Source organism: Anser anser (genome assembly GCF_964211835.1).
Source record: "Anser anser genome assembly, chromosome: 2".
Taxonomy (NCBI): Eukaryota; Metazoa; Chordata; class Aves; order Anseriformes; family Anatidae; genus Anser; species Anser anser.
This window is the reverse complement of record NC_139721.1, coordinates 118423816-118704387: the sequence shown is the minus strand read 5'-3', so window position 1 is coordinate 118704387 and position 280572 is coordinate 118423816. Positions and strand designations below refer to the sequence as shown.

General features: G+C 40.6%; 3 protein-coding genes and 1 long non-coding RNA gene across 8 annotated transcripts; 2 read left to right on the top strand and 2 right to left on the bottom strand.

Moving 5' to 3' along the window:
• Nucleotides 1-28277: 28277 nt before the first annotated feature.
• Nucleotides 28278-38349, top strand: LOC310893184. Its single transcript, XR_014578790.1, has 4 exons — nucleotides 28278-28451; nucleotides 32763-32925; nucleotides 36691-36892; nucleotides 36979-38349. It is a non-coding gene; the product is annotated as an uncharacterized lncRNA (long non-coding RNA).
• Nucleotides 38350-60689: 22340 nt separating this feature from the next.
• ABHD5 (abhydrolase domain containing 5, lysophosphatidic acid acyltransferase) lies at nucleotides 60690-89962 on the bottom strand. Of its 2 annotated transcripts, none has more exons than XM_083823163.1 (7): nucleotides 89801-89962; nucleotides 72588-72673; nucleotides 71944-72316; nucleotides 68755-68909; nucleotides 65700-65811; nucleotides 64953-65139; nucleotides 60690-62921 (listed from the first exon to the last, which is right to left on the bottom strand). In XM_083823163.1, exons 1-7 carry the CDS (start codon nucleotides 89929-89931, stop codon nucleotides 62832-62834), a joined length of 1134 nt encoding a protein of 377 aa, XP_083679289.1. In that variant the 5' UTR covers nucleotides 89932-89962; the 3' UTR covers nucleotides 60690-62831. The 2 variants fall into 2 exon arrangements, with proteins under 2 accessions (XP_083679289.1, XP_083679290.1); XM_083823164.1 differs by lacking the exon at nucleotides 89801-89962 and adding an exon at nucleotides 86294-86313.
• Nucleotides 89963-107899: 17937 nt separating this feature from the next.
• Nucleotides 107900-227345, top strand: ANO10 (anoctamin 10). Of its 4 annotated transcripts, XM_083825896.1 has the most exons (15): nucleotides 107980-107998; nucleotides 111489-111617; nucleotides 112060-112212; nucleotides 113228-113410; nucleotides 114547-114681; nucleotides 116073-116192; nucleotides 118667-119236; nucleotides 120941-120996; nucleotides 122241-122315; nucleotides 123587-123769; nucleotides 128726-128917; nucleotides 131315-131443; nucleotides 187725-187841; nucleotides 212361-212437; nucleotides 224758-227345. In XM_083825896.1, the coding sequence occupies exons 3-15, from the start codon at nucleotides 112074-112076 to the stop codon at nucleotides 224762-224764; spliced, it is 1983 nt and encodes a 660-aa protein (XP_083682022.1). In that variant the 5' UTR covers nucleotides 107980-107998; nucleotides 111489-111617; nucleotides 112060-112073; the 3' UTR covers nucleotides 224765-227345. The 4 variants fall into 4 exon arrangements, with proteins under 4 accessions (XP_083682021.1, XP_083682023.1, XP_083682024.1 ...); XM_083825895.1 differs by lacking the exon at nucleotides 111489-111617 and having other exon boundaries at nucleotides 107900-107998; XM_083825897.1 differs by lacking the exons at nucleotides 111489-111617; nucleotides 212361-212437 and having other exon boundaries at nucleotides 107900-107998.
• Nucleotides 227346-231662: 4317 nt separating this feature from the next.
• Nucleotides 231663-275651, bottom strand: SNRK (SNF related kinase). Its single transcript, XM_083825894.1, has 7 exons — nucleotides 275394-275651; nucleotides 262561-262661; nucleotides 260490-261183; nucleotides 243620-243761; nucleotides 241005-241217; nucleotides 239879-240013; nucleotides 231663-235567 (listed from the first exon to the last, which is right to left on the bottom strand). The coding sequence occupies exons 3-7, from the start codon at nucleotides 261076-261078 to the stop codon at nucleotides 234349-234351; spliced, it is 2298 nt and encodes a 765-aa protein (XP_083682020.1). The 5' UTR covers nucleotides 261079-261183; nucleotides 262561-262661; nucleotides 275394-275651; the 3' UTR covers nucleotides 231663-234348.
• Between the last annotated feature and the right edge of the window lie 4921 nt (nucleotides 275652-280572).

The following is a 280572-nucleotide window of genomic DNA, read 5'->3' as shown; positions in this document are numbered from 1 at the left end:
TTCGTATGCTGCTCTTCATGCTTTCTCACTTACTTCTGATGTTTACAGATTTTTTCTTCATCTGTTTGCACGGGGAATAGATGCTGACGTTGCCCTTTCCATGAATAAATCTCTTTTCAGCATGTCGGCCAGCACAATAAAAAAATTATCAAACAAATTAGAGCCTGAACCTGCAACCTTTCCTCATGAAAGCAAAACCTATTCCTGGGCCAGCTCCTGACTTGCAAGGGGCTTTCTCCGTAGCAAGAGCTGCTCACGTGGGCTGCACGTACAAGGTCTCGGGATTTTTGTGCCGCAGAACTTGACTGTCAGCCAAGGCTGGATGCGGCTCAGCAAAGGGAATAAAGGTAGATGTCAGGGACTGGTTTCAATTTCCCTTTCCCCTGCCACCTGGTGCTGGCATTTGTTGGAGGGGCCAGCGGTTGCTGTAACTTGTGCCGCAGCTCAAGGTCTTGATGGTATGTTTGGCTTCCAAAGCAAGACTTATGTTTGTGGTAGCTCTTCCAGGGGGTACTGACTGAGCCGCTGAGGAGCAGACTGAGAGCAAACAGGGAGAGATGCCTCTCACCCAGCACACAGGTGCGCCGAGGAACCCCTTTACCACAGGACATGGTGCCACCGAGATTACATGGGTTGCAAAGTAGACAAACGGGAAGAAATCCCAACAAAAGCCATTAAATATTAAGGCAGCACCTCAGCCTCAGGTCCCTTTGGAGCTGTCGGTGTCTGGAGGCAGAGAGAAGTGTTACCCTGCCGTGCTCCTCAGTTTTTCCCCTTCCTTCAGCATCCACCATCAGCAACGTGGGCCTTGCTCTGGCCTGTTGCATCTGCTCTCGCGTTCAAAGTCAATGCCACTGACTTCCAACTCTGAGTTACAGTATTTTCACTGTAGCTACATCCCGGTAAAAAATGAGGAGCAATGATCCAGATATGGCCCACAGTGCCCTGTCTACCATACGCTGAGCTTCCCTTTTCAGTGGGGAAGCAGCCGCACCCGTCCTTGCGCAGAAGTTGGGGGACTTGCACAACTCGGGTGCATCCTCACCAGCCCAGCTGGAAGTGAATGCCCTGGATCCTTCCCCACGCAGGAGAGGTGCCTTCTCCAGAGTTCTTCAGCCCAGAGAGCATCCTCTGGACATTTGCTCCTTGCTCCCCATCTCTGGTACACCTTTTGCTAGTTTCCTGCTCAGCGTGGTGAGGAAGAGCCTCAGCTTTCTCACCCTTTATGGAAGGAGAAAACTCTGTTCCCGGAGGTGGTTCCCACATCAGAGGATTGCAGGCCTCTTCAGGTATCTTTGCCCTGCTAGAGCTGAACCTGGGCTTATGGACACTAAGTGCCCAAAGTTGGAAGTAAAAGGATGGAAAATACATGTACTAAGAACTGTTTTTGTAAATGGCTGAAGTGTATTAGGTGCAATAATAAAGAATTAAAAATTAATAACACTAACCCAGGCTCTCAGCAGCCCTGGCTCCCACTGTGCTGAAAATGGTTTCAATGTAAGTCTTTCATGTGCTGGAGCCTACCAGATAAGCAAAATTCTTCTTGGTATCTTCCTTTACTCAAGCTAGAATAGTCAATAAAGCCTTTGTGTTGTGCCTGGCGAGAAAACGACAAAAACAACTGCATCCCGAGCCAAGAAAAACCTTGTAAGGGTAAAGAAGATAGGATTTCGACTAAACAGCAAAAATGCACTTGGGTATGAATAACTTCATGGGCTCGTGTGTGCAGCAGACATGGTGCTGCCAGCTAGTGTCTGCCGAGTGCATCCAGCAGCAGCGGGCAGCCTGCAGACACCCGTTTTGACATGGTTTCGTGGTTAGTAGAGTTTAAAAGGGTAACCGAGTAAAAGTCCCACAAAACAGTGCTAGTTTTACAGAGCCGGGGATACAAGGCAGAAAAATTAAAAGGAAAAAAAAAAAAAAAGGAAACAAAACCAACAAGGTAATAATTTTAGCAGTCACAGCTGATAGATGCATGTTAGGAGTAGAGGCTAATTGAAGAATCATTCGTGTAAATATCCAAAACCTAAACAAAAAGAAGTCTTCTCTGTTACAGACAAGCCAAATGCTTTTCACTGCCCTCTCTTTAAAAAGTGGTGAAAGGCTGAAATCCCATGGCTGTCTTCTGCATTGCTGTCAAAGGTCTTGAAGCAGGGAAGTCAGTCCAGGAGCAGGGTCCTCAGAGCCCCCTCTCTAGGAGAGAAACAGGCCCCCAGCTCCGGCTTGCTGTCTGGAAATATCTGCCTCCTTCCTGCGAGGGGGCAGCCAGGATGACAGCGTGAGAGGCATTTGTCTTGGTGGCTGTGTCTAAGGCCAGAAAGCTGCTCCCGTCTCCCCTTGCTTCCCCTGCCCCTCTGTGTAACACACTTATCTCGGTACGAAGCACAGGATGTTCATGTTACCCTGCAGCATATCTTTCAGAAAGACTTTAATAATTCATCGGGATAATTATGGAGGAGGAAATCCACAACTTTCTGCGGCAGTTTGCTCCCTGTGCCCGCCAAGCCCTGTGCTAAAAATGTGTGCCACGTTTCCCATTTGAACGGGTCTGAACTCACCATCCAGTCTGTGATACTTGCTGTCCCTTTCCTCCACGAGGTTAAAAGAGCTCTTTAATACCCAACATTTTTCCTCCCTTAGAGTGCTTATCTGCTGTCTATCAAATCATCCCACAGTTCTCTTTCTGATGAGCTAAACAGATTGAACTCCCAGCCTTCCATCAGAGAGCAGCTCTCTGTTTGCTGTATTGTTTTGTGGCTCCTTCCTTCATATACTTGCTGATTTTTCAAAATACTTCTGGTAACACGGATGTCAGAAAGTACTCTCTATATTCCCCATTTGGTTCCATTGGTGCTGCATACAGACGAGCTTAGTAACAGTTTTGTTTTGTTTTGTTTTGTTTTGTTTTGTTTTGTTTTGTTTTTACAGCCCTTTCTTCCTTAACCATTGGGATCTTTGGATTTCTCTGAAGGACCCTTTCCAGGCTGCAGACCTCTATTTTCTAGGTGCGACCAGTGTTTGCTGCTTCTAGCTGTGTTGCAGTTTAGCTAAAGAGACTCCAGTCCAAGCCACCTGGACTGCCCTGTGCACATCTTCTGCTCGAGTTTTGACCCCCTGAAGCCAGGATATGAAAATGCAAGCTTCAAGGGGGGGCCCTCTGCTCAGCCTCCTCACACTTACCTGGAGGATGCCTCAGCCCCATCACCCATCTGATCGCACTGGAGTTTATGTTGCTCTGCTTCTCCCCATGGTCACCACATCTTTCCTGTGGTACTGATCCCTCCTCCTCAGATCTTGGGGCTGGCACATCCAGTCTTTGATGTGAGGACAGCTCGGTGACTTCCTTAATCTTGGCCAGTTCTTTTTAGTGTCCATTATACTGTGAAAGCCAGGCTTTGCTGCGTGGGCATTGGTAAATGTAAGCTTTTTCATTATTCCCTTTTTCCTGCACATGAGAATAGCCGGTGTACAGAAAGTGCATGAATAACCAGAGCAGGGTTGGATACCGAGAACATCGCACCATGTTCGTGTCACCCAGGGAAGGCTCTCTTTAAAAAACCACGGTCTCCTGGGAGTCTAGAGGGACACTGCAAGGCTGGTGGAGTCAGAGCCAGTTTAGGTCTCTGGGTCTCAGCGAAATAACTGGAGTGTGGCTTGGGATCACAGCTGGAACAGTACTTTTCAGGAAAAGAGGAATACTTCATTTTGTGGAAAACCACTGAAGAGATAATGAGGGAATAAGTTTTTGAAAATTTCTGTACTGAAAGCTTTTCAAATTCCATTAGTTAAACCCAAGATATCTCTTCCAACATACAGGAGGTGATTTGTGTGAACGTGTTGGTGATTACACAATCAATGAAAGCCGCACTTGAAGCAAAATCTTTGCTAGTGCCATTAGGGATAATGGCATCAGGGAGAAATCCCAAGCAGGGATAATTACTCAGAGTTTAGCGGGCCTGGTTATGCAAGCTGCAGAAAAGGTAGCGAGCATGAGTACCTTGAAGGAGGGACTTTTCTTAATGATGGTTTTGCTGCTCTATCACCATCATACATTTATTGTTTGTAAAAGAGACGTGTGCTGCTTATTTCCCTGAGCTGGTATACAAACGGAATAAATAACGCTTACAGAGCTGAAGTGAGGAAAGACAGACAGGTCAATAAATCACAAAGTCATTAAGAGTGGGAAGCAGATTTTGTGCTGGACTGTGAAATGTACAGGAAGCCACTGAAGACTTCTGTGTGCAGGGATGAGTCCAGTCAAGTGCATATTAAGAAACGAGCCATCACATTTTAAAGATTAACATTTAGTGAGTGGACATCTTAAAAGAAGGATCTACAGGAGGCAAAACAAAGGCGGTGAAGAGATAATTGCTTGGCTTGACCATTTCCTTTGTAACAGAGCAGGCAGTTTTCCATAGGCAGTGCTATTTGCCAGTTCATTCGTTCGTTGGGCATGGTACTGTGGGAGTCGTGGAGAAGGGCTCAGGACAGTGCTTTAGGGCAGCCTTGGTCACTTCACTTGCTACAGCTGAGGCAATGGAGGAGAAGGGGGCAAGAAGTATCCCAGTCCCCAACTCTGGAAAAGGAGAAGGCTCCTCATGCTCCAAAGTCCCTACCAAGTGGACTAAGGTAGGGTAGGTAAAGAAGGTAGGTCGATTTTCAGCCCTGGTGGAGATGTCAACCAGGTACGAGAACAACAGAGCCCGTAAAGCATCTGGGTGCTTGAGAGAAACTGGTATTCACAGTTCACACAGTTTCTTTCCTTCTTAAAAGGAAATGAAAAGCAACAGCCAAGAGGGTAAAATGCTTGCAGGTGGCGTGGAGGTTAAGACATGCTGCTACAGGGTCACAGTAGAGGTATTAGCAGCTATCAGAAAATATTTTAGAAACAAAGTAAAACAGGCTCAGAGTAAGAAGCTGGGTGAAGAAGGCTGTCAAAAAAGTGTCCAAAGGTTGTGTTCAAGCTTGGAAAATTGGAAAGAGTATGAGCACTGCAGTCAGATGCATAGCCATAGTAAAAGAAGCCAAAACAGATTTTGAGGAATAATTTACTAAAAGGCATAAAAACCAATAATAGAGCCTTTCTCAACTACATTGGGCAGAGGCCGCTTGCCAGAGGGCACGTAGGGCCAACAGATGACCGCGGCCTAATGGAAGCACTTAGGGATGACAGGACCAGAACAGCAAAGGCAAATGAGCCCTCTGTGCTAGAGAGGAGCTTCGGGAAGCTTCCCATGCCAGAACATTTTGTTACCGGGGTCGAGCGAGAAGCTGCCTCAGAGTGAACTGTCAGTGGAGGAGGTTTTAGAGCAAGCTGATGAAATGAACTGCAGCAGAACACTGGGGCCAGCTGGGGTTCACCCCAGGCTCCTGAGGAGAGTCTGTTCCCAGACTGCTGGACAACCAAGTGCGATATGTAACCTGTGCCACCAATCAGTCATACAACAGGAAATGGAGGTGGTAAACAGCACACCAGCTCTTTAAAGGAGGGCTCTGGGAAGCCACAATCTTGTATGTCTGCTTTCCATACCAAGCAGATTGTCAGATGGTACGATGAAACAAAGTCCAGGCGTAAAGTTTGGATTGAAACAGGAGGGATGTGCTGCTTTGCAGATCTACCAGAGACCTTCAGGGGAGTGGGTAAGGCTGTAGATGGACATAACCCTCTCAACGCGGTTCATTTGGCTCTTCCAAAAGCTGATGACAGGTCTTTCACCAAATGCTCTGCACAGTGTTTAGTAAAGCACAGCACGCACTCAGTTTTGTTCTCACCCTCACGCGTCAGCTGAACCAAGTTCTGCAGGGCCTGGAGGAGAGGTGAGTCCCTGCCCTGTGGCTCCTATGTGCCCCACCCAGGGCTCCGAATTTTAGGTCAAACATCATCATCTCTTGGGTCTTCTACTGGGGCAGGTGGGGCTGCAGAATCAGAAAACTTCATCATCATCATCTCTGACAAAGTGTCTTAGCTTTAACACAGACCACACTTTCTGGTGTATTATTCCTACTGTGTTCTTGTATTTGTTGGATTGCACCTCCTGCTGGAGGAAGGATCACAGGGTTACCAAGACCATTTTGAATTCTAGTCTCATCCTATACATCCCTCTACCTTTGACAGCAACTTTAGAGATTTTGACAGCTACTATTTAAATACAACTTTCTGAACCAGCTTTATGCTCACCATGCAGAAGTCTCCTTATGTTGCTGACAGTTCCCAGCCATCTCTGACCAACCTAGCTTCTCTGGTTTGCTCATTTTTACCTGAAGCATTCCAATTTTTGAGCTGAAAGCCCGGCTGCTATGCCCTGAATGGGATATACCACCCGGGAAACTTGGAACCGTTCTTCTTTGTTGGTGTTTGCTCCTGTTTGCTAATTAGGGTAAAAGCCTGTTGTTTGAGGTAGTAGAATCAGCTGATAACTTGTTTGCAGGTTTTAAAAAGATGAAATCAAACAGGGAAGCTGGATGTGCATTTATAACTAAACTTCTGTTTTTGCATTCGAACAGTATTGATATATAATGTGATGATTAAGATGGAAGATGAGAAAATACATTGCTTTCAAAAGTTCAATCAGTTATTTCCATAGGAGCATGTCATGGAATCAAGGACACTTGATTTTCCTTCATTGTTCTGCATAACTGAATATATTTGGGTGATTATATCTGAATAATCAGAATAACAGTCTTAAAAACAAAAAAAAGGAGTAGTGATAGCAGCACATGATTAAGTATGGCTTGTTTCTAATCTTGTGGAAAATCAGATTTAACAATTTTTGGAGTCCTTTTTCCCATTGATGAACTAAATGCAGATTTACATGACTAATGTCTATTAACAAATGTAAATTCCCCTTGCCTCAATGGGAACCAACAATGGGAAAACAAATCCTGCCTGTAGCCCATTCTGTCATATGAATTGAGTCTATGAATGGTACTTTTTCCTAGTGTGGTATCGGTGTTGGTGGGACACATAGCAAACATTAATGCAATAGGTTTTCATCTCTGAAGACAAATGTCAGCATCAATTTACCGCCGGGCTAAGTGAGACCCCCTGAGGGACCTTGGCTCCATGCAGAGGGTCACAGCATGAAGCCGTTGCCCACGTTTTTTTTGTTTTAATGGAGGTGAGAGCAGGCTGGCAGACACACAGCACACGGCCAAGGAGTGCGGGAGAGGGACCTGCTCCAAAGCGGGACATTTTCTACACCTGGAAGAGAGAGGCTGAGTGATTAGAAATGAAGTTTCTGGGTACCTGGGGACACTTGTAAATAAGTTTCAGTAGCTGTTTTCTCTGTTAATAAAGCAAAACATGTAAACACACCCTAGATGGCCATCCATCAGAGAGACATTTTACATCACATACGTTTTATGAATATTAGATAATGGAAGAATGTAACAAATAGTCATTTTTATCTTTCTCTTGAATACCAAATAACGGTTATTAGTATCTGTCAAATAAATAATGTGAATAATTTAACAAGACATCAGTATTGTGGAAGAAATGATACCCCGTTCTATTAAGCCTTGGAACCAGCTATTGTGCAAAGATAATAAATACATGGAGTAGCTACAGCAATTATGTCCTAGAAATCTACTTCAAGTGTTAAGAAAAGCAAGCCATTCGGACTCTCACCGCACCACGTTGATGAAAGGCTAGAATACATAATATGGACACAATCTTCAGCTCTTGTAGCTGGCGTAAGTCCAGCTGTTTCAGCTGTGCTCTGCCCACAAGCACTTTCCGCAGACCTGCCCTGCTCTATGAAGAAGTTATGTGCACACATGCTTTCCCAGCTCCATTTCCTTAATAAAATTCTGTATGACCATATCATGTCCGTTTGCCCTCCCTGCTATATTTTAAACCTTTTTTCCAACAAAATTTGCCGAAGGACTTGTTGACAGGTTCTACAAGTTTTCGTGAAAAGGTGTGGCTAGGAAGGGAAGAGGGATCCTGCCGATGAAGCCAGCATCTGTCCACGCCTTGTTTCACATCAGCTAGACGTCTCAGCCCAGAGACACAAACCTACAGGAAATCCAACTTAACACTGTCAGTCAGAGAGCCACTTGTAAAAAGAAAAGCAAAAGCTGAAATACGAGATCAAAAGGGTGTCAATTATCACTTTCAGGCAGTGCTCCTGGAAGGTGTTGGCCTCCCGCTGCAGAGCAGGGCACACTCACCTGTTGGCAGCTCCAGGGCTGCATATCAAGTCATTAACAGCTACGTGATTGATCTTTCTAGATTCCGGCTTGTGGCTCATTATTTAATTAATTAAAATTACTTGGAAAATGTTATTATTTCAAATGACTCTTTAGAACTACAGAGTTTATTCTAATTACAGATGACTTTGGGGGGATTGCCTTTTACTAAAAAGGCTTGCTATTTTCTGTGGTAAAATGCTCCTTTCTGTTTCTAAGAACTTCGGAAAGAGTTAACTATTTGCATTCAAGTTTTCTATGCTGGACGTTTACTGCTCACTGATTTCACATGACACCTTCCTGTAATGACTGCATAAGTGGGGTAAAGAGTAAGCAGCATCTCTCTCCAGTGCTCCCAGCAGCTTTCCCCTCACTGCTGGCCTCAAGGGAGATGGGCAGGCATCCGCAGCCTGCAATGGACTCCCAAATCCGTGACTTCTTCTGTTCCCCAGCTATGTGTTGGTTATCTATGAACCTCACCTGTCTTATCCTTTTCTACTTCTGGTCCACAAAAGCTTAACACTTTTACCAGTTACTTGGTTGGCTCCAGCATCGCGGGTTTATGCTGTGAATACAGAAGTTACAGCCAACCCGAATGGACCACATGGATGCTATCTGATGCTAAATGATGAGAGTAATTTTCTATCATCTTTCTTAGAAAAAGAATGTGGAAGACTGCATTAAAAGCTACCATCCTAAGGCTGATAAAGGAAATATCCCAGACATTAAAAACTGCCGGAATTGAGGCAGTCCAGGCAGTTCTCATTTCACCCTGCTTTGCATCTACAGCTTGTTATGGCCAGACTGTATTCTCTGAAATGTTGTTAAAAGCAACGTGTTGGCATTGAGTGCACAGCCTGGGTTTGTTTCTGTGTAGCATGAGAGCTGTGTAGCATGGGACATGGTGCTATGGGCAGGGAAAACCTCTTCAATCCTCTTCAATGGTGCTATCGAATCCCCTCTGGAGATCGAACCCTAGCATTTTTTTTTGTTTTGTTCTGTTACAAAATCCCTTTGTGATGGTGGAAAGCCACAGGAACAAAGCCTTTCAGAGGTGACCATTTGCATGTTGCAGTACCCAGCTTGAAATCTTGTGATTGGGCTTGCGGGAGTATTTAGCATGCATAGTCGCATCTGAAATCAATATAAGCTATTTTCTGAGTTGAAGTGCTGTAGAAAATATGATATACTATGAAATGATAAGCCTTAGGTATTTCAAATCTTCCACCCTGAATTAGTGGGTAGTTTTGACTGTACACTGTGTGTGTGTCTCAGTTTTCTGTGCGTAACCATCTCCACTGATAATTCGTCTCACTGGCAGCACCCTGGGAGTTAGTTAAACGTTCGTGAAACACTGATACCACACGCTGCAGCAAAGCCCAGGAAGGCGTGAATAATGCTGTGTGCAGAGCAGGGTGTGAACAGAGTGCAGTAAATGAGACAGGCGTGCATTGAAGATGAGGAGGAGCAGGATCTTGAGGAGCAATTAATGAGGGATGGGTCAAGGAGAAAAAAACAATAGTATTGTAATGAGATAATTAAGGATGTTTCATAACCCACATACCCATAGGAACTGGTAACAATTGCTCAGAAGACCATTCAAAATTAGGTGCTTGTTTAGGAGATCTTACATAACACACTTAACCAGTTGTTTTGGCAACTGTAGAAATAAGGTCTGAGTGCATCCTATTTATCTAAGATGATATGATTACGTCAACATCAGTATTTTCTACCTGATGAAAATCTGGCATGTTGTTTTGACATTTGTGTTTTTGAAGAGCACCAAGACACCAACTCTGCTTCTTCTACCAGCCAGTGCCAGATGGCCTCTTGTAAGTAGTTTCATATGTAGCTCAGTGGTGTGGAAAAGGGGCAAAAACTAAAACCCACCATAAGAAAAAGGGTCAAAACTCTGTGCAAGATTATTACATGAAGATACTCTTTGCCTGTGGGCAATTTTAGTTAATTATCCAGCTCCTTTTGTTCACCTCATAGCCTGGACTTTTATACAATATAATAAAAAATAAAATAAAATAAGGGGAAAAGAATAAAAGTGAGCACCGTATGGATATTTTTACTGAGATTTGGTGGGGGTGAGCAAGGGTTTCTTTTCCTTCCCAGCAAGGGTTTGTTGTGGACTGTTCTGAGAACATGAAAAAATGAGGCAGGTGTAAAATCCCCTACCAGATTAACGCATTTTCTGCTCAGTATTCAGGGGTGTAAAATAATTGCTGACTTAACCCCATTGATGGTTTGTCTCCAGTGACATATTTATTCCATCCAGTAAAGGAGGCTAGAGACCTGGTAGGGCTGGGGAGGCTGTAGATTTCCACTCTCATATCAGCTTTCATCCGAAACGGTGGCATGTTGCAGAAACACAATCTGACAAAATAACGATATTTTTTCCAATATCTGCTCAGCATACACAAAATACAAATTATTTTGAAATAAGTGAATAGTGTGTGGAAAAGCAGCATTCGATTAAATAATTGGTTGTGAGCATCTTTTCTTATTAAAATGAAGCAATTATAAATAGTAGAATGATATTTAAATGAAATGGTACGTGAGGGGAGTAAGATTTACAAGAAACATTTGTAATTGCATTATCTCTAAGTAGAAAACGTATAAATTGTAATGAAAAAGTACAAATGTATCTTGATATAAAATGGAAGTGTTTGATCAAGAGGATGAACATGTAAAGACAGCTCTTGTTATCGAGGAAGTTTCAGCTGGCTGAACGCAATGTTCATTAAACGTATTAAAAGTTTATAAACAGAAAGATATTTTTTAAAATACAAATTTAATATAGAAGGTATATTTTAAATATTTAATGCAACAATTGCACTGTATTAACAGTATGCTCTTTATTTCTCAGATTAAAAATTCACGGGGATTTTTATGCCTCCCATCTTTATTTTACATAGCTTTATTAGAGTTATTCTCTACACGCGATCAGAAGCAGAAGAGGAATGCTAATTACTTATATATCCATAAAAGAAAGCCTGCAGTTTGTGTTTCAAATACATTATATACATCTAGAAAACACCTCAGCATGAGGCACTGGGCGAAATTAGGCAGTACTTCACCTAGGCCACAGGGCAAAGCCTCGCTCCCCTCCCACCAGGGATGTCTCCTCGTGGGCCCACCTCTGCCCACCGAGAGGCAGGCCCTGCAGCAGCAGGGTGTCCCTCCGCAGAGCAGGTTAGCTGGGGATGAAAGAGAAGCTGTTGCTGTTCTCCATACTGCTGGCATTTAAAATGCAGCTCTAACCTTTTCTGGGCTCGCATGAAACCCAGTGCTGCTTGACTCTACCCTCTGGCACGAAGCCCCACAGATTAGTTGCATGCAGTGAAGCAATCCACTGGGACTTGCTGAAAATGCTTCCCTGAAACTCTTTTTGTTTTTCTCTTCTGTTACCCTTTGGAGTAAGTTTTTGACTATTTATATTTTCACCTGCGTAAGTACTCCCTGCAGAAATCAGGGGCTCTGTGGCAAAAAGAAGCATGACCGTCTGGTGAGGAGGCCATGAGCTGGAGCCCTGCGTCGGTGTGGGAGGGCAAGCAACAAAGGGGCTATAACATGCAGCACCGTGACCACGCTACACCAAAAAGTCTAAGAAAAATCTTGGTGAGGAAGAACAGGAAGGATAAGATGGTCTGCACTGTGTCAACTCACACTGGGGGCTGTTGGCCACTTTGGGATTTGGCCATCGAAAGAAGGGCAGGTGCTAAGGGGGCCAGGCTTAAGTTGTGTTTTCCAAAGTACCATTAGAGTGTGAGAGTGGGTCAATCATAGGAAAATCCTGTAAAGTTGGGCTCAAAGCTTGTCCCACCCTGGTGTTAACCCCTTTGAATTACGACAGGCTGAGGAGAGGACCAAGTCCTAGACCTATAGAACTACCACTGGAAGTGCTCCTTTGCTTCTGTAATGGGTAGGATGAAGACTGCAGGCCAAATATCTTCCCTGGCTGAACCCTCAGATGTTCCCCAAGCTGGATCAGTGCCAAGGTGTCTCTGAAGTTAAGTTTCTTACCACAGAAGCCACCCAGAAGCCAACAGGAACCTGGTGCAGCTCTCTGTAGCATGAACATGCTTACAGCAAAGGAAATATCACCAAGTTCTGCACCAGCTTAACCATCGCCAGATTTAAGACATGTCATCACGTGAAGTATAGCAGCCCATGAAACAGCACAGAGGTACAATCATGAAAAAAAAGAAAAAAAAAAAAAAAGAATGGTCACAAGCCCCTGTCTATTTACAGGCTGGAGGACAAAAAGCTCATTCCGGCTGCTGGTCATCTCTTGAACTTGTGAAAACCACTCTGCATTGTAGGATGCAAACCCAACAAAGGGCAAGGCTCAATACCAAATGTCCAGAGTTCTCATGACTCCTCCACCAATATCTAAGTGATACCATCTGGACTGAACATCAGAGACACTAGAAACTCACAACTGCTGGGACGTGTTGCAAAGAAGCTTTAAGAGAAAGGTTTAATACAAAACCAGCGAAGACAAGCAGTATTGGAGACCTTCATGTAGCACATATCCGTCTGGCATTCAAAGGTCATCTTTGCTGATAACTTCACAAGGAAGTTTCTACATTTCTCATTGCCCAGGACACCTATGTAATACTTACGAGGAGACTGTTTCAGAAAACAGCTCTCCTGAGCACCACTACGCTGCTTTGTGCTCTGGAGTGTAACAAAGCAGAGCTCACATCTAATTTCAGGCACCGTTTTTCTCATAAGAGAACTGATCCTTGGTCACTCTGAAGACAGCAAAGTATTACCCATAGCCATTTATTATTTTTAGCCATGGAAAAATTTGATAAACTAAGTGGTTTGATTGGTGCAAGACCCATTGCTCAAGCAGCAGGCTTTATCACATGATCATTTTAAAGACAAAGAAAGAAAATCCTAGCAAAAGCAGAGTCTAACGTGGATACTGATAGAGCACTGTCAGCATCTACAGTAAATGACTCAGAGTCTGACAACCGAATTTATTAGAAAGAAAGAGCTGGGCTCCGATAGACTCAGTCTTGCTGAAAAATTAATGGATTTATATGTCTCCTCTGAGCGTTTTGAAACATTAATATCTATTTTTATTTATATTACCTTTTTAGTGATTTTAGTGATTTTACTTTTACATGTGAACTGTACATAAATATTGACCTTGTCAAATGTCCACTCTCTTCACTGGTGAAAGGACCCTGGCTCTATGTTTTCTGCTGGACATGGAGAGGGTTTCCAGCTGATGTAACTGTATTTTTGCTCGACTCATACAATTAGTTTAAGAGTATTTTTGTAGAATAATTATCTGAACGTAGCATGACTTAACAGACGAGTGCTTTCTAAAATCAGATGAGTTGAGCACAAAATGTCATTTGTACTAATCTGTCTGAAACTAGGGGAGTGTGAAATGTGCTGTAGAGAGGAATTATCACTTCTGCAATATTATATGTGTGGAAAAAAACACCTGTTTATGACACAAAATAAAATGTATTTATAACAAAACCTTGACTTATTCTCACTAGTTCCTGGCTAAGTAAATGTATTACTAATCGCGTATTTTTGATATAATTTGAAAGGGAGGGGGACAAACTATCTCTAGCACTGCAGCCACTTAACTGTAACAATCACATTTTCTTTTTAATACAGTAAGTTAATTTTTAAAGTGATCTACAGAGGAGCAGATGGGGGAACAAATTCTCTGTGGGTATCTGCTGGTCCACCAAGGCTCAGACCACACAGTGCCTGGTGCCAGGCTCGTCTACCTTGCGGTCCTTCCTCCCCATCTTCCCCTGTTATCTTACGTCTGGTGACCAGAAATGAAAAAACAGCCTCTGAAGGTGAAACCTGCCTGGTGTTTGAGGTGGTGTTGCATTGTGATCTGCTTTGTAAACAAGCTCTCGGCTGGGCTGCAGCTTCCCGCAGCGAGGCCTCATCTCATGGGTCTGTCCGTAAGTGCAGCGTGCCTCCAGCAGCAGCAGCAGGGGAAGGTGGGTGCAAAGAGAAAGCTGGGAGAGGAGTCCCTGGGCCACAAGTCACAGGGAAAAACACTAGAATAATTACCTGCTGCCTCATCTGCGTATTTTCTGCTGTTTCCCTGCTGTCAGGTGAACTCTTGCCATGCAGGACACAAAATCCCCACTGACTTCCGTGTGGATGCGATTTTGCTCCAGGTGGCATCGTCCTGGTATTTTCTCATTAATTATTGCTCCACTGCTTTATCTGTAAAAGCACCGAGCAGCAACAGATCAATCATGAAGCAAGCCTGAACTGCGGCTTTTCCACGTCCTGTGATCTCAGAAGAGGCAGACCTCGAGGCTGGACACTGCTCTCGTGGCTGGGCAGTCTGAGGCTGCTTGAGATACATGCACCTTAGTCCACAGTCTGTCATGTCGGGAAGCATTTTTAACTCTTCTTATTAAAGGAATTTACGTCATAGATAGAACTGATTTTGAGAGGTCTGGATTTAGAAGTGCAAGAGTTTGCAGGGGAAAAATAAACCCTAGTGAAAGCTGGTCCCTTTTTATATACGGTGAATGAAAGAATAGTCTACTGTATTTAATAACAACAATAGCATTGTATTTATCTGACAGATTTGGTTTGGCCAGATTTTCCTGGCACCTGGGAAAGGACCGGAGGAAAGCACGCTTCTTTACGGGGCAGTGTGTGCATACACGTCAGCCCTCTGCAGCGGGATGGAGTTTTGCAAGATGCAGATCACGGAGAGGAGAGATGACAGAGCGCTGTAAGGCATCAGTAAAGTTTTTGGGAAGATGTCTTGGGAGACAAGTATCAGCGTGACAGCCACCAATGTGCTCGGCCCCTGCCGCCAGCGATGTCCCAGTAGCACAGGTACCACAAAGGGCATCTCCTGGCAAGGGCAATGGCTGTGCCCCTGGCTCCGTGTCACAGTGCCTGCTCCTTTGGGACTGGCAATCAGGGATCCTGAGTCACGGTCATCTTTAAACCACCTCCTCCAAAGCTGCCCAGAGTGCCCGTAGGTGCAGCAAGCTGGGTTTGACCAAAAAGTGCTTTTCCCCCATCCAGGGAAACATCACGAGGTCTGTTTTGGCCCTGAAACCATACAGTTCAAGCAAAATTGAAACACCCTCTCTGGGAAAAATGCATCGATCTCAGCATCTTAGAGCTATGTGAAGAATTTCATACCGATGCTGGGAACCCGTTTCAGTTTCATCTGTATTTTAAGAAGCATTTGGTCCGAGTCTACCCACTTCTGACTACTCCCCTCAGTCCTCAACAGCCACCCATGCACTCTTAACGCTGCGTGGATGGAGATGCAACATGTGCCTTGGTTTGTCTTTAAAGGACATGGTCTGTCTGAATGGCCCAGCAATCTATGGGCCAGGCTTCCTAGATGAAAAATAAAAAATAAAAAAAAAATTAGTCCCATATAAGAGGAAATGGAAATTTTAACTCCCAGACCTTGCTGCTAGCTGTCTGCAGGCTCCCTGGACCTTCACTACAGATGCATTTTTTTTTTTCTTTGCATTCTGGCCTAGCTGAGAAGCACTCTTTAAGGTAAACCATGCTAAAAGGCCACTGTCTGTGTGGGTTAGTAATTATTCACCCTGCCGGGAAAGGAATCTGTTAACGCAATGGTAGATCGCCTCGGTGGGCAGCATCTGTCACGGCGTTGCATTAGGTTGCACTTTATGCATGGCAGATCAATAGGTTTGTGTACGTAAGTGTGTAAAACTGCATCAGTTCTTGGCAAATGCAATATTCATGGAGGAGTGATGTCACAGGTGTCTCTCCCTGTCTCCCCACGGCTGGAGCAGAGCCTGAGGTAAATGTGAGACTGGCATTCTCATACCTTGCACCTTGGCCGCCCTGTAGTGATGATCCAGGAGAAGAGCAGGGAAATACTGACAAGTTCAACATGCAACCGTTTAGCAGAAAAAAAAGAATAAAACAGTGTATCTGTTGCAATCAGAGCTTGCTACCAGCGTTGGATTGGTGGCACTGGGCAATGGCAAGAAGTTCCTCAGGGCAGATGGGAGCCCTTGGTTCAGTGTCTTCACCCCACGATGTGCTCTGCCTGCAGAGGGTGCAGGGCTTTTATTGGCTTTGTTATACTTTCTGGGATTTTTGTAATTACTCCTTGAAATAAAGCTTTCAAGATGTGATTTTACTGTTAATTTTGGAATATTATTTTACATGTTTCACATAGCACTTTCCTTTTTGGTTAGGACAAGTAGTCTGTTCCGTGGCAAACCCAGACTGGGTTCGTCTCCCATCCCTACTCTTGTGCTGCAGAGAAGGGGTTTCTCGCCCTCCTTGCACCACCCTCACTCCTTGGCCCAGGGCAGTGTGAGGACCAAGCCCCAGTTTGTGGCACTTTTCTCATCTCTCCTCCCTCACCCCTTGCACACTCCTGTGCACCACAGAGGCTTGGACCAGGGAGCATAATGTTGCGGGGCTGGGAAATGTTCCTGGTCCCCATGCAGCCCATCCCAGTCGTTGCTTTCTGGCCTCTCTCACCCATAAACACTACAGCTCACATTTTCATACTCATGTCCCAGTAATATTAAATGGGAATTGGGTGCTCAACTCCCAGTCAGGAGACAGGGGCTTTCCACAGTGTCCACTCCCTTTTTGGGGGGCAGGTACCTCAGCCATCACATTTAGGAGATGGGGCTTTCCCCTCCCCGACTGCAGGCAACAGCAGCTGCAGGGTTTCAGCCCTGGGTGTGAGCTGAGGCCTGGATACCTGAAGACAACGTGGGGTTGGTCATTGGCTTTGTTTGCATGCCTGCCCAAAATCACTGGTTCTTCCACCCCGTAAGTTAAGATCGGTTGATTTCACCACCAAGATGGATCTGCACAGAAGTAAACAGGAAGTAATAGGCATCTCATAAGGATTTTTGCCTCTGTAAATTTGATTTCTGATGCTTTTATGTCATGAGTCACCACAAGAAAGGTCTAGATTTTTTTTTCTCACCACTTTGCATCTCTTCTTCAACGCCTCACTAAATCATTTTATAATGCAATTTGGTTGCTCCAGGTCCCAACAGGAAATACAGCTTGCAGCCCCTATCAGTTGCATCCCACTTAGCCTCCCTGAACCAGCTATGGGAGTTAGAGAGTGAGCCCATGTTATGGGTGCCAAATCTCTTAGTTTATCATTAAGCTGATAATACACTTCACCCTCATTACTATTCTATCATTAGGATCTGAGTGTTTTGAGTGTTTGACTAAGTGGCTGTTTTTTTTCTCCTCAGAGGTATATGAGATGCTGCCTCTCAGCAAGGTGTCCTGAAAATCTTTTCTTAATGAACAAGTGATTAAAAGGCTTAAGTGCAAGCTAGCATCCAAAACACAAGCTGCATTATCACGGAACGAGCCAGAAATAGGCTAACCCTCAGCACCACTGAGAGCACACAGGCCCTTCAGCCAGATGCTCTCGACGCTCTCATGTTCTGTCCCAGCGGTGGGCAGGATCCCCTGTGCTACCTGAGCTGGGGCTAAATGGCTGGCTTGTCCTCTGCCGTGCACAGCAAAGCCACCCCAGGGCAGAGCTGGCTTCTCCCTTGTCCCCATGCATGTCCTGGTTTCCGTCTCAGTGCCTTGCTCTCACCAAGCCTGCCTCTCCTTTGGCTTGGCTGCCAGGAAAAGGACAGCCAACGAGTGAGAGCGAGACAGTCAGGGCCCTCTGTGGTTTGTGCTTCTGTGCTATCTTTCACCAGGTCAGATTTTAATATTTCATATGGATGTACAAGAACACAGAACCCAGGCTTCCCATGGAGTGGCTGCGGCAGGTGAAAGCACACCCCCTCGTGAAGGAGCATCAGCCAAGGGAATGCAAAATCCCCGGGGTGAAACCCCGATCCCTCAGAAATCAATGGAAGTTTAGCCAACAGTTCCAGCACAGCAACCACTCGCATTTCAACTCATTTTCCATATGCAATGTGAGTATCTTACTGGTGTACCAAGGCTGCTTGCTCGGTGCTGCCCTATCACTGAGGCAGCCCATGCAGTTTTCATCTCAAGTCCTAGCCAGGTATGGGATGAAGAGGAGGGAACAGGGGTGCTTAACACGCCATACCTGGACCTGAGCAGGGCACTTGCAGTGATGCCACGTGTCCAGTCAGGGCCCTTCTGGTGGCATGGGCTGCTTATGCTCTGGGTGAAGGAAGGTGGAGAGAGAAAAATAAAACCCTCTCCCTCCCTGACATCTGGTAGAAATTTCTCTTCCATTTGTTTCTATTTCTGTTCTTTTCTCCTCCCATTTATTCTAGTAACTGAAGCAGCAGCGTGAGCTGACATGATCTGTCATTACCTAAGTCATTTCCAATGACATTGGTTCAATTAACTGCCCTCACAGACATCTGCACACTCCCGACAGTGAAGTGTCATCTCCCTGCACCAAAAGAAGCTATCTTTGGGGACGGGGTCAGCTCTGCTGCTGCTGGGCCATTGCCTGGCTGATGCACTGTGAGGTGGCTCCATCAAATCCTATTTCTTGGTGACCCCAAAAGACGTGGGCACAGGGCTCAGACCGGCTGATACTGGGGACAGCGTGATGGGGACCAGAGGCCTGGTCAGGTGTGGGCCTGAGGAGTTTTAATGAAGGGGAGGGAGGGAGGAATAATCCAGGTTGTAATGGAGTGGACCTTGGTAAACTTCCCCTTCCTGTGAGGAGAAGAGGCAGTGCAAATATCCCAACACACCTTGCCCAGGGCTGCAGGCACACTGCTGGTCTATGGGAGACCGGAGGATCCAGGAGAAATGCTTTGTTAACTCCTCGCCCTGCAGGAAGGCGAGGTGGGGGGGGAAATGGAAGGCTTGGAATTAAAAGTCTGACACCTTGCCAGAGAGATGATGACAAAAATCAAAAGGGAAAGCACATTTTATTTGCAAAGTTCAAGAAGGGTATTACAATCAAGAAGAGGAAAGCAAATTGAAGCATTAAAAATAAAGCACTTGATAGCAGTTCTTCGAGACAGCGGCTAGGAAGCGTTTCGCTCAAACTCCCCCGTGACACCACCACGCCCGTCCCATTTCCACCCCCCTTCTCCAGCTGCAGCCCCGGGATGTGCTGCGTAGGGCTGTCCTGGCCTCCCATCCCCACCAGCAGCTGGACCACATCTCGCAGCCGTGAGACGTCTGTCGGGCTCTGGGCTTTGTGGCACCGATGTGTCAGCAGCAAGGAGCTGCGCCGTCTCCTCCCAGCCCCTGGCCAACACCAGAGGTGGGCCGGGGGCGGTGGTGGGGCCTTCTGCTTAGTGCAGCTTGGAATAGTTTTGGCCAGGAAATATCTCAGCCCAGGCTGAGTCGTAGCTGCTGGGTTTCACAGAATCACAGAAGTGATAAAGAATCACGTAAAGTGATAGAGGCTGGAGCAGGAAGCAGCCCCTGTGCGAGGCAGAAACACAGCAGGCCAGGGCTGTGCCACGAGGAGGGCATGAGAGAAGGTGCAGGAGATACACCAGCAGTGGGGAAGGGTGTGCAGGGGTAATTAGCCACCCTTCCAGGTCTTGGGGAAGGAACCTGTGGGCTCTTCAGACTGGAAATTAACAGTCTCAGAAGAAATTTGAATATGTAGAATTCATATTGATGAAACTGAAATACATAAAAAAAAACCCTCACCTTTTTAACAAGGTGCTCTATTAATTTAAAAAGTTAGCACAAGGTGATGTGGGCTTCAAAACACAAGTGAATTCAGAAAACCTGTTTAAACAAATATGTAACAAATAGCCCCATCAATGTTATGGCTGAATGCAACCTTTGACTCAGGAAATCTCTCACTTAGTAAGCGCCAGAAGATGGAAAGATGCATGAGAAGGTGATCATGGTGGGCATGTTCATTTCTGACTGTCCTTTCTTCGCGTCTCTTGCTCTCCTTTGGAAGTAAGGGGCTGGGCGAGGGGGGCCCTTGTTGGGGTAAGCTGGGTTCTTCCATCATATTAAACATGCCCACCGATTTTAAGGGTCTTTCATCGGGGCAGATGAGATATCTACTGCCTCGGCTGCTGCTCCCCAAGCAAGGCAGGTTTTAGATTTTTTCCCTACAAGAACCATTTGTAATGTAGTTAATATCAATGGCCAGAGAAACGGGGGGAGGAAGCGCATGCTCCTATAAAGGGCTTTATGGCTGAAGGGAATAGGATTAGTCCTAAAGTAAAAGCTTTATTAATACTTAACTGTTTTTTATCATTTAGTTTGGCTAATACTGTTTGCCTGTACATTTCCTGCATTTTTGCTTTTTGTTCGTATTTATAGGCATTTTAATGGGACTAAGCAGGCTGAAGTATTCACTTATTTAGTCGTATAGCAAATTGGTAGGTTTTTTCCTGGTTGCCGGAGCCTGTGCACTAACCTTTGCTGGGCTTCAGCCTCGCTCCTCCAGGTAAGGGAGCTTGGGTGGCTGTTTTCTCCCTGCTCACAGAGGGCACTGCTCCCTCCCTGGTCGGGGTGCTTACACAAAGCCCAGTTTCTCCTGTCACAGAGATGTTGTGCCCCTGCAGTGAGATGCAGACAGAGCAGGAGCAGAGGGTGCAAGCTGTGCTGCAAGGAATCCAGCCTTACCCGTTCTGCAAAAATAGAAATAAATAAATAACAGAAATGGTGATGAGGTTCTACCTCTGATGTCCTAGCAAATGTGAATCTTAATAGCCTTGACCAGTATTCTTTTTTTTTTCTTCCTGAATTTGCATGGTCAATATGAATTGCTGGTGTTCATACATCAAATTTTAAGGAGACCACTTAGCAATCCTCCTGCTGTGTTGCAGACCAAGGGTGTTTCTGGGCTTAATTCACTTTCGGGACTTTCTTCTGCTGTGTGAGAAGCTCAGGAACACATTTTTCTGCTGGCAAGCAGAAAAGAAAGACCACCGAAATGCATGCTAGAAAGGCACTTCCCTTTCTACTATGCACATTTCTTCCCTTTGGCATTTGTGCAGGTGAGTGCATCCCATTGCCTCATGGAGGACAAGTGTCTGGGTCCCTGGTGGCCGTCTGGCCCTCGTGGTAGAGGAGCCCACCTGATGTGGGTGCATGAAGCCACGTCCTTGGGCTTGAGACTCAGCTGCCATTTCATAAATGAGGGAGGCACGCAGATATGTGTGCACACATGGGCACAAGTGCATGCTCCTCCATCTCCTTGCTCAGCAAGGAGGTGGGGCAGGGCTTTGCCAAAGCAATGCAGAGAACAGGTAGCTATGAAGGGGTGTGGGAGAGAGCTGGAGCTGGAAACTCACGGCAAAGCAAGGGGAAGCAATGGATACATTGTGAGATACAGGGAAGGGGAGGAAAATGGAAGGGCTGTGGGGTGGTAGCAGCCTTATCAGGTTTTTCTAGCCTCAATCTAATTAAAAGAGATACATAATTAAAATGAAGCAATTAACCATTCTGTAATTAAATACAAAAATAATTAAGTTGAAATTGAACATGATAACATCCAATTGTCGGGACAGGATTTATTTGTACTTTAATCTGATGAATTATTTTCATTGTGCTACTGATTGCATTCCCAAGGAAGGAAATCGGGCCTCTCCGAAGGACACAGACTTCTACTCCATGTTCTTCCAGCTCACTGAAAAACCAAACCATGACACAACAGGTGTACAGACCATAGGTCCATATTTGCACAGGAAGGCATGCATTTTTTGCCAATGCACTAAGGATTTCATATTGTAAGCAGTGCTTTCCATCACACTTATTTTCAACTAGTTGGTGAAAAGCACTTGTAAAATGTAAAGCACTTTGCTCACTGCACCTTGGTTTTATTGCTGCAGAAATGACGATGTGTTGTGTAGAATTTCAGACGAGAAGAAATAAACACATGGACACAAAGTCCATTGCCGTGTACCACGTAAAGGAACAAATTTACAACCCCGTTTTGATGGGTAGGCCCTGATTCACCGATTTTTATGAACCTGCTTATGTTTCATTTTGCTTTTGCATAAGGTGTTTATGTGCCTTGCTTGATAAGGGCATTAAAAAGTGGGACTACAACTGCCCAGGTTAAGAGTAAGTTACTTATTCTGAAGTCTATGCAAAGATTTGAGTGCATGAATTTAGAATTCCCACTTTGAAGAGGGGATCAGAAAAGTATTTTCCTTTTTCTCTGAGCTGACAGTGACAACTCAGCATCACTCATCTCCAACAAGGGCACGGCTGTGTGCCTTGCTTGTCTTCGGTGGAGCTGCAGTGATTTATGAAACAACTGAAGTCATCTGGGCAAAAGACAACAAAGAACACTTAGAAATACTGTAAGGATGGAGATTCATCTTTCATGTGGACATTTTCAGCTAACAAATTTCCTGCTGGTGTGGGGACTTAGGACATGAGTAGTGTCCTTCATTGCTCCTTACTTGAAGCCTATTGCTATTTGTGTAGCTTTTGGTCTTCTGTACTACAAGTCTTGTGCCTGCAACAGTGATGGAGCGAGCCTTGTTTGGCATGAACATAAATTGGAAGTACTGTGGACTCTTCCAGGTGAAGCATCTATTTCAAGAAGCTGCCTGTAGCTGAGGGGAATGGGGACCTGTGGACCTTTTTGCAGTCTCAGTTCTTCATTTTCAAGAAAAAAAAAATACAGGTATGGATTTATCTGTGAAAAGAATCATCTTTGTTAAGATCACAGGAACTACCAAGTTTTTCAACTTCATTGAGATGGGATACTGGGCAAGGCCAGTGTCAGGCACCTTGAAGAGAGGCATAACAAAATAAAAAACAAAAAACAACCACTACAACCGTGCAATGAATAATTTCCTCCTGCTGCTCACATAGTTCCTTAGTACTCAGACTGGCAGAGGACAAAAAAACAGCTTAGTACCTATTCCAGAACTTGCTGTCCGATTTAAGGAGCAAAGTTGAAGGTGGGGGGTAATTAGTATGAAATCTGTACTGCAGAGAGGAATCCAGCGGTGATAATGGATGTAAAAATAAGTATGATGTTGGAGTCATATAGCTCAGAAAACACCTATCATGTACTATATGTCATCTCATTGTTCAGGAAAATGATGGTCCTCCCCCACAAGGCTGAAAATATACTGCTAAATTCCCTTATAGATGCCTCCATAATACTGGAAAGATGGCAGAGAGGGGAAAAAAACTCATAAATGAGAAACAGAGATAAGGTTGAACAAGCTGATTTATGGGGAAAGATTAAAGTTAGCACTCAGCTGAATGGCAGCTCAGGGGAACGTAATTGCTGTCCCCAGGGATGTGAGGGATCGGGCACCAAGGAGCGAGGAGAATCCCCAGAGCCTCACCGGGCTGGGAGGAGTACAGTGGGAAGAAATGGGTGAAACCAGACAAATGAAAAGTCACGTGGGAGCACGAGAAATGGTTCCTTGCTGAGAGATTTCTCACAGTGCGAAATCCTCTCCTAAGGGGACCTGTGAGTTCTTGGGTTATTTAAGACGAGACTAGAAAAAGCACTTGAAAACACACTAAAAGGCACAGATCTGCATCAGCAGCAGGTGCAGCGGATAAGTCTTTCCAGGATCCAAGCGCTGGGGATTTATTTCTTTTTGGTGATGCGGGGCTATTCGTCCCCCTTCTGCAGCGCCCGCCTCACAGCTGAGTCACGCCTCGAAGGCAGCGGATCACACAGCGCGACGAGGCGACCCCTCTGCTTCATCCACTTGCTAATTGCACGGCATCTCTCGTCTTCCACCTAGCCCCGCTGCCAGCAGCCGGGGGTGTAGCAGCCTGCTGGCACGCGGGGACAGCGCTGGGGGACAGCCAGGGTCACGCATGCAGCAGTGGGAAGAAAACTCCCCGCCTTCACGTCCCGCAGACCCCGACCTCTGCCGAGGGACCAGCCCGGTTAGCCTGGAGCGTTCGGAGGAGCTAGTGCGAGCCGTTCGGTAACAGAGAGCAGAGTAAATAAAGGAGTTTTATTGCGGGTGACACCAGACTGCAGAGTCATTCCGGGTACATCGTGATGCTCAGGGCACGAATTGATCCAGCACATAAAGGCTCTCTGGAGGCGATGGTTAAAAGATCTTTCAAAAGCCAAACAGAAGGAGGGTATTGGGGCTGCCTTTTGTGCTAGAGAAACAAATCAGGGCTCCAGCCATTCTCCCGTTCTTTGGCTGATGTTTTGTTGCTAATAGAGCAGAGCTGACTGGTCGTGCTTCTCCCAGGCATGTGAAGAACCCCCCAGAGGCAGGGGCCAGGCCAGGCCCTCCTGTGACAAGGACAGGGACGAGATGTGCTGTGAGACCTGGGCGGGCAGGGGCTGTTAGGGGCTGTTCGTTGCCCTAATCTCTAGGTAGGCAGAGAGTGTTCACAGCCTTCATCTGCACGGAGTGAAGGAGGGCAGCCAGGCAGTGATTTGTGCCTCTTTGCCCTTCCTAGCTGGGCTTTCCTGCTTCTAAATTTTTAGGTGAAATAGGAGGAGATGGTGGAAAATGTTAGCAGCGTCACAAGGCTGCTGATCCCCGTGCAGATGCCTACTTTTCGCACCCTTACAAGACGATGCTTGCTCTGTTGGGTGTGTGTAACTCCCCAAAGCACCCGTCACCAGCAGACAGGCTTCTCCTGGCTGGCTGAGAAAAAAGCAGCAGCATAAACGTGCCCACGGAGCAATGGCGACTTGTCAAGCAGTTGCAATGCTCTAACCGGGGGGATGGAGGAGGGAGAAGCTTGCCAAGGCTCATCCAGCTCCAAGGGAGCTGGTGCTGCTGCACGGTGCGGAAAGGGACCGATGCTGGCCAGCATCAGCTGCCTGCAAGGGGCACAGCCCGGGGTTGTCCTCTGTGTGCTGGGGCTCCCATCAGAGACCCAGTGACCTTGTTTTCCAGAAGGTGAGAACAACCGGTCTCCCTGGGTTGTTTGCCCATCCTCAGACCGCTAAGAAATAGCATTTCAGTTCTTCAGTGGCGCTCCTTCATTTTTCTGTTAATGCAGCACATTTCGCTTGGGAAAGGCACTTGAAAAGCATTGGTAGGCACAAATAAAAATATACCCATGTGAACAGGCAGCAGGTGAAGGAGTGCTGCAGTCTCCTCAAAGCTGGGGGACGCTTCTTCAAACCAGCCCCCATGCTCCTTAAAGATGCTCAGCCCCTTGGGACGGGCAGAGGGAAAGAAACCTGGGAAAAAAAATATCTTTGTTGCCCGTTCTGCATCCAGCTTCATCTATGTCCCCCTCCTCCACGGCCAGGCTGGATAAGTGCAGTATCGATTCACCACTTCAGGATTTGGGGGCGAACGGCTGCGCTGCGCATCCACCGCACTATCTTATCATTAATGCATTAAGGAGCTGAACAAGCAATAAGGGCAAATGGACTTCAAAACACAGCGAACTGTCTCCACGCGGCGCAGGCTGATTTACGGCAATTATGCCTTGGCAGCATCACCCAGGCCCATTAAGCCCCGCACCTGGCTGCAACTTGAACTCTCCCCTGCTTCTTGGGGGGCTCGGCATTAGTCACCCTGGCAGTGCCACGATCCCTCTTTCTCCGTGATGGAAGGCGAGATGTAAAATAACATGGGGAGGATTAACAAAAAAAGTTAACAGGCTGCAGAGCACAGATTGATCCCAACTTCAGGGTCGGATACTGTTTCAGATACCACAGTGCTCTGCTGGACTCCGTCCAAGGCTGTAGGGTAAGAGACTCGAGACAAAGACTGGAGCCATCGCGTTCGACTCAGGTCCTCGCTGTCTATCTGCTTTCTGTTTCATTAGCAGAGGTTGACTGGCTGCTCAGCTATTAATTTCCTTTCCCCAATTTTGAACTTTTATTGTTTTTTAAGAGGTGTCTGTTTGTGACACCGTTACATCCACGGGGCAGCTGGGCACCAGTCGCTCAAGGAAGATGCAGTGCTGCTGGAGCCAAGCAGTTTGTGTAAAGTAACCAACATTTGCCCACTGAGGGAGGACGGAGCATCCTCTGAGGACATGGGCTCAGCAGATCTGGATTTGGCACACTGGAGTGTGCTGCACATTTGCTGTTTCATCTGGGGTGAAAGCGAGAGCAGGAAAACCGCACCAAAGACAAATTGGGAAGGGGGTGTGTGCTTCTGCAGCGATGGTGCCTGGAGGGTGCATAAGAAGTCTCACGAGTGATTCTGTCACAAATCTGGATGGACACGTATTTTTTGGAGGGGAAGGTGGCAAAACATTTCACCGCATAGATACCACTAGCACAAAAGACCTTCAGAGCACTTAAAATTTACTCAGTGCTCCAGAAGTGTTTATGGCCCAAGTAAAATTTACCAGAAAAATGTCAGATGTCAGTGGATTGTATTAAATGTAAATATTATACAACTCTCAGCTCTCGTCTCTTATTGCGGCTGGGCATGTAGCTCCAGTGGTTCCCGTGTTCGGGGGGGTGCCCCTGGGGGTGCTGCTGCTCAGCGGGTGTGGGAAGGTCTCGGTGTGAGCAGCAGCATCCTGCACCTCCCACCCCCATAGCACGCTGCAACGGTTGCAGAAACTGCTCTGATGGTGGGGATGACGTACGATGGGTGCAACCCCACAAAATCCCACAGCAACCCATCTGCTTAGCAGTGAGGGTTGCCTCTGTCATTTCATTCCCCGTGGGCTCCCCGGCTGTTATTGCTGGGTTCTGGCTCCAGATTGTGGCGGTGGTGGGGCCACACAAAGAGGGGCGCACTGGCTGACTGTTCCTGCAGGGATGGAGAAGGCATCTTGTGGGGCTATCCTGGGGGATAACCACGCAGCATTCTCCGCTAACTCGTCCCAGACGAGGCCAGGAGACATCTGGCATGCTGACACTGCTGCCGGACTGCTAATCCGTTTTGCTGGATGTTTCACCCATTTAACAAATTACTGCTCATTTGGCCCGGCCGGCGGAACTAAAAGGCTTTTCCTCGCGAGGTACGCAGGGTATGACTGAGGGCTCGGCGCGGCTCCTCGGCGTTAAGGCGTCCCGAGGAGCTGCTGTGCTGCCACAGCCCGGGGCTGGCACAGCCAGCAGTGCTGCCAGCTGCAGCAGGAGCTGGGGTGAGCCCAGTCTGTTTAACTGTGTGCATTACTCTCGTGGTGGGGAACAAGCACACGTCGGAATTTATGGTTTTACTTGCTCCTCAGAACATGAGAAGGGGAAAAAAAAAATACAACCCCAATCACTTCTTGCTACAACTTGTGCCTGCAAGTGCCGTTTAGAGCTGCAGTGGATTTCAGCGTGCTTCTCCCCGGAAGGATTAGGTTTGATAAGGCTGTTCCTGAAAATCACTGTCCCGCAGTCTCCGGGAAGCTCGCTGGTACAACGCCTCCGCACACACAAAGGGTGAGAGCCTGGCCCATTCACACGGCGAGATAAAGGCGATTCAGAGTAGCGCTTCTCCTAGAAAAGCCACAAATACTACAGGCTTCAGGATGATCTGGGTGGCCCTTATGACAGCTTAAAATAAGTGTTTCTTGGATCTCTTTTGCAGATAGATAGAAATATTCTCACTCTGAGCTTTAAGCGGTGAGTTTACTATTTCGAAGCTGGGGGAATGTACACCAGTATTATCAGGAAACAGCTTCTGGAAAGCAGGTTTAACTCCTGTGGGCGTATAGACAGGAACAATCCTCAAATACAAACCCTATCATGTTTTTCTAACACACGAGAGACGACCTATTAACAGACCGTTCCTGTGTTTTCCAGGAAGCTGAGCAAACAAGTTGATATTTGGAGGAGGGAGACATTTCCTGAATGAGTGGAATTTGTCTCCCCAGTCATCGTTCCGGATCCACGCTACACGTTTTGCTCTGAGAACAGATACCTCTTGTGCAGACGGAAGAAAACACTCCCTAGAACCGTATAAGGAGATAAGCGCACACAATTCCTGCTGATGCTCACACCGAGAGGAGGCTCTGTGTGCTTATCGGAGACCTTGGCCCCTGTGAAAACTGCAAAATGTTTAGTCATAGCCTGATTGTTAAGCACTCAGGAATACAAAGCCTACCAAAAGTTGTTAAAATAATTGTAAGTGTTGTAAGTGTTATTCACATCTTTGGATCTGGCTGTGTGTGAATGTGTTTGCTTTCCCCCCCCCCCCCCCCCCCGGCAGCAACAGCAAACGTGGGAGAATTTCATACAGGAAACAACAGGTTTGGGGTTTGTGTTTCCTTCTAACGCTGCACAGGCTTAGGAGGAAAACACCGTGAGCCCCCGTAGGCACCACTGCTCCCCTGACAGAGTAAGAGCGTGTTTTTTTTCCCAGTCATGTTTGACAAATGCAATGAGAACGCTTTGCTTTCAATCTGCTCAAGCAAGCGATTGCTGCGGCAGTGAGAAGATCTCTTTTGATGGACACAGTTGAAAGGTTAGCAGTGTTTATTGATTTAATAATTCTCACATTCTTTCTTGACAGATTATCTTTCCGGAGACATTAGCAGAGGCAGAGCCCAAAAATGCAGGAGAGCATCTCCAATACGTTAGGAAGGCAAAGGACAGGGGGGAAAGTGATAAATCACCCTGGTCCTGACCTATTAAGCCTCCAGCGCAGATTGGGAGATGGAATAGGAAATCCATGTACCTATTTTCTATAGGGAATGTTTATAAGGATGCTGTTTACGTCGACCTTTCCCACCGAGGTCGTGCATCACCTCGCATCGCGTGTTGGTCAGTCAATCAGCAGCGCAGGCAGCAGCTGGGGAGAGATCTCCTCCACTCAGCACCTCCTTCCTTTGGGAGCTCACCGACTGGGAGGAGTTGTTTGTTGCCCTTTTCTGAATCAGGGCTTTTCTAGAGGCTGGAGTGTGGGGTTGCGACCCCAAAGTACGCTGGTCCTGAGCAGCAGCAGCTGTGAGATGCCTGCAAACACACCGTGGATTTCCCCAAAAAGGACTTAACAGGCCCACAAGAGGGACGAGAGCCTTGGCTCTACCACGTTGCAGTCCATTGACAGCTTCTTGCCATTTTTTGATTGATTTCAGAGCATCAGAGGGAATTAATAAATGACCCCTCATAGCCCTTTACATTCTGTCAGCTGCTTCCCAGGCAAAAAAAAAAAGGGGGGGGGAGGGGGGAGCTCCACATATCTGGGGAGCTGAGCAAGCATTTTGGGAGCAGGCAAGGCTGTGTGCCCATGAAGGAAGTTGCTCACACCTTTGCAGCACATGAGGCCTCATCCCGTTGTCACTGCGATCGGCCTGAACAGGCATACTGGTTTCAGTGGTTTCAGTGGTTTGACCAAAACCCACCCAGGACCCTTTCTCACTGTAGGTTTGCTGCTCTTCTCAACAATTTGTAGCTGACAGGTGTTCAGAATTGGACTGGGACTGCTCCTAAGATGCACACCGTGCCCTCACGGCCATGGGTGTGCCAAGACCTTTAATGGGTTGCTAATTGCTCTGATTGTAAATCAAGACTGAAGAGGAGGTGTTGGATTATGAGCTCCCTGGCAGAAGAGAAGATACCAGTGGAACATTTTCGATGAATAATTCAGCAGGCAGGGATGGGAACAAGTCTTCTGTGTACTAGAGGGAAGAAAGCAAGACAAAAGACGAAGAGAAGGGACGACGCCTCCGACACGGGAGAGGCAGACCCTAGTGGGCTTGGGGTTCAGCCCGCACGTGGTGGCACAGCCTGGCTTTGTACAGCAGCACCCGAGCTCCACGCCAGCACTTTGCATGACTGCACCACACCTAGTTACAAAATAGTTGGCAAAGCGGAAAAAAAAAACTTTCTCTCTATAGTGATTGCTGTAACCAAGCGAAAGCTTGCAGGCCTAGATTCCCATGTGGCATAAAATCCTCCAAGTCTATTCAGCTGAAAGAGTATACACAGATCACAAGCTAGCAAGAAGCCACAAAAGCTAGGACAAAGATCTCATTTTAGGGGAAGACATTAATAGTTTTTGTTTGTACATTTGTTTGGTTTTGTATCAGTAGAGTTGCAAGGCCTCTGCACAGATTTTTTTCTTCGGTCTGAAGAGGAACCTTTTGCCAGTATGTTTTTTTTTTCTTTTTTCTTTTTCTTTTTTCTGTTTCTAAACTAAAGGGGGATGTGCAAGTACAAGTCTTTGTGCAAGGCAGGTGTATTTGCAGTGGGGCTGCTCTGGTTTCACGCAGCTACTTGAATGTGTTAGTAGCTCTCAAAAGTTTCTCCCCGTTTGTGATGGGCAGACCCTGCCGGAGTTAAGACGTCTTTTTTCTCTCTCTTGATAATTTCCTCTTACTCCTTTCAGAGTAAGATACAAACCTTCTGCAGATACAAACAAATTTCATCTCTTTGCCATTGAAGGTGTGCTGTCTTAATTCAGTGTTAACAACAGCAAATATTTTTATTAAAAATGCGTTCGACAAAATAGCTTTTTTCATATACTGCCTCCTTTCCTTTGCAAGAGAAGAAGTAATCGAGAACACCCATGAGAAGGACTTACATCCAGAAGCCTGCAAATAGAAATATGCTGGTTACTTTTCCAGTGGGGAGAGAGGTGATTGCCTGAGCTATTAGAGCAAAGAGCCAAGGTATAAAGAAACAAATGGAAAACATCCATGCCAGGAGTGAAAGACTTCAGCCCAGTGTCCTGGACCATTGCTGGATCAATTCCAGGCAAATTTTCCATCCATGAGGAGGGTTCAGTGATGCAGGCTGTGGAGGAGCAGATTCACCAGGCTGCTACAAAGCTCTCACAGGTAGGTGGGTCTGTGTGTATGAGCTTCGGCACCAAAGCCTGAGGAATTTGCCCATCACCTGCTGCTAAAGGCTCCCACAGCTGGGGGGGAATGGTGAAACTTTTGTTTTCAGCTCCATTTTCTCTACCAATTCGTGTGCATAACTCAGTTTATGGTTCCTTCTGTGCTTTGTTTCCTCCTCTGCAGTTAGATTCAGGTGCTCATTCATTTGTACAAAACTATCATGATTTCATTTGACACTTGAGGTCTTAAATCCAGGACATGGACTTTTTTTTTTTAGCTCATGTGAGGAAATTGTCCTAAATTCCAAGTGATTCTACTCACAAGCAAGTACAAAAAAAAACCACTTCCCATCTTCACTTACAGCTACTTCTAAAGAACTTAAAAGCCCACTAAGACAGAGGCTGGATACCTTTCTCCAATAAGAAAAGATTCACTTTATTTGGGGAGCCTTCTGAATCAGTGAATCACACCTTGAAATCTTTGCTCTTCTATTGAAAATCAGCCAAGTTGGCCATCGAGTGCTTTCTCCACACAAATAAATGGATTGCTGCAGCAAGGTGCATTGCAATCATTACTCTTTAGCAGAGTGGACAGCACAGATCCCTACCATGCAAGGCATGGATGCAGAGGGTAGCAGGGGAAATGCACAGCTTGCACCATGCAGTCGTGGGGCTTTCTTTGTCTTTGTCTTTGTCCAGAGGCTGATAGGCACCACAAACACTCTGAAAGGCTGCGGGTCAATTTACCATCTCTTTCTGGAGGGTTTTAAGCAGACTTCTTAAGAGGGTGATGGATAAGCTGGTAAATGTGTGCAGCTGTTGATAGAGCTCACCTCTCTGTTGGCGTCTAGTGTAATCTAAGAACCAGTAAGAAGAAAGAGAGGATTGAAATCCAAAGCTTCGGTGCCCACCTGCAGTAACACCACGGTTTTCAGAGGATGCAGGATTCTCACATCTGCTCCATTTTCAAACACTGACACAACATCCTTTCTTCGTACAGCACTGAACGTTTCAAACATCGCTCATGATCCTTGTTAGGTGTGTAAAATATCCTGGGATTTTTGTAATTTGAGTTCCTGCGCTGTCCTCAGAGGGTCTCCTGCGACCCAGCCACCACCAGTTGACCTCTGTGTACTTATCAACTCATCCATTGTGGCAAGATGCGGTGCTTGTGAGTGAAGTGTTTGCAGCACGGGGGTCATTGAGGAGGTCAGAGTGTGCCCCCCATTTTCTAGAGCTGGATGTCCTGTTTTGGAGACTGATATTACTCAGGGAAGTCATTCTGCTGATTCAACCTGAGAAGAGCACAAGGATAGCACCAGCATAATGTTGTAGTACAGGTTTGAAGGCTTCTTTCAGGTGCTTCTTCATAGTTTCTATCTCCACAATGAAATACCATAGGTTCCATAACATTTTTCCACGTGCCAAGCCTTATTTCAGTATTTTGAACAGGAAAAAAATGCTTCTTTTATGTGGACGCAATGGACATCCCCCCTTCCAAATGATATGGGACTGAAGATTCAGCACCTAATTTTGCCCCAGATATAAATAAGCTCTAGAAAAAAAAAAAAATCCAGCATACCCCCTTATTAAATACATCCTGTGGGATATGGTCTAGGGCTATAGGGGACAATCACATGCACTGTCTCAAGCATCTTAAACATACAGAAAAATACATCTTCACTATAGCTACATCATCTTTCACTGGTTCTGAATTTGAGCTGTTAGAAAAGATTGCATGTACATGTGTGTTTGCAGAAGGGATCACAGGGACAATTGTACAATAACGAAATATTAAAGAGAAGGCTTATGTAAAATCTGGGCAATGCCAAAGTGTTCATGATGCAAATGAGCTTGCAAACAAAGCCCATCTGCTCTGCTCGAATACTTTTCTGACAATTGAGCGCATTATTTATCTGGTCAAATAGTTTTCTGACCTTCCTCTTGCCCCTTTTCCCTGAGGAAATAACCTTGACCTTTTTTTCTTTGCAGAGAAATCCTGAAGAGTGGCTTCTGAGAGAAAACTCATTGGAGTAAGAAGATACACCACACACGCTATAAAAGAAAGAGGTATGGCAAGAGGTGCCCAGGTCTTGCTAAGGATTGCAAAGAGCTCTTCCACTCCTGAGAAGAAAGGGAGACGTATTTCTTCCAGGTAAGGCAGCAGGTGGAAAGGATTTAGTAAGAGGAGTAAAGCAATTCATGTCCGTGTGGGACAGCCTGGGGAAGCAGGGCACAGACAGGGCGATGCTTGGCGTGCGATGTGGAGAGGAGGGAAGACTCGCCACCCTGGTGGAGACATTTATAGGAATATAAAAAGAAGGGGAAAAAAAAACACAACAACACAACACTTTTAGAAGTCTCACAGCTGTTAGCACTGATCTTGTATGTGACTCAGAGGGTAGACTGTACACTATAAATGGAAATGGGTTACTTACAATTTGACTGATAATGTCTTAGTTTTTGTAAGAAAAACGTCTTTTGAAGAAATACTATAGCAGGGTGGCAAGCTGTACCATATGTTCTGTGCTGCAGCTGACTTTACAATACGTCTCAGCTCCACTTTAAACTATATAGCGTTGATTGCATTGTAGCTCCAATGTCCTCTGCAGATAAAGTTATGGAAATAAAATGATTGCGCTTCAGATACAGCCCGGTGCAGCCTATACTATTTCAAATCATCAGACAAGGGAAAAGCACCTGCTCGCCTAGGCTTTCCCCCTTGTTTACTGCCTTCAGCACCATGGCAAGGAGAGCTTGCAGGTTCCCCAGGGAGAGCAAGTACCAAAAATAAAATAAATAAATAAATAAATAAATAAAACCATGCCTGCTGGAGCTGTGATTTGACTGTGCAGTACTTTGTGGAAAAGTATAGAGGCCTTGTGCCTTAACACAGGACAGGGACCATAATGAGCCCATGGGTGCAGATGAGCTTAATGCAGTCATCCAGCTACCTCTTCAAACACGGAGCAGGCACTGGAGAGTCAGCAGAAAGCACTCCAGCCCTCTTGAGGCAGTATCCTTTAAAGACAAGGGAACACCTTACTGTAGGGTATCTAATATTACCCAGAGATAAGTATATATGAGCTTTGCTTAGCAACTGGATACCTCTCAGTCTCTCACTATGGAAATACCAAGGGTCCTCCAACATTTTGACACAACTAGAAAGCCCATCAGGGCTTCATTAGGATCTACTCACAGAGTCCTGGGCCTTGCACCTTCACCGAAGACTGACGATTAACCGTGAGTAACCACTCGATGGGCCGTTCGTGCAGAGGGCTAACTGGGGAGAGGACGGCAGGGAGAAAACCCGGACGGTGCCCTCCACCCTCAAGGAAACCAGGTCTGGAAATGATGGTTGTTGCATCCCAGATTCATCTCAAAATGGCTTATCCTTTGGGAAATTCCTTGGAACATGTCCTGCTGCATCTACGGGAAGTGCTGACACCGTTCACAAGAGCCTGGCCAGCCCCACCATAATTGTTGCCCCATTAAATTCTGATATTGAGAGAAGGCTGAAGCCATCCAAAATGCTGTGGTGATGTCTCCCAGCAGTGGTTTGCAAGTCTGAGCTGGCTGAGCCTGCCTCTGCCCGTCCCTGGGCAAACAAGCTGGCAAGATGTCTGTCTGCACTTGAAAGGCCGGCTACTTATTGACAATTTCAGGAAAAACAACTTGTCAATTTAAAGCCGTCTGGATGGGGTGAGCCACGGAAAATGGTTGAAAACCAGCTTTCTCCCTGCAGATTTTGATGCAGTGTCTCTGGTGGCTATTTGACCAGCAGGGCTTCCTCACCACTGCTTTACATGTGATATTTTAACATAGAGCTGGACCGAAGGGTTGTCAATGCAGAAAGCCTTTTTGCAGAAGGGGGCTGGCCTCAGTCCTGGGCTGCTCGGGTGACCCAAAGGCTTTACCAGCCCCATGCCAGGCAGGGGAGCACCGTGAGATCAGTGGGGAGCAGCAGGCATTGCTCTCCAGCAGCGTCAGGAGTCCCCACGTCCCCGTGCCTTATCCTCTGCACCTTCCTCCAGCACTCACTGCTGCCCCTGCACCGCCTTCTGAGCCAGATCTGGGTAAGTATTCCCCCTGATGCCTCCACGCTCTCTCTGATTTTGTGCAATTTGTCATTTATTTTTTGAGATACTGTAGCCTGGGGACCATGCTAACCTGTGCCAGCCAGGACTGATCAAAACCCCAGGCAGGACAGGTGCTTGTGCCTTGTTTTTCCAGCGTTGGCCAAGGTTTCCTAAAGCCCCAGCTGCAGAGGCCATGTGCCCCCAGAAGGTGCCTGGATGGTGTCCCCGCACATTTGCTTAAGGCATTAGGCACGAATTACCTCTGGTATTCAAAAAGAGATTGCACCAAGGCAGAGGACTTGATCTTTCTGCGTCCTCCTGAGCGAGGCTGCCTTGAAAGGTTACCGTTTAACCCCCACGCTGATTGCAAATCATTTCATATAAAACTAACGGCGAAGAAGCAGGAAAAAATGCTGTGAGAGGCACTGGGAGGTAATGGCTTATGCATCGCAATGCCGTGCGCTTCATTCATATACATATACATCAGCCCAAATGCCTTGCACCTACTGAATGCTTTATGGGGTGAGGAACGCACAGGCTAGAGGTTGAAAGGAAAATGTAATACCACATTTAAATAGTGACTCGGGGACTTGTGGAGATAATCCCCAATACTCTGGATGGGTGAGCACAGGAGGGGGTGACTCGGACGTGTGGGGCACTGGTGAGGGGCTGGGAAGGGCAGGGCTGGGAGAGGCAGCAGGAGGAGATGGTTTTGAGGTTGGGCAGGCAGGTGGATCCAGCCCTTGCCAGGATGTTATAGGAAGGAGATGAGGGGCGGGCGAGTGCCAGCAGCTGTGGCAGCGGGTGGTGAGGAGACCTCTCCTGTCCTCAGCTGAGGGAGGCTCTCAGGAGCTCCTAAAATGCAGGGAAATGACTTTGGGAGCAAAGGAAAAACAAAGTGTGTGGGGATAATGCAGCACACATAGGGTGCAGTGAGAAGGCACCTCTGCCACTCATCGCCTTGTCCATGTTTTGCGGAGCCTGTGGGTCAGGGAGGGGAAGGGAAGGGGTCTGCTCCTCCAAGGTAGGACCAGCGTGTCCTGGGCATAGTCTTGGTGCTGTCCTGGTGAGGTAGAAGTAAAAAGGAATGCAGTAGAGAGCCCAGTCTTTGAAATGCACTTATAATGTAGGGCCAAGGCCTGAATTGGAAGTTCAGCAATTTCAGCAGAGCAGCCAGCCCTGGGGGATATTGAGGCTGGTGTCAACCATGAGAAGAGAGGGACCCAGACCAAAAGAAAACTTCTCTATGGAAGAGAAGGGATCTGGGATGAGGCTGGGAACCCATCCCTCTAGCACGTGGCTCCATCTTTCTGCACCACAAAAAGGAGAGAGCGGGTGGGAATGGCACTCACCATCCAATAACTATCCAGTGCTCCCAGCAACACGAAAAATGCAGCTAATCTGTAGTGCTGGTGGGACCCCAAACCCTCATCAGTGAGGAGAAGTGACCACAAGGCCACTTTGTGAGGATGATGCTTTCATTTGCGAAGTAAACTTGTAAATATTTAACAATGAATCTGCTTTCTGGCAATGGCAAAAATGCCCTCTGAAAGTATGAATGCCCATCTTCTAGTTAAGAAAAAATATTTTAGGGGCCTGCTTACTTTAAGCAGTGAGTCCTTTCTGTCTGTTGTGAGATAATTAGCTATGATCCACTCTTGATGTGCACTAGATGTGATTTTATTGCAGTTTGCAAGTAATTAATGCCCATTGCTCACTGCTTTACGCAACTAGGTGCACACATTTGTTTTAATATACCTCAGATGAACTATGGTAGGGAGAATAGTCCTTGTATCAGTATTCATCAGCGTAGTTACATTCCTCCCTAATTTCTTTGACAGGCACACAGGAACCTGCCTAGACCGGGAAAACAAATCCTGCAGGATACAAATGCTGTTCCAGGCTGCTGTATGTTATTATCCAAACACCATTTCTCCCCTCAAGGCTTGTGCCAGCAGCTGTGTCTCACCAGCATTGATGGGGAAGCCTCTGGAAGGGGATGGTTCGGGTCAGCAGAGTGGTTTTGCAGCCACACTGCCAAAGGTGCTTTCCCTGTTCCTCATCCTCAAAGAGAAGGCTCAGTCTGCAACTGACTCTTTTTGGTTAACCACCGCCTTGTGTCTCCCCAGGAAACTCGAGTATCAGGAAGATGGGAGCCTCGTTTTGCATCGTTACCCTCCGAACTCATCCCTTACAAACCCTGCCCTCCCGCTCTGCAACAGCACAACGCAGATGCATGTTTGTTGCCCGCTCTCCCATCATTGAGACATCATTTAGTATTAAGACACAGAGGACCAGGGGCCTCAGAAGCGGCGAGGGAAGATTTACAGCGCAGTTGCTGTCAGTTGCTTTGGTCTAATTAAGTGGCTCCTGCCTCCCTGATGCGGCTCCAGTGCGGTGGAGCTTGACTTGCTGGGCATGAGGGAAGCTTCCCGGCCGCTCGCTGTTACTAATACCTCCACCCCACTGAAATAACACTGAAATAAGCTGTAAAAGCCTGTCATTGAGCTCTCATCCCTTTGTCAGTAGATGGGTGCCTCCTTCCTTGGGTGCCTGTGCCCAGGACAGCACCAACACACCCCATGGGGCAAGGGTGGCTGTGGGGAGCAGGATGCGGTGCCAGATGCTGCCCCTGTGGGGCCACCACCAACCTCAAACCTTTCCTTGGAGATGCAGGCACTTCTCTGCCTCCTTGTCAGAGGGGGCAATGGGGTGTTGGTGGTAGAGGAGAGCTCTGCAGGAGAAGACCGCTCTGGAGGAGAAGACCAAGACAGCCATGGACCCAAGAGGTCTTCTCCACATGGCCCCCCCTTTCTGGGGCAGGGGCTCCCTCCCCAGTTTGCCTGGAGCCACTCTGCCTCTCTCTGAATTTCTAACACCTGGAAACAGAACAGCCTGCAGTAAGCACTTCACACAACAAGCTCAGCCTGTTTTCTCACGTCAAAGAAATAAGGAACAGGTCACGGTTTAAGTAAACGTGTCTATTAGCCTCAGTTGTCTGAATTATTTTTGATTACGGCTTATTATTTGCTTCTTGTTAACAAATTGGCTGGTGTTAGTCATCAGTGCACATGCCACCTAATTGGCTGTTTACATCATATGTTGTTCTCCCTGTTCCCTCATTGGGTAAATTAAATTTTATTAAACAGCAGCCTTCTTCCTCTCTGTTTGCAGATGATGCATGAACATTTGTAGCTACTTGGCAATTCTGTCATGAGATAATAAAAGAGCTTTTCAAAATGCCAGGAGAGGAAATCCAGTGTGAATACTCACACAAATATTTACTTGTGCTCGTATTTGCAATGTTTTATTGTGTAATGGGTTTAATGATGCTATTTATCAAATAATTATGATTGCTCCTTTAATGATTTCAAATTTAACTGAGTAATTTCCAGAAATATCTATCAAAATTAAAAGAAAATTCCAGAGTAGTAAACGCGTAAGATAGCAGAAATCCTTACAAATAGCTAGAGCTATACGGTGCTCAGATAGCACCTAAACGTGTGTTTCACCAGTACTTAGGGGAGTGAAAACAAGCTCAGAGATGCCTCAGACACAACCAGGAGTTAGCAATAACAAACCTCCACCTCCTCAGGTTGGCAGCTGGAATGCAGTGAAGCGGCTGTCCCTTCTCCAGGTGAGCTGAGCAAAGGCAAGTGCACGTGAGGGCCTGCAGCTCTGAGGCTCTACGCCAAGACAAGGCTGTGATACCAGCCGTATTTTAGAAACTGGAAACATTTTCAGGGTTTGGAGATGAAATCATACAGTTCCCTTGAATCAGAGCTTCGGGTCATATGGCAGAAAAACACCCTACTTCATAAATATATCTGTATTTTATAAAAGCTTACTTTTCCAAACCACAGCAATGGTTTCCATGGGTTTCTCCGGCCATGGAGCTCAACTTGTGCCACCACTGATGGTTGCACTGGTGGGGCTGCCTCGTCCCAGCCCTGCCCTATGGGCACAGCCCTGATGCCACCCTCCCTGCCACTCAAGGGAAGAGGATATGGGACCTGGTGGTGATGGGGACATCTAAAACACCTCAGGCTTAATGGTTGGGCCACCCCAACCACTCTTATTCTGTTGAGACCAAGGGTCATGGAAATACTATTCATGACACTATTCCCTTCTTTTCTGCTGTGCATTGCACGTGAGATTCCAGCATACACGCAGGTGATTTCTCACTGCTGGTGATAACTTTTTTCTGCAAAACAAGAGCTACAAGAAAACCTTTAATTTGAGAATTATTCAAGACCACACAAATGAGCATAGTGAAGCCTTCCTGAGGTGGGCAGCAGCCGTGCTTGTCATGCTTTTCTTAGAAGGACCTTTAAGGAGGTGTTCCCAACAGAGCGAGGACGAAGTCAGTCTCCATGCTCAGTCCCTTTCCCTGGCAGCAGAGGGCTGTACATCTTTCAGTGGCAATGACTTGAAAGGCTCCATCCATATTAAGTCACTAGGCTGAAAGTGAGGGGCTGCCAGAATCTCTCAAAAATCTGTGGGATCTAACCTAGCTCTGTGCAAAAGAAGCAATGAGGACACGTACCTAGCCAAGTCTGAATGGGTGCTTTGAGGAGCCTCAGAGCAAGAGACCATCTCCAAAACACCCGAGTGTCACTGAAATCAAGCACACTCAGGTGTTACAGGATCACGATCTAAAAATTCTTCATCTGATTAAAATGGAGGTACTGCCTTCTTCCAAATTGCCATTTTGACTCATACACCATTTGAATGTGCCATGCCAGCCTGTACCTCCAAGCAATGCAGCAAATGGGTGTTCTCGGGCAGTCAAATTCCCCTTCGCTACTTCTGAAGCACCCAAATCTTCGAAGCAAGAAATATTTCCTCCAGCTGTCCATGCATGAAGTTGATTTATGACTAGTTTTCTGTTCAAACCACTGTAATTTTGTGAAATGATAGCAGTATTGATTCTAGCAAGAGTTTCACTTTGCCGAAACTACCAGGGCAGAGGGACTAAATGGAGCCTTGGAGTGAATAATATAGCTTTCCACTTTATCAATTTCATCTGTTTTGCTCCCCACCTTCACTTAACAACCTACATCTCTTCTTTCCTTCCTTCTTTTTCCTTTAAGGCACTCGTCTTTTGCTGTGGCTCACAGCTGTCTGTGATGGAGTGTATTTTCTTACCTGGGAACTCTGAGCACCGAAAAAATACAGTCTGAGCAAGGAACAGATTGCCCAAAATCGCAGAGCTGTTCATGTTGCTGCATCATGGGAAGCTGGGAAATGTATTTGGGGTAGCTGAATTCTGGCCCCGAAAGATACTGAATTATGGAAGTGAATAACGAATTATTATTATTTTCAGAAGGAAGAAAATATTTCTGACTCAGTTTTTCTTAAGTAACAAGTGAACAAAAGTATTTGCTGAGGTGAGTGAGAAAGTGTGGGCTAGATTCTGCTCTCAGTTACCCCGACAGGAGTTAAGACAAACTTTACAGAAAACAATGAAAATATCTGGGCATAAATCTGGTCTGAAGTCAGCAGTAAAACTTCTACTAATAGGCAAACACTCGCCTATGTAGGAGAGAAACACAGAGGAGTTTGATGACATTTTTGGACCAGTAATCTCAACAATATCCTATTTTAGAGAATAAATAAAAATTATAGATTAAATACATGCACATGTCATCCATACTCCTTCTGTGCAGGTGTTGCTATTTTTCCAATTCCAAAGTTGGAATGAAAAAAGCAGGGGATACAAATGCTTCAGTGGCACTATTAATTCAGCCATAGGCACAGCGTGTACGTCAGCATAAATCTTCAGTCACCCAGCCAGTTACCAAACTGCTGCTTCTGCATTTGCTTTCTATGCAGTTACTTACTTAAAGAAAGAAATTTCAGAAGACCAGAGGGATGTAAAGGTGTTAGGAATAAATGCCACTCAGAAAAATTAACAACCAGCTAAATAAGATATTTTTCTGGGCACACATGCAGCACAGATTTTATGTTTTGTAAATACTTCAGGCTCTTGGTATCGAGTTTGTAAATGGACCAGTCGAGGCTCTGCAAGCACATTAAAAGGTTGAGGACTTAGAAGCAAATACTCAGAAAAAAAATGTGACAAGTAATGTAAATGGATTTTAACGTGTTCAAGTATTAGTTTGGATTCTAACACAGAAAAACCCAGTTTGTGCTTACAATAAGGTTAGCACCTACAGCAGTGTGCAAGCCCAGGACACATGGGTTGAAGTGGGCACATGCTGCATTTCTCCTGAAAAGGAAGAAGGATCAAGAGCCATTTAAAGACCTAGTTTTTGTTGGGCTTTAGAATTTTTTACTAGTGAAAGACTGGGTGTTTCTCATCTCTTTGTTTCATGCCATTTATGACAGGAAAACCACTGATTGAAACTTTCTCAGATCCCGCCTGGGAAGGTCACCCATAAGGAACATCCCCCAAACCACCCCAAATACCTGGCTGCAGGGGACGCAGGGGGATGCTCTGTGAGCACAGCTGCCTTCTCTAGAGCCGCATGCTTGGAAAAGTCACCCCTCCAAAATAAAGCACGTGTCAGGGATGCTCTAGTAAGGGGATGAGACCACAACCGGGCCAGGTGGGGAGGTGGAGGTGGGTTGGTGCCCCCGTGAGGGTGCCCTGTGGTCCCTCAGCACCGTGGTGGCCGTGAAGCTGCCCTGGGGAAAGGCAGCCCCTCAGCTCCCGGCATGGAGGGAAAACCACATCGTGATGCAGGAGGGAGAACACTTCTTGAGAGTCAAGCCAAGCATGAAATTAATATTCCATTTACAGTCAAAAAAAAAAAAAAAAAGGCCTGTAACATGGGAATAAATGTATACCTGAGGTGGAAACAGGCTTTGAATCTCCTGCCAGGAACAGGAGTGCTTTGGCTTGTCCATGCCTGGCCATGTTAAATAGCACGCCACCAAAGAGGTCCGGGCTGAGCCACACCACTATATGGTGACACCCAGCCTGCAGCCAAGGTGAAATTCCTGTAGGTCCTGTGCTCTCGTTCTCCTCAGGAAAATCTCATGCACAAGGAAGAGGTAGGGCTCATGCCATTCCCCAAAACCCTACTAACTGGATTATCTCCTGGCCCCATCACTCTGAGCACTGCTTGCTAGGCAATAAGGTGCTAAAAGACACCTAAAAGGACACAACGTGCCTGTTTATAAAGCAAAAACTATATATATATTTTTTCCCCTGCAGCTCCTACTTCACAGCCAGCAAGGTTGGTGGGGCAGGAACTGGATTCTCATTCCCCTCATTTACCCCTGCACAGCTGAGGAGGGTGAAGCTGTCACACGAGTGCTGCTGGCCTTGTGGGATGGAGCCTGGCAAGATGCCTCCTTCTGGGAGAGAGGTTTTCAAGACTAACTAGAGCGTGACGCTCTGCAGTGTCTACTTTTCCAAAAAAATCTGTGTTGGGGAACCGGCAGGAGAAGGCAGGTGGGGTGAGGAGTCACCCCATGTGCCTGGAGTCCCACCACACTTTGGTCCCTTTCCCTAGCACGCTGCTATTCCCCAGCCCTCCTTCTTTCAGTGCACCCCAGGGCCTTTAAATTCCATGAAAGCTCTTTGGTTTTGGAGAAAATAACAACAATTAGAAAAAAAAAAAAAAAGTAGAAAAAGTGAAGGAAAAATTCTCCTTGATTGCTGACGCGGTGACGGCAGGACCCCTCCTCTACAGCAGCACTTAATCAGCCCGCCACTCCTGCCCCCAGCATCCCGTCCCCCCAGGCAGCAGGTGCCTCCCGAAATCTCCTCATCACCAGCAAATGGCCCTGATGATGGCACAGCGGGCGCTGAGCGAGGCCGGCTCCTAACGAGGGCAGGCAGCCCCACGGGCGGCGCCGGGGATGCTCAGCTCTCGGGCGGTGGTGGCAGCATGCTGCCAGCCCCCTAGTAGCTGCTGGTGGCCCGAGGATGGGGACAAACAGCAGGAGATCAGGGGAAAGGAGGTGTCCAGCGGCACCTGCTAATGGGAAGCTGGGCTTTGACGTATCACGTCCATATGGGGCCCTATTCCCAATCTTTCCAACTTGTGGTAGGAAGGCACAACCCTAATGCTTTCCCCTTGGCTGCTGTACCACAAACACCCGCATTTTTCCATGGCCAGCGGGCAGTGCCAGGGTTAGGTGGCTGCCCTCTCGACTTCCCTCGGGGTTATGTGATTATGGTCCCTTGGGATAAACGCCTCCAGTTGCTCAGCAACCTGCACACCAGGATTCAATTAACTCTGATTACAATCACAGGCGGCGCAGATCAGGCCCGTGCCGTCACAAGCAAGCTGTGCGGGCTGCCCGCCTGCAGGAGGCCCTCCCTGAGGGCTGCCATGCGGCACGGGTCTCCGGGTGGTCGTGTCCTCCCCTGGTGGTGGCACCGCCGCCGCCACCCAGCCTGCAGTGCCTGGGAGACTTGATTTATGTCTCTGAAAGCATTTCCCTGAGCACAGGGTAGAGAGCAGGGAGGAGGAGGAGACCCAAGCACTGAAGACAGCTTTGCCGTTAGGCCCAAGTCCTGACGCTTCCTCCAGTGAAGTCAAAGAGATTCAGTTCTTGGCTCCACGCTCCTTGCTGTCACCTCCTTGAATTAATAGAAGGGAATGTGAAAGTTTTGGGGCATAGCTCCACAGCTCCCTGCAGCAGGGCTGCAGGTGGCCCACCCCATGGGGACCAGCAGGAGGTTACACAGGTCTGTCTGGTGCTTGTGGTAAAAACCAGCACCAACAAACAAGTGCAATTGTAAAGCAGCACCCTCGGAAGCACACTGAGCAGCTCTTGGTTCTCTGGAGGAAGAAGAGGATAAGGAGGAGCGGGAGGAGGATAAGGCAGGAAAGAGCACCAGCTTTCTTCTCCCCTCGATCCCCCAGCCAGATTTTTGCCAGCTCAGGAGGTAGGAGCATCGTTTATGGCAGGAATTGGCCCGCAGCAAATGATTGCTCCCAAGTGGGAGCGGGGAAGGAAGTGTGGAGGCTCATTACATTTAATGTGATTACTCTGGACTTACAGCAGGGTATGCGACAAAGGAATTTGGCCTTCTCTCTCTTTCTCCCTCCCTGCCTTGGCCTTCAATGATTCAAGGACCTGATTAGACCAGCCCCTAATCCAAAGGAGCTCTTAGCAGTTCTTCCTTCATCAGGGACACTCCTGGCCTTGTGCAGGCAGAGGTAACGTGGCAGAACATTTATAAATCAGCCCCAGATTTGGCCAAGGGTGCTGCTTGGGACTGTGGCTGTTTTGTGAGCACACAAACCTTGATGGCTAGCAAAGGTTTCCCTTTGTCTGGGACCCACCAGCACACCTGGACCACCTGTAAGACAGCCCCGTGCACTGGTGTGGCACCCCTCTCCCAGCACGGAGCACCCAGGTGCCAGGCGCCGACCTTCAGCTCCCATGGCTGGGGAGACCTCCTGCTGGACGTGGTGATGGGTTACACAGGCAGATCTCCTGGGTGGAGGTGGTGGGCGGCCACCTGCCTTCAGGGGAAGCACGTGGTCCTCGTCCATCGCTGATCACAGCTGCTTTTTAGTGTCTGTTTTCTCTCTGTCATGAGCGTCTTGATGTTTCCTGACAATTTCACCTTCCTCTTCCTTGCGCGTGCCCAAGGGAAAGTGCCTTTGACTCACACTCCCGCTTTGTGATGACGCATTTCGGTTCTGCTGCAGTCTGCTCTGACCACGCGCCTCAGCATCGCATGTCAGATACGCCAGAGCTTGCAAGGATTTGTCTGTCCAAGCCGTATTCCTCCTGAGAAGTGCCTTTGCACAGTCCGCCTCTCAGACAGGCTGCTGTGATCTTGCTGTCCTCCTCATCAAGAAGCTGCAGATCCACGCTGGCCTTTTCCTAGGGTTGGGCTGGCCTTCCCACAGTTTAAATTTGACTTTCTCTTGTCCCTTGCTGTACTTTTTGCGAAGATCTCACACCCCTGTTGGGCATCTGTTCCAGCAGGAAATATTCTCTGAGGCTTATCTGAAGCTGACCCGTCTCCAGAAGTGCAGTGTTTGGTTCTGCCAGCTCTTCGGTTTGCTCGCACCCTTGAGCAGCCTGCTTTAACCAAAGTCCTGCTCTGTGTATGCTGCTCGTTTTCTGATGATGGAGACAGCACAGGATGCTTGGGCCTTGCACTTTGTCCATAGCTTATTTGCCTCCTCCAACCCACCCTGTGCCCGACCCTGCTCCGTGCTTGGCTTGGAGTGCCTGGAGCCTCCCACCAGGGAGATCAGGGCATGCAGCAAGGGTGGTAGGGTCAAGCTCTTCTTCCACAGAGTTGTCTGTCTTGTACCCTGTGTTTCCTGATGTCTGGGAGGTATCTCCTGCTCCACACATGCATGCCCCCCCCCCACCTCTGTGTTTTACAGACACCCAGTGCAGCAGCCGTGGCTCCTTCCTTGTGCTTCCTCCCAGCTGGTGATCAGGCTGCGCATCCAGCTGGCACCCAAAGGTGCCCCACTGTAACCAGCCATCTCCTCCCTGCACCTTCGGGCTCGGAGTCCCTCCTCCGTGGCAGCACACAGCAGTGCTAGCAGCTCTGCCAGCCCTCGGCACGTCAGGGCACAGAGAACGAGATGCCTCAGGTGTGAGATGCCACCCACGTGTGTCAGCCACAAGCCTGCATCAAGGCCGCCGTCTGTCCTCCGGTTCCCTTTCAGGAGTGAGCATCCCTGGCATCTCCGATGCAGATAAACCCAACTTGCAGAATATGAAGGACTTTAGGTCCATTTAAATACTTATTTGCTAACACAAAAGCGAGTGTCCCTGTAATTTAATATGCTTCGGGAAGTAATTGGATAGAAGTCCTTTGTTTCTTTTCCTCCTGTCAGATTCCATTTGTTTAATTTGGCTGTCGTGACACAAAATGACAGAGCCCATGCTCCATTTCTACAGATAGCAAAACTCTGGGATTCTTCTTTCTGCATTGCTAGAAATTTATGTATTCTCCCCATTCACTCGTACATCACTACTGTGGCAGATTACTGACCCCCTTAAGAATAAATGCATTTTAATACAGCTGACCCAGAAACCTCCCAAAGGGGAGATAAAGCGTAGTTCCAAGAACCAGCTGAATTTGCTGTAGCTTAGAGAAGAATCAGAGAAGGGTCTGGAGCTGGCACTGGCTCGGTGCCACACCATTTCCTATTAACAAGCCTCCCTCCACGTCAACATTTCCTGCTGCTCAAAGCCATCTCGTCCTAGGGCTGCGCCCACTCCTCTCTGGGGGAAAGGAGACTTTCGCGCAGGGCTTTCTGCAATGTTTTTCTGGAGATAGAGAGGTAGAGCAAGACCAGGCTGCATCCCTCTGCAGAGCAAGCAACGGGGCTGTCCCAGAGACTGGGCACAGCAAAATTCAAGGACAGGTACCCCTTCAAGCTCAGCGTCTGCAGGGGTGAGAAGGGGAGGGACAGAGCTGTCTGCAGGGGTCGGGGAGGTGTATGGCACGTGATGCCTCCTGTAGCGTTAGCCGGGCTGGCAATGTTCCTGGCACTTCTCTTTAAAGATCATTTCTCAGAAGAAAGGAAAGACACCATGAAATTGCAGATTCAAGCCTGTTTGGAAATGTGAAGCTGCAGAATGCAGGAGAAAAAAGATGATCTTTCTCTTTTTGGAAGTCTTTAGACGTTTCTCTGAAATTTCATACACTGAATCTCACTGTGTTTCAACAGGCTTTTCTGAGTGATTTCTATAAAATGCATTCAAGGCCTGAAGGACCTTTCAGCTCTAAGGACCCCGGGCCAGTAACACTTGTCTTGCTTAAAGGTTTCCAAGTTGCATGGTTGGGCCCCTGCAGGTGTCTTCAGTTCAGAGGCAAAATCTTCAGATTATGGCAAGTTGCTGGGCAGAAGTTTGTTGCATGGGATGACTCCAGCTACTCATCATGTTATTCTAACACCTTCCCCAAGTACCAAAGGCCTTGGGTACCTCATCTCTGTGCATAACAGAGCCTGTTGCTGATGAACTTTCCAGGTGGTGCTTCTGAGGTCCCTGGGAGCTCACCCCAGCAAAGTGCTCTCCACCCACCCTAAGAGAGATATGGTCTCCCAGGCCAGGCAGAGAAGACTGGTAGGCTCCTCTAAACCATGATTCCCATCCCTGCTAGGGGGTGAAAGCCAAAAAGAGAAAAAGAGCTGAGCTTTCAGATCTCAGGTTGATTTTGCAGCAAGGGCAAAAAAATGCAAGCAAGATCCTCTTGTTTGTAGCTGAAGAGCTGCTCTGGCAGCCCTTGAAAGAAAATAAACACGGTACAATATGGTGTTGTTTGTACAATCAGTTTTCTATGAAATACTTCACTTTAAATGGTTGTGGAGACCTGGATAGTGTTGATCGTGCATGTGAATTCAGGGACTATGCAACAACTAGGGTAATATTTCTACTAATGTCTCATCAGGGAATAAATCAGGCTACAGAGAAAGATGTGTTTCTGAGGGCTGCTATCCTTCTCTCCCGTACGAACAGGCTCACACGTATGCATATATATACATATAAATATGAGAGTTTATTTAGATCCGAGGCCCATTAAACAACCTGGCTTTGAGACTCATGATGAGATTAATCGGGCACGTTAATTACACATGCCTGAAAATTACTTAGCAATTATACTTGAAGTTACCAAGAATTTCTATGATGAATTACCTTAGGATTTTAATTCTGAAAGAGGCAAGGACAAGGTTAACAGAGGTCTAGTTGAAAGACAGTTGAGCACTAGATAATTATCCCGTGCTTATATGGGGGCTGCTGTGTATTTCCAGCATGTACTGCTGCCATGAATCTTCAGACCTGTTGCGATGTAATTATTTCTGTTTTCTATAGTATGAAATTAATTCTGCATGATGGTTTGGGATTCCCTGCTCAAATCCATGGTTTCTTTTTTTATAAGTGGTCCAGAGAAGGACGAAAGTTTCTGAGGTCCTGGCAGTCCCTTGGGTCACTGCAGTTGGCTTGTCCCACTTGCTCTTCCTTAGGCACCAGGACGTGCATAAAGATGCCAGATGTTGGGCACCTATTTGGGGAATTTCCATGGAAGAGAATTAAAACAAATCTGTTTTCAGAAACCAAAGTATTTAAGATCTTTAAAGATGCAGCATGGGGGGCTGCCACTTGCTCACAATAGCTGAACTAAGGAGAAGATGGAGGGTTGGCCGCCATTTCCCTTTGTTGGCCTCATGAAGGTCAACATGGAGAGGGGATCTCAGCCCTTTGTGGGGTGGTTTCCGTGCTGGGCTTGCCGTGCCAGGTCTGCAGAGCCTGTCTGGAGGTCTCCTGGTGCTCAGACTGGACCAGCACCCTCCTCACAGCAAGGGACAGGCAGAGCTGGGCCTTCACCGCAGGTACACTGGGTTGGGTTTTGTCTCTGGTGTCCGTGCAGCAGGAGCAGAGGAGAGGTGGGGCTGGATATAATCTCCACAGCACTTAAGTTCCCAAGCAAATATCTAATTAGAGAAATGTTTGGCTTCAATAATAAATGAGCAGAATATCAGGAGGCACAAGTACTGGTGAAGTACATCTATGGCAAGGTCTTTACAATGGGGGCATTTTTTGGCCTGCCCTCCTATTTAGGATCTTCATGTAAGTGGAAAAAACGTGTGCAACTGCTAAGGGTAGGGCACGACTTTCTTCGCTCTTGCTCTAACAATTTGGATGCACCCATCGGCAAACCTACCCTCATCAATTCTGCATCTTCCTGAAAATGTACTTTTAAGCACCTTAATTGCATTTCAGAGATAACCCTGCAGGCAAAGTGACAGGAAGAGAAACCATATGGAGCAGTTTGGCGGTCGGGCTCTTTGTTTTAAATCAATCAAACATCTGCGGCTAATGTAGCTTTGGGCTGCTCCTCAGGAAACATTAGCCCTATTAGTCTGGGCTGGCAGGAACACAAAATAATATATTTATGGACAAAGCACATGTGCATTACTGCTGGAGAGCAAGCAGAGGAGGAGGAAGAGAAGAACTGTGGTCAGCACTTTGCCTCCTCGGGAGGTCAGCCGCGATGCACTCCGAGCAGGTACGTGGGGGTGTTTCTCAGCCCCATGATGCCCACCTCCCTGCCTGATGCACCCTCCGGGCCTGCTACACCAAGACAGAAGGAGAAACACCACCAAAAAGCAACTGTGCTTCTTCTTTGTTTAAAGGAAACGAGTTGGGATGGCATGGTTGGGTGTCTTGACTCTGCATGGGCAGCAGTGGCTGAGGAGTGCTGAGCAGTGGGGCTGGCCATAGGGTGGTGTCTGGCTCCCCACTGCCATCCCAACAAGACTGATTTACCCCAGCAAGCACCACTCATCGCTTACAGGACCGTGTAACATACAGTGTTCCTTTCAAATCTAGACAGCCTCCAGGTGGTTCATCCCATTTTCCTCCCAAACTGTGCAGCAGCAGTCCCGAGGAGGAGGAGGTAGGAAATGGGAAAGGTAGCAAGGCTTTTCCACTTACACTGTCATGCAGAAAACTACATGTAGTTTGCACGTGTATCTGTAAATGGGAGGCAGGAGGACACGCACCAAGCAGCCAGCACCTCTCCAGTGCATCCTCCCACCTACCCATGCTCAGTTCCCTGGGAAATGGAGCACCACAGCTAGGAGGAAGAGGAGCAAAAGCCTTGGGGCTGTCTTGCAGCAGGCCACTGCCCCCACACGGTGAGGTATCTGCACTAGAGAATCCTTAAAAGTGAGGAAATACTTGGTTTGATTTTAATTAACACCCTAACTACAGTTTCGGACTTTCTTGTTTCTATGCCCTGACTACAGGGAAAACGAAAAATGCCTCCTATGGCATGGAGAAGGGGGAGAGGTAGAACATCCACATTGGTAATTTAAGGGAAAGTATGTCATTGGCATGCTTTGATTATGCCAAAACAAAATGCTGTAAACCCATGATCCATGCAAATACTTGTTGAGTTTAAGAAGAAAACACAATTATTTGGAGTAAGGAGTTGTGTATTTGGTAGGCTTAGACAAACCTTAACTCTGCCCCTTAGTGACATTGAAGCAATCCTGTAACTATGACATTTTGACCAAGATTTTAGTCCAACAGTAGATGATCCTGATTTCCAACATGAAATCTAGTTAATACTTTTTCATTTTTTTTTTCTGATGCTGTCAACACCGGGTAGACCTGGGGGTTCGGGAATGCGTTAATAGTGATTTCCATAGTTTTCTAATAGTTTTTTTTCTAATGTTTTTTTTCCAACTTTGCATCTCTTCAGATTATAATGGTAGGGGTTGGGGAGAGAACTGCAACATGAACAGTTTGGATGCATTTAGTATTAATGCGTAAGTGTTAGTATGTTGAAAATGTCAGATTTGTATAGCAACTGTGACATGCGAAGAGAATACTACAGTATGAAAGAAATGAATGTCTGAGATATGGAGAATATCAGTCTTACTTAGGTCTCTGGTCTTTCATGACCATGCTAATTTGAGAGCCCTGACTTTCTTGCAGGGATGCAGAGAACCTGAGCTCCTGGAGCAGGTAACTCGTCCCACCCACACACCTGCCCGCTGCCCCTCTGGGTGATGCCACCTCACACATCCCTGTGTCCTCTACCCACCCTCATCCCTCCCCACTGCCTCTGCATACACATTCCCCATGCAGGTGCCTCCACACACCCATCATCCTGCTCCTTTTGCAGCCCTTGTGCTGTTCTGAAACACATCAGCTCCCAGTATTTCCAGTTGCACTTAGGCCATTCTTTCTCCAGCAAATATCTGCTTTTGGGGGGCAGACATGTACTTCCACCTTCCTCTCCTCTCAGGGATCTGTGAGTTGTGCCAGCTTATGACCCCAGTCTGAGGAGGGAGCTCAGTCTTTCATGAATTGGGGCAATCTCTGGGACAGCAGTTATCGCCTGTCCGCTGCCAAAAGCTGACAAAGCTTCAGTTCTCAACAGCGGGGGAGGAACACACCCACAGACCTTCGAAATCCCATAAATACCGCCTGTGAGAAACACTTTGTCTGTAAGGGAAGGCTGGAGAAAAGTCTACACATTTCTTCTGGTGCATTCATGGGAAGAAAGAAGTCTGAAGACTGCTGCTAAATTTGTCAAAGGATGTGTTTTTCAAAGTACTTCTAGCACAGGCAAATTATCCAATTTATTTGCAAATTATTAGAAAATTCATCCCCTACTCAAAAGAGTAAGTGCTGCAGTTCTGCCAGAGATCCACTGTATCCGTACCAGTCCCTCACTACCTTCTCTAAGTGCAGAGAAATACTGTAGTCACCACCATCATCCCCATCATGAAAAATATGTTAGTTTGGTTTGAACTTTTCCCAGCACCACAAGTGAAGGGTTTCCAGAGGTCATCCAGAGCACAGGTGCTTTGGGAAGTAAATGAGGGTCTGTCCCGAGGCCTGTCTGAGAGGACTGGGAAATCACTGCCCACTGAGCCTCCTAATGTCATTGAGGGCCTCCTGGGAGAGTGGGAGGAACAAGCAGGATGTGTTACTGAGAGGGAAACATGCAAAGGCAATACCCATTTAATATTTATATATTATAAAATATAGTCATCAACTCTAACAAAGGACAAGCTTTTCTTTCATGGTCTATACTTTGCAGGATCTCCTTTTTCAAGGAAAGGGTGTGGGAACTTCTCATTGGCGATGAACGCAATTCCGAGCAAGAGCAACAGTCCTTCCCCGTGTCACTGCTTGACAGCCCAAAGGCCTCTCGTGACCCCAGTGAGGTGATACTGCAAAAAGGGATTCAGAGATGAGTCGGTGTAACTCCAAGTTTAGTTTGTCCTGTTGCCAGCTGCTTGAAAGACTTCAGTGCTGGACCAGTGTCTGAAATGAAGGGCATGGAAAGATAATTACGCAAGTCACTAACAGTGAGGAGAAAACAAGTCCTTTGGAGTAAATGGCATTGCTTGTTGCTGTGGGACAGGGAGGTTGTGGTTACCTTTGAAATGTGTGCACCTTATAATTAAAAGTGGTGAGATGCTGGGAAATGTCGTGACCACAGGTACTTTTGAAGATAGTCTCATAAAAGTCCAGTCCATAGATTAGGTGTGGGGCAGACCAGGGGAGGGACACAGTACTTATGGGTAGATGGGGTCCAGCTTTCCCAAATATTGAGCCTGCCTTTGGCCAGTCCTGAATGCAAGGAGAACCTCAAGGGGGTGTCCCACCACCTTCAGACCCCGTTGGACAAAACCAGAGGTATCTTCCCTCACAAGGAAGAAGGACGCACAGGGCCCATACCAAGTGAGCTTTGGCATGTGGTCTTCAGGCTGGGCCCGCTTTAACTCTTGCCTCTTCGTTAGCAGTTCATTGACAAGGCTGTGCTTGGGCTGGCTGTGGCAGCCCTTCACAAACAGGCGGTGAGGAGCTGTGCCCAAATCCTGTGGTGGCTCTCCAGATAAGGCTGCTGATAGTGGCTCTTTGCATCTTCACCCCCCCCAAAATGGCGCTGCCCCTGCGCGCTTTGCAAAGCCCATTGTGCCCTAACCTTCCCCTTTGGTACCGGATCAAATGGCAATTGTTTTTGTTTGCTTGCAGTGGGTTCTGTAATTATTAACCTCTCAAAAGGGCTTAGCGATTACTGGTGTGCTACCACCGAGCCCCTCGCTCAGGTAAGGAGCTCGTCACGTGCCAGGGCCTTGTTTGCTCCATGGCTTCCCTGCCAGATAAGAGATGCACTGGACAATGGGGACAGTAATCCTCCTCACACCCCCCTCCCTGCCCCACGCCCGGTAAATTTGATTCCTGGTGTTTTTTGTTTGCCTCTCACTTGTAATGAGCTATATCGTCTTCACTCAGACCCAGGCAGCAGTGATAGGCACACATTGCGCAGTGTAAAAGACGTGAAGATTAACCCCAACAGCACGTGCCTTTGGAATAGTGCTGTGGCAGCAGAGAGGAGTATTTCTTTTTAAGCTACCTTTGATTAGGGACACACATTTTAGGAGTGCCGGCCTGCCAGAAATACTGTGTTACACAAGCTCTCCTCACCCAGCCCAGCAACCTCGAGTCTTGTTTTTCTCTCTCAAGGTCATCTTGCTATTATGCAATTGCACAGCCACGGCAGGGACTGAAGGGGTAGAAAGACAGGAGCGTTTTGAAGCACTCCCAGGTGTTCAAGACCTTTAGGACCATCCTTTTAACTACATTCCTTTGAAATACTCTCCAGACTTTGCCTCAATTCGGCCACCTTTTGGGCAGCCCGTATCCAGCGTGGGGCACCCAACCCCAAGTGCCTGCAGGTTGGGGCTGTGCAAGGGGGATGCTGTGCTGGTCCCTGAGACCAAATCCCACACGCACACTACATGGGGCACCTGCTTCGGTCTCAGCCTGTGTGCCAACAGGATACATGCGTAGGGATTAATAGCAGGGCCGAAATGGCGATGGTTTTCCAGGGCCCTCCGCTGACTCACAGGGCAGAGCTGAGCCAGAGATGATGGGGGATAGAAAGCAGGGCCCTGACGAGCTCCCCCACCAATTATCTATTTATTCTATGCACCATATTCTTCTCCTGCCTGTTGGCAACGCGGAGGATTCATAAATGATGGTAATAAATGCAAAATGACAGCTAATCTTAATTGACCAAAGCTTCCCTCAAAAGCCTGGGTCTCGCTGGCTGTAATGTGCTCTAAATGTAAAAATGTAAGAGAGGAAATTACTTTGGTGCTTTTACTCGCCTTTAATTGCACGGTGTTCATGCTGCCAAGCAACAAAATCAAAGAGGACCCCAGTGACAAGGGGGATTTCTCCCCTGGAGCGGGACCCCCATGGGAGCCCCCAGAGCAGGGATGGGGGCACTGCGGTGGGCACAGCCCCGGCTGCCTCCAGCCCTCGTGGCTCTGCTTCACAGCACCCAGGAGCTGGGAATTAAGGATGGAGCTCTGCGCTGGGGAGCTGCTGTCACCACCCAGGGCTCACAGCACGATCAGACCCCAGGGCCCCAAATTTCTTGATTCTTGAGTGGGTGGCACCCGGGGCAGTGAAGGATGGGGACACGTGAAGGTGAAGGGTGTGGGGCACACGAAGGTGAGAAGGGCAACAGCGAGGGGATAGCAGTGTTTTTGCAGATCCCCCTGCTCTGATATCTCCCCTGCCGCCTCCCTGCCTGCCGCGCCAGCGGGGCTGGGTTTGCACTGCGGCACTTTCCTTAGAGCATCCCGGAGACTTGAAGCCTCCTCCTCCTCCTCAGTCCTGGCAGCATGACTTGCAGCTTTTCCTAAAACTGGCAGGCAGCCTCAGTGCTTTAAGACGGAAAGAGCATTAACCCCTTCCCACCTTTTTTCCTTCTGTTCCCCCACCCAGAGCATCGCCCCTCCGATTCACCTGGGCACCGGCTGGTAGGAAGGACAGGGGAGGAAACAGAATTAATAGGATCCTGCCCTGGCAGCCCCATAGCTTGGGGTGATGGGGCACAGCTTCACACCAACAGCCTGAAGTTTCCTTGGTCCGAGGTCACAGGACAAAATTATTGGCACATGGATCCCGAAAAGGGCAATTAGTGAGGGGTTTGGGCTGGTTGGCTGGGGCAGGTGTGAAACACTTGGTGGGGAGAAAAGGTTTGTTCTTCGTGCGCTGCACGGAGGAGATGGAAGCAGATCAAAGGGCTGCAGGCTCTGGAGGAGTACTGGGAAGTTTTGATATTTTCTGGCTCTGCATACGAGCACCCTACAGGAGTTGTGCAGCAGGGATCCTGGGTCCCCTTCCTATTTTGCCTGGGGTTTGCAGCATGAACATGTTCAAGAATACCACATTTCTCGGTTAACTTTCAGAAATAGATATAAACTGTTTCCCCCAGGAAGCTTTGCAGGTACAACAAGCTTCGGGGCGAAATGCATTGCATTTGCAAACCCACCCATCAGGCCGGCTCCCCGCTTTGCACCTGCGGTGGTCCAGCTGGGGTGGGATGAGCCTCCTGCCCTGGCAGGGGTCTGGGGGATGCATTGCAGAGAGGTGGTGGGCGAGAAGGAGGAGGGATTGCAGTGGGGAGGCGAGGCCCGAACGGCCGCACCGTGCTTTCAGCTGCTTCTTCTGCAGACGTGAATCCCACTGCCGCGATTTGAAGACTTCGGATTATTGGGAGATAAATTTAGAATAGATCTGAAAAGTAATTGAGAGCCCTAAAAATATCCCTCTATCCAGAGACTGGAAAACCAGGAGGGAGGAGGAAGGAGAAAAAGTGACTGTGGGGTGGGGGAAAACAGGAACAAACAATTATCGGGTCTGGCAGCCACAACAGAGAGCAATCCTGCAGCCCCGGGGCACGGTGAACCTGGTCTTTGCCCACCCCTCTGAGCTGCCCCCGGTCCCACCGCAGAGCCACCAGGAGGGACCGACGGCAGCAGGAGGAGGGGGACGTGCGCTGGCGCTGCAGATGTTCCCTGCGCGCTGAGCGTGAGCTGCGGGGAGAAGATAAATGCCGGCACTGCCTCGCCTCGTGCCGAGCCCTGCTTTCATAATCTCTGCTTTTTAATATCCTGTTGAGACAAGCTGCCCCTGCGCGAGCGCCGGGCGGACCTGCCGAGCGGCTGAGCTGCCATCGGCACGGCCTCGCCACGGGGATGGGCATCGGGGAAACGTTTGTAGGAGCTTTTCGGCCAGCTGCACCCCACAAAACTGTCCATCCCTCCTCTTGGCATCTCCACCGGCTGTCTCTACTCCTCAGGTGGGATGGGCACCTCCGAGGCATCCCTCTCCCAACGAGACCTGACGCAGCAGAGAGGGTGCGATGGGGCACGCAGGATGGATGGGGTGCCCTGGGCATCTCCCGTGGGACTGGCGCAGCAAATTCTTTTTAAATACCACCACTGGTATTTCAGTGGCCTGTGATTCTCCCTGGGCACTGCGGTGCTTCCTCCTCGGCAAAAATCCCTGTTTTGGAGGGAGTCAGATGTCTGGCAGCATGTGGGAGTGAGGAGACAGTGAGCAAGAGTCTCATTTATTTACAGCAGAGTCCCCGACGATTAACACTCAGGACACGGCGTGTTTTCAGCTTTCCCCTTGAACCACGAATCATGCCCTGCTTCTGTAACATGCTGTTTTTTTGGCAGACGCTTCCTCCCTCGTGCTGTCTGCTGCCGTGCTCCCACCTTCGAGCCAGAGGAGGGACGCAGGGGACAGCCACCCGGCCCGAGCTGGACAAGGGGACAGGGGAGGCCACCGCTGCCTGCACCACGGGTACCCCGTACCCATCATGCAGGTGGAAAAGAAAAAAAAAAAAAAAAAAGGACAAAAACCCAGCAAGACTTCATTAAGTACGTAGCTCGGACAATTTGTTTCTGTCACTTCGGGCACAACCGGTTTTTGGAGCAATTTTTTTTTTGCCCTCCCCTCCTGTGTTGGGGTCACCTTGCTGCAGCGGTGGCCCTTCCCTCGGGGACAGCGGGGTCTGTCCCCACCAGAGCCGCACCAGCCTCACCGAGGCCCTCCTTCGTGGCTCTGTCCTAACAGTGACATGCAGTGGCGGCACGCCGCAATGGAGGGTTGAGATGCCACCGCTCTCGGCCAGGGCTGCTGGAGCACGTTGTGAGTAACTCGCATCGCTCTTGCTGCCTTTGTCCGCCTTCGTGCTACACCCTGCGCCCCACTTCTCCCCGTCTTTGGGGTCTCGACACCTGCCTGTGACACATTCACAGAGCCCAGGCTGTGCCAGCAGGAGGGGGGAAATCCCTCCTCTTGGCAGGACGTGGTGCCCTGCTTAGCCCCAACGCGTGGGTGCAGCCGTGCCCTGCGCACACGACGGCATGCAGGGCGCGTGCCTCCGCGCTGCTCACCTGCTGCTGCTCGCAGATCGAGTGGCTGGTGTCTAAGCAGCCCCATTTAAACCCGCAATCAAATTACAGGAACAAAATTGGAAGCCAGACTGGAGCCACTTTCAAAGTTGCCCCTTATTTAATAATTCTGTCGCGGTTATTTTTCCTCTTATCACCATTTATTCTCCTTCTGGGGCCGGCCTGTAATAACACAGGAGGTTCGTTTGCACTCCCCCCCTTCTGTCCGTCTAGTCTTTTTGCGTGGGCTTCATTTCTGCCTTGTGAAATGACATCGGGATAATAAAGCAATGGCAAGTACTACAGAGGGCCAAGCTGATGGCACCACGCTCTGTACCCTCCTGCTCCACAGCCCTCCCTTTCCCATATGAAAGGGGGCATAAAACCCACAAAATTCCTCCTCCACCTTCATATTCTCCCCTGCCAATCCTATAGGCATCCACACCTATAGGGCCGGCTTCATGGGACTGGGGTCTGTGGGGTGAGGGGATGCACGGACCCAGCTAGGAGCTGGCTTGTGCTCCAGGAGCCGCTGGAAATGGTTTTGTAATCATTTGCCTATTAATTAAAGATGTGACTCGATCAGAGTTCAGATTCATTCACCTGGCTGCATGTTCATCTCTTTCCGGATATTGCCAGGGAGAGAAATAAATGCAGCTTCTCACTAACCCTTTAGCATCTAACTCAATACTGGGTTTAAATCCCCTTAGAAAAAATAAAACTATAGTCAATCTGCAACAGGCAAACACTGCTGTGTGGTTAATAGTGGTTGTTCTCCAAATTACTGCTGAAATCTGCCAGATTTTTTTTTTTTTTAATAAAAAAAGGTAAGTTTATGCAACATTTTGGTGATTCTGCCTGCATGTCACACCTGAATTATTGTTTTTTTTCTATACAAAATGTAGCTGTTCTATACACAAGTGTCCCCTTGTGTGGTCAAATGCAGCAGCTCCACGCCTGGCTCAGCAAGACCCATCTCCCTCCTGACAGGCAGCGGGGGGAGATGAACCTCAGGTAGCTGCAGGCAGTAATCTCCTTGTCAGAGGGGGTTCTCTGGGTGTGGGATTTGCATCCACTGAGCTCTTCAGCCTCGGTTTTAGATTTGAGCTTTGAGGGAACGCAAATGCCTTTAAATGAAGCCAAAGCAGAAAGGCTGCTGGATATTAGGCATGTATTAAAATACCACGAAGCTGGGAAGTGATAGTCCCACCTTGCTCCACATACAGCTCCGGTGATTTACACATGAATGAGGGGAATTCAAAAGTACTGAAATAGATCTGTTAATGCATGGAGATTCTGCTTTTGCAGTAGTTTATTCTCAAAGCACATCTACCTCTTCGTGTGCGTTTGGGGTAACACTCCGCCTCACTGCCCTCACCTCATTTCTCCCCCAAAAAGGAGTTTCAGCTCGCTAACTTTCCTCTGCAAGCAAAGCATAAAATATATGTGCACCATGTACGTAGCTTTCACTGTCACCACTTTCACCTTACTGCTGATTACTACCACAAATTATGTAGATACCAAAAAAAGTATAGTTTTCTGTACAGTACTATGGTCTTGCTAGTTGTGATTGTTACTATTTTTAAAATATGTGGCAAATATTTCTAGATCTTATATTTCTATGTAACGAATATTTCACTAAAATATTTTTGAATTCTTGGTGGAATTTTTGCTGAACACTTTCTGTTAAAAATAGCACATGCATTCAGATGGCAAGCTTTAGTACGCACATCAAAACTTTCTATGGCCCCCACATCATGGATCCAAGCTCGCCAGAGCGCCCTTTAGCTGGTGCTGCAGGCCTTCCCCTTACCTTTATAATCCTTATTATCGTGTGGCAGACTTGGCAGGTGCAAATAAAAGCGGACAGAAGGGAGCTTGGAGACCGAAGAAGTAAGTGCTAGCTTGCTGCCCAGTCCCAGTGGCCAGAGAGAAAGCTCCGGTTAAGACAAAGATTCATTGTTTTAGGGCGGCAAGGAGGAATTAATTATCTGCGAAGATACTTCAGCACTTAACCGGATTACAGATGTCGGCAGCCCGGAGCTTTGCCACCTCCTCGCAGGGCTCCCACAGCAGCAGCAGGCTCTCTCCTGCTCCAGCTCACCATCTCTCCCCCACCTGCCCGCCCGCAGGGATGCCAGACAGCCTCCCCTCTGCCTCATCAGCTGACTGTGCCCTGGGCCCCTTCCCTCACCATGCCCCTCACATTCGTTGCCTTCCTGAAAGCCTGAGGCCCCCATCAGTTTTCATCTTCTGCTCCCGTATCACAAAGCACTGCTGCACACATCCGTGTCCTCTTCCAAGCTCACCCACCCCACCACCACCTCTCTCCGGTCACCTTTGCTGACCACAAGCTCACCCCTGGACAAGTTTCACTTGTGCTACCTACAAAATTTCCTAGATGAAGCCTTGCAGCTTACCTGCTGTGCTCAGAAATAGCAGTACTGGGCTGAGGGTGAACTGGCCCGCGTAAATGAACCCAACAAAATGGCAGATGCTTTGATAAGCCCTAAGAAACTACCCATGTAAATTCTCATCTAGAGCAGAAAATGGTGCACACTAAGGCTATCAACTGGCATTTGGACTAGCAATATCCCTGTAGTTACTCCTCTTTACTACGCTATTGAAAAGTGAACACTCTAGTGAAGGGAAAGTCCCAGCTGTGAATGGCGTACCAAACTCAGAGTTATACAGAGATAGCAGGGAGACAGAAATACTGTGAACACACTACATACCTCATACGAGTTTGGTTGATGCGATCTTGTTAAAAGGAGAGGGCTAGAAAAATCATGTGACGAGCAAACAAACCATTACCTGTTTCATTCTCCTGACTTTAATGGGGAAAACGTGTTTAGGAGTTGCCCATTAGCCTTATGCTTCTGCAGGCTCCCATTTAAATTAATGTTAACAAAACAGGCACTCCTGAATATGTCTGCCCATATACTGATTCCGGGGGGGGGTTATTATATTTCATCTTGTCTTACTGCTGGTTAAAAACCTGAGCAGTGATCTGCACGAGCTGGGAATTCGAGGAACCACAACGGTTAACGGAGAGTATTTCAGCCAGGCTGTCGCATCGGTTCAGCACAAACCTTAAAACAGAAGCCTGAAAAATACAAGGTTTGAAAAGAAACATCAGCATTGGTTTAGTCCAGGTGAGACAAGATGATGGCAACAACGACGTTTCTCCTCTTTGGACTCATTTCCAAGCTCACTGCCTACACATTCATGTTCTTCAGTTGCACTTTACAATCAGATGCAAACAGGGACTTTCTTGTGATGGTTGTGAATGCTTTACTATTGAGCCTTATCAATAAATTACTTCCCTGAAAATCAGTTTTTCTAGAACTAAAATCTAATCTGGCAGGGTTCAATAAGTAACAAGATGAACCATGCAAACAAAATATCACTAAGTTACTTTAATAAATTTTTATCACAACAACGTTAGGAAGAGCATGTCCTCGAAACTTAGTTAATCTTGGATTTTTATTAATATTTTGGATTCTTTTTGTTATGCCCTGGCCTCTGACACAAAGCTGTCTTCATTGTGATGCTGGAACAGGACAGATCTTTAGGCATGCTTACGCCAGTGATTCTTGTCTTATTTTACAGCACTCTAATAAAAACAGCACCACCAGTTGACGGTATTCTCCGCAGAACATTTAAGAAACTGGTCATCACACTGAATCAGAGTGTCTGGAGAAGCCAAGCTTATTACCAGGCAGTAATTCAATGGTCTAGCTTCCAAGTCTTTTCATCACATGCATCATTTTCTGTTCAGCACCTTTTACGATGCTTGTTACAGTAACTTTATTAGGTTATGCTGCATACAATAGGATATTCAAAAATTCCACCTTGACTGTCACAGGGGTATCTAATACTTCCTGGAAGATAACCAACAAACATTTTCTTTATGTATATGATCAGTATTTTGAACGTGCAGCCACTTGTACGCCAGTACTTACCTCTTCAGTTAAATATAAGAAACCCTAAGAACATCGAGACACATGAAGAGAAAGCTTTACTATATTTTAAATGTATTTTGGATGGTTCAACTTAACTCATTAATTACCCTTGAACTCCAGAGCTTAATTACACATTTTTACAAAAACAACATCCTATCTTACCATTAACCAAACACAAAATTTTAGAGGTGTTTTTATTTTTTTATTGTGCAAAACTTAAGCAACAAGTAAGTCTTACTAGTACAATGAGCTGAAAAAGCAAGGGATATTTAAAAGAATATTCACATTCAATGTGCAATTTTTATCCCTACTTCCATCTCTTGATGTGGAATCTAGAATTCCCATCATTAAGTGCTATCTGAAAATGCCAACATCTTGCTTCACCTTTTATTATTTGGAAGACATGCAAAATGTATTTTCCATCAGGCCTTTATAGACAATTAGAACAGCTGTTTAAGTTGATAAATACAAATTAGACATCGAAAAGGGTGAAAAAAATACATACCAAAGGAATCCACCTAAATGGTGGCATGATTGATAATTTATAGCTTATATTAAATAAATTGTTATTCTGATTTTCCATTTGAACTCAAGAATTTAGCAAATAACATAGAATTTTGTTTAAAAATCTGGCATCTTCTAAAGTGAAAAAGTAATTTAATTCAATAATTTAATTAAAATCATTAGCTTGTTAGACATCAAGTGCTAGCAGTCAAGGCAGTACAAAGACTGTTTGATGTTTACATAGCACCATATGGATATATATCTCCTTCAGAAAGAGAGATTATGTTCATCTGGGAACATAACCTGAGCATTTCCTGAAGATTTTAGGTATCTTTGCCTTCTTTATCATCAATGTGTGCCACAATTAATGTGAGCAAAAATGCACAGAATTCCACTCAAGCCTTAAGACGGTGCTATCATTAATTCAATTCTCTGTGCACAAAAGTATCAGGAATTCTTCAGTAGTCAATTTAACATTCAAAAGCAGATCAATAGTTCCATGTAAACTCTTTGTTAAAAAACAAACCACCACATAATTTGGCTTTAAAGTGACAAAGTATTTTGCTTAATTTAATTTACTAAGCTGGTAAAGAATTAATATCAAACTACATTTTCAAAGAGATGCAGAGGCTGGATTATCTGAAATTTCAAAATACACAAAATATATAACTATATAAAGAATCTCCAAAACATACAGCTACGATTTGTTACAGTGGTATTGTTTGTTCCAGTAATAATCCTTCCTATAAGGAGGTTGCATGCTAACTAAAATACACTAACCTGCTGTAGTTGCCAATTAGAAAATATCCCTCTGCACCCACCCCACACCCCACCCCAAATTTACTAGAAAGCAGACTAGAAGTTCTATCTAAAGGAAAAGGGAATTGTGCTCACTATCCAGATGAGCATTCCCTAGCCTTAATCAAAATCTTCTTGCCAACTTCTCTACAATTGTTAGGTTTAGGCAAGTAACAAATCTTGCAATGATCATAAAGAGTTAAAAATAGACAGAATAACTAACAAGCCATTTTCTGTACTTCAAATCACTGAAATCTACGTATCAAAATATTTATGGAAGCATGAGCATTGGTGTCATCACTGACTCTTACAAACTGAAGCTTCTATAAAAGTTGCACACATGGAAAAATATGCCTTGAGATAAACAGAAGTAAAACCCAACAGAAGAAAGATTTCCTAATATTGAACCCTGATTCCTTACAAAGTAACACATTTTTCAGTGATAAAGACTGCTCATTATTTTGGCCCTGTCTCTCTCCTAGAATCAGCTTCATAAGCTGTTATCACTTCAATTAAAAAAACAACCCTGTTAAAATATTGTATATGGAGTTCTGGATTCCATAAATAAAACATATAAGCAATTTCATATTCTTGCTATGAAACATAAACTAGAAAATATGAATGTTTATGAAGAAACAAAATCACATTTTATGTGTTACGTCTATATCGGTATAGATCTCTGTATTAATGGAGAATTCAGCATCTTTATAGAGTTCAACACACGAACAAAATTCAATTACATTTTCGAAGAAAATTCCAGTTTAAAAAGGTGTAAGTAATTTCATGTACGGCAGGCCAACGATCTAAAACCAAACCTCAAACAAAGCTGTACAAAGTTTGCTTCAAAATTCCCCATCCCCCAAAAAGGCACTAAGTGGTTTAAGTGTGCAAATGGCTTCTTAGAAGAAACAGTGTGCAAACAGAGCCTGTTCCATTAGCTCCGCATTCTTTAATAATTTCCTAGGAAGTATTGCTATTAAATGTTATCTACGGTATGAATTTCTGAAGAACAGAAGACGGTCAGTCCACGGAATCACAGATATCTTTCACTCTCTGATTGAAGTCTTCAGGCTGATCAGCATACACGTAATGACCCGCACCAAGGATAGCCTAGAGGACAAAGGTGAACAAACAGGTCAAAAGGACAAGAATATAATAGAATATAATATAAATATATTTATATGAATATATTTATATAAGTATAAATATAAAATAACATAATAAACAAATAAATAAATATGGGGATAGCTGAATAGTATCACCACAAAAACAAAACCACTATTACTTGAAAGGAAAAGTTTCCAAACTGAAACTGATCTATTGCACCCAGTGTGTGTTAATGAAGCAGGCAAAATTGCTGCCAGGAGGTGGTATCATACAACCTAAAAAAGACTGTAAATATACGGCAAACTGAAGGTTTGTTTCACCTGTTGAATGAACTTTGCTAAACAGGAAGAAAGGACAAAAACATTACTTTTTCAATTGCACACCTTGTTGAAAAAAGATTCAGGTAAATGCAAATAACTGCAAAACAGAAGAACGTATCAAACCTCTGATTAACGTTCATCCCTTTCATTCTCTGCTCAAACAATTCTGCAATGTAATTCTTTAGTTCTTTAAGTGTTTGTATGATAACATCTAATCATTTGTATTCCCATATTATGAAAATTATATGGAAAAGACTAAAGAAGGTACTAGGATAAATGATTAACAACTCAGAGACTTAAATTGCTGACGATTTTCTAGCCTTCTAGAAGCAGATTTTAGTCCTCATGATTAACTATTACTGAGTTAAACAGGGGAAAGTCAAATCCAAATGATGCAACATATGGGGAAAAAAAACCAACAAAGTTCTGGCCTATATCATTCCACTGTAACTATGTAAAAAACATTATGGGCTTAAGTAACCACGCACATGGTGGTTACTGCATTTCTATAATTTATCATTCTCTGACAAAACTGGTATGAAGAAAGCCATAGCTGTCCTGCACAGCAAAGGTACTTGATTATTTTAATTCTACAGTCAATCCAAGATTAATTTGTATTTAAATCTATTTTCCCCCTCCCCCCATCAAAACACTCCCTCTTAAGTCTTTAAATTGAAGCATGATGCTTTAATTATATCTAAATTTCCTTCACTTGGAGTACTGTCTTCAGGTCTGGAGCCCCCAGCACAAGAAGGACATGGACCTGTTGGCCTGTTGGAGCAAGTCCAGAGTCCACAAGGACGCTCAGAGGACTGGAGCTCCTCTCCTCTGAAGACAGGCTGAGGGAGTGGGGTTTGTTCAGCCTAGAGAAGAGAAGGCTCCGGGGAGAGCTTATAGAGGCCTTCCAGTACCTAAAGGGGCCTACAAGAAAGCTGGGGAGGGACTCTGTGTCAGGGGGTGTAGGCTGTTGTATGCTTCTTAGTAGTGATTTTTTGTTGTAATTTAACTCTTGTGTTAAGCAGCAGTGTGATACTTTCAGATCTGGACATCTGCATTTATGACTTGTATTTGCGCTCTTCAACATGTGTAAGCAGTTCAGTAACAATGTCTTTTCTCCAAGTTCCAGCTCTGATGTCAGCTATATCAAGATGATAAAAACTTATTTCAATGACTTGTCAAAATATACTATCAGCATCACATGAATATTACTGCCCAGTTAGGACGAGACATCAGTAAGAAGGCAGCTGACACACAAGAACGTTATATCACCTCATAGCATTGTAACATACATGCATGTATATTTAATTATCACGTCTGACAGATCTGACAATGCACAAGTTTACTTTAAAATAAACAGGCAAATCCCCAGGTGCTTACCACTGACCACAAAAATTATGTGTATTAGCACACTACAGAAAAAAAATTAAATTGTAAAGCAGAGAAGTGACCTTGTTCAAAGATATCATTCAGTTTCCAGTGCTACAGTAAGTTTATTTCTTCCTCTGGGAAACACTCTTTTGTCTGGATTTTCTTTGACACTGTCTTTGACACGCTAGCACTTGTTTTCTGTCTCTCCATTAAAGAAATCAGAAGTTATTACCCTGGTCTTTAAATCAAAGGGACCTCATTTCCACAATTGGTAGAAAAAATTCATAGATATGATTTAAACAAATCCACACAACAAACTAAACAACTGCTTAGAAATTGAACTTACAATTGTCTTCACATATGAATTTGGTCTCAGAGACTGGATAGTGCTGCCAGAATTGCCATCTATACACGAACGTGCTCCGTAGACCACAGTGATAGGAATGTCTTGATCCATTTGTGGAATCCGTTGCAGCATCGGCCTTTTTGCCCATCCGTAAGGAATAGTCATGTTCTTGAAAGCTGTTTCACCACTTCAAGCCATTCAAAAAGGGTAAGAGTAATTAAATTTCCAATGTATTTGCTTTTTCTCTTCTCCTTTCCCCATACCTACCTAGGAATTGGAGTATCTGTGCCTTTTGGTAATATAGACAAAAGAGTGCATGAGGATGGGATTTTTGACTATTAAGAAACATAGATTTTCAAGCAGTTTTCAACAGCCTTTTATATATATATATATAGTGCTGAGTGATAACATTCAAAAGAATAAGATACCAAATTTATTTATTTTTAAGAAAATCTTTACAATTTAAACCACTATAACAACTTTGGGATTAAAAATAAGTGCCCAACCTCTCAGAATTAAGACACAGGTAATTTAAAAGAAATAACAAATTAGGATAGCTTCTACATCTAGTTTCTGAAATTCATAAAAAGTGCAATGCTATTTTTTAATTAATACAACAAACATTATAATAATAAAAACAAAACAAAAAACACATGCACACTGTTGCCATGACCATTGGAGGGAGCAGCAGGCCATCAGTAAACGAAAGACTGACTTCAAAACATACACTAGGAAACTCACGCTCACCTGGGTGACTGTACATTGCAGTGATAGATATATTCAGTCACTGTGTTATCATCAAACATTGATGCGTATTTTCGTTTGAAATCTGGTCTTAAACGCTGAACAAGGCTTAGTCCTGTCAAAACAGAAAATTAGAAAAATGTTAGTAGAGACAACTTCATCAGACTGCCTAACACTTTTCATTAAAACCCTCCAAACATGCTCCCATGAAACTCACGGCTAACTTTGATGACTTCTAAAACAATGCTTTGTTATACCACTTACAAGTCTTAGGAAAACACAACAGAAAACAGGAGCTATACTTAATAATTCTGAAAGATTTTACATTGTACCAGAAGAGGGACAATTTAATCCCTACTGAATACGGGGAATGTTTGTGAAGGGCCACTGTAAACATAAAAGAAACAAGCAAAGGGAACCAGTGAAAGGACTAAGCAGATACCATTTTGCCAAAAATTTAGTCTTGCACGATAGTAGTAACGCTTTCCTTCTTGCTCTGGCAGGACTGGGTGTGCCAATAGCATCCGGCCTTTCAGAATCAGAAGGCACTGCTGAAAAAGCTGGGCTGTTTTTCTTCTTTAGATGCAAGTTTGTACTCCTCCTATTTATACAACAGTTTTCTTCTGAAGTTAGTTCACCTAACTAGTGTTTACGTGAAAGAAGTCCATGCTGAAAAACGGGTATAGAAATCTTGACACGAGTACAAGACATTAGCAGTGGACTTGCCAGTATTAGGTTGATGGTTGAGAGCTTACTGATCATAAGAGTCTTTTCCAACCTAAATGATTCTACTATTCTGTGATTCTATAAATTAAGAGATTTAAGTTAGGAAAGCTATTACCCACATGCTCTCTTAGCAGCCACAGAAAAGAGGCAGGTCCTTTCAAGGGGCAGTTTGGGCTTTTTAAAGTTAAGCTCCTATACTGAATCACTTCCTTAAGAAATTTACCCTCTTCTAACTGACCAGGTGGATCTTTGGGACAAAAGCCTCATAAAAAGCCAATCTCAGTCTGAGGATATTATTCACCTCTGAAGACAGAGGCTCACCATTTACTACTTGAGTTTATAAACTGAAAATACTGTTGTTAATCGGTGCAATCACGATGATGTCACTTCTGTCCACCTGTTGCTGGCCAAAGGCCTGGCACTATTTAAGCAGACCTCCTAACAGTAATCTATGCTTTTGTAACCTTGAGGTTAGACTATTGCAACATGCCCTTATGTATGCTTTAAGCCAATTTAGAACATGAATACAGTGAAAGAGAAAACAATTTGCTTATGAAACAGAGATTTAAGTCCTGAAATGTTGAAGGTTTTGCAAACTTTCTGCAATTTGCTCTGCCACCTGTATTTTCTCTATAGAGATTTTAGTTGCCAGACTTCTGGCTTTTTCTGGAAATCAACTAACTGGAAACCACTCAAAGAAAAAGATCTCTCTCAATTCTGCTTCTCTCCCACGTTTAGGTATCTGCCTGCAGGTTTGATTAAATATCCATGTGATACCACTGTGGTACCCCAAAGAACCCTGCCCACACGTAAGTGTCTAACTCCTACCTTTGAACAAGAGCAACAGGCCTTCTACTGAGGATCACACAGTTATGCCTGCCCAGCAGTTCAAGCACAAGCGTTACGTAGAAAGAAACCTGGGTTTGCTTCAGTGCCTTATGCGGGTTGGATTTGATGCCTGCACTGCTTAAACCTACCCTTCTCTAAGAACTACACCTCACCTGTCAAGAATTACATGGTAAATTGATGATGGGAAGCTTTTTGAACATCTGGAGTGAGAAACTGATGAAAAGTTTTGAAAAGCAGTGCCCTGAACTTCAACCTACAGGCAAGCCTACTTTGGGGATACCTGGACAAGACAGGGTCTGTTTCCACAGCATAGTTTGCACGGCATTTACTTGCTATGGGAGACAACTTCAGATTTGAACTCTTCCAGCTGGATTGATTTATGCATACATTTGTTATTGGATAAAATGCATCAAATCAGTGCTTATCACTCAATATGCTTCAAGTTGTTTTGTTAACCAGATTAGAAAGCATTTTACTTAAAAAGAAAATCTGTTTGTACAAAACATTGCTTGTTTGAAAAGCTAATTTTGTCATCCTTCTGAAAACAATCGAATATATTAGCATGTTAAAATACACAATCTATAGGAAGAGATTTAAGAAACAGATGTGGTTTATACAAAGCCTAGAAATTCCACTAGTTCCTTTCAGACTGAACACTAAAAATGATGGAGAGGTTAACAGAAAGTTATAAATAACTTCTAAGGGGTCTGAAGGCTATCTTTTTCCAAGCCTCCCCAGCAGATACTCCAGTAACACAAAGAGTAATAAACAGATTACCTCTTGTCCTCTAGAAGGAATACATACGATGAATTTAAGATTTGACCATGAACTTCTCCCCACTGCCCGTATCAACTAAAACTGCAGTATTCTGGTCATCTCTACCTAGTCCCAGTGTTAGGGTTTATAGAATTTATCTCATCAGTGCTTTTGAAGAGACATAGAAATATGAATGATAGACTGCTGCTGTAATGCAGGACACTGCTGAGGCTCACAAAATTGCTCGAGTAACAGGAAAATGGCCAATGGAAAAGAACACGGTTTCAATTTCTTTAAACTCCAGCAAAAGACAAATGTACTTAGGAGACACTGCATTCTAATATTAAGCAAAATTGGAAATCTTGTTTGTCAATCAAACTGCAATTGGAAGGGAAACTAAACGGACTGTGACTGCAGGCAACTAGACAACCTTTTCACAGTAATGCCTCTTTGTCAGGCGTCACCAGCAGATGTCCACATAACCTGTCTCATTGTAGCTGTAGCCTACAATACGTGCTATAAATTATCACACTAGTATTTCTAACAGAAAGATCTTGCCCTCTTGTCCTCAGGAGTTTGTCTTTCCTCAAGCCCTCCCACCTTCTCCTCAAGCTATATTCTCTGTGGGTGATGTGGGCTTGCAACAAAGCATATCTTAATGAGGTATCTGCTCCTTGCTTATGCTTAAGGCAAACTGCAACAGTTTTTAAGAGTAGCTAAAACTCACCAAAGGGTCCTGCTATCCTCAGCCCAGCTAGCGGATTAAATGGACTCAGTATAGCTCCTAGTGCTTTGATCCAGATTGGAATTGGTCTTTCGTGTTCAGCGTTGTCAGGCCTCTCTGGAAAACCCCATGGCTCCACTAAGATAAGGTGTTTGACCCTGTTGGCAGAAAAGGTTCAGAGGTTTAGAGTACAGTAACTTTCCTTTGACTGAGAAAGCCGTAAAATTGCTATCTGAGGATGACGCAATCTGTTTTAGTCACTTCTGTCATAGTGGCCTTACTACGTTTCTGATCCATCGATGATTTTGCATTTGGATGCTAATTAAAGAAAGATGAATTTCAACTAATCATATGTAGGAACACCAGAAGCTTGGAAGCTCATGTCACAAAGAGAAACTCAGCATTCAATAGATACCCACTATCATACGCATTTGAGAAAAAAGTAAGTCTTTTTTCTGTTTTAAAAAATGACCAAATCCATATACTTGGTTTATGAAGGAGCAGCTTAATTTGAGAGAAAAAAAGGGAATTGCACTTGTTTCATTTAAGTAAACGTTTAAAAATCTGTCACTCTTTTCCAAGCCATCTCAGATCTCTGTTCTGTGACGGGATGCAATTTATCTGAAAAAGGAACTTATCAAAGTAAAAGTTGATCTGAGTGAAGCAGATCAAAATTAGCAGATATTTTCTAAATTTATTGATTTTGGTTGATAAAAGTAATGCCTGAGAGACAATTTATAAAATTATCACTCAAAGGAATCTCAGTACAGAGGGTACAGTAGGAGTCTCCAGCACATGTAACAAATCAATCACTTCATGCTGCAAGTCACCCTCAAGCAAAAAAATTATTTCATCTTGATGGATTGGAATCATCCATTTGTTTAATCCCATAATAACACCCACTCTGACAGGACTGTGCTAGATACTGCTGATACCTGGAAAAATGACTCAAATACAGTTTTGCATATTTAAGGTGATTTTGCATGCAGGCTTCAACACTTTACTTTCTTCTTCAAGACTTCCTTCTCTTTCAAAGCCATGAGATTAGGTATTTAACACAGCAGAGTTCTTAGTGCCTAAAACGATTTTAGAAGTGATTCCACAGGCTATTTCTGGACCATAATCGTTTGGGAAACCAAAAATCTGTGCTTGAAATGAGGGGCTGAAAAGGATTAAGCTCACAAAGATGTTTCTTGGCTGTCAGCTCAGCCATGAGCGTATTTGCACACAGCAGCAAACAAGAACGGTAACAGAGGACAGGGTAGAATTTAACTATATAAACCAAGCAGGGGAGATTAGAGGCTAAGGAGTGTAAGCCGTGAGGGGCTGTTCAGGACAACTAAACATTCTGTGCACAAACCGTGCCCTTAAACATAGCACAGCATGCACATAAATAAAAACAGAGTAAGCTTTTTTGTCTTGTGTTGTTTCTTAATATTTTCCTTCCTTTTTTGCATTCTTTCTTTTGGTAATCAAGTCTAAAGTATAAGCTGTGATAAAGGGAAGCTGGCCATGAAAATCATTCCAAAAGTGATAGTCCAGAAGCTGCAGTATTTGAAAATCATAACCCCACGACCACGCAGGAATACTCTAAATGGGAATCTTTTTGAATTAATGATCTCAGATGTCCCACGTACAAATTTAGTACAACACAGTAAATTAACGGATCATGTAAGGTTGGAGAAACAGATCTACTTTCATAACAATATGGATCCAGAATCCCTTAAGCCTCTAATGAATTGTAAGATAATCTGTTTGAAAGCTGTACTATTTTAATCACTTGATTCAGCACTGTCCTAAGATCCTATCAGTCAGTGTGATAACTTGATGGTGTTAGTTTAATTTCAGAGAAACATTAGTAATGCGAGAGCACAAACTAAAACACCCCCAAATTAACTGACCCCAACTTAAGCAGAGTGAAGCATGAAAACATAGAAATGTCACTTTCAATGTAAGACAGCAGAAGGCAGAAACAATATCGCATCCCACTGGGATGGGACAGCGCCATTTACAGATACTTCAGAAGAAGGGGTAAGAAACTTGTAAGCGATCCCTACAAGCAACTACCTGCAGTCAGCTAGAAGTTGCTTTACACCCAAATGGATAAGAGGTTTACATCCCTAAAGCAGAGGACCGTATTCATTCCAATTCTGGATTTAGACACAAGCCTGCTTTCATACCTCACTTCCAACAGCATGTGCCAGCTGTCAACCAGTTGACAGAGAAAGAGACTAAGCGTTTTAGGAAAAAGCAGATGTATGGGTTTATACCATAATCTCCAACTGAGAGAGCAAGGTATGCATATGGTATCAATTGATACTAATATAAAGTAAGATATTTGTTCTGTATAGTATAGAATCTCCCATATGATGTGGAAATCTGGACTTACATTCACATCTTTTAACAGGGGTCCACTATGCCTATTTAGACAAAAGCAAGGTCATTTCTTGATACAGAACAACCTCAGCTGGTGGGATCCTCGCCCAACAGGGCCTATATAACTAGGCTATATGGAAAAAGAGACAAATTATTAGTTTAGGGTAAAAAAAAATGGATTGGCGGTCAACCAAGACGTGGTGCAGAAAACGCTGATGAGATGTAGTTACAGCACTGCTACAGCTGGATTATTTTTCAAAGAAGAAATATGAGGTGGCACAGAGATAATTTAAATCAAACGGCCACTAAAACTATTTTTACATCATCATGCTTCCACAAGGCTGACTGCTAACATATAGACATAAACTACCTAGGGAAATTAAATTCAGAAGTTTCGCTGTTAGCCATAACAACGGGAGAGTTGACAGAAATAGGCCTATTTTTGTCTTAAAATAACAGGTTTGAACAGAGATGTCTCAAACATTCACGAATAAATATGATCCTTGCTATTTAGCCTTATAACATGGCAAGGGGTACTGAACAAAAACAAAGAAGTAAAGAAAAGTACACGGAACAAAACGCCTTTACCTACCACTTATGACCTACTGCTTATCTACCTACTACTTATCTCTACTCATCTGAAAACAAACCATGCAATTAATACTTGGGGCTTAAAATTCATTATCAAGTTCCTTTAAATCAACACAGTCATTTCCTTAAAGATCATCTATAAAGAGCCTGAAAAAATAAAATCTGTGCTAAAATCACTAGTCAAAAGCAGAAAAGGAATTCCTTCATTCCTTTATTTTCACATACCTTGATGGGTACTTTAGTGAGTAAGCAGCCGCCAGGAATCCACCCAGGTTGTGTCCAAGTAAAATCATTTTTTCTAACCCGACCTCTTTTCTCCATTGTTCTATGGATTCCACAAACTGATTTTCTGCTTCCCGAGCATCAGCGTCGAAGTGGGGTCTACTGCTACGTCCAAATCCCAAGAGGTCGAAAGCATGAACGGTCCTGTTTTCACAGAGCTCTTCAAAATTGAGAGCCCACATTCCGACACCTCCTCCAAATCCATGAAGGAGGACAAGTGGAGTTTTACGTGTGAGGTCTGGAGAGAATGTCAACGTCCATATTTTATTTCCATTGGCTATATACACATACCGTTTATTGTATGTGCTTGTAATACCTGGAAAAAAAAAGAGTGGGAAAAAATGATATTGCTAGACACGACTGATACAATATAAAGTACATTTTATGGAAACTACTGTTTGGAATAGGACATCCCTTTCCAAGCAGAGCCTACAGGCAAATATCATAAATAAGGGAACAATGAAAACATAGTTCTAAACCTGGTTATTTCATTGCAATGTAGAAGCTGTATTTAAAAACATTTTCTGATTATGGAAACGGATAGAAAATTTTGTTAAATCTATAAACCTTATTAAAAACAGACTTACATTTTAGCATTTTGTCCTCAGCCTCTTTAAGGTGTAGCAGCGATGTGGGACACCAAGCAGGAAGCCAGCTGAACAACCATCCTAACCTACAACAGCAATACAGAATATAAAGTTCTTGAGCAAGACGTTCCCATTCTGCACCATTTGATGCTTTGAAGAAGTTCCTTTTGCTGCTGTTCTTAAAAGAACCCATGTGTACCACACGTCCTGCAGGACAGGAGCGAGCAGTAGGAAGAAATCCACCTTCCCCTGTCTTTTATGAAGTGGTGCAAGGATCAGGGGTGTTGTTCAAACAGCACACTGTCCCTCCGCTGCCTGTCCCTTATCAGGGTGTACCGATGTATCTCCGTCAGAGCAGGCTTCTTCTGGGAACCTGGAGACATGAGTCCTCACAGCGACCCGAGAAGCTTGGCAGGAAATAAAACACAATCGTTGGGGTTTCCAGGCCCCTCTCAGGTTCCCCTGGAAGCCTGCCTGCACATACACTACCCTGCGTGAACCCTCTGCTTCCAGAAAAGCAACAAGCCTTGTGCCTGCCAGCCTAACCCGAACTAAGATGCACACACCAAATAAATTCAAAAAGTGGAAACTAAGCAGGTTTATTCTAGCAAAGCAAAGCACCAGGGACTTCATTACAGACTTAGAAACAAAGTCACAGCAGAAAATCAAACAGGAACTTCAAGCCCCCCTAACAGAAGCTACTTTTCAGCTGTCACTTGCTATCTTTATAGTACCCTCTTGACCATGAGGGCAGGGCAATGACTCAGCTAGCAGCACAGCCCCAGGGACATCAAAGGACACAGCAATTAGGTGCAGCTCTTCCTAGGTGCTATTTTCCCCCCCTTTTTCAACAAGGAATACTCTTTTCCCTCCCTTGCCTGTTTTTGAAGCAGCTCAGACTACTTGCAGTGCAAAGGTTGCTGCTGTAGGACCTCAAACCACTCGTGGAGAAGAGCATGAAGACACCAAACTTGCAATCAATTTTCTTTCTTTAGTGCTTTTTTCCCCACACTGAATTCCTTTCCAATTAGTTACAGTATTTTCAGGATTGAATGCTGCAAGTATCAGTTGAACAAAAATTGATCTTAAAAGACTGTGAGATTACTGGTGTCCAATTTTTCGGAGCTTGCACAACTCATCAATAACAAATTTACGATTTGTCCTTCCAAGTTCTTTATCCAAAGAACGTTCTCCCCACCTTTCTCAGGGGCTGAGCTATCCCAGCTGCACAGCTATTTACATTTATGATACAACATTGCAGGGGTTTTGGGAACACACAATGCAATCGCAAGCTGTGCTGCCTTTAGGGAACATCAGGAAAAAAATCAGACACAACATACTTGGTCAAGAAAGGATTCATCATCCAATCACCCATGGCCACTGTTACTCAACGTTATTTACTTTCCTGAGAAACACACAGATGCCTGGCTGGTCTGTAAATAACCTTCCTAAACCCCCAAATGTGGGAAGCACGCTGATGGCGTATGGACTGAGAGCTGGGCAGCTGAATGCTGCATGCTTGCCCAGATGCCTCGTGCAATCCGAGACCTGAAAAAACTCAGCATCCTCCAGGAATGGTATCCAACTGATTGGCTTCCACATTAAAATAGATTTCTAAAAGGATTAGGAGAGGTATCTGTGAGGTTAAAGCTGGCACCTGCCAAAAGCAACATCACCAGCAAATAACTGTTGAATCTGGGTTTAACAATATCACCGTGTCCAATGTTATGAATTACTCTGGTAAATTACTAAACAATAGTTATGCCACAACCCTTTGAAGCCAAACTTTCTGCTAGTTAGGTGCTGAAATACACATTTGTATTTATAATTCTCAAGTCAGAAGCAGAAAATCCAGTTGCTATTTCCCTCAAGCTAAAACTGTATAAAATATTTACTCTTAGGAAAAACACTTACTTAGCAAAGGAACTTCTTTAAAGATTTTTTAATAAGGAAATGTATAGCTGTAACATGTCAACATGAAGACAGTGCAGAGATATGACACCAAAAAAATCTACAGTTCACAACCTCAGAATTTCATTTCCCAGTCCTAGGGAGACATGTGAATACCCAAGAAAAATATTTAGAGAACTGTATCAGAATCAGGAAATTTTAGCGTAAGTGTTCACTCTTTCCTTTTGCTAATTATCAGTATTGTTTATAAATACAGAGATTTTCATTCAGAAGAGACATCACACACGTAAACCCTGAAAATAAAGTCAGCAAGCTGAAATGCTTAGAATAAAAATTATATATGTGTTTCAGTCATTCTGTACTTGCTGAACTAAAAGAGCAAGTGAAAATGACATTCCGTGAAAAAAAGTGATTAAGAATTTAAGAAAGAAATTATTTAATCATTTATATTCCAGACTTAATCCTTTGGTTTTCCCCCCTCCTTCCAACAAATTGCTTGATGTTTTCCACATGCAGAGAACAATGAACTATTTAATTTATTTAATCACATCCCTGGTATAGGCACATTCTAGCCTTCCAAAGGTATCATTTATTCTGTACATCTGTGCTAAATGTGTCCTCTAAATGCACACAAGAATGTCAATTGCTTACATGACCTATCATTTTTATTACTGTGATATTAAGTTAAAATAGCTATGTAGCATCAAAAAAGAAGCAATGGCTCTTTCAAGACCATTTGTTCACCAGCAATATAGATAAGACATGAAAGAAAACTAAGGATTTCAGCTGGAGTTTCATGTTGTGAGCGAGCTAACCACTGCCAGAAGAGGCAGGCCCCACTCTGCTCTCATCAACCACCACTTCCCAAACACTCTGTTTCCATCTTCCTTCATAAAGACGGAAAATGCAACAGAGGAATATTTTGAGGAGTTAGGAAATCCACTGTGCTTAGTTGCTTGCTCTATCAAAAAGTGTGAAATAAATCTGGCAACTGCCAGCCCACATTTCTATCGTTTGATGGTGATTGCACACAATGGGAGTTGAACATCAAGCTACCAAGGCACGTAACTAGGGGAATTGAAGGTGTGCTTTCTTGTTTGGCCAAGCAGTAACATTCACCAGTTCGCACATCCACACTGAAATATCTAATAATCAGTAGGGCTGAGAGGGCAGAGCCATGCCATAGGGTGCTTCCTCACATCTCTTTGGGGGCAGTTTTGCTTTCACAGCCACCTGAACAAGCCTGGAGCACTGGAGCCAGGAAAAATCAGAGGCGTCAGGCGGGGGGTTTGCTGCCCTGCTGAGGGCTCAAACAACATACATGAGTCTGTAGGAGGCAACTGACCTCCAGGCTTCTTGTACACGTTTGAGGCAGAAGGCCAGAAGCTAAGGGGAAGTCCCAGAGACAAGTGTTACATGGCCTTAGCCAAGGTGACCAACGTGAGGCTAAATTAGCGAGACCACCGGTAGTTTATGCTGACAAATACGGTAACAAATACTGAAAATAACAGCCCCTGGGGGAAATACACAGAGATCTTTGATGCCTCGTAGAAGCCGGAGCCACAACCACTCTGCACAGGGGCCAGGACCCAACGCACTGACTGGTAGTCCTGCTTCTCTGGGTCCATGTGGTGCTGGTCTAAACCGGACTGGGAGGGCTGGAGTTTTGTGTGTGATGCGTGTGTGTGTTGTAGAACAGAAAAATTATAATTTCAGTCACTATCCACTTGCCGTATCTATCCTGCTTACTAAATACATTTTAGATTGTACCTCACTGGGGGAGCACGGTTCTGTGTTGCAGCCATTTTACCCATTTCCCCCATGACAGTCTGCTGTTGGCTTATTTTAATAATTGACAGCCCCAATCACATCCTTATTTGCTAAGCAATCAAAAGCAAACAACGGGAAACCATACCATGCAGTTTAATTAACGCGAAACCCTGCTTAATCAAGCACAACGTTCCTACTTTAATGGCAGGCCTGGGTGTCTGTGAACCACTCAGAACAGGAGATTGTCATGAGGTTACCTAAGAGCAAAGAGATCTCTTAAACTAATCTAAATTTTTCACTGTTAGGCAACTTGTGGATGTATAGCAATCCTGCCTTGCCTCACAAGGTGTGATGCTCGTTATCTATGCTATAAATTGACCGATTTCCATGTATTTTGCCAGACTATTTTTTACCAAGTGGACACCAAGCTAGAGATCTGAATTAGGCAGCCCTTATCGTGCTGCTCTGGTCACCATATGAGTCAGTGGAGGCCTTCCTCTGGAGGTGCACACGGATGTTACGGGACGTGATGGTCTGAAGGAAGGGCCTTCCCAAACACAGCAAGCCATGGCAGGCTCCCAGATATACCACCCTCACAGGAGAAGTTAGATGGAAGCTCCTAACCTACAAGAAGCACACCTGACGAATTTTGTTGGCATGAAGAGGCACAACCTCCGATACCCAAAGTCAGAAAACGAGACCTAATTTCACAGCCCTTAGCTCCTCCTTCCCATAGGAAAATTTCAAAGCTGAGGGGTGTTTTTTATTTGAAAGTGTTCCATACAAGTCTTAGTTGTATTTCTGCTTCCTTGCTCACGAACTGATCATTCTTGATAGTCTGAAAGTGTTTAAGACTTCAAGAGTTCCCAGCTACATAAAAATAAAAAAAATAATAATTAAAAAACAATTGAGACGTGATGATTCTGCTTCTGCTGTTCCTTCTACTAAGCCTTACAAGCCATGATGGGGAATGTTACTACATTTTCCCAGCTCCAACTCAATATATTATATGACAATGTTCATATTGCACTTTTTGAAAACAGATGAAAAAACCTATTCACCGAAACAAGGTAAATCTTATTCCACTCAATGAAGAAATATACTGTAGACAAATTTTTGACTTACCTGTCAACTACAGTGTGCTTGACTGAGTGAATCTCATATGTAAGCATGCTCAAACTGAAAGTATCAGGGTTTAGAGGATACTAGATGTCAGAGCGATGGAGGCAATTTTTCATTTATAATACATACTCTACGTGTACAAGCATGAGAAAGGAAACAGATATTAAAAATAAGTAATGATTACTGTCTGCAGAAATCTAAGGGGTAAAGAATAACTGAATATTGTATAAAGAGTAATACTTCTTTTTCTTAGCTGCTCGAACGTTAATTTGAAACAAGTATTTGCTGTCACAGCTCAACTTAAATTGCCTGAGGGAAACTTTCAAAAGAATTGAGCATCAAGTAGAGGCAGAGGCACAGTGAATGTGACCCACCCATCCACCTCCACCAACTACGTCAAATCAGATGAAGAATGTGGCAAATAGGTAACTCATGTAACTACCATTCTGTCAGCTAGATTAAACCTATTTAGCTTGGTGAGAGTCGATTACGTGCAAGACCACTGATGGATTTGTGGCCAGTTACAAATTTGGCATGCTCCAAAAAAAGCTCATGCAAGCTTCGATAATACTGCAGGATGGTAAACACTTCTTGTTATGTTGAGGTATGCACTCAAACAGCTGGCAGTCTACCCACTTTCTGTCCTATAATGCTAATTTCAAAAATGAAGCTCTACCATATCAAGATGTTCAACTGAATGTTCAACAGAAGTTGCTTGTAACTCTATATAGGAGATATAAATATACATAGACAGAGCTCGCTTGCTCTTCAAGCTCACAATGTAATTACTCCTGTTAGAGTTGTATGAATGTGTGACTTTGAAGGTGTATTAAGCTTAAAATCAGAGGTATTTTCCCCATGTATAATACTGTTGTAGAGCTAGCTGTCATAATCTATGGAAAGCTTGGGAGTCAAAAAAAGGAAAACACAAAATCTCTAAGTGACAGAACTCTACTAAAACAGAGTAAATGAAAGCAATGTCATTTGCCACGTGATGATTTGTCAAAAATTACTGACCTTCTGAGAGAATATATGCAGAGCTCTTTCTACAGCGTTTACGATAAACTTTACTTTTGACTACAAATTTTGAAATTAGTAAGGTAATTAGAACTCCCAGTACTAATCAAAAAAGAGACGCTGAAACATTTATCAGTGACAGAAGCGTGGAGAATAGTTTCTCATCACAAATATTATCTGGACTTAAAAATTCCACCAGTAGGAAAGTCAGAGCTCAGCATCTACAACAATTACACAATAACTCACAAAGGACTGAGGGAATGTAACTAAACACATGAGCAACTGGGTTGCATATCTGCTTTTGTCCTGCTCTCAACAACTGAACGTATTTAATATTTTTAATTGAATTTTTGCTTAAAAAGCTAAAACACTGAGTGAACTCACTGGTAAATCATTTCAAGCTTTACCCTTAAAGCTTATTAAAATCAAGCTGATCTTTCAAAAACCCTAACCCTCTCCTCTCTTGACTCTCAGAATTAATTCTAGCTATTTGTAAGGAAGAGAGTAACATCAACTACATGCACAGAATTTGTTATACTGTTTCTGCATAACACTAAGAGGAACGGCATTCTGATTTTCAGGCCATCCAGCTAGCATGATCATTACAAACATCAGTTGATTTGAGCTAGTCCCAAACTAAGGAGAAGCTTGCACTGTAACAGAAAAACAAGTGTAAGCTAATGGAAAAACAGCTCAGATTCTCTCATTTTTTTCTACAAAAAGTATTTTTGAAGTACTGTGCTAGCAAAGGAATTTAGAACTGATTTTTTTTTTTTAAATCAAAATATGGTAAACACCATAACTCTTCCCAAGGTTTTAAGTAATTTCTTCACATGAAAATACTTAAGCACTGTCCTTCAATAAAACTAGTCATATATTTAAGTGTCCTGCTGAATTGAGGTTATAGTGCTCAGAGTTTTATGAGAAGAAACCCTAAATACTTGTATATTATCATTAACGCATAAGTGACAGTCAAAATACATCGTTAATTAAAAGAACGGGGCAGCTACTGTTATGGCTGATTTCAATATCATTTAAAACTGCAAGGAAAAGCAACCCAGGCAACCCTTTCAATTTCTATAAAAATACCAAGAACAGGCAAAACAGGAGTGAAAAGGAGCTTCCCATATTCACAATGGGGCAAAAGTTCAATGTATCAAATTTAGGGCAAAATGTCAATTTTGAAAGTAAAACAGCATCTTACTATAATGCTCTAAAAACACACTGTAGTGTGGATTTCATAGGTGCTTAAGCGAAAATACCAAGACATAGTTGTTGTCTTTTTTTTTTTTCTCCCCAGGGGAACAGCAGAAATAAGTCTGTTTAACTAAATGTTTTCTGCATTTTCGTCAGCGTCAGTTGTAGTTGATACAGAATCTAAGAGCTGAATAGCATGTGGCTTCTTGCCTCTTCAACAACAAGTTTTCAGAGCCAATTCCATTTTGGGCTATTAAATTTCAAGCTTACGGGCAACGACCTGAAGCAATACAAAGCAAAAGAAACTGTCAAGGATGACAAAATCAAATATGACTTCATGTGTCAAAATATCAGAGAGAAATAGCAGGTTTACATCTGGCTAATTTATGTCTAAGAGTTAAATTATAATACACTTCTACTTTTTCATTTCATTAATTATTATATATAATAAGAGTTTCTTCCTAATATCTAAACCTACCCTCTCTTAGCTTAAAGGCATTGTTTAAAATGGTTTAAAGCCATTCACTATATTCAAGTTCCATCTTGTTCTCTACTTACACCTTGGAGAATGTGCCTTGGATATAAGTTGTGTAACAAATCAGTGAAAAAAAATACTTTGGAGAAAAATGCAATAACTTATTTCAAGCTAGTGTGTGAAAGAACAGAAAAGCATGTTTTTAAAACCCCAGTAAACTGAAAAGTAAACTTGAGGAGATATAGAACCAGCAACTATTTCCAATTCAAGGAAGTTTTAAAATTATTATATATTGGAACTGCACATCTCTGAATCAAATTTGGTTAACATTTTTCTTTTTGTAACACAGTACTAAATGACTAATAGTGATATGAAATGTAAAATGCATCAGGCACTACCACTAAAATTAGGATGTCACTTTATCACTGCAGATTTAATTTTGTGAACGGGTTCCAGTTCTCCAATATAGCTTCAGACAAGCCAGCCTCCTTTAACATTTCAACAGCTGTAACCATTTAAAATCCAAGAAAATAATACATGCAACCTAGGTACCAGTATAAGCAGAGCTTAAATCTTGCTATGGATGACAGCAAGGATGGAGAAATGTTACATGTAGAGAAGTAAATAAAAACATTACTGAAGACCAAGATATATGTTCCTTCTGTTCAAAGGGTATGTAAGAATGTAACTGTGAGATATCACTGATTTTTAAATAAAGCTATAAAGAAAAGGATATTTAATTGACAGTAAGAGAAGGTGTTACTGATTAGCATGAAAAAAACTCCAGTTTCTCAACTACATTTTACATATTTTAGGAAACTAGGACAATACATTTATCATGTGAAAGCAACATGCTCTGCATGAAACTGAGAACAGGATGAAGCAAATAATATACATTAGACTTAAACCTTTACCAGATAAAATTAACTGTGGTTAATCTTCAATGTTAGTCTGTTAAGTAATAAAAGCCAATTTCTAAAATGAGAAAGACGAAATGCACAGAGAAGTCTGCGTGTCAGTCTGTCTCTGAGAAGCACCCTACTTTTGCATTTTTATTCCTGTGAGGTGAAATGGGTGACCCGATGCCTGAATCTCAGGCAATTACCACTACTTGATCAGATCTAAAAACTTAGTGTTCCCTCCATTTTGTTCAACTATTTTTGTGGCTACTCTCTCCATCAGGTTTGTGAAAAGATTCATCTTTAAAAGAAACTATGTTTTAAGCCAACTAATTATAGAGACCCAGCTGACAAGAGAAACGAAGCAGTTAACCAGAAGATCTATGGGCTAATAACGTGGAAAAAAAGACTAGTGGGGCACGTTGGAGGCTGGCAAGCTTTAAAGTCAGAGGTGCCACTGACAGTAAGATATAATCATGACCTCGGTTGGTTTGGATTTAACTGGGCAGGGATGTCTCCGGAACAGGGCTGAGGATAGGGTTTCATGAGAGCTTTAACTGCGTAACTAATTTTAGGACTCCCTCTTGCAGCCCTTCCTTCCTGTCCCCAAAGTGCAGCATGTTCTTCAGGACTTCAGTTTTCTGCGGATGATGCATGCAGTCAGAACCATTCAATCAAACAATCATAAATGTATGACCATCAGTCATACACTATGTACAATAACTGTTACTGCAAAGGCTGTCTATCTAGGGGCAGAGCTTCTGCACATACAGTAGGAGCCAGATGTAGTAGCCATCACAGCAATTTGAATGAGATGTTCCAAGGACAAAAATTAAGTTCTGGCAACTACAAACATCAGAAGAAGAAAAATATTTCATGGTCCACTTTACAATCATCGCATGAAAAGATCAAAAAAAATGTTGCAATCCTCTGAGAAAGACCTTGGGGAGCACACTATGATGGCAAGACTCAGGAGCAAGAACTGGGAACGTGACAGGGGAACAAAGCACCAAATCTTTTAACAAATGTCTGTTTACCATTTTCATGAGATGACAAAAATACCATACGAAAGTGCTGTGATTGGGTTAAAAAGGAAAGCATTTTTTTCCCAGATGACATAAGCCTGCCTATGAAGTTCTGTTTAGATCAATGTCAAGCCAAGACATTCCATGCAATTAGATGTTGTGAAACCCCTGGATACTTCACTAACATTAAAATAGAATGTTTTGAAAACCTCTGCATAATATTTCTAGGAAGCGTAATGTACCTCAGGTCCATTTCAACAAGAAGCCCATGATAGGTTATTGCAGAATATTGCTACACTGGGTCAGAGGTAAAAACAATGCATTCCTCATGTACTTACTGCATCTTGAACTCTGTATTCAGAACATTCAACATCAAGATTATTGTAAAAATTCACAAGGAAATTTTATTACCATCTCTATTTATATCAACAGTGCTACTGCTTACCAGAATTAACCTGAGAATGTAGATAAGGTAAATCCATAAACAATGAGCATTTTATGGCTATTTTATTGCTACGGAAGTTTACCACGGTGTTTGAACTCATTTGAGCAACCTGAGCATTCAAAGCAGTGGAGAGTACCCACAATTTGCTCTCTCCCATGCTGAACCTTAGCCGCATGTATGTCTTGCTGTATACCTTACATCACTGTGCCTCCCTCTTCCCCATTTTCTTCTCTGTCTTCCAGTACTGCCTTTCCATTTGTTTATCCATTCCACCAACTTCTAACAGTAACCAAGTAATCAAGCCCTCAGTTATTTCCTGCCATATTTTCTAAGGAGTCAGTATTTTATATTTTAATTTAAAAGCCAAAATCAAACTCAATCTAGAGAAAAATCCTGTCGGCAGCTACAGACCAGGTAGGAAAGAATACAGAACACAGAGATAAAGATGCAGATGTGGTGGAGAGGAAAGGGGGGTGCTGCAGTCACAATAAAGCTGTGACAGAGACCATACATGTAACACAGCTTACCTACCAGATAGTACCTACACCCCTCTGCCTCCTCCACGGTAAATTCGCATCTGATAGAACTTGGCATTGCCACAGTTACTAAGTGTTTTCATAAACATTACACGACACACTGCATCAAGAATTTAGGAAGAAATGTATAAATGAAATAAAGAAAATGAAAATTCTCTCTTGGTGTCCTTCAGATATACATAACTTCCTATTACTTTCGTTTCATTCATCCACCTATTGATGTACTCGTGCTGCCCTTCAGATATTGCATGACCTCAACCTTCATATACTGTTTAAACCCTACTTGTCAGCCTTCTAACACCTACCATGCCAGAGGCCCACATTTCAGACCGTCCCCGAGTTCTATCACACACAACAATAACAGAATCCACACATAACAACCGCCTGTTATAAATATACACCACTGCCCATCCCCACTCTACCCTGTTTATCTTTTGTTTATATCCCATACTGTATTATGCATAATTTAGATCACAACTTAAATAGGAGATGGGTTTATTTTTCCATAAAGAACCATAAAAGAAACACACACAAAAGACTACCTAAAGCACATGATTATTGCCTTAGCTCCAAACACACTACACGCAAACCACACTTATCACACAACCTGCCTCTACGTGAGTGTAAATACACACTGAAGATGCATTGTTTCGCTGCTTGCCATTAAAACAGCTTCTACGTTGTGTTCTTTATCATAGTCGCCTACAGTGACTAACTTTGTCAAACTTCAAGAATCGGTATTTGAACTTTGGGCTACCTAGCCTCATTTCCACTTCTTGGACAACTCTTTGAAGCGAACAACCCCTCCCTTCATCCTGAAACTAAAAGACTCGTTTGTTAACATGACTACACATCAAACGTTTTATGTGTCAGAAAGACATGTAAGTAACCTCAGAAAGAGGTAAGAATCATCATCATACAATGGTTTGGACAGGAAGGGACCCTAACGATCATCTAATTCCAACCCCCCTGCCATGGGCAGGGACACCTCCCACCAGACCAGGTTGCCCAAAGCCCCATCCAGCCTGGCCTTGAACAGCTCCAGGGATGGGGCATCCACAGCTTCTCTAGGCAGCCTGTGCCAGTGCCTTGCCACCCTCAGGGTAAATAATTTCTTCCTAATACATAATCTAAATCTACCCTTTTTTAGTTTAAGAACTTTACTCCTTGTCCTGTCACTACACTCCCTGACAAAGAATCCTTCTCCTGCTTTTTTGTAGGGTTTCTGTAGGATTTTGAAGGCTGCAAAAAGCCATTGCATCAAACGTCCCCTTTTGGACAAGTACAGAATAATTAAGAAGCCTTTAAGATCAGTATAACGTACTGAATGTAATGAAGAAAAAAGTTTCTAGAATAGTTTGCTAGCACCAACCTACCCATTTTCTTTTTTTTTTCTCCTCATTGCTGTATCTTTCTCCTCCTCACTTCAGTATATGGGTGGACTTCCTCAGTGGCAATAGGCACCTGTGCATCTTTTATTACAGAAAAGATTCGTGGGGGTTTATTTTCCTCTCCTTTCTGTCGTCTCGTACGATCCTTGGTTTTCTATTACAACTCATTCAGAGCTCCTTCCTACTCCGGCATTCCTCACCGTATTTTCTCAGTGTCATTCAAGGCTTTACCCTTAAAATCCTCCTCTTTTACCCTCTTAACCTTATTCCAGAGTGACCTCATTTCATTACACAGCTTCATGGACTCACAAATCTCTCTTCTCCACTGACCTCTCCCTTGCTGTTCAGCTTCTCATCTGGATCTTTCAGTTTCAGCGCCAACGTAAACTCACTCACCTTTCCTCTCGTGCCCTCTTCTCTCTGGCTCTCAATACAAATTATGGACAAAAACCTATCCTGGAAGATCAGAGTTGCAAGAAAATACTCAAGTTATGAAATAAGCTAATTAAAATTTCCTCAACAAGCAATTTTAATAAACCACTAAATATGAGGGGAAAAAATGAAGATGGTTTAATAATTTATGAGTTGGGAAAGTGGTTCAGATTCTCTCATTAACGTGCAGAAAAATTGTAGGTAGTGCAGATTCTCCTGGCACAGACACGATTCTTTTCAGAGGGCTAATCTCTAACAGGGCCTACAAGGCACAGCCCAATTGACCCAAATAAAATACAGAGCCCTGGGGCAGCACCCGTCTTCTAACAGACTCTATAAAAACTTCAGAGGATGCCCCAAACCATGCAACCCTGGCAAAAGGATCGCTAATCCTGGCATTTCTCATTTTCATTCTCAGATGTAAGGACTTGAGCCAGGTGACTAATCGACCTAGTAAGATATTTTATAGGGGATTTCTGTCATAACAGATGACTCAGCCAGATAATCAGGGAAGGAGAACGGGATCTTCTACCAGAGGCAATGGAAAGCTCCAGGTGAGCCATCAGAAGTGCATGTTCTTTAGTAATGGGACATCCACGTATTATATAAATGAAGCATGAAGCACGTGTAACACACTTTAACTCTGGGATTGTGTTTGGGCCTGGTAGTGACAGTGGAAACAACGCACTTGAATGCTGCTTCGCCTGCGGTGGGAACCAGTGTTTCCCCATGCAATTGGAGGGGAGCCACTGAAAGGGTTTTTTCCCTGCTGCTTGGAAAGAGGGGGAAAGACCTCTGCAGCTCTCTGGAGTCAGCTGGTGGTACCTTTCCTCGTGTTGCCTAATACAAGAACAAGTTTCAGGAAGAGTGGAGGAAAAAACCTTTAGCACAGCAGTGTCTAACCTGTGCTATTCAAACCTCTCGATTATGATTCCTGAGGCGATCTCCCTCATGAATTACAAAAAAATAAAAAATTCTCTGTAAAGTCACAACTGTATTTGCTGAATTACAAATGGGATGCCCCAATTTTACTTTTTTTAATTGTTAAACTGTGAAAGAAAGTTCAGCGGCCTGGCTGTACCTTGATGAAAAGATCCTGACCTAGGCCGTCGTTCCCCAGCAGCCCTAACATCTAATTTCCCACTAAGCTGAGGGCGCTTGAAAGGCTGTGGGTTAAGTTATAAATGGATCTACCTGAAAAGCCACATCACCAAGGTAAGGACATCACATGTAACTATTGAGGACCAATGTGAAAAAACATTAAGAAATGAAGAAAAAATAATAAGAAATGATTCCCTAAATGTCCTAAACGTGAGCCAAAGATTCTCTGACAAACAAGGGACTCCACAGAGTAGTCAATGCCAAGTAAAAGAGATGAACAAATCATCTAATTCTATATTCTTACTACAAATATATATATATTTAAACCTTTTTCCATAACACTTGCAGGTGCTAGACTTGAAAAGCAGAACATCACTGTACTGACATTTAGATGAGTTTCTTCCTTGCACAGGGACAGGACACGCACTGCCAAGATCATTTTGCTTCTGGAAGGAGAAGAGAGCCCTTATTATATTTTGCCATCTTTACCTTTCTCAAGTCTGTGTTGCGGGAGAAGAGATCTTCCAGACCATGACAGACCTTCCTTCCCCAAACTCGTACAAGGACAGGAAAACCGAAACAATCTGATAAATGCCTGAAAACCTGCTCATACATACACTTTCAGATGAGCACACAAACACAGTGCAAAAGGCACTAAGCGCTGAAGTCATGACTGACACAACAGTGAAAAAGGTAAAATCAGAAGAGGAAGGAAACATCCTTTAACCTCTTCCTGCACACGCTTCTCACAGTGCACTTATGGTTTCATTGTCTCTTCAAAGGTGGAAGCTGTAGGTCCCAAACCTGCTGTTAGTCATGTGTACTACAGGACAGGCTGTTAGAAATAGTCTCCTTTCACCAGGAAAGGTAAGAACCACCCACCAGGTTTTCATCAGTCTACCTTCACTTAGCTTGTTTTAGAACCTAAATGACGTAACTAGCAGAAAAATAAAGCAAGACTGAGTTGAGAGTATCCCGTTATGCTTTATGCTTTAATATTACTCTTTAGTATATCATTGTGCTGTCACTGTGAACTGTCTTACTAAGAGTCAGATATAGGTTCCATCAAACTCGATAAATTATTCCTCTTTTATTTCAAACAACTCACTTCAAAACTATAAAAATAATTCTGTAGCATTTTAAATCACATACCAAAAGAATCAAAACACAAACAAGCTTGAATGGTATTGCAAAAATAATTGTGGTTACTGGTGTTGCAGTGGTCCTTACAGTATATGTTCTTACATATTTCTCCGAGCCGTTATTTTGAGAGGCTAGAGGTCATATGCAAGCAAAATGATGTAGGCTCATACGTGCAGTTTCCCTAAAATTTTTGTTTTAAACGAAGTTATTCCACTTATCACAGGGGGTAAAGGGGGAATTTATTCCAGATATTTACGTATGTTTAGTAGCTGCTATTACTAGATTTAAATCTAACTCTATTACTAGATTTATTACAAGCCATAAACAGTCCTGTTGAATTCAGAGGGAGTGTAAGTGAACTCAACATCAGCAAAAAGATTAGGGTAGGCTGTTTGTCTCACAGGCAGAAGTCTACTTCTACAGCTTATACAGAGAAGGTTCAGGGCTGTGAAGAAGTTTGGGCATCGTTAGCAGGTGACAAGTTAAACAAGCAATCACTTCCATGACGGAGACCAAAATATTTGTTTAGTTAAACCTCTCACTGTAGGTTAGGACAAGGCCGTGAGTACCTTTAAGTTGAGATTTCCTACAAAGGAACGTGTCACTGCTTTTCTGTTTTCACCCTACTTAGGCAGTTACTAGATTTCAACAAACTGGTTGTTTGCATACGTTGCATAACAAGATGAGTCACACTATTTTCTCTAAGCAGATAAAATAAACTTCATATTTATTCTTTGTATACACCTATTGCCAACAATTTAATTTAGGGCTCTAATGCTATACAGTCAGCCTTCCTCTCACTGCTACAAAGTTTTAAATCCAGAAGTATTTAACACATTTCACTCATTTATAAATTTCTTCCAGGTACTGAGTTTTGCTCTCTGCTTGAAAAGTTGAAGAAATGCTGATCGTTAGAACCAGACCAATAAAAGTGCTAACAACCTGGAGTACTAACATTTCATCACAGCTAATGCACTTTCCGAATTCATGGAAAAGCATGAGATTTTGTTCTTAGAAGTCTAAGAAGACTTAGAAGTCTTTAATGAATTGGGGGCTTACTCTGAAAGACTTCACATTAAATGGCCTGATTGTTCAGAAGGGTGACACGGACAACTTCCTGAAAATCAAGTGCCTTTAGAAGCTATCCAGCGGAGTAAGCCATGACAAGAAATTTCTCATAATCCTCTTTGAAAAATTTAGCCTATGACTCCTTACCCTACGTCCGGATCATCTAATGTTACAATGCTGCAGCCCTGACGGGCTACTGAAGTTGAGGGCATTTGGCACTACCTAAGCAGCGCTCAGTACCCTGTGTGATTGAATCAGGCAGCTAATACAGTTCAGGCTAATGCGCTGAATGAACATATAAACAAAACAGGTTGAGGCAGAGCTATTTTAAGACTCTTACTTAGAAAATCTGTAAATCATCAAGAAGAGGCTTTGCAAATGAGATGTATTTTATGAATGTGAATGGATGAGAAAGAACGCAGAACCAAGAAGGAAACTGTAGTTTCAAATGTATAAATGCTGCAGAAGGTGTAAAAAAAACCAACAAACTGTATTATTAAAAAAAAAGGCATTCTAAGTTTGAGGAAAGGAGGAAAGAGCAGTGACAGATTAAACTGAACTGCACAGTGCATTGAAAGAGAAGCCTGTGAAGTTTATACTTGGAGAGAGAACTCCGCGTGTATACAGTTGGGAATCTGGAAAAGATGGTAAGTCCAGTTCTGGTCCATCCAGACTGCGCTGGCAGCAGCAAATCATCTAAGATGAAATATAAACACCAAAAACTCAAAAAAAAGTCTACACATAGAACAAGACTGAGAACGCAGATAGTTTTGGAAGATAAGAGAACAGACGTATCATATGACAACATGCAAATAGCATCCTGGATATGAAATTACGAAAGCACAGTGTGATTTTCATGCAAGTTGTTAGAGAATTCTAAGTGGAATTCCTCAAAAAAACATAATTATGAAATAATGGAGAAGGAAAAGGCAAAAAGTGAGTTTGGGGGGGGGCAGGCAATCGGCAGTATGAGCAATGCGATACACCACCTGATATTTAAAGAATGGCGAAGGAAAAAATCATGTAAACAGTGCATTAAGAGCACACTTAAACATCTGATAGAGGGGGATACAGTACACGTATGACTGGAGCAAAGCGAGATATATTCTGATCGGGTAATTTTGGGGCTAGAACCGCAAACTATGACAGAACAAACTCAGAGCGACCAGCAGAGGTGATACATTTTAACACAGACTCGGAGCCAGGATATTTTATGGTGGGAATGGGGAGGCAGAGGATGTATTCTGGGACAAGGGAGGCGAGGCGCTGTGGGGCCAGGAGCCGCCAGCACCCTGAGGTACGGCGCGGGGCACGCACCGGGGGGGGGGGGGGCGCGGGTGCGCGCCCCCGGTGCGGGGCAGGGCGGCGGCCGCAGGCGCGTCCTCGCGGGGCCGGGCGCGACCAAGCCGGGCGCACCGCGGGGGGGGGACGCGGAGCGGGCGCTGCCCACGGGCAGCAGGCGGTGAGGGGCGGCGGGACACCGCTCCGGACAGAGGGGACCGGGCACACACCGCGGCCGTCGGCGGGAGGGAAGGGGCCGGGCGGCTCGCAGAGCCGGGCGGGGCTGCAGACAGACCGCCGTGTCCCCCCCCCCGTGCAGGCGCCGCTGTCCCCGGTCCCGCCGGGCCGCCTCCAATGGCGGCCGGAGGTGACCCGCAGGGCCGCGTCCCGCTGCGCTCACCCGTCGCTGGAGGTCTCCTCCTCGGCCATGGCGGCGGGGCGGCAGCCGGCTGCTGGCGGCGGCGGCGGCGGGGCGGTGGCGGCGGCGGGCAGCGCGGAAAAGGACAGCGCGACGGCGGCGGCCCCGGCCATCACGGGCCCCTCCCTCCTCCTCCCTGCGTCATCCCCGCCGCGGCCACCCACAGCACAGAGCCGCCTAGAGCGCCGCCCCCACTGCCATGGCGGGCGGGAGGGCGCCCTGAGGGGACGCTGTGAGGGGGGGTCCCTCGTCGGGATCGCCCGCTCCAACCGTCCCCCTGCCACCAGTGTCACACACTAAACCGTGTCCCTAAGCACCACGTCCAGCCTTGCCTTGAACACCCCGTGGTCTCAGCCCCGCCACAGACTGTCATAACCCAGCCAGCTAGCTTTGCACAGCCCTAGATTCTCGGGGGTAGTTTGTGGTTGTTTTTACGGATAAAAAAGGGATGCACTCCTCAACAGCATCCAGGCCCATGCTATAGGTTGCATTACTATTCAGCAGTGTATGAACTGCATTCACACTAAACAATCAACAAACCCTAACTGAAATAAAGCAGCAAGACGCAGTGAGTGGAAGCATCGGCGAGAAGTTTTCAAGCCTCGCATTCTTCCTGACTTTTGCCGCAGACCTAAGGCGCTTCAAAAAAACAGGATGATCACTGTTTCTTTAGGTTTCTGAAATCCTGTGACAAAAGCTGTAATGTTAATTTGGTAATACAAAAGCCATTCTGCAATTTTAACAACAGTGATCGTTAAGGTTACACAATCTCAGCTAAAGTTTGTTTGGCTGTGTCACAATGCTTTGGCAATCTAACATTTTTCTCTAGAGAGGTGTTTTTTTTCAGTTATTACTTCCCTGAAATATTCTACTTGCTGAAAATACGAATATCTGTGAATGCAGAACTATATGACTACTGTCAACATTTGCAGTGATGCTCCATGGAATTTGCGAAGAGCCTGAAATAATAGCCCTGAGTGCTACTACTTCTTCTTAATTCCAATGAAATAATATGTTTAAAACCTCGTAAGTAAGATTTAAGCCCTACTCATGGAACATGCAAGTGTTAGACATGGTTATTTCTGTGATTTCACTTCAGTTCTGTTCACGCAAGCAGTCATTGGTTACACGTATTTAAGAATGTAAATATACAAATAATGCACTTCCATTCATCAGTCTCTCTTTCTCTTACTTCCTTTCTTGATAGAAATAGCTCAGTTTCTTTAGAGTTGACTTGATTACGTGGATAAATCAGCTGTATTTCTGTGCATGAAGAAATGACTGCAATAAAGCCAATGGAAGAGGGTCAGTCACACATCAGTTGGCTGATGTTGTCGTGTAAAAGAATGAAGGATAGCTAGATCATGATGAGAAGCAAAGAGTTCAGATGAGGTTTTCCATTTTGGTATTTCAGAGAATTTTCTGGACACTGAAAATATCCCCCTGATTCTGAAGGGATGGTTCTTGCCACTGTTTAGTCTCTCACTTCAGTAATAAGCCCCCATGTTCATTTTTAATGGGAGTTATATTTGGTCCTTTTTATTGAATTAGTTTGTTGCCATTCTCTTTAAGAAGAGGTATGCTACCCAATGTTGCTATTATAAGCCAGAATTTTATTTTCAGACCCCATCATGTAACACAGGCAATATTCTTTTGTTATACTCTTTTCAGAGCAAAAGTCTTTTCCTGCTAGCATCAGAGGAAAGAAACAAGTTCTCTTAGCTGTGAGAAGAAAAGCAATCCATCTGACCTCACAAATACTCATTGTCCTGGAGTGAGATAAAAATATCAGTCTCCATGCTAGAGAAAGACTCCAGGTGACATTATAGAAGTCGGAGTGTCAAAGCCATCTTGCTTACTCTGGATTTCAAACAACAACTTTGAGACCATCTATATTAGAGGTCAGTTCACAGTAAGTGTCATTGTTCTTAGCTATTTAAGATTTGAGGTTGTACTATTTTCTATGTCAATACACCTCAAACACAAAGAATTTCTATATTACATTTACTACACTTCCAGTCCTACTTTTGATCCAACAGAAGTAGCTGCTTGTCAGCTAGAGCTGACTGTGACAATGAAACATGAAAAGAGAGTGCAAGTGTTTTTCACCCATGTTTTTTATAATGACCCACTTAGTATCCTACTTTTCCAAAGAGCATCACAAATAGCTTGCTAAAATCTATCTGATCAAAAACCATAAAGAAGGCTGACCAGGCCAAGTATGTACACACGAAGGAAAAAAATATTGCTTATGCTTGTTTTCTATATGAAAGTGATAAAAACAGCAGCTTGATAAAAGGAACATCATACACTATGCCTATTCTGATTTGGTAGCAACAACTACAATGGCAGCCCAGCTCACAACTGAAGGTGTTCCCACCGGTTGCATCCTTCTGGTGGTTCAGCAAATATGTAATTTACTGCCATAAAGCCTCTGCAGGCCCTTTGTTTCTTGCACCCACAGGTCTTTCTTCTCTGAGTGTCTACTCTACATGTTGTCCATGTTGTAGTTCAGGCATGACTTCCAGCTGAAAGTTCGAGCCTTGCGTCCCAGGTAGCCCAGGCTGAAAAGGAGAATGTTTGCATTCAGAGCCCCTGTAGCACCATTTTGTAACTGCACCCACAGCAGTTGTGGTAGGAAGTTGTGTAACTGCGTGCAGGAGTCAGCTCTGTGGAGGTCAAGAGAAGTTTAAGTGCTTCAAGGAGCAAGCGTACTGCAAAGAGGGGTGATAAGATACGTCCTTATTGTTATGTATCAGTATCAGTGACAGCTGGGGCCATGACATGCTGTGCTGCTAGCCACAACTCCCGTCTTGTCATACTTAGCTGTTCCAGCATGCGTCACTCACGTGATTAACCTGAAAATTCCCTTCTAGATACAGGAATGGCTGGGAAGAGACAAGGTTTCATGTTTTCTGGTGGGTGGAAGGGTGCTGCCATTAAGAGTACAGTGACTATGTCTGCCTGGGTCTGTGTGCTAGCTCTGAGAGCACGTGTTGAGACATTTTCAGCAGCATGAGACAGGGTGTGTAATCTAGACAACACCACAACCTTATTTCATCTTCTTCACCTTTGAAGGTGGGTACCTGCATGAACATACAAACTGGAGCCCTCTGGGGCCTCTGGAAAAGTCTGGACCTAGCAAGAGGCTAGTTTTGATTAAAACCAGTAAGAAGCAACTAGCTGACAAGGTCAGGGTGGACATTAGTTGAAGCTGCCCATGAAACAGCAGATTTAGCAATCTGAAGAGTATGAAGAGTAGGATTAAAATAAAATCCATGACATTCAGAAAGACAGACTTGAATGAACTTGGAGAACTGGAATTTAGGAGTCCTTAGAAAAGCTTGTATAACAGGTAAAAAGAAAAGGAAGAGTGAATTCACAGGAGCAGCTAGTTATTTAAAGGAATGGTATTAAGGGCAAACACAGGTTTTTATTGTGAAGGAAAGTCAGCAAGTTAACGAACCAGTTTGGCTAAATTACTCAAGAAATAAATGTACAGGGATGGAAAAAAAGTAGGTTAGGATATTAAGGCTGAGAATTAAAGTATAACTGAAGTATGTAGAAACAGAATTTAAAAAACACAAGCATAAAATGACATGAAACTAGCAAGCAAAATAATAATAATAAAAAAATCACTCTAGAAATATAGTAACTATATGAGGTAGAAATGGTTCTCTAACTATCAAGTGAAAAAGCTAAAGGTGTCAGAAGGGCAGTACCTTCTAGACCTCACTAAAAAGATCAGGAAACTGTTGCAATAACAACAGAAGATAAGATTTTAGCCTCAGCTAAGAAAAGGATAGAGTACTTAAGTCAGGTATTTTCAAATTGACCTCAAGTCCCTCTTTTACTTCATCCTAGGGTATTTAAAGGTGTTGTTCACAGAATATCAGTGTCATTAATCAATATCTTTGAGAAAGTGTGATTGTTGGGTAGCATAGAGGAAGGCTGTAAAGTGACAAGCATAGTGGAGGGGAGAGAAGTCAGAAAAGAGGAGGTATGAAATGATAGATTAATAAAATTAATTTAAATTCTTAGAAAAACAGTGAAAGAAATAAGTATTATTGTGCATCCCTGAAAAATAGCGTAGAGATTGGTAACTGTCAGCAAGAAATTATGTCTCAAACGTCTGACTGATTTTATAACCAGATGACCTGTTCTGTGGAAAGAGACGAGCTACAGATGCAATACGTCTTGATTTTCAGGTAAATTTTCATTTGATTCCCTTAAGCAAATTAATCAAGTGTGTTTTACATTGATCTGCAGCTAGGTGCATACAGAGCTATCTGGAAAACCAGAGTAACAGGATGGTTCTTTATCAAATTGGCAATGTGTATATTAAGTGGGATTGCACAGATCCCACATCTGGTGCTAGTCATCAGTGACCTGAAGGATGCTTATAAAAAGGAAAATGCTTATTGAATTCGTAAATGTATCAGGCAGGGAAGGAGTAAGTATGCAGGAAGACGGGGACAGAATATAAAATGCTCTTCAATTAGAAATACAAAAAAAAATGGGAAGCTATTCAACTGAAACAGCTGCAGACCTAAGCAGGAATAATCAGCTGGTAGGGAAAACTGGTTAGGTAGCAGTTTTGTACAATACTAACTCTGGCTTTGAGTGGTCACAGACTGGGTGTGAGTCAACAATGGCGTGTTATTACAAAAAAAAAAGATAAGCATTCTGCTGGGATCTATTATAAGGATTAGAGTTTGCAAGACTTGGCAAGTAATTCTGCTTTGCTAAGCAGTTGTAAAGCTAGTTTGGGGTGTTGTGTGTCAAGAAGGATGTGGACCACCTGAAGAGCGTCTAGATGAGAACAACCAGAATGTCAGGGGGCCTACTGGAAATACGGAATGGTTCTGGACTGGTTAGTTACGGAAGAAAAAGCTGAGTAGGAGGAATGATAACAGTCCCCAAATATGTGAGAATTTATGATTACGTGGGAATAACCTGTTTTCGCTGTCCACCATGAGAAGAAATTCTAAACAGGGTATTTTAGGTTAAACATTAGGGCAAATATTCTTCAAAGGTATAGGTACTGGAAAAAAAGATTCCTGGCGTATGGTCATGGTCTGTCATTGGGGTCTTTAAGAACAGGCTACTTACATATTGTATCCTCTATAAACAGAGATGTCATAGGGGTAGGGGAGCTGCCTGGAGGCAGGGAGGCTGAGGACACAGCTTTCTGAGGACCTGTCAGCCCTACGTTTCCGTTGTTGGTAATGTCTTCAAGGCCAGCTGAGGTGGGCAGGAGTCCTGTCCACCAGCACCCTCACCAATCCCATCACGTGTCCTGGCATCCATGCCACCCCAGCTGATAATAGTTGGAGGGTTTCAGCCCCCTAAAATCCACATCATAATCCTGTTCCTAGTGAAGTTGTTAACTACGAAACACAGCGCAACCTCTCTGGTGTAATCCTGATCTCATCGTAACCCTGTTGGTTGTAAATAAAAGCTTGTGCAATGTTTTTGGAGTTTTCTTTTTACACAAAGCGACATTTCTTTTTTAACCTTAAAACTCATGTTGTAATACATGATTGGTCAACAATCTTCAAACTTCTACCATAGGTAAAGAGAGGAAGTGTCTCATGGGTGTTGTACGTCACATCTGGTAAGCTCTAAGCCTGAGAATGTCCAGCCATTACACTTCAGAAATAATTCCATACTGCAGGATTTTTGGTAAAAAAAAAAAATATGATTTTGAATACTTCTCTGTACTTGAAAGAAAATAATAAATTCCTAATGTTTTCAACCAGATTCGTAAAAATAACTGATAGTTTTCCAGCCATGTTAAGTCCCAGTTGTTTATGTATTCTATGTGAGTTAAATTACCTTAACTAGTAAAATCTTTTGCTTTATGTGTGTCAAGAAAATATTGAAAGCAATACTTAAAGTCAGTAAACATGTTTCGTTACAAGTTTTTAATAGTTGTTTCTTCTTTTGAGGGAAATTGTTCCTTCTTCTTTTGTCCTTTTTTTTTTTTTTAATAATAAGTCATTGGCAAAAAGAAGTATTTCTATTTGTACTGATTCCAGCTGGTAGAAAATAGTAGTAAGTAGCAGTGTAATGGAAAATACTTATCTCCTTGGAGATTGGCTTTTTTAATATAAAGATCACTTTTGTAAGACAGCGTCAAGATTAGTAAATGCTTGAACTCAGTTTAAAAATATATTTTTTCCCATTGAGTAGTCTCTGTTGCTGGCCAAATTCATCCTTGCAAGTATAATTTAAGTTAGGAAACTCAGTGACAGACAACCCAGTTATGTCTGTGGTGCGCTGTTTTTATTTACAAGGAATGTACATCAAGTCCTATTTCCCCGAAAAGAGGAAATACCAAACAACACGAAGAAGATTGTCTGCTTACAGTTTGTTATTTTGACTTTCTCTCAGTGTCATACAGATCTTGCTTCTCCCTGTGGCTTTTCTTTTTCTGCCTTTTTTTTTTTTCTTCTGTTTGCTTGCTGGGTGCTCATGACACGCAGATACATACTGCCCTTCCAAACAATACTCAACCTTTGCATTCACATTCAAACCACAGTGCTAACCTTTATGCCATATATCTTAGTTACTACCCCAGCCTTGTCAAACTTGTCTGGATTTCGGCCAGTATTTTTAACTGTGAAAGTTATTGGTAAATAAAGACAAATTTAGCATGATTAGGAAGATATTTTCTGTCCATTATCTTCATCAGTGCCTGAAGATCAAAGTCAATGGCTATTCCCAGAGACAGCAAATCTACAGAATGAAGTGATATAAAATATTAAATACATATTTATGTAACCTTAGTGTTCAAAGTGCTGCAGTATATGGCAGCATGAATGCTGCATTTGTGTCTTTCTCCTCTGGCCGAAAACATGCTATTGCTTCTGAGGGAAAAGTTCTCTGTTTCTCCCACTGGTATTTCCCCCAGGACTTCAGGAGCTGGTCAAAAGTAAAAGACTGGGCCATAATCTGCTTTGAGTTATTTTATGCTTCATCCAATTTAACTCTGTGTATTGCAGTGGAACTTTTTATCAGTTTTACTGTTGCAAACAAGAAAAGTGCATTTGCCTCAGATGTCTGTCAACTTCAGAAAATGTTCCGATCGAGAATCTTTTAATTTATTTCATTTTTCTTGATGTTGAAGTTATTTCACTAATCTTTCTTTATCTTTGCTGCTGAATATACATTTGATTACTAAATGTAAGTGCTTCTCTTCACATGACCTACTTCTTTTGAGTCTTAATGCTATTTCTTGGATACACCTGCCTCTTCCCTCGTCTATGTCAGGTACTTGGTTTCATCTTGCCTTTTTTTTTTTTTTTGTAATTTGGATGATATGAATGGATTGCTATTGATTTTTTTTTTCAGGGTTTTAAATGTATTTGGTTTGTCTGACACCTTTGTTTCAGCAAAACTTTGGTCTCAGCAGATCTGAACCAGCATTGTCTGTGATTCCAAATATAGTATATTCTGTGTACCATAGAATATATATATATATATTCTGTGTAACATAGAATAGCTTGCTGTTCTTGCTTTTCTTTACAATCAGTTACAAAATTAACACCATTACACCAAGTGATGGCCAATTGCTATGTAATTTATGGGAATACTAATATTTATAGATAGAACAATAGATATTCAATTTCCTTTCTGTATTTGTATTGTAGCTGCAAGTTAATTCCTGGAGCATCACGTATGATTCATCATTTTGTTTTAGTCATGGGCAATTAATTGCCAGGTCAATCCTTAAGCAAAAGCTAAAAAAGGTAGTTTTTATTGACCTTAATCTAGGTTACAGACTTCATTATTAAAACATCCATTTAGTCCTGGGCTAGTAAAAGTAGTTAACAAAAATAAACTAAAGCCTTTTAATTTGAGATGGTGTATTCTTACTCCTGTATGCAGTTTTGCTTATACCATTTTGAAAAACGTAGAGAAAAAAAAATGGAGGAAGGATGACAGAGCCTTCACAGGTAAATAACAGCTACTGTATGTGGAAAGTTAAATAGATTAGAACTCTTGTCCCGGAAAAGTGAAAACAGAAAGCAACATAAGAGAAATCCTTAAAGTAACGGATGACATGGAAAGGTAAATAAGAAACAAGCATTCACATATTGTCACAATACAGGAATCAGAGGAATCCTGTGAATCACATAACAGATGGAAAACAATCAGAAGGAAATACTTTCCATGTGACAGAAATAGTGCAATGTGATACTGTTGGGGACTGAGGAGCCAGTATTATAAAAGAGAGAGTAGGTGGGGCAATGGAAGTTATCTGTTGGTGTCCATCGAAGATAGTGGCCGGATGCAATCCCCAGCTCAAATGCCCCAGCTTCAGGCACTGCTGGAAGCAGGGAAAAAAAAAAAAAAAAAGTACAACAGGAAGGTTGAGAGTGTTTTGCTAGATTGTTGTACGGGTTGTATTCTTTATGTGATGTGCAGTCTGGTTTATGCTGCCACATCTGCATTGCTACTTGTAACAGTGCTAACTGCATTAAAGATAGAATATACCACTCTACGCTACAGGCACCTCTTGATTTTGTTGTGTAGGATGTTTTGGACATGGTGAGCAATTTTGAGAAGGGGAAACTTCTGAAGTTTACTATTGTCAAAACAATTCCTCTGCTTACTAATATGTGGCTAAGTAATCATGCTGACATCATTGTTTAATATTGGAAATTTTCCTTGCAGGTGCATCCAAAGTTTTATTATGGCTTGTACTGTTGGAGAGATAATATGTCCCCATATTATTTCTGGAATTCAGCTGGAGCTGGAATTCATTGAGTTGAGAGCAGTAATGACAGTGATGTGTCCTGGAAACACATGCCTTAAGTATTTGGACATTCCATTTATCAACAGTAGTATCAAATGTTACTTGTATGAAGAAGTTACTGGAGGCTGTGTGAAAGAAAACTAACGCATATGTGTGTTAACAATCAAAATGAGAAGCATGTATACGATCATGTTCTTGATGGGTAGCTTCTTGTGTAAAGAACTGTTGGCTTTTGAGGCGGATGCAGAACATTGCTCTCCCAAGAAAAGGGATAAGGTGCTAACCTAACCAGAGAAGCACAAAGCCAAATGAGCCGTCTAAACATAGCTGTCTAGTACCATTTTAGTTGCTATGTGGTATATCTCCTGGCTTCCAGTTGTTGCTTCAGAAATCTGCAGATCCATCATCAGTCTTGCATTGTACCTGGCAGCCCTCTGCAGATGTCTTTGACGCCAAGGGTGTGTCAAGTGGCAGTCCGTGATGCAGATGATCTCTGTGAGTGCCAGCTGAAGTGTCACCTGGGAGGGGGCTTTCCCCGACTATCCTTCAGGTAACACTGTCAGGAGCGGAAGTGTGGAAGAAGCTATCCCTCATCTAGATGTGTCAGAGCACTTATATGCAGCCCCATAAATATAAATGCCTATATCCTAGTTGCATGGGCTGAACTCAGGGGAAGCAATGCAAATAAATCACATTAAAAAAATCAGGTGCGTATGAGTTATTCAAGAGCATGTACGTGAGAGCGGATCACATGTTGCATATTTTCAGAATGTTGTCTTGGTAGACTGATCTGATTAATTTTTAGCTGATTTTGATATCTAGTATGGAAGAAACTTGAAGAAAGGTAAGCTAATGTATTATTTCTTCTTATCTTTTAAGGAACTATAATTTCTTTACCATTTTCCTCCTTGTTGATGTTTCCTTCTTACAGATATGTTAAGATGCTGTTGGAATTGTCCTATATCAGATGTGCACATTTAAAATAGCAGATATACATACATTTTATTTATAACAATAAAACAATGAACTAGCTTTATTATCCACTGCATCCCTCAGAGTTGAATAATCACACATAGTGAATAAATCAACAATTAATGTTACTACCCCATGACAAACAAGTATTAAAAAATAACAAAACAGCAACTACAGACCTAGATAACAAATGTCCAGAAATATATTAATATCTAGAATAATCTGAAAGATCTCCATCAGTACAAAAATCCCTAAGAGAATATTATACAAATAATAGTATATCTTACCATAAGAACTCTGCATTTTATTTAACCAATGTTATTTTATTTTATTTTTTTTGCAAACTCATCACATTGGGTTTCTTAATAAATATCATACAACATTACTTTGATGATACAACAAAACCCCAGGAGTATGCCGAGGCCTCTTGAAGGACCACTTAACTAAATGGGGCACAGATGTCTGTCAAAGGCAAAATGCCTTACACCTTTGAATCTTAAAGTCCTCTTAAAAAATGTCAGGCGAAAAGGGATGTGCATTTGATTATGTTGCTAATGAATAAGGAAAAAACAAAAACAATGTATGGGATAACTCAATATTGCTTCTTATTTAACAGTTGTTTAAGCAAGAGACGTGGAAGATTTAAGTATACTCACAACTTATCTTTTCTCTGGCTAGGTGATGCTGATACCCAATCAACACTATATCAGTGTTGCCAAGTGGATTGTTACCTTCAGAGTGAGGTATTTTAATTACATCATCTTAATATCACCGTTACTTATCCTAATTCTGCCATTTACCATTTTTTTCTGCTTTTCAGAAATGTCTCAGAGCCCAGAATGTTTTGAACTGGAGCATTTCAAATCTAGGTTAGCATAAATTTCAAACTACTCTGAATTGATAAAGCTCTGAAACCGGATAAATTCTTGGTGGTTTCTCAGTACACAACCCTATTAAGCAGGAACAGGTCCAGAGCAGCCTGTCCAACCAGTTGTTGCACAGATCCACACTTCCAGCCACACACAGAGATCCATGTTTCCAGCAGGTCTTATCTATCTGGCCCGAGGACAGATGGATGAGGACAGCCATCTCTCTGAACGGTTGTTACACACCACTAAAGGCAGCCTTTCGGCCCTTACCACCAGCCGTTTGTAAATGCCTGAGGGAGTGTCCTGTCTGTGCGTGTTTCTTGTGCTCTTACACTGGTGCAGTGACTACCTGTGGACACGTGAAATAATCTCGCTGTGGTCTAGAGGAAGGATTTCAGTTCAGACGAGCTGGCTCAGCTGGGACACAGACCAGCTCCTGGTACTCTCACTGGGGTTAGGAAGTTGCCAGCTTTGGAGCGACAACACAAATGCGTGCTGACAGTCACCCACTATTTCCCAGCATTTCCAGCTTGTCCGGAAGAGCAGGCAAGCTCTGTCACAGTTAAGTAGGAAAGAATCATAGTTATTGTCGCAGGTGTGGATTTAATAAAGGAAGTAATAGAGGATTTAATCATTTCATGCCTCAACATTAGCATTCGTTTCCTGGTTCTCTGCTGTTAGCATGGGGAAGCGGTGCCGGTAGTATAGCAGCGTGGCTTGACTCAGAGTCCTCAGTCCCATGGGGCTGGGAAGAAGTTGTGGCTCCCTCTGACAGCCAAGAGGTGTACGTCGCTCTGGCAGTGCTGCTGGTCCACCCCACTGTGCGTCCCAGCCCAGGGAGCCTGCCTGCCTTACCCGAGCCATGAGGCAGCGGGCTCTTGCCACACAGCCCAGTACGGCCAAGGTGTGTGCCTCCGATGTGCGGCCCCGCGCTGCAGAAAGAAGCCTCCACCCACCTTAGTACTGCAGTAACGTATAGGGGGTTATGGTCCCATAGGTTCTTGGGCCTTACGCGCAGTCCTAGTGGGGTTGCTGCAACTCACATGCAGCTTTAAACACAACCACTCGTTCCCAGGCTGACCGAGAAAGATGGTCTGTACCCAGACACCTGTCACTCTCACTGATCTGAACCGAACACAGACTCTTGGTTATATAATATAATGCCAAAACACAGTTTTATTTTTCCTAAAAACGAAAGAAACCCTGAATGGAACTTTTATTCCAAGCTCTGTTCTCAGTACATGCCTCCGGATCCCCCAGGAAAAAGATTTTTAAGGGCAATATTAATTGTTAATCTTTTCTTGACTTTCACTTGACTTGACATTTGATTTTAAGAATGGAGGATCCTTTTTTAATTTAATGTTTTGCCTTAGCTTATTTCACTGTAGTACTAGCAAGAAGGAGCAGTCCTTTCTGCAGCTTAAAATGGGGCAAGTACTATATTAGTCTGCAGTTCGATCTTGACAAACACTAGACATCTGCTTCAGAAGGAACTAAATGAGGAGAACAAAAATAGGATTCTTGTTTTCTATCACATTGAATTTCTAATTGCTTATTGGAGATGATTTTCACTAAAATAAAGACTTTTTAAAATTAGGTTTGATACATCTGAGTGTGCTTCAAATCAGATTATAGAATTATACACTACAGAAATAAAAGACAAATTCAATGACCTTGATGATAAAAATCAAACTTTTTTCTGTACAGACTTACAGTACTAAATTTTAAGTAGACCACTTGATGCTAATAAAGATAATAGGCTAGTCTCTAATAAGGCAGAATTTATGGAAAAAAAATCTTTAAATTTACAAATATTACATCTCTGTATTTCTGAATGCATGACTGTAGCAGTCAGGTCAGGTTAAACATTTTTTTCATTTTCACTGAGTGCCTAGTGCTCCCCTAAACCGACAGAATATACCATATACCTTTATTACCCCATGCTCTGTATGTTTGATGACAGCACTGGGACCCATGGGACTACTCAGAAGGTGGAAAACTGTACCAGACTTTGTATTCCAGAAGAAACGAGCTAGATACCAAAAGTAGATCAGCACGTGCAGTCTTTTAACAATAGCATATGCACACCTCCTTGTTCTGTCAGTGCTTTGCTTGCCAGCTCTGCAGAAGAGATCACAAGCAAAAGATTTTCTCTTTTGACTCATCCACTTTAACAGCTAGAATTACGTTAGTGATTGCTTTGCAGTCTTTCACTGATTATGTCAAATGCCACTTTTTTCACGAGTTCAGTGTTTTGTTCTTGGTGTTGATGGCTTCTAAGGGGAGTTCCATAATTTTGCAAAGTCCAGTGACTAAGAAGTCCAACTTTTTATTTGAAAAGTGATGAGTGATTTATTCGAGGCTTGTGATTTTTATTTCTGTTTCGGAGTATCAGATGAGTAAATGCCAATATGCATCCCCTTCTGAAAATGAAGGGGAAGCTGTGTTTCTGAGTATGTAGATGTAGCATGTAAACCAGGCACAACAGTAATAATGACAAGCTTGGAAGTTGGAATTAATGGAAACGGGCTATCTGCAGTTTAATGGATTTAACGAGTTTTGTCATTTTCCAAGCAACGGTGAGAACAGTCAAACGAACAGATGTACAACTAATACTAATGGACAGTAAGTAAGCAGAGAAATTATATACAGACTTGCAAATGTATCATACAATGAAACTGTGTATACTGTATGAAAGGAAAACAGCTCAGAGTCTTTAGATTTAAGCCACTGGACAGCTGTCAAATCTGCAATAGTTTTCCTAGCAGTGTGCCAGTGCTACAGCCCTTGTCTAACTCGATAAGCCAATGCATCTCCCTGGAGAAATCAATTTATGATGGCTTGAAGGATCAGCTATAAAAACTTACACAAGTCCTCTTTTCGTAATCAAGAATTCCATAAAAGATCACTTCCCAACTTATGCTTCATGTTACTTACAAGTTAGAGTAAAACAGACCTTATACAGTGAAGATGTAGCATATGCATTTTATCTAGGTACTTTCTTGAAGTTGTCCGTAAGAACACATGAAATATTTCATGAAGCGCAATAAAAAACTACCATGTGCACATCTGGTGTAGTTTGGAGCACATCTGGTGTAGTTCGGAACAGCTGATGATATTACAGCTGTCTGATTTTGGTTTGCTTAAAGCCTCATACTGTGGTGGTTCAGCAGCTGACCAGCAGCTGAATTCAGGCACAAGGGGTGAAGGACAACTGGAACCATGAACTTCTTCAGCCCTCCCAGGATCATTCCCATTCATAATTCAGAGCCTGCAGAGTAGGGCTGTAAGGGAATTTATCACCTCATTATCTTTGGCAAGCGTTACTTTGAAAGTAGTGGCTGGAAAGACTTTTACTGAACACGGACTTCCTGAACTTGCCTCTTCCAAACCTTGGTTAAGCTCTTCCCACTATGATCATAATGTAGCGCCTAGTGACAAGTTAGCATAATTTCCCTCGAGTTCCTAAATCCAGGCAGAGATATTACTAAAACAGCTCTTTGAAAAGTTCAATCTAGTGAAAGGCTGCATCAGGTGGTGAAGTCAAAGACTTCTCTGGGGCACGGTCACAGCATGGCTACCAACAAGTCCAGTTTTCTTAAAACACGTTAAGTTCTGCCATCTGATAACTCATAGCAATTAATCAACTGACTGTTCAGAATTGTTCCCAGCCATGGACTAACAAATAAATCATGCACATTCTGTCCGGAAGGACTGAACTTTGAATCTTGATGACTTTTAATTCACTTTCCTTGAATTCATGTATAAAATATGATTAATATATAATGCAGATTTTTTTTTTTTAAAACTGCTCTCTCTGGGTAATAATTTGAGAGTGATTTCTCTCACCTCTTTTAAGCTTAGGCAGGCTGATTTTCCTCTTTTTATGCTATTTCCATTTGGCTTGACAGGACAAACTTTCTGCTCTTTCATGACCTAGTTTGGGATTAGAAACCTGGAATAAAACTAGGTATTTCTAATCAGCTAGACCCAGTGGGAAATGGAAGAGATGTATCTTTCCTGTACCTTGCAGATTATAATTGATCAGCTTCATTGTTCAGTGTTTATGAAACAAACATTCCACACTTTGACCCCAACAATGCTTGGACCGCCTCAGCATATTTATGCGGAGATTCCTGACAGGATGTAAAAAATGTGCGAGATATGATGTGAAAAATAATTTCCCCTCCATTTGCAGGAAGGTATAAACATAACATTTTAGTAATATTATATTGCTGGAAAAATCCCATATAATCCTGTATAATCTGACCAGAAAAACAACTGAAGATGCGTAAAATGTCACCAAATCTTACTGTAACAAATACATCAATTGAAACTCAATTACAAAAAAAAAAAGTAATTACCATGTTAACCCTAAACTTTAAAAGTCCCATAATCCATTTTACACTCTAATCAATATGTCATTAGCTTGTGAATAGGAAGAATATTTTACTGTTAATTGCTCCTTACTTGTTCCAGTATGTCTCTAACCCTAAGTTAAATCTTTAGAGGATGATTATTCCTATGTGTGACTTCAGATAAGAGCCAATATTCGTCTCAATTATGTGGCTATATGAAGTATGGTTGTCATAGCATATGTACATGTATTTGAATTACAAAGTTTGCTTTACGGAAAGGTGCTTACCTTGTGCCAGCTTTTGGTCTTACCCAGCCTTTCTTTGAGCCTATTAAAATCACTAAAATGGAAGAAAAAAAACCAGCGAAAGAGGGGTAGTTTTCTGTGGAGCTGCTACATTGAATGGGCTCAGAGAAAGATCTGATGGGTGCCAGATTTGGTGGAAGGATGGGGCAGAGCCTTAGAGCTGGCAACGAAGGCACAGATAGAAGGAAATAGGAGTTGGAGTGTGAGTGAAATCTTACCCTTTCAGTAGTAGTGAGATGCTGGATGGGTATAGATAGCCATTGAACTACACCCCACAGTTTCAACCAGGTATAAAAGAGAATTTTACTTCACAGTGAATGGCTTCTTAATTTAGTTAAATACTGTGTTAATTATTAGTCCAAGGTGAAGAGAGACAACCACAGAATAAAAATAAGATCATCCTCTCTTGAAATTTTGATGGATTTTCTTTTGTCTCCCTCCCTCATTCTTTTTTTCTCTTTTTTTTTTTTTTTTTTTCCTACTTTACTACAGCTTATCCATTACACTCTGGCTATAGTCTGCTTTGTGCCTGACAGAGGCAGACCATGAAAATGCTATAATCAGCTAATAATCACAATACTGGACTACAGCAACTGATGGACGCAAGCTTGGGATTTGTATTTAACTATAATTATAGTGCAGTTGGCAATTTAGGGTGGGCAAACCTGATCCATCTTTAAATTAAGTAATCCTAATGAAAACAGTCTAGTTACTACAACACAATTTAGTTGGCACAAGGTAATTTGCCTTTGCCATCATGGTCAGTCTGTTTCCACTGCATCAGCAGTGTACGTGTATGCAGATTACTATGCACATACAGGCACACCCACCATCTATTTATGAATCCTATTCTACTTTCGCGACCGTCGGATTATGTGCTAACCTTTATGCATGGTTAGCAGAATGTGAACCTTTTAGAAAGAAACTGATAGTGTGCTAGCAAGAATTCATTGCATAGCAAGAATGTGACACCTAGTGGATAGATGGTATTTGAGAAATATGACAGACCGTCAAGGAATATTGATATTAAATGACCCTATCAAGTAGAACAATGACTTTGCTATCAGAAAATACATTGATTTTGAATGACTATGCACAGGGCCAATGTAACTGGGTAATGGAAAGTCCTCACTGAAAGCTCAAAAGGTGTCAGAGAGCAGATGTCAAGCCAAGAAGGCCAGAGATCTCTGAAGACAGGAATCAAAGCCCACAAAGATATTGCTGGATACTGACAGGATGCATTGATTTTCAGCAGAGATTTCCAACACGGAAAACTCAAGAATAAAGTGTTTTTTAAAAAATCCCATTTGTTAAATCTATGTCCCTGTAATTGCTACATTATTTTTGCAGGAAGTGAGTTTTCACAGTCAGAGATACTGCGTGGTGAATAAACTATGTGGTTAGGCCATTGAGAGCTGGACTAGACTGAAACATGCTTTAAAAGGTCTGACTAATACATCCTGCCCAAACTAGCTGATACAAATTGTGTCTGTTACTGCTTGATGTGATGTGTAGTACCTGGATTTCAAGTATTCACATTATCTCCATTTTCTGAGTTGCCTTGCTTCAAGGGCTATAAATAATAGGAAGCCTCAGCACCAGAGACATTTTATTCTGGCTACAGAGTATGAACTATACTTTTCACTGTAAAATTTACAAATTTTAAATGTGAATGTATTTCCAAATATTCTGAAAAGTGTGTGTTCAATAATAGCCAGACGCTAAAAGAACCATAAAGCTTATCCTCTGGCAGCTGTTATATTCTGTGTTGGGTCTATACGCTGGCTCTAAAGAAACTCTAAAACCAGTGGCTTTCTCCTGCAGTCCCATTCTTGTGGACAAGCCCACATGAAGTCGCCTCGGGGGCAGCTGGTTTGTCCTGGTCTAATTTTACCTGATAAGCCATTATCAATGTACCCATAGTAGTTAGTGGCAGCTGCTGGTAGGCAATGGAGTGTGCCTTCTTGGCATATGCCACAAAGGCAAACAACCTGAGGGCAGTTCTTTCTGGGTTCTGGGAGACCATTTTTGTAGTCATTCCAGATCTGTACATGCTGTACAAATCTGAAGGTATATCTGATTTGCAAGAAACATCGAAAGGCCTTAGTATTATCCAAAATAAGAATAAAAAATATTCAGAGAGCTGTATTTAAATGGCCTTGGCAAGCCCTGCAGGACAGTCAGCCGACCTATTCTTCAACTGTCCCTGTTGTGTGCCTCTGCTATGAATGGCCATGTTGGAAAGGAATTATATTTTCACTACAAAAATCTTGAAATCAAAATGGAATGATGTGGGAGTCAGCCTCTTCTTGCAGATAACTAGTGACAGGACTAGAGGAAATGGCCTCAAGTTGCACCAGGGGAGGTTCAGGTTGGCAATGAGGAGACATTTCTTCTCGGAAGGAGCAGCCAGGCATTGGGATGAGTTGCCCAGGGAGGTGCTGGAGTCACCGTCCCTGGCGGTGTTGGCGGAAAGGCTGGACGTGGTGCTTGGGGACATGGTTTAGTGGGTGACATTGGTGGTAGGGGGATGGTTGGACCAGATGATCTTGGAGGTCTTTTCCAACCTGAGTGATTCTGTAAGTGCATTATTCTACACTCTTGGCTGTAGAATACGACATTTGCAAATAAAACCAGCACAACGCTTACTATGATCTGACTGAAGCATGGGCCTTTCAGACAGACAGCACCACCCGCCCACCCTGAACGGCCGCCGCCCTCAGCGCCCCCCCTCAGCCCTCCCGCGCCTGCTCCCTGAGCCGCCCCCGGCCAATGGCGGGAGGAGGAGAGGCAGCGGTGGGCGGGAGCAGGGGGCGGAGGGGAGGGGGCGTGGCCACGGCCCGGGGGAGGGCGTTCGGCCCCGCCCCGCCCCGCCCCGCCCCGCCCCGCGGATGTGGCGCCGGCAGCCGGCGGTGAGTGGGGAGGGGGCGGCTGGCGCCGCCGCCCGGCGGGGAGCGGGGAGGGGGAGGGCTCGCTGCCTGCTCCGCCGCCGCGGGGGAGGAGCCTCCCCCTGCCCGCCCACCGCCCCCACGGCCCGGCCCGGCCGCGGGGGGCACGGGCAGGGTGGCTGCGGGGGGAAGGGAGGGGAAGGGAAGGGAAGGGAGGGGAGGGGAGGGAAGGGAAGGGAAGGGAAGGGAAGGGCAGTGAGTCACCGGGCGGCAGCTCCTTCCCATCCCTGCGGTTCCGAAGCAGGGCCGGGGAGCCGGGCAGGCTGTCCGCAGGCTGCCCCAAAATGGTGGCGGGGTGCCCACACCTCTGCTACCCGTGGTCGCGGCTCCCCGGTGGGTTCTGCTGTGCGGGAGGAGGCCGAGCGGCATCCCACCGAGCTGTGGTCAGCCTGGATCCAGCTGGCTGCGACCTGGTGCTGACACCCCAAACGCAGGCGTGGAAGAGGGCTTCGGCCGCCTCTCAGGCGTCAGTAGTAGGAAAGCTAAAAATAACGAACGGCATCCCGTAGTTACTCACCGCACCGAGCACACTGATTCCCAACGAGTGACGGAGCAACTCTCGGCAGCTCCGTGCTGTTACCGGCTGGAAGGGGGCTCTGCTCCCACCTGGTCCAACCCCTGCTCCCACCTAGGAGCTCTCTGAAGCCATACCGCCAGCCAGCAATACTTAGTGATTATGTAATGCTTTTCGCTTTTAACACGCAGATCTTAAAAACTTCTTCAGAAAGTGCAGCATGCACAATGCAGCAAACGTTATATGTAAAATTGATTATGGAAAGTGATGCTGCAAGGTGGAATGACTGTCAAAATGATGTAGTGAATCACTGCCATCACAGTTGCAGTGCATTATCGCCAATAATGTTGTCCTTTGTCTGACTCATCCCACTTGTACAGATGTGCATCTAAAATGTTTTAAAAATCTAGTGTATTTCCTTTAAATACCTGCATATGTGGGTTCAGAGCTAAAAATCTGAATGCTGCAGAATTGTGTGTATATGAGCTAGAAGATGAAACTAAGTGGAAGCCCCATTAAAACTGGTCACAAAGGCTTTTTTTGTCAGTCAGAAGTGAATAGACAGGTTTATTGTGGTATGCAAAAGGTTACAGTATCGCTGTATTACTACATTACATTATGGTATCACTATATATGGTACATTGCTCAGAAAAGAAAGGCCAAGGAGAGTGTTCCCCCTCTGATGGATGAGAAGGGTGAGCTGGTAACCACAGACGTGGAGAAGGCTGAGGGACTCAACCACTTCTTTGCCTCAGTTTTCATTGCCCGTCAGGCTTCCCAAGTCCTTCATTTCATTGGGAGCTGGGGAGCAAAGGCTGGGGAGCAAAGTCCCACACACTAAGTAAAGAGCAGGTTCAAGACCACCCGATGAAACAAAACAAGGCTATGGGGCCTGATGACATGTGTCCCAGGGTTCTGAAGAAATTGGCTGATGTAGTTGCCAAGCCTCTCTCCATCACATTTGAAAAGTCCTGGCAGTCAGGCAAAGTCCCTGGTGTCTGGAAAAAGGGAAACATCACTCCCATTTTTAAAAAGGGTAGAAAGGAGGACCCAGGGAACTACAGACCGGTGAGCCTCACCTCTCTGCCTGGCAAGATCATGGAACAGATCCTCCTGGAAGCAAAGTCAATGCACATGCAAGACAAAGAGGTGATCCAAGACAGCTGGCATGGCTTCACCAAGGGTAAATCATGCCTGACCAATCTGGTGGCCTTTTAGAATGGAGTGACTGCATCAGTTGACAAGGGAAGACCAACCAATGACATCCACATGGACATCTGTAAAACCTTGACATGGTTCCACATGACATCCTGATCTCCAAAGTGGAGAGAGATGGGTTGGATGGGTGGACCATTCAGTGGATAAGGAACTGGCTTGAAGGCTGCGCCAAGAGTGGTAGTCAATGGCTCTATGGCCAGGTGGAGGCTGGTGACGATTGCTGTCCCTCAGGGGTCTGCCCTGGGACTGGTACTGTTTAATATCTTTATCAATGGCATAGACAGTGGGATCGAGTGCACCCTCAGCAAGTTTGCAGATGACACCAAGCTGAGTGGTGCAGTCGAGACAAGAGAAAGAAGGGATGCCATCCAAAGGGATTGGACTAGCTTGAGAATTGGGCCACATGACCCTAATGAGGTTCAGTAAGTCCAAGTGCAAGGTGCTGCACCTGGGCCGGGGCAATCCCCGACATGAGCACAGACTGGGAGAAGAACTCACTGAGAGCAGCCCTGCAGAGAAGGACTTGGGGGTTCTGGTGAAAAACGGGTTCTGACGAAAAGCTCGACATGAGCCAGCAGTGTGTGCTTGCAGCCCAGGTGGCCAACTGCGTCCTGGGCTGCACCAACAGAGGGGTGGCCGGCAGGGCGAGAGAGGGGATTGTGCCCCTCTGCTGTGCCCTCGTGAGGTCCCACCTGGAGTGCTGCATCCAGGTCTGGGGCCTCTAGCACAAGAAGGACGTGGAGCTGTTAGAGAGGATCCAGGGGAGGGTCGCTAAGATGATCAGAGGGCTGGAGCACCTCTGCTATGAAGAAGGGCTGAGAGAGCTGGGGATGTTCAGCCTAAAGAGAAGGCTCCGGGGTGAACTCATTGCGGCTTTTCGGTACTAAAAGGGGGCTTATAAAAAAGATGGAGAGAGACAGTTTGCTCAGTCTGATAAGGACAGGACAAGGGGGAATGGATTTAAACTAAAAGAGGGGAGATTTATGTTAGAGTTTAGGAGGAAATTCTTCCCTCAGAAGGTGGTGAGGCACTGGCACAGGCTGCCCAGAGAAGCTGTGGATGCCCCATCCCTGGAGGTGTTCAAGGCTGGATGGGGCCCTGGACAACCTGGTCTGGTGGGTGGCGTCCTTGCCTATGGCAGAGGGTTGGAACTGGGTGATCTTTAAGGTCCCTTCCAACCAAATCATTCTATGATTCTATAATCTGTAGTAAATTATGTGAAATACTTAATGAAATACTGGGGATCATGATTTCTCTATGGATCACACAAATAAAGCCGAGTTGTAAAAGCCAAACTCTGTACTTTGGGGAACATAATTGGAAATTACTTAATTTCACTCTTGGAACAGGAGAGAGAAAACTGCATGATCAGAATAGGTAAAATCCTTTCTTCAGTGAAATTAATAGCAGAAAAAAAAGCAAAACTTTTCACTCTGTTTTAAATTCAGTAAATTCAGTTTGTGGTATTTTGGTTTTGTTCTTGTTGGTTTGTGTTTTTTCCCCCTAAACCGAGTAGGTTAATTACCAGATTTGTCTTTTTATTTCAACCCTTCTCAGTTGCTTTATGAAGCATCGTGTAACTATCACTGTAGAATTGTTTCTATAAAAATTGCACGGTCAACATAATCGTTCAGTCAGATGATTTAGATTATTCACGTATAAAGCTGTGCTGGTGCCTAGCACTTTACAGCCGGACTTTGTCACAGAACGCTTGTCTTACAGCTTTCAACGAGTCATTTAATTGCTCTGGGCGTAATCTGTCTATCTGAATGGTGGATGTCCTCACCTACTGAAGGTGTCGGAAGTTTCCTTGGAATACTTGGTTAAAGCTTCACAAGCTTAACTGCGAAGGTACCTCTGTAAATGTATAATGTATTTGCATTCTTAGCAGGAGAAGCTTACGCTAGGTAGCTGTTTGGCAGGTGTCCTCTGCTGTAGGAAGTTGCAAGCTGTAGTTTTTAATGATAGTGCTTCCTTATTGCTTTGCTTTTCTTTATTTCTTTTCTTTCTCACCGCCAATACTTTGCTATACACAGCAAAAAGTTTTCCTGCATGGAGAGTGAGACATACATGCCACCAAATACTGGCAGTATCTCCCCAAGTGACAATTCAAGAGTTACTCAAATGCCCCGTAGTACTATTTTTAGTAGGTCCATGGAAATGGGCACCTGCCACTCTGCTAAGCACAGACACCTGTATCTCACTATGGTAAAGTTTTGCATTCTTTAGATTGATACCAAACTTTTTTTTTTTTTTTTTAATAATGGTATTTTTGTTTTGTTTTTGTACTCAGCAAGTTCTTAAAAGATGAAGGAAAGCTGGTCTTCCTTGGATACTCTTGAGACAAACTTCAGGCCTCTGGTAGTAATTGAGCTTGCAAAAGGCACCAAGGAGGAAACCATAGAATGGTTCACTAAAAGAATTGTGGACAAAAAGGCAAATGGAGGTGAGTACAACATGGTCTTGTAGAACACTTTGCAATGGATTGGCTGTCATAATATTAAGACAAGCAGAAAATTAGTTTTTAGGTAACTTGTGATATAAGTGATTACTGTTTAGCCTGTCCCACTCCCTTTTGCATTTTTGAAGTTGCTTAATTTGATTTAAGAATAGAGTATTGATTTAAGGTCACATGCCTGTTGAAGTTTAGAAGCCTTCCATTTTTGTGGTGAAACACTAGTAACCTCTTGTAATGTAGTTTTTTAATCAGTTTTTATATTCATCTTCTACAGTGTGTTTCTCATGTTGATTATGAGAAAGCTGTGAACCTCACCAAAATGAAGATGCATCCCATCTACTATCCTGTCCACCAGCCTTGGCACCATGTTGTAGAATTAAATTGAGTTAGCAGGAAACAATTTAGTCTTGATAAATTTATGTTGGCTTTTAATTATCTTTTTGCTGGGTTGTAGGTTCTTAGAATATTTCATTACTTGTTCCAATATGCTTCCAGGAATTAAAGTTAGGTTAATTTGTTTGTAATACCTTAGATTTTTCTTTTCTTTTATAAAGGCATTGCTTATGACTGTTGTAGTTTATATCTTATGGTCAGTAAACTTTCTGTGGCTATTGGATATGTGGCTACAAACTTGCTTTCAGGCCTCTGTTAGGTAAGTTAGGAATGTGTCTATTTGAAAAGTCTCGTCTCCTTAAAATGAGTGGGACTGTTTGCAGAAGCACTGATTGCTTATGTGACGTAAGCTGTACAGGTATAGATCCAAACTGTCCTCATTCTTCCAATTCCTTGTCCGTGAGCACTCCACAGAAACGGTGCTAAAGCAGAGGGTGACCTGCAAGATTCTGAACACCATTTGGGTGCTGACGAAGCCTTCATTCTTCATGCCTTTGAAAAGATACAGCTTCAGCGCTCCAGATGATTAGGTCCAGTATGATGTACGCTACAATACCTGGGTTTTTAGACATAATTTTTATGTTCTTTTCCTTATTTTTTTACTTTAAAGGTGCACAGCTTCTGATTAAACCATTGGTCACAGAAAATGGAAATGAAAATATTTATCTGGTTGGAGCTTCCCACTTAAGGCTGTTGCTGGGAGCTGAAACTGTGGGATTGGTGAAGGAATGTAATGATAACTCAATGAGAGCTTTTACATACAGCAGTAGAAAAACTTTCAAAGATTTTGCAGGTAAGCATTTTAAGGCATACTATGCTTACCATTTAAGGTAATCATAGTATCATTACAAAGCTTATAAACATATATTATACAAAGCTTAATAAAAATTATAACCAATTACACTGTTAAATTTTTAATGGACTTTCTATTCCTTGAAATGGTAGCAGTAAACAGAAATAGGAAGACTGAAATTCAGAGCACTGGTGAAATTAGTTTTTTCTTTTTGTCCTTTCATGTGGCTTCTGTTTGTTTATTTCTTACTTTATGCTTTTGTGTATTCCAAACAGTTTCTGATTCAGTATAAAAAATTTCTGCTGAAAGTAAGAAAAAATAGTTGATTAACTTGAGTGCAGAATTAACAATCATGTGGTATTTGTTAACACTGCAACTTAATCTCTTATTGACACTTATGTTTTGATGTTTATTGTATCATACCTAGCTGGAGAAAATAGAAATATTTTGTTTTAGTATATTTATATATAAAACATAATTGAATAACACTGTAGAGTCATTCAATGGAATTGGGGCATGATTAGTGAAAAAAAATCGTTACTTTTCCTCTTTTAATTTGAAGATGCACCTGCACAGTAACATTTTCCTTCAGATGTGCTACCTGCAAGGTGTTTAACCCTTCCCCAGTGCGGTAGTGGCTGAACTCATTTTGTTCTCCAGTTAAGCACTGGAATTCCGGGTTAGTCTTGCTAATACGTCGTGTGTCTGTTTCAGCACATCTTCAGTATAAAGGTACTTGGATCTGGCTGAACAAATAGTTTTTTTGGAAGTTGAATTGTTTGTTTGTTGCCTGTTTATTCAAAACTACAATCAAGAATGCTGCAGTGTTGAATTTCTGCAGTATTATTTTTTTGACTTTGCTTCACTGAAATTATAGTCTTGAGAAGTAACTTGTTTTTCTTAGTTCACTTGGGTAGTCAAAAATGCAGTGGCCAGTGTGTGCCAGTTAGAGAAAATTTATTCCTAAGTTGTTTATTTTAAAAAGCAGACGTTTTGCTAAAATATATTATTTGGCTGTAATTGTCATGTAATATATATAGATTTTTTTTTTGGTTCTGATCACTTTTGATAACTACTTGTTGCCATGGTTGTCTTACTGTGCTGCACAGTTTCTTACCACCTTCCTTTTTGTTTAGATGACAATCAGAATTTCCTTACAATGTCAGAATGTCAGTATATCATTAAACATGAACTTGAAAATTTGAGAGCTAAAGATGAAAAAATGATCCCTGGATATCCTCAGGCAAAGCTCTATCCAGGAAAATCAATTGGTAAGTAAGGTAGTTTGTAACTCGATGTCTTGACTTAGAGCCCTGTTCATAGCAGAAAAAGCTTACTTTTCCTGCAATTAAAAGAAATCTGCAAGACATTAAATCACACTGATGTTAATCAACTTTGTTTTTTCAGAGTTCCGCAATGGTGGAACAAGGAGCAATGAATGTCCAGTGTAACAAGAGAAATTCCAAACAGATATTAGGAAAATGTTCTTTATAATGAGGGTAATCAAATGTTGGAGAATTTTAGAGAGGTTGTGGAAATTCTTTTCTGGGAGGTGTTTGGATCTTAAATGGACAAGCTCCTGAGCAATCTGATTTAAGCTGAACCTGCTTTGAGCAGGTGGTTGGACCAGATGACTTCCAGAGGGCCATTTTGACCTGAGTCTTCCTATGAGAATGAGATTCTGGCCTTATCTTCTTTTCAGTTGGATAAATTTTAACATATATTGATGTCATCCATAATTTTTATAACTAGTACCCCAAATATTTGCCTTTAAAAAACAATCAAAAACCACCACCAAACTATTTTTAACAGAAGCTGTAAGGGAAGGCCACAAGATGTCATCAAAATAAGCGTGCTCCCATTCATGAATAAATAAATATCAGTGGTTCAAGAAATGTAACTAAACATATATGCCAGATGAGTTTACACTGGTAATTTTTTATATAGCTAATGTGTTTTTCTGCTTATATCAAGTGGATGTCTATGAGAAAAGGGAAAAACTAATGCATAACTTCCAGTGCATCCATCCAAAAGAAAATTTATATTCCTTTCAATATTTCTCAGTTGTTTGCTTACTTGTAATTTCCTGAGCAGTTTGCTAATGGTTTACCAACACAGGTAGATTGCTTTCCATAACAGAAATCAAATACAAAATTGTTAAATATGTGGCTTGTTTGCAATGGAGGTGTGTTGTAATTTATTAATTAGTATAAATTGATCATTCAAAAAAATTATTGTATCTTTCCCATAAAACTGAAGTGGCTTCTCAGACTTCCTCTTATTTTTCCTATTTTTATTTGACTTGTTATGCTTTTTGTTGCTCAAATGCAGCAGCTAGACCTTTTCTGCACAAAGCTACACGTGGTATTTCAGTTCCGACCTGTAATGCTTCTTGTTGTTCAAGCAGCAATTGGTCATAACTGCAAACTGGTGGATTGCTCTTTCTCTTCCAGTGGACAGCACAGTCTTTGTAGGAATAGTTAGAATGCATGCTCTCTGTTATAGATTATTGTCAGCTAACATGGAGGTGTATTTTACTTAGCTCAAATGCTAGATTTATTTCAAAGGAACTCTAGGCTTGGTAAGTACATAACGTAACCCGTTTGTTCACGTTAACTTTGTTGTATTTGGAAAGAGTACTAGAACTTCTTTTTCCTTCTAGTGAGAAGATTGTTGACCAATGGTATTCTAGTTCAGATTTTCCCGCTGCATGATAGAGAAGAGTTGAAAAAGCTCCGTCACACGTGGTATGGACAAGTCAAAATTGGCTATCAACCTTTAGGTATGTGAACACCTACTCTGCCGCAAATGAAGTGCAGGGTTTCTTTTGGAGAAATTTTCTCCTCAGTTTGTGTGAGAGTACCAAAGGCCCTTCCCAACTTCTATTCCAGCATTTAGCCTCTGTAGAAGTGATACTCCTGTGTGAAAAGTAAGCATTGTACCAAGAAGTCAGTTGTTTCACTATCAGTTTATACCTTGTCACCTCCCCAGTTACTCGCTACAGTTCACCTCTTCTATTGCCTTTCTGCCCAAGTTGCTTTGTTGGCCATTGTAAACTGAAGTCCTTGTTTTACCTCAACTTGCTGTTACTGATGTTGGAACCAACAAGGCACTTAGGTTCTGGGTAAGGAGCCATGTACATTTTTGGACTTGCTGACATGCACAGTTGATGTCTTTTCATCAAATTCTCCTTGATTCTAAGATGGCCGTAGGATAATCTTTTGCTATAACGACTAGCATTGCAACTTTTCTGGAGTGAAGTTGGAGCCTGAGAGGATGTGCAGGCTGCTGTCTCTTGATTCTTAATGATTTTATTTCTTGTGGCTGCAGGAGGTCTGTGCCATATAGGCCTTTGGTCATAGTTTTCAAGCTGGAGGGGAGGAGAGAGGGCAGGCAGTTCAAAGGCACTGTGATCATCTCTCATAGCATTGAGTTCGAAATTGGCCCATTGCTCTTTTACTGGTTGGGCAGGTTTCTTCCTCTTTCAGCATTCCCTAAGTAGCTCCCTGAAGCAGTTCACTACTTGAGAAATTAGTGGCTTAGTGCCTGCAGGTTCAGTGTCAGTAAGCTTCCATCTTAGCAACAGTCTGCATGCAACAAAATCTCCCTCCCCATCTCAAAGCAGTAACGGACCAACCCAAAACTGTTTTTTCAAACTGACTCTTTGCAGGAAAGCTCCTCAATGCCTGAGATTCCCAAAGCTATTTTGATTTGTAGGCATGTCAAAAGTATGTTTACAATTGTTTGATTTAAATTCATTGTCAGTATGAAGATTGTGTGCTGTTGCTTGCCAGATTCACTTGAGCATATTTTATACACTGAATAAATTTAAAATGAAAATATTTATTAATCTCTTGGTCTGGCAGTTTCTTGAGATTCTTTCCTGAACTATAGAAAGTTAAGGATCTGTCTTGGTAATGCCTGCCTCTGGGCTATGGTGTAAGAGGGTTTTCTTCTGTGTTTGTCTCTTGTTTATACAGCACAGGTTCTTCTTGACTGACATCAAATACACACAAAATTTGAAAGTAAATCCCATGAACTATATGGGATATGGTTATATATATACTAGTTTAGGCATCCCTTTCATGTTGTGCTTTTTGAGTCTGAAATGATGCTAATGGTCTACACTTGAGCTCATTTGATATTAATTTTTTGATTGAGAGGAACTTTGGAGTGGTGATTTGGATTCTGTTTGTTTGCCTTTCCCTCTGGCTTTCAGAAGCTTATCTGATGGTAAGCTATAAATTTCCGCTGCAGTTTTCTGTAAACTGTATGCTGTAAGAATATTCTAGCATTGCACGCGAGCTTTTGATGTACTAGTCTTTTATGGAGAGTGCATGTACAGTGTCAATTCAGAGGCCATGATGTCATGGCTCTTTTATTATGCTGGTGAGTACATAGCAGCAACATAGAAGCATAAAGGATCTGGTCTTCCAAGGAGGCAGAGATAAAACAGATTTCAGCATTCTAAACTTGGTTTACTAGGCATTTCTATATGTTACTATGTGATGCCATTTCTAAATTATGATAGATAATACTCCTCCATTTTTTTGTTAGCAGTAAGTTCAGTGTTTTCCTCGGAGGTAATGCATCTGTCATGAAATATATCCATTACTACCACACTTTTCAAGTCTTTAGAACACTTGAGCAGACAACTTCAGGGAGAACAATTGTGCATTTCATTTATCAGTTGTCTGCTGAAAGGAATGTCTCAGCCTGGTTTCACCTTCTGATGTGTTTAAGATTTCAATATGCCTTTCCATCTATTCCTTTAGTTCCTTGAGGGCTGGCAAAGCCCTACTAGTTCTTTTGATGCTGAGCGGACTGAAACAAATTTGGTTCTCGGGCCTGCGTATACCAGCAAGAAGCTTCAGAAGTCAGGTGTCACATACTTTTTTATACCAAGTGACTTCAGTGCCATCCTAGCCATTCGTTTATAGATTCTGATTTTAAGAATGTTAGTGTTTCTTTTCCTCTGGATAACCGGTGTTGATATTGTAGGTATTGAGATACTCGACTTCCCTACTGTCTGAATATATGTAGCTATGTGTGTATATTTAGATATGTGCGTGTTTATATAAGACAAATAACGTTCTAAGTCTTTGGGATGTGGGAGGAGGAGGAACAAAAAAGCCATAATGTTCATTGTATTATTTAGAAAACTGAAACTTGAGCTAAGGAATTCATGTAAAGTCAGGTTTGATATTATACTGACATGTATGTTAAGTGTCTTAATTGATTCATTTTTCTCTGCAGATGAGATACGCTGCTACTTCGGCGAAACCATTGCACTCTACTTCGGCTTCTTAGAGTACTTCACATTTGCGTTGATTCCCATGGCTGTCATTGGGATCCCTTACTATGTGTTTGCGTGGGAAGACTATGACAAATACGTGATGTTTGCTACATTCAATCTGCTCTGGTCCACTGTGATCCTGGAAGTTTGGAAACGGATTTGTGCCGTGATGACATACCGTTGGGGGACGCTGTTGATGAAACGACAGTTTGAAGAGCCAAGGCCAGGTTTCCACGGTGTTCTGGGTATCAATCCTGTCACTGGGAGAGAGGAACCAGTGTACTCAAGTATTAAGAGACAGTTACGGATTTATCTTGTGTCTGTACCATTTGTGTGCCTTTGCCTCTACTTCTCACTATACGTGATGATGATTTACTTTAACTTGGAACAGTGGGCTCTGGATTATCATGAGGAGAATAAGTCCAGCTTTAGCAGCTTGATGCTGTATGTGCCCAGTATCATATATGCTGTCGTGATTGAAATTATGAACCGTATCTATCGGTTTGCTGCTGAATTCTTAACATCATGGGGTAAGAAAGTTGTTTATATTCTTCCTTTTGTATTGGAAGTTAAGATCCCAAATGTTTAGGACTTTACTGTTACAACTTACTTGCAACTGTTAACAGAGTTGGCCATTTTAAATTCTTAAATTTATTTAGAGTGTTATGAGACTGCAGTTTCATGTTTGGTTTAATTTGCTTGCTATCAAAAGGAATGACCCTGTCTTCCTCTTCAGCTTCTCTCTGACTTCGGTGCAGAAGTCCCCCCTCTCAGATTTAGCTCTTTCTTTAGCTATATTAGCCATATTGTTGGCAAAAGGGAAGAGATGAGATTGTCAGGATAGGAGCTCAGAGGCGGATGGCAGGAGGAACTGTTCTGGAATCTTTAATCCACAACCTGATGTGGTGCAGAGGACAAGGGCACTAAGATAATAGAACAAAATCTAAGAACACCAACTAAATTGTCTGAAGAGAAAGTTTGCATATATTATATGTATGTACTAAAATAAATTTATATACATATATATAAAAATAGAGGTTGAGATTTCATGTCTCTATCAAAATATTTTCCTCTGGACACTCTAACAAGAGAGTGAATAGGATGAAGAACTCCTGGGGCTGCCCTACCTCCACTTTCACCTGGCATATTTTCAGCTAAGATCTCATTCAAGCAGCTGAGGCATAGGTAACGATCTGGGCATGGGAGTTGGTGACGAGAAAAGTTGCAGGGTCTGTGCATTGTGTCACAGCTGCTACTGAAGAAATGTTTGTAGAACTGCTGACGTGGAGTTGAAAGTCCAGGGTGTTTTTAAGCACACCTTTTACACCCATTTATCATGAGAACTGATAATTAAGTGAAAGCTAAAGTAAAAATCCCATTCAGTCCCTTGAGTGCATCTTCCGTTTGTCAGGCCCGACTTCATTCCTGCTGTTCTGTCCTGAACAAGGTCCATAGGTGACAGTCTCTCAATTTAGCTATGTTGAGACATCTCCTGTTAATGTGTTGCCTCCTCCTTTAGTTACTGCTTATCCAGGACTGTAAAGGTATTATCTGACAAAATAGCAAAAAGAAATGGAAAATCTCCCATTCACTTCCCTTTCCTTTCCACTTAACCACCCTTCTGCTACCATCAGCTTCTGTCAGATTATCCTGAATGAACTGAAAAATCTTAGTTTTAGAATTAGTAATGCATCTGTTGAAATTTATGTACCTTAAACTTGCTTTAGAGCTTAAGGTCTGATCTAAAGTCCCTGGAGATGGATACTGGTATTTCTGTGAGCTTTTACAGGTTTTAAATCAGATGCAGTGTTATTTTTCATAATGTAGTCCAATTAGTTTTGGATTTTATTTCAGCCAAAGAAAAGTCACTAACTAGGTACATTTTGTTAAGTGTTAAGAATAATGGATGTTTTTTCTGTTACAAAACAGCTCTACCGAGAAAGAAAGATGTTGCAAAAGGTAAAACCTTTGCAGTAGGAAAAACATTGGAGTTGTAGCCAAAAATATGTAAGTCAACATCATGCATCAGCTTGGCTTGATAAGCTGAGTGAGGAACTGATACAATATAAATTGTTTTCCCCATAAAGCTTTGGGGAAACTGTTCCCCTTATACTATTACTTAAATAATTTCTACATGGAGGAAAAAATACCTGTTTACTTTTTGTGTAACAGTGTCTAGTATATGGCATGTGCTTCTGCTGTTCACTAATGAATAATTTTGCTAATGTTTTTAGAAAATCACAGGCTGGAGTCTTCGTATCAGAATCACTTAATTCTGAAGGTTTTAGTGGTAAGTAGGTATTATAAAGAGTTATTTAAAAAAAGAACTGTTTTTTTTTTTTAGCACTTTCCTAGCATTCCCAGCCTGACCTACAGTTTTGTTCAATGCCGAATATTTGCATAAATATCTGAATAAATCAGAGGATTTCTGTTGTGGTTACAGTAACCTCTAGACTGTCCTAGATGTCTTGTTTTATAGTGGAGAGTTGTGTTTTTATTTATATTGATTGTTTGTTTATTAGGATACGGGATGCATAAGTTTTCTTGGTGGTTCTGGCTTCAACTGGGAACTGTTTTTTTTTTTTTTTTCAAGATTTTATGGTAAACTGCATTTTAAAAAGTTCATGCATTAACTTCCGTCTGGACTGTTTTTGTCTTTTTTTTTCAAGATTTTATGGTAAACTGCATTTTAAAAAGTTCATGCATTAACTTCCGTCTGTACTAACATTCAGACAACTAGTCAGAGGAGACTGGTTATACATGTCTGTCATTCTGCTTACATACAGCTTATAGTATATACTGATATATTTACTTTTTGTCTCTGAACAAATTGCTTTTGTGCATATGTATGTATATACTATAAACTGCATAGGAGCAGATTATGTACATAACCAAATGCAATATTGATTTTAAGGGACTGTACTGTAAATCTGGAAAAAAGTTTTATTCTACTTCAGCACTTGATTATGATTTTTCAAGTACAATACTGTGACTTATTTCTCATTTTAGAAGTAGGGAATATTTTTCTTGGTCATAAAACTTCTTGAAGTGGTTAAACATAAAGCTTAATTAACACATATTGAGGAACAGTTGTACATATCTAGAGAGATGTCATCTGACACGTATATTTTGTTACAGTTTTTTTTTTTGGGAAAAAAAAAGTCATCATCCTAAAGTAAGATCAATGTGTCCCTTCCATAGCATTACCTGTGAGAAAGTGCCAGATTACAAAACTTAGGTAGAAGGTGACAGGTATTTTTAATGTTCACATTTCATAATTTAAATGTATTTATCTTTGTACACCGTGCTTTAGGAAAGCATTGAGCTTATCTAATGAAAACCTAAACAGAATCAATAATGAAAATTATTTTTTCTGACCTAAATTTTAAAAATGGTAAAGAAATTTATTTTAATGGACAGTTTGTATCTACATGGAAGCTATTTAGTCAAAGTAACTTTTAGATGATATTTTGTGTTTTTTCTCAGGACATGAATTTCTGCTTGAGTAGTAATAACAAATGTTTTTATTTGCAGTTCAACTTCTTAAATTGTTTTGCATCTCTCTTCTACATTGCTTTTGTGCTGTTTGATATGAAACTTTTGAGACAGGTGAGTTCCAAGAACATCTAAGAACACTGATGCAGTTAGGAAAATAAAGGATAGATTGAAATAGGACTTTGTTTTTAAATTGTTTTTCTAAATATATATGTATATATATAGTCATTGTCAAGTTTATATTTTCTGACAAATATGGCTTCCATATTTAATCTGCTCTTGCACGGTTGCAGAACCGTAACAGAGTAACGTAGAACAATTCTTTCCCTCCTTATAAATGAGTAACTGTTTTTAAAATAAATTGATTGCTCCCTCATGCAGATGATGCTGGAGAATTTTCTGTTCCCCTTCTTTTCCTTCACGTTAAAAAAGTGTTGTTCTTTGTAGTGTTCCTACTGAGAGATTCCTGAGGATAGGAGAATGATTAAGTTTGACTGCAATGAGGAATTGAGAATAAATAAAAGCAAGAATAATTTGTGGTTGTTAGCTTAAATCATCTCTTGAATTAAAATACATGAAAATTAGATAGAAGGAAAATATTTTTATTCTAAAAAGTGAGTAAAATAAGAACTTAAACTCTAGATCTCTGTTTCTTGTAAAGAGATCTCTAGCAAAATACCTGTTATGTCCTTAGCTGACATGACATTCGTGGTATTTCTTATAATTTAAAGTCTTTTTTTTCTTGCTTTTTGCCTTAAAAAGTAAAAGTTGTTTTAAGCTTTAGTTTTTTTATGTCCCACAGATCATTCTTTCCTCCCAAGAAACCTTAAAAACTCTTTTTCTTCTTTTACTTCTAATAGAACTGTCAGTCTTTTAAAAGAAAAGAGCTGTTTCATGTATTGTACTGTCTAAGCTTGTTTTCTTTTAGTTTTTCATTTCATACTGGTGGTTTTGAGCCTTTTGGAGTTGCAAATAATCCTATTTTCCCCACTTACTTTCTAAAGCTCTAGACTGTTTATTCCTTTGACTGAAGAAACTTAATTTGTGTTCCTTTAAAGTTCATTGCTTAGCTCTGTTATTAATAAACGATTGTGTTAAGTGCGTATCTTTACCCTTCATTGGACTTTCTATACTGTTTCCAAGATACTTACACGAAGATCCACAAAATATTTACTCATCTTAGTCCTACTTAGTTCTTTTCAGTACATGACCAAGAATGGGAACTAGAGCAGCTATACTTTTCATTTGCTATTGCTAGTTTTGTTATGCAAGCCTGCTTCTGTCATAACAACTTGCAGTGTTACTGAAACACACAAAATTGGAAATGATCATAGGTTTATTACAGATCTATTAATTTTTATTTTTTATTTATTTTTTAACTTAAGAGCTTGGCCACTTTGCTGATAACTTCGCAGATACTTAATCAGTTTGCAGAATCTCTGCTTCCTTACTGGCTCCAAAAGAGACACATGAAGAAGATGAAGAAACGCATGCATTCTCTGAAGATGGATACGGACCTGTCACTAGTCGAACAAGTCAACTCGGAAAAAGAAATGGGCACCTATTTTGTACGTTGAATGAATGTTGTTAGAATATATAATTTTTTGGATTATAGGCTGCTGAAAAGCAGCCTCAGGTTAATTGTTAGCTGTAGTGTGGCATGTTAGAGCAGAAATAACTGTTTTAATTTAGGAGGTTTGAATACATGGTAAGAACAGTTTAGGCTTTGGATGGTAGTCATAATGTGCTCTTTAGAAACAAAGAGATAACAGAGTAAGGAATTGCTTGATTCTCATTATAAAGTCTGATAGCAATTTTTGCTTTTGAAACATTAGATCATGTTTTGTCAGTTCCTTAGGGTAAGCTACTCTTGGAGACTCGCTAGTGCCCACATTCTCTCTTGCAAGTGAAGGCTTGGCGTCTTCTTATGAGTGGGACCTTGTGACTCTTAGTACTTACTGACTTGATCTCTTTGTTATATCCTCCAAATGCAACTTCTGTTGCTTACCAGACACAGCAAGTTAGGGAACAGAGAGTTTCCTTCCTATAATACATGAGCATTTACACACTTGCACAAAAGAAAATACATTCTGCTCTACTAAGAGGTATACACTGGTTTACTAAGAGTTGTACACTAGCTGGGACGGTCTATTAAAATAGAGATCCATATTCCTATCAGTGGCACTACCCACCATTCTCAATGTAAAGATTACATAGCCATCTTATTCTTCTATTGGAGGCTAGGGGTATATTTTTTATATACATTTTTTGGGTGGCAGTTCAAGTTTAGACATTTCCTTCATTTAGCTTTTATTCCTTTGCTTATGCTGTCTATTGCTTGCACTAATCTATTCTTGCAGAGGTGTAGCGAATCAGGTCAGGGAACTGATCCAGCTGAAAAGTAACTGCCAAAATAAGTCAGCTGTTTCTACTGTGGGGATGGGAACATACAAGTGTGAAGGTTGTAACGGAAAGGAATGGGGACTGTTTAAAATTGTGTTATAATTGAGGATGGTGGGAGGAAGGATGTGTTACCATACCCTAAGTTCCAGCATGTCCATAGAAGAGGCATACCTGATATCTTTCATTGTGCTTGAAGTAGTCATCATATCCTTTTTCTACCATTTGTTATTTTTTGGAGTTATTTTTAATCCTGATAGTAAGATTAAGACAAAAGAAAAAAAAAAGCAATAGAAATGTATCTGCATGTTTCTTCTACCCAAAGACTTGGGTAGACCTATTTTTCTCAGGGACCCCAGTTTTTGTCATTCTGCCAGCTGAGTCAGCTTCTGTTTAACATGGTGTTGAGATTTCTTGTTCTTTGGAGCCTGTTTATGCTTTCTGGCTTAGTCCTAGAAATGTTTCTAGTGGCACAATAGAGGCTGCAGTCCTGGAACAGCCCCAGCTGCTGTATTTGCTGTCTTCTGCATTTCTCTCCTATTCTTGATCCCAGCTACGTTTCTGGCCATCTCCTGTGCTGGACTTGGCAGTCATCTTAATGTTCACAAAGACAACAGAAAACAACTATAAAAGGGTTAAAAGCTTTCTGGGCTGTAGTTGATGTGGACATCAGGCAATGCAACCTAAATATTTCTGGCTGGTTGGCCCAGCAGGTTATTTCCAGCTTCATCAGTTTTGCTGGTGCTGTTGTTTATGCACCTACATGGTCCCAGTTACATCAGCACAAAGGAGTGGGAGTGAACATCTGAATCGAGAGCTTCTTAAACCAGTATTATTGCTGAAAGAGGTACAGGCCCCTAATCTCCAAGGCACAAGGATGAGTAGTGTGACATGGGGAAAGGATGGCAAGAGAGGGTGGTTCTGTTTCCATTTCAGTTTGGTTTTGCACTTATGCTAGTTTAAACTGTCAATTAAACTATAGCCTGAGACAGCACTGTTGGCTGGGGCCAGAAATGGAAGCAGGCAGAAGAGACCAACCCTTTAGTCCAGTACTACTGCTAGAAGTTCTTGCTTCTTGAAACTGCAGCTTTGGCATTTGTAGTCTATCCTCCTAGTTTGGTTCATGACGGCCTCCCATTCAGCTCATGGCAAACAAGGCAGCATAAGATTGTCATTGGTTTGCCTGTAGTGGTTTTAAGACTTAGCAGTTTTAAGTTCAGTTTCTTCCTTGTAACCATCTGCAAAATTTTAAGATACATTTGTATTGCCTTATTAGCGCTGGTAAGTTTTCTTGGAATATTATGATCCCCACCACACTTTTTGATTTGAATTTGTTTTATTGCATTTAACAGACTTTGTGCGGTTCATTACTTGGTGTTCTAAAGGAGTTGACAAAGTAAACACTAGTGTGTCGGTTAAGGCCTCACAGATTAGCTCACAACTTGCTTGATCAGATGCTGCAAGCATAGTCACAAGAGCCTTAATGCTGTGTGATTTGTATTTTTACAGAGCAAGTATTATAAGTAGATCATGTAACTTTTATGTAAACAGTAGAGAACAGCAGAGTTTGAAATCTGTTTTCACATGTGGGAGTGCATCAAAATGTGAAGTGGAAAAAGAAATATTACCTTTGCAGTTGAAGAACTACACAAACATTCCTTTGGGAGTGTTGGTACTTCTTAATTTATATGGGGGGATAGATTTGGAGATGGAGAGCTTGTCTGTCTTACAATGGGGAACACAGCAGAAATTCCCAAGTTAGAGTCTTGTCTGAACAGGTAAACTAGTACAGTCTAGCACTGTGCCTGCAGATAATATGCCAGCACAGGTCCAAAGGCCATGAATGGCATCAGGTGTTGATATGCCTGACCAAGTAAGCTCTATCTCCTGTCCCAGAACTGACTTCTGGTTCTGAGCTGGCAGGTAAAAAGCCGATGTGGTGGTTTTAAGTCACATTGTCCAGTGCTTCTTGTGCAGAGCTGCATCTGCACTTGTCATGCTTTGAGTAATTTTCCAAGGGGACACAATAGGTCAATTTCAGAATTACCACTTTGCCTTGGAGGTGTCTACTTGTAGCCTTAGTTTCAGCTCAACGCCCTGTGTATTCAAAACTTTAAATTTTATTTTCAATCTAAATATTTTAATTGCGCTATACTTGTGAATAAACAAGTACTAGACCACTGGTTTGTTTGCACGTGTTGAGCTGTCAGCAGGCAACAGTACTTCTAAAATTACGTCTGTCACAAGGGGGAAGCATTTGACTATGTTTAGTAACAGAGGGGTTTAGCAGGAGTGTTGACAGAATGCTGTATTTCAGGCTCTTTGCTTTTCTTTTCCTTCTTTCACTTACTCTTTAATGTTTAATTCTAATTTTTATGGTTGTTCCCTCCCCCTCAAATCTCTCGAGACCGTAACCTGGTTTAAAATGTGAAAGCTTCATTCTGCAGTCATTTTTTTTTTCCTGCTTCTCTCCTCTAGTTCATTTTTATCCTGATTTTCTTTGTTGATTCTGTTACCTTGATGCCATATTTTGTGCTGCTCCTGTGGCTGGGAGAAGGAGAGAACAGAAGGTTGATAATAGCACAGTTTGAAATTTGTCTTTGACATTGGAGCAGACTTCTCTTTTCCTGCATAAAATGTTGTAAATTAAGTAGGAGTAAAATACTAATTTTCTTTTCATGCTCTGCTGTGTTGGTAGTCAATGGGTACTGGGCAAGGAAATGAGAAGGGAGCATGAGGAAGCAGAGGGGATATTGTGCAGTTATCAGGAAGAGGATTGTAAAGGGAATCCTTGCTCCCTGCCTGCAACACTGAACTGGGAAACTGATAGCAGGGACAAATATATGACCGCCACTCTGGTGAGTGATGCTGCCCAAGGGTCCCTAAGGAAGGCCTCATTAAAATTCAGAGTTCATACATGAAATCTGTGAAAAAAATCTCAATATTTTAAGTTATGTATCCCCTCAAGGTCTAGCCTGCACAACAGACCACTGGACCCAGCCATATTGTGTGATTTGAAAATGAGCTTGAGTGAGGAATGTAGCTAATGACCGGCTCATGTTGATTTCTGAGCTTGCAGGCTTCTACTGCATCTCTGTTTGCTAGAAGATCTCTAGGTGCTAGAGGTGGCATTCAGTTTAATTATCATCAGCAAAAAGATTAGAGAATCATGTGTTTGCATAGAGACAAAACTAATTTTATATTTCTTGTAATAATCTGTTACTGCCAAGCCCTTATTTTGAATATTTCAAGAGGGAGGAAAATAGCCGTATGCCAGTATAAGTAGTTAATGATATTTCACTATCCTTTGTTCAATGAACAAACTGAACAGAATCCTTTTAAGAAATCAGTTGGTTTTGTTATTCGTTTTTATAAATTATTGATGCAATCACAGAAAAACATTATTGATACAACAAAACTAGTATGTAAATATGCATAATAACCTACATGTGACTACGTAGCATTTAAATACCCACATTCTTGATTCAAAAATCAGGTGATAGATGCATTGCAAATTTGCCACAATAGGGCTTCTTGTTTGCATTAATTGTTCCTTTCAGATGTCAGTTCTGTCATTTCAGCCTTTAAATAGGCAATTAGTTCAGACCTACTCATTTTTAAATAGATAAATAATACTAGTAAAGAGTTGCTTATTTAATAACCTGTGTTTCTGGTTAGGTCTTTCACGAGCAGGCTGAAATACTAGGACATTTCTCGTCACAATGTTCTTACCAAAAACGTTCTGCCAGTTTAAATGCATGATGCTGTTTTCCTATCCATTGCTGTTGCTTCAGTATCTGTTTCACTGAGATAGTCAGGAACATAAATAGGGTGAAACTGTTTATACAGTTAATTCATATGCTTCAAAAGGGTAAGTATTGTGAATGTTACAGAAACTGCATTAGACAAGAGAAAAAAACCCTGGCCTCCCCTTATCAAGAAGTTTTGAATAATTAAGTGTTTTCAATTAACTAGAGGATTTTTGTTTGTTTGTTTGTCTTATACTGCCAAATATTTCCAAACTACTGATTTAGCACGAGGAAGCATTTTTACAGTTGTATTGCTAATTCTGTTTTCGTATTTTTTTTGTGGGTAAAAGTTGTTGTTTTTGCTGTGTTTTTCAGGGTACTTTTGATGATTACTTGGAGTTGTTTTTACAGTTCGGCTATGTGAGTCTCTTCTCTTGTGTTTATCCACTGGCAGCTGTCTTTGCAGTGTTAAACAACATCACAGAGATATATTCTGATGCCTTAAAAATGTGCAGAGTTTACAAGCGCCCATTTGCAGAACCCACAGCAAATATTGGTGTTTGGCAGGTAATCTTTGTGTTTCTTTTTTAATCATGTATTTGAAATGAAGTTCACCAAGTTTATTTAAGCTGTGTTTGACCATCAGCCACTTTTGAAGTTTAGTAAATATTTTGTCATCTTCAGTGCCTTAGGATACTATTGAACTGTACTGTATTTTGTAGGGTTTTCAACCATGTTATTTTCAGTTGCCTTTGGAAAGAAAACAAATGCTTTCATTAGTCCTTGTATGTGTGTATGTTGTAGTCCTGTTGCAATTCCAACAAAGCAAAGCTCCCAGATACTACCTGGTGCTCTACAGCAAACATATTTCAAAAATGTTAACATCTGGTGCAATCTCAGAAGCGCATAGCTCATCTCATGTAGTCTGAGAAAACTGAAGAATGGTAGGGGAGTACTTGGATTCCTGAGCCATGCTTGTCTATGCACTCCGGTGGTTACTGGTGCTCAGGCTTGACTGATTTTAAAATTTCTTAGATCTGTGTGCGGGAGCAGTACTTTTCTGTGCAGGTGTAGCCTACTTTAATACACTAATGCTTGTAGTTCTTGGGTTAAGGATTTTCTGCCCTCAGTTGTTTAGCTGTACAATTTTGCTAGCACCAACTAGTTTGGGGCCTGCCAAGTTGAGTACATCCATGAACTGTTTCTAACTAAAAATAGCCCTGCAGAACTCCAAAACCAGAGGTGTTTCAGATAAAAAGGAAGGATATTTAGTCATATCTAGAGACATTGGCTGTAACAGCAGTGGCCTGATGAGTGTGAAGTAAGCTGGAGGAAATGTCTAGTGGATGATCTGTCGTTTAGTGTTGTTCAAGATTTCTGATAATACATAGTAAAGATGAAGGGTGCAATAAACTAATAGATAGTTTAAGTTAGAGATATTGTAAATGTTGAAACAAATGGAAGGTGAGAGATGAAATCAGGAAACAATGAATGAAATGTACTGTGGAAACATGCAAGCCAACTATTCTGAGCAGTGTTTGTTAGACGTGTACACAGATAATAATGAAGTGAGATTATAACAAAAGTCTTATAATACTAAGTCATAAAAATGTAATTTGTAATCTGGTTGCGTTGTAACATTTAATGCGTTTTCACAGTCCAGTTCTACGCTGCCAACATCTTGATGGCATAGCTGCATTGACCCAGAGGTGTGACCACGGGTTAAATGAGGCTATGGTCATTAAGTCCCAAGCATAGCTGCAGGTATAGCATTTAGTTTTGCTAGAATAGCTTGTTTCAATCTAGCAAGTAGGCTGAGAAATTCTAACACCAATGTTACAGTCATGAGCTTTTTTTTTTTTTGTAGTATAGGTTTTTAAGTAATAGTAGAAATGCAGTTGCTTTGTGAATGAAAAAAAATGTCTTAACTTTTAGTCATCTGTTTTATGTGGGAAGTTAGAGCATTGGCTGAAAGATACCTGTTAAAGAAAAACTGGAATTATTTTGTCAGGTGAGCTGAATCAGCAGCTTGTTGTCAAAGAGAAAGTTACTGCTGCTAATTCATTGTGACGATGCTACATTTCAGTATCAGTCTTTCTCATTCCAGAGAGGGCCTTGCAGTAAGTAACCATTATATTGCAAAAGTAATTGTCATGCGGTAGTAATATTTTCAGACGTTTTGTGGGAGCTCTGTTGGCAAGAGCTTCTCAGCCTTATGCAACTGCATGTGTTTAAATGTAAATCTTTCTTTCAACATATTTCAGCTTGTATATCTGGTTGTGATTTAAGAAAGTTATTCTGAACCATCCTTATATTTTCTGATTACTTAACTTTCAGAAGAAACAAAAACAGAATGCTGGGACAATAGTTCCTCCAGGAGTTTTGTTGTCTTTTCCTTTATCTTGAAAGAAATACATTATTAGGAGTGTAATCGTAGATGAATTCACTGTCTTTCATGTGCTCAGATTATGAGTTGTGAAGATACCAAAGATTAGGTTGTTTTCCTGACCACTACTTTTCTTTGAGGATTATTCTGATTTTTTTTAAGGAGATGATTTGGCATTACCTACATCTGGGATGTTAGCAGTCTTTAAATAACTTCTTGAAGTCTTTACAGTACTCTGGTGTTGTGGAAGAACACTGTTTAACTTCCTCACAGCAAATACACATACACACATAGGGATGTGAAATTAGAGAAAAATTCAGGGCTACCAGGTGGGCTTCGGGGTGCTGCAGGCCTTGTTGTGGTCTTACTGTTGCCTGTTTTTACAGTTGACAAAGTCTAGTTGACTTGCCAAAAAAAGTTCTATATTATAGAAATCGAAAGATGAAGAAAAATAAAAAAAATAAAATAATGGGTCTTCTGAGAATTTAATGAAGAGAGAGAGGTTATCTAGAGCAGTTTGGAGACTGTAAATTAGACATAATGGCCGTAACTATGAATGTATTTGTGTTTCATTTCAGTTGGCTTTTGAAACTATGAGTGTAATATCGGTAGTTACTAATTGCATACTGATTGGAATGTCTCCACAAGTGAATGCCCTTTTCCCAGACTCAAAAATGGATCTTATTCTGACTGTGGCATTGGTAGAGGTAAGTCTGGCCTCAAATAACATTCAAACATTGTAGTAGCAAACAACATCGATGACTGTGGAAATGATGCCAGGAAGATTTTCTTCCCTTATTTTAAAGGGATTTTAGCATTTTCCCAACCAAAGAATTGTTTCAAAATGTTGCTTTTTATTTTCTGTGTTTTCATGTATTGTGGATGATATGCCGTACTTTTTCTGTACATTCCCAAGATAGAGTTTATTTGTTGCTGCATGTCTTTCAAGAATAATTTAATAGTACTGTTTCAAGAATCAAAATAACCTTATTTTTGTGAAATGAATGTTTCTCTACCTGGTTTGTGACTCCAGCATATCTATAAAAATGTCCTACATCATCTTTATGAATGTTTCCCATAATGACTGATTTGAAACAAGAATGTATAATGACTATATGTATGCTTATAATAACATTTGGGCTTCATCTTTTCCTAATTTTATGGAGTAAACACTTGAGTGTCTTTCCTTTTCAGGCAAATGACTGGGCATTTTGTATCGTAACAAATTGTAGGACTTTGTCCTTATGTCTCTTTCTCTTGGAGTTTTCTTGTATTGCATTGCCTCAGCTTAAAAGATATATATATACTGTTTTAGCTTTTAGGAATTCAATTATTTTTATTGTGGCAAAAAATCTGAGTTGTTTATATGTAGTTGTTAAACTGAAATGCTTTATAGAGGTGTAGCAGCAGCAGGTAAGTACTGCTGTGTTGTTGTTACAGGTGTTACAGGTTATGCAATGACTTATGTGCTTGCTTGAAGTTTGCAGAGTTAATTCTAAATATGAATCACTTGTCAACTGGTTTACTGAAGTTTGAGTCTACAGACAACCAGACAGATTTTTTTTTTCTATCACGTGTGAACATCTGCATTAACCTCAGTGAAATATTTAATGTAAAATTAATTTGGCAACTGAAATGCAACGGTATAATTAGTTCATTGCTGGATAATGTATCCACAGAGGTCATATCAAAACTGTGTGACTAAATGTAAGCAGAGTGAAGTTTTAATGTGAGGCTGGCTATCTGGTATCTGGGCAGGCCTCTGTTTCTTGGCAGGTATAGGAGAACACAAGTATTTTTCCTTCCCCAGTTTAAATTATGTTTATATGCAGTCCTTTACCGTGCTGCAATTCCTGTCTTCTACCTAGGAAGCCCTTGGAATTCCTTTTTAACAGTGCATTGCAAACAAATTATCTATAAATCCTATGGAAATGAGGATTTAAAAAATGAGTAAAGGAAAGGAAGAAAGTTTAGAGGGCAAAGGTAAATTAGTACTGAGGGGAGATAAGACAAGAATGTTGTTTTATATATCAAGAAGCAACTTTGACCAAGGTTACCAATCTAGAATTAACTACAGTGTATGAAGGGACAAGTAGAGGCTAATGCTGGATGAGCCAGAGGAGAGTAAAGTCAGCTGCTTGGTTATAGAGAAGTCAACCTTTCTCTTAATTTTTCTGGTTAGTAAAAATAAGCCTCATAATGTACTTGTCAGAAAAGGTATAGTTAAAAAATAGCTTGTATCAAAAGTATCCAGTGTGCTTGATACTTGTATCAATATGCTGTTATAGTCTATCTACTGTTTCTGTGTTGTTATAAACTGTTTATTATCTGAGAAACAGAAGACAAAAAAATAAAACCAAACATAGAAGTCTTATAGTACCCTTTAAGGATGCACATTTCTGCAGCATAACAAGCCATATGACTTTTGAAATATTGTTGTTTATAAACAATTACAAAACTCTTGAATGTGAAATTTAAACCTTCAGCAGTCTCCTGAGGGACAGACTTGTGGTGTATTTTAAACAATATTTAATATCTTCACAAGTTTCTCTTTGGGAGAGTCAGAATAGCATGGGTCATATAATTTTGCAAGAAGTTTTGTAACATAAATTCTGAAGTTCCTGAAGTCCAAAAGAGTTCTCCAAAGTGAAACACATTTATATATAATTTTCATTTCAAAAAAAAATATATGAAAGTGATTACAACAAGCATGGTTTTCACTTATCTTGAGGACAGTTCCGTTGTGGTGACAGTTATACGTATTCTCAGTTACAGTAAGGAGTTCTTTTTTATTGGTAGTTATGTTGTACATATTTCAGGTTAAAACACTGATTACAGAAGGTAGAAGGAAGGGAGGATGAGTAAATCTTGTAGGACTGCAGCCAGTTTCGGCAGCAGCATGGATTTTTGGCAGCTTAAAGAGATGGGTCTATTTTTGCCTTCTTCCTGGGTATTTATTTCTATTTTATCTTTTACACTGGCGCTTTCTTTTATCTGGTACATGATGAATCAGATTAAGAAACTGATCTGGCAGAAGCTGTCTGACCCAGTTCAGTGGTGAAAGGGAGAAGGGCAGAAACAACAGTGCGTGGAAGACAGGTTTGCCCTTTATAGTAGTGCTGCAGGTTTGTGCTGCAGCACAATTGTGGAACTTCAGCACCGCAGCCTGTTCTTCCTTTAAGTATTGCTTCATGCCTAAACTAGGAGAGGAGCAGAGATCTCATACATTGGCATTATTCCCATGCACCATTACTACACTTATTAATGATTAAATTGTGCATTTCAGTTGTAAGAAACAATGCGGGAACAGAATACATCACTCTAAGCCTCTAATACAAACCTGGTGCATTTACAGTGCATCAGTGTCAAGGCAGGAAAAAAATCTGTCACGTGTGCCAGGGTGTTGATAGAAGAACATTTCAGATCACCTAGTAGAGATTCTGTACCGAAACGCAATACAGATGAGTTATTCAGTTATTTTACTTTCTGGTGTTTGCTGCAGGTGGGTGTGAGAATTTTATGATGTGTTTTATGCTATGTTGACAATGGTTTGGCAGGCGGTGTGAAAATGTTAAGGAATGGAAGAAACTTAGTAAACTATATATTCTTTCACATGTTCAGTTGATGGGGTAGCCTACTTAAATTTTAGCTGTTATTAAATATTTTTATCAGGTTTAAGTAATTGAGACTCCGGTTGGATATTTATACTTCTGATGCAAAGCTAAACAGAAAAAGTACTGAGCTTACCAAAGCCAAGCATAAGTAGTGGTAGCAATGTCCAGACTTTTTATTCTTTATTTTTTTTAAAAAGTGCTTTGTAATGATGGTACTAATACTCTTTCAAATGGAAATGTGTTTATGTGGCAACATCTGACACCGCTCAGTACAGATCTAATGAAGAACGTGTGGTATTCTTGTAAGCATCCTGTACCAAGCCCTTACAGATTTATGCAAAATAATTTTTCATTAACAACATTAAATCTACTGCTGCCTACACTCTTCGTGAGAATACATGACCAAAGTAAGTGTTAATTAAATATAATAAAATATCATGCATTTCATAATAAATAATAGTAAGCATTAAAATCATAACATTTAATAATAATTCTGAAGTATTAAAACAGTGATCTTTTTTTCTGAACAGTTGACCTATTTTCATCAATCCAACATCTGCTTCCATGGCAACATGATTTTGAACCAGGAGCAGAATCATGAAACTCCCCTTTTTTACTTATGGGTGGATACTAGATGAGTGAAGCAAGTGCAGTTTTCAAACAAAGAAGTAGGTTTATGTCCTTAAAGCAGCAAACAACAAGCCCTTATTAACATCCTGTTAAAATAATTATGTCCCATAGTTGGTTTAGTTCTTCAGGCTCTACTGTAGATGCACACTTTTGTTGGGAACCACAGGTGCAAAGTCGGGCATTCTGAGCAAGCAAATGCCTGTGCTCATTGAGGCTGTTTCCAGTCACCTCTCTCTTCTTGCACTGATTTGAGGGGGGGGGGGGGGGAAGATTCATAAAGAAATCTGGAGAATAGTCAGGGTGTAGGTTAACACATGATATAACCTTAATTCTGCAGTGCTTTTTTTTTTTTTGCTTTTTTTTTCTTCAAAAATTGTTGGCGCAGAGCTTTGTTCATGCTAACAATTTCTTTTTAATTTAAAATCTCATAAATTTGAAGAATTTTAATTAAATCACTTTCAGCACTACTCTGAAAGCTGGGTTCCAGAGGTCAGTTACATGTACAACTCCTAGTTGTGTGTGTATACATATATATATATTTATTTTTTAAATGGTCCAGAGGTGCTTTGAAGCAATGGCTATAAATTACAGGTTTATATCAATGTATCCTAAACTCCAAAAGTAACTCGTGTATTTAGCACTCAAATGTAGTAAACTAATGGAAAACTTTTAGGCAGAGGTACATGTAGTCTGGGTGCTTTACATCACATAAAGGCATTAGCTTGGAAATACTATGTAATAACAGAGGGCCCTTTTGGTAGCTGTAGTATAAAACCTGATCTTACAGTCTACAAATACAATCTACAAATATGATTTTGGGAATAATATATAATGCCATCAGGTCTTGTATAGATGCAAATGAGGACCTTAGCAGAAGTACATGAATAGGATATTTGTAGCAAACATGGTTTAATAAACAGCTGGGCTATGTGAATTTGATTTCATGGAGTCCTCATAAAGTTTGAATTATTTGTTCATGAGCTTTGTGTGTGTGTGTCAGTTCTGTAAGAGGTAAGGAGTGGAATAAGAGAAGCAATCCTTTCTTAAGGTTTGTTTTTCTCAGTAAGGAAAAACTGACAGTCCATTTATCAAAGGGTTGAAAGCAGGAATCAGAGCTTGTTAATAAAGCAGAGAAGTTAGCGTTCTTTTTAAGAGTTATAGCTAATCCTAAATCAAAGTGGTTGAAGGTTGCCTCATACCTCTGCTATTCCCTAGCATTCAATTTTATTGTGTTTCTTCATCCTGGTGTACAGTAGAAGCTCTTTTGAGCACTCCTAATGTTAAGGCCCCAACACTCAATCAGCCCAGCAGTAAACGTGGCAGTTGTTTCTGAAATAATATACCAAAGGATCTGGCAAACTCTACCAGAGCCAAGCAGTTTGGATTGTAGAGGGTAGATGAAAAGGTATATTTATCATCTGGTTCTACATAACATCATTATCTGCTTTCAAGATAACCTTGGGAGTTATCAAACATTGCATCCTGACTAGAACTAAAAATATTTTGAATCCTTTTCCTGAGCAAAAGCAGTTTTAGGTGTCTTGTTAGCTCCTAGTTTTCTTTTCCCCTTATAGTCTTTAAAAAAAAAATCCTGAAATGTTGTGACAGACTTCAGTGATTTATGGTTCTCTTAGTGATAAAGCTGGGGGGTTATTTTTATTTTTAAGAAATAGTACAGGACAACCTATTTCTTAGAAATGACATACTTGAATAGCATTGTGACAGGGTGGCACTGAGGCATGGCACCATACAGAAGCCTTCTGCATGTGTGGAGTAAATGGCTTTGTCTGGGGTTCGAGAGACTGCAGTTCAGCAGATGTGCAAAGTACACTTATGTATTGGTAACTTCACATGGTAAAGAAATAAAAAATGGAGAAAAATAGGCTGCATTAGTGTATTCAGGTGTACATCCATTGACACTAATGGAGTTCTACAAGTGCAAAGAGCAAGTAAAACAGCTGAGCATAACGCAATTTTTGGCTAAATTATTTCTGTGTTTGTGACAGAAACTGCTTTAAAATATATTAGTTGAATACTTTCACATACAGAATTGTGTAGGCTGGAAGGGCCCTCTGGGGATTATTTGGCACAACCTTCTGTTGAAAGCAGGACTCTAGATAAGGTTATCCAGGGCCTCACCAAGCTAACCTAAGGCTTATTGAATACTTCCAGCGAGGGAAAGTCCACCCCTTCTCTGGGCAACATCTTCCAGCATTTAATTGTTTTTATGGCAAAGAGTTTACTTTTTTCTTATAGCAAGACAAAAAGCCTCTGAAGCATCTTGTGGCTCTTGGCTTCTTGTCCTTGTGAAGAGAGCAGCTCTGTCCTCTCTGAAACTACTTGATAGGTATTGGAAGACTGTGATTAGATCCCCTGCACCCAGCCTTCTCTTTTGAGAGTTGAACAAACACAGTTCCTTCAGCCTTTCTTTGTATGCCACATTCTTCAGCCCTGTAATCTTGATGGCCCTCCAGTAGGCTTCCTCCAGGTTTTCAGTCTTTGTTTTCCAAGTTGCCAGTGCCACTTTCAAAGAAACGAGAAGAGTGTTTTTCATGTGTGCTTATCTCCATATATCTTTCTGTCAGTTGCAGTGTGTATTCTTTCTTTGTCCTTAATGTATTTGCTCTTTAATTAGAGAAAATCATTGAAATAATTTCCGGGAGCTGTTGGACAACTCTTAACTTTCCTACTGCTGAAACTTCATCAATAGTGTCCAGGTATTTGCCTTTCCACCTGCATCTAATTTTCTGGGACATTGTAGCCTTTTCATACTGATAAATGCATATTTACATGCACGCATGTATGCTCCTCGAGGGTGTTTCATTTCTGGTGTCTGGTTGGAATGCTGCTACTTCATGTGTATTATAAATAGTTTGTCAGTTTTCAGGTACAAATGTAAATAGTGTTTACTGGTAAGTATTTGATGTGTAGCTTAGATTTCTTTCTGATAGCTTGATTTGACATAAAGAAGTTAACTATAGGAAAACATGATTAGCTCTGATGAATAAATATTAACTGGAAAGCTATACATATGGTTCTTCTTCTGAAATATTTAATGATAAGGTACAAACGTTACTGACAGCTTTACAAATCTTTTTTAAGAAAATACTTAGTAAGCATACTCATCAGGTATATTATTTTAGTAACACAGATATCTTAGCCAAGACCCATCTATGCTTGCAATTGTGATGAAAATAGGCAAATGTAGAAAGATTAATGGAAAAAATCTCCTTTATGTAAATTGCGTAATTATTTGGTTCATTGATGTATACATACATAAAATAATTCTGCATCATTTCTAATTCTGCATGTTAAAAAAGGTTAATCCAAGCCACTGGTGATTTCAATTAACATATTGTTTCCATTTACAAATACCTCTACCTCAGTTGGGAACAGTTTAATATACATAAGAAATCAAATCTAAAAGTCCTCCTTTAAAAAAAAAACATAAAAAAGATGTTTTCATTTTTAATATTGTACAGGATGGTCATTTGATTTTTATATTTGATGCTAGACAAGTAAGCAACTGCAATTCAATTTATTCCTAAATGTGCAATTGTGAGCGATTAAAAACAGTTTTTAATATTTTCAGATATTTTAATTTCAAGCTGAAGCCCTGTGAATAGTTACCAGAAGATGCTGAGTACTGTTAGTGTAACACCTTGTTGGAAGTTTCTAAAGGTTGCTGCAGTATAAAAACTTAAAGTGTGTTGGTTCTTCAGTTTGTTTGACAATATTTGAAGAATAAAAATGAGCTCAAATTTCTATGTATTTTGTATATACTGTACTTTTCAAAAGGTTCTTGAAATTGTAGGTTTAGTTTGAATGTAAAGATGTCGGATATTTTAGATATGTTAGCCTTCTTTGTAACAGGGGAACAGATTGCTTCTCAGAGTGTTTTTTTCTCACCTCAGTGAGAGGCTTCTCCTTTCAGATGGGAGGAGGATTTATAGGTTTCTCTATTTAAAATTGTATAAAATACTTGCTGTGAACCAAATTCTTGCGACCATAACAATGAGGTCAAAAAAATGTCGGTTTTGGTGGTTGTATGTGAACACGGAATGTATTTAGTTCTAAAATCAAGCTTTATCACAGATCCTTTTATTGCCATCTAGTGTCTTTTTTTTAATATTCATTTTGATTTAGTATAATATTTTTTTGGTCATTTAGTGACAAAAGCTTGTCAGAATGAAAACAAACATTAAAAAAAAAAAAGGTCTGGGTACGTTTGATGCTGGTTGTAATTCCTAGCATTCTGTTGTTACAGAAATGTAAATGCATATTAACATCTATCTGTTCTTAAGTAGTCTGGTAGCTTTTAGAAATACATATTTTTGAAAAAAAAAAGAAAAAAGATCAAATTGGGCTAGTAGTATGTTCAAAGGCATGGCAAAGCTAGGTCAGATCATAGGACTATCTAGGCCAAATTCTGACAGGGGCCAAGGGAAGAGTATATTAGTATAGCGAAGTTTGTAGTCATTCTTCCTCAGAATTAATTCACAGGCTTCGGTGATGTCAGCCCTTTCAAGGACCCATTTCATTATTGAAAATGAGCTGGCCAGAGCTGCTTATGAAAGTGTGTAAGCATTTCTAGAATGGCATATCTACTTTTTCAAAAGACCTTGAATTATTTTATAGTAAAAGCTAGTTACGTTAGGGAACTACTGTTAGTGTACTCCTAGCATAATAAGTAATTTCCATATATCTTGGTTCTACTCTGGGTTTTTCTAGCTTTTCTCTGCTCTTTTTTCAATTGTCTTTTCTGTGTAAGGACTTTTAATTCTAGATTGGGTGCTGTCAGGGTGGGTGTGATATAACAGTGGCTGTTAAGAAATCAGTGGCATAGGAAGCACTCTAACTGGAAGAGAAAACCAAGGACACTTCTCACAAAAGCAGTGCAGCAAAAAGGAAATCCTCTTCTCTTGCCATCAGTCAGCTGGTAGCAAGAACTGGGAGCTACAAAAGTTATCAGGTACTAGTTAACTGAAAGACCTGAACTTTCCAGAAGGATCACAGCAACATTTTAACTCATGTGAGGGTACCTTCAGTAATTGCAGCAGAAATTGCTGTCTTCTGGGCTTGTACCATTCCTCATGAATTTAACATTACCTGGTGGTTGCTACTAGTTGTTGTATTTTTAAGCCATGCCTATACTAGGAAGGCTGGATGGGGAAGGTACCTTGGGAAGTCTTCCAGGAAGAGAGCATATTCCTTTTCTACGCTAATAAATGCTTCAGAAGTGTCAACCTGGAAAAATAGCAGGAAAAGACTGTGTAGGAGTATATTTTTTATTTTTTTCCCTTCTGGGATTGTATAAGGCTGCCAAAATGACAAAACTTCAAAAGGGAAGATGAATAGGGAGCTATTGAAGACGATTACAAGACATTTTAAAGAACTTTTAAGAATCAGCCTTTCAGATTTCTTTAAAACCCACTTAGCATAATATTGCCCACAAAGAGGTTTCCTTTCATGGATAAATGTTTTTTTTTTCAGCTCAGTCGTGATCAGTATGTATGGCTTCCTTGCTGGCAGTTGGAAGTTGAACTATCAAACAAAAGACAAATTAATACCTATTAATATTCATTATTTACCTTCTACTTGATTGTTTATTAATTGTTTAATGACAAGATAGAATATAAACATTCAAAGCTGCCTGCCTTCACAACTATTCCAAAGGTTAGCTTTTCAGGAAACTGAATTATTTTGTAAATGATGTATTAGCTTATACAATTAAATTATTTAAATATTTTTTTCTAATGTGGTATTTATAGTTGTCAGTGCAAGCCTGAATAGGGGCATTAGCTAGAGAATATGTATAGCTTATAGGATTCAGAAACCATATTTCCATATATCTGTGATGCTGTTTGCAATAGCATTTTTTTGGTATTGTTCTTACTAGAAGATTTCCTTCTCGGGAATTGTGATGTTCTTCCCATTTCCAAAGTTTAACATAACTCCTTTGACTAGGGAGGTGTTTTTGTTTTTTTAAAAAACATGTGTAGCATTTGAGGATAAATCCAATTTGTTGTTTGTATCCTCAGATGTCTGAGAGTGAAAATGGGCAGCGCTGAGCAGGTAAGGGAATCCAAAGGTAGAAAATGCAGGTTTTGCTGCTGCGGTTGGGAAAGAAATGAAGAACAGAAGTTAATAAAAATGTCTCAAAATAACAGGAGAAAACCAGTCATACCCATGTTGGAGCCTCTGTATTGTCTGTTACATATAAACATCTCTCTTCCAAGAGAGTCTTCATGATGTAATAGTTTTGCTTGCATGTTTTCCCCTTCCTGCCTCTCTTTAGAATAAGTTCCAGAGCATCATTTGCTTTGTAAAATCTGGAGTTATTAAAATAAATAATCCATTATTATTATTATTTAAAGTGTTGAGAACCACCTGACACAGTTAACTGATTCTGGAACTTAAATTGTGCAAGAAAATGCATAACTGGACTGAAAAGCTGTTTTATATATATTTACTGGGCTCTGAAAACATTTTATTGAACACAGACTGAAGATGGTCGTGAGTCATAGTGTAAAGTAAATGTCAGAAGTGGGGCTTAATTACTTCATTTTTGCACTGTCTTTATCTTTTACTGGAAGGAAATGTCAATCCAGAAAGTCACTCTTATGATCAGAAGAAATTAGTGTTGTGATCCATAAATTTTAGAGGGATTTTTCATTAACTGTGGCAGTGTGCAAGGAGCGTGGTATGTGCTATTTTCTATTCCAATACCTTGAACAGTGCTTTTGATGTCATGGGAGATTGGTAATGCATTGGTAATTGCTAAATTTCTACAGTGAATTTCTACAAAGGATGTAGTTAGAAGCCGCTGAGAATTCATAAACCATAGTAAGTTTGATCAAGGTTAGTTTTAGTCAGGATTTATCATAAGATATAAAGTAAGCATGTATGTCTGTGTGTATGTGACGGGGATTACAGCTAAACCAATATCAAATATGAGGGTATCTTTTATTAAACTTCAAATATTATCTGTTTGCAATACTCGAGTTTCTCATCTCAGTATTTTGTTCTGAAGTTCATAACCGTTGCAAATTATTCTGTGTGAAACTTGTTTTAAAATCTAGTGAAATAGGAATAAACAGTTCAGTAAAAAATGTTTAAATTTTTACAATTATATCTTAGCAAATAGTGAGTTCAAGTACCTTCTTGTTCTAGATTCTAAAAAGCTTCATTTTTTTAAAAAAAGAAGACTACACCAGAAGTATTTTAACAGACGAATTCATGCGTCTTGAAGAATAGTACGTTGGAAAAATTGAAGTATTGGTTTAACACCGGTTGCATTTGTCAGTTCTGCTTTTTTTCCTGTATAGGAAACCGTGTAGGAACTACAGGGGCAAGCAGGAGAAATTGAATATTACGGTAATGTCTTTCCAATGGTTTTTATGCCAGTTCAACAAATTTGGGGGAATGTCTATACTTATTTTTTTAAAGCGTACTAACGTGTGTATGGGAAAGATTTGAAGGTTGACTCCTTAGGTGTGAATAGGGAATCCACTACTGATATTGTGAAGTGTTCCTGTAAGTCCTTGTGTTTCTGTTTCACTCCGTAATTACAGGAGACTAAAATTACTTTTAAATTTTGACTGCAAAGAGTACTTCAAAAGCACAGCAGGTACTGAAAATGGTATGTGGCCATATTCTTCCCCCTGGAGACAGCAGGTGGAAAAGTGACACTGGCATTGTAACGTTAATAAGTTTGTTAATTGGGCTTCCTAAGTTTGGGTCCTGTCATGACCACGTAAAAACTGACTTTGGATATGTCAGAAGGAATGGGTGGGTCTGCCTTTTTATGACTTCTACTTTGGGTTATTTAAGCGCATACTTTAAAGCTCCATGTAGCACGAAATGTAACTGCTGATATCCTAAATAGTACTGACTGCATGCTCTTGAGGACTGCACGGTTTTTGTGTCAGTATGGCTGAAATTGCAAGCTGTGAATTTGCTGAGTGTCAGTAGAGCTTTTTACCATTTTGTCTTTCTGTTTTCTATGAATCTCCTCTCCTCCCTGTTTCTGAAGGTGGAGTGTGTAACAGTGATGGCAGCCTGTTCTTCTCTGCCCCCCTCTCTGGTCATAGATTAAGCTTTGAGAGCTGTAGTTTTGCAGTTTAAATTGAGAAATAAAAGAAGTACAGCAATTGGTCAAAAGCTGTATGTTGTAAAATATCTTCTCAAGCGTCAGAGTGCATACAGCTGTATGATATATTTCTGAAACTTTAGCTAGCAGAGCTATTTACTACAACTGCCTTTCTAATACAAACACTGAAGAAAAAGGGGGTAGGATTGCAGCTTCCCTTGCAGTGTCACGTTGTATTAATAATTGCAGCTACATCTTTGCTCAGCTTCCCTCTGAAGACATCTGAGCTGCAGAGATACAGCAAGCGATAGGAGCATAATCTTAGGAGCCATAAAATGAGACAGATGCTTCTTTTGATCCCACAGAGGAATTGTGGCTAATGTGTAAAAAGTTGCTTTGTGGCTTTTTAAAGTTTGGGAGAAGACTTACAACTTCACTGACTACTTCAAACAAAAGAAGCTTCCTGTCCTGCCATTTTCCATTAGTGCATTGTCTAGAGATTTTGCCTTGTGTATATTTTTGTATATATACAATTTATAACACACAATGATAGCTTAGTTTTTTTTATCATTATTATAAAGTTAATATGTAAAAGGTAAATTCATACTAGATTCTTTGTCCCTTATTAGGCACCATCTACAGCTATGAAGCATCCTTTTGTTTAATGTGCTCATACAGAAGAGTCGTTTTCCTATAGAAAAATTCAAGTACATCCTATGATGTGGTGCTCTTTTTAGCACGCCAGAAGGTTTGTCTTATCTTCAGTAACGTTGTGCTGAATCTTTTGAATTGGTGCTATACATCTTTGAGCGTGTAGCTGTTTGTTTTTACTGAATCTCAGGTTTTTCAGTAAGACTATTTCTTTGGTTTATCAGGATTGCTGAGTTCCAATCCTGCTCTTGAGAACACTTGGATTTCTCCTTGTTTGATGTCATGTGCACAGTTTTTAAGCACGTTTTCCCTTTCAGTCACACAAATTGTTAATGAAACTATTAAATGAGAGTCTGATCCAGCACGGATCTTTGTAGGCCCCCACACCACAGTCTTTTCAGCTTGACAGTTGCTAATGATTACCGTTGGAGGGTTTTTCTTTTCCAGTCAGTTGTGTGCTTTCCTATTCAGCAATTTGATTTAGACTGTTGTGACATTGAGACTGCTATCAATCTTGTCAGAGTACTTACATTTACTTTTATTGTTGCTTCTCAACCCACATTTGAAGTTGTAAACACTTCAGCACTACAGTTTCCTTTGTGAATGGTTTCGCAAGGAATTTCAGAAGCGTACATTAATGTAAAAAAAAGGTTTCTAGTTATCTAACAAATGACAACAAAGGATGTGTTATGAGTCCTCTGCCACTGTTTTATCTATGATAAACAATCAGTGTTACATCAAGTCATGTCTGTGTTAAAATGTGTGCGTGAAAGGTAAAAATCACACGGAAAAGGTTTACAGAGGCCAAAAAGTAAATTATTGGTTCTCATGTTTTGAGACAAGAACTGTATCAATTTTAAAAGTTGTTTTTCCCTTTTGTGTGTATGATTCCTTTGGTCAATTGTTAATGGAATTACAATTTGCTGGATTGCTGCATTAAAGGATGAGGGCAAGTATGTGTGTAGGAAGATTTACCCATATTTCCTAATCTAAAATCTAGGTATTTTATTTCAAAACTAGATAGCATGCTAGTCATCTGTGGTAACATAATGTTTAAGAATATTAGACAGTCTTGGGTCTGGCAGAGTTTGAAGCTGATGTACAATTTGAGATTAAATTTCTGACATGCTCACAGTTGGTAGTGTTCCTGTTTTCAGGTCACTGACTAGAGTTTAAAACTAGCAAAAAAATATACCTATGGAAGGGCAAGAAAATCCTGTGGCTTAAAATGAAAAGAACACAAAACATTTGCTTACGATTCTGGTAATGCTAGTGTGGTGGAGTTTATTACATGCGTATTAGTATATTTCTTAAATTCTTAAAATCTGGAGAATTCTGTGACATTATGTGAAATCTGTGGAATTATTTTACATCTTTGTTGACAGTTCTGTTCTTTGTTGGTTATGTTTCTGTCCCTGGATTTAGTAACTAAGCCATGCACTCAGGTGTAAGAAAAGTGAGCTTGTCACCTTGAATGCATAGATTTTATCTTGGGGAAGAGGAGGCTAGAAACTCTGAGTATGGTAGTAGCTCCTGTGATTCTTCTACCACTAGAGGTCTTATTTGTACAGCAGTGAAAAGTATGCTTGAGAAGATTGCCTTGAGACAGCTTTCTGGTGATTCGTGTGATCCAAGAAAAACAGAGAACACATATGGAAGTGTGACATTGAAGAAATGGATATCAGATGATGAAGTTAAGAATGTTATGAACTAGCAATTTGATATTGCTGGTTCTTCTAAATTCGGAAAATGGAATGAGAGATTATATCTCAATCTACAATTAGATGTAGAGGCTGATTAGGAGTAAGAAAAGATTGGAGAAAATAAATGAAAATATTCCATCCAATATGTTTTTAAAGAGGTTTGCCATGAATCTGAGCTGTGTTTAAAGGATCTCTTTACCAGAACCATGTATGTTTTGACATCAGTTGCATTATCTTGGTTTCTGCTTTTCTTTTGCGTTTCATCACAGATGAACGTTTATTTATTTTAACAGTTTGCACTAACATGGAAGATATTTCCTTGGAAATGTGCTTAATATGGAATGTGCCTCATTCACAGAGCCTATGATCCCAGTGCAAGTATTCTCTGTTTCCTGTTCATAAAGCCTGAATCATAATGGCAGCATATAGCATCTCTTTTGGCACTTTTCAAGAGCCTCTCTTTTGTTTTTAAACACTGTTTGGCAGTTGCTTGGCTTGTCAGCGCAGAATCTGTGGAGACAGCTTTCCTGAAAACTGCTACTAGCTTTGGGGTTTTGCATGCATATGCACTTAGAATTAATTTTTGCAAAACTGAAGTTGTTGATTTGATTCTGCTCTTTTGTGTAGAAGTCCTGCAAATTTTGTTTAGTGAGTCTTAAGATGTGGAATGACATCTGCATGTTTTGAGTCTGTGATTAATAGGTATGTAATAATGTAGACAGTGGGGCTTCATGGTGTTTGAATACTCCTTAGATACAGTGTAAAAAATAAAGTGCATGTAACTTGGCAGCAAAATTGTTGATTATATACTGGAGTTCTTACTGGTGCTGGTAGTAATTACACAATGGGGAGTTTAGAGGGAAGTTTGGTGTAAGGAGGACAAGAATATTCCGTTTTAACCCTCCTCCCCCAAACAAAACCAAAAACCATTGAAAGGCAAATTTGTATTTTGAAACACTCCCAAAAAAGACTAGTTGTCTATTTTTTATTTCCACCTTGTTCATTGATACTTCTTTTCCAGAGGAAACCAACTCAGGGGAGGTCTAACAGTCCATACTAATGCAAAACTGTGTTTCTGTGCACATGATGCTCTTCTCATTTGGCATAGCGTCTTGGTGTTGCTGCACTGCTGTGGCAAAACAAATGGTAGCCTTTCAACACTGACTTGGCTTTTAATTGCTGCAGATGATTTTTTTTGTTTTGTTTTTGTTTTTTGTTTTCCTCTTCCTGTTGTCCCAAGTGTCTGCAAAAACTGGACAACAGTGATTTCTCTCATTGAGTGTCGCTGACAGCTGTAAGGCCCAGATGCCAAGTTCTGGCTCCCAAGCCTTGACCTCTTCTTTGGCTTCTTGTCTGGTCTTTTGGCTGGCTCCTCTGCCTGTTGCTGTGGCAGCTGCGGAGCTGTCTCTGGAGCCGATAGATGCAAAGCTAGCTCATTCAGATTCTGCTTCACTGTTGGCGATGCCACTTCTCTTAGACTTAGCTCAGTGAGAAATATCTGTGCGTTTCAAGTATATTCTAAAAATGAGAATTCTCAAATTGCTGCGATACAAATACTGATTTTTAATTTTCTTACTCTAAATAGAAAGTGTTTGGCTCTGCATTACTCGGAAGTAAAAATACTCTACATATAAACATACGGCACAAGGAGTAGTGATTTTCCATCCCTGACATTTTTGTTTGGCACTAGCTTTCTGGATAAAAAGAACGGCAGTACATTCATTGTATTGAAATATTTCAGCAAATTTGAAAGGAGCAAGTATGTCTGCGAACGTGGTTGAAGAGACTTAAAAGGGATGTGTTTATTGATTTGAAGACCAACATGTATTTAATGTGTTACCTATTCGTGCATTTGGTATGAGTACCTATGCATGAAAGGAGACTAAGCTGGCTTGAAAGAGGTTCAGTAGTTTCTAGAGGGAAGGGAAAAGTCAAATGTGTGAATACAGACAGGCTGCAGGGCTGGGTAGCGAGCCTAAACCTTATTTTAGGTGACTGAAATTTGTAAAAAGAAAACATGAAGTACAATATTCTCTTTCTTTTATCTCAGCAAAAAGTGAAGTTTTAATGTCCAACAAAAGTGTCTATTGAAATGCAGGATCATTAGAGCCAGACTTACCAGTGAGAAAATACAAATAAAGGACTAATGATCTTCGAGGTGAAACACTGTCTATGACTTTAGCAAAACTATAAAGCAGGACCAAAATACAATCCTTCAGTGAAGATTACGTGGTTGCACTTTGGCAGAGGATGTTCAGGGTTTTAAGAAAAGCTGCTGTAACTAGATAACCTGTCAGTATGTTTATCACAATGCCTGTGCTTCTATTTCAGAGCGGAAGAGACGGTCATAAATACTGAGTAGAGGAATGTAAACTGTTTCTGAGCATTTCAATTAAAAAGATGAGGGGGGGAAAAACAGGTTTGACCCTAACTACTCGCAATATATTTGAACATAAACATTCTTCCTCAAACCACTCCAAAATAGCTGTGAAATAAACAAAAAGAGAGTTTCAGAAGGGCCAGTGTTCCATCTTGCTGGAGGAAACTGAAAAAACAGATGCTCCTTATATCAACGATCATCCGTATACATGACAGTTTGGGTACAGATAAGTTGGATTTGGGTAGTTCCATATGCTCGTATATTTTGGGGACTCAAGGCAATCTATATTATTATATACAGAGTTAATGTTCTTTGCTCCTGTGAACTGGCGAGAGACAAAGTTTGCCATGTTCTCAGCCTCAGCAGTTTGGAGAGAGAGAAAATTAAATAAAATAATTAAAAATTTCAAGATGAAATGTGGATGAGTCATTTCAATACTTGGAGCTCTTCATAATTAGGGAGCATCAGGTGCGTAACTGTACAGAGGTTTGGAGAAAGAAAGGACTAGATCAAAGCTCTTCTGGTTGGAATTATTAAAACATATTTGCATATCAGTTAATAATTTGCCATAATTTTTAAGGGTTCTGTTAATTTTCTAAATCTCTCCAGAAATATACACTGTAATTTAAACAAGTAATTCCATACTGTAGCAGCTTTCTAATTTTTACCATTTACAGTTTAAGCATTAGTAACAATAATAAGATTAAATTTAATACTGTAAATAGGAATGCTGAGATTTTTACTTTAAATGCAAAATCAGTCCCAAACAGATTTAATGTTACTGATTCATGTCTCTTAATGAACATTAAAACTCTGAAGTTTTGCAAGACCTTGAATGTTATTTTCTAACATATTTGGATAGTTTTCTTTTTATTAGCCAGTTCCCAAATTAAAATTTCATCCAGACCCACCACCCGATCCAAGGTTCCAGACGTTCCCTTAATAGCCTAAGCATTGATCCACAGACTTTTGGAAATCTTTTAATGTGATTCCAGGTTTTGAATCTGTGTTGGTGCATATTTAAATGTAGTTTTCAGTTTAGGTCCAGCTCTGTGTATAAAGACACATAACAGAAAACTGCTTTTATTTTGCACAGGAGAGGTCTTTTTAATGCTGAATACCATAAATGCTGGGCATTCTTTTCAGATTTCTCTTATATCTAAGACATGAGGGGAATGTTATATTGCTTAAAGAATTTTCTTTTACTCTTGCTTTTTGATTAAAGTACTATTGCCTCCCCTTGCCTAGTAGAGAGCGTTGGCAACCAATTCTAAATGTATGCTTTCCTAATTGTCTATAGTCTGTCTGCCACTGTTTTTGTTGTTGTTATTTTTTGTTTGCTTGATTTTTTTTTTTTCGGTCAGTCCTCATTCAAACCCTCATCTAGCTTGAAGCCATCCTGGCCTCTGCTAATCTATTTTTATCTGCTAATTGGTTTTCCTGCTGGAGGGAATCACACATTGTAAATGGAGGTACTGATTTGTCTTGTCCACGCATGATGTTTTTGTGGCTTGGTAAATTGCCACGTTGTTTGGTAAAAACTGGTTTATTTTAGAATATTAGCTGAAGATACCTTGGATCAACTAAAGTGTAACTGAAGGAAAAATTGTAATGCAACACACTTTAAGAATTTCATAATCATGAAGTGTGATAATTGATTGCAGTATGCAGTCTTGTGTGGATACAGGGGAAGATTTTTAACAGAAAGATGTAGGTTTTTTTTAATCCAAAAATATTTGATTGATACATGTATTCTTGAAATTGGTCGAAATTGGCACAAATTTCTGTATATATGAGTCAGGGAACTGGACTTGTGGAATGGGGTTGTTTTCACCAGAGCTAAGCATTAGTCCATGTATTGGTGGAAAGAAAATGGGGAATTGAAATTCCTCACTTACCTAACTTACATTACAGAATAAATATAAATGTCTTACTTGGAATTTGATCAGCTTACTCTAGCTAATGTTGCCTTCTTCCCATAGATTGGAACCTCTGCCCAACATGATCAGCAGTACTGACTTGTAACTGGTGCTCGCTTCCACCAGCAATAAGTCTGTAGACAGAATTCATTTTTCTGGATCAAGCTGCATGTTTCCATTCCTTTGTCAGAGGCAGTGTCGCTGCTAATCAGTTGTGAGAGCATTTCTATATCTATAGCAGTCAAAATGAGTTACTGTAAATTATATATATTTGCTTATCTAACTTGAAATGGATCAAGGGCACATGACCTTCAAATTCTGTAAAGGTCATCTTGGAATAACTAACATAAAGATATCTCAGTACCCTTGGGAAATTACCATAAGAAAAAGAAAGGAAAGGATAGAGTTCCGAAATACTTGGAAAATGTATAGTTATCATTAAATGAGGCCCAGTGCAGTGCATGATCCAGGTAATATACATTATGTTAATGACTGTAGGAGTTGCAGAACAGAAACAATATAGTGAGTTTAGCTAGCTGATGTTTCTTTTAAATTAAATCCTGAGAGCTGAAGTTTGTTGTTGTATAGAAATAATTTATTACAGGACCCTTTAATACACAACATTGTTTTGAAACTTTCTTTGTATCAGAGCCTCATGTACAAGCACTTTTACAACGTATATATTAGAGATGCAGTTTGATCATGTATTTGAAATGGAACCTCCACACATTCACCACAAAATGAGTTATTTCAAATATTGGGTCAAACGCATATTTGACCACTAAAGCGTTCCGTACTTCCAGTTTCAATATTGTGATGATATTGCAATTAATATAAATCTGTTTGTTAAAAGTTCTACACAGATAGTAAAGGATCATGTATGTGGTGAACAAAAAAAATGTACGTAGGGTATTGTATATTGATGACACCTATTTTTCCCTAACTGATAAACTTTTCTTTCTTTCCCATTTAAAATTGTGAGAATTATGTTAAAACTTTGGCTAGCTCAGTTGCATAACAATAATTTATACTATTCCAAAGTGGTATACAAATGTTAGTTTGTTTAAACTATAAAAAAAAAGTCTGTAAGACAGATGTATAGGTTGTCAAGCTGATGGTTAATTAACCAAAGTTAATAAAAAGGAGAGGTAGTATGTTTACAGCCTGTTAGGAAAGAGAAAATACAGCAAGTGGGATTGCAGAGCCACTTTATAGGACAGAGCTAATTATGAAAATGGAGTTCATAATGAGAAAGATAATTTTATAGTCCAAGTGTGGGTTATCTCACTAAGATATAAATTGGCAGCCTTTTTTTTCACTGTATCTTTCATCTTTTATTTTCTGAATGTGTATACTCCATAGGTCTTCTTGTACTTAATATTTTCTAATTTAAATGCAGTAATGGGTTTGCATTAGTAACACTGTTTTGCAGAGTGGTGATTACCTGTACAAACATAGGACATCTTCTCAAGAATAGGGTTCATTAAAAAAAAAAAAAAAGTTAATGTGTTCTTAATAGCAGCATGTTCTTTGGAGCTACTAAATAGTAGTAACTCAAAAGAAGTTTTTTTGTAAACATCTTTTTGAAGTTCTGGTTTGTCATTTCACACTGATAACTCCTTGTGTGTATCTTACCACATGAAAAAATCAGTCAGGCTTTGTTTGAATTGGACATTTCACATATTTTATAAAGCATATTTATATATATATTATTTCGTTGTAGCAATTTGTTTTTTAACAGTTTCTCTTTTGAAAATCTCTTGAGTCTGGAAGACTTTCGTTTCTTACTGAGTAACCCCATGCACTTAGAGCTACAATCCCTGTTAGCTAGAAGATGTATCAAGGAGTTAGTGACTTGGCTTTATGTTGTACGGTTCATTTGGATACCTCCAGGAATCCATCATTATCTTTACTTAGCAAAGTTATGCTGCAAAGGATTGTTCGTAATCTTTGCTCAGTAGATGGCTGGTTTTGTCTTTCAGCTAGAGTTACCTCATGGCTCCTTTTCCAAAATAACTTTGAAAAGCAGGATTTATAAAATACATAGTTAGGTGATTTTTAATTTTATAATAAGGACTTTTAAGTTTGTTACAATGCTGCTTTTTATATATCATTGTTCAGATCTTAACATTGAATAAATCAGAATGATACTTATATCATTAACTCCTAAAATAATCTTAAAATGAGAAAGACAAAGTTTGTCTGGACAAATGCCATTACCTCAAAATTTAAACAGCTGTTTCATTTTTCTTTGTGTTGATCTGGATTGTTTCTGACTTTTAGTCCGAGGAAGTTACAATGATGCCAGTATGGTGATTTGGTGCATTAATTGTACCAGTGTACTGCATGGATCAACATTCTGTCAGGCCTTCAAAGCAATGTAGAAGTATCTCCAAAGAATTATACTGAAATAACTCTAGCTGTAAGAATTCATGCTTTATCCCATATTAGTGTTACTTCTTGATCAGATGAGCTCTGAACATTTCTAATATGCATTCTGTTGCTTTGGAAGTTGTCCTTTCTCCTTGCTGAATTACCAAGGTGCTCGGAACTTCAAACAATTTCTGCCTGGTTAGTGTTAAGAACTTTAAATTCTTTCTCCATCAGCATTTTAACCATATTCAGCTACTTGATAGAATATAAAGTTCCTTAGCATTGTTTGGGAAGTGGGGATTTTAGTCCAGATCAGTGGAAAATGTATTTGATATGTTTATCTATAGGATAATTTTATGGAGGGTTTTTTGAAACAATAAATGAAGGAAAAAATCCCAAAACTTTAAAATCGTTTAAAAAGAGAACTTTAAAATGATTCTGAAAACTGGTTTCAACTGTAGAGTTTTTGAAAAACAAAGGCAAATTCTTACACTTTTTGTTTTATACCTCCACAGACATAATTAATAATTTGCATTCCTTTCCACAGATGTTTCCCTAGTGACAGGATGTTTGGACTGCAAAAAATAAACTCAATGAAATTTGACGTATAATAGTTTTAACAGGTAGATATTTATTGTCAGGAACGACATAGGTATGGTTCTGGAATAAAGAAAATAATGATTTTGTACATTGGAGAAGAAGGAGTCTGTAATGGCCTGAAATGAGTCATCTGAGCACTTAAGCAGAGTTTTTCACTCAACATCGAAAGCTTTTTGAACAGTGCACACAGAACAAGATCTATTTTGTTGTTGTGTAGACACACTATGTTTGGCAAGACATGAAAACTAGGCTGCTTATCCTTTGAGTAAATAACGCATTTTAAGTGAAGAAAAATGTTTTAATCATTTATGAAAGTAGGTAGTGATCCCACGTACATCACTGTGTTATCTCAGCAGTTGGGAAAGTTGCCTAAACACAAATAAATGGTCTGACAAGGGCCAGTGCTCTGTTTCATTTTCCCTTTGCAGGCATGTTTTCTCCTGTGTTTAAAAGTATGTGGAAAAATGTATGATGATGGGTTTAGAAGTTGATACAGGGGAATTAACATATTCCTTCATGTTATCTGATACGTACTCGTTTTATGATAAATGATAAGGTTCTTGTGAATGCTTTTATAGTGCAGCTGAGATGCTATTTTGGATCCCAACTGTGGGAAGCAAACTTTGGAAAAACCTTACATAAGCAGACGGGATGTCATTTGCTCTCCTTTTCCTCTGCTTGACACTGAACTGACTCTGTAAGTCTCCTGTGTATACTCAGGAGAGTTTTGAGCCAAATATTTCAATATTTATATCACATACAAGCAAACAAAGACAAACAAAACAGGCAAAACAAGAGAGCTGGGAACCCCAATGGGGTTAATTTAGCTGCTCTCTTCCTCTGCAGTTCAGATTTAATATATTTATATATTAAAACACAGATTAGTCTTTTTATCTCAACATCTAGAAGATACTTTGAGAACAAAATCATTGTTGTGCAAGTTTGTCTGTTTTTAAAGTAAGCTAATGATGAAACAGAAACGCTAGCTTTGATCAGTACTGTCAAAGTTGTTTTGCAATAGTTGCTTAAAGGTAATATATATAGTTTTGGAATATGTTGTTAGGATGGGTCCTGTGGCGGGGGATGTGCTTCATCCGTGTATAGAGCGAATGTGAGGGCTTAAAAAAAGTAATTTGATGAAAAGAAGCTTTTTTTGGTCTGTTTCCCTCTAGCAGTGATCAGGCCTCAGGGAATAATTGATACATTTTCAGTTACGTTTTTCAAAATGTTACATTTTTCAAAACATAACATTATGTTTTTCAGTTATGTTTTTCAAAATTTTTTCAAAAAAAAACCCCCGAAGATAGAGACACAACCTCTGGCTTGAGGAGTCCCGAAGCAGCAGTTTGCTAGGAGGTACGCTGGGGAAGCCATCGTTATCCACTTGCCTTTTCGTCTGCTCTTTCTTCCAAAGGCAGGATGTCAGATGTTTATATATTCTGTTCTTCAGTAACACAATAGCATTTATTTTCATAGCCTTTGAAAAGCAGCTTTAACATTCTTCTCTTTTAAAACCCCAGCGAAGTGTGTAGGACACAGGAGAAGGCCTAGCTGGAGGTGACTTAGGAGGTGAGGGGAAAGACACGGCTTCTCCCACACGATTCTTGGTAGTCTGCAGTCCAAAACAAACTTCTTCAGAGCGTTTTGTTTTAGGCAGGGCAAGCTTCTTTGGCTGAAGGCAGAAGAGGAAAGTTTTCCTGTTTCAGTGCGTGGAGTCAAAAGAATTAATTTGGAGTGAAGGACAGGAGCCTGGGGAATGGCCATGCCTCTGCAGGAGTGACTGTCTTACCCTGAGCCGTGCCATGAGTACAGAGAGAACTCAGTGGGTTTGAGACAGTCTGGACACCAGAGCAAGGTACATGATGAGGAGGGAAGAAGAGTAATACGTAGCAAGATGCACCTGAGCAGAGGTGAAGGACTTTTGAGCTGGCTGGGGTGGTTGGAGGATGTGCGTAGGTTGGCATACAGGAGCGTTGGGTTGGAGTTCTTTCCAAAAAGGTGGGGATTTTGTTTGCATTTCTATACATTTAAGACTGAACTCTTTGGAATGCATGAAGTTCCTCCCGAGATCTCAAAAAAACAGTCTTTCAAGCCATTTTCTTGTCTCTGGCATCTTTTTGATTTTTCAGACTTTGTTGGAGTGGCAGCGCAGCTGTTTCTTGTCAGATAGTGACAAACTGATTATCCACCCTGTCCATGCAGTCAAAGGGATTAATTCAAGAATGGCTTGTAATAAAAGCTACACAAAGTGCTTAGGGGAATTACTCAAAAAGTTCATTCTTTATTGTATCAGTGTGTGATCAGGAGTATGCATTGACTGCTTTATTTTGGTATACTTAGGTGCGTAAGGGAATGGATGCTAAAAAAATTGGCAAGTATATATAAGTAGTGATTTGAGCAGTTACATATTAGTGTTTGAAAGACCTCTGGTAGGCTCTCCCACTTGCCTGTCTGCAGGATTATTCAATAATAGCAAAATCCGTTCATGATTACATGTGATAACACAATTCCCTCCCACATCTCAAGCTTAAAAGCTGCTTGGTGTAAATATTTTGAAGCATCAAATTGTGCTAGATACTGTTGGATGCATACCTTAGAATATGTTTTTCCTGTAGTTTGACAATGATCTCAGAGAAGGGGAAACTTGCAAAAACACCTAGTGGTTATTAAGAAAAGCTGTTTTAGTGTAGGCAAATGCTTACTATGACCCTCTTTGTTATCTTCTGGACATGAAGGGAGATGAGAAATAATTGCAGTGGAACGTTTCTTCAGCCATTACTCTGGCACAAATCAAATGGTTAAATGATGTTCCTGGAGCTGTGCTTTTACTTGTTTCTAATAACGTAAACATGTTGGTCAGTGAGGAGTATATGTATAAGGGCGATCTTAGTTTGCTTTTGAAAGGAGAAGTCCCTTACAGTAGTGGTAGAAACAGCAAACTGTGCTTTAGAATGCTTGATCATTCCTCCTGTATCTGTAATATCTGTATTGTGTAAGGAGAAATGTAAGACAAGAAAATATATACGGCTTTCTTGGGAACACAGTGAAGAGAGAGGACTGGATCTGCATCAAGTGGTATAGATAGGGCTTTGAAGAGAGTGCTGGAAAATGTTGCTAAGCTAGAAACGTGGTGACCTTCTACAAGGTCTGGAAAGTGAGACTGTTACTGCTAAAACTTAGATAAATACACTGAAGTTCCAAGGAGAAACCTTTAACATCTTGTTCAGCTACCTAAAATACATTTTCTTTTAAGATAGGCACAAATGTTGAGTATAAATCTTATGGTGTTTTCATATATAAACTGAAAATTTCAAACTGCCTTCCTTGTAAACAGCCTTAAAATTAATTTCATGCTTGTCTATCTTTATCAAAACTTTGTGTACAGTAGTAACTGCCTCTAATTTTGATTCCTGATTTTTGTTGGGCTTGTATTTACTTCTTTTTTCATGATGGAGTTGGACTTCAAGCCTCTCTCTGCTTTCCTTCCTTCCCCTGTTCCCCAAGCTGCCTCGTTTTTTGTATCTATTTCTGTATATAGTTCTCATATCCTAGCCTTCAGACCTTACCTTACCTGACACACAGGCTTACTTTATGTAAATCTGCAAAGGTCCACTTCATGTGCTGGTTTCTTAGTATTAGCTTATTCTGGTTAGGACTAATTCTGCACGTAGAAAGTTAGAACAAGGCATCCGATAGTTGCCAAAGCTCTGCAGTAGTAGTGCTGACTATTGCTGTATCTTGCCTAAAATTCCCGTGATATTGCCACAGAACTAACCTGCGTGTCTAGTGAATGATGATGGAGAAAGAGCATTTGGAGTGGAACTTAGACTGTCCATGCTGAATACCAGAAAGGAACTAGGCATTATAAAAAGTGGCATAACTTATTGCTTTAGAGTGCATTCCTTTTTTTTTTTTTTTTGGCAAATATACTACTATTGTACAGACTTTCCACATTATATATCTACATGGGTACATATGAGTACTCTGAACTTCTATCCTCTGAAGGATAGTTTTTACCTCAGAACTGTATTGTCTTATTTCTTTGGAAGCCAAAGATTAAGATCTGAGTGATGTATTTATGACATCAGTTGCTCAGGTAAGCAGGCACATGGTGTCAGCCAGAGATTCTTGTTTGATATTTGGAGGAACACACCACAAAATGACTTATTAACTTTCTGAATACTGTGAACAGTGCATGGGCCAAGTAATAAAAATCGCTTGCTCACCTTCAAGCTACAAGTGAAATAGTTAAATGGTGACTGTTAGAAATGAGAAACTCTGGATTTGTTATTTCATCGTCCCTTTTAATAGAAAAATAGCATTTTAATTTCCTTTTGTGTTGGTGTTCTGTTTTCAGTGTTGGGGTTTTGTTTTGAAAAAGAGATTGCCAGGCAGAAAGTTGAACAAGATTGAAGGTATTTGATTATTTTAATTTGTAGAAGTGTGTATGTGCTTCTTACAAACACAGTCTGTGCTGTCAGCCTGGAACTACTCTACCTTTTGGGATGTATTTGGACCACTGCAGCTACTATGAAACTGCTGGATTGGCAGATGTGGACTTTTTTAGTTTAATTTATTTTACCAGAACAGAAGTAAAACTTGAGTTTCAGTAATTGCAAATGCAGTTTAAACTTTATTCAGTGTGTTGGAATTATGCTTGTTTTGGGCTTCACATGAGATTTGTTTTTGCAGATGACAGAACTAATTTTTGCTTTAACTGTCTTTGCTATCGATTCAAGAAAAATTAAGAAAACAATTCATTATAGAATGTGTATCTTTAGCATGAGGTCAGTTAATTTAACATTCTAATCTAATATGCTATGAGTGCTTATTAAAATACAAAGTAATTTGGCGTAACAGCTAACTTGCGCCTTATTAAGATCTCCGTGGTTATTTTGCAGCTAAGTATGATTGCTTTCTCCTTTTTAAGAAGATTATCTTCTGTTTCTAAAACTGTATCATCTCTCCTAGCTAAAGATAGAAGGAGAACAATTTAAACTTCTGATGAGATCATCTGAGGTCTGTTTGGAAGCTTAATAGAAATTTAGTTGATTTTAATTAAAAGTCGATAGAATCGAGTGCATTTACCCACTTTAATGTTACTTGTTTACCATAGGAGATAATTTACAAGGTAATACCTACCAAGTAATTTAAAGGTGAATCTTCTTGTAGCCAAAAAAGTGACTGGTGGAGATGACAAGAATATCATGGATTTTTTTTTTAATGGATTCAGCTATGTTATCGAAAATGGACGACCACTGTACCTGTCACTCACATACTTCTGTCTCCAAAAAAAAGCTTGCATTGTAGTTAAATAGAATGCTTAAAGGTGAATAACAGTAAACAACCTTGGAAGGTATGTAAATCAGCATTACGTATTTACTAAAATCATATATGTCACGCATCCATTTTTGTTACTATTTATTTAGTATTACCGATACATTTAGGGATGTTTTCCATAGGAAAACTCAGTCAAGGTTTTTTGATAAGTTTTAAAGAAAGAATGAAGAGCATGGACAAATGTACAGGTTTCCTGATATGAAATTAGGGTCCTTCAGCAGAAAACAATTATTTTGTGTAGAATGATGTGAGCCAAGAGAATTTAAATTCTGATCAGATATTTATGGTATGATAACTTCTAGGTTTGTGAATGAGGATTTACAAACCGTTGAGGGAATGGCCTCGTAGCTAGCACAGTTGCATAAATGAGTTCTATATGTACAAAAGTTTTGCAAGCAAGTAGGAGAAAACACTACATCTTTACCATAGCTTGTTGTCATTTGGGTTTCAGTTATTTATTTATTTTTTTTGGTAACATTGCATGTTGTTTTATACTGTGGAGAGTATTCATGTCATCTGTACCATCTGACTTTGTATTTGACGCTTAGCTTGCTTGTCTGTCCTAACAGTCAAAAAGAAAGAGAGGTCCATATCCTATGCAGTCCAGGTTCCATTGATTGCAAAGAGGGCATATTGAGTTAGGTGTTTATTCTTAGGTAATACAGTGATAACTATTGCAAATAGCAGTGCTTGTCTTCCTTCTTTTCCATTTGAATCAGTATATAGAGACAAGACTTCTGAGATGCATACATTTCTATTTTTGTACAACTTTGCAGTGCTGTGTGACATAAAAAATTACAGCTGAACAGTTCAATTAATTGCCATTTCTATTGTTTTCCTAGATTAGTAGTTAATAAAATGTAATAGAAAATGTTGGTTGTAGGGGTTGTTGATAAAAAATATATTGCTTCAGGAGACCCCAAATTTCATTTGAAATGAGATTGGTAGAGACAGCAACTCCTGGTTTTGTGCTTGACTGTTAACATGTTTTTCTGTAACACTGGTAATGCATATGCCATAAGGGCCCATTCCTAAGTTCATGGCTCAGAAGAGAGGAGAAATGGCTACTGGGAAATCTAGGTCCAGACGGGGACCTTTATGCTGCCTTCAGGAACCAAAGATATTCCAGTGCATAGCTGGTAGTTATCTTAGTCAAGAGAAAGCAATTCATAAAATACCTTGTTTATTGAAATAAATGCAACGCCACATCTGCATCTGCACATTGGCCATTTCTTGGAAGGAAATGATAGAGAAAATTCTAAAGTGTGTTATGTTTTGTGACTTCAGTGCATGTTTACAGTGCTCTGCTGCTCCAGATAGCCCAGTGTAAACTGCTGGGGCTATGTAACAGGTAATTTATGTGTGTGTTAGATTGAATTCCTGCATTACTAGTGGTTACCTTTCTTGAAATGGTAGTAAAACAACCTAGGGATAAAATTAATGAACATATGGAAAATACATGTAAGAAAAAAGTGAACAGATATTATCTTATTTTTTATAGTGGTATAAGAAACTGAGCCTGACTTTTAATCCAGATGGAAAAGTAATAATTCTAGTCTATTTAAATAGTGCATAATGATTACGTGGGCTAACTGCTGGAAATTTGCAATAAAAATATCTCCAAAGGATTGAACAGTTCCAGATGTTAAATCATTAAGTATGTTTCTCCTTTTATACTGTCATTTTTATGACCAATTTATTCCATAAACCTGTTCTTGAGTTCTGAGAGAAGCGTAGACAAGAATAGCACAGACTGGCATGAACCTGAAATTGAGAGAACTTAGAGGGATACTGTGGCACTTCGTATATCAGATTCTTTTTAAATGTTTGAGTGATCCTCCTTCCATTACCCCAAGAAAAATGGAAGAGAGAGGCTAAAGCTATTCCTGAGTTAATCTACTCCCATGAAGGTTGTTCTTAGTTACTTTCTTGTTCTCAAAGTAAGTGTGGCAAGTCTTTTACAGTTGTGTAATGCCACTTGTAATATAGAATAGAATGGATGACTCAGTCTCATTACCCACTTTTAAAAGGAAAAGATATTTCAGTTTCCCATAGGCATTTTAAGGAAGGTCAGTGATGTCTTTATGCAAATTCCAAGTCTTATTTTCCATGAAAAGTTTCTGTCTTCAGAAAAATCTGTTCATGGAAGCAGCATTTAGAAATTGTAATTTTCATTCACAGTTGCTTTATTTCCTATTCGTGTTCACTGTCAGGATCATCAGTTCATCCATGACAAGAGAGTCACATTTCCCAGGTTAAAAATAAAATACCAATTATAGCAGCATACAATACCACCTGAATTCTGGTAGGGAGGTCCAATCTTTTCAGTCTCTTTTTTCCTCTCTGATTACATCTTGAGATACATTTCTGTTTGTCTCACAAGTTGTTTACTGTGATTCCAAGTTAAGGAGCTGTTTGCATTCTTTTCTTCTAACTGGTTATATTTATGTTATTTTGTTTTTCAAGTCCCTTAGGCAACTAGCTTGACCTGCTTGCCAGTTAATCCCTTAATTTGGGAACTGAGGAAAGAAAGGACATCTTGTTTATCTCATGTATTTTAAGGCATTTTAGGAACTAACATTATAGGTGCTTATTCACTTGCATTTTCTTCCTCCTTTATTGCCTGTTTTACTAACAAATGTTCAGAAGTGTATTGGAAAATGTTGGTTCCCTTTGCTTGTTAAAATGCATTTGGGGTACACCTAAATATTTCTAATACAGTAGCATATCATCTGCATTAAGTTATGTGAAATGTCTAATGTTTTCTTATGCTAGCTAGCCCCCTTCCACTCCACATAAGCACTCCTTGATTTGTGTGTGTGTGTTAACATTATATGAGTAGGGTGGAATTCATGCCTGGACCATTTTCTAAGTCTCTCCAGGGTAATTTCATCTCAGAAGGGCTGTAAGGTATCTTCAGGAGATTGATATCTTTTAAAATGGTTTGATAAATGCACCTTCATTTTGTTATTTTGCCTTTGTCTTGGTATTCAGCCCTTCAGTAAGGGGTGGCGATCTGTGCCAGAGTTCACAGTTCAATGTGTGAGGTGTCTTTATCCTCCACAGGAGTGCTCTCTGCAGGTTCCCTGTCCTTTTGCTGAAGATCTTTTCAGATGCTCTGAGAACCTTGGTTCCTTTTAGGGGTTAATTACAAGAAACAAAACTGGCCAAAAAACCCCAAACCAACCAACAAACAAAAAACCACAAACCACACCACTTCCATTGCTTAATACTGCCTGTTTCAAAACAAATCTCTGAAATTTTGCCACTGAGTGCTAAAACTTACTTAAGATTTGATTTGACTGGACATACAACTCATCTAAAGAACCGACTTTTCCTAAATTGATGCAGCACAAGGTCAGCTGTTTTTATGCTCTGAACAGCAAACAAAATTCTGCATCGTCAAACTTAATTTGTGATAACAGGATTGTTAGGTCCTGTATCTTACTGAAAAACTGATTATAAAACATAAGTGAAGTGTTAAACTTGTTTTGGAGCCATTTACTGGGAGACCATCTGAATTCTTGGTCTGCTTGTTCGTTCAGTGGCTCCTTCCTACTGTCATCCTTTTCAGTCTGTTTTCACTGTTTCCAATGTCAAAGAAAGGACAGTTTATTTCACTGTTAATTAGATGATTTAGGTGTCTTTTGAAATGTAAAGAGTCTGGTTTCAAAGGGTTCTTATTTATTTTTATGACTCTTAATAGTTGTGTTTTTTTCATTCTTCACTTTGAAGTTACAAAAACATGTGTTTCATACTGATGGCTAATTCTTTTGTTAGCACCAAAATGCTGCTCTGTCAGGACACTTTCTGCTCTGAAAATGGAGGATATTTCCTTCACTATACTACAGTAAATGACAAAGGTTGTTTGAGAAGAGTTTGCAAGGAATTATGCATTTTTGCAATTTGCATTTTATGTTGCTGCTTTTTGAAGAGTGTACCTGCTAACGCTGGGAATGAGTGTGCAGTATTTGGTTTGTTGATATAATGGAGTTACAGTAGATTTCAAATAAATTAGAAGTAAAATGAGATGACTAGAGAGGAAATTGAATAATCAGTGTTCTTGTAGTCTTCTGGGACTCAATTTGCCATGTAACACAGCCTCTTAAATCTGACTTTCAGCTAAATAAAAATTCAGTGAGTATGTGATACGTAGATGAATGTTTTACTGGATGTTTTCCAAAATATTAGTCCAGGTCTGCTAAAGATGATGTTACTTTTCTGAATTTTCTTTCGTGGTTTAAAATCAGTTCTCTGCCCTATGTTGGTCAGCTTCTGCAAAACATTTTTTATAAGTATTCGTTTATACAACAGTATAAAGCTTAATAGTTTGAACTACTTATCTATGGTATTTTGAACAGAGCAGGGTATGAGACCATCAGTAATAACATCTTATATGATACTAGGTTTCCTTTGTAAGCTTACAAGATTGCATGTTTTCAGTCCTTGCTTTTTAAAGATTTGGTAGCTGAACTTATAGCTTATAGGCATATAGCACACTTGTTCAGAAATTGTAAAAAATGTGATCCTTGGTACATTGTTTCCAGCATAAATAGTCCTTTCTATTTAAGAAAAGAAAATCACCTATTTTGAGTTTGACTTCCAACGATGTCTTGTCATTAGTTCTTTTTCTTTGCCTCTAAGTTCAAGAGCCTTCTTTTGCCTTTGATATCTTGTTTACATACTTTAATCAAATTACCCTTTAATTTTCTCCTAAATTAAAAAAAAAGACGCTTCTTTACTTTGTCCCTCTGACTCTTTAATCATTTGTATGATTCTCCTGTGAGCTTTTCTCAGTTTTTCAACGTTGTTACTAAAGGACGGAACACTAAATGTGTTCCCCCCCTCCCCAAGGATTAAAGTAGGTGGATGTTTGTTCTCCTGCAGTCTACTATGTTTTCATTTGCAATTTTAGACATAGTTAGCTATCTTTATTGGTTTAAAACCTCCTGCACTGTGTATTATTTTCTAAATAGAGTAACTCTTGCAAATAAAGTACCTTCTAACACAAGCCTGAAAAAGATGTGGCCTTGCCAGTATTGGTCTCACAAGTACCAGAAGCAAAGTAATATCACTTCCTATTTTCTCCAATTCCTCTATTTACAAAGTAAGTACAAGATTGGCCTTGGTTCTTATGCTGTCCAGGGTATAATATTAAAATGATTACAAATCAGTACCCATATCTTTCTTGAGTTTCTGCTTCTGAGGACAGTCATCCCTTTGTACCTGATCTCTTTGACCATTTCTAGGTACAGCATTTCACTTGGCTGCTCTGAAGTGTTATTTCTTGGCTGCATGCAGTAAATGAAGAGACGTAGTTCTTCTGCATGAATGCCCAGTTTTCTTCAGAATTTATCACTTGCTAGTCATTACAGGTTCTTTTTTTCAGAAATTATTTCGCTTTTCTTCCAAATTATCATCAACTGAGCATTCTCGTCAGTACTGTGCAGTCATGGTTCATGTAGTGCTGCAGACAAGATACAACCATACTTGGATGGTATCTTTGAGCTCTATCATGTGTCTGATTTTTGAGCCTATCTAATTTATATCATGCTGGTTTATTCTATTTAATCAAAAAGTTGTGTAAAACCAAGTCTCATGTTTTCAGAAGCTGTAGGTATACTATCTCAATGTAGTTGCCTTTTATCAACCAAGTTTTATGTTGTCCTCAAAAACCAATACCCAGTTAATATAATGCCTGTTATGGCAATGCAGGTTGATTGGTACTAATTCTTAATTATTAGTGTTGACAGGAATTTCTGACTCAGGCATAAAACAAATAATGATGGTATTAAACCTTCCATGTTGCATTCTGTGTCTGTGTATCAAATCCTTCTTGGGTAGTTTTATGTGTATATCCATTCTTTTTGCTCTTTTCTAGTTTGAATGATGTGCTATAAAACAAATGCATGACTTGGGAATTAAGTTATTCAGGAAACTGAGCTGTGACTGTAAATTCATGAAAAAAATGAATATGTAGCAGAAACAATACCTGGCCTAAAAATAGAGACCATCCCAATAGAGAACAGTCTTCTCGTCCTTCCCTTTGGCACTTAGGAATTTGCATACAAGGGGATGGTGAGACTGAGAGTGGTGTTGTAGAGTATGATTCTCAGCGATTAGTAGCTACTTCCTGCTGTGATGGCCACACCAAGTTTACCTTTATAACAACTGTGCCCTACAGTGACTGTAGGACTCTGTTAAAATTTACTGATATAGTCATTGAATGTAGAGTGCTATTGACAAGTAGTTCTTGATTTCAGTTCAGATGGTTCAGCCTCTTTTAATAAGCTATTGTATAATCCATGGCATTTTTCTTTTTGTAATTTTGTACTTAATGTTAACTTGGAAACAGCTAAAAAACAAGACTATACATGTATTGAAGTGGATTATTAAAAAGTCAATAGAAACACAACAAAAACTGAAATGGCTGGTAATTGTCAGCGTAAATTTATCCATCATCTAGAGCCTGTTATTTTCTCAGAGACAATTGAAACAATTATACTGCAGTGTGGGGTAGGGAAAGCTTACCCCGAGCCCTAGAAAGCAAACAACCTCCCCTTCCCCAGTTTTATCAGTGTTCAATTACCAGAATGGCCACAGCGTCATTGAACAATGATTTTGATACTCTATTTCTGTTCCATGTGAAAAAAAATTCAGTTTGATTTAATGCCGACACACTCCAAGAACACATTATTTAACTATATGAGGCTACATCCTTCAGACATTAATTAAATGAGTTTGTAACATGCAGGTAAACTGTATCCTGGCATTTTGACTTGTGTTTAGAAGAAGAAAAATAGTTATGTTTTTTTTTTGTTGTTTTGTTTTTTTCCTTCTCTCTGTTAAATAGCTTAAACCCTTTGCCTTTGTTGCATGATGGGATCTTTGCTGTAGCAGATATATGTGCAAATATAGACAAATTACTAGAAATGCAGCACACTCTTCAGTATTGTTCGGAAGCTCTCGTATGGTAGTAAAACTACTAAAAATTTTAAAAGTACTTTAATAGTCAACTTCTTAAGAAAGGTATTATTTATAATTTGTATTATAGCTGCATTTGCATTCTTCACTACAATTTTTCATTAGAATGATAACAAATATGATTCTGTCAATAGCTCAATTTATTCTGCGCACACAGAGCAGCTCTATCTGGAGGTGGCTACTCAGTGTCCCAGTAGGCTCAGAAACCTTGCACTATTCTTTTTTTTTATGACAGTGAGATCAATGCTGTTGTTACAGCTGCTGAGTGTGTTTAAGCTCTAATAATGGCTACTCCATTATTTACCAAAATAATTCCAGAGGCACATTGTATAAGGTATTATTCGGTAACACTTCAGAGGTTTGGTGGGTTGCTGAACTTAAGGGAGGAGGAGGGGGGATAGCACTTGCTAAATGAAATGTCTAGACTCCTGTCTGCAGGAATCAGTTGGCTCTCACCTATTTGTATATTCACAACACATATTTCAGCAGCATCATTTTTCTCAGTTGTCACTTCATGGTAACAAAGCAGCAGCAGTTCCTTAGACATGGCATTTATAACTACCAGAGCAGCAAAGCAAAACAAGCAGTCATTCCCCATTGTACAGGGCTTCTTTTGCCTTTCTGAATGAAGATTGGGACCTTCAGCTTCTTAAATATATTCTCTAAGATTGAAGTATGTAGATGTTTCTGCTCTTCAATCCGGTATATTTTCACTTACGATTTTAGACACTTCACTTGCTTTATTGGTTTAAAAGCTGCTGCATTGTAATATTTTCTAAATACAGTAACTCTGTCCATGCTGTTTGGTTATGCAACTCCTTTGATGACCTATATGGCTGCTAGTCAGCTTTCATTGGCAGTGTTTCCTCTTAGACATTATAGATGTTGATTCGCAGGAGGCACTCTTATAAATACATTGAAAATACCTTCTTCCCGGTAGTGTTAATGCTTTTCATGGTGAGGGGAAGTAAGACAAACTGTTTTGAAATGTGAACTGCTAAAATAATTCCAGGTGATTGATACCTGTATGCACAAATGAATTCCAAAAGAGCTCAGTGGCTTATATCCCATGTGTGCATTTTGTGGGTTTTTTGTTTCCCCCTCTTTAATATTACAAAATTTGTGTCATGAAGTATCTGTAACACTTGAATAACACATAAAGATTATTCCCTGTTAATAGTGTGTCAAGGATTTCTTTTCAGAAAGCCCTAGTTTGTATATTTACTCCTCTATTACAAAACAATACAGTAAAATGAAATGGTAGATTCTAGTTCTTATCAGGAACGTTTTACTTTGCTGGTAAACACATAATAATGATTGTAATGCAATCTTCCACTGGAATAAAAGCTCCTTTCCCCGAATCTTCACTGAGCAAAGCCCAGCCTCCTCTCTTCAACTGAGACTGTTTCAGCAGATCATGGTATTAAATTCGAATTGGCTAAAAAAAAAAAGAAACCTCTCCTTTATGAAGTGAGGGTCATACTTGTGTGGCCCCAATAATTCTGTTGTATGGTTTCCCTTTTGTGAAAAGCTATCAATTCTAGCTTCGTTTCGTTATGTGTGAAGATTTTGATTCTGCTACCAAAAATATCGCTGCTGCATATAGATGTTTTTAATTTCAAGGGTCAGGTGTAAGATTAAACTTTCAGTAGTAGTTTGGGATTGCAGTAGAATATCAAATGCATTGTAAGGTTTGGAATTGTAAGTAGAATATCAAATGCATCAATTATATGGATGAGTATATGTGTATCAACATAGGGTGTTTTTATAGTTAGGAAATGAGTTGGTTTTGTTTCCTTTTTTTTTTTTTAAATCCTTGAGATACAAAACTTCATAGAAATTGGACTGTAAAGTGTATGTGTCCTGCAAGGCAGTTATTTTGACGTGTGAGGGCTGAGGAGCAGAAGGTATAGTTTGAACTGAGAATTAAGCATTTCCCATCATTGAAGTGCCACTTAATCTCCTGAGTGCTGGCCAGGAGTGCCTGGACAGGTGACTTGTATTCAAATTGGTCAGTGCTTCTCTTCTTTTTAAAATAAAGATAAAAATAAAAACATGAAATGGAAGTGTTGCTAACAAAATAAATAAAATATTGTTTTGATTCACTGATACACAGAACATCACAAAAATTTTGTAAAAGAATACAAGTAAAAGTAAAGCAGCTAATGCAGTACAGATTCATTGATTTCAGAAGCTTCTGAGAACAACTAAGATCCCTGTATTACAGCACCATGACAATTTTTGGTTTTCTCATCAGTTGTTCAATTAAGGAGTTGTTGGGAATCTTTACTTTGGACACTTAGAGCCTCGTCTGTAGCTGGTAAATTTTGACCAGAGGACCTTCTGTTGAAACAGATGAACTCTGTCTTTCACCTTTCATGTTCAGTAGAAACTATCTGACTCATGAATATCTCTAGCTATTGTGCTAGTTACAGCATTATTTACAGAGAATTGCAGCTGAACCATGAATTCAGTTTCAGACTAATGAAAAGAACCAGAGCTTTATGAGAATTAGAGCTGTTCATTTTTCTGATTTTTTTCTCCTTTTTTGTAATTTCTAGATTTTGGAGGGATGGCTCTTGATGTACTGTTGAAACATGGCTGGGGTATTAACTTTTGTATGGCTTTGCTAACCTGTAGTTTTGTAAAATTGATCTAATGATGATGTAGTATCTGTCAAATGGAGGTTAGTCTTCAGCACGTGCTGGGGTGGAGTGTTGACAGTTTAACTAGCCTGAGAGGAGCAGTGATTTATTTGTATGCTTCCAGAGATGGGAAGAAGACTCCACAAGAGGGGACGGGAGGCAAAGTTGGTAGCAGTATAGCAAATTAACATTTAGCAATGTTAATTTACTATAGTAGGCAACCTTAGGAGTCCAGGACTCTCATCTTTCTTGTTTGTTGTATTCTTCTTGGAAAGTGTCTGTCCCATGAACTGGCTCACTGCCTGAGTTTCTTGAACTGGAAGGTAGAGTTAATGGTTGTTAAACGTGCAAAGCAATAACATGCACATTCATGCACATTCATAAGCTCATTCATTTTATCCTAAATGACCAAGGGCTACTTTGTTTTCAGTAGGATGCCACCTTAGATTTTCCTTGAGCACATAGCTGTTTGTTTTTTTTTTCCCATCCAGCAGACAAAGTCATGGAGTTTGAAGTGGCTTCTCACCATGTTACCCGGTTCTGACTTCTGTAATATTTTTTTAAAAGTGTTTGCTTTTGTGTGTGATTAAATCAGACCATAAATATATGCAATTGTTTAAATAAGTAAAATAAAAATAAAAATCCTCCCTTCTCAGTTTTTCTGGAAGAGGGTGAAAATACCTTTGCTGCATTCCCCTTAGATTGGCAGAATTTAGATAGGAAGAAGTCCTTTAACCCGAAAGAAGTCTTAAACAGGAGGAATGACTCAACGTTAAAATGGGCAGTAGACAAAATGCTTTGTTCTCTAATACACAGTTAAATAACTGGAGCAACACGCACTCCTCCCTCCACCCCCCATTTGTTTGAAAGGGATGGAGGGAAGGGTTAGACAGTACATGTGTTAATGCTGTGGTATCCAGGTTACAATACGTTATTTTTAGCTGGATTCAGAAGTTGCTTCACCGTCCTAATACGCTTTCTTTTGTTAAGATTTGTCGCTGCGGATAGTACGTACATGTTTAGCTTTATCGTTAAAGGAAATGTACCAGATAAACAAGCAGCTCAAAGGTTTTGTTATCCTTAAACACTTGCTGGGTCTGAACAACTACCTTGGAAATAATTCCAATGGTTGTGTTTAAATAATGAATTAATACTTGAAAAATTTTGCAAGTGAGAGCTTAAACTACATTTAGTGCAGAAGTAAAAGCCTAGAGCAATATATTTCTGCATATTGTGCATGTATGAGTTTTGAAAGCTCTAGATTGTGTCCAGTAGAGAGAGTAGGCTTCTACCAAATTTTGCATGTAACTTCTGTCTGGAAAAACTGGCTATCGTCAGGTTGTTTCTTGTTGACAGTAAAAATTTAATTGGTGCATTATTATTATTCATTTCTTATTTGATAGATTTAATCGCACATCATATACTCATCAACATTTTCTTAAGTTTAACAACTAAGGAAACTTTTGAAGACGTTAAAGCAAGCAATCTTGAAAATCTTAGGATCATCGGTAAATTTTAAAGTAAAAAAAAAAAATATAAATCTTTAAAAAAAAACAACACAACAGCTTCATTAAAACACTTTTTAAAAACTTTATAAGCAACACAACAAATACAACATAATGCTGTACATTGCTATAGTTCTGGTAAACCAGAAGATCCATGTGTGTTAAATCTGGATAGTTGCAAACTGAATTTATATACACCTGAATAGCTTATTTATTTTATTAGACTTGAGTGCTGTTTGTTCAATATCTAGTAGTTAAGGTGGATAAAATATTTTTGATAATAGAGTTTACATGTTAGAGGCTTCTTGTGTACCCCGTTGTGACTTAAGACTGGAAAAAAGCTTTCATTTGCAATGTGGGAGCCTTCTAACTGGATCCCACAGGAAGGTTGTTATTAGCCATTTGTTTTGCACCATCTTTTATTCTTTCAAAAGAATCACAGTTATCTTTTTGGAATTACATCTCAGTGTGGGGAGAGCCTAGACTTACGGACTGGTATTTATTGTAGAGATTAGGATAGACAGAAAGGAATTTACTCATTAGAAGAGCGAGATGGTTCACTGAGCTCCTGTCTCATAGGAATCCTATCGCACTTGGGTAAAGCCGTGGTTTGATTCATGTGAGGCATGGTAAATAGTGTTATAGTTCCAGATTTTATCATTGCCTGATGATGTGCTCATACTCCTCTGAGACCTACTCGTGTGTAGACAAGCTGAATATGCAGTCATAGCAAAGTTTAAAGTGGCTTTAAGGGGAAATTCATGCTGGAGCCTATATCTTGGAAGCTGGCACTGAAGTCAGGTGGAGTTACTTGTATGCGTCTGTGGTCCATGCAATGCTGTGGTTACATTTGATTTTCTTACGGTAGAGAAGGTAGATTTTAAAAATCTGTGTTGGGGACTGTGCATGTCTGAGAAGGTGCATGGCAGAGAAAATGAGATGTGTACTTACAAGCTTTATCGTTTTTGTTTTTTTTTTCTGTGCCTGTAGTTGAAAACTTACATATTTTTATTAGTTTTAGTATTTTCATCATACTGAAAAAGGCATACTGAAGTCTTAAAGTAACTTTACTAGAATTCAAGTCTTCAAATATTTATTAAAATAAAAATTCTAATTTTTTTTCTCTTATAATTCAGTGCAGAATTGTAGTTTTTTTTCTTTCCTTTGAACTTTCCTGAGCCATGAAATCTGTCTTTTCCTTTTTTAAAAAAATTCTCTCCAGCAACAAATTTTACATTGTATAGGGTATAAATAACTTTACAACATCATATGAACTAGATAGGAGCCCCATTTACAGAAGCAAGTAATTTGTAATGTTTCCAAAAGTTATGGAAACAGTTGAGTAGGCAGAGCCTAGAATAAGTCTTAGCTTTGACTGTAAGACCCTTCTTCTTTTCCTTCTTCATCAAAGTATTTGTCCATCTAAGCACCTGACTGGAACTACTCAAAAAGGGATTTCCACTCGGTATTGATCTTTAATATAGACAATACTTATAGTTGTCATTATTAATTCTGTTCTTCTATATTTATTTTCATATTTTTAGATATTTCTTTTTGAGCTCAAATCCAGTATTCTCCTAACAGGGGTCCTTCTGTCATTTCATGTCAGTGTTCATGACCTTGGTGCTCATATCAGAAATTGAGCTGTGAGGGAGAGAGTGTGTCTGGCTGAAACACTTGCTTCTGAAACTATTTGGGTGAAAAAAATAATGAAACATGTAAATGAAAGATACCCATTTAAAACTATTTTCCTGTGTAGTGAATGCTGTCTTTAATTTTTGATATGGAAATTAATGTACTTCTAAATTAATTCAAATTGTTACATTCAGCAAACAATAAGATGGCAGTGTAGAAAGAATTTCATTTTACAGCTGGATGTGTGTTCAGATTTTCATTTGCATAGAGTCTCTTGGAACACTATTTTTTTTTTTGTGGGATCTGCAGTATTAGGTAAGACAATAAGCATGACAGAAATAATTTAGTATTTCTGAAGTTATTGGTAAAACCTCAGGAGAACTCCTGGCCTCATTTAAAAGAGTGCAGTGGTATTGGCTTATTGACCTGAAGCACTTGAAATAACTGTCTTAAACGTCTCATGCAGAGGCTAGATTCTCCAGCTGAACTATCTGGGCACTGAAGTAATAATGTTATAGCTAATAATATACAAATGTTTAAAAAAAAAAAAAAAGGGATAAAAACCTCAGTCTCAAGAAATAGAAGAGTCCTAGAACTAAGGAATGTGACTAACACTGGCCTAATTGTACATCTGGGTTCTTGAAAAGATAAGAGTTATCATGAAATGGGAAACTTTAGAGTTCAATATTTTAATGTAGGCTGCTCTTCCGGTTTGCTGCACAGCATTGGGGAAATCGATTAACCTCAATTCTGTTAGCAATAGAGTGGCGAGAAGAATGTAGCTCTTCTATAATGGATGATATGAATAGTTTATTTTATGATGCTAAGTGATGATACAACACTAATTGCTCTTCCAGTTTGAGATGGTGTACAACAACCTAGTAGATAATGAAGAAACTGGGATTTGAGATTACTGAAGCCTAATGAAGTTTAAAATGTTCATGTTTGACTTGTTGATGGAAAATACTAAAATAAAAATATCTGAACACATACTCAGTGGTTTCAGAATACTGTTTTAACCCTGAATTTCTTTCTCCATTGTTTAAAAATAGGATTAATTTATCATTTTACAAGCATTGGTCCTGCAAAGGTGAGCTTTTGTGTGTTTGCTCTCATGTAATTTAAGGAGTGAGTTTTCTTGGCCATATAACTGATGAAACTACTCAATCAGGAAAACCAGGCTGGAAGAGTTTGCTGGTGTGGGGCTCACACTAGTGTGATGCAACTTCCTTTTTCAGCAAGAAAAGGCAATTATTTCCTCAGCAACAAAGTAGCCTGCATAGCTGGGTAATGGTGAGGGGGATCCAGCCAGCCAAGTGGTGTATGTACATACTGGTCCCAATATGTATTTTGGGGAAGTGAATGAAGTCAGTAATTTTCCTGTACACGAACAAGGAATGTTTCATAACTTCATCCCAGATGCTTGGAAACGATGCTTCATTCCTGAGTTTCATTTGAGGTGCATGTGCAAATGTTTGGGCTGTGCCATAAGGTGAGCTAGGATCTTCGTTTACAAAGCCACGACCAACATTTTCAAAAAGAACATATTCTTTTAAAGACCTAATTATCATTTAAACGTATTCATATATATTCATTTAGACATTTTCATTTAAAGACCTAAATTTCAGAGTTAACCACTGGTGTCCAGTTAGCATCACTCAAAAAGTGTCAGGAATGGAAAGGCAGAATTGTAGGACACTTAGCCAAATGGAACCACGAGGTTACTGAGGTTACAGTGTTTCTGAATAATCTGTATGGCCTTTTGTTGCTGTTAACTATCCTTTCATTCCTAAGAGAGGGTGGTTTACTACCTGCCATGGGGTACCGTCCTATATCTTATGACCTCACACTGTATTCAGAATCAAGTAACTCTTCTCTGGAGTTATTAGTGCATTCTGTTGTGCTGCCACTATTCAGTGTCTGATATCTTACCTTTTTTCCTCTGTCATCTGGAGACTTCTCCAACTGTAAAGGATGCAATTAACGTTTTTATGGAGAAAAAAAAATGTTTATTTTAGTGACTTTTTGTCTTTAGATTTAAAGTTGACTTTTTTCTTAGCAAATTTAGTTGTAGCGAGAAGGATGTTTGAGCTAGTAAAGATAGAGAGCTTTGTGTGATTTTATTTTTTCCTTGGCTGAAGGTACAAAATATGAAGGAGCTTGTAATTTTATCCCCTGACAGTCCAGGTCACTAATCAGAATATAATAATTTTAGAATGACTGAGCACATCAGGACATGTATGAAAACCTTCCCTAAGACATTCTCCAGTCCTATAGTCTCAACATTCTTCATCTGTACGAAAGTAGTTCACAAAGCTTCTTGTCTTCATGCAGCACAACACCCAGCCCTGCAGACTTAACATATGCTTAGTGGGAAGGCTGCTGCTCTCAGATGGATTTTTTTCCTGCCCAGGGTGAATGCCCTGCTGACCATCTGCAGTCAGCAAGGGCCATTTGCACTGTGTAAGTAGAGCTAGTGAACAAGGGAACCTAAGCCTACCCCATCATGATTGGTAACTGTATTGGTTATCATTCAAGGAAGAAAACAGAGCTAATCTTAAAAATGCTGTTGCTCTATTTTAAAACATTGCTTTTATGGTAGAGTATTGTGCTGTTGTAAATACTTTCATATACAAGGGATTACTTGTCTTTGCAGGTTAATAATATCAGTTCACTTCCAGTGACAGTGTCTAATGAGGCTTACTTTCAGAAAGCATATATAAATGTTGTATGTAAAGAAAATATGTATTAGATTTGAAAGAAATAATAGTTGTCTTTCCTTTTATTCATTTCTCTTCATTTGAGAGAAGAGTATGCATTCTGAAAAAAGAGATTCACATATGTAATGTTACAAACAGCATCACATCTTCAGAAAAGTGTATGGTTTTAAATGAATCTTTTTTTAAATGCTCTTGCTGTGCAAATATTGAGAAAGAGAAGAGACACACAACACTTGAGCACAAAATGTGAGCCATCACCCTAGCCTAGCCAAAGCAGTTGCTTCCTATTTGTAGAAATTCCTATGGTAAGGTAAGAATTAGAACGTTTCAACCATTATATTTGTACTAATCCTAGATGCTAAGCTGTTAGTAGCTGCTGGTTGGAATGGGCTGGGACCTTGCTGTGTGGATGCAAATGAGTGGTCTTGTACATCGAACTTTTGGATTATACAGAGTGGCGCATTATTAGCCCAAAATTAGGGAATTACCAATGTGAATGGCTATGCTCTCACTCCAACGTCAGGTATGGAAAATAGAGATGAGGGCTCCAGAGGCATAGCACCATAGGAATGCTGGCCCATAGCAAAAAGCATTACAGTGCATTTTTAAAGGCAACATGTTGAGAACTGGCTGTGCAAGTTCCAGATTGATGAGAGAAGCCCAGTTATTGATCCTACTGAGTATATCCTGTTGCTAAAAGCACACAAAAGATTTGCAGCAGCAAGTCCACCTAGAGATAACGAGTTTGAAAGTATTCTAAAAGAATGAAGAAGAATTTATATTAAAAATAAAAGTCAGTTATATATATTTAAGCTTTAAAAAATAAATAAAAGGACAAAAAATTGAATAGGCCATGTGAAGCTAAGACTGCTGGCATGCTGGGGAATAAAAAGAAGGGAAAGAGAGAGAGACTTGAACTTCTAACCCAACCATGGACAAATGAAATTTGTGTCCCTCTAAAAGCAAAACATTTTCATAAAGGTTACCAGTCCTAACAACCAAGTGAGTCCTTAATGAGATCAAGGAGTCAAACCTCAGAACTGGGTAACAAAGTACCTCTGGTCAAGGTCACTGTATTGCGTTTGTATTGTAAAACTAACCTCCATTGTATGTCACAGTGAAAAAAAATGAGAGACCTTACTGTAATTACATTATTTCCTTTTAGAAAGCCTATTTTAGATTTTTCAAGCATGTTTGTATTCACTTCAGGTGATCAAATTTACAAAAAAAAAAAGTCTCAGTTTACCAGCTTTCAAAGTCTTAGTGGTCATCTTTGAAGAATAATGATGCTAAAGACTGACATATATCTTCAGAAGAATCTGGAGTGCTTCTGGTCCCCAAATGCTTTTATTTTAAACCAAGTTACTTAATGTCTTGTGTGTGTGAGAAGTCAGATAAAAATCAGTCAATATAAGATGGAAAAATGCAAAGTTACTTAAAACAATCAAAAACGTCCTCTCCCTCCAAGGCAACAGGAGACAACCTGCAAACTTCTAAAAACCTGACCCAAGATAAAATATGGTGATATAGATGTGTAATGCGCTTAGTGATACAGTATGCGAAATATGTGAAAAAAACAGGTAATAATAAAAAAAAAAATAAATTGCATTAACACTTAAAAACAGAAGCAGTACAGAGTTTGACGTTTCTGTAGTTTATGTTTGGCATCCTGCAAATTTTGAAGAGGCTCTGGATGCTTTTCAGGTTTGAGGTGACAGGATAATATGCTTGTTCCCACTGAAAGTGAGCAAAACAGTATAACTTCACCCTGTATGTCTGCTGACTAATAAAAACATTGTTTCTGGCTTGAGAGAGCTAGGTATCTGTGATGCTAAAATGATTCATCATAGAAATTGATTTTAAATTGCTATTTATGGTGAAGACATCTTGTCTAACCCAGAACCATTCAGTACTATCAAAGAATAGTAATGTTCTTCTGGGTTGAAGGAAAAATATATATATATTTTTTTCTTATAATACTTGTATGTCATGCTGGAAGGTCATACTCTTGAATATTGTTGAACTGAGAGTTTTTTTTCCTGCTTATGTTTGATGCATGCTGATACTTCTCCCAGTAAAACTACTAGATGAGATGTAAGGAAAGAAGTGCCAAGTAGCAAAACTGATTTATGAGCCTGTTATCTGACGGGCGTTTAACCTTTTAGGATTTTGCGTGGCAATTTACTATGTTAGAAGATAATTCTTTAATCATTATGTCACAGAAAAGCCATACAACCTCAAGTACTGCCAGATCCCTCAGACTTTCCAGGACAAGTTCTTTTATTGTATTTTTTTAAACCTTCTGGAATATATGGGGAATATTTCTTTTATACAAAAGAATGTGTAAAGAACACTTGATCAAGGAGATATGTATATACATAAAAGTTCAGGATGAGAGGTTTTAGGGATTTCTTTCTCAAATGACAGCTCTGAAGAGACAATTTTGTTCATGTTTTGGCTGTTTGCTGTGGTATTAGTTTGTTTCTAGTGAAGATTCCCGTGACTGAGGGAGTCTGTTTAGATAAAAGATTTGAACTGAAGGGCTTCTTCAGTAATTTCACTTCTCTAAACATTTAGACTTTTTTAAGAGAGGAGTTACGCAACTTTATCAGGAGCATCTATTTTTGGAGGTGCTGACCGGCAGCCCGCCCCAGGAGTCACCTTGTCACCTCAGGAGGCAGCAAGGCCTCGGGGCTGCTAAGCAGGCCCGTGTTGCAGGTCGGGGCCAGCAGAGCTGCTGGAGCAGTGGGGAGCATCACAGCCGGTTCCACGGCACTCTCTGTCCCCAACAACAGCCTCAGCCCTGTGCATCAGGCTCTCTCAGTCCTGTACGTTTCCTCGCCTTCATCTTTCTCCACATGCTCCTCTCCTTTTTTCAGAAGAACTCTCCTTAACCAAATTCAGCACAAAAATGAACGGCATTTTTGCTTCATCTAGAAGCTGACAGAAAGCCACTGTAAAATGCTTCTGGCATTTCCTTAACTCAAAGAAGAAAGAGAATCCCTTTGCAGTCTGGTCATAAGGAAAATGAGTAAACACGAGCGGGCCCCAGATTCAGGAAATAAATATTTGCTTTTCATCATTCCATCTGCCCAGACCCAGGCCTGGTTCAGGACTCAAGGTCTGCAGGATGTGTGCTTCCATTGTGCCATCTTCCTGCCTTACAGCAGGGCCAAATCGCTGTGACTAGAAGTTACCCCTGTCACAGAGTCCTAGAATCATTTAGGTTGGAAAAGACCTCTAAGATCATCCTGTCCAGCCTTTAACCTAGGACAGCCAAGTCCACCATTAAACCATATCTCTAAGCTCTACATCTATACTTCTACACAGGCTTCTCTAGTTCCCTAAATGACTTTTGAAAGTGAGACAAACAGCTGTTTTCAGTACCACGTTACCCCTTTTAGTTATGACTAACAGACTGGTCACAGGTACAGATGGTTTCTTCCTTCAGTCCTTGGGCCCCTAAGATTGTGACAGCACTGACCAGCTCTGTTGAGATTCATCTCTGAAAAGTCTCAGCTGCCCACCTATTTCTGCTTGCACAGTACATTATAGTAACTCAAAAACCTGTTCAAGTTTTAGCACTGGTTCAAGATCTTGTCTGGCATCTCAGCGTTGCCTATTTGACATGCTCGAGGCTTCTCTTGGAGCCACGTTCAGAATTCCTACTTAATTCATTTCAAATTGAACATGGCCTCCTCAGCTGAGATCGTTTCAGCCAGAGAATGAGTCAGCTTCGAGTTCTTAGCACATAGGAATAATCAGCTGTGATGTGTCATAGCAACAAAGTGATGCTGAGCCCTTGCTGTAAGTTGACTCCCAAATGGTCTTACAATTCTAATTGAAGCTGTAAGTACTGCTGCTTTTTTTTTTTCTTTCAGCCTCCCTAGCTGTAGGGAGGTAAGAAGTTTGCTTACTGTATGTTGTCAGAGCTGTTACTCCGATGAGATAAAACTTCGTTGGTTTTCTGTTCTAGCTGTAGTTTCACATGTCAAACTGCCAAATCTCAAAAACAAAACAAAACAATTAAGGGTTCCTTAAGAACTTAAGCAGTTCTGGAAGCATTTCATAGCCTGCTTTTATGGGAATGTATGAAGGCCTACAGCTGTGAGATAGGTGACCACTGGAAAAACTTGGTTGCACGAGTATGACTTACAAAAGGGATCTGCTTTAGCAGCAATGATTCATCTCAAAGCAGATTTGGCTCACAGCTAAAGGTTCTCTCTTTGTGAGCTTGAACAAACCAGGTGTGTTTCCAAAAGTTCAAGCTGGTCAGCAGCTAAGGTTAAACTCGGGGCTGTGCTCTGCCAAACAGATCTGCTATGGCCATAAAAGTTGACTTGAGAGCTGCATGGCTGCCTTCCAGCAGCTTTGATAAAGGACTCTTTTAAAGCTAGGGCAGGTACTGGTGGTTCAAAAGAAAGAAAATCTTTTGTAATTTTGTCAACACCCATTCACAGAACTGATAGATAAAGAGGGCTTGAGGACATAAAGGTTTGGTTTGTGTTTTTTTTTTTTTTAAAGATACGGGTTTTATGCAAGCTTTTCAGGAGTTGGCAGCATATCCAAACACCTGCTGCAATGTTTAATTAAAACACTTCAGCTGAATGGAAAGCTTCTCTTCTGACCTTTATTGAAAAGCAAAAGGATTATTTAACTGCATTGTTCTAAAAAGGAAAAAAACCACACCAGAAACACAAAACCCCCAAACCTCTATTTTTTTTTACAGGAAAAATGCAAGTGATGAGTTTCCAATATGAAAATTGTTAATTTAATTTTTCCCTACAGAATACCATTGTTTCAGATTAGCTAGTTTTATTGCACACATTTCAATTAATTTGATTTCATTAAAGTTGCACAGGAATAGAGACTGTAATTAATCTGCAGCTTACTTTGTGATATATCACAATCCATTATTTTTATCTCATGACTCATGGCTATGACATTTTGTACATTATTTAGCATTGCATGATTCACCTTTTGGTCCAGATGAAAAAATGTGCTGTGTCCTGCTAAATTTACCTAGAGCTTCAAACAGAAGTAGAGTAAAATATGCCAGTTAAAATAGGATGGAAACATAGAAGAAAGCTGTGAATTACATTAAAATTATTAGTCACTCAGTGAAAATGTGTTTGCAGTGTTGTTAAATACTCTGCTTTGCTTTAAATGTGTTTATTCAGATAAAATTCTTATCTTGGTGTTGTGAGCTGAACAGATTTTTTTCAGGAGGAGGAATTTTCTTGTGAATCAGCTTTGAAAGCATCATAAGGCAGTTGTATGTAAAGCCAGGTACTTGTGGGAGAAATAAGGAAATGTCTGTAAATAAGAAGAGATTCATTTAATCAGATAACTTACTATTCACAGTTAAAGGTAAAATTTGAATGCACAACATCTCTGGAAAATAGCTGGCTGAGATAGCTCTCTTTTTTTTGTGCTACATACTCTCAAGGCAATTAACAATAGCATCAACTTCAATGTTTAAAATAATTTAAATTCCAGTGTAGATGCAACATCAACTTTTCCTAGCATAAATAGAAGAAAAATGTCCAATTGAAAAGTCTGTTAATTGTCTCACGATATCCAGAGCCAGCCTGCTTTTTTGGGAAAACCATCTGTAAGGTTCATTAAATGCTGGATTTACTTTTGTATATGTATAGTTTGATAACTTTGAGCTTGTCCAAGACTCAGTTGGGAGATACCTGTCTGCTTTGGCTTGGACTAAGGCAAAGGAGATTTGAGGCAGGGGAAAAGAGTTTTCAAGGACGGTATTGCCTACAGCAGGTGACTATTTCTGTTTAGCACTGAATTGACTTACAGTAGTTTTAAACCATTGGTGAAATTAATGCTTCTTACCTCCTTATTGATCCCAGGTCATCTGCTTGTGCAATGGATGATGAATTTGAGTCCTGACAAACAGAAATCCTTGGAATTCTGACTATAACTTGCATCTTTTTTTTTTTTTTTTGTGGAGAAAAATGTATGGCTTAGAGGTAGAAAGAAGTATAAGTTTTGTAGATTAATAGAAAATAGCGAACTTTTTTTTTTCCTTTTCTTCCTCGATGTGGAACATTAGGGCATTTTGACAATAAACTATACCTGTCAGAGTGGGAGCCTATATGTAATGCTAGCAATCAGCTAAGAGGCACTTCATAAGGCTTGGTATTAATCATACTGTCAATTTCAATTCCATGGGCATCCTTCTTTCCACTTTTCGCTTAGAATTTATTTCAGAGCACGATCAAAGCTCTGCTGTTCATTACATTCAGCATTAGCTAATTTGGCTTTTGGCAACTCTTATCCCAGTTCCTATTAAACACTATCCATAAATTGAGATAAGGGTTGTGCCAAAACATTTCAGGATTATCAAATGGCAGCACAGAGATGGGTGCATTATCATACTGCTTTAAAGAATGTTGGGTTACTGTAAAATTAACCATTAGCAAATATTTAAAAGCTCCGAGACAAATTTACACCTACAGCATTTTTTCATGTCTTTGGAATTGATTCAGGATGAAACAAATGTGAGAAAAATCATGTCTTAGAACATTTCTGAAAGGCTCATTTGTGTACTTTGTATTTTTATAGAGAGCTTTTAGGAAAGTCTTGTAAGTATGCTGTATCGTATTTTGCATCACAGAATATGCTGTGTTTATGAAACAAGATTATTAGCGTTTGAGCTTATGTACCTGTAAGTGTTTTTCCCAAGTTGCAGTCAGTCAGAAGCCTTTGTATAAGGGTGGTATCACAAGATCTTTTCTTTACAATCTTTTAGTTCTTTTAGTTCAGCAGGTGTTTCTAGAACCTGCTTAATGTTTAATTTCTAGTGATAGATCCAAAAATGGCAATGTGCAAGGCTTATGTATATAAATAAAATTCCCATTTTACCAGCCCTTACTCTTCTTTTTTCATGCTTCAGGGTCTTGGGGAAAAAAACAAAACAACAGGTAAAGTGCTGAAAAAGTCTTCTGAAAGTAGGCTTACCATTTTCAGTGTAAAAGATCTATAAAAAGGCTGATCAGGTATGTAAATACTGAGAAGTAAGGAACTAGTGGCTTTATTGCTGCGTCAAATAAGTCAGTGAGAAAATTCCTGTAGATTTCAGTGGCAGAGGAAAGGGCCAGATCTGCCTTCTCTTAGATGTTACTGCTGGAGAAAACTGTGGAGGATTGTTATGCATCTAAATCTTCTCAAAAAGACTAATACAACTGGTTACCACTTCAGTTCATTAGTTAGACGAAATATGATGTATAGCAGCTGTGGTTGAAAAGTTAGTAAGAAATAGTCTATAAATAAACAGGAAATCTGTTTTAAAAAGACGTAATTGGTAGAAAATATAATGGTGCCATAAGAGGAAAAAAAATACCATGACTATGCAACTGATTAGATTGCTTGTGCTTTTCAGCTTCGCTTATCACGTGCCTTGGTAGAATACACTTAACAGGTTGCCACTGATTTATGTTGGAAGTTTTGTCTGGCTTAAATCTTCCTAAGGCTTTCAGAGAGCAGGACCAAGTTTCAGCAGGCATACTGGATTGCTTTGTTTGCTTTCCAACAGGGCTCTCTTTTTAGAAAACAGGAAGTCCAAAAATACCCAAGGGCAGAAGGGACCATCCCTTGCTCACCAGCTCCCTCACCAAGGGATGACGCTTGAAATTTTAATTTTTTTTTTTCATTTTTCTTCCTTTTTTTCCTGCTTTGTTTCACTTTTTGCTTTTGCTGTTACTTCCTGGAAACATGAATAGAGAAGGTTCCTTACAGATTATTTTTGAAATCTTTTATGTGGTCTTATCTGTTCAAGTCCCTTGCTGAGGAGCGCTGGTCTGGAATTGGCTTATTTTCAGTAATGATAGCTATGCAAAGCGACTGTAGTGTTTAGAATAAATTTGCTTCTTCTGAAAGAAACCAAATCAATAGTCTGGAGGCATAAGGCCAAGACTTGACTGGAAAAGGGTTGTGTATCAGTGCTGCTAGAGGCCAGTGCTGCTGGTGTGTGTGTAACAGGAACAAAACAAAGCCTGGCTCCCATGACGGGTAGCGTAATGCTTTTTACATGATTGAAATATGCCTCAAAGCTGAATATTATGCCTGGTGCCTTTTTCAGTGTAGATTTCTACTTATAGTGGATTGGTAATAAAAGCACAGAGGAGGATTTCTGCACTAATTAAAGCAGTTGGAGAAATGTAAATGTGTGGACGCTGCAAGCCAGCATTCGTCTCTTAAGACAGGTGAATTTAGTACGTCGCATTGTACCAGCCCCAGAAAAATGAAGTATGTGTAGTGATTCAGCTTCTGAATATTAAGACCCAGATTCAGCAAATGACTGTATTATTTATTAATCTTCCAATTTTAAGCACGTGCTTAAATGTTTTTCTGAACATAAAAGTATTTACAGATATGCTTAAAACTTAAACATAAGCTTAAATACTCTGTTGAGCAGGACTCGATTGCAGAAATGTGCTGGTACAGATGACAGAAGATGTCTGATCTAGTCTTACCTTTCTAATGTTCTGTCATAGATGTTGCTACCAGTTTTCCTCAGGCAGCCTTTGTGGTGTTTTGTTTTGTGCATGTGCTCATCAAGTAAGAGGAGGGAGGTGCCATTCTGTTACAAGCGACAAGCGGACCAGATGATGCCATCTCTGCTGAGGCCTTCTGACGTGTTGTGTGACAAGCTTCTGTCCAGCTGCATCCATCTCAGCTGCGTTGCAATGGGGCAGGCTGAAGCTCTCCCTGCAGGATGCTTGTTTCAGTTTGGAGTTTATGCATTTTTACACAAATGCCTTGTCCTCTTTAAGAAAGGAGAAAATGCATTTTTTTTAAAAAAATATATACAGTATAGATGACTGTTGTGCTGAAAAGATGTGTTAAATCTGTGCTTTGAAGTGGCAGCGAGCAGGCTGACAAAAGGCTTACTCTGATCTCAAGAACGTGCTTTATGATGCTCCTAGGAGAAAACTGCCCAAACATGGCGAAGATCTAAGCTTCTCTCTTCTATCATTGTTTTATGTGCTGTGTAGAGACTTAAAGGAGCCCAGCAGGTGTCAGGGCACGAAAATTTCACCTGTACTGAGTGTCTTCCAGATGAGAGCAGAGATGGATGTCACCGTGTTAGTACTAGAGTGGCAAGAGGCACTAAGTCTGAGGCAGGATGACTGCACTTTGTTCTTGGTGTTCCCCTTGAGTTTTGGCAGCAAGGAGGAGAAAGCTTACCGTCATGGAAGTGCAGGAGAGATGGGTTTGCTGGTTTGGAGATAAAAGGGGTAGGTGGAGCATGCAGATTGTGATAGGCATTTGGATTGTACGTGTGTCCATGTGTATGTCTATGGGAGGAGAAGGCAGTCTCAAACTGAATGGGAGAGGTGAAGAAATCTTGAAATAGGACAAACATGAAATAATAACTTCATTTTTTGTCATCCATACCTCCCAGGAATTTTAACATTTCTGTGGGTAAAATGAAAGGGAATTATCAGAGGGTTTTTTTCCCACTAAGATTCTGTGTACACTTTATAAAAATTCCATAATAATATGGGATGTGAGGTTTTAAAGCAGGATTTATCAGAGTAGCAGAAGAAAGGCCTTTCTTAAAGTCCCTCAGCTGTGATAATTCTATTCCACCAGTGGGACTCTAATAAAGCTAGCTTGGACTAAAAGTGGGAAGGAAAGTTTGCTCATGCTTTCTTTTTATGTATATTGCAGAAATATTTTCTCATAAATTTGTTTTATTGCTGTCTATTAAAGACAATTTAATTTAATAGGACTTCCTGAGCTCCATGGAAATTTTTCTTTGCCTGTATTGCTCCCTTGACAGAATTATTTTTCACTTCCCTTCCTCATTTTTCCTGCTCTCAGAAGGATACAAGACTCTCAAAACTAAACGCTGTTGCCATAGAAAGAGGTAAATTTATTCTTTGGTCTCTTCCTAGTCTTTGATCTTGGCTTAGTTTAGTGTCAGCATACTGACACTTGCCAGAGTCTTAGCAAAAAACCTAATAATTTCCCTGCATTCTGCTCTGATAATAGCATGGTCCTGCAGTGATACTTTCCTTCATGTTTGCAAAGGCTTTTTGTATAGAATCATTCAGGTTGGAAAAGACCTCTAAGATCATCTAGTCCAACCTTTAACCCAGTACTGAAGTCCACCACTAAACCATGATACGAAGTTCTGCGTCGTTTCTTGAAGACCTCCAGGGATGGTGACTCAGCCGCCTCCCTGGGCAGCCTGTTCCAATGCCACACAACCCTTTCAGTAAAGAAATTTCTCCTAATATCCCACATAAACCTCCCCTGGCAAAGCTTGAGGACATTTCCTCTGGTCTTATCACTCGGCTCCTTGGAGAAGAGCACAATCCCCTCCTCGCTACAACCTCCTTTAAGATAATCGTAAAATACAATGAGGTCTCCCCTGAGCCTTCTCTTCTCCAAGCTAAAAAACCCCAGCTCCCTCAGCAGCTTTTCATAAGACTTGTTTTCTAGATCCTTCACCAGCTTCCTTGCCCTTCTTTGGACACGAAGTAGTTGTATACCAGTAAAGAGAGTAGTAGCAAATACCAGTAGAGGACAGAGGCTCAAAGTGATGTACCATTCTTATATGTTGGCTCTCATGTAGAGGTGCTTATCTACGTAGGGTTGAGTAACCACAGGCCATCGTTTCATATTACATACTAGTTCTAGACTGGACTCTGTCCAGATTTCTGATTTTAATTGATTTTTTTTGGGGTAAATATTAGATTGTACAATAGGCTTTTCATACAAAATGGTTTTGAAGTCTTTCCCAGCTGACATTTGGCATGCACTTTATCGACTAACCAGCAACGAAGCTACAGCTTTTGTTCTTTTTTTCCCTTTTTTTTTTTTTTTCAGTTGAGTAGATTTTGACAGGAGTTGCTGCAGTCAGACTGCTGTAGAAATCAGATTAGCTGTTCAAAATTCCAGGAATTTAACCCTCATTTGCATTTTCTGTTTAAGAAGAGATGAGGTTGGGGACACTGCTCCAAAACACAGCTGCTGCTTCTCCTCCTGTCAGTAGCTGCGCAAACCAGAGCAGTTCCTCCAGCTCTCCGAGCACCCGGCACGAGACCACAGAGAGTTTGGTGGCACCGAGTTTACCAAGGGGGCACTCGTTGCTGCTTCTCTCTGTGCCCGCTTGGCAGATTGCAAAACGGGAGGGGACTTTGCTGCTGGCATCAGGGAGCTTACAGCTTGTGTTAATGTTATCCCAGGTTTTGCTCACAGTGAAATAGTCCTTTTGAAATCGTTATGAGGGGCATGTTCTTGGAAACAACGCTGGGTTTTGATGGCTGCAGTTAGAACTAGTGGTTGTTTTTGTAACCTGCTTTAAACGAATGCCCAAACCAGCTCTGAAGAAATTTTAGTATTGGACAAATACATTTGCACTAGTTGTGTAACAAATTTGGATAAGCTTAACTAGTTTCTTCTTGTAATATATTCATACTTGTGTTAATGTAACTTTATGCTATGAAGGAGAAATTTTTGTATATTCTGGCAACTTATACTGTACTTTTAAGACATTTATTTTTTGAAAGCAGATGGTTCCTTTTCCTGGATCTGATATACAGAAATCATACTAAAACAACATTAAGAAATCCGTACAGAATATGAATGATAAAATGAATACAACTACTCATCTCCTTACTTTTTTCTTCAGTTTCTCTTGAATAACTGTTTACATTTCCTTAGTCAAATGGCAATTCCAAAATAAAATATGAACTGTTAATAAGTTAGATATATTCTCTTTTAAAGAGGTTATATGAGTCATATGACCAACATTCATAATTTCTGCCAGTTGCCTTCCCAATTTTATTAATACTATTTCTAATTTGTAAATAAGAAAAGCAGGAGAGGACTTGGGATTATTTTTCTTTTTCTTCTGAAAGATGTTAGCAAAGGATAGCTGTTGCTGTCATGCCTTTTTTTCAGGCTCACTAGGACTTAAGAGTTAGAATTGAACTGAATTTGCTGCCTGTTACACACTAAGACATCCCGTTCAGTTCTGAGAACATTATAACTGGTAGAACTTTGTTTTGATGGGATACAAAAGAACACAAAAAAGGCATTCTGATGCATAAACCAAAGCTCTCCAATACAGTCATCTAGTCTTTTTTTTTTTTTTAAACATCCACCTGTAGTTGATGCCTAGGAGAGAGGATGCCAGTAGGGCATAGGGCAAGCAAAAATAATGACTTTTCCCCACCTATATTTTGTCCATCTAGCACACTCTGGCATGAAGGCTTTCTGAATGGGAGGTTCTGCTCTCGTGTTATTTGTGTTTTAAGGCTACCAGTTGTGCTAGCATGAAAACAGACTTCTGGCAAACAGTGTCAAAAGCAGTTTTCATTATGTGTGGGTACCAGGTTTGTTGACAAAACAAATGAAAAACCTTTGGAGTACTGCTTACTGGGCCTTATTCAGGTGATAGGATGATAAAACTCTTCATTTGGTAAAGCAATTAAAACACATTAGTCTCCTAAATCTTCTATTGAAAAAAAAAAAAAAAAAGATATATTTTTGAGGGTTAGCTGCAGCATTTTTGCTGGGACACCATTAAGTTGAGTGGGAAAAGAAAACTTTTTTATGAGTGGAGAACATTTTACTGTTGTCAGGACTTTTTTAATAATGTGGTATTGCACATCGCTTTACACAGCAGATGTGTTAATCGCTTCATTAACCTCTTCATCTGTATTCAGGTTCTCATTGATGATGTTTTATTGTCACATTAAGTTTCAGCCTTCCTCTCAGCTCTTTAAGCAAATTAGTATTCCTTGCACTATCAGTCTGTTTTCTGGATCTACTAACTTTTTTCTGTAATAGATTTTCAAAAATAATTTCATGTCTGGCTCTTCATTAATCTCTTTTTGTTCTCTTACTTTGTTCCTGCTATCTGATTTGTTATTGGAATTGACTTATTTAGATTTTCACTACCACTGCTACTGGATCTGTAGTATTTTTGCTGCCTTCTTGCTCACCTAGTTCCAGAATGTTAGGGATTTTTGGTGCATCAAGATCACATAATTCAGGAAAATGTATTTCAGAAAGAAGCAATAGTCTTTTCTATTTTATGAAAATTTGGGACAATTTGATGATTAGCTCAGATATGCAATCAACATCTAGGTGTGTCTGAGTATCACCATCATATCAGTGGAACCTAAGTCACTCTTAAAATTAAGCATGTATGTTATATGTTGCCTTATATTGCTCAGGATTTTCTCAACTAGGGGCAAGCTCCTGATTGCAAAAATGCATCATGCTGTTAGCTCAGCCATTGATAAAACAAGATTTAATCATTCTTGCTTAGATAATAGTTATATTTAACATAAATGAAGAAACAGAACCATTGACTTGACAATTTGGCCCTTGTATTCAGTGAGGGGAATGGTGCATGTTGAAGTGAAATTTAAAGGCTGGTTGGGAAGCACTAGATTCAACAGAAATTCATATACATTTTCTCATAAATAATCTTAAAATATTTTGTGACAAATGTTGACTAATATGGCATCTTAATTCCAGAACGTTTCTCCATTTACTGGAAAGTTTCTGTTCATGACTTTGCCAAATACCAAATACTTTGCCAAATACTTCAAATACCAATTTGAAGATGGTATTAATTTATTGTGTGTTATAATTATCTGATCCTTACTCAGGAGTGTTTTTAGATTTTAATAACTCTTTAAATGCAAAAACTCTGGGTTTGTTCAACATTTTTTGCAAAATGTTTCTATCATTTCTATTATGGCACGCTCATGCACATGCATATACACGTTGTTATAAATGTGTATAATTCTGTGTAATTATATATGGTTTTGATGTGTTTAAATGCTTATACATGACTATGTGCTAGATGCCATAATTCAGTTTCTATGCATGAATAAAATGTTTGAAAAGCTGTTTATCTGGAATCATAAACACAAATTTAAGTTGAAAAATAAGAGTACACAGTGAAAATGGGATTTTTATGAAAATAAACTAAACGATATATGTGTATATTCAAATTATGAATGACATTAAATAGAAAAATATGGAGTAGCTGAGCCTAAACATAGTTATACTATGTTATCTGTGTACTTGTCGCAGGAAATCATTGTTTTTATATCTATTGCTAACACTTGGAAAAGGTATTACACTGTTCTCTCCATGCTTCAAACTCTATTGAATAATATTTTTCTTTTTACTTTTTTTCCAGCACTTGCTGCTAGCAATAAAGTTTGTCATGGCATTTGTAATTCCTGATAAACCAAGAGATATCCAGATTAAACTGGCCAAGTTGGAATTTGAATCTCTGGAGGCTCTCAAACAACAGGTAAGGGTAACTGACTTGTACAGCAGTGAAAGCTTTTGGTGGCCTTAAGGAAAAAATAAATTAGGAATATTTTGCTTTAGTTTTAAAGAATAAATACATAAATCCCCAGATGTTGAAATTCCTTTAACATTGTATAAAACATACCTTTTGTGTGCTCCAGGTGCAGCTGTGTAACCTCCTCTATTCTGTGGTGTTTGTGTATAATTGGCAATTTATTTTTTTAAACATCTACCATAGCTTCTTGTGACAAAGTGATCTCTTAATTCTGCACAAACCAAGTCGGCAAAGAACACGCTGCCTTTTCTAGTTAGACACACCCAAAGCCTCACGTGGTAGCAGAACATCACTATTGAGGTCAGCAATGTCTTCCATAATCAGCCATAACAAATAAAACCCAAATTGCAATTGAATCTAATGCCTGATAGTTTTGTTTTGCCTTTCTCTAGTATTTTGGTGTGGAGTTACCAGGAGCTAGTCGTGGATCACATTTACTCTTTAGATGATATTAAAAGGAGCAGGGCTACAATTCAATTTTAGATGTTCCTTCTCTGTTTTCATTTTGTAAACAGGCAAAACTAGGTCATCCACAAGAACCTTAAGCTCAAGTGAATATGATCACCTTTGGTTAGAGCGTACCAACTGGAATATATGCAGAGTCTCTTTTAATAAGAAAATGTGTGTCAGCAGTTAGGACTTTGTCTCCTACACTTGTATCTGTGCGTTCATTGAACTAATGTATGTCTGATCCCGAGTTCTTCAGGGTTTCGTTCATCCAATAGTGAAAAGTTGGTCTGAATTTCAGTAAGAACCAGAAACTTGCCAATTCTCTTCGAATACTTTCAGTCCTCTTGCAGGATTCAGGAAGAGCATTGACTCATTTTTAAGTGCCTTGGTAGGTACTTCAAACACGAGTATCTACCATCACCTTTTTACATTTCCTGTAATTGATAACTGTTACGTATTTCATAGAAATGTGAAGATTTGGGCTTTTCTTCTGTTGCCTGAATTTCAGTACAAAAATCCTGCCTTTTAAAGTAATTCGTGGGCAGTGCAAAAAGGTACTGAACCATTTATTTTGGAAACACATGTTCAGGTTCTTCCTCTTGTTACTGAGAGTCATCAAGGTAATCTAAAGCGTAAGTCTTTCTTTCAAGCAAAAACCAGCAACAAACAACAAAAAAATAGAAAAAGCTGTTTAAAAGAACAGGTATGGGGCAAATGTCCGGGGCAAATGTTTTGTGGCATCATGTTACAGAGAAACTAGCTCACATACTTTTATGTAGGTGTGAATTACATCCCTCTTTTAATGCTTTCCAGACATGCATACCATTGTGTTAAAAGTGATGTGTATTTCTTGGAAGTGTTAGAATACCACTGTCTTGGGATGTAGCTATTAGAAGGGTATTAACAGTATCAGACTGTAAATCTCTAAGATGCTGAAATAGATTAAGCTCCATATATAGTGTGTAGAGAGAAAATCTCTTAACACAGCTACCTTGAACAGTTGTATTGATTATGTTTGGGATCCTTAAGTTTAAGCAGTGCAAGCATTCGTGAAAAATGCCACAATTAAAAAAAAACAACCAAACAAAAAACCCCACAACATTTTGTATTGGAATGAGTGTCTACCATTTTGAAGTTCTCAAACTTTAGGTAAGAAGGGGTTTTAGGAAGTTCTGAAATGCTTCTTTTAAGTATTTCTTTATGTAGTTTGTGTTGAGACTGTTGAAAGGGAGTGGACTGTTGAATAGGTTGTAATAATTTGATCTCTTTTGAAAATATGATACACTCAATGTATCATATTTTTAACTTAAGACAAAACACTTTAACTTTTCTGAATCCGAACTGGGGAATGTTTTACATCTGTGGACTTTGTTTCAGATTTCCCTTTTGTCCTTCAGGGCAAGACTTGTTAGACTTTTTTTTTTTGTCTTTTTTTTTGGGGTGGGGGGCAGTAAATAAAGTTAATGGGAGCACATGAACAGAGGATTAAGGAGCACATGGTGAAAGATTGTTGGAAAAAGAGCAGAAGCAATGCTGTTCACAATACCTAAAGTTCTGTCTTATTTTTTTTGTCACCTGGAAGGAAGCCTGGGTGCTGGGCAACTAGAAATGGGTACTGTCTGCTGCTGGGATGGTGGGCCCTTTGGTGAGCATCATAACCCATCATAAGGAAGTAGCTAACTCTAAAGTGGGGTGAGGTGCTTAAAACTCTTTTCCCTTTGCTTCATTGCTGTACTCGTCTCTGTCACAACTATTTCTTGCAAGTGCAGAAGCATGCTGTGTTGTTTGGTCTAAATCCTGTTTTAAGGAAGAGAGACCAAATATAGGTGTGCCTGCAAGCAGCAAGGGAACGCTCAGCTAATTCTCATGTGGTTCAGGAATGACCATGTGTGTAGGTGAATCCCAGCGCTGTAAAACTAGTGTGACGACACTGCAGCTTTTCAGGGCAGTGTTCTAGTGACATTAAAAGCTACGTGGATAAGCATTTTGGTTTCTGGACACAGCTTGATGAATAGACAAAAGGGTCCAACCTCATGATTGGAGATGTGTCAGCAATCTATCCTTACAAAAGACCAAGTTCCAGAAACACAAGTAAACCACGCATTAAACAGCATATCTTGTATTTTGTGGGCTAGATTACAGTAATGTTTTCAGGTACAATGAGATCTTCCCAATATTACTGTCTGCTGACAAAGACAAACATTAGAAGAAATAACTTCATTCTACACTGAAACTAGACCCAGGCAAACCAAATCAGAAACAAATTGAGGAAAAATAATTATTCATGCAGTTATATTCTGAGCATGAAATACTGAGAGAACTCCAACAGGTTTTATTATTGTTTTTCAGGAAAATGAAAGTTTTAAATAGTGGGGAATGGTGTATCTCTTCACAAAGTGCAGCTACTTAGACAGAATCAGTATTCTGAAAACAAAAACTTATTGATATTAAAAAAAAAAGTTTTTTTAATGGTTCTTTTGCATTGAAGGTCTGAATTTTCTGAATTAGATAAAGATGCTTTTCCTTACAGCATCTCTTTCACTATCTCATCAGAATAAACATAGCGCTGATAGCAACAATAAAAGTAGAAATAAATATTAGTAAAAGAGTTCACTTCATCAGAATAACTGTACGGGAAAAAAACAAACTGTGATTAAGCTTGAGCAGAAGTGCAGGTGTGGAGGTTTTTGTTGTTGTTGTACCGTGCATCCCTTCCCAGTTCCCTCTTCACCTCCAAGGGGAGCCAATCTATAAAAGTCCTGTCATCCCTGTGCTCTAGTTTCCTTCCTCAAGGTGTTCTAGCACTCAGTGGCCAGTGTCTTTTAACAGGAATACCTTTTCCTTCTGCTAAGTGAAGTCTTTCAGCACCCGCTCTGAAGAAGTGTGTCCATCTGTTCACCTGTGTCCACCCTGCTAGCACTAATCACGTTGAGTATACACCAAGCGTAAGTCTGCTGGCCCATCTGGCCACTGTCCTGTTGGAGTTCTTAGTTCCCTGAGAACAACCTTCTGTAGCTCAGAACAAAACAGAAATGCTTCTAACTTAAGGCTCTTCTGCATTGGGCAGCATCTTTGCTGCTGCTTGTACCACTGCAAGCTGCTATTCTTGCAGAGCTTTACCACTTCCATGTCATATGTCTCCGAATGTGACTGATGGGTCAACATAGCTGTTTGAACTGGCAGTGAGCCTCAGAAATGTCTTTTTTTTTTGTGGGAGGAGGAGGAGGAGGAGAAGATCCTTTTTTTTACTACTTAACACTGAGAGAGCATGAGTTGTTAGTGCTTAACATCTTGCTTATTTATCTTGCAAAATGGGAACTCATTCAGTGTTAAAATTACTAGAATTAGAGGGCTCAAAAAGGATGATACGTAGCTTCAGGACTACCCTCAAAACACTGCTGATACTAAAAGCAGAAGCTTATTTTGTGCTTGCTGGCAATGCTGAGCAAACGCAAGCCTGCAGGCAGTCAGGAGAGACAAAATAGCAGAGATGAAAAGAGTTCATTCAACTAGTCAAAGATGTGCAAGACAGCCAGTCAAAAAGCCCGGTGAAACTTGAGGTCAGACGATGAATTTACATTAAAACAGAACGAGATGAAATAAAACACCCACTTTATGTTTTAACCCCCCAAAAATAAAGTTATATTTTTTTTGGGAGAAGCATTACTGTTTTTAACAAAGTCTCACTTTTTCCAGCAAAAATGTGTGGCCGCAATTTTTTTAAGGCTATACTGGTTTACTGGTTTGTATAATCAGACATAACTCACAGATGATGTTAAAATAGAACCATTGCTAATAATTGTTGTTTACTGTTGCATTTTTTTAAGAGCCCAAACTTATTAATTTAGCTTTGCAAATGCAGTTTCTCCCCCGTGAATAGTCAGAATGCCTCCAAGCATGTCATAATATGCCATTTGCATGCAGTTGGTAGCTGCAGGGATATAATACAAATGTAATGCAAGATTCATTATATTATCATAACACATTTTTTTAAACATAGGGAGACTTGCACCCTATAGGAGAACAAGCTGTCTTCACACATAGTTTTGCCAGTGTATTTTAAACATGAATTCCTTAATTCTGGTCCTTTCTTTGGAAATTCCATTTAATGTAAAAGTGTTAGCAAAACCAAAATAAATGATGATCCTTCAAAAAAAAAAAAAGCCCATAATTTGAGAGAGAAGGCTTTGTGTCCCCATTTGTGACTTTCCAACTGACAGTGAGATGACACTGTGTCTGCCTGGTTTATAGATGAATTAAACGTTTGAATATGTGACCATTGACAGTCAACTGTATCAGTACAAACTTTTAAATAAATATAATCTGATGGTAACTGATACCTTTGCACTCTCTCAAAGGCAAAAGAAGCAAACAGTACCCCTACTGGGATGCTGGTGTAATTTCCTTTTCCAGCAATCCGTCTGTTCTCTGTGACTGTTTCCAGGGTGAAACTATCCATTCAGTTATGTTTCTGTAACAGCTAAGTCACCCTGGAAAGGTAACTGGTTTTAGTTTTCTCAAGTCCTGATCTGGAGCCTGGTGCTGGAATGAACATCAGTTAGTTTAGTCCTCGCTTTTTGCCTGACATCCCGGATCATTGACAAGGAGTGATCTCAACAAAGAAACCTGGAGTAAGGGGATAGGATAAAACTAGGTTAAAGTTGTTCCTACCAGTACAATGCTGCAGTTACATCAGGCTTTCAGAGTTTCAGAACCCGTGGGGGATCCCAATTATATATGAACTGGTTTGAATACAAGGGGAGAGACTGTTTCACTTCCCATACAAATGAGAGTGAAACACATGGCCAGAGTCGATTTCAGGAACTCTGTTTACCAGCTTTCAAAAGGACATTTGTGTGGCTGCAGTTGCAGACTTTTGAATAATGGCTGCACCTATTGCTAAGAAGGTGAAGTAATAGAGCAAGAGACAAAACGAAATCTCATCTTGTCAAAATCACTTCAAAAGAAAAGAATCCCAAAAGATTATACTTACCGTGATTTGGTACTGAAATTCTCTTTATGATACTTAAAAGAATTTGAGGTGATTTTTAAACAAACAAAGGAGTATTGGTTGCAAAAACTGCTTCACACCCCCAGTAAAAAGAAAATCAACTCTTTATTTTTTTTAAGGTGGCTTCACTGTCATCCTGTCTACAGGGAAAACTCTTTCTGAGACCCCCTGGAGATCAAAAAGCAGTACACAGAATTCCTGAAAGAGACAAAAAAAAGAAGGGGGGGTGTGTTGATGTCCATGTGTTGCTAGTGATGACACTTGCTCCCTGACAGAGTGTTTGCACAGACTGATCACGGCAATTCTAAGAACAAGTTTCAAACATGATACATGTTGCCTATCCAGCCTCTGGGTTTTTATTCATTTTGAATGTAGGAAGTCTCAATGCCTGCTCATGGTGCCTTGAATACTCATACTTCCTGTTGCATGAAGAATAGCACTCTGTTCTGTATCTACCACATCACTGGGGTGGCTTACAGGCATGCCAAATAGGCAAGTCTTTGCTATATATTTTATGGTAATTTTTTTTTTCTGAAATGATATGCAATTTCTTGTCTGAATAGCATAGGAGTAACATTGTGTTTTATATGCATAAATTTTGTTTAAATTGCACAATTTCCATAAATAATACACTGTACATAAGACTTAGTAGCACATTTTTTTTATGTTAGAGTAGTTCTTATACAGATATTTTTCAAACTTTCACCATGGAGTACTTTATAAAGGTGGTATCATGGACCATTGCTTCTCTCACTTTCTAATATCTAATTCTGTTTTTTCCCTCAGCACTTAAAGAGTTGATGTAGTTGAAAATACATTGGGAGGGGTGACTTTCAGATGACAAGATAAAGATTAGTACTTGTTCACACAGTTCATTCTGTATTTTTGCCATTTTGCAGTCTGTGTTGCTGGCCTAAGCATGCAAGTTAAAGAGATGCTGTATTTAAATGGTAGACTACAGCTTTTTTTTATAATCACACATATATATGCATATACACACACACACAAGTAAACAAGAAGGAAACAGTGTCAAGTACTTAGATACAGAACATTTTCTCTTAATTCACAAGAGGTGTCAACATCCCTCAGTACAGTCAAGGACTGTGTTGCATAGTAGGGAGGAGACCTGTTCCGGAGACGTTTAAGTCTGTCCCCTCCTGAATTTAGACCCAGCACTCTTTCCTGATAGTTTCTGCTGCAACTATGGTTTGAGATTCAATCTGGTAAGGAGGGTGTTTTTTGTGAAGAACAGGCTGCTGACCGTCCTGGGCTGGACCCGGTCTTGTATGGCCTGAATGCCTGACACATACACAGTGATAGTTTGCGCAGTTAGCTCTGCAGCTACTGCTCTGCACTGGTGATGTCCATCAGGATGACATTTTTTTTTCCTTCTGTGAACCCTTTCAGTGTTAGCAATGAATTATCGTAAAACATTAACTTTCCTCTGCCTCATCCTTTCATCCAGTTGAGGATGGGTGGAACTGTTGCTCTTCCTTCTCCAATGCTAGACAGAAAAAGACCGCATTGCAGGAGCTTTCAGGTTTTGCAAGCCTCTGGCTCTTGAAGTGTCTTACTGGAGACACCCACCTGGCAGGCAGTGCAGGTAACTGACTCTTAGTCGAATTACAGTCTCCTAGGAGCCACTCAGGTCCCACAGCTGAATAACATACTGCATTTGGGTTTTGGCTTGGGGTTCAACGTTTTTGATAAAATATACTGCGGCCCAATGGCTGTAATTAGAAATTGCCTGCCTGATACTGATATCCTGATACTGAGCCTATCAGGAACAGCTGTATTAGGGGGAAAAGAAACATTTATCAAATATGGCATGCAATATCTACCAGCGGCCACAAAAAAATGTCTAGGAAAGAGCAGGAAAACACGGCAAGTGGGTGTTGTGCATCCTCCTAAAATTCTCCTACTTCCTAGTGATTTTTTTCAGCTCTGATTTCTAAGCCAGGTGCAATTTCTTTGTATTCTTTAGTGGTCTTCTATTCCTTGATGTTCTTTCTCTGTTTGAACCATTTTTAGCTTTAGGATCCACAATGTCCTTTTGTCAAGAAGAGCTACAATTCATTATTCTTGGTATGAAGGACATGGGTTGATTTTTTTTTAAATTATTTTTTAATTTTTTTTTCCCAGTCAACGTATTTTAATCAGGTTTGGTAGAAAAAATCTTTAGCTTTTATATATGAGAGGAGGTGTTTGACTGAATTATGATTGAGATCCTTTTGGCTTCTGGAATCTGTGAATTCGAGTTTCCATAATTTTATTTTATGAGCTTTGTGGAAAATATGACTGCCTGATTTACTTTTAACTTGTTAATGATACTTGCAAATTTACTTTAAGACAATGAGTATACTCAAAACTTGTGCTTCAAGGTTTTAGATAATTCCTTTTTTTTTTTCCTATGCATAAATGGCCAAATAATGTGAAGTGGCTCAAATCTTTCTTGGAAGCAAGGTTACCTTTCTAATAACAGTGCGGGAGCCAGACAGATGACTAGATTTGGGAAAATAAAAATTGGCAATGTTCTTTTAGCTTTCGATCTTCTGCTATGGCATGCTGCATGAATCACTATTCCTACTGTTTCTTTCCACCACAGGGCTGTTGCCCTGAGTGTACTTTGGTCTCTCTTTTTCTTTTCTGGTGGAGCATTGTTTAATCTGCCAAAAAAATGAGAAGTCTGAGAACTTTCATTTTGATAGTTATCGTTAGATGACATATGCAGGAGTTGATGGTGATTGATCTCATGGCCTGTTTTGTCTTTGAAGTATGCAGATGCATTGTAACACTGCATAACAAATAAAAAACAAACAAACAAAAAACACAACCTAAAGTTAGGTTTATCACATGGGACTGAAGCACTTAGACCACCTTCCAAACTCTGGTGACTTTATAGTGGAAGGAAGTATTGTATTGATGATGAATAGGTTTATGTTACTTAATACATTTAGGTATTTTCACCTGTTGCTCATATAAAAATGTATTTTACATCTAAAATATAAATTGATTTATAAATATAAATTTAAAATAATTATTCCATTATTGGCTATATTGTCTTTTTTAGGCAGTTATGTGTAGAAGAGTCAGGTCTTTGTTTTATGACCAATGCACTCAAATCCTGAGTGGTTGAATCTTTCTTCAGTTTGTGATTCCTTGGGTTTCAAGGGGACATCTTCATTATGGAGTTGTGGCAGCACTTCTGTAATCTATAGCTGAATTTCTGCAGCCCATGCTTTCTGCATAGGAATTGTTACATCTTTCCTTGGTAACTACTGCATGCCTTTATTTTCTTAAAGGCATCTTTATAGTCACAATAGGCAATTTTTGAAAAGTTCAGCTAATTACAAGCAGCCACTTTTCCCTGGAGTAGATGCATTTAAAAGTTACCATCTGTTTACTCATGTATTGTGTGCATCATGTTTTCCAGAAAACATTAATCGTAGTGGGTAGCTCTGAGGGCAGAACTGTTGCACTAAGATAAACATTTGAGAGTCTGTTTTAATGCCCAAAGCCTCTTAGTTTTTTTTAGGCCAAATTATTTTATGTCCTCTGTCCAGTGTTTCTAGGCATGCTACAGTTAAATGCTACTTTCTAAATTCAAATTCTGTGTTGTGGTTTTGTTGACGATTTTAAAGAGTGGTAATCTCACAATTAAGGCCCCAACTTAAATGGCAAGATTAAGATAGTGCTTCTACTTGCTTACAGCTGACACTTAAGGAAAATGCTAGTTGTATTATACTTACAAATACAATATTACTCAATACTTTTTGTAATATGTCAGTGTAAATATAATAATACTGGTGCAAAAGGAGGACGTTTTGTTACGTCAGTGTGCTAGGAGTGTGCTTTTGCTAACCAGAAAGTGTGATTTCAAGTAATTCACATTTTGAGTTTTTTTAAAATAAATATTTTTACAAATTATGTTTTCTGCAAGCTGTAAATAATTATAAGCAAACACAATGAAAAAAAGTAAGCATTGTGTACTGTACAATTACTCTAGAAAAGACAAATGGAACTTTCTTAAGAGCAAAGTGTCTCGTTTTTTGCATTGATACCAGTCAGGAAACATAACTTGTGGTTTTCTAATGTTGGCTTTATTTGGAGGGGATATACATGAAAATGTCTGAACAGCAGAGGACTCATCTGTTTCAGCTGTTAGTCGGTGCAATGCCATTAGTGTATGTAATCAAGGGAGGTCAGGGGTTGTTGGTAGTTTTTTTTCTTCTGAATATCTCCTTAAAAGCCAGGTAATGAGAGCTGGAAATGAAGAGCTGTCGGCTCGTCAAATATCCCGGAGATCACTTGGCTGTCACAGTATATGGAAGTTACGTAAGGTGTATAAGCACATTACATAAGGGCTCCCTGGTGCTCGGGGTCACTGGCTGTTCTTCCAGAACGAGCCACCGCTCGCCTGAAGCCAGCAGAGAAACGGAGAGCACACTTCAGAAATGTGCATCGAAATTATTTCTACGCTAGTAGCAGCAGTTTTGCAGGAGATGTACATACGACTACATTCAGCAGAAATAGAATGACGTGGAAGAACAAAATCAGATAAGAAATTAATTGAATTTTCCTTTGACTAAGTGAATATCAGTTTAAAAGAGCAGCTTAGATACCTTGTATTGCAGAGGTATATACATTTAAATATATTTTTCAATATATATATTCAATACTGTTTGAAATGGTGGGGAGGTTTTAGGCCCAGCTAGAGGGACCCATTCATTATTCACATACAGACCAGTTAAGCATTTCTTTGCTTTTAATTTGGAAAAGAGAATTGTAGCTCAGCTTTTGTTAGCTTTTTTGATATTGCTAGTAAAATCTTCTGAAGATTTAACTGGACTTCTCTTGCAAAGAGAAGTATAGATATTTCTCTAGGGGGAAAAAAATTAAGGTGGAGAAAATCTGTGGAGGCCTTTTTAATTCATCATGGTTTAAGAGCAAGATCAAAAGGTGTTTAATAATGAACCTTTTTCCACTCGGAGTAGCACATTTTAATGGTAGCAGTAAGAGCATGACTCTCATTCTTTGGTCAGATAGCAGTAGCACCTTCTTCACAATGTGCCAGATTTAATTTATATTAGAAGTTAAATGGTTGAAATCACTGTATCCAGTAACTCTAACAAGTAACAGATGATAGCTCTACAAGGTGTTCTCTTCTCCTTGAGTTATTGGAAAGGTCTGATTCAGATGTGCAAGGAGTGCTCTCTTTCATCTCTTGGCGTCTTCTCAAAATGTCTTTCAGAAGTGGGGGAGATTCAGTTCACAACCTTCTTGTCCACGAAACAAAGAACAAAATTTTATGGAGCCTGACTTGCTAAGTGAAATGTAGGAAATTCTGCCCGTTGGCAGTCTCCTGTTAACCACTAACTTCCTGTGAAAAGCGCTTTCTGCTGGGTCAGCCTGTTGGCTCGTCCTGCAGCAAGCACAGCTTTCCATTACCTCTGTGACGGAACATTTGGCCGTAGGAAAGCAGCCCATTTTCCTGCATTAGTGCCACGAAACTTACAGGTTGTCGCCTTACTGTTGCTAGGATCTCATTTACCAGTTTGTGACTCCTTCTTGCTTTGTTAGTGTGGTGCAAACTGAGTGTTTTCCTCGAGGAAAATACACAAATCTGTTCTGACTTCCCATGTCTAGGAAGATTGCCCCGTGAAACCAGCCTGCAGCCCCTGTTCTGCCTAAATATAACATTTCATGCACACCTCCAGTGCACGTGATAACTGATGGGTAGTCACTGAGAGAGGGGCCTCTATGGACAGTTAATTAAAGAAGAGTAATTATTTACCTGTTGTAGTAAGTAATGGGTTGTTTTTCAAGGTGTGTAGTCTACGTTCATCTTACAACGCACCCGAATTCTTTGCATCTTCAGAGTTGTGGGTCTTGCTGGCTCCTTATTGATACAGAAAGGGGGAGCTGGTTGTTCCTTCTCCAGCTGGGACTTAAGGACAGCCATATCACATTATGGGTGTCAAGTGTATCGACAGCAAAATCCATGCAATATAAGTTAAAGAACCAGTTGAAGGAAAATATTGTGTCCTTGGTATTCAGTTTGTAGGTAAACAAGGGCCAAACGATTTAAGTCCATCTTCTAGTTCTGTCCAATCTGCAGCCAGACTTACCTTTATCTGACAAAAAGAGTCCCTGACTATAAATAAATGTAGTTTTTGGAGATTGTTTGGTTTAAAAATGGTCTCCTCCCCTTCCTAATCTGTCAACTTTTGTACCAATTTTTCTTCTTATTTTGTGCAGCGTGCTTTATTCTGAAAGGGTGTTTGTCTTTGTTCATTTTGTGTGTAGACTCTATTGATGTTTTCAGTTTTGCATTTCTTTGTTTTACTTAATGTTTATGACCTCCATGGGAAAGACATTGTTAGGCTATAGCACAGTGAGTTTCATGACCCCGATATAATAAATGTACTCTTTGCCTTGTTGCAGTTCACCCTGAGCTCTAATCGGTTGTTAGGAATTTTTAAAGTCCCTATAGAGCGAGTGTTTTGAAAACATCCATTTATTTGCCACTATGAGTGGTCCACAGCTCTACACACAGCGACAACGGAATTAATCCAGGGAAAGAAACGGTCTGAAAAAAGTCATTTAAGTACCCATGCTAGCCTTGCTCCATCCACTAGGCAGTTTGTTTATATTGATTTTATTAGGACACAAACAAAGAACTGTGGAATAAAAGAACCTATTCTGAATTGTACTGTTCACTCATCAAAATATTCAGTATTTCAATAAAATGTTCGGGCCTCTCAACTAGATTAAATTGTATTTACTTTACACTCATTATACACACATTTTGGTTGTAGCTCTCAAAATACTCTGTTCTCAAGGCCTTCATTTCAATGAGAACAGAATGTTCTGATGTGGAAAGAAAGCCTCGTGAAAACAAAATTGAATGTTCAAACCTGAAATTCAAAGTGGAGGGAGGTGGAGGAGTGACAGGAAAGGTAGCTGCATATGGCATGCTTCTAAGACATGCCTTCATTTGATTTTTAATTTTGCATTGATACCAAAATCAAGCAGTTTCAGTGTCTTCCCAGTAGAAAAATTAATGAGCAATTCCTGCCATCATCTGCTGAAGTGTTAACTGAATTCTCTTGTTTCTGTTTGAAGTGCATCTTTATTTTTCTCATGTGCTGACTCCTCTGTATGTATGCGTGTCCTTGTCCACCTGCGTGTGCATATGGCTGTGTACATAACCTTATGCCCGTTATTATTGTTTTTTTTGTAATACTGACTTAACCTGTCAGTAACCATTTCGATAGTAATTGTGATACTGAATCATTCTGCAGCTGTTTTATTCAATTATTATTTATAATTTCAGGCTTTCTTTAATATTTGTGGGTTGGTTTTTGTTTTGCTCCCCCCTTTGAGTATATATGCAGCCTATGGGCTTGGTACTGCAAAAGCTGATGTGGAAACACAGCTTTATCTGTACGGGCTGTTCCACTGCTTGTAAAATAACCTTCAGTTTCATGTGGCTCTGAGATACAAGTTCTGCAGTTTGATTAGAAAGGCTAGGTTGGTCATGAGAAATTTTTTTTGTTATATTTGGATAGATTAAGCCCTGGAATATTGTTGTAGAGTCTGGTTTAATTTCAGTGGCTGAGAGTAGAGAATGCAGTTGTAAGAGGGACAAGCCAGTGTTTTGTGTTTTCTTTCTTTTTTCTTTTTTTAATTTTTTTTACAGCTGAATGGAAACCACAGTCTCTGAAGCCTGGATGGATGATGAATGCTATGTGGTTGTGCCTTGTCACTATTAAAAGGGAAAAGAAAAATAACTTGAACATTGTGAATCTGTAAACTGTGTGAAGCAGTCCAATCTTATTTTCCAAAGATGGCTCAAAAATAATAAAAGCATCATTGCACAAATGCAATGAGCTTGATACTTGTATTGCTTTGAGAAGATGCATGCTACTGGATAAAAAAAATTCTTGCACTTTTGTAGGGTAAAGTTGTTAGCTGCTTTGGCTGTTGGACAAAGAACAGCTTTTCTGTACCATCTAAGGACAATCCCGATGCCTGCTGTATCCATGTGTACAGATATTTACCATACACCCTAAATTGTTGAGGTCAGCGGATCGGTATACGATTCAGGAGCCTCTTGCTTGTGAAGAAGAAAATTTATTTTAACAGTGTAAAACCGTTATAACTACTTGGAAATATTTGCATAGCACTAGCATTTTGATACGGTAGCTAATATAATTAAAAGTAAACAGAAGTACAGTCTCTAGTGAAAGCAAAAATCCTCAGTGCTGTATCTGCACAGAATATCATATAGGCATACTGGGAGAATTTGCTTTAGGTATGCTAGGCTCCTGCTACTTGAAGAAGATAAGTAGAAAAAGTTTCCTCTGAAAGAAAATTCAGAACAGGAACCTAACTTTGAGTTACAAGCCATCTGTGCCGGAACCTACCTCCTCTCTGTTAACTGTACACGGAGAATCTGGAGACAAGTCTCCCTGAGGGTAAAGTATGAGTATCTTCACAGAGAGACATTGGCTAAGAGCTTGGTCCATAATATAAATCCTGCTTGAAAATGAGAGCTTTTATATTTTGAGCAAATAAAGGACAAAATGAGATCTGTCAAAATTTAATTAAGGTTGAATAATGGGGCGTATTAACACAAGGCTGAATTTGAGCTTCAGAAAATGTGAGTATCATCCCTATCAAAGATCCTGCTTTATAGCGTCTGCTTGTGTCTTTCATTAAGTCGTATTTAAACAATGTGGCCTGACTGAAATAACTGAATGGAATGTCTCTTCAGGCGGTACTCCTCGTTTTTTTTTGCATGCACTTTATCTAAACAAACACACACACACAAACTGTGTGCATTAAAATAGAGCATAGCTGGTGGTTTTTTTCCTCATCCTGTTTGTTTTATTTAGAAATATCTTGGTTCAGTTTACAGAATGCTAGGACCAGCATTATTTGTATCCACGTATTTGTTTGTTTATGCCTAAGATCTTTCCATTTTCACTTTTGGGTTTGCTTCTTCTGTTATCATAAACACCTTCTTACACAGAAAGGAAGTAAGGAATTGAATTTCCTGCAGAGGAGCACGCGAGAATGATGGAGTTTGAGAAAGAGCAGTGGGAAAAAAATAGAGGTACACTCTTGTCGGAAGAATGAAACTGGCAAAATAGAGAACAGCTATTACAAGCAAACTCCTTCAGCTCTAATCTTAAGAACTTTTGTACCCGTGGCAGGTAGAAAATTAGCAATTGGAATTTTGTCTTCAAATTGACTGAATCCCCTTAAATGAACAGGGTAGAGAGCAGGCTTTGTTTCCAAGGCAACAATCAGCTGTCATCCTAAGGACAAGAAAGGTGCTTAAGTGACAAGGTTGGCTTCGGAGAACATCTTACTAAATGTAGATTTTGCTGTCATTCACAATACCTGGTGCAATAGAACTTTCCTGATGTGCTGTGTAACTCTCAATACATCTTCGCTTGGTCACGAGAAGAACTCACTCCTACAAAGTACGTACCCTACCCAACACTATATTCTAAATATGTTGCAGTTCGCGCTGTGTGTCTAATTTCTCACTGTGACTACTATAGAAGACAAGTAGTGATATCTATAGCTAGGATTATCTAACACTTATTACATTAAAGTACAATATTAGAGCAAAAATTAGGCTCTGGAGGGTGTGGAGAAAAAATAACAGGTATTTCAACACATCTGATCACCGTTAGTTCTAATGAATAGCTCTCAGTCCCCCCGGAAGATATGATCATGATGACTCACTAATGCCTGATCATGGTTTTATGCAATGTCCTTTATACATCAGAAGTGATTTTTTTTTTTTCCCATGTACTTTACAGATGTTCATGGAGAGCTATTCATGCCTGTGTGACGACATGAAAGAACAATGATTTCTCAGGGAAAAGCAAGCTAGCAAAGATAGCATTTCCTTGGTAAAGGGGTGAGAAGAGTTAGCTTCTCCATGCCATAGTGGAGCAAGTGGATGAGGAGGACTTGATTACAAAAATTCTGGAAGTCAGAAGAAGTTAGTTTCATGCAAAGGAATAGTAAGTCAGTCAAAATCAAAGAGACAAACTAGAAATATTTTAACAATGACATTTGTGTTTTTTCCCTTCCCTTCGCTTTGTAAGAGAAGGAGGGATGAATGCAGGCATAAAGATTCAGGGAGAAAAGATTCAACTGATGGGGGGACAAAGCAATTTGTCATTGGGACAGGTTGCAAGTTTGTGAACGATTCTTTGCTCTTTATTTAGGCGTTTTATTTCATGAATGTGCACATTAAAATTCTTAACACATTTTGGAGGTTGTCTAGCTTGTTTATAAAGTGAATGGTAGATTTGGAAAATAATGATCTTGCGGCAGTTGAATTGGGAAGAAATGGTTTACTAAATAATGTAAGCACTTTTGCAAATCCTTTGAGACATATTTTTCAAATTACAGTTTCTAATTCCATGGAAATATTAACTTGAAATTGTAACCTATTTAATTCTCTTTATACAGAAAAGATTGTTTTGTTTGGGAGGTTTATTAATCATCAGATATACATCTCTGAGAGCTATCATTGTAATAATTTTGAAAGCCTCAATTGTTTTCTAAAATACAGGTATTAAAACCTGTGTAGCGTTCCCATTGAGCCTAAAGAAATGCACAAATCTGTTTCACTTCATTACTTCATTACTTTTTACAAGTTGAGAAGAACAAAAGTCTTCAGCTGCAATGAGCCTAACTCCATTGGATTCAAGAGCCTTGTCCTCCCAGGAGATCTAACCCACAGTTGTTTAGTTGTTTTTTTTTTGGTTTTTTTTTCCTGTGATGCTTTGAAAGACCTTCTAACACTTAAACAGTCTTAATTATCAAAACCAAAATGGGGACTGAAGGCTTGTAATGGGATATAGTCATTTTAAAGTGAGACTCAAGTGAGAAATAGTAAACTGAAGGGAACTTGCCAAACCACAGTTCTGCCCCTTGTGTCCTGGATCCTTATTTAGGGTTGCAGTGTGATTTTATTTTTATTCCTACCTCCATCTGTGATAAGTTAGCTGATAGTGAATGAAGCTGCTTTACCTAAATTTGTTTTTATTTTTGCTGTTTCATGGCTAAGCAAATCCTTCCTGCTTAGAGCCTGACTGTTGCTCCTTGATTTACATGCTGTTTGCTATTCACGATACACAGTTCCTTCTAGAGTACAGTCTACACTTAAGCAGTGTAAATTAAGAATCACCTCATTTGCAAATAAATGGTAGTTCTACATAACTTGGATCTTCAGAATTGTAATTGTACTCACTAATTTTTGTTTCTATGTTGACGCCCTAACATATTCTGAGTTCTGAAGATAGGGATTTTGCAGAAATAATATACGATAATGAAATCAAAAACCCAAACTAATTTTCAGAAGTGGTCTAGCAGATTAAGTGTCTGACTTCCACTGTATGTCACTAAAAATTATGTGTGGCCTTTGGAAATTCTTGAAGAGTTCACCTTTCATTTCAAGGCTGCTTTAAAAATTGTATATACTAATTTTATTTTAGTTTCCCCTGGTTTTTAGACTTTTTAATTTGTAAATTTAATATTTTATTCATTGTGTGAAATCTTAAATGTTTCTGAATAGTAGTTTGCAATACTTACTAAATAATATACCATCTCTTTATAAGAATTTACTAGAGACTAGGAGAAGAGGCCTTCTGTATTCAGCCAGGAGCCTCTTACTGTTGCATCGAGTAATCTAGTGGCCAAATACAAAACAAAATCAATTATATTTATTATCTTTAATCTTGAAGGTCAGACTGGTTAACACTAATTTTCAGGTGTATCTCTTCTGTGGCAGTCAATGCAATCTGGGTATTACTCATATCTGCAAAGAACTGGCAAGGTATTAATATAGTAAGTGAAGTACTATGTCTTCAATGTTGCTAGAACAACAACCGTGGAGAAGAACTTATTATAGTGGTCTCAGAAGAGACAATGCATGCTTTTGCATTCCTAAAACTAGCTGACTAGATCTTTTATGCTGAAATAGTTTGTACACTACAAATCTTCTTTTATTACACATTTCTTCCATTTTGTAAGTCATACAGTGTGATTGTTTGTAGTATAAGGAAATCAGTAAACAAAATACTAAATTACTTTAGTCCTGGGAGGCTAAATTCCATAGTAATTTAGATCGTGATGAAGCAGCTAGATGTTTAATATTCTCTTCTGAAACGTTCTCTAAAAGCTACTTGTCCTCAGTGAGCTGTCTGGTGCTCATCGGGTGCTGCATTTGCTGAAAAAAATGAATGATTTGAATAGGAAGATGCAAAATTATTTACTGAGGTTTGCCATCACTTGAATTTACTATGTATGTGAAACATGAAATGCATAAAAAAAGACAATGCTTACTTATGTGGCAGTCTTTCTGCTGTCTATGTATATACTATACTGTAAATTATTTTTTGTAGCTTTTTATGCTTTTACATGTTTTCAGAAATTTCAAAGTTGTATAGTAAAAAGGTTTACAATAGCTTCTAAATATAAATAAGCTTAAAAATAAATCCTGCAAAACCGCAGCGATCCATTTAATAAAATACTCATTTTTGTAAATGCACCGAAAAGAGTGGGTGAAAATAGTGTGACACATCATGTGGGCTTAATCTATTTCGTATAAATTTGCTGTGAAAGCTCTAGTTCAATATAGATAATGTGCAATCTGTTCTAAACATCCAGTTGTACAATAAGGGTAATTTGTGGGAGACAGTTATGGATCTCAAGAGCCCTTTCATCATTCGGAGTATTGAATTAATCTCCTCCTAAATGCTCATTCAGGAGGTGCCAGAAGACTGCTCTGTTTGGTTGCCATGGCAGATATTATTCTCCTGGCTCCTTGGAGAGCTAAATTTCTATAAACTGTGAGTGTTCTCAAGTTTATCAAAGCAGTGAGCTGTAGTTACTCTGATTTCTGTTGTTGCTGTTGACAGTTTCCTTCTGTCGTGTGCTTGCTTTAATTTTTTTAATGTTCTAAACTTATTTTTTACCTTGCTTGCTCTCAGATAGAGCAATAACTTTTGTTTAGAGACAAAAAGGGAGAAAAATTATTTTGCATATAGCCTTACAGTCAAATAAATCAGATAAATCTAGAAAGAAATCTGAAAATTCAATACCTATGTGCTAAGAGACTAGTGAAAATAACAGAGCTCTCCGACAAACGCAGGTTATAACCAGGGAAGGGAATGAAAGTATTTTTCTCAAGTGTGCATGGGGGCAGATACTGTGAAGGAGATTGGCCCGATTTCTTATACAGTAAACTTCAGTTTCATGTACTCGTGTTACCACAGTCTGCTTTAGCAGAGCTAATGAAGCCCAATTTCCTCAGGATTTATGTTCTGTCTTTCATGAGCCTATGTACAGCTGTGCATACAGCTTGATTAAACACCTGGCAGTCCCTTACTGCGTAGCAGAAGTTGTGTTACGATTGTGTTCTCAATGACAGGGTGCTGATTTGGATTTCCCTTCCTACCAAGTAACTAATTTTCAAAAATGAGAAGGTATTTAATATCCTTCAGGCTTCTGCAAATTGATAACTTTTGTTGCAATTGGCTGCTAGCTGGAAAGTTACTTCATGGTCTCGCCACGGCCCCTGCCCTTTAAACATCTGATCCAGGTAACTTTGGGGAGACATACTGTCACTGTGAAAGCTGCATATTTTAGGAGACAGTTGGCCATGACTGAAATTCAGAGTCTATCTTGAGCTTTAAAGAAGAATTACTTAATGTTTGTTCTGTAGTAATGCATCCTGTCAAATTCAAAGCGCATCGTTTTGTGTGGTGGTGTTTGCTTGTCCAGATGGATGCACAAGTGCTTGGAGTGCTTGGGCTCAAGATTTTTTTTTTTCTTTTGGATGTTTTGGTTACTCAAGGTAATTATACTCAATATAAGCCTATCACAAAGGCGACTAACTGGATAACAAGTGATCACAATTTGCAAAGAGCTACATGTCCGTACTTACACAGGTAGACACATCAGTGTTCATTACAGTGTCACCTTCAGAAAATTCTGTAGTCCTGACATCTGAAAAGTAACCCTAGTGTTTGCTGCTGTGTTACCACACTCTTCCACTTAAGAAACACCCAGAAGCAAAGCTGTTTGTGGCAGTCCTGCTGAAAGACTCAAATCTAACTCCTAATCCACTGTGAATATGTGGGAGGAGACTGCTTTGAGTCAGTGGCAATGTGAACGATCATATGGATGGGCATCGAAGGGAGAAAACCATTAATTATTGGAGTGTCAGAAATGTTTTGTCAGAATGCAGATTTACCATCTACCTTCTTCGAAGTCTGTTTTAGTCTAGCATGAGGGGAGAGGGCATCGTAAACTCTAAGGGGGCTAGATGAGCTAAAAAGTATTTGTGCTGTGTTTCTTGTTACGAAAATGCATCCTCAGTGCAAAACTGCATAGCTGGTATTAGCCCTCCTGGAAGGTGAGATTTGTTGTGTGCACAATGTTAAGAAAATATTAAGAACAAACCTGAGGGGAAGGCAAATATTTAGAAAATTGAGAAACTCAAGAGTAGGATGATGCATCATAATGTACTCGAAATGGATCTATAAAATACATTCATTACGGTTGCATTTCCTCTTTAAATCAGATTTGTTCCTGGAACAGGACTGGGGAAAATGCCATTCTGAACAGAACCTACACGTAGTTCAGACTGCCAGCAAATCTGTCGTAGGCCATCTCGCTGAAACAACAGCTGAACTATCAAGTGATGGAAGTGTGAAGTGATTAAACAAAGACAAGTGAATAAAAGAAGGTTAGAGTAGCACTAATATGAGTTTATTTCAGTGTGAAGCAAAAGAGGAAGTACGTTAACTGGAGCAAATGATGTGTGTGTTTATGAAGGATGTTTTTTAACCTGAATGTCTGTAACAGCCAACATACAAATAACCGCATGTCCTTTTTCTCATTGTCCTGTAGTGCATCATGAATGCAGTATTTCTGCTGTATTTCAAGTCTCATGCTTCTGTGGAAAAGCAGCAAGACTTGACACTTGGTAGTACGGGAGGCTTTGTGTTCAAAGGAAGATGGCTGGGGTCAAAGAGCATGTCAGTGTTTAATTAGTACACAGCATCCTTCTCAGTTAGCACGGAGAATATTTTAGATTCTTATTGCCTAGCGTGTAGTTAATTCGCTGTATGCTATGCTGCACAAGCAGCAGTAAATGTATTTTTCCAATCTGAAAGTGGCCATTTTTGATTATTCATACAGAGGAAAGGATGTTCTGTTTTAAACAGATTATAAAGCACTAAAACGTATTCTGAGGTGCTTTAGAAAGTAGATGTCAATGGAGTTCCCTTAACTTTCTCTTCCTGAAACATGTGTCAAACTGAAGTGTTTGATGTTTTATTTTTGTCAAATCAATGTAACATTCTGCTGGGAAGCTTTTTAAATCATGAGGTGTACTATAGTTTTCTACAGACAGGCATATATCTGCATCATTGCATGTAGTATCAGACTTGATGTTGTTCTGTTAAGGAAGGAGTATTATGTTGCTGTTCTGTGTTTACTTTGTTAAGTAAGGCTGAAGTCTTCAGCACTTAGAGAAAAATTTTGTGAAAAGCAAATTCATTTATGTAAACAGAAAGCGTCATACCATTGTATAAATAACTGTGTGCTTAAACAAAAGAGTATGTCTTTTTGTGTGTACCTCTCAGTGTTGTGTTTCTCTGCTGTGCAATTATATGAATTACAGGTAGCATAGCATGTCGTGATAGGTAGCTGATATGCAAAAGGGAGCAGTGCTCAGAGCAGGGCTTTTGGTGAGATATTGTCTGTTTGTTTCTGGGAGGCAGGCTGTCAGGAAGGTTCAGTGGTACTGTTAGTCTCTGCATACCAAAGCATGCCTTTTGAGATGCCAGCTCATATAAAATGGCTTAGAGAAGCCAGGAGGAAAATATCTGACAAAAGAAACACAGACTCTTTTTAAAGCTTTATTGTATTTTAAAGTTTCAGTAAAATACATTAAATGGAAAAGCAGGACTGGAAATGAATAGAATGTGTTATAAGTTCAGGCAATATGTGATCTTCTTTTATTTGTTTCTGTTGACAGCAAGCAAACCTGAGAAATTGTTTCAAAGCATTATGCTCCTCCGTAGTTTGCTAGGTCATTCAACCAATAATAGGTGTAATGTGCACTGTTCGTGGCTACATTTCCTATGAAATGGATTGGGAAAGAAAGATTTGCTTTCCTAACAAGAATTTGGAGAATCTAAAGTTTAGAGTTTAGTTGCCCTGTTTTTTATCTCAGTTATAGATGTGTTTATTTTATTTTATTTTTTGAGATTGCTTTAATTCTTGAGCCTCTGTTAGAACTGGATACCAAGTCTGTGAAATATTGTTTTAAATAAATGGAAAAAATATGGAAGCCCATTTCCCTGAAAGGATAAAAGGATAAGGTTTCTTTTTAGCATTGTCTTAAGCTGAATTTGTTTATATGTTTTGTTTTTTGTTTTTATTTTTTAAAGATAGAACACTCCTGGCCATATATAAATGAAAGGAGAGGTAAATTTGCTAAATAGATGAGCTTCTTGCAACTCCTTGTCCTTCCTGTTTTTTCTTATAGATGCCATCAAATAATCAGTCTGTCTCTTGAAAAAGGCTTGGTCTTAGCTGACATTTGATAACTAGCAGTGAGGTGAAATCTTAATGAAATAAAAGGTAGATGGGTTCGGGTTGGTGGAAGAAGTACTGTTGAGCAAACCTAGAATTTAGCTGATCTGCCAAGTTGAGAAATTGTGGGTAACTTATGCTCACATGCGGTAAAAAGACACCTTTCTTCTGCAAGTGGGGCACGCCCAGAGTTTCCCTTACTTGTTTTTATCTTGGTGATGTTGAAATTATCAGACCAAACCATTAATTAGTTCATACACGTTCTTCTCTGGGAGCAATGGTTCCTCTTGTTTCCAAGAGATGTGTAAGGAACTGTAGCAAACCTAGTTAAAACTTTGGAATAACTATTAATGGGAGCAGTTGCTTACTTTCTGTATCAATTAGTAAGTATTAGGCTTATCTCATCAATCAGGAGAATTTGCATATCTGGTTCCAAAACAAGATTATTTCTAAACCCACTGTGAAAGCTCCAGTTTATCTTACAGAAATCTCACACAAGACCATTCATAGGGATGTTCAATTCAGAGTTGGCTTTTCTTGTCTTTTCCATTTTTTCACTGATGAGCAGAAATCAAGAAGAGATTCACTCATTCAGTAACACAGGCCAAAGACTTCTTTTTAGTGGAACTCCTGCAGATTCCTTGAGAGAACATTTAGTTAAGGTGTTATTTGCATTGTTTTTCCAGCATTGTGCTTATTGCCATGTCACAGGAAGATCAGTGTAAAGTCAAGAAGCGAGTTCAGCAGACGGCAGTTTCAGTGGGATACTTTTCTTTGATCAGAAGTTGATGAGGTTGCATCAGTCCACAAGCTTGAGTGCCTGGGGTGCTTACCGAAGAAGTTTTAGCTTGTTCAGTTATATGGAACCACTGTTAAAAAATACCCTTTAACATGGAGTTAAAGATGCACAAGAAGAATGAGGAGCATGGAGCAGTTAGCATGGAACGTATGAAGGGAAGTTGTGATGTTAGCAGCATCCCTATTTCGCTTGTCTGTTAACTCACCGACTTCCAAAGGAAGAGTCTTGTCATCCGTTATAGGTAGTGTTAATTGTCCTTGTCTGGGCCAGGAGAAGGCCTGAGCTACTGCTGCTTTGCTGGGCCAAAGGTGGCTTCTGCATTCTTGAGAAGTAAAAGAGTACAAGCACATACTAGCAGAAAAAGAACAGAAAAACTGGAAACTGCACGTTTTGTTTCTTGCATGCCTTATACTTAAGTCTTGCAGCTGGAGAAGGAAAAGAAACAATCATCATACATAAATCTGGCAAGTTTTCTGTTGCTCTCTTACAGTTTTCTGTTAGGAAACTTGTACAGAATACCTGATTATTTTTTTTCAGTAATAAATAAAAGCTTATTTTTGTTCTTAGCAAGAAAAGAGAAATGTTATGTTTTGAGGTATTAAGTTAGAGACCCAGTGGGTATACTAGTACATTTAAAAAGGCAAAATTTGCAATAAAATTACCAGAGTAAAAGTTGTTATTGACTTGGGAAGACAATAATAGAACACCAACAGTCTGTTATTGATCTCTGTAGTTGTCTCCCTGTAAATAAGATTGAAAACACAAATTATGCTCCCCCAAAAAATTAAAAACCTGACCCAAATTAGATTTTAAATCATCATTTTCCAGCAAAATGTATCATATTTTTTTTTTCTATTTCTCTTATTCTCCCAAATCTAATCTCTCTTTTCTGACAGGCTGTGACACATAATATTCTAGTATCTTGTGACAAGGACAGTACAGACAGAGACTGAAATTGCTTACTCAATAATCTTAGGCTATTCCTTAAAAAGGGAACGCTAGTGCAGGTGTTGGAAATGGAAGTAAAAAGAAATCTGTTAAGTATACACAGAAATTACAGAGAGGTTTGTACTACTGAAAGGTAATTAGCCTGTAGTTGCAATGCAATTATATGAATGTGGCATTAATTTTTAGTGTAGCGTTTCAATAAGAACACAAAGTCCTGAGGTGAGATCAGAAGTAAATCGTTGTGTATGACTGTGCCGCTCCTTAAAAATTGTTCGTATTGCCCCACAGGTTGGCTGTCCTGACCAAAGTTACATCTGTTTAAAGAGACTTTGGTTCATTTTGTATTTATCAGGCCTGTGCCTAATTTATTTTTGTGTTAAGTCTTCAATTTTATTTGTCATTTTTTACTGGATGCCTCCCTTTTAATTTATCAATAATGAGTATGTCTCCCTTCAGCTCAAACCCCTACACTCAGTTTCTAATATTGAAAAGATTTGACAGTTCATTTTCTCCCATGCATTTCGTTTTATAAATTTCATTTTGCGCAGTCATGCCTGCCTGAGTAAGGAATTACATGAGTATTGAGACTCTTAACCACTTGTTTTTCTAACACAAGCCTGAGTGGACTGCCTGTGGAAGGGATGCTGTAGAAAGTTGTGCAAGAATTCAGACAAAGTCCTTGTTATTCACATTGTAAGTATCAATAAAACAATTCAAACAGTAAATGTCAATAAAACAGTGGCATGAGTTCAAATGATGTGCAAATAGTTGCAAAAAAAATTCAGGTTGTACAGTTACATGTGATATTATAGGTAGAAAAAATAGACTATTCTAGGAAGATTTGCAAATTAATTTTCCTTTAGTCTAGAAAAAAGATTGTTAGCAGGTTTGTTTCCAAATTTCCTTGAGTGTCAGAGCACTAAAAATAAGAGGCCATGTATTCCTCTGGGATAAGCTTAATTTTATAATTTCCCATTTCTCCGTTTCGTGTTGAGTGCTTGGGTTTTTTTTGTTTGTTTATTACTGGTAAGGAGAGGAGCAGAATGATCCATTCCATATATGATAAATTCCCTTTTTCTGACAGTTTTTCTCCTTGTTCAGCCTATTTGTATGTATTTTTTGAAACTATTAGTAGTATTTTTTTAAATTTTGTTTTGTCTAAATTAATATTGTTGAGAACATTGTATTTAATATCCCATTAATATTGTTGAGAACGCCCTTTTACATAGAAACATTTTACTGAAACTGCTCATAGGTGTGGACCTAGCATTGTTAAAGTCTTCTCTATTTGCTTCTATCTTTGCATGTATGCTTTCTCCTCATTTTCTTTTAGTATGTGTTGATGTGCACATATAGACAGTGTACAGGAAAACAGAGAATGAGATCTGTGTGTGCAGATGCTGTTGAGTTCCTTTTTGTAGATGCATTCTCGTTGTGGTATGTTGTAAACCACAGCCTGTAATTCCATTTCTTTTAATGGATATCCTCTTTTCTTTTGATATAGTCCCTTAAACCAGTAATAATTACTGTTATTTCCTATTACTAAGGAAAATTATGTGCTCTGTGGTATATGAGAGGTCTATGCAATGGATTCTTGAAGAAATCTTTCACTACAACTGTGCATTATTATTTTTTTTTGGAAAGGATGCAACTGACTGCCATACATTTTGCAATTCTGTTGATCCTATGTGGAATATGGAATTTTCACTCTGTACCAAAAAGGAAACATAAGCACATGAGCACTGACATATCATCAAGCTCAAAGTGCAGAAAATGGATTTCTCCAGCTTGTTAATATTTTGTAATTATTTGTCCTGTCTCAGCTTGCTTTTTTGATTTGCCCTGAAGGATCTGTGGAAATGTGTGCTCACCACCCATCTTACACTATCACATAAATTCACAGTGAATTAACTAAGTGACTCAGTGGATAATATTAACTCACTTCAGTGATGCAAAAATCATATGATGCCTTAAACGTTTATTTAGAGTCCTTTGACAGCACATACTGGAGTGTTTTCAAAATCTGATTTGTTTGACAGATGTAGCAACCTATTTTATATAGGTCGTCTTATAAAATTTATAAGATAGAGTACATATTCTCAGAAGTGGTAATGTTGTACAGTGTTTCTATAGCAATAGGACACACTTGTAATGTATTACAACTAATGCGTTGAAGACACATTTTAGATATTTGTGGCTGCATGCTAGAGAATATATTTGTTGTTGCGACAGGTCGAAATTGAGAAATAAGCATGTGATGGTACTGGTAACCCAGGATACCCATTAAAGCACTTTACAATGTATAAGAAACATTTCCAAGCAAAGCCTCGAGGTCAGATAGAATTAAATTAGTGTGGCAATTGAACATGAATCACAATAGTTAATCCCTCGGTGCATGCTGAAGCTGGCACCATTTGCTCTGATTTCTTCTGAAGCAAGAGCAGGTCGCTCTGGAACAGAGGCTGGACTCAAGCAGTACGTATCTGCCCAGCACATCTATTTTCTTGGCTTCGGTTTGCCTCGTGGCTTTATCCAGCCCCTCAGAGCAGCAAAGTGGGGCTGTGCTCATTTGTTCCTCCTCTCCTTCCCACTGCTCCTCAAAAGCAGGGTGGGAGCAAGAGGAGGGGGCAGTTCTGCCTGTGAGCTTGGCCCTTACCTGCCGTTGGATTTAGATGCAGACGTGAGTAATTCTCAGTTTAAAGAAGTAAAAATCAAAGGAAGAGGGTGCAATTAGGACAGCAGAAAACAGGACAGGGAATCAGCAAGGGATATAGCGCTATATCCCTTAAATCCCTATAATTCAGCATATCTACAGATCGTTGTTTATCTTCATGTTACAAAGCTGCTTAAATTCCCAAACTCTTCAACCTGGAAGTAGTAGCTATTATATATCTTTAAATTTCCATATCTCTTTATTGCAGAATCATTTAATAGATCTTTGCAAAGCAATTACTAACAGAAAGGCACAAATTTTGTCAGGGTCTCTAATAACAATACCGATAGCTCTGAAAAAGGGACTATGGAGAAAGAGTATCTAGGGCATTGCAGTACTGCATGTTGGCACGCTGAGGTAACTCACAAGGGAACGTTGTTGTTGTAGTGAAAACTGCAAGCTTTTCCAGCAGAGCACTACATCGCTTCTGAACAGAAAGGTAACCAACCTGTAGCAAACAGGCTTGCTTCCCACTGCTTTGGTGGGGAAAAAAAGGAAAAGGGTTTTGTCCACTCGTAACTTAGGAAGCGTGGAAAGTGAAATTCTGAAGTAAATGAGAACTCTATCTTTTGCTAGGTTGTTTAGAATTACTACAGGTTAGCAATGTAATTTTATAAATATTGTGATATCTGTAATTTAGGACCATGTCAACCGTTGTAACTTCTGTTATTTGAAAGAAATGCAGAGTTATAAAATACCAAATCAACATCTTTTACTTAATTTTCAAACTGTCTATAAGCTATTTCAGAGCTTATTCGGACTCTCATACATGCTTGCCAGGCAATCTAATGCAATTCTCTGAGAGTAATGGTTCATAACCAAATGGGCATCTTAAATGAAAATGGAAAGGTTGGCAAGCCATGTGTGTCCTGTGTGTATGTGTGTGTGTCTGCATACGGGTTGTGAGATGAAGGGTTTCTCTAGGCCAGGCCCCAAAGTGGCAATAAGCAGGTGCCTAGGGTAGAGTGAGGAGCAGGGCAAATGTTTTTATTTCCCTATAATATTTTCTAGTCCTCTGCCTGTGCTCAGCTCAAGAACTTCCTGAGCCAGGTCATGCCATAAACCTACCGTAACAAATTCAAGTAATTGACCTTATCTGGGTACATATATGGCCTTTATCTAGACAGATAGGTATTGACATAAATACATTTTTAAACATGAGTCAGTGCCTATAACTGATCAGTGCTTATGCTTAGCCTGGTGTTTAATTAATGGAAAACAAGTTGCCTCTTTTTCCTTGTTTCCAAGGGATGGGTTGATTGGCAGACAGGGCACTTGCCTGGTATCTTTGATGCAAAAATTAATTTTGTCAGTTGTGATATTCTGAAAGTACTGGCAGAGGGACCTTTGATACACTCTAAATTTGTGGAACTGATTTCCTCATAGTAATAAGAAAACTATTGTAATTAGCAATTGGTTTCCAGCTTAACATTGATGATTTTTTACTGGGCTGTGAATAGGTAATAGCAGAGATCCCGCAAGAAGAAAGCTTGTCTTTGAAGAGAAATACAAGAATGAAAATGCTGCTGGAAATGGTATGGGCAGGACAAGTAGCTAGGGCAAGGGAGCAAAATAAATTGGGTGACCTGGCAGATCCTTTCTCTTCCTGATCTTGGAAGAGATCCTATCCAGCTCTTAGGCAAAACTGAGAGTAGACCTTGACCAAATAATTTAAATACCGAATAGTTTCTTTAAACTCCCTTTTCATGCTGATATGGCAGATTAAACTGAGAGGCAAATTCCTTGTTTAAAAATAACACCTTAAAAAGAGTGATGGCTTTTGCTACATATTTGCCCAGCACTTAGTGTGCAAACTGTATTTCTGAACACATGGTTTATACTTCAAGTATATTTCAATGTTTTCTGTTTATACTGCTGACTTGTCCGATTTCTCTAATATCATCTGACATGGGTCTCAGCACAGCCATGTGTCCTTCATGCTACCTGCTTTTGTATCAAATTTGTCATAGAAACTTCCAAAAGTGGTGCTTGAAGTTGGGTTGGAGTCCAATCTAGATTACCTAATTAATTCCCCGTGTAGAGAAGCAACCTTTGTTGTTGTTACTGCTCTTTTTTGGAAACTGAGTAGAGCTCTATACTGATATGGAAATTTAGACGTTTGGAAATAAATGTGGGCCCAGGTGGCCACCCAGGCAGGCTGTGCTTGGGATAGGGACAGGCATGCTTCTGTGCTCTCTGGGCCAGCTGCTGCTCCAGGGGGTGCACAGGGCCCCAGTGCTTTGGTGTCTCCTTGTTGGGCTTTGTGTGTCTGGGTTGAAATGATTGCTAAATCTGTGGTCAGAAAGCAGTGGGGTTACAGAGTATTCTTTGCCATTTTCCTTAGTGTGGGGCATAATTCATTGCGAGAGACTTTCGAGGCTTTTCACACAACCTATTCCCTGCTGTAGCATGGATTATGGAGATGTATTCGTGCTCTTAATTTCTCCTGTGTTCTTTTTTGTGACATTAAATAGTTTAACTTTGTGTCTTTTGCCTCTGGTACAACAGAACTTGTTAAAGGCTGTTGGCAAACCTTGTGTGGGTTTTGGCTGCGTACCACTGGAATAGATGTTATGTGGAGTCCTCTGGGCCAAGCCCCTACTACGAGGTTTTATGCACTAGAGGGAGGCTTGTGTCTATAACCCAGCGGGTCCCTTCCAGTCTTTAGTCCCCAAAATGGAAGCACAGAGCTCACGTAGCTTTAGTCTGAAATGTATATTCTCTCAGCAAGCTGTGTAGTTCCAGCACCGTCTGCAAACGTGCTCGCTGGAGCAGAAGCAGGGCCTGCAGGGCACAGGCTGCCTTCACCTCTGCCGCCGGCCTTCTTGCAGATGCTGGGTTTGCCATGAGGCAGGGCCAGCACAAAACATGTAATGTACGAGGTAAATGAGGCTGTCCTGAGCAGGCTGTGGCTGCTGCAGCTAGTGAAAGGCTAACTGAGCTGTCTGCAACAGCATTTTGGTCTCAGGCGTGCCCACAGGTCGGGGCCTTGTGTGCAGAGGCCTCGGTGAACTCTGCTGCCAGCGGGTAAGTAGGTGCTCGGGGCATCCATCCAGCTTAGCAGGTAAGATGGTCAGATAGGGGGAATGGTTTGCTTTACCTATTTCCTTGAATGTAACTAGCAACTGCAAACTGGATACTAATGCTATCCAAAAGTCCTGAGAAACCCAATTTTATCGTAGCTCACTGCAATAATCCAAACGCTGTTGACGTGCTATTAGCCCCGTGACAAACCTCTCCCTTAAACTGTGGTGAAATCAGTTTGACACAGGTCACAAAATTAATGAAACGTATGACTGACGGGCATAGTTCTCCAGTGACCGTGCAGGCCATCCCTCTGCACTGAGATGCGATCAAGGTCATGTCAGTTTGGATATTTTTGCATCATTGCTTTCTCAGCTGGTCAATAGTTTCTGACTCCAAAATCTATTGACCGGCTGCTTATTGGGTGAGAGAGGTAACTGCATGGCCTAAAGAAGAGAGCACTTGCTGGGGTGTTGTCGTGCTGTGGGTGCGTTCAGAGCACGTGCTCTTCTTAGGCGTTTAGGCATAATGGTTAACATTGTATAGTTCTTTCACTTTGCAACTGCATAGTCAGAAATGGTAAAAGAAGTGAATTTTAAAAAGTATGAATTAAGATAAAAATAATTTAAGTCCTCTGAGGGTTGGAAGAATTCTTAAGATACACTTTTGAAGACACATTAGATAGTATCATAGTATTTTCTTCTACTACTATGTCTACATTTTTGTACTACCTACTGAACTGAAATAAGATTCAGCAAAGGGTGACTAATGCAATAAGAATATTGTAATGAGGATTAATTAATACTTTGCAATTTAAATCAGAGACAAATATGAAGTAGATCAGAAAAAAATCTTGGAAAAATCTACTACAAATGGGGTTGCTTTGTCTGCTATAGCTCACAGTGCTATTAATCATACACAGTACTCCAAAGCATGTGTTATGTGAATCTGCACATTTTCCCTGACTCTGCACTTACTAATTTTGCAAACTTGTTTCATTAACGCTAGCTTTTTGTACTTGATATTCTGTTGTGAAATAGGCATACATAAAAGGGAAGAAGAGAATTTTTTTTTGCTCTTTGCTGCTACCTGCTATTTGTCATAGCAGATTGCCACTCGAGATCTCTGGTGTGCAGGCATACTCCTCTGTCACAAATCCTGTGGGAACAGCATGAAAATCTCTCAGCCTGGCAGGGACCTCAGGAGGTCTCAAGGCAGGGTCATTGCCGAGTTCAGACCATGTACTAGGCCTTGTCCAGTTGATCAGTATCATTCATACATGGGGGCAGAGCTTGACACAGTATTCCAGATGCAGTTGAGAGAAGAGGAGAATGGTACTTGCAGTGGTCAGCAACTTTTCGGTCCTCAGAGAGGACTTAAAGGGTCCTTCTCATGAGAACCACAAAGTTCAGCATTTGTTTCTTTGTCTGATAATCTTCCGTTTAAAATTCTTCCACTTCCTTATCAAAAATCTGCATTTTGGCTGGTTAATGCTTATGCATTTTGTTGTTTTCACTAATATGGAGCATCGCAGGGCCATTGGTCTTGGCTCTGCTAAATAAGAAAGTTGTCAGATTGTTCCTAGAAGTCTCAAAGAACAAATCTTTCAAATTATTACCTAACCAGGGGGGAATTGTATTCTGGAAATCTTTCAAGAAGACATCAGGGTTGTACTGTCTGAGTTGCTCAGAATAAGCATTCAGTGTTATATTGCAGCTATATGGTGTAACACAGAAGTCCTGGGATTTATACACGGGAATTTCTATGTTATACTAGTGCAGAGGTGTTTTCTGCTACTCTAAACAAGCATCAGTTGTCATCTCCAGTTATGGCAATTGTACCTTAAGAAGTCGCTGAAAAACTTGTCAGATTCAGAAATGAGGCACGAAAGTTACCCAGACCTGATGTCCTTAAGCTCTGTTCCCTGCAGAGTGTCAAATGCCACATGCATGAACCTTGAGGGAAGGTCCATGGTTCTAGGTAAGTAGTTACCACAACCTTCCACCATTATACCCAGCAATAACAAATTTCCATTAAATAAGTTTTTACACTTCCCCACGGAGTAAAATATTACATGTGGAAGAGTTGGACTGAGTTTTAAAGTAGGTGTTAATTTGCCTTTTCAGTAATTGGCTGGCACTTAAAGATTAATGTTGATAATGTTCTTGCGGTTGTCATGAAACAGCTCAAGGCCCAAGACGCTGTCTTTGTTACGACTTTACAGTGTTAGGAAAGAATAATAAGAAAACATGATGGATATAAAATAAAATTATAATTTGATAAAATGAGAAAGATACGTAGCACCACGCTTTCTTTAAGCAGTAAACTACTGTTGAGCCATTCTACATAGCGAATACAAGCAAAGCAGAAGATGGAGTTGCTGGTTTGATACATCCGCCTTTAGGTCTTCTCACATTTAACCATATGGCTACTTGTGTCTGTTCATATATACAAATGTGTATGTCGAGTATGCATATGAAAAAGCACCAAACTGGACAGTCATTAAATACTGGTTTCATTACTTTTTAATTTTTTTAAGTTGTTTTCCTTGAGTTGTGGTTGAATTTTCTGGTTTTTGTTTCCATACCCTGCAGAAAAATTAAGAGTAGTTAGGGGATGGCTTGCCATGACCAAGCATTGCTCAAATGCAAGAAATCAACATTAAACAGAAATGAAGAATGTCAGCCTTCTGATAAACTTTTTTTTATGTCTGTCATTCATTTTGTATAAACGTGTGTGAAATGAGCACCGATAATGGGAATGCAAGCTTATCTGTACCATCCTCTAGTGTGGAAAGTGGAAAGAAGGTCACAGATGTATTTGTGAGATAGGGCTTGTGAAACGCAGAGTGAAACTACACGTTGTGGCATCGGATGTGCCATTGTGCCCAACACAGCCCTGCGAGGTGGGAAGTGCTGCGTACCGGGGCATGCTGCCTGCAGGGTCTGCACGTAGGTGTTGGAAATGAAGGTGGGTTCTCGTAATGTTGGGCAGAGGCGATCCTCATTTCCAGTGAGGCTGTGGCTGGAACAAAATGCAAGCACTGCCACTGCTAAAGCCCTCGGCATCTCGAGTGCTGTGGCTTTAGGAGATGTCTAAAGTGTCCGTGTGCATTTCTGTTAGTTTATGTTTGCAGCTGGTTCTTGCGTATAGCAGTAGTGTTCGTGGCACTAAGCCACACAATTAGGCTTCTGTAGACCCTCTAATTGGAGAGTTACCAGTGTTGTTGTTGATCTACAACCAGTATTCTGTGTATTAAAATTTATTTTGTGTTTCTGGTTGTAAACACACAAAGAAAGTAGCCTGATTTACAGGCTTGGTGCACAACTGTGGTAAAATATCTGTTATGTTTTATTAACATATTTTCAGAAAATTTAATGTTGAAATGTGAAATCTAATTAATTGGTAAAGCCTATTTGTGAACCTACATTGAAGAGCTTTTGCTGTTTCTACTAAAAGTACTGCTTAATTATATTATGCATCCTGTATGAAAAAAAATTAAACTTAATTTAAACTTAATGAAATGGAAAAAGCCAAGTTATTGAATTATAGCAGATAAATATTTTGAGCAATTCCTAACAGTAGAATTTTTAGAATAAGCTACACTATAGCCCCCTCCACACACACACAAATCAACTAGTATTAGTTTAAACGTACTCCTGAATGATTGCATCCGTGCATGCACAAGCTGCTGCTGCTACGAGTGCTGCTTAAAGCAGGGCGCTTAAGGGTGCTTAAAGCAGGGTGCTTAAAGTTAGTGTGGCCGCACCCGCGGGAGTTGTGTTGGTAGGTGCTGCGCGGCAGCAGCGCTGCGTGGCCAGCCGTCGTGCATCAGCTGCCTGTTCTGCAAATCGAAAGCACGAACCTTCTGCGAGTAGTTCTCAGCTGGGGATAAACGAGGAGTTGTTCACTGAGCTAACGCGTTTCTGAGCTACGCAGCTCCAGTTGGTGGGAGCAGGCTTTGGATACTGCTCACCTGACAGTTGTTTTTTGTTGATGGTTTTTTTATCCAGTAGGTTTAAAAAGTAGATTTAGAAGCTTTTAATTCCTCTTGCAATATCCTTAAAATAATACTTAAAGCTTACAAAGAAATGTCTTTTTGATGGAGCAGTTGTAACTCAGCCCCACAGGTTTGTCAAAGAGCCTGTTGGGGCCGTCAGGAGAAAGGTGACCATCATATAAAAAGTGCCTCGTGAATTCCCTCTCCAGTATCAGAAAAAACCATGCTCCCTTTCCTGGATGTTGTCCTAGAAAAATATTTTCCCAGTAAAAGAAAAAGGAGTGTTTCTTTTCACAGTGAAGGAGAAGAAAATTAAAAAATTCTTCAGCCTGAGCTTGGCAAAGAATGCTATTGTCTTGCCGTGCCACCCCGCATCGCTTGCCAAAGTGGTAGCTCTGAGGGAGCCTGGTGCTGCCGGGTATTGCGAAATGGGTTCTGGTACCATGGAAGCGATTAAAGAAGAGATGAAATAGGCAGCTTTTGGGGTTCTCGCTTTGCTTGTGATTCATTTCCTGAAATATGGGAGTGATTGCACTTGGCCTGCTTTTGTCCAGGCTGTTTGTGCCATGGCAGCGTGTGAAGCTATTTTAAGAGCTTTTCTGCTCGCTGAAGAATCTGGGAAATTTGTTTGTTCATCACGTGGATTTAAAATGCGCAAGCTTAAGATTACCAGGATAAGAGAATACGAGCATCAGATTAGTTCAGTTAAAATGAGGAGAGCCTTCAAAAATAAATGGCAGTAGTCCCACTTGCACAGGATTTTTGGACACATTATCACCTAGTCCTCATTAATACTCTGTTTTTTTTTTCCAGAATTTGTTGAACTGTGCAGAAATCAGAGAGTAAAAGTTGCAGTTCTCTGCATTAATCATCAATCCCCACATAATTCGAACAGCACTCAGAATTTGAGAAAACGTTTCCAAAAGAAGCGAATTAGGTTTGAATTTGATGAATCGTGAACTGAGCGAGGTGGTTGTGTTCTGCATCTCACTAATGATTTTACATTAGGCATAGAAGGCACTTTAATAAAGATGCTGTAGTTTTACACAGAGATTTATTCAAACAAGTGAGCCTGGCCGCAGAAGAGGAATCTGTATTCCTGCATTTAGCCATGGTTTTTTGCTGCACTGTTGCCATGGAGAAGCATATAAATATTTGTATCACAAACTAATTTTGCTTCTCTTATAGGTGGCGTGGAAATGCAGATAAAAATGGTAAAGAACAGTAATTGTAGGTGGTTTTATCATGCAGAGTAGTGTTTTGGAATGGGTTCTGGCATAGACCTGCAGCAAACGAAAGTTAGAAGGTGATGTGTTGAAGCACTCTGACATCTTTATGCTTTGGGATAGAAATTGAGTGAAAGCATCCATTGTATCTGCATTTTCCCCCTTTTCCAATTTCTTGATAGTGTTATTAGGTGTTTGTATTTCTGCTAGCCTGTGTTTACAAGGCCATTCATATAAAATCCAGTACAAGAACGAAAGAAATAACTTTATCTCTGAAGCGTGTGTCCCTAACACCCAGTGGGTGAACGGTACGGCCACAACACTGCTGCTCAGGAGAGAGAAGCTGTGTAAAATCATTTATCCATACGATCACTGCACATTTTTGCATGTTCAGCTCTTTTCATTCCTTGTCTGCCAAAGCTCCTAGAAGAAGGCAGTGGTCTTGGACACCAGCCTAGGGACTCTGAATTGTAGCAGTGCTGTGCTTGTCCTTGTCTTTGCTCCTCACCTTGTTCTTTGGGTCGGTCTCTGTCTGGTCTCCTTCCTTTGACTTTATTTGACTATTGCCTCAGTCTTTTCCTTTGGGGAATTAAGTCTCTGCAACTATTCCTTAGTGTACCAGGTGTTTTCCAGCCTTCCAGCCATTGAAAGACCTTTAGCTGATAACCAGTGACGTGTGAGCGCCTTCTTTGGCACAGTTTCAGCTCAGCTCTTCTTGCCGCTGCAAATTCTGCATTGTGAAACATCCTCCTTAACAAGAAGCTTCCAAGAGCGGCTTTGGTTTCTCTGCTCAGCAGATATTGTTGATACCTGGAACTGTTACTCTGGCTTCTTGTTGAGATCTCTCTGGTGACGTCCTAAGATAATGAAAACAAAACCAGTTAACAACAGGATTGGAAACAACGCGTATCACCACAGCAGTCCTCTACCTCTTTCTTGTATCACAGGATGTTTTCATTCAATTCAGCAGCAAAAAGCTGGGCAATACAGAAAAACTGAATAGCAGTTAGAGCTTAACGTTCTTAACATGAGCTTAACATGATTTTTGTAATTTTTTTTTTTTTTTTTTTACAATATTCAAGATTTCACAGTGAACTAACATTTTACATCTGTAAGGAACGTACCTTACAAATGTGCAGACCACGTGGCCAGTAGATAGATTATCCCACTGATGAAGCGAACTGTATTCATGCCCTCACAATGAATATCTGCTATAACAAGGAATAATTAATATATTTTTAATTCCTCTTGTGTCTGAGATTGTCATCGCAGCCCTTCATTGTGATGAGCGTTTTGCTTATCTGAAGTTATCTTAAGGGAACTATCCTGTATTAAAACAATCGAAGTAAAAAACAACCGACAAAATAAAATAAAATCTGTGATTCCGGGGTAAGTTTTCATAATTCCAACTTGGTAGATTTCTTCCTAAAAGTAGGAGGATTTCAGTGGTCTGCTAGTCTGCCCGTGCTTAGCGCCGTTGTTGGGGTGGCAGCCAGTGCTGCATACGGTGAGAGGATGCGATTGTCAGCTACCCTGTGCTCAGGCATAACCGGGACAGGACTCAGGGGTCTGCAGAACAGTGGTGGTGATGCCAGCTTGCACAGCTTTATGAGCATGGTTATTGCCTAAGAGTGGCAGAGAAGGGTTTCAATACAACAGTAATTTCCCCTGGCTTTTCATTTTGCTGTTCTTAAAGCAATTCCCCCTGGTCATGAGGAGAAGTTTTTTCTGTATCTGTTGGGCCCATTAATTTCAGCGTGAGGAGTTATTCATCACGAAAAGAATTAATTAACATACAAATTGCAGCATCGTTTGCTGAATTTTTTGATGGGAAAAGCAATACCTTTGTTAAAACTATTGTTTTTAAAAGTCACGCGTGACACTCACGTTGTTATTTTTAGTTACCAAGGCTCAAATTAATTTTTGGTATAGCTTTATTATCTGGTTGTTTTCAGAACTGTCCTGCTTTCAATTTCTGCTGTTTTGTTTAATTCATCCTGCTACCACTCCATTTAATGTACTTCTTTTTTTTTTCTCACTTCTCTCACAGCAAATGAAACTTGCGGCTGAGTCACTGAAGGAGTAAACACGAAGAAACGAAGATGACTAAAGCAGTCACATGGAAATGTGGGCACGTCGTGAACATTTGTTTATGATGATCACACTGTGCACTCTACCATATATTCAGTAGGTGGCACCTGCTTGTATGATACGCGGTAAATATTCACTGCTTGATACTGTAAAAAAGGTAATTTATCCTATTCTCTTTGTTCCTTACATACAAGGGTTTGTGAAGCTAACACTAACTAAAGCACTCCAGCTTATGCAAGGTCTGGCTGAAATCTGCCAGACTCGCCATACTTGAAGTGATTGAAAACAGATCTTGTGAATAAGCATCCAAAAGCTAACTAGTCTTTTCAACTGTAACTCTGTAAAAGAAAACAGAAACATAAAGGTAGGCTAGTACTGTCCCTTGGGCTTATTGCCCCTTTCGTTCCTTTATTATGATGGCTAATCCTTTCCTTTTTCAAACGCTGCTTATTAGCTATTTTTTGCACATAGCAAATTAATTTAAATGTTTTATACACTGCATAATGAAATACATGATTATTCCTTTTAGGACCTGAGAAATATTAGAACATAAATATTATAAAAGTATGCTTTATACAGTCCTGTATACCTAAGTAAACCTGACTTAAAATCTTTTCAAAAGCTGGGTAAAAAGCATTCAATAGGATACAGATTGCTGATCAGTGATTTATGAAGATGAAGTGGCAGATAATTGTATATTTATTTATTAATTTACGTTAGCTTTTGGTGTCACTACCTTGGGCCTTGAACTATGGCATTGTATTAATGGGCCTTCTGGTTAAATGAACTAACAGAGCCATTAAACTTGATACACTAGTACTCATGAATGTAGTGAATAGCTGAGGTTTTTTTCCCTTGCGTTCCACAAAAAAAGGTAATTTTCCTAATATTTCATTGTCTTCTGGCAGTAATAGGACCAAAATCCCCCCAGCCTTGGACAGTTTATGTTCTCCAGCTGTGACCTTCATCTGTGGTAGATGTAACTTAACTTTATATGATACTTGCTGGAATGGTGTGTGGAAAAATCTGTCATTACAATTAAGGTATTTGCCTGCTTGGCACATTTCAGATTTCTGCCACAGGGCCCCCACAGAAGAATAATATAGCTAAGCTAAAACAATGTACTTTGTCTGGAGTTTGAAATTAGCATTTATCAAACTCGGCAAGTGTGACCCAGTAAGAAATGACTTGGTTCCCTTAGGAAGAGGAGCAAAAACGTGCTACAGCTGCTGTCCCTGTGCTTGCTTCTACCGCACGGCCCCCACGCTGCTGCTATTTCAGGGCAAGCTCTGGGGCTGCTGCTCTTTCACAGCCTGTGTCTGAAGCCGTGGCAGTGCTGCGGCAGCACCCGGGGAAGCTCTGCCCTGGGCAGCCAGCAGGGATCTCTGAGGGGAGCACAGCACCCTCCCCATAGCACTGTAGAGAATCCCCCCAAAGAGCTTTCTTGAGGAGGGGACGAGCATATTCCCCAGGAAAGGTCCCTGGCTTTGCGGTTTGCCCACTTTAATCTCAAGTAGCTCGAGTTTGTTAAAGTTCCACTCGTGCTGCCTAGTCAGCGTGTTCGAGCGTGTTCAGGAGAAGAGTCTGTGGGATGGGTTCCTGTTGGAATATGCTCTGGTGGGCTTGTGGCAGCTGTTTTGATGGGATTCTGCTGGTCTGTTAATTTGTGCTGGTTTAGGAGTGTAGAGTGGGCATGTTTTGCTGCTAGCGACTGTATCAGGTATCTGGAATAACTTTCCAAGATGGGTTGGAAAAGGAATCAAGTCGTGTCTCAACTGTAATCACGTGAAAAAAAAATAAGTAACAACGACTTGTACAAACTGACCTTCTGGTTGCCTCTCTGTGTGGTCGTTTCATTCTTCCTGTTTCCTGCAGACTAGTAGGAAAATCTGTAGTCAGGTTTAGTACCTGGTGATGTGACATTAGCTGTTGCCCTTGCCTTGGGCAAATCCATTCACTTCAGCTTAGTTTCCATATCTACGAGTAGAGATAACGGTGTTCCTCAGGCAGATCCTCCACCTAAAGCTAGGAAGTGTGGAAGAATTATGACCTTCCGTAGTGTGTGAGTGAGAAGTGTGGTGATCCTTGATTTTATAGGGATTAAAGTCTGTTCTAGATACTGGGAGAACCCCTGTTTTAGCATCAGAGCTACTACACAACCCTGGTAGAGCATTTCTGTCTTAAAGAGCGAACATTTAAGTTTGCTGAGTAATATTACCTATATAATGCGAAGTAGTCTTGTCACCAAACAAATTAAGCTCCTTTTCTTCTGCATTTTGTCCTTTTACTGGGGATTTGCTGTGTTTCAGACTGTTCGATACAGGTTTGTTTTTTTTTTTTCCATTCATGATGCCATGTTTTCATTTCTCATGTGAAAGGAAAAATGTTTCTGTCTACACTTCTGAATGTGTCTGTGTTATTTTCCTTCTCTGTGATGGAGATGCATTTGTAAAAATTGTGGAAAAAATGGTAGGGATGAAAATTGCTGACAAAGATCTGCTGTCAAATGAAAATACCGGAAAGAATAAATAAGATATTTACCAGTGACTGCCGTTTGCAAGCTGTGTAATCTGTTTGTTCCTAGTCTGGGTAACTGCATGTCCAAGGCACACGGGAGTGGAGACTTCATTTGGCTGTCGTGCTCAGGTCCATCCCCTGGTGCAGCTGACGGGCGAGTCCAGGGGCCTGAGGGCAGTGCCACGCAGCCGCCTCTTCTCCACAGGCACTGGAGAGGGCTGTGGGGAAAAGGGGAATGTGCACTGAGGCAAGAGGAAATTAAACCCCGTAGACCAGAGGTGTCTGGTGCCGCCAGTGTCTTCTGCCTTCTTCCTTACGGTCATCAAGCGGGTTGCTCGTGGCCTTAGACGCATCTTGGGCCCCTCAGGCGAACGGCGATGGGTTCATGCAGGGGGTGTGGAACGCGTGAATGGGCCCCGGCCACCGGCCTCAGGCTTGGGTAGGGCCCAGGTTACGCTCTGCCTGTAGCGAGTCCGTCCTCGGCGGTTCGTGGCACAGTCCCTTACCAACAAGGGTCCTCCTACGGCGACAGCCCTGGCTCTGAACCTTTCAGGGGTGCAGACGGACTTGGCTGGGTGGCAGTTCTTACTTGTGAGTCTGGGAAATAAATTCATCTCCTGTCTCAAACCTCAGGGAGAAAGCCAGGGTGAGTTTGGAGGAGCCTCTTCTTTGGGAAGACCATGTGGGCATAGCCTCTTCCTATCCGGAAGGCTCGAATTTTGTATGGCTCCTCAGCAGCAGCAATAACCCAGAAGGCTGTTCCTAAGGAAAAGCGCCATCATAAATAATTTACCTCTCATCAGGTACGGTTTGAGTTGCAGGTCTAAGTGTGCGGCCCAGGGAGATCGGCTGACTCCAGACCTCTGAATTTGCCAGCCTGCAGCCCCCTGCTGCACACTTGAGGGCAGTAGAAGAGGAAAACGCTGAAATGTGTACGTGAGGAAAGGTTCCTGTTCAAGCAGGCAAGCAATTCTGGGTGCTTTAACCTACGCTGATCTGAAGGAATGAAGTCATAAAGCTCATTCAGGAGCTCCTGCACCAACTTACTTCTTACTCAACTAAGCAAAGCCAGTGGAACCACTCCTGCCACCCCACACGCACTCAGAACAGGGTCTCCGTGCCTCCCTGTCCGAGAGCTGGAGCTGACAGCAGAGCCCGGTGACTCACTTGCTGGCCTTGAAGACCGACGGCCTCCTGACTTAGAGGGAACGGCTCTCTCTGCACCCCGCTGCCTGATTTAAAACATTTCTGTCATCAGAGGCGCGATGAGGGTGATCCCAGGCATGGTGCAAGAGCTTGTCAGCCCTTCCTCTTAGCTCCCAGGTCTTCAGCTGAACCTCTCCCAGGCTTCGGGCACTCAAGCCGAGTGTGTGTGGAGAGGAAAACAGATGCGTCTCTCCTCACCTCCTCCAGCCCCGCATTTCTCAAGAGAGAGTACTGAGAGGGAAGAAAGGGGAACATGTTACACAAGGGCTTGCTGAAATTAACTGCTAGGGAGGGCTGACATGACATGTCTGAAGAGCCTAGCGAAGTCCTTACAAAAGCCCCCTGCTTTTCAAGTCCTCTAAAGTGCCAAATACACATGCATTTTTCCACAGGACAATTCTTCTACCATCTGGGAAAGTAAAGAGGAGTGTTGTGTTTTTGTTTTTCTCCTCTAGTGTAACAGACTTTAATCTGTCACTAATTCAGGGCTCCGGACTCCTAGAAATTGGTATTTCCAATGCATGCAGATAGGCCAAAGTGAGTTAACTTGTAATAAGCTGTAACAATTTCAGACTTAAAAAAGATAATCACAGTCTGTGCGTTAAGAATGGGAAGGGTAAAACAGTTACAAAAAAACCTCTTTCCTAAGAAGGGTACCTGGCCATCCCTCAGGACTGCGTACCGCGATGACTGATGAGGGATCCCGCCGGCTAGATCAGCAGGCAGCTGAACAAGTGAGTCAGAGTTGTGCTTCCCCAAGTATGGTCACATCAAGATGTTGTTACTCAAAACACTTTTTACTGAAAGCAAGTCATAATCTACAATTAGTGACAGACAGCTCTGCTCTGATTCATCTATGTAAACTGACTTAACCATTGGAAGGGCTGGCACGGTGGCTCAGCTCTCTTACCTTTTTCCAGCCTGAGACATACCAGTTTGTCTCTCTTCTCTTTTTATTGCCAGCCAGGTCAGATACTCACCATAACGGGCTAGCACATTTGTTTGCTCATTTAAAAAAAAATCTGGCCTGCATGTACCAATGAATATGTTGTTGTTATTTAGCCTTGTCTTAAAAACAGGAGGGTAGCGAGACTTCTGTTGCACCTTTCCTTGCTGAGGCGTGGGTCCCACCACCGCCACCGTTTGCATTGACCAGTGGGTGGTCCCCAGCAAGGTAAGGTCTGAGCTGCAAAAGCCTGTGGGTACATTGTCACACAAGTAGCTGATCATAAAGCAATAAAACATTCATTGCCTATAATTACATTGCCTGTTGAATGCCGTTAACCCCTGCTAATGTGTTCAACACCATGCGACCATACTGTCTCTGGCGACGATTTACGTTACAGGAGCAGTTACGGCACAGGCTCTGAGCTGCTCCCGCTCTAGAGCCCTCGCTGAGCCTGGGCCGGGAGCTAGCACTTACTGGTTCGTCCTGCAGACCGGGCACGGGTCTGGAACCTGGGCAGCAGAAGTCCTCGTCCAGCACTGGCAGAGCCTGGCACGCTGGGGCATCTGGCCTCCCAGGAGGTAGCACGTGCACAGCTCTTCCCTGCATCACCCGACAGCAGCTGTTTAAGGGCAGAGTGGTTACATGCATGAGAACGTCAGCAATCAGGTGCTCTCAGGCAGGCCCCTGTGTCTTACTGACACACACTTGTGTGGGGCAAAATTGGCAGAGGATCTCGGAAGCACTGGCTAGCTCTGCTACGTACTGGCTCAGCTACCCCCTCCTCACCTCGAAATGCGTTTCGCTGTACCTTGAAAGCAAACAAACAAACAAACAAAGTGTTAATCTGCTAGCTAGATGTTAAGGCACAGACGTTTTCAAGTCATGTCGGTGACAGCCCATGCCTGTATTTGAGCTTAGGTATTTCAGTTGTTTTCCCAGTTCAGTACTGACACACTTAATTTTAGCCCAAGTGTTCAGGAGCAGATGTTTTCCAGCACATGGCAGCCTAAACACTGCAATGTGGGCCTGGGCTGCACAACGTACACTGTGAAGCAGTTGCAGTAAATAAGGGGAATTAACTCCTGGCATCCTGCTACATTTGACAGCAGAAACAAAGCAGGAGTTTATGCTCAGACAGCGCTACATCTTGCAGTGTGGTTCTGTAGCTTACGTGGTTTGGGTGCCAACAGCTTTGTCTTTAAGGTGCCTTCCTTTTGTGCACAAAGCCAGCGTGCCCTGCTAGTTACCTCTGACGTGTTCCAGTGCTGATGTTAACATCTGCTTTTTTACTATTACCATTTTATGTTACAGAGAACAACGGTACCGGTCGAGGTTTGGATTAAAAACACGTTCTCTGCACTGGTGAAACATCAAATCCCACACTTTGTTACAAGAAAATCAGTTTACACACCACCTACGCACATGTGGCAAACTGGTATACAACCATTCTGGCTAACAAGAAAAACCCTACAGCACTGTATTTTTCCCAAGTTACAGCAGCAGGGTGGGTGAGGTGTCCCTCCCGTGACTTCATGGACGTGCAGATGGCTAAGGCTGCTCTCGCTCACTTAGACAAACACACAGCAAGGTATTTTAACTGAGATGTTGAAACCCGTTGTATTGTAAACTCCAGAGCTGCCAGACACGAGACAGAGAAGCAGCAGCTAGCTGACCTAGGTTTGCTAAGATGGGAAGCTGGACAAGTTTATCGTAAATGTTCTCTAGGTGAACAGTAGCTCGTAGAGTTTACTAAACATTCAACCATTTAACTCCTTTAGAAGTTCTGCGTAAGAAATAGCTACCTTAACCTTTAAACAAAAAGCTATTTTAGCAGATGTGAACCAAGACACCCTTTAAGCACAAATTAACATTTTTTAACTCATCTTTTAAGCCCAAATTAACAATTTTTAACTACACGAGAGAGTAGTACCAGGTTAACTGAAAGTTTGCAAATAAATGTGCAACCACACACCAAGTTGTATTTTTTCCAAAGCAACTGAGCTTCCCTTTCTACTATTCTCTGTTCCAATGTATTGTTACGTGAGGAAGGGCTCAGTTATGTTCAAGTGACATTCAGTGTCCGCAGCGTCAAGAACTCATTCCCAGCAAACGCGTCTCCGGAGGTCGGGCCTCCGGTGCACTCCACCGTGCCCACCAGGAGTAACAAACCGCATGGACGTGCAAACCGTAGGTTATGCGTCAATCAAGGTATTACTTTTATTAACTGGATTTTTCCATTTCTGTCACACATCGTGAGTTTTTATACAATGAAAAGCCAAACACTGCTGGAAGCAATAAGATCAGCTGCTATTTCTGTACCCTCTTAACACACACACACGCACACACGGATTCTTTCTTGGTGAGAAATGTTTATATTTCTGTTCATTAATTCTGCTTATTTATACTGCTACTCTTAAAATTCTGTGTCAAGATTGTCACATCTTAAATACAGAGGAAGTTGCTAGAGGTACATTTTTATATATATATATATACACACATACAGAAAAATACAAGACTAATTGTTTTTTCCACAATATTTAATTTATACACTACTGTAACTATATGCAACTTTTAAAGACACGTTAAGGGGTACAAGAAACTTGTTTACTTGCTCTAAATAATAGTTTGGTCCAATATTATCTTACTGTAGTGGTTATTCTCGCCCTTCCTTTTACAGGACAACGTAATACAACGTACACCACATGCACAATCATTCACCTATCAACAAATGGATAAAGGACACCACTCAGACTAACATTTGTACACCCAAAGGTTCAACCAACCATACACAACTAATAAGGCTATAATACAACTATGCAGCATAAATGGTCAACACTGCTGTTCTAAAGTGAGCACCATATATATACATTTGTATATAAAAACATTGGAAACAAAATACACCTGGGGTTAGTTAAAAGGTGCCATTCCAAGGCTGTACATAGTATCAGGAAAGAGTATTTACAATAGTTGGAAAAAAAGCTGCAACAAATAAGTTTATTGCCAATGCCCTTTATAAACTTTTCTCCTACTTTGATGTTACGCTCACTGTCCGTGAACCACACATCTTATTTCTGGCCCTTTATAAGATCCCTGCTCAAAAAATTTCAAGCAAATATGTTCTATGGCTTCACCCACACGTCTATTCTTGCAGTTTTTGATTTATAAATATCACACTGACTAAACTGCAACTATCTCCTAAAACTAAAATGCTTATCATTTGCCTTGTTTAGGATGCAGAATGTAAAATCCCTGGCTAGGCTAGCCAGTAAGAATACCCCATGCAATTTAGAATTTTTTTTATTATTATTATTTTTTTTTTTTTTTTACTAATTAAGGAGAGCTGTCATGAACTGTAGAAATTAAGACCAAGCGTAACGCAGTTCTTTGGTGCTCTGCTCACTCTACAGTGGACGTGAAATGCATCGTCTGCGACCATTCTGCAATGTGACAAGATGCTCAACAGTGTAAACTTCTCTCAGACATCCGATGTCTGGCCAGGGCGCTGCTACATAATACCACCAGTTTTACTAGCATTGCTCAGAAGACCCAGTGCACAGCATGAAAAAATAAAACATTCTTGCCCTTCCCAAAACTAGGAATCTGCAATATATTTTATTCTAGATAATAACATTCCACAAGTTAATTTATCTGGTCAAAAGTATCCATTTGTACACAAATACTCTAAATCAAGACCTTGTCATGGCAATGGGAAATCCAACAGAAAGGCAAATAGCTGTAAAATAAATACTTTGCTCTATGCTATTTTTACTGACTTTATGAAAAAGCATGATTACTGAAGGAAAATAACTGGTGCATGTATGGGAAACGGCAGTATTTTAAGAGTTAGATTTAATAATATGAAAAATGTAAATGGCAATAAAATTGAATCCAATTACTTAAAGGTTTTCCATCCCTTATTGCCTTTTGAAATCTCAGGGAGGCAGGGAGAGAGAGGGAGGAAGGCTTACAAGGTAAAAAACTAAAATACTAAGTGTCGTGATATACTAATAACAAAAGTAATTCATACAAATACTTTATTTTCAGTTAGCATGTAAAAACTCAGAAGTAGACATAATAATTTATCTTTGTTATATTAAAAAAGAAGATTGTCTGCTTGTAATATTAACATATTTCTATGGGAAAAAGCTGCCTTACAAATCTACTTGCTTTTTTTTTCTTAAAAGCAAAAAACAAAAAAAACAAACCCAAACAACCAAACACAACTGCCTCTAGCAAAACAAGATCTTTTCAGTTTGATTTTTGAGCCACAACTTTATCCATATTATAGGTTAAGACAAATAGGTGTGGGTTTAAAATCATATTTCAAGATCACTAATTTTCAGTGCATCTTTGCTTTGTACAAGCCTTGGAACATCTGAAAGCTCCCAGAAGAGTTTTCAGCATCAAAACATTATTGCTTTGGTTCTGTTTCAGACACATAGAAGTATGCCACATATCACGTATTTTAGATATCACAGAAGGTCAGAACAAGAATTAACATTTCACAAGCAAACAAAAGCTTCTCTCTCCAGTTTAAGTGCAGAACATGAAACTTCTAAGTGCTCCATTTACATTAGGATCCAGATAGTCATTTTAATTTAATCCAGATCTTCCATAGTAAAATTATAAATGTAAAAATTACACAATAAAATATTCTGTTTTGTTGAAAAAGAAAAAACATATTGGCTAGCAGCATGCAAAGACCATGCATTGTCATACCATCAAGCAAACACAAAATTAAAGTGTAATAAATAACTGCTCAAAGCCCACTTAAAAATCTTAAGACAACAAAAGGGGGTTCAGTGACAAGGTGTTCACAGCTCTGAACAGGAAGAATGATGCTGTCAAGTAGATCGAGCTATCAAAGTCAGGCCGCTGTCAAATGACATGACAACAGCTGGTTTGACTGGAGGTACACAGCAGTCCCTCCTTTGGGTTCCGCTGAATATTCACAGATATCGTCTTTTCACAGAGAGGTAGTTGTAGCACGTTATTTTTCAAGTTCCTGTTCTTTATCCGTTCCAATTCATTTGCCGTGTCTGACATTTGGTCAGAAAAAAACTTTAGGCTGCCCAACGATGAAGCCGGGTTTGCATTTCCGCTGGAACTTATACACATTTTCCACGTTGATTTCTCCTGTACTTTTACACTGGAAAAGGACAGAGTGTTTTGAGGATCAATAATGTATTTAGTGCTGCCGTGAATCTGTGAGCCTAGGCAAAGGCTCATTAGCTTCAGGCTTTCAACCAGTTCCCCTGCACTTCTAGACGATAACTGCATCGAGTTTCCAGATCCAGCACATCTGCGAGTGGAACCCGAAGTGTTGTTGGTGCTGCCGCCGGAGCTGCTGGAGGGACTTCCCCCACCTTTGTTGTTATCCCCTGGGCTCGTTTTGTCTACTCCTCCGTTTCCGTTGCTTGGTTTGCTTTGTCCACCGCCATCTCCCTGGCTGCCTGGCGGCCCTTCGCTACTATCCCGTCTGTGCCAGGAGTACGTAAACCCGCTATCTTTGTCCAGGCGTCTCCTGCTTTCCGAGTCATCGTCGCTTGTTTCTGAGCTGCTGCAGCTGGAGCCCCGTCCCTGGCTTTTCCTCCTGTGGTAGCGCTTATGCACGGTGCTGGGTGAAGCAATATTCATTTTTAACCTGCTGAGCTTTGGGGGTAAGTTCTCATCCATGTCAAACTCATCATCTGACTCGCCCTCCTCAAAGATCTGGTTGAGGACTGGTGCACTCTTCCTTGAAGTAAGACGGTTTGTAACTGAAGGCTTACGGCGCAGAACAACTTGAGTAGAAAGAGAAATAGGTTTCTTATCTTCTTCATCCTCCTCTTCGTCTTCTTCTACCCTGAACAAGCACTTCCGGCCACTCGTAGTGGGTTTTAAGCTCACTGGTGGTACCACTGAAATTGCTGGTCCAGCTAACTCAGGGATGTCTTCTTTTTTTGCTGAGTCACCAAGGGCCTTGCTCCTGTGACCATTGAGGACATTTTCGGCCGTGCGAGCTGGAGACTGAGGAACAGTCGCATGGGAGAGAGGCGAAGCTGTAAGGTCATCCTCCAAATCTTGGGGTACATCGATTTTCGTTGGCCATGATTGCCTACATAAACAAGTACAAAGGGTAGAAGAAAAGTCAGATCATGGTGAGCATGTAAGAACGTGTAAGAAAATCTAAGATCTATACAAGAAGAGCACAAGTACTGCCACACTCATTGGCCTGCTGAGTTGCGTATTTGTAAGGAGCAATGCTAAGTAACTGAGAAGGAAACATGCTCAAAGAACATGCGTTCCTTTAGAAATACTGCTATTTGAAAAGAAGGTCATAAGCAAAGTTTAGGAATTATGTTGGTTACTGTCAAATGAAATCTTTAAAAAATTACTGTTCAGAAAATGAATTAAGCAATAGAGAGCTTTAAATAATTTCCTTTCCAAGAAAATAATCTGAAGCAGGTATAGAAACACCAGTGCCCTAGAGGAAGATACAAGGTGATTAATGCACAAGTTGAATAAAAGTAGTTTGCAACACTACTACAGTCTGAAGTTTTTGTTATTTTTTTCCCCCAGTATTCTTAATACAAAGATCAGGTTAGAATTAAACACAAGCAAAGGCAGAAGAAAATACGTAAGTCGGAAGAAACATTCCCCTCTTTTCATTAAATTTCACTCAGACAAAGCTCTGTTCTACAAAACCACCTTTGATTTCAAACACACGAATTGAGAACAAACATTTATTTGACCTTAACTCAGCAACTGCAGTAATACATTTGCATGAATTCAGATCTTAAATTGCTTAAGACCATGACACTTGAATAAACACAGTTCAAAACGTATGACTGTGTACTGAGCATTAGCCTCAAATCAAAATCATAGAACGTCCCGAGTTGGAAGGGACCCACAAGCGTCATGGAGTCCAACTCCTGGCTCCACACAGGACCACCCAAAAAATCAGACCATGTGTCTGAGAGCGCTGTCCAAACACTCCTCGAACTCCAGCAGGCTCAGCGCCATGACCACTTCCTGGGCAGCCTGTTCCAGTGCCTGACCACCCTCCATGTGAAAAACCTTTTCCTGCTATCCAACTGAACCTCCCGTTTTGCAGCTTCATGCCATTCCCTCAGGTGTTAGTAATGAATGTAATGAAAGAGGTGACACTGGAGAGTAAATCAGTTTTACAGTTAGCAGCTGATGTCTTTTATCTTCACTATCTAAGCCAGTATCTAATGATTTACCTTCTACTTTAAATCCTGAAATATATTGGAAATTTGAAATATTGATGTGAAATATATTGGAATTTTCACATCATACAGAATAAAGAACAGAGACTGACGGTCTTTCCTCTCTAGCTGTATTTTGAAAGCCAAGCCCAAAAGACCAACACCTACAGACCAACACCTTTACACTGAATAATTGCTTCATTCAGTGTAAGCTCCACGTTTCTTGTGGAGAACAAGAATTTTTTCTAACCTTTCAAATTAAGTTATCTTAAGAAAAAAAAAAATTTGCCAATCACAGGTCTTTACATAACTAAAACAATCCAGCACAACACATGAAAAGCTGTAGCAGGAGACTTCTCTTCACTCATGGGTAGCATACTACAAGACATTCCCAAGCATACTTTGGGGTGTGCCAACAGGAAGGGCCGCATGACTTCGTAGCCCAGTTTAGAACCCAGGCATGGCAGGAAAGCAAGAGAGGAAGCAGAGAACTTTTCACACCAGGTATGACCCCAGCTATTTGCTCTCAGTCTGCATAACAAACCAGAAGGGTTGTACCAGCTTCTGTTCTCTGCTGGTTTAAGAGGCCGAGCTGATGAAGCAAGGAAAGCTCAGACATCCCTTTACTATACGTGTTCTAAATGTGTTCTTTTCAAGTGTTTACAGTCAATGGAAGCACCTGCATACGGACTGCATTTGCTCAAGGCTCCATCTGTAACTGCTGGATAGAAACGGATCCTAAAGTGAGAGATGCCCATCCACACAGGTGCCAAAATTTTGGGGTAGAAAAATCCACCACGGCACCCATAACAACAGGACCAGGAGCTGCCGGTGCCCTCCCACCAGTTTACCCCAGAGAGCGGGCTGGCCCTGAGGGAGGCCACCCGGCTGGCACCTCTGACCCGAGCTGTCCAGCACGAAGCAGAGCCTCAGCCTGGGGTCCTCCTAGGTTTGAGGCTGGCACCTCCCTCAGGCCCCAGCTGGCTCCAGGAGTGCTGGAAACCACTGGCCTGGGTTACTGAAGACTTGTGCTACGGTGGGTATTTTAAACACAAACAACTGTCAGTGATTAGCAAACAGGACTTAAGTAAATGAGAAGCGTAACTACAAAAGTGACAAAAAAATGAAGAACTAAACGTTTCAGGCATGTACAGTGCTTTAAGAACAGACTGGTTTGTCAGCAAAAAGGCAGAGAGTTCTGTGGCTGTCACAATAAAGAGTAAATATAGTATCTAAGAGTGCTGCAGTTTCCAGGCAATAAACCTCCTCACTACAATATGTGTATCACACAGCAGTCCATGTTTGCCTCCCTGCCTTCCCCCACTGTTGTTCCCAGTAGGTCTGAGGGGAGAGCAGGCCAAAGGAAAGCTCCAGGTTGCCTGCCAGTCGCTTGTGTAGGTTTTGTTTTAAACCCTCAAAATAAAAGAAATGCATTACGTTGTTATCTTTTCCATGTGGTCACTCTAGACAAATACTTTGAATTTAGGACCATCCTGAAGACAAGGAGTAGCCTGAATGCTACCTGGGACTATTAACAGCAACAGTTCCTCATTTTGTGTGTGTGTGCTTGTCATGAAAAGAACATTCATACTTGGGAGGCAGGCTTTAACCACTCCAGTCAATGTTACAAATTCATCTCAAGATTCAGATTCAACAGACTTATTTGTCCTAGTTCCTGATATAACTGGAGCAGCTGTTTTACTGAAACAGTGAAACTGACACACGAAAAACAAAACAAAACAATTTAGAAGCAGACTTTGCAGATTTAGAACCCATTTGTAACAAGAGTTTGTTTTTTATAGATTAAAGGTAGCTGTACCTTTTATCAATTAGGCCAAGTGAAACATGGATGTGCACCAGAAGGGAACCAGCATTTATGTCCCTTCTATCATTCCTATTATATGACTTCACATGTGGCATTGCATGAAAGCTGCACAAAGAAATTTTGGGATGGATGAGCTGTCTTGTCTTTTTCTCTGCCACATCAACAATGCTAAAGGTAGGCAGCAACTCTAAACATCAGCACAAGCACTTAATATCCTCTCATTAGGTGATTAGCTGACAATGACCATTATTATTGCTAATAATAGTTACCAATAATATTTCAACAAAGCCTAAAAGGCAGGTTTTTGAAGAGACTGCAGGTTAAAAATTCATGGGAATGTCTCAGTACCACCTCCATCTTCACTGGAAAAATTGTGAAGATGGCCCAATGAAGATTCTTCTCAACACCAGCAGATTTCTGGTCATAGTCTAATACTTACTCAGCAAATTAAAAACAAAGTATTTAAGAAAAATAACTGTTCAAAACCTGTATATCTGTGTGCAAATAAACTATTAATCTTGTGAGGTTTTTTGTTTTTTTTTTTAAGCGTATGCTTCTGCAACTGAAAATATGCGATGCTTTGGTAATGAGCTGAACAGCAAATGGACTGGTCGAACATACCAATCACCAACCACATGGCAGAATCCCTCTCTCCCCACTTTTGCTTTACTGTCTGTCACAAGCTGAAGCTTTGAAAATTTCAGGGAACTTTACTGTGTTTTTAATGATCCTTTTGTCAACCTAAAAATTCTATGGCAATATCTTTAAATGGATGATTAAAGCAATTATTTCAATGATTTTCCTTAGATAGGAAGCACATCAAACTAGATTAAAAATAAAATAACATAACCTGAAGATGTTTGTTCTAAGCTTGATTTAGGGAGCGTTCAAGCCCATTAAGACCAAAGCTAACAACTAAACTTTAACATCAAATTCAGCATGATTTCTCATCTATTCCTAATTCCTCATCAACACATTTAGGAATTATGCAACTGATTTTTTCCAGGAATATTACATACACAATTTCTATGAGGAACTGAAGGTCAATGAACATCCCTCTTCCTAGCAGGTGTGAAAACTTCCTACCTCAGATACAGACTTCAAATTCAAATTCTTTAGTCATATCCTGAAAATGGTAGAAAATGAAAATACTGGTAGCTGATTTCCAAACAAATTCTAAAGCACCCAGAGCACTCTGAACACATGTAAAATTGGCAATGAATAAGCATGTTGCAGTTTTTTAAGTAGTGGTGCTTGTGCAATTCAATAACAAACCAGCTTTAAAAAACAAAACAAAACAAACAAACCCACCACCACCAAAAAAACATCATCACCAACATAGAAAAACACATTTAGATTCCTAAATTCTTACCTGAACTGAGCTTTGATGTTGCTAGGGCTTGCAGATCTGGTCTGAATTTCTTTCTCTTGTTTTTCTCGCAGGATCCTTTCAGCTAGTAAGAAGTAAGTAGCAGTGATGTGATTGTATTTGTTAGTTTCCAGTGCCCTAGGGAAAGTGCAAAACAAAACATGAAATAAACCATACATCAATGGCTTGCTGAAAACTGGACATGCAAGCTCACATATCGCTGTACTTCTCGTAGCAGGAACAACACCTGAAAACAGAACTGTGTATTTTTGATGTTTTGACAAGAGTGGCTTGGTCTTACTAAAAATAGACAACAAGTCTATTAATTTCACTGTGGCTGAATGGCGGTATCTTTAGGTTATCATTCAAAAAAAAAATCTTCCTTTATTGAACACTTCATATGATAAAAGTGTATTTCATTAATGTTATGCACCAGTAATAGGCTTTCCCATTGGCACATAAAACCACAAAGTAGTAACATTTATGTAACTGGACGAAAAACCTACGTTGTTTTAGGGCTGTCACATTAACTTTACAATTAAATTAAGTTTGTATGCCAGGTTAAACATGAACAAATAGAAAAAAAATTACATCCTCTTTCAACTTATGGAATATTTTAGGGTTTTGCAGGTTTTAGTGTATTAGAAGAAGCTATGCAGCTTTCTAGCAAGCTCACTCAGTGACAATGACAATTTTGCAATATCCAGATAAAAGAAGCAGTATTTTAAATTACAAAGATTCAGGCATACGAGAAGAGCACTAAGGGAAAAAATGCTAGAATTTATCACCTCTAAATATGCATGAGAACAGACATAACTAACTAGCACAGATAAGAAGCACAAGTCAAAGCATGGATATCAATGCAGTCAGGTTTGCTCGAGATTGCACACTACTGCAGGAATCGAACACTGTTCCAAAAGATTTTCTTGAAGTTTTCCCAGGGGCAAACCGTGTCTACTTAAGTATTTCTCATCCTAGAATCCTCTTCAGAGGAGCAAGATTGTAATACTTTCTTTGTTAACTGAGTGGCTTGAAATTTTAACACTGGAACACCCATGTTCTAATGGAATTCTTTAATCAAATGCAATGACAGATGCACAGAATAAACCATACAAGACTGAGAACTTACTCCACGATTGTATCTCTGTCTGCTATATCACCAAGAACCATGCGCTGTATTATACTGTTGTGTTCCTCCTCAGACAGATTTTTGTATGACACAAGAGGAATATTGTACTTTGTTGCTGGAGAAGGATCAACTCCTTGGAGCCACGCATGGTTTTCAATCTCTTCCAAAGATGCCCTTCGCTTTGGATCTCTCTGCAACATCCGTGTAATCAGACTGTGAATAAAAAATAAATCTAAACAAAATGCGCTCACATGTTTAAAAAGCAGCCACTGTAAGAGCAACATTAAGAAGAAATTTTCTACTGTCAGTCCAAATAGATCCTTAGAAATCTCTACAGTAAACAATGGGAGGAGAACTTCTTTATTCTCAAAGACATTCCAAATATTGTGGAGCTGAAACTATTTATTTATTGAAAATTATAAATACCATAAACACTACAGATTTCATTTACTATGCTTAGATTCTTCCGATTATTTTTTAATAGGTTTATATGGCAACTGTGACAGATGGCCTACAGGCTGGTCTGTACAATAATAGAAATATAATTTTCTATTATTGCTGCTGTCAACAAGAATATAGAATGGCAAGATAAGTAGAAATATTTCGTTTTGAAATAGCTATCAGACATTTGACTCTTCAGTATCTGTGAAAGGATAGGGATCTGTTCTACCCTTAGAGAAAAAAACACTATCTGGAATGATGAAGTGACAAACTAATGGGTTGATGCTGAGCATTTACAAGAGTGGGTAGGGAAATGTATAAATTCCAAAAATAAACAGAGAAAGAAGACACGATTATCACTACTAGCTCACTATATGTGAAGTTTCAGTGTGTATCATGAAAAAGGTTTTGGGGAGGTATTTTTGGCTTTAAACAATAAACAGAACATGGATGTAACAGTTTCTACGCCAAGGTTTTGCTGGAACTTCATTGCAGAATGAAAGTTCAGCAGTTCTTACATATGGCTTTAGTTACTCCACTGACTACATTATACCATGCAACTTCAAAACTGCAAGGCCACACAAAACACAGAGGTAACTGCAATATTATTTTATTTTGGTGTGAGATATAGGGAATTAAAAATGGAGGTTAATCCAAACTTCTTAAAATCTTACTGTAAAAAAAGGAATGTCACATATATACTTAGTACCTGCGGTCTCTGCCTTTACCAGAAGGAAAGTCCAGGTGATGCAGGGGAGCCTACTTTGTTCAGTTTTATTAATATTACAAAATAGCACAAATTATGCACTTCATAAAACTTTTTTTTTTTTAAACCACACCTGTACTAAAACACCTGTAGTAAAGTGCACCACAAATGCACCACATGTGCCTCCTGCTTTAGGCTTGCTTATGTGCCCCAGAACACCAAGAATGTTTTCACACAAAGCAGTAAGTTTTGGCAGTCTGAGAGTCATTTCCCTACTAGAGCCTAACCCATCGAGCACTTTGGTAACTGGCAGTAATTGCTGATGTGCCACATATGGGGAGCAGATCTACTTGAGCCTTTAGGCAAATTAGAATTAGCCAATATATTAAGCAAAAGGATATAATTTCTTGGCCCCAGCACCATATGCAGCATCTCAAGAGATTTGATAGAATTCACTAATAAGAGCTTTTAAAACCTCTTCCTGTATTGTACTTTAAACCTATCCCTTTATGTAAACCTCCTCAAGCAGTTGAGAGCACTAAGAGCAGCTTTTCCATAATACCAGAAATGCTAGACACTACAAGACATGAAAACCAGCTATGGCATCATGTTATGCATTAGATTCCTGGACCACACAGATGACAGGTGGAGAGGAATGGTCATTATGATCAGTTGTAACATACATTTCCTTCCATGTCGACTAACAGAATGCTAGATGCTGCTCTAGTCTTTTGACTGGACAGAGATGCAGCTGGGATATATATTAAAAGGACTAATGATCTCACTAACCCATCTTCATCATATGGAACATATCAATACTGGAACATATCAAAAAAAAAAGCTGCAGTGAACACTGCAGATAAACATCATATCAAAGTGAGTCATGATTCCCAAGTGGCATATGGTATTTGCAGACAGATTATTTTCCTCCCGTGATTGCCTAGAATGTTGATTTGGAGTTGCAATTTCAGTAGGAGATGTGCAAAACTTGCCGTGATATTCTCGGATTTTGACAACTTGTATTTTGAACAGAAATCTACAGGAATCATTAACTTTGTCACCTCTGCCACAAAATTCTCCAAGCAACACCTTGTAATTTGTTCAGCGAGAATGGTGGCCAAAGCCAGTCATTGTTTATAAAACAGATGACAACTGAGACACATGAAAGAAAGATACGCTGCATAAAATCAGAAGTTTCACAAAAGCATGGAAAAAAACCACTCTCTATAAGTATCAAGGGTTAACCTTTAGTAAGAACAGATACAGGAAATAAAAAAGGTATACTGCTGCCCAAGAAACTACTCAATTGATGTGAAGAAATACTAACTAAGCAAAAGCAGTAGGTACTGTATCTTATTAATGGACAAGGAGTAATCCCACACTGACAAAATTGTATGGGGACTCTCACAGATAATGAAAATGAAAATCCACTCCTATGAACACTTAAGTTCTTTAGCACTCTACTTACTCTTTACATTCTTTGGACACATGAGGTGGCACGGTGTATTTGCAGTCCATTATCATAGTCAAAGTTTCACTGTCATTTGCTTCTTGAAATGGTGGTTGTCCACACACCAACATAAAGAGGATGACCCCCAAACTCCATATATCTGTAAATATATAATTTAAAATAATTGTTGAGAAAGCAGACAAAATTAACATCAAAACTGTGAAGTATTACTAAGATGTATATTGGGGTTAGTACTGTACTCTTGATTATCAGCATTACTTATGGAACTTACAATTCCACTAAAGTACAAAACACAGTAGTTCCTGTAGCTTGGCAGTTTTTATAGTCTGAAGGGGAAAAAAAAAAAAGCAAAACACAACAGAATTCAAGACTTCAAAGATGTGTAACAGTTTGAGATGCATCACATTTTTGATAGCAAAGTGTTAGTGAAAGCTGAAGGTGACCACTCTGGTCACTCAGAAGATGAGATTTTATTATCTTTTCCTTCACAGGTAGACAGAGATTATTAAAAGATATTTGCATTCAAAACTTTTTCCTTTCTGAAAGACTAACGTAAACTGTTCTAGGCATTATTTATTTGTTACCCTATGCAACAAGAAATTCTTAAAAAAAAGTCACTTTAATGTGATATTTGTTTTTCCTTCGGAAGTGTGGCTTTTAAAACATTTGTTAATGCTGATGGCTAAGTAATGAATTAAATCATTTATGTAAAGCTATTTTCTTACACATTAAGGGCCAATCATTAAAAGTGTGTGTTTTGGTCACTGGTTTTGTTATTGTCTGTTTGCTTTTAGAAATCCATCAAGTCTAACAAAATTAACAGTGATCCCCACTAGACTCTGGGAGTCTTCTTTTTTCCTTCTAATTCCTGCTTTTCTAAAACAAAAAACATTTAACAGCTTCCTTGGTCCCCACTGAAATGACATACCAAGGATGAAAAAGAAGCACTGCTGGGCATGAAGCAAGTTTGTTTCTACTTACTGTAAAAGCTAACATTTAATTCAAATCTTTATTAAAAGTTTGCTTAGAAGAAAATATTTCAGAAGTCTCTCTGCATTCAATACAGGAAGCTTAGATGTTGTTGCCTAAAATTTCATTAAAAAAATCAAATCAAATCTATACTATATTTACCATGCTCTTAAATTTCAGATACAACCCCATGCTACGGAAATTTCAGCAGCAACTTTGAGTCTTATAGCCTAGCACTTCATAGATCTGTACATGTGAAACCAAACAGCTGAAGAAAGATAAATAAAAAGGCAGAAACCTCCTGAGGGAAGGGCGGTGGCGGCTGGCAGTGGTCGCAGGAAGCAGAGCACACCAGCTCTGTCCTGCAGCTAGCTGAAGGGCGAACGGCACTGCTGGCCACCCAACTGCATCTTGCTTTCTGGGGCCTGCTCAAAATACTTGACGTGCATTTAAAGCCGAAGGATGGCTACGGCTTTATTTAACAACATAAATCACACACATGCATCCACACAACAATTACTCATTTTGCTAGTTACGACCCATGCTTCCTATGGTTTAGCTGAGAGAGAAACAGGAACACTACTGGGTAATTTCCTTCAGAGCTCTGATTTGTACTAAGCGTACACTACTAACTCAAACAGTTACTCGATTTCTGTTTTAGGACCTCAGTCCTCTATGTACTGAGCACTTTGAGGCCAGGAGGCTACCAAACCATGTAGGCCTGCAAATTCAACATGACTATTCACGCTTAAAAATCACAAAGTGCTTTAATACTTTAATAGCCTGGTGCCAGAAAGCGGAATGCTTTGGAATGCTAGGATTAAAAAAAAAAAAAAAGCCTCACAAGACAGAGAGGCAATTTTACCTCAAGGTACCCCTTTGCTTTTGTAGAAGTGCTTACATCTTTCTCCTGCTGTGTAGTTTGAAAGCAGCCAAAAAGTTTTGGTGCATTATCTCTCACCATGTAACAGATAACAAAACCTAGAACACACAAATTTGTGCATTTCTATAAACAGTCATCTTTTGTACATCAACGCCCTTCCTAGATTTTTATCTTTCTCTGAGAAACCTATGTTGTGGTACAGCCTACCCCATATTCCAGCATTCTGTTCGATATTCCCCCCACACCAAAACACTTCATGTTGCCTTTCTGCAGGAAGTATTTTAGGAGAGTCCACAGAGCATTCGTAATTACAGACAAATTATGTTTGCTATAATAAAAGTACGTTGGCTAAATTTAAGCCGAGAGAAAAATACTGGGGAGGGAAGCGAAATAATTAAAGCATAAATTGAAAGTCAGCGTATAAAGAGTTCAAACAGAAGGAAGAACGGAATAGTCAAAGAAATCAGCTTAAAATATCACAAGTCCCAAGAAAAGGACAAGAATTGCAGTAAAACAACGAGATTTCCATGAAATCGCCACATACAGGAAACTCTAGCAGACCCTGAAGTGTTTCAGCCTCACGGAGGAAGTACTGAACATCCCCGCGCGTGTTCCTTTAGCTGGCAGCATCCATTCAGTGTTCTGGTTTGCACACAGAACAGTGACACAGCGTACTACACACCAGCTGTGTGGTTGGCTTTTCTTGGATATACACACACTTGGAGATTTCACTTCGGAAGGATCTGTGATGACAGATACTGCTTAAATAACTTTGGGAGAACTACAACATGTATGTACAGTTACTTTGTAAAGAAACAAAACTTTGCAGAAGCAGAATCCAGCTCATCCTCTATATGAAAAGAAGCAACTGTAGTTTGCCCTAATGCAACATACAGTTAGCTATCAAACTACTATTTGCTTTGACAAATAAAAATAGTTACGGATTGTGCGGCACACAACTGAGAATCCTGCATATTTTTCTTTCATTAGTTGCTGTATTTTGCACTTCATATCCATAGGTCTTTCCAGAGAAGACAACCTGCTAATGGTGAGATGAAACATCTTACTATTTTTCATACCACTGCATGAAAATTACAGCTTCATCATAGTGAAATATCAATCCTGCGAAGAACTGCTGCGTTTCATTGCATCATGCATTTTGTGTTACTAAAAAGCCATCGTGTATGCAGAAAAACATTTTGTTAGAAACTAAAAACGTGCTTAAGACCTTTTGTTTTATCTGGTCATACAATCCAAGTATTTTATGCTCCCACTGAAGAGTACTAGGTTAGCAACCGCCTCTTATTCTCACATACTACAGGCAAATTCACTATTAGACTTTTTCCTAACAAAAGTGTATTTTGTTAGCCCGAGAGCATAGCAGACATTTTTCTGATGCGGCCAAGAAGTAGTACCGTGCAGAACCAATTACATGGGTTTTATTTACACCCTATTTTTACAGCTGTGCCTGAAGGTCTTCAGCCTCATTGCATCTACACTCATGGCTACTAAAATGACTCTGCTCAGGGTGTCACAGAGTTTAGAAGTCTAAGCAGACCTGAAGTATACTAATAATTAGCAAGTGAAATTGCAATGAAACAACGTGCCTAAGTCAGTCTAATCTACATGTGAAAACTGAAGAAAAAAAATCACTGGAAGACTTAACATGTTCCCTCCTTATTTTAGTGCAGACTGTATGAAGTCACAACAGATGTCATCTTGGAGTCATCTTCACAAGCCCTCCAGAATCACATTATGGCAAGTCTCTCCTCATATATGGACGCTGAGCTAAGTGCTTGGACGGCTGCAGGTATATAAAGAGGACACATTCAAGACGTCTGTCCTGTCCCCTCATGTGGAGTCTCTCAAATCAAGGGACATCCTGACCTATTCTCTGTACCAGTGTAACTCGACCCAATCACTTGTTTGAAGCTTCACGTGCAACTAAGCCAAACCAAACCAAATAAGCCATATGACGAACAAGGCAACATCTTTAACGAGGTTCTCTTTCTGGTGAACTGCAAGTTGTCACCTTGTTAGAGATGCAATGGGAAGTACACAGCAGCTGTCATCCTACATAGAAATGAGGTGAGACTAGCCTACAGATCCTGAGTAAGAGGGTTGCAGAAATTTATTTGATACTCTTTTCTGAGTGGTAGTAGTAGTAGTGCTGTGTCCAGCTGTGGGCTCCCTAGTACGATGAAGGGGCTGGAGCACCTCTCCTAGGAGGAGAGGCTGGGACTGCTCAGGCTGGAGAAGAGGAGGCTCAGTGGAATTTTGTCAGTGTCTTTAAGTACCTGAAGGAGGGTACAAAGAAGACAGAGCCAGGCTCTTTTCAGTGGTGCCCAGTGACAGGACAAAAGGCAATTGACACAAACTGAAACAGGAGGTTCTGCATGAACACCAAGAAGCACTTTTTTCTTTTTTTAACTGGGAAGGACTGCCAAGCACTGGCACAGGTTGCCCAGGTAGGCTGGGGGATCTGCCTCCTTAGAGATGTTCTCAGAAGCCACCTGGACATAGTCATGGGCAAAAAGCTGTAGGTATCCCTGCCTGAGCAGGGGGGTTGGACCAGGCAGCCTACAGTGGTCCCTTCGAACGTGAGCTACCCTGAGATTCTGTGATTTCCAAGAGGCCTTTTGTAATGTATAGGTTCAGGCCCAAAGTACCTCACTGCAGTATTCAGCATCAACAGGAAAACGGAGCTTCTTTTTGCCCATCAGAACCAGCACATTTGCAGGTGTTTGAGAAAACGGAAGGGTGAGGCAGCACAGGAAGCACCAAAATAGCATCAATAATACGAATGCACAACTTGAATGCACCATTTAAACCAGCGCGGGGTAATTTTACTCAGCTATAAAAATCACAATTATTTTTCACTTCTCACACCAAACAGTGTAAAAAGGATGGCTCTAAGTGTAAAGGAAGTGGTTAAAAAAACTGAAAGGAAACATTAAGCAAGTTTTCAAAGTAAATTGACTAAAAACACAGAAAACCTGCAAGAACAATGGAAAAACAGAACTGGTTTGTAAGAACTGCATTGTTCACTGGTATTTCCATCACAATTATTCAGACAGCTACATGCAATCTTAAACAAGGATGTTGGTTTGCAAATTTCCAGCATCGAAATCCAAGGTTTAGATGCTGAAACCTTCAGAGCATATATTCCAAAATAGGAGGTAATACATATAATTTTGAAAGACTTAACAGACCAACAATTAAATGACTAGACAGTACATATAAGAAATGTTAATGTTTATACCTGATTTATTAGTCTTAAGTCATTCTATACATGTAAAAAAAATCAATTGTGTATCTGTGCTTTCCACTTTCCTCCACTGGAGATCCATAAATGTGTATTTTTCAAACAACTTCAGAAAATATACAGCAAAAAAGTTTGGAGAAAAAAGAAAGCACATTCTTCCAATAAGGACATGGGGTTTTGTTCTCCCTTTAATATAATACTACATTTTGAAAAACTCATGGTTTCCAGAATAGCACCATTTGGCTAAGACAGAGGCAAAATTCAAGGTCTTGAAGAATAGCTGTCTTTGAGACATTAGTAAGAGTTGAATCTGAGATTATTTTTTTTATGGCACTTAATTACACAATTTTAGTATTTCCCCAAACAATATACAAAGTCACACAGGAATGCTCTTTACCATACTGTTTTTTTGCTGCTGCAATCGGAGCTGCTCTATTATTCATTTCTATTAATTACGAGAGAAGCGTGTTCTCTGGATCCCAAGGAACCTACAGAAGATGGAAGCTGCTTGAACGGAACTGATCAAGTGCTATCATCAACAGTTAGTTACTACATGCTGTCCGTTCTTGTGCTGGTACCCTGCCATTGTGAATTTCTGCTTACATAGTAGGTAGAGCAAAAGAAGAATAGCTCATTCTGCTGGGGAGACCACTTTCACCAGCAGAACAGGCAACCTTGATCTTTTATTTCTACATCCCAAAAAGTGCTCTTGCACTGCTACAGAGGGAAAAAACAGTATCAAAGTGAAAGCGTCGGTCAAGACCTACTGCTCTGATTTTGTCAAAAGCATCAACTTTGCCAAGACAGTTGTGCATACAGATCAGAAAGATGTTGGGGCAGCAGCAAATTAAGAGCCAGACATCTCATCAAAGCAAGGTTTCCAGAAAGAATATGTGTTATTAGACCCAATAACAACTGGGGAAAGAAGAATAATAACTCAAAGTTTTTAGGTATAGAAGCTTTTCTTTAGATCTCCACACACTTTCAAAAACATACTTCAAGGGTGGCCTTCACTTAAAGCAGAAAAATGTTCTGAACTTTATATAACTTGGCTCAACTCAGAGGAAAAATCCCAGCTAAGACAGGTTACTGTTTGCACATTATTACAAGCTGCAGAAATACATTTAAAAGCAGAGAAGAAAACACATCTCCAGGTAGAATGGCACTAGTTCACCAAGGGGTTGCACAAGCAGAGACAAAAAAAAAACAAAGGAGAGGACAGAACTGCACAAGAAGGATCTGCATGTAGAGCAACACTATTTTTGAGACCTGCTACATGAGTTATACCAGTAAAATAAAATCCACCTTCAGTTCAATGTAAATATAGTTTTATATGTAGTATGCACAGTAAAGAACTCTGCAGAGATTTGTCTCTCCTCCACCTTCGCGCCCCTGGTGCATCATTTTAAGATATGTTAGCTGTGGTACTATCTTAGTGCTCCGAAAATCAGATTTTGGACAGAACTTTTAGATATTGCAATAAGTTTACTAATGGGTAACTTAACTCGATAATGGAGCAGGGTTTTTTTTTTTTGTAAGCACAACTCCTTGGCTTTGGCTAAGTCAACAACATTTGTAGCTCATATTCCTTTATCATCCCAAAGGTCATCTAATTTATTCTCTCCAAAAATGAATGCAAAAATAGAATTTATGCCTGAGGTGTTGCATGCATTTAGCATATTTCTGCGTAAAATTTCAAGTGAGGGTGCTGAAGGAAGACACATGACTCCTGTGCACTGCAGTTGCTAAAATCAGGGTCTCTTTCAAAAGCACAGTGAAGATCTTCAGATGTGATTTAGCCTATAAAAATCAGGCACTAGTAACTTGAAATCACCATTGCTATGTCCTGAACGAAAAGACAGATTGGACTTTAAAAGCATTAGCTAGCTAACTGCACTGGAGGATATTTTATTGTTTTGAAAGCCGTTAAATAATGTTGATCAGGAAGGGGCTGTTGAAGCAGGATTCCCAGAACCATGACAACCAGGGCTGTGTACACGCAACTTCCTTACATAACATGAAGTCACTGCCATGGAAACCAAACCACGTCACCGGCTGCCTGTGCTACGCCTGTCCTCAACGCCGGGCAGGCAGACATCTGTTATGTCCGAGCTTGTACGCGGCACGAAGGATAGCCACGCTCATCTGCTTAACCACCGAGCTGGGCTTCACCACTTCAGACATTTAGTGCCTTCTGAAGTTCGTGGTTTAACCTTAAAATCAGCACTACGGATTTCAGAAAGTTACAGTTTACAGAGGATCCTTACAGCTTCAGTCAGATGCTTGTCACATTTTATATATGCTTTGTGAACCTGTGATCATCAGAAGCTAAAAATCCATGCTCCTTTTGGAACGGGCATATTTGCATTTAGCTACGTAAATCGAGTCCATTTAATAAAGTTGTTTATTTCAGACCTGTAGTGGAACAAGTATTTTTTCCAGTTTCCACAGCACACATTGTTCAGTTGCTAAAACAGACCTTTCTACAGAAAGGCTGCTTCTTCTGAAATATGGAATACGGAACGATTTAGTTGGCTTTACTGTAAACACTCCAGTGACAGCTGAACATCATAGTTGTCTTCTGTGAGAAGCCACTTCATTCAATAAACAAAGAAACTCAAAAATCAGCGTTTATGGAGATGATACGAATGCTTACATGTTTATTTTACCACTGCAAAGGTATCTACAGACTGTGGATAAATGAAGGCTGGAAATGGGCCCAAGTGCCAGTATCAGGGACAATTCCTGGTGACATTAATGTCCCCACCACTGCTGCTACAACCTCGTCAGAGGAGATTTGTGGGAGAAAGCCCAATCCGGGGAGACCTGCTGAAGATAAGCCTTGAATGCCAATAACTCGAGGCTCTTTCAGTATCAAGTTTCTTTTCTGTGCAGAGCTAAGTGTGAAAATCTAATGTAAAAACCACACACATCATCGCACTCTAGGCATCTTCAGGGTTAGACAGCAACTGGGCAATTTCTGAAGTGTGTTGTTCTCAATGTAGACACAAACCCTCATCCTGAACTACTTTATTTGGATTGGAATTTAGGAATGGAACTTCCAGTGGGCTCAGGAATAGGTCTAGACTAATAACTCACAAGGATAACAGTGGTAACCGTGCTTGCTACAAACTGAAATTTAATATTCTCACGGCATAGGCTATGGAAAACAGAATGGAAACTCACATTTGTAACAACTTCACATTATTGTCTGAAAAGCCAAAACATAGCTTAAGAGTAAAAATACACAACAAACACTGCAGATAGATTTTTATATGCTTAGTGATAAAAACTTATATACTATAATAAAGGGTAAAGCTTGGTATCATAATGCTAACTGGTTGAATGGTGCCTTTTACATTGGTGATATATTTGCGCTTCAAAAGAATAAGAAAAGTATTTCCAGCCTATGATAAAAAGCTTAGAAGATTTGCAACACATGCACAAAAAGTCAGCAGGAAAACACTACAGAATAATCCTGTGTTAGCAATATCAACATTTCTGTGCACCACAACTACTTTTACACTATTATATGCACAGGCAAATCTGGAAGATGATCAGACTGGACAAAATACAAATTTGAAGAGTATGGCTAAGGAAGAAAGATTACATTTTTGGGGGATATTCAATTTTTAGTGTTTGAAGTATTCTCCCGTTCTTTAACTTTTCATGAAAAAGACTGAATAAGCTCGCATACTGACCTCTCCAGCTTCCAGAGATGCAACTGTCTGTGGCATCATCACAGCATTCAGCTATGTTTTTTTTTTTTATGTCTTTGTAAAATGGATTTCTCCCTTGCAAAAGACTGAGGCAGAGATCATCTGCAATCAATGTCAACATTTCCAAAATTTACAGGCAGAACTGTGTACTCCCTCTGTCTGAAAGCACTACAAATCCAATTAGAACTATTAGAGCACAGAGCAGACGAGAATCAAGAGAAATCTTTTCCTTCCCCTATCCCTCAAAAAAAAAAAAGAGCATAAATACCAAATTGCATTTAGCAAATTATTTTCATAATTAGCTCATCTGTCTGATGAAACAGTCTGTTCTATATGTTATTTTATTTGACTAAGACATAATCATCAGTAACTGGTCTTATCTTTGGAAATGATTTCTAGTTTCATTCAGTTTGGCAACTGTTGCTTATTTTTTCCCCTCAAAATAATCGCCTGCGTTTTGCTGGTTGCATGAAACTATTGAAGACAAACTGTTGATGTTCTTCATTAACAAACCAAAGAAACCCACACTACCAGTAAAAGGTTTTACTGAACACACGTCACTGCCTTTACTCCAAAATAGCCTTTTTTTTTTTTTTTACCGATTCATCAGTTCTGCATTTAGAAATGCATCCTCTCTTTTGGTTTCTGTTGCTTAGCCACATTTCAGAAGTTACTGAATCTACAGTAAAAAAAAATTAAAAGTAAAATCTGCTTGAACTTTCTAACACTACCACTCCAGAAGAAAGTTAGCCAGGATAAAAAAACCAAGTATAAATAGTTGTCATTATTAACAAATTAATTATTAACAAATTATTATTAATTATTAATATAAATAGTTATATTGAAGTCTATATAGCACACAGAACTTATATACACATTTCACTATGATGCTTTAGTACTTATACACTAAAAAACAAAGACAATTCACCTATGATATCTAAGATATTCTTCGTATTTTCTGATCAACTGTATCATCTTTTCCTCAAGGTTTTAGCTGTACATTGCATAATTTATGCTTTACTTACAAAAATGAACATCTTAGTACAGCTCTACACATGAATGATTAAACAAGCAAAACTTGAGCATCTGGTTTGTAACTCAGTAGTACAGCACTGATTTAGGTCCCACCAGATCCGTGCTGCCAAATTAGTCAGTCATGGGCTGAACGTAAGTAATCTGAACCTTTGTTTGCAAGATACATGAAATGAAGCTTCCAATCTTGTGGAGATAGTATTTATCATAATGAATTCTTTCTTCACAACAGCAGTTTGAAATTTTGTGAAAACAGTTCTCCTGTGAACACAGGGAGATGACTAAGAAGCATCTCTTTACTCAAGCTGCAGTTTAGCCGAGGTTAGTATCCGAAGTCTATCTTGACAGCTTCTCCATACTTTCACTTGGGTAAGTTATTCTTTGCTTCACCCAGCAATTTATTTGTGAACGCATTAAAACATGTACATTAGTAATCCAGAATGGAACACAAATTCTATTTCATAAATATTAGACAGCATACATTTACTTTAAATCACATATATTTACTGAGAAGTTATCATAACCACAGACTTGCACCCTTTATTATAGCTCTGTCACATCGTAACTTCACTTCTGAATACAAGGCTCCTCTACCTGCAGCATAACCCTCTGAATTATTTGAGGCACTAAAGCCATTTTCTTGTCAATAAAACAATTAGACTGAGGAAAAAAAAGCAGAAACCAAGTTAGCGTATCACCTAAAAATTGGACTCCCCTTTCATTAAAAATAAAGGTTACTAGCTGCATGCTGGCATGGAACAAAAATATATTCTTTGTTAACATGACATGAGTTTCCTAAAGATTTAAGCTTTCTAAACGCACGCTACAACCAATTCTCTGAATTTGCTCCTTCTGAGAACTACAAAAAGCTCATTTCTGCTCATTTTTCAAATTTGACTCATTTCTTCAGCAGTGCAGCATGAGGAGCACAGCACAGCAGGGAGAAGGTAGAGCAGCCCTGGCCACTAGCACAAGAAAAGCACAGAGGAAGAGAGAGCAGCATTGAAACACACACGGTACTCGCATCAAGTCCTGTTTTGCTCCAAAAAGCATTTCAGCCTGAACAGTTAGAGCATGTTATTTTCCTAAAAAAAAAAAAGCAAAGGCAATACTGCTTGATGAATGACCCTCATTTTCAGTCAAATGAGTTTCTCTTGCCTGGAATGGGAAGATAAATGAGCTAGGATGAGCTGATCTAACCTAAACTTGCTTCACGCTAAAAAGGGGCAGGTCCTATCACCTTCCCCCAGAACTCTGGCGCGAGCTGCACGCTCCCATCGCTTCCTTTGCACCAGCTCTTCCACTCAGAACACTAACTGAACAAACAGCTCCTATCGCTAACCTGGCAGAAGTTTAGCCTGCAGAAAAACGTAGAGTCTTCTGTCGAATTAGCTAACCAAATCAGCTCATCAAATGGTCAGCAACGCAACAGAGCGCTGCACATGAGGAGGGGCAGCTCTGCACTGATGCAGGCAAAACCAAAGGGGAAGCCCTCCTATGCTGGAAGCAGCTACATACTACGGTATTTTAGCTTTCTGCACCCTCAAACCTTCAAGCTCACTGTATATTGTATCCAACTACCAAAAACACATTGCAGCGTAACATTAAAAAGGGGGGTTTCAAAACAAAACAATCAGTTGAAAGGAGCTTTTGCTGCTTATTTCTGTCAAGTTTGGCTATGATCCCATTTTGAACATACTAAAATTCCAAAAAGCTGTCAAGCATGTGAAGTGATTCAATACCATACAGTTTATGAACATTAATACTTTTTTCCCCCTTGTGTCAAGTCTGTCAAATCTTATATTCAGCATTTTTATAGGGTAAGAGGTCACTGTACACAGCCACTGGGCATTATGCCTACATCAGCCATTCAGTTTGTGAGTAAAGTGCTATATACATGCAGAAACACCAAAACTAGCTCCATGCAGTCCAGATAAGGTCATCAGGACTAATTAGCAATGCTCAAGTACTGGGTAAACCTGGCTGGAGCTTTGAAACACCAAAAACACACTCCAGCAGCACTACAAGCAAATAAAAAGCCCCTGCAAATCCCTGATGATAGAAAGGAAAAAAAAAAAAAGCGAGATCCTTCCAACAGTAACAAAATGGGTCTAAATGCAGCATCATCCACCTCAGGAAAGGTGTGTATGACAAGTCCTCGATTTCCCTTAACAGAAAATGTATGAAATGTATGACTAGATAATGAATACATACATACATTGTCTTAGCACATTGTGAGAATATACTCATCAGGCCTGAGCTGTGCAAGAGCCAGCATCAAACACTAAAGCACTGAATCTCTTACCAGTGGTTGGCCCCTGCAACTTGAAAGAAGGCGGCAAGTCAGATTTGGACTACAGCGTCAAATAGCACTGAGTTAGAGTAACTACAGTGTTGTTAGTCACGTTTTTTTATTAAGAACTTTTCCCCCCATCCTCTTCGCACTGCTGTGAGGACAGGACAGCCTGCAGCACCGTAGGTACCATCATCAATTATTCAGTGTTATTTGTGTACTGCAGCACCATTTCAGAGGCCTGTGCTCAACTATGCTAAATAAACAGTCCCAATCCTACCATCTGAATTTGCACATTTCTCATCCCCAGAAGGCTGAATTTACTCTGCAAATGTTTCCATGCATCTACGAAATGAATACCTGACTACAACAAAATACTGCCAGAAGCCTCAGTGCCTTCCAGAATTACTGTAGCCTACACAGCACTTACCATTTGTAGAGAGTCCAGGCAGTTTAAGCAGATTTCGCTCTGCTCTGAAAGAACCAACTAAACTCAAAAGCTAATTAAACTGCCACACAGAAAAGAGCCGATTTCTAGTTATTTAATGATCCAATCTTTGCTGATGCTGGTAGAGAAATGAAGTAAGAGCATTACCAGAAGCGCGCCCTATTCTTCCTCATCTGTAGCTACTTTTCAACACTGCTGGGGTTTGCTGGATTACACCACTGCCCTAGACAGAACGGCAGCCTGATCTAAAGTAATACGTCTATTTGATTTATCAGATTAACTTTAGGTGCAACACGAGTCCTCTCACTTTTCTCTGACTAGAACAAATTTTAACTAAGTGTGAAAACAACATGGGAAACTACAAGCAACAGAACTTCTCATTATCTAACTGAGCTTTTTGGAAAGCCCTGAGAACATATGATCATTACCTAATACTCTTCTTGCATCACTTTAACTGCAGCCTTAAACACAAAAGGAAATGACAGACCTAAATTACCTAGGCTCTTTTTCAAGTGTGAAAGCTTTTAAGTAGCTTCACAAAGGGGAGATTAATCTCTAAACTAGCTGAAACAGTTACTTTTCATAAAGCAAGCTTCACCATAATATTAAGCGTATAGCTTAATAAAAGGCTTGCCCTAAATATTTCAGCTCTGTGTAGCAACAAAGTGTAAACAGTTTTTTTATAGTCATTCTAATATTATCCAAGAGACATGAGAAAAGCCATTTTTGTCACAAAGTCTCTCGCAAAAACCTACATCTTGACTATTTTTTCTTGATACGTTTTTTAATATGACAATTTTAGATAAATGCAAGTTTTGTTTCCATTCATGATAATCATTAAAAAAAACCATGCTCTGCTTATACTCTGTTCATCTTAGTTTTTTTTTTTTTATTATTACTTTGGCATTTTAGTAAATTGAGTTGGTTATCAAGCGTCCAGATGCTTACAAAGAGGCAGGATCGTTCAGTCACAGTGGAGAAAGCATGACCTCCTTTCTCATCAGCAGCTAGTTTTAGATTGGTCCAGCTATAATGTAATTTCATTCTAACTGGCAAAATCTTTGCTATTGTCAGTCATTATTCTTGAAATATTAATAGCCCAACAGCTGAATGAGTTCACAGCACTTTGACACTATTTCAAGCTATGCATACACACCTTGCAAACTACTAGCTCAATAATTTGTAACTGATCTAACTTCTTTTTAAAATGTCTAGTTCTGAATTTAAATATACTTGTAGTCCTCTAGCAATGACCTCATCTTAGCATTAATCTTTAAAGGTTAAAATAAAAGCTTGCACAAATTCATTTCTCAGTTGCATGACTAGTAATAAATTCCCCAAACATGTATTCTTGTAAGATTCTCCAACTACAACTCTATTTGAGGGAGAAGAGGAGGGGGTTAAAATTTGTTTTTATTTTTTCCACGTTTGCATTAAAAATATGCAAATAAGTCATATTTAGAAACCTTATATGGTGTATCTTACCTTGTCACCCACACTTCGAGGGGAATATTCAGACTGTTCAAGGTCATTATCTTACTGGCAAATCAGAGTGAAAATATGAACTATCAAAGTTTATTGTAAATACTACCTTGACAACCCTTTCGTAGTGCGTTACAAAGTGGTGAAAACTGCCACTAAATAAGTTAGAACAGAAGTACTGAAATCTGCTGACAAGGATATTTTAGTATCTAGTAACTGGGACTGTACACTGAGGAACAAACAAAAACTGCCCAATGCTATGTATTTAAATATTCTGGGAATTAGAGCTTAACTAGCATTACTAAACATAAGCTAGAAGAAATATGTTTTCAGTTAACTTCTACTGTTTACATCAATCCACCATCTATAAGACAGACTGCTAGGTAGATCCACCTCTATCAACTGATTGAAATCATTTTCTTCTAGTACTATGACTTAGAAGTTTACCTATCTAATTGCTTACAGATCCCTCTAAGAAACATTTTGTGTGATGTCACCATTCTTGCACTTAGCATTAAGAGGTCCAAAGTGTGCTTCATTAACTACAGAATTCAATTTGGACCATCTGGTCAAAGCTTTTAGGCTCAAGGCAGATTTAAACTCTTCAATTTAGCTTTCCAAGATAAGTATAGATTTCCTCTAAGCAAAGTATCAAAAAGATAGCTGTTCAGACAAACCCTACTGTTTCTGTATTTCAAGTAATGCCCTCAAATACAGAGCTGAATAGAGAGATTACACTACTTTACCATTTATTTCTAAAAGTAACCCTCGCAAATGTCATATTTGCATTGCAGTTACCATTTATTCAATACTAACAACTTTTCAAAGTTTTGTAAAACTGTGGTAGGACAACAGATAATTTATCATCATGGAATACAAAATGCAGCATCAAAAGCTATAAAACCTGGAATAAAATCAGAAGATGACCACTTAAAGGTAGCATCCCAAGTTTCCATGTCTAGTTCAGACATTCAAGAACCACAAACCTATTCTGAGTTCCTACTCCTCCCAAGTCCCCATCCTCCATGGATTAACTGTTCTCACCTAATGGCTACATGGTTTTAAGGGGAGAATAAATTAACCTAAGTATACCCAATCCTTCCCAATGACCCCATCCCCCAAGTCCCCATACACCCTTTTTCTTCCAAGCATTTCCAATTGGGCAGTAATATCAAAATTTCAGGTTTTGGCTCATCTTCTGAAATTCGACTGCTACATTTTTCAAGAAATAATCCATAGAATTATTGAATATATAGAATAGAGTATCTGAGAAATGCATTTTCCCCATCTAGCTTCAGAGGCCACTGCAATCAGTTACAATCACACTTTAGAAGGTTCTTTAAAAGACCTAAAAACACAGAAAAACTCAGGAATTTGGATTTCTATTTTGCCACTGATAAAACCAGAACCAACTTTTCTAAAACATTTGACTTTAAGTAGAAATCATTTTCAACTGTAGCATCAACACGGATTTGCAAAACCACGAACAAAGACATGTCACATTCCTAATTATAGCACATTTGAGAAAGAACTTTCAGGTCCAGAAATCCCACAGTAAAATATTTATTCAAAATTAGAAGCCATGAAATGGCATTCAAACATTCAAGCAACAATGGTAAGATCTAATAACTCAAAAAATATTAAGTGTAAGGCAAGAACGTTAGTTCAATACTGTGCAGGATCACCTTGTCAGCATATAAAATTATCTGACCCTTTATCAGGTAGCTTAGCAAAAAAAAAAAAAAACATGCTGAAAGTCAGTCTCAAATATTTAAACCATTGATTGCTGAGGTCACTACTATAACAAAGCAAAATATAGGCAGAGTTCTGTACAGAGTCCCAATGGGTGGTATTAAGAGAGTACAGAAGTATCAGATATGAGGCATGAAACCACAGGAGACATTTTGACTACAATAAGCTATTTCTGAATCATCACTTGAAATTACATGTACCTGAATGCGTTGTTATGCAAGTCTAGGTGAATGCTACCTTAACTAACAGATATGAGCAAGCTGTATGACTACAGGACACTATTTAGTGACCACTACCAATGTTTACAGCTATTTAAAAAAACGACTGAGTTACTTCTAACAACATATGCAATAGACCTAAAAATAGAGTAAGAGAATTAACTGTGTTAGTCTGTATAGCACGCTCCACTTTCCAGTTAAATATGACCACTAGAAGGAAAGAGTAGTAGTCACATGTAAGTTAAAGAACTGGGAAAGCGACTGGAACTCACTCAGTATTTTCAGTTCTCAAACAAGAAAAGGGCAGAGAGGGAATTGGGTGTTAAAGCTCTTGTTAGTTTCTTGTCTCCTCATTTGAAAGCTAAGTCCATGCTTACTACAAATGGATTCCTAGCACCTTAAAGCAGAATATGTTAACAGTAAGAATGTCATTCTTACGTGGCTCACCTGAACAACAAACCTGGTCTGGGAGGATTTAAAAAAAAAAACACACTTTTCAGAAAAGGAGGTATGTCCTCTAACAAAGGAAGTACAAACATATGCATTGCATTCACCTTGCTACAGAAGTTATTTCCAACAAACGCAATTGCATCAGTCCCTATAAAAAGAACTTCAAGCATTTTTTGAGTATCTCCTCTAAATAGAGATACTCCAACACTAGGTCATCTGTAATTTGAGCGATAAAATATTAATTCTTGCCGATTAGCTGGCTTCCACATATGGCATTCTCTTGGAACAGGAAACAGAGTGGTACAACATCATGGTACTTAAATTTAGATTAACAGTTGAATTCAAACAGGACATACCCACTGCTGGTGCATCATACTCATCCCCAAGTAAAATTTCAGGAGCAGAATATGCAAGAGATCCACAGCTTGTGGTGAGCTTCTTTCCAGGCTGAAATTTGTTGCTGAAGCCAAAATCAGTTAATTTCACAAGTCCTTGTTTTTCAAAGAAGACCACATTCTCCGGTTTTAAGTCTCTATGAACTACATGCAGTTTGTGGCAGTACGATATAGCATGAACTATTTGAGCAAAGTACTTTTTTGCCAGATCCTCATTCAGACCTTCTTCGTGTTTCATGATGTAATCAAACATATCTCCTCCATCGCCTAGCTCTAAGATAAGATAAAGCTTCGTCTGGGTGTCAATCACTTCATACAGCCGTACAATATTGGGATGCTGCACTAGTTTCATGCATCTAACTTCTTGAAAAAGATGTCCAGTAGCTAGAGTATCCAGCTTGGTCTTGTCAATTACTTTTACTGCTACTTTTTCACCTGTAAAGACATGTCGAGCAAGTTTGACCACAGCAAAATGGCCTCTGCCCAAAGTTTTATCCAAGTCATACAACCCTGCAATTTTTCCATCATATCCTCGTTTGAAGCCCGCCATTCTGTTTCAGAAGATGAAATAATGTTTAAGCTTTTTGGAACTGTGATCTTTTCATATAAGAGTATCTGATGCAAACAAATAGTCCATTGTCACTGCCAAGCACACCTGAAAAAACAGAGACAAGATTACCTACTGGTATGAACATAAGCAAAACTGTTATTCTGTAATTCTCTTGAAGTTACACTGACACATTATTAAAATTATTGTAATTATTATACATTACTTACAAAATTCTTCAGGAGTTTCTGCGAAGGGTTTGATAAGCCACACTGTGGTGACCAACAGATTTCTGAGGCCATATTATCAGTATGTTCAAACAAATCGAGTATCAACAGTGCAATAATGAAAATTTCACCAAAGCTGGATGGCATTCATGTTCTTGAACTAGAAACCTTAGAAACCTTGCAAGCAACACTTAAAAGCAGCACTATAAAGACTGTTAAAATTGACAGAGCCAAAACCTACAACTTTGCTGGCTACTTTAGATATCAGCTGGGCAGCACAGAATATTGACCAGAACATGCTTGATTTATCTTAGATTTTGGCATACTCTTTTGTGCTGCAGCATGAAACAATTCTCTTCAATACAATGTTCTGAGGGCATGACTTTGGACTTTTACCTTTTCCCTTTTAAACAGCTTTCTGTTTAACAAAGCTCATACTGACATACAGAAGTAACAGAATTAAATCTTGTAAGTTTAAGCACTAACAATTAATACCATAATTACTGCAAATGACCAAAGCTTTACAAGCTGAAATGAAACATTTGGGTTAGATGCACTTTTACTGCAAAATATATGTATTTAATATTTTGACTAGTTATAAAAAATGGTGATAAAAAGGTTGTATGTAGGCTGCCTATGTTCACCACTCCTGGGAATGAATCAGGATGAGAGGAAGAGAAACAGGAAGGAAGGAGAGAAAACTCAGGAACCGAGTTTGTGCTGAACTTCTGCTTACTACTTGATCTGACATTTAAACAAGCAAGGTCCAATTTAAAAAACATTCACATTCAAAGCTGTTTTAGAAGGTCTTATGTCTCACTGTCATTTTATTTCACACAGAACTTCCTGAAAACTTTTCTTACATCTTTAACTTGAATTTAAGTTTAACAATCTGTAGTTATCAAAAAGCTAACCATTCATCCCACATAGAGTACAAAGCACCTAGAAATATGAAAATTAGATGGCTTATTGCCAACTCAATAAAATACAGAAAACGCAGCTCTTCATTTTTTTTTTCTTTAGAATAGATTTTCTCAGTTTCAAAATGGGACTTCAAAAAGAAAAGCTCTGGAAAGGAAGCTGGCAAGCAAACAGCCCCTGACATTAGATATTCTCAAGTCAAAAATGTAAGCACTAGATTAAAAACACTCCTTGCTAAACAAGTTATTTCACAGGCAGTAAACTAATGAACCTGGTTTCATATGGATTCAATTACAAGGGGGTCCTGTGAGGATTCTCTGATGTTTAACAAGCTCACCTTACTGCTTCTCTCAGCTGGAGTCATGGTATAACCTCTTCTCTATTCAGCTGTCTATTTCCACAAAGTCCGTGGGAATTCAGTTCACAGCACCTCCACCCCTGTAAGATTTGAATGAAATCAATCAACTTCTGAAACCTCACAACTGAAGCAAAGAACAGAGCAAGTGCAGCTTTTACATAAACATTGCTGGTGGTTTGTTTTTGTTTCTTTTTTTTTTTTGCGGGGGGGGGGGAGGAGGCAGGCGAAGCGGAGAATACTAATCAAGCTTTAAAAAGAAAAAAACTTCACTGGCTTTTGTGTTACTGTACCTTTCTATTCAGCTATTAAGCACGCTTCCAACTCTCTTCCAAAAAACAATTCCATTTCACTTATAGACTCCATAGCATCAAAATCTGGCACTGAAGTTACAAATGAGTTTTCTACACATTAATTTTTTCTACTGAAAAGTTGTTTTGGATTTGGCTTTGCAAGGTACATATAGGCAATACGCATCCATAAAACTACAATGAAAGTGTCCAAAACTTAAGAGCAATAGTAAAAAAAAAAAAAGAAGAGCTTCCTAGTACACTTGAGACACAGTCATTCAAATCTAGAGCCTCCCACTGGAAAATGAAAACAAAAGTATATTTTTCAAGTCATGCACAAAACACTGTCTCTAAGACACACCGAGTTTATAATATACTCTCCAACCCAAAGTGCACCTATCCTTATTCATGCAGAAAGGTGAAGTACTGCTTTGACACACAACACCTATTGCAGCACATACCGCACAGATGAGCGATTAGAACTAAACCCCATACTACACTTGATAAGCATGCCTAGAGAACTCCCCTCAAAAATATTAGCCTAACACACAAGGGCTTTAAAGGACTGAAGCTTCAGTATGATTGGGATATCTGCTTCCCAATACATCCCACATCACTAGTCTTACAGAATTTCCCCTACCTCTACCAATTGAGCCATATTATACCATCCCGTCTTTATTCCAGAAAGTACAAAGCTAGATGAAAAGTGCTACATTAGACCAAAGGTCTATTTTGAACAGTTTCCTACCTGGTATGTAACCATTAGAGAACGCAAAGGGTAGAGCATAGGACAACAGCAAATGTAACAATGAATAATGAAACCCTACTTATCTTTATCAGATTCAGAAAGCTTCTTTACAGACGTTAATAATGCCTGATGGATTCCACCCCCACGCATACAGTGAAACCAGGCAGGTGCTTTATTAAAGCATGCAATTTCTTAGCATCAAGAACATCCTGCAACAAGTTGTTTAATAACTTAACTATGGGCTTTGAGAAGAACCACTTCCTCTTGTTTGTTTTCAGTCTCCTGATAATTTGTGCATCTTCTCATTAACTGTCTGTCCCCAAACCAGAACTATCATACCCTTATTTACCTTGCCTGAAGCAACTCACAGGTTTAGCTTCCTTCATAGCTTCAGTTCAACCTTGTCAAGTCCTAGTTTGTCATTCCTTTCACAGAGGTCATTCCAAAGGCTTTAGGGTTCTTCTCACCTTCCTCTAAACATTTTCTCTTTTGTTCTATACTCCTTTCTTAGAATTTCTTGGGTTGTTGAGGGTTTTGGTTTGGACTACTGCTGAGTACTCACAATGTTTTCATACATAATGTTTTATTATAATTCTGTAATATTCCATCATACTGACCCTCAAAACACAGGCTAAAAAAAAAATAGTCCATGAACACACATAAACATCCTAACATTAATCTGTATGAAGCAACAGGAAAACTGTGCCTCATCCCACTGGATGACTCCAGAGTCTCAATCCTAAACAGACTGCAAGTATTTTCAAAAAAGTAAAACTAAAATAAATGTAAGAACCATCTCCACCACACCTTAATCACTGCTTATAGATTAAAGAAAAGCAAAAAAGAAAATTACAGAGAACCTTTTTTAACTGCCACTAGGACATCACCCATCCCCACACAAAGCTGTTTTTGCCCATAATGAATCCTACACTCAATACCTTATGCTTAATTATTTAACAGTTTTAGAACCCTTAAATTAAAGAAGTAAAAGCTGTGTCATAATACAATAAACAGTCATTTGCTATGTAATAGAAGCTACCAACCCCACAAACTCCAGTGCTCAACTTATTACTGACTATTTCTTTCCAAATATTACATCAAGCCTCAGGATTTAAATCTCCTTTCACAAGAATTCATCACATCCTACAAATCTGACTCAGGTCACGAGAGGAGACATGGCTTTAAGAGAGATGTCCTCTTAAACCTCAGACTTGAAAACAACACGTGCGTATTTATGTGCAAACAAGACAAGGCTTTCTTAGTGCATGGCAAAACCCAAATTTTGGTACTAGAAGAGGTAAGGATGACTGAGGTTAGAAGGTCTCCCTTCATTTTAAATGATCTTTTCACCAAATTCAAGAAGATTGCATGCCTGGCAGAGGGAAGGGGATAGAGCAAATCCACCCAGATGTTACAGAAGGTAACTTGTCTGAATGTAAGTATCTACGACACTCAGCTGTAAGGAAAAATTCGTACATAATTACTTTGTTCACTTGGCACATTTTCAACAATGTTTGTACAAATTCAACACACAATTTATCTCTAAATGACAGAATACACATAAACATTAACCTGCCAACAAAACCCCAGCAAAAATCAGTTAAGTTTAAGCCACGGAGAAATATTCAGACAGTAATCAATAGATTGGAGAAAAGCTTACAGAAATGGAAGCTAAAATACGCTTACTAATGTTGCAGTCCCATTAGTTGAAATTAAATTAATGCAGATTCATTAGTAGTTTAACATAAAGGCTCAGTAACAGACCAACTAACTCTTAGTTCTGTGGCTTTGAAATAAATCTTCAGTGATAAAGCTCCCACAGCTGACCACAAGGATACCAGACACACAGACAGTTTGAAATAAACACATCAAAGGTAAAAATTGTTCAGGAGTAGGAAGTGGATACAAACTAATGGATACAGTGCATATGCATACAAACCTTGAATACTATTTAAATATGCTAATTAAAAGATTACAGTTGTTGTATCAATACCTTTTGGAGCACTGACAGTTGAAACTTAAGTTTTCCTTTTAGCACTACCTGCCAGAGAAGCAATTTTGTTCTTTCAATTTCTCACTACAGTAAGAAAGGAGAATTTTGATGGTACTTACAGATCAACTAATGGTCCAGTTACCCAAGATACCAGATTTAAAACTGAAGCCAGCTTCTCGTACCCTTTTGCTTTTTTCTTCTTGCAGTTGTCTCCTTAGTTACACCAGTAAAATTCCGGGGGCTAACTATAAATTCAACCACCCAAAGCTTCCAGATTTAACACATCTGCTACCATCGCACTCCAAAAGAGGGTTAGTTTAATCACAGATCATTTCAGTGATCCAGTTTACAACGTGACCTCTTGCACACTTTTACCAGCACAACTGAATAAACTGCAAACTGCAGCAGCCGATAGAAGGAAAACTTCAACCAGACATGCTTTGCCAGCAAACCAATCCACAGCCAGAGGAAAAATATTTAAGAGCCAATTATATCACAGAAAATATTTGCCCAGGTTTCTTTTAATTCACATTATCTCAGGTTTTTTTAATAAGTTCTTTTGTCAGCATTAACATTTGGGTTTTCTAGTCGGTGAACTTAGTAACCACTAGCAGCATTTAATCCAGGTGGCTAATGATGTTTTCAAAATGCAGCTTTCCCTAACTCTGCCAGCATTCAGCTACACCCCTAATGCTCATTTCACGCAATGTAGACACGTACTAGTTAACAGATTCAGAACAGATCTGTCCTTCCACAGATGTTCCTAAGTTGCCGGCAGAAACAGACCTGAGGGTGCTGTCTGACAGCCAGCTGAACACGAGCCAGCAGTGTGCCTGGGTGGCCAAGAAGGCCAATGCCATCCTGGCCTGCATCAGGAATCGTGTGGCCAGCAGGACCAGGGAAGCGAATGTCCCCCTGTACTCGGTGCTGGTGAGACCATACTTTGAGCACCGTGTCCAGTTTTAGGCCCCTCGTGACAAAAAGGACAGTGCCGTGCTCCAGCATGTGCAGAGAAGAGCAATGAAGCTGGGGAAGGGACTAGGAAACACGTGACATAAGGTGTGACTGAGGGAACTGGGATCGTTCAGCCTGGAGGAGAGGAGGCTCAGGGGAGACCTTGTCGCTCTCTACAACTGCCTGAAAGGAGGCTGCAGCGAGAAGGGTACCTCTTTTCTCAAGTCACAAGCGACAGGGCACGAGGCAACGGCCTCACGTTGCACCACAGGAGGTCGAGATTGGATATCAGGAAGAATTTCTCCACAGCAAAGGCGGTCAGGCACTAGCACAGGCTGCCCAGGGAGGTGGTGGAGTCCCCACCCCAGGGGTATTTAAGAGATGTGTGGATGTGGCGCTTAGGGACATGGCTTAGTGGTGGACTTGGCAGCGTTAGGTGAGCGTTGGACTCAATGGACTAACGGATCTTTCCCAACCTAAGTGACTCTGTATATCCCACCTCACAACGTACTGCAGTTTCTGTAACAGAGATTTGCAGAAGCAGTTCTGTAATATCACATGCATCCTATTAAGTGACTTAACAACAGTACTGTGATTCAACCATCTCTAAAAGTGTATGAATAGATCTAATAGATCTGTTTAGAAAAAAACCACCAGTATGTTTCAGAGACATTAGCTCTTCTTTAAGCAATTCATCCTGTCCATAAAGTTTCCATTAGATTATACATTACAGGCAAGACCAGCCTAGTTCATCTTACCTTAACGTCTGTATTAGCTTCTGACTTTAGAAAATGAAGATTCAAGGCTCCATTTCAACAAAATGTTATAATATTATCAAAGCAAAAATTTCTCTCCATTATCAGGCTAAACGACATGAAACCCAAAGTAATCTTGACCGGTACTCATCTCTCCAGTGAGAGACCTGTGCCCCTTCATGGCAAATGGAGATTCAGTCAACACAGATAGGAGTCTGTGACAAAACAAATTGCTCCCTAAAGCAGATACCCAAATAAGACAAATGAATCATTTCTTAAGAGCACACACTTTCATTTTTCGTAACAGGAGTTTAGGATGACTAGTTCTGTGGATGTATACATTATACACATCCACCAGACAGATTAAATAAATTTCACCGTCTGTTTCTCCTTTTGGTCTCTTTTGTCTCAGATAACTAAATAACTGGTATAATGTTATTTACTAAATAACTATATGTTGAGAATAAGTCTTAGATTGCTATTCTACCTAAAAACTGTAAATCAATATTTGGCACAAGTTGCTCACAGAGATCTAGAAACAATTTTTTGACTTGGAAAGCAACTTACTCAAATTGTTAGAACCTGAGAGTATATCACAGGAAACATCTACTCGGTATACGAACTGGGCAAGTTTGATTTTCCATGTTATTTCATTATTTCCTACCAACATTAATCTGCCATCCTATGGTAAGAAACCTTCAGAGCCTAATCTATGAGCCTCTGAAAGCAGTCCATCTTTGTGACAGTGTGATCCACTGCTTATGTGTGAGGATGGTGCAGTGTGCCAATCGCCTTTCCTCACAGGGCTTCTGCTCGCCTTTGCTTTTATACAAGGGAAAGCCAACACACTCCAAACAGGAGTGAAGTGCTGCGTGAGTGAACTGTGAAGAACGCACATGCTTTGTACATATTACATGCTCTGAAAACTGGTCATAATTCATTCCTCCACAGTGTCTGAGACTTGTTAAGCCTTGTTCTACCAGATGTCTCTTGACTATGAAAGGCACGTTATGGGACTTGTGATCTGGAGCACCTGTAATCTGTCTTTGTTTCCACACAGGGGTGTCACAGCCCAGCCAAGCCCTTCCTCCCCAGTTTTCCTGCCACCTGAGCCTTCCCAACTACCAAAGGTACTCAAAGAGATGGCAGCAACCTATGCCTGCTCTACAGCCAAGCACTGCAGATACAACAAAGTCTAGGTTTTACCACTGAGCCCTAACATACACAATGCTATCTAACACTTTATTTTCCACGTGGCACAACTGCACCACAGCATACAAGCATAACCTCCCCTTCACTGCTGACAAACCCCATAAACCCTCCCGCTCCTGAGAAGTTCCTCAATACAACACTACGGCAGATTTCTCGAAGGTGTACATGCATTTATTTTGTTTTCATATTAGGCCTCATCATCAGCTCCCACAGCAACAGCATTCATCTCACAGAGCTATTACTAAAATGTCAAGATATATCAGCAAATCCCTCTACCATTCAGCATGGCTACACCTAAGATGATGAACAAAGGTAAGAGTTATCAAGCAGCTCTATGATCCAAATATAAAAAGAAGTCTTAACCTGCAGTAATTTAATGGTATACCCTAGTTTTAAATAGTTTTCAGAATTTTGCTCTGAAAGGGTATGAGAATTGCCAGCTGTTAATTAAGTTTTGCCAGTAAGCATTTATGAAGCCTTTAGTAAAGAGTTAATGCTTTATTATTTTAGAATGCATTGGAGGAACCAGAGCTACTGAAGCCTCTCTTTATCTCTTCTTACACTAGAAATAAAAAAACAGAAGGCTAGCAAATATGCTTCAACTCCAAGGTCCATTATTCAGTAAACAGCCAGATGCGTTTGGCAGGCCAATAAGCTTAATAAAAAAATTGCTCCTGGACCTATAAATAGAAGTTTTTTGGGTGGATATGATGCATGGGTGTTGTGTTAGTGTTACAGATTTCAGAGATGTATGAAGTGTACTAGCTTATTATTTTGTAACAGAATTACGAGAACCTGCACGACCTGAGAATTGAGAGCAAGACACTGTGATTCTCCCTCTCTCTTCCACTCTTGTGATACTCCACCTGGAGTGCTGCACTCAGCTCTAGGACCCCCAGCACAAGAAGGACGTGGACCTGTTGTAGAGAGTCCAGAGGAGGCCACGAGGATGCTCAGAGGGCTGGAGCACCTCTCCTGTAAAGACAGGCTGAGGGAGTTGGGCTTGTTCAGCCTGGAGAAGAGAAGGCTCCAGGGAGATCTTAGAGCAGCCTTCCAGTGCCTAAAGGATGCTACAGGAAAGCTGGGGAGGGACTCTTTGTCAGGGGGTGGAGTGATAGGACAAGGGGTAATGGATTTAAACTAGAAAAGGGTAGGTGTACATTAAATATAAGGTAGAAATTCTTCACTCAGAGGGCAGTGAGGCACAGGCTGCCCAGGGAAGCTGTGGATGCCCCATCCCTGGAGGTGTTCAAGGCCAGGCTGGATGGGGCTTTGGGCAACCTGGTCTGGTGGGAGGTGTCCCTGCCCATGGCAGGGGGGTTGGAATAAGGTGATCCTTAAAGGTCCCTTCCAACCCAAAGCATTCTCTGATTCTATGATTTGAGGCAGCTCCAATACACAAAAATAAATAAAATGCTTAAAAGAATAAGATGCAAGATAAAAACTTGTTATTTGATGGATGATCTCATTCTTAGGTGAGATATTCCCAAAGTTTTAGATCTACAGATTGCCATCAACCCTCCTATTTTCCTGAAGATAAGTACAGTCACATCAAACACGGTAAGTTTAAGCTTTCTTCTTTCACATGGGCTTATAAATGAATGGTAAATGGTTTGCAGAACACCAGGAAACAAAGACTTGACAACTGTGCTGTAGAAACTCCACAATACAGTTGATATCTTTGCAAGAATCATTTTCCATACAGTCAAGTGAAAAAAGCTACTGGATCTAAGTTAGTCTTTCAAGGCACCCAATTTAAAAATCATGACTGTCTTTTTCTTTCACAAAAAGGAGGCAAGCAAGAAAAGAAATGCAGACAACACTGAGGTAGGTACATATTGCAAAGCGATGGCAAGAAAACAACAGTGTGAGCACGACTGTGACCAAAAGATAGATGCCAAAGCTATTAAGGGGACAGCTGTGCTAAGAGTGATCGAACTAACTAGGACCCACAGACAAACCATCATTAGTAACCACCGGCAGTGGTCCCAACTGCCTCTAGTTGTGAAATGTTTTAAAAGCCCACGATACTTTCATAACCATGCTGATAATAGCTACAGTTCACAAGGCACTTTCCGTTCCTAAGAGGAGGTAATACACAAGACAAATGCAATCTGCCCTATGGATTTGAGAACTCAGCAATAGCTTTACAGCACTTAAAGTCTTCACACCAGCCACAGCTGCAAAAGCAGCTAATTTCACAGTGCCTGTTCTCCTCTTGGGCCTACTCTCAATGTCCAATGTGGCTAAACAAACAGAAAAGCAGTCCAAGAAACGCTCACCGCCACCTTGTTCAGGAGTCAGGTCCTTCAGCAATACAGGCCGCTTAAGATCTAAAGCTAGTCTTAAAGTATTATTGCAGAAGAGAACACCAGATCTTCCCAAACAATCATCTCCCCTAAACTACCTTCTGCAAAGCAGTATGCAAAAACATCTTTAAAAGGACTTGCTCCAAATTTCCTATCTGCTAGTACTTTTATCTTTAAAATCAGTTATAAAACTTTGTTCCGAAAGTGTGACATCAGGTTATATAATAAATTAGTTTCCGTCTAAGTTAGCCCTTTTTGCAGTAACTGTTGAAAGAAAAAATTCTCAGCTATAGGAAATTAACGTGAACATCTTAGTTACGGATATTCATAAACCTTTCCAATCAAGATGTGATATCAAAGGAGTCTGAAGATCACAGAAACCAACAAGCTTTTCAACTATCTTCCAAGCAACAGAAGGAATTTGTGACAGGTAGCTGGACTCCCGAGCCCAAGAAGCCAGCTCACCAACTTTGATAAGCAGTACCCATTTAGCTTCTCAAAGGCTTCAACATTCTAAAGCTCATCATGTTTCCCTTCTCTTTTTCCGTCATTTTTTTTCAAAATTAACCAGGAACATGAAACTGATTAAGAAATTCTTTGCGTATCAGACAGAAGTCATTATTGTGATTCATGATGCTATCACTACCTTTTAGACAGGACGTTGTTTGTTTTTTTTTATCATCATTTCCAGAAAACCTACTGCTGGAAGCTTCTTTAAAAAAAAAAAAGAAAACAATCAGACAAGTTAAATTTCTGTCTCAGCAACCTGGACTCTTTGAGAAGGATCACCTCCCCTACTCCGTGCTCAGGAACTCTCAGAATTGTTTCACTCTTTTCAAGTATCTCCGTATTAATGTTACCAAATAATTTTCTCATGCTAGACAATATAACGAAAAACATGCACAAGAGCTCTAAATGTTCCACCATTAATCAATGAGTAATTAAAACATTAAGTCATTTTGAAGAAGTTACCACTGATTAAACATCTAACATCAACTTTGCTGTTTGAATTCGGAATCACAAACGTGATTTTTATTCTGCATCAAAGAGAGGAGAAAGCATCAAACACTAGCTCAAATGTTAAGTATTCAGATGCAAATAAATGCGTATTGTTAGCATCAAGTATAAGCAATAATTTCTATTAAATTTCTTAAGAACCATCTCTGAACTCAAATTCTAGATAGGTGCCTTTGTTTAGCATTACATCTGATAACATAAATATTAAGTACTTCAATTGACTTAATGCTGGCCTCTTCCATCTAGGACACAAACTCCTTGAACTGTAAAAAACAGCACCTATCCCAACCTATAGTCACACAGTTTCAATGCTTTATCCTCATTTATAGCATCCTATATTTTCTAGGCACTGGCAGACACCTGAAATTCACCATGCTTCAACTTGAACTAAAGCTACAAAAATTAAGCTACCATCATATCTCTCAAGTAAAGTTGGTTTGAGTGCAGTTAGCAACTAGTTAAGAGACTGCTACGGAAAGCACAGAATGATACATGAAGCAAAGAGTAAAAAAAAAAACAGCCTGTCAAATTCAGGGCAACATGAACGCCCCAACATAGTTGCAGAGGATCACTGTACAACGGAGAGACTGGTTTTCTCAGAAAGGGATCCCACACTATTTCATATTTTGCAGGCATGAGAACTGCACAGCCCTTTCTCCTCATTAAGTTCTTACCATTGGTGACTTAGTCAACTTGCGTACTAGAACTCTGCCAAGTTCTAAGTTACCCTAGAATTGTATGTGAATACAGTTTTTCAAATCCTCTTAAAGCTCTTACATAACGTTGTTATGTGTATTAAAAGCCAGCTACCTTATATTATTAGAGAAGCTGCAGCATTCCAGTTAACTTCTGGAAAGTACTGCGGTAAAGAAGATGTGCAGAACTTCATGCGTTACCACAGTTAACAGCTTATGCAATTTAATATATTAGTATATTCATCATAAGCTGCAGTTCATCGCTGTATCCAGAAGGCAGTGTCCCTGATCTGAACCATGTTTCACTGTTATGTTTTTTTTTATATATATATTTTAAGACATAATTAGAAAACTTTACCAAGTAAAAATGGACAGAAGTTCATTAAGAAATTTTACAGACAAACATTTCAAGTGGATTTTTAAAAGCTGACGAAATCTACGAAAAGAAATTCTTTATTTTGTGAGAGATTCTGAGGGGGAAAAACAAGCTAGCTACACCAGGATCCTGTGCCCTTGAAAGCAGGACAGGGAACAAAGCAAGACAAAGGCACTAGTTTGGCATTACTGTTCCTAGTAGGATAAAAAGGGACAGTGATATACTGAAGGTATACAGTGCAAAATTACTCAGATACTATATTAAATGCAGAGAGGTTGAGCCTGAGAGGAGACCAGGCTGTCCAGAACACTGCACAAGGAAGCTGACTACTGCAAGTAGACAGGTATCTCCAAAAGCATATTAACATGCAGTCTTAACGTGCTATTTAAAATAATCTGAAAGCAGACTATGCATCTACAGTGCAACAGGGAACAGTGACTGTGCCACACCACCCACACTGCATGGGAATATTAGTTCTTGTAGCAAGACAATTCAGGGAACATCAGTAACCTGTGCAGAAATTTCAGTATCCAAAAATACTCACAGAGCAAGGCTCGATCTGTACCTTCCTGCTTCCCAAGCGTATTCAAAATAAGTTTATCCCTAAGTTCATTTAAGATATCATTTCCCCCTTTCCCTATCTTTGTTAGAAGCCCCAGGCACGAACCACCAAATTCAGTCAAGGCAGTCAGACAGATGTACAGTCGGACACCTTGTTTACCAAACACTTCGCCAGCATTCAGGTTAGCTTCTCTTCCCAGTCACCTGAAACACTGCACCACCATTCTTCCACTTTTCTGGCCATTTAGAATATTCAGGAAAAAAGTGAGACGAGACTGGACTTTCTTCCCCTTAGCTGTGACTGTTAAATTCTCAAATCTGGATTTTTCATCCACCAGAAGTAAAAAAGGCAAGTATTAGTCTATCTAAATTAACATTTCAACGTTTGGCAAGGTAAAATTTGATTGCATTAGTTAGTAATGACAGTTAATGCTTGTAAGCTTGTTTCACATTCCTTCTTTCTAAGGGTAAGCAACTGTACAAAAATAATCATCATCTGAATTCCCACTTTCTGAGATGTACTTAAAGGTATTTAAAAAAAGAAACACTCATTAACCCAGTTCTTAATGGTGCATGCCTTGCAAAAACTGCCTAATTCTACCATAGTAATCATTTGCTTGTAAACACTTCCATATAGATTTTATTTTGCTGAGATTCATTAAACTGGTCCTTCCCCAGAGCCTGGAGATCTAAATATACTCATCATAAACAACTCCAAAAAGCAGCCTATATGACTAAGTAGTGACTGCACTACAGAGGGCAGGAGTAAGCAGATTTGCATGCAATTCATTCATGCTAGATGGCTCTAAGTCATAAAATACAATTCAGCTGTTCCAGGAACTGCAATGGTACCATTGAGGAAACCACTTCTTTGCATATCTCCTCTTAACTAGCACTTGAAAGCAAGATGGTCAGTAGGAAACTACCTATGCATAAGCAAAAGCCCAAAGCTTTTTGTATTTCCATATCCCATGTAAAGCTTTTCTCCTTCACAGGTGTTCCAGCACCACTTACCAATAAAAATATCCAACGTGAAAATAGGTCACATATGTCTCCAACCATCCCCAGGCCAACACTGCCTTTTTCCCTAGTGGATGCTCTCCAATACTTTATTCAGCCTACTTACGAAAAACCAAACATACCACACACATCTGTCCTTTAGCCATTCCTGAGCCTCTAAATCAACTGCAAACATCTTCAAAAGTCATCTCCCATGAATTTAACCAGCGGAGCACCATCTGGATGCTAAAACCCACCTGGCAGAAAGCACAAAGACCTCTCCGGGACTTACCTACTTATCCAGCCCCTGCCTACAGTAACCTAAAGGCGGTTCAATGCAATAAACGCACTGACAGGACGAGCACTGACAAAGAACAAGGGGACGCTTGTGTCAGAGGCATGCTCCGAGCAGAAAAGCCACCAGCCAGCCCGCATCCTCCACAAACCTGTTGGCTTAGCACCTGGCTCCAGAGGGGCGAGATGCACCGTCATCCCCCACAACACCCCCATCCCCGGGGGCGACCCTTTAACCGGGGGGGGGGGCTTTATTTTTAATTTCCCCTTAAAGCAACAAAAAATACGAGGCGGAGCTGACGGGGGGGGGGGGGGAAGGACACACACACCCCAGCCCAAACTGCTTTCCCGGGGTGACCCCACCACAGGGGAGGGGTGCCACGGCGGGGTGACCCCACGGGGGGGGTGCCACCACAGGGGGGTGCCACCGTCCCCACGATGGGGGCCTCCCCCCTACCCCCTACCCCCCCCATCCCTCTGTCCTCCGCCGCAGCGACCTTCGAGGAGCGGCCCCCGCCGCCCCCCCCGGGCCGGGGCCCAGCCGCTACGGGCCCGGGGAGGCGAAGGGAAGGGGATGAAGGGTTCTGCACCCCCCCCCCCCCCCCAACTTACTGCCTCCGCCGGCGGCGGCGTCTCCTCGGGCCGCCGCGCCCCGCGCCGCCCCCCTCATGGGCAGCGCCCCCCGGGCCCGCCCGCGGGAGCGGCCGGGAGGCTGGGGAACGGCTCCGGCACGCCGCGGGGTGGCCTCGGCGGCTCGGGGAGGACGGGCGGACGGGCGGGAGGACGGGCGGACGGGGCCCGGCGCTGCGGCGGCTCCGAGGCGCAACTGACAACAACGGCCGCGGGGAGCCGTTGGGGGGTGGGGGGGAAGGGGCGGGGAGGGGAGGGGCAACGGGCGGCCGCGCGAGCCCGCGAGGAATGGGCGGTGCGCATGCGCGGGAGGGGGGCGGTGCTAGGGGAGGGGAGGGGAGGGGAGGGGAGGGGAGGGGAGGGGAGGGGAGGGGAGGGGAGGGGAGGGAAGGGAAGGGAAGGGAAGGGAAGGGAAGGGAAGGGAAGGGAAGGGAAGGGAAGGGAAGGGAAGGGAAGGGAAGGGAAGGGAAGGGAAGGGAAGGGAAGGGAAGGGAAGGGAAGGGAAGGGAAGGGCTCGGCTCGTTCCCCTTCCTGCCCACTCCTGGGCTCCCACTTCCTGAGATCAGCTGTGGAAATGGAGGAGGGGAAGGGAGGACAAAGCGCTGCGTGTCCCTCAGGTGCCCCTCAGCGTCCACAAGGGGTGCCTCGTCCAGTTTTTTCGGTGCCAGCAGTGCTGTTTCCCACCTGACGGAGTTTCCCACCTGAAAGCGGGGGGGCGTTGGGGCTGCCAAAATAGAATGGTAGAATCACAGAATATCCCGAGTTGGAAGGGACCCACAAGGATCATCAAGTCCAACTCCTGGCACCGCACAGGTCTGCCCAAAATTTTAGACCATGTGACTAAGTGCACAGTCCAAACAATTCTTAAACTCCACCAGGCTTGGTGCTGTGACTACTTCACTGGGGACCCTATTCCAGTGTGCAACCACCCTCTCAGTGAAGAACCTCTTCCAGATGTCCAGCCTAAACCTCCCCTGCCCCAGCTTAACACCATTCCCGCGGGTCCTATCACTGGTCACTAAAGAGAACAGATCAGCGCCTGCCCCTCCACCCCCCCTCGCGAGGAAGCTGTAGACTGCGATGAGCTCCCCCCTCAGCCTCCTCTTCTCCAGGCTGAACAAACCAAGTGACCTCAGCCGCTCCTCGTATGTCTTCCCCTCTAGGCCCTTCACCATCTTCGTCACCCTCCTCTGGACACTCTCCAACAGTTTAATGTCCTTTTTGTGCTGTGGTGCCCAGAACTGCACACAGTACTTGAGGTGAGGCCGCACCAGCGCAGGGTAGAGCGGGACAATCCCTTCCCTCGACCGACTAGCAATGCCGTGCTTGATGCACCCCAGGATACGGTTGGCCCTCCTGGCCACCAGGGCACACTGCTGGCTCATATTCAACTTGCTGCCAACCTCAACCCCCAGATCCCTCTCTGCGGGGCTGCTCTCCAGCATCTCGTTGCCCAGTCTGTACATATAGCCAGGGTTGCCTTGTCCCAGGTGCAGGACCCGGCACTTGCTCTTGTTAAACTTCCCATGGTTGGTGATCGCCCAGCTCTCCAATCTGTCCAGATCTCTCTGCAAGGCCTTTCCACCCTCAGAAGAGCCCACAGCTCCTCCAAGTTTAGTGTCATCAGCAAATTTGCTCAAAACACCTTCTAGTCCTACATCCAAATCGTTTATAAAAGCATTGAAGAGGACTGGCCCTAAAATGGAGCCTTGAGGGACCCCACTAGTGACCATCTGCCACCCTGATGTGGCCCCATTTACCACAACCCTTTGCGCCCTGCCCATCAGCCAATTGCTCACCCAACGGATGATGTTTTTGTTTAGCTGTATGCTGGACATTTTATCCAGTAGGATCCTATATGGATCTTGCTATAGGCCAGGGAGGGAGCCTGGCACGTGTGTCAGAGGGAAACGGCTGTACATTTAATGTAACAAAGGGCAGGGGAAAACCTTCAGCGATTGCGCTACAGAAATGCTTAGGCTCCTCATTGCTAAAGGATATGAGCAAAGCAATCGCTCAGTATCAGGAATAATGCAAGACTTTCCTCCAAAGATCAAGAGGAAAAAAAGCCAGGGAAAAGAAAGACTTTAAAGTGGCACATTGCAACGTGTCCTTTCTTCAAATAGAAATGGCTAATCAAGGTATATGGAGAGAGACAGAATACAAGACATCATTATACTGAAGCCCAATGTTAAGAAAATCTTTGGCAATTGCCATTCTGTTTTTTCCCATGCGCTGACAAAATTCAGTTGTCATTCCTTCATGAATGGCCAATGTTATACTGCATAGCAGGGGCTATTGAATTAACCTGGAATTTCTTGGGCCGAAACCAATCATTTGTGAATAAACTAAACCAGCAAATATGGTTTAGAAAGCTAAACTGAAATTGTGCAATCATAAGTAACACAAAGGGCCTCACGATTTCATATTTTAAGCTTTAAAAATAGAAATAGAAAAGTTATAGATCAATATACTGTTATGTTGATTCCATCAATGCTTCCTAACAAGAACTTTTTCACTTTATCATCACTTACACCATTCAGTAGGCCTGATTCTTCCCTCTTACACCAATTTTACACCAATAACACTCAGTTGATTGCTGAATTTACAACACAGATCTGATGAAGGAAACTGCAATAGCCAGCCCATCATCTCTGGCTGCCTGATCACCACTGGTTTCTCAAGTCTGTACGGGTGTGCAACATGCACCACTTGGATTTCTGAGCCTGCTACAGCCAGACCAAGCCTAATGTTTACTGTTCTGTGAAAGTTAGGTCTAGATTCTTTCTCACAGTTTCTAGTTTAAAAAGCTATAATTTGCACTTGTTCTTCTGTCTGTATGTTTCACTAGCATTTTGGAGAAGGCACGTTCTTACAAAGACTATATACATATGAAAGTTATAATGATTCTTCAGTTCAGTGCTATTAACTCTCCCTTTACAAAATATTTTGGCCTAGAGGGCTTGTATTTGTTAGAAATCACATTATCTGTTGAGCTGCCACATGGTGTATCACGCTCAGATGTACTCAGCTTCTAAATCACTTGGTGCCTTTGTGTGTTTGCTTATGAGGGAGAACAGGTGGGTGGAAAAAGGTACGTTTGCAGAAAATGTGAATATTCTCACCTGTGATACTGCTGATGTGAGTTACTGTACTTTAGGTCACTACTATACAGTGCAAGGGAGTCTCCTTCTCTGGAGATACTCAAAACCCACCTGGATGCCATCCTGTGCAACGTGCTGTAGGTGACCCTGCTCGGCAGGGGGGTTGGACTAGACGATCCCCAGAGATCCCTTCCAACCTTGGCCATTCTGTGATTCTGTGAACGAGTCTTTGTAGCTGTGCATGTGTGAGTCTAAAAAGAATGAGGAGGCCAAGGATAACACTTAAGGGGAGACACCAGGGACTGGAAGGAGTCTAGCAGTTGCAATAGGCTGAAATTCAGCACAGGCCAGTTTGCCTTTTTCCAGGCAGGTTGTTTGCTGCTGGGGTGAGACCTATATAATTCCTCCAACAGGCTAACATAAATCTCCTGTCACATATACAGCCACTTATACTGGGCTTTGTCTTCAGTGGCACAACCTTGTTATGTTTTTGTGAGTGTTTTTCGCAGTGAAAACTTCATTAATGTGATAGCTACGTGGCTGTGAAGTCAGACAAGCTGCAGCTAGGCTGCCAGGGGAGGTCAGGACCATACTTCTGCTTTTGTTTGGCCTCACCTGGTTTACCTCACAATAAAAGTGCAGTGTCTTGTCTCCACAATGAGATAGCTAATACGCATTACTTGTGCCACAGTAGAAACACACCTCATCCATCAGTCATAGCCTGCATGTATTTATCTAGGCAAGGTGACAGCAACAGCCTCGAGTACCTGAGAGGTTGCTCATGGTGTGTATGCATCCAAATCAGACCAGACAACATTCCTCTTTGCTAAATCCCAGCTTAGTCTGCTGTAGAAAGAAAGTGGTGGATGATATTTGTTTTTATAGAAGTCTTCCTGGCTCACACTAGAAGGAACCTTATTTTATGTAGGGTACTAAAGGTGTAAGTCAACCGGGAAAAGCATGGAGTATATAAACACATATGAAGTTGTTAGTCTACTCTACAATATGTGAAGAGGGATGTTTTTTTCAAAAGATGAATCATGACAGTTCCCCTGTTTCAAAAACTAGGCTAATATTTGATGTAAATTATCTTGCACCTCTCCAATGAGATGTTTGAAATGCAAAGCAGTGGAAATTTTGAGGATGTCTCAGTGTGAGTGAAGCTTACGTAATGACTTTGGACCCATCTTTGCCAATCTGTCTGTTCTCCCTAATAACTCCTGAACCCACCAGTTGAATCGAATTAAAGGGGTAGATATCTCCAGAATTACCTGTTTTCTTAAGTGTCATGAAACCAAGGCTAGGTACTGGGGAGTAACCCTACCTGTACTCCCTGTAAAGCAAAAGCTGCAGTGTGAGCTCACCCTTTATTAGTCACAGGAGAATCCGCATGGATAAGAGTGGCTTTTTCCCCTCAGGGTGGAAAAAAGCTTCAGTCAAAATTCACACTTCATTAGACACTGGATAATCTGAGCATGAGGCTCAAATCCATAGGCCTCATTAGCTCCTTTTCATTATTAAATTATTAACAGTTTCCCTGACAAAGCAGAACAAAGCAGCTGCCTTTGGACAGATACAGAAAAGAACGATTTATACTGAAAGTTACGGAGGACATTCAGATATTACATTTCTTAATAGTCTCAGTGCTTGCATTTGAAAGTTTAGTATGTTCCTACCATCAGAGTAGCTAACTCAGGTTTCTGAGGTGAAGCAGAAAACTGCTACGAATGTCCAAAGGAGTCACATGCAGTCTCTTTTCTGAGATCAAAGCTCAGCTGGAGTTGAGATTTGCAAGGGATCTCAAGGGCAAGAAGAAGAGCTTCTACCACAACTTCATCAGTTAGAGACTGAAAAAGGAAAATGTGGGCCAATTCCTGAATGGGGCAAATGATCTGGTAACAGTGGAAACATAAGGCTGTGGTGCTCAAAGCCATCTTTGCCTCAGACATACTGGCAGGGCCTCCTCGGTTTACATGCTTAGGATTCAGTGACAACTGCCAGGAATCGATGAGGATCAAGTCAGTGATTACCTGGGAGAACTCGACCCATAGACATCC

What these genes read in the sequence shown, in the direction of transcription:
- ABHD5 (XM_083823163.1), bottom strand. Translation starts at nt 89,931, where the DNA reads ATGGCCGGGGCCGCCGCCGTCGCGCTGTCCTTTTCCGCGCTGCCCGCC. An exon ending in TCACTAAAGTACCCATCAAG is followed by an intron (nt 68,910 to 71,943) that starts GTATGTGAAAAT and finishes TTCTGCCAACAG; the next exon opens with GGTCAAACACCTTATCTTAG. An exon ending in GAGGATAGCAGGACCCTTTG is followed by an intron (nt 65,812 to 68,754) that starts GTGAGTTTTAGC and finishes CTGTTTTGACAG; the next exon opens with GACTAAGCCTTGTTCAGCGT.
- ANO10 (XM_083825895.1), top strand. Translation starts at nt 112,074, where the DNA reads ATGAAGGAAAGCTGGTCTTCCTTGGATACTCTTGAGACAAACTTCAGG. An exon ending in TGACTGTGGCATTGGTAGAG is followed by an intron (nt 131,444 to 187,724) that starts GTAAGTCTGGCC and finishes CTTTTTTTCCAG; the next exon opens with CACTTGCTGCTAGCAATAAA. An exon ending in TGGAGGCTCTCAAACAACAG is followed by an intron (nt 187,842 to 212,360) that starts GTAAGGGTAACT and finishes TTCTAACACAAG; the next exon opens with CCTGAGTGGACTGCCTGTGG.
- SNRK (XM_083825894.1), bottom strand. Translation starts at nt 261,078, where the DNA reads ATGGCGGGCTTCAAACGAGGATATGATGGAAAAATTGCAGGGTTGTAT. An exon ending in GTATGATGCACCAGCAGTGG is followed by an intron (nt 243,762 to 260,489) that starts GTATGTCCTGTT and finishes ATATATTTACAG; the next exon opens with ATATATGGAGTTTGGGGGTC. An exon ending in AACATCAAAGCTCAGTTCAG is followed by an intron (nt 235,568 to 239,878) that starts GTAAGAATTTAG and finishes TTGTTTATGTAG; the next exon opens with GCAATCATGGCCAACGAAAA.